The 203,573-nt window shown below is 46.3% G+C and overlaps 1 protein-coding gene across 7 annotated transcripts; it reads right to left on the minus strand.

The window, feature by feature from the left end:
- Window positions 1-18,382: 18,382 nt before the first annotated feature.
- On the minus strand, window positions 18,383-184,445 carry LPIN2 (lipin 2). 7 transcript variants are annotated; one of them, XM_038746840.1, is made up of 20 exons: window positions 184,384-184,445; window positions 124,208-124,408; window positions 120,480-120,575; window positions 101,676-101,980; window positions 76,752-76,853; window positions 76,267-76,390; window positions 68,202-68,547; window positions 62,561-62,660; window positions 56,531-56,718; window positions 51,142-51,235; window positions 50,714-50,783; window positions 48,703-48,792; window positions 46,462-46,544; window positions 40,635-40,782; window positions 36,741-36,889; window positions 30,832-30,918; window positions 29,286-29,438; window positions 23,619-23,733; window positions 22,757-22,860; window positions 18,383-19,575 (listed from the first exon to the last, which is right to left on the minus strand). In XM_038746840.1, exons 2-20 carry the CDS (start codon window positions 124,397-124,399, stop codon window positions 19,431-19,433), a joined length of 2,691 nt encoding a protein of 896 aa, XP_038602768.1. In that variant the 5' UTR covers window positions 124,400-124,408; window positions 184,384-184,445; the 3' UTR covers window positions 18,383-19,430. The 7 variants fall into 7 exon arrangements, with proteins under 7 accessions (XP_038602768.1, XP_038602767.1, XP_038602766.1 ...); XM_038746839.1 differs by lacking the exon at window positions 184,384-184,445 and adding an exon at window positions 175,289-175,310; XM_038746838.1 differs by lacking the exon at window positions 184,384-184,445 and adding an exon at window positions 146,923-147,248.
- Window positions 184,446-203,573: the final 19,128 nt, after the last annotated feature.

Consider the following 203,573-nt stretch of genomic DNA (forward strand, 5'->3'; position numbering starts at 1 on the left):
AATACGTCCAAAGCATTCCCTGTCTCGGCCTCAGCGCCCTGTGGTTTTTTTAACACCAAAGTGCCTTTTTCTCCCAGAGCTTATCTCCCAGGCGCTCCTCCACCCCCTTCCCAATCTTGGGAAGACAACCCAGTTGCTTCTCGGCCTGGCCTCGCTAGCTTCTGGTCCCCCTGCCCCTCTTCCTCCCACCCAGCAAGGGCCTTCTAACAGGCTCAAACGTTCATTCCTTCGATTGTATTTATTGAGCATTTCCCTTGTGCAAAGAAAGTACTAAGCGGTTGGGAGAGCACAGTGTAACAATAAACAGACACATTTCCTACCCATGATGATGAGCTTACAGCTTCTGCCCCGATGGTGGTGGTGGGAGAAAACAGCTGTTTTCTTCTGCTGTGGAAAAAGCCACCGTCGCTTCAGAAACTCTTCTGCTTCCTTCAAAACCTCCTTTCTGAGACCAGTTTTGGGTAGGTCATTGCGGAAGCAAGGCTTAGTGGAAAGAGCACCAGCTTGGGAGTCAGAGGTCGTGGGTTCTAATCCCAGCTCCGCCACTTGAGGATGATGATGGTACTTGTTAAGCGCTTACTATGTGCAAAGCACCGTTCTAAGCGCTGGGGAGGTTACAAGGTGATCGGGTTGTCCCACGGGGGGCTCACAGTTTTAATCCCCATTTTACAGATGAGGTAACTGAGGCCCAGAGAAGTGAAGTGACTTGCCCGAAGTCACACAGCTGACAGTTGCTGGAGCTGGGATATGAACCCATGACCTCCAACTCCAAAGCCCGGGCTCTTTCCACAGAGCCACGCTGCTTCCTGAGCCACGCTGCTTCCACTTGACACTTGTCTGCTGTGTGACTTTGGGCAAGTCACTTCACCTCTCTGTGCCTCAGTTACCTCATCTGTAAAATGGGGATTAAGACAGAGAGCCCCACGTGGGGCAACCTCCTTACCTGGTATCTTCCCCAGCGCTTAGAGCAGTGTTTGGCATATAGTAAGCACTTACCAAATACCGTGGTCGTCATCACCATCCTGCTGCCCTATTCCTTTCCAGCAAGCCACACTGCTGTGAGTAAGTGGTGTGGCCTAGTGGATAGAGCACGGACTCGGGGAAGCAGCGTGGCTCAGTGGAAAGAGCCCGGGCTTTGAAGTCAGAGGTCATGGGTTCAAATCCCAGCTCCGCCAACTGTCAGCTGTGTGACTTTGGGCAAGTCGCTTCACTTCTCTGTGCCTTAGTTACTTCATCTGTAAAATAGAGATTAAAACTGTGAGCCTCCCATGGGACAACCTGATCACCTTGTAACCTCCCCAGTGCTTTGCACATAATACGCGCTTAACAAATACAATCATTATTATTATTATTGGGAGACGCTCATGGGTTCTAATCCCAGCTCCGCCACTTGTATGCTGTGTGATTTTGGGCAAGTCACTTGACTTCTCTGGGCCTTAGTTACCTCTTCTGTAAAATGGGGAATGAGATTGTGAGCCCCACATGGGACAGGGACTGTGTCCAGCCCGATCTGCTTGTATCCAGCCCAGAGCTTAGGACAGTGCTTAACAAATACCACTATTATTAAGTGGTCTTTGGGGTTCTCCCCCCTCAATCTGCACTTCTGCATTCCCAGTTAGCAGTGGTTAGGGGATGGAGGTCCGTCCTCTGGCCGGGGGGCGGGTCTCGGTGGTACTGCCCAAGGGGAAGAGTTGGGACAGCGAACGAGCTCTCTCTTCTACCGAAAAAGGGTTGGGAGGGAAGGACAGAGCCGGACTGTAGAGGAGAATTGGTTTCTTTTCCACTCCGGCTGAACCCACTCATTCAATCGTATTTACTGAGCGCTTACCGTGTGCAGAACTCTGTCCTAAGCATTTGGGAGAGTCCAAAACAGCAATAAACAGACACATTCCCGTCCCACAACGAACCCCCACCACCGGGCCTCCACCGCTTCAGCCAAGGAAGTGGGCTGCAAACCCGAACATGTGCTCGGCTGGGGTTTGGGGCTCCTCCTATGAAGTGGGCGAGAAGCGAGTAAGGATAGCGGATACCCACCAAGTCAAGGGACCAAACCTCCACCAAGAACTCAGGGTGACTTTTGGATGCAGAACTTGGAACGGTACACATCTCGATCTGCAGCATCGTGCGTGATCCGACATGGCCGCAAGCGGAGATGGAAAAAAAAAGGGGCTTGATTTTTACCACTGTAAATGGTCTCTCTTTTTTGGAATGGCAAAGCTGGATCCTTGACTTGGTGTGTGCAAATGCAAACCAGATGCGAGCACGCGTCTCCAATTCCGGGTGGTGCCTGCAGTTGAAGAGAAACTTCAAACAGCAGGGCTCTTGGATAGAGGCCGGGCCAGGGAGACAGAAGGACCTGGGTTCTAATCCCACCGCTTCCACTTGTCTGCTGTATGATCTTGGCCAAGTCCCTTCACTTCTCTGGGCCTCAGCTCCCTCCTCTGTAAAATGGGAATTAAGACACAGAGCCCCGAGTGAGGCAGGGACTGCGTCCAACCTGATTATGTTGGATCTGCCCCAGCGCTCGGTATAGTGCCTGGAACATAGTAAACCCTTAACGAATGCCATGAAAAAATATTTTCAAAAAAATGCAACAGAACAGTCGGGCGATTCCTTCATTGTCCGGCTAGGAAATGGGCCTCCCCTCTCATTGCTTAGAAACGACACCCAACAGGAAACTTATAGCTTGGATCATTGAAGTGCTAAGTACAGTGCTAAATACTTGGTACAATGCTCTACACATTGTCAGTGCTCAATAAATACCATTAATTGACTGATCATTTAGGGAAAACCAGAATAAACTAGATAATAATAATAATAATGGCATTTATTAAGTACTGTTCTAAGTGCGGGAGACGGGGGGGAAATACAAGGTGATCAGGTTGTCCCACGTGGGGCTCACAGTCTTAATCCCCATTTTACAGATGAGCTAACTGAGGCACAGAGAAGTTAAGTGACTTGCCCAAAGTCACACAGCTGACAAGTAGTGGAGCTTGGATTTGAACCAACGACCTCTGACTCCAAAGCCCGTGCTCTTTCCACTGCGGACGCTGCTTCTCTATATCTGGTCTCTCTCTCTCCCTTAAACTGGGAGTCCGATGTGGGACATGGACTGTGTCCAACCTGATTGTCTTGTGTCTATCCCAGCACTTAGTACAGTGCTTGGCTCATAGCAAGTGCTAAATACCACCACTGTTATTGGAAAAACCCCTTGGCTCTACACCCAGGGACACAGACTTCATCTAGGACTAGCCCGCCTGACCCTCCATAAACCGTCTCGGGATTCAGTTGTGGTGGGTCAGGGGATGAAAGAATTGGTTAATGAGGCCTCAGTGAGGATAAGACCGTGACGCCCTCTGGGTGGGAATAAGCCCGAAAACTCATCCCCATCCTGGCTTCTAACTCCTTTAACAGAGCTAATGCTTCTCGCTCTGATGGAGTAGAGGGAGGTCTCAGTGCCTTAAAGGGGAAAAACCATCCGGCTTCCCAATTTGCTTTCATCGGGCAGGAACCCAGAACTTTGGTTTGGCTTCTGGAAAGGCACAGAGAGGGAGGAAACAGCAATAATATTCATTCAATTGTATTAAGGGCTTACTGTGTGCAGAGCACTGTACTAAGTGATTGATTATTATTACTATTATGGTATTTGTAATGGTACTTATAAAGTGCTTTCTATGTGCCAAACACTGAACTAAGCACTGAAGTAGAAACAGGATAATCAAGTCCCACACGGGGCTCACATTTTAAAATAGGAGGGAGAACAGGTTATTGAATCCCCTATTTTGCAGATGAGAGAACTGAGACACAGAGAAGTGAAGTACCACGACCAAGGTCACACAGCAGGTAAGTGAGGGAACCAGGATAAGAACCCATGACATCTGACTCCCAAGCCCATTCTCTTTCCACTAAATCACATGTGGGACGTGGACTATATCCAACCTGATTATCCTGTATCTATCCCAGAGCTTATTACAGCACTCGGCACATAGTAAGTAATTACCAAACACCACAATTTTTATTAAGTTCCTTTCTCCCTAGCTTTTCCTCTACTCCAACCTGAAAGGCTTGGGGAGCAGATCAGTTCATTCATTCATTCATTCAATCGTATTTATTGAGCGCTTACTGTGTGCAGAGCAGTGTACAAAGCGCTTGGGAAATATAAGTTGGTGACATATAGAGACAGTCCCTACCCAACAACAGGCTCATAGTCTAGAAGGGGGAGACAGACAACAAAACAAAACATGTGGACAGGTGTCAAGTCGTCAAAATAAATAGAATTAAAGCTAAATGCACATCGTTAAAATAAATAGAATAGTAAATATGTACAAGTAAAATGAGTAAATAGAGTAATAAATCTGTACATACATATAAACAGGTGCTGTGGGGAGGGGAAGGAGGTAGGGCAAGGAGGTAGGGCGGGGGGGGGGGGGGGTGGGGAGAAGGAGAGGAAAAAGGGGGCTCAGCCTGGGAAAGCCTCTTGGAGGAGGTGAGCTCTCGGGCTTTGAAGGGAGGAAGAGAGCTAGCTTGGCAGATGTGCGGAGGGAGGGCATTCCAGGCCAGGGGAAGGACGTGGGCCGGGGGTCGACGGCGGGACAGGTGAGAATGAGGCACGGTGAGGAGGTGAGCGGCAGAGGAGCGGAGGGTGCGGGCTGGGCTGGAGAAGGAGAGAAGGGAGGTGAGGTAGGAGGGGGCGAGGGGATGGACAGCCTTGAAGCTGAGAGTGAGGAGTTTTTGCTTGATTTGTAGGTTGATAGGCAGCCACTGGAGATTTCTGAGGAGGGGAGTAACGTGCCCAGAGTGTTTCTGCACAAAGATGATCCGAGCAGCAGAGTGAAGTATAGACTGAAGTGGGGAGAGACAGGAGGATGGGAGATCAGAGAGGAGGATGAATCATTCATTCATTCAATTGTATTTATTGAGCACTTACTGTGTGCAGAGCACTGAACTAAGCTCTTGGGAAGTACAAGTTGGCAACATATAGAGACGCTCCCTACCCAACAATGGGCTCGCAGTCTAGAAGGGGGAGACAGACAACAAAACAAAACGTATTAACAAAATAAAATAAATAGAATATGTTCAAGTAAAATAAATAAATAGAGTAATAAATACGTACAAACATATATACAGATATACAGGTGCTGTGGGGAAGGGAAGGAGGTAAGGCGGGGGGCATAGAGAGGGGGAGAGGAAGGAGGGGGCTCAGTCTGGGAAGGCCTCCTAGAGGAGGTGAGCTCTCAGTAGGGCCTTGAAGGGAGGAAGAGAGCTAGTAATTCAGTCGGGATAAGATGAAAGGTTGAACCAGCAAGATAGCAGTTTGTTTGGAGAGGAAAGGGTGGATCTTGGAGATGTTGCGGAGGTGAGACGGGCAGGTTTTGGTGACGGATTGGATGTGAGGGGTGAACGAGAGAGCGGAGTCGAGGATGACACCAAGGTTGCGGGCTTGTGAGACGGGAAGGATGGTAGGGCCTTCCCGTCGATTCAAGAGCGATGAAATCCTATCAGTTGAATTTATTGAGCGCTCACTGTGTGCAGTACACCGTACTAAGCATTTGGGAGAGAATGATGTAACAGAGTAGGTAGGCACATTCCTTGCCCACATGAATTTTCACTCTAGTGGGGGAAACAGACAGTAATGTAAATGAATAAACTACAGAAAAGTACATTAAGTGCGATGGGGCTGAGGAAAGGGGTAAATTCGTAAAAGGTACGAATCCTAGTGCCAGGAGGAAGTGGGAGAAGGGGAAGTGAGGGATTGGTCAGGAAGACCTCCTGGAGGAGGTGTGCTTTTAATAAAGCTTTGAAGGTGGGGAGAGTGATTATCTGTAGGCTATGCAGAGGAAGGGTATTTCCAGCCAGTGGCGTGAAGTGGCCGAGATAGACTGTTAATGTTAATATATTTTGTTTTGCTGTCCATCTCCCCCTTCTAGACTGTGAGCCCGTTGGTGTATATGTTGCCAACTTGTGCTTCCCAAGCGCTTAGTACAGTGCTCTGCACACAGTAAGCGCTCAATAAATACGATTGAATGAATGAATGAATGGACAAGAAGGTGGTAGAGTGAGTAGTGACATCCGATGAGGAGAGATGCCGGAGAAGCAGCCTGGCCTAGTGGGTAGAGGACAGACCTAGGAGTCAGAAAGTCATGGGTTCTAATCCCGGCTCCACCACTTGCCTGCTGGGGGACCTTGGGCAAGTCACTTCACTTCTCCGGGCCTCAGCTGTAAAATGGGGATTAAGACTGTGAGCCCCAGGTGGGACAGGGACTGTGTCCAACCTGATTTGCTTGTATTCCCCATCAGCGCTTAGTACAGTGCCTCGCACATAGCCAGTGCTTAACAAACACCATAATTATTATTATTATATCACTGGCTGCCTTAGGTGTGAGTCAGAGGGAAGCAACAACATGAACGACAGTCAGGAAAACCAAGGCAGTAGGCAAGCTCACTACCACCACCGAGCAGCGTGGCTCAGTGGAAAGACCACAGGCTTGGGAGCCAGGGGTCATGGGTTCAAATCCCAACTCCGCCAACTGTCAGCTGTGTGACTTTGGGCAAGTCACTTCTCTGGGCCTCAGTTCCCTCATCTGTAAAATGGGGATTAAGACTGTGAACCCCACATGGGACAACCTGATCACCTTGAATCCTCCCCAGCGCTTAGAACAGTGCTTTGCACATAGTAAGCGCTTAACAAATGCCATCATTATTATTATTATTACCCAGTGAGGGCAGGGAGATGACTTCTACGTGAACAGCATTCGCTGATGAATGATGATGCATAAAGAAGGCTACAGTCACCTTGTCCTGTAGACACAATCCTCTCATTGCTCCGAGTTCACTACGGTGTCAGGCAGGGGATAGTAATAATAATAATAATGCTGATGGTGTTTGTTAAGTGCTCACTATGTGCCAAGCACTGTTCTAAGCATTGTAGATCCAAGGTGATCAGGTTGTCCCATGTGGGGCTCACGTCTTCATCCCCATTTTCCCCTGGCCCTGTGAGTTAGTACATGGCTCTGCACATTAAACACCACTGATTAATTGATGGCTTTGAACCCCACCAGTATGATAATAATGGCATTTGTTAAGCACTTACTACATGCCAGCCACTGTGCTAAGCGCTGGGGTGGATACAAGCAAATCAAATTTGACACAGCCCCTGTCCCAGGTGGGGCTCCCAGCCTTAATCTCCGTTTTACAGATGAGGGAACTGAAGCACAGAGAAGTGAAGTGACTTACCCAAGGTCACACAGCAGACAAGTGGCGGAGCCGGGATTAGAACCCATGACCTTCTGACTCCCAAGCCCGGACTCTATCCACTAGGCCGTGCTGCCTCCCGTAGCGCGGAACACTACCCTGGGCAAGCAGGGGAGCACAGGGGAAACAAAAAACCCAGTCCACAGTTCTCAGTGCTTAGAACAGTGCTTGGCACATAGCGCTTAACAAATACCATCCTTATTATTATCCCTATCCACCCTCAAGGAATTTCAGCTTTAGTGGGAGAGCTGGGACAATCCTGGATCAAACCGAGTCAAGAGAGGGTTTTCCAGGGCTGCCCTTGCTTTCTGTGCTCCCCCTAAGAGTCTTTCAGGACAAGCTAGTCTCTGCCAAAACTGTCAATCGATCAGTGGTGTTTATTGAGGGCTATGCGCAGAGCACTGTACTAACCGCTTCTCTTGTGTCGTACTCTTCCAATAGCTTATAACGGTGCCCTGCACACAGTCATCCTTCAATAAATACCCCAGGTTAATGCAATGCAACAGAATTAGCAGACCCGTTCCCTGCTCATAACGAGTTTACGGTCTCGAGGAAAAGAAAGATAAATAAAAGGAAAAGCCGCATGCCTAGTGGATAGAGCACAGGACTGGGAGTCAGAAGGATCTGAGTTCTAGTCATGGCTCCACTACCTGTCAGCTGCGTGACTTCAGGCAAGTCATTTCACTTCTCTGGGCCTCATTTACCTCGTCTGTAAAATCGGGATTAAGAGTGTGAGCCCCACAATAATAATAATTATGATGGCATTTATTAAGCGCTCACTATGCGCAAAGCACTGTTCTAAGCGCTGGGGAGGGTACAAGGTGATCAGGTCATCCCATGTGGGGCTCACAGTTTTAATCTCCATTTTACAGATGAGGGAACTGAGGCACAGAGAATCAATCAATCAGTCGTATTTATTGAGCGCTTACTGTGTGCAGAGCACTGTACTAAGCACTTGGGAAGTACAAGTTGGCAACATATAGAGACAGTCCCTACCCAACAGTGGGCTCACAGTCTAAAAGGGGGAGACAGAGAACCAAACCAAACATACTAACAAAATAAAATAAATAGAATAGATATGTACAAGTAAAATAAATAGAGTAATAAATATGTACAAACACATATACATATATACAGGTGCTGTGGGGAAGGGAAGGAGGTAAGATGGGGGGATGGAGAGGGGGACGAGGGGGAGAGGAAGGAAGAGGCTCAGTCTGGGAAGGCCTCCTGGAGGAGGTGAACTCTCAGTAGGGCCTTGAAGGGAGGAAGAGAGCTAGCTTATATGAGAAATAAGCTTTGCACATAGTAAGCGCTTAACAAATGCCATCATCATTATTATAAATATGTACAAATATATACAAGTGCTAGTGAAGTGACTTGCCCAAAGTCACACAGCTGACAGGAGGTGGAGCCTGGATTTGAACCCCTGACCTCTGACTCCAAAGCCAATGCTCTTTCCACTGAGCCACACTGCTTCTCCCCATGTTGGACAGGAACTATGTCCAACTTAGCTGGTTTCTAACCCAGTGATTAGCACAATCCCTGACACTTAGTAAGAGCCTCACAAATGCCATTAAAAAAAAAAAAAGGAATGCAGAGGAGTGGCCAGAGGTGAGGAGACATGCTACAATTCTAATTCCTACTGGAATTTGAATCCCGTCCAGAAAAGCAGATTTCCAGCGGGGGCTTCCTGTAGGCTAAACCACGAAAGGCTGGGACGGGCAAACAACTGTTGCTTCCCAAAGCCCACGGGAATAAAACTAGAAAGCAGCCACTCAAGTTGAAAGGCTTTTAGGCTCCAGGGAAGCAGAAGGAAACACTTGAGCACACAGCAAGAGGGAAGCATGTGGGATTGGTTACCACAGGAAGTTGGATAGGCAGAAAAATCAGCAGTAGGACTCCAGAGAGATCGGATGTATTCAAGAGCTACCCTACGAGAGGATAAGGGAGCAGAGAAGCAGCGTGGCTCAGTGGAAAAGAGCCCGGGCTTTGGAAGTCAGAGGTCATGGGTTCAAATCCCGGCCACTTGTCAGCTGGGTGACTTCTCTGGGCCTCAGTTCCCTCATCTGGAAAATGGGGATTAAGACTGTGAGCCCCATGGGGGACAACCTGATCACCTTGTAACCTCCCCAGCACTTAGAACAGTGCTTTGCACATAGTAAGCGCTTAATAAATGCCATTAGTATTATTATTATAAGGGTGGGAGGTTGGAAGTCTCACGAAGACTTACATAAAAATCATAATGAGCGGCCCACGATGGATAGTTAGGGAAAAGATAGGGATTCATCCCACGTCAAGAAGGTGGCTGACATGAAAAAGGCCTCTGTCTCCTTGTCTTGCAGACACAATTCTGTCACTGCTCAGCGTTCACTATGGTGACAGGCAGGGGATAATAATAATAATAATAATAAAAATAATAATAATGATAATGATGGTATTTGTTGAGTGCTTGATATGTGTCAAGCACCGTTCTAAGCGCCAAGATAGGTACAACGTTATCAGGTTGTCCCACATGGGGCTCACAGTCTTAATCCCCATTTTACAGATGAGGTCACTGAGGCACAGAGAAGTTAAGTGGCTTGCCCAAGATCACACAGCACAGCACACAGCAGAGCCGGGATTAGAACCCACGTCTTCTGACTCCCAAACCCATGCTCTTTCCACTAAGCCACCCTGGGAGATTGCCACAGTCGGCTGTTTGACGAAGCAGCGTGGCTCAGTGGAAAGAGCCCGGGCTTTGGAGTCAGAGGCCGTGGGTTCAAATCCCGGCTCCGCCACTTGTCAGCTGTACGACTTTGGGCAAGTCACTTCACTTCTCTGGGCCTCAGTTCCCTCATCTGTAAAATGGGGATGAAGACTGTGAGCCCCTCGTGGGACAACCTGCTTACCTTATATCTACCCCAGCGCTTAGAACAGTGCTTTGCACATAGTAAGTGCTTAATACCAAAATTATTCAGCGCTTAGAACAGTGCTTTGCACATAGTATGTGCTTAACAAATGCCATTATTATCATTATTCTGTGGGCCTCAGTTTCCTCATCTGGAAAGTGGGGATTAAGACTGTGAGCCCCATGTGGGACAGAGACTGTGTTCAACCCGATTTGCTTGTACTAAGCATCCCTGTGCTTAGTACACTGCCTGGCACATAGTAAGCGCTTAACCAATACCACAGTTATTGTTATTATGATTATTAACAACTCAAAATTGTCCAGCAGAGACTGAACCAAAGGGAGGTATTGTAGGACTTCATCATCATCATCAGCATACCTTGGTTTGCTTTAGAGGGGTAGAAGCAACAGTCTGGGAGGGTGTGGATGCATGTGTGTAGGCTTGCACACGGGAATAATAATAATAAATAATAGTAAATAATAATATTATTATTATTAGTAAACGCTGGAATACTATTATTCCAGACTCCTCAGCATCAGGACATTGACCGTCTCAGCCTTGGTGGCCGCCGAGGCCCACGGCGAACACTGGACTAGAGGCAGCCAGAAGTTGGGAAGCGGGTGACTTCGGGACGTGAGAGAGAGAGGGACAGAGACAGAGAGGTGGAGAGAGGGAGAGAGAGGAAGATAAAGAGGGAAAGATTGAGCTCAAGGGGAAGTTTAGGGAAGCTCTGCCAGATGCAGCCACCCTTAGGAAACAGGAAGGGGAAGACTTTTACCTTAAAAATCCAAGTTACCCACGTGGATTTTCCTCTTTTGCAACAGTTCGTTCTGTTGTGGGTGTCAACCTTCCCTCCCCCACCTCCTGTTTTCAGAACAGGGGGGGTCACATCTGTACACTCCCAGCAGGGTTGTAAAGAAACCAGAAGGCAAGTTGAGCCCTAAACTGGGCTAAGGGAAAGCATTTCTTAAACTCAACCTCTTGGCCCTCAGGCAAAATAAGCAACTCCTAATCTCCCCCTTTTGCTTAGGAGGTCCCACTCCAGCATGGCTCTTTTTCCAGGCGCTCAAGTCCTCCGGGACGGCCGAAATGGCATCTTTCCTGCCCCTGCCGTCTTAAAGGACTCTGGGTGATGGGATGCGGGATGGGGCCTGGTCAACTGGGTGGTCTGTGGCATTTCCCTGGAAGGAGCCGGTCCCGCTAGTTGCCCAGTGCTCCCGTTTTAAGGGGTGGTTGTCCCAGAGGGAGGAAGCTGCAGGGAAAACGCACCTGGCTGTTGTAGCCCGGGGCCACTGGCTGTGACCCGAGGGAGCTGCTCTTTCCACCCGAACCCCTTTGGGGCCTGGAAGCCACAGCTGGTGATTCCTCGAACTCTGGTGCCTGGGTTGGTAAGGAGCAAAGGTTTTTTGGTTCCTGAATAGAACTGGATTAGATCTATCAGACGACTGAAATAGAAGACAACGAAGATTATCTTATAGAGGACCTGAGTTTTGGAGTTGAATTGCATATCTGATGGGATTTCCCCCTATTGGGCACTGAATAATCTAGAGTCTTGAGGCTATAGCAGGAGTCTAGAGAAGGATTTGAATCCTTATGCACTGTTAGGAAGAGAACTTTTCATCTTCCTGCCCAAAACCCGTCCTCCCGCTGAGTTCCCTATCACACAGACACCATCTTCCCCATCTCACAAACTCGTAACCTTGCCATTATCCCCAACTCATCTCTTTAACCCACACATCCAACCTGTTACAAAATCCATCGGTTCTAACTTCGCAACATCTCTAGAAACTGCCTTTTCCTCTCCATCTACACTGCTACCTGTCTACATTTTGACACCTGTCTACATGTTTTGTTTTGTTGTCTGTCTCCCCCTTCTAGACTGTGAGCCCGTTGTTGGGTAGGGACCGTCTCTATATGCCACCGACTTGTACTTCCCAAGCGCTTAGTACAGTGCTCTGCACACACTAAGCACTCAATAAATATGATTGAATGAATGAACGGTGGGCCTGGAGGGTGGGGGATCTGTGGCTGGTAATTCATTCATTCCTTCATTCACTCAATCAAATTTACTGAGCGCTCACTGTGTAGAGCACGGGACTGCGCGCTTCAGCACAAAAAAAGAACAAGATACATTCCCTGCCCACAACAAGCTTACAGTCTAGAAGGGGAGGCGGGCATTGTATAGTCTATAGTTTTATTTATTTATAGATATCTGTAATTGTATTTATATTGATGCCTGTTTACTTGTATTGATGTCTGTCTCCCCACCTCCACCAGACTGTGAGCTCGTGGGCACGGATTGTCTCTCTTTATTGCTGTATTGTACCTTCCCAAGTGCTTAGTGCAGCGCTCTGCACACAGAAAGCGCTCAATAAATACGACAATGAATGAATGAAAAAAGAGCCTTGATGCCCTTTTCTCGGGTAGAGGTACTGTCCCAAAGTGACCTTGGGGTTCAGGCCACCTCAAGGTCAAAAGCTATACCTGAGTCAGCAGGCGGAACTCGGAAGTGAGGGCGGGATACCGTCCCCACGACCAAAACTGCTAGATTGACAGCCCAAGCCGGGGCTACAGAAGGTGTCCCTCGCCCCCGTGCCAATCAAATCAGGTATGGAGGAAGGGGGAGGGCAGAGATTGGATAAACTGAGGCTGGAAACTGGAATGGCCTAGGAGCACAGGTGATAAATACCTGCCACCTCTGCTCTTCTGGCGGCAGAACACCGAGATGCGCAGCAGCTGTGGCTCACATGTCTTTCTCTGCCCAGAAGGCAGAGATCCTTCATTTTCTCTGTCTCCCCCTTTTAGACTGTGAGCCCACTCTTGGGTAGGGACTGTCTCTATACGTTGCCAACTTGTACTTCCCAAGCGCTTAGTACAGTTCTCTTCACACAGTAAGTGCTCAATAAATACGATTGATGATGAGAAGGCCAGATGCCCGTTCTGCAACTAGGACCAACACACTGAGGAAAGGGCCGCAGGACGGGTGGGTGCCTCGCTGAACGTTCAGAGGTGCCCCGCTGCGGACGGGGAACTTAAGTAGATTCCTCCCATGTAGGGAGAGCACATGGTGAGAGGTAGCTGCCCCTCCACGTGCGCGGGTAATGGAATGGATTCTTCCCCTGTGGTACAGCACATGGGGAGAGCTAGCCGTCTCATCCACGTGCGACTAACGTATGAGTGTGCTCTTCCCGTTAGGGAAACTTTAATATTACTAATTAATCACATTCCCCCGAGAGCCAAGTTCAATCCATTGCGTCTAAACCGTTAAATAATTCAATTCGCATTGCAGAATAAATTTTATATAAACCTCAGGCTTTCTGTCACTGGCCTCTCTCTCTCTTTCTCGCCGCGCCGATTACTGAACGAACCCGTCCCTGGACGATGGGTGACAGGTACTGACTCTAGGGCTCCTCTGGCAGGCCTTGTCATCACATCAGCTGCCTGGGACTGATAAATAATAATAATAATAATAATAATGAGAGTAATAACTGTGGCATGTGTTAAGCACTTACTATCTTTGCACGTATTTATTACTCTATTTATTTTACTTGTACATACCTATTCTACTTATTTTATTTTGTTAATATGTTTTGTTTTGTTCTCTGTCTCCCCCTTCTAGACTATGAGCCCGCTGTTGGGTAGGTACCGTCTCTAGATGTTGCCAACTTGTACTTCCCAAGCGCTTAGTACAGTGCTCTGCACACAGTAAGTACTCAATAAATACGATTGAATGTATGAATGAATATGTTTGTACATGTTCATTACTCTATTTATTTTACTTGTACATATTTATTCTGTTTATCTTATCTTGTTAATATGTTTTGTTGTCTGTCTCCCCCTTCTAGACTGTGAGCCCACTGTTGGGTAGGGACCGTCTCTATATGTTGCCAACTTGTACTTTCCAAGCGCTTAGTACAGTGCTCTGCACACAGTAAGCGCTCAATAAATACGATTGAATGAATGAATGAATGAATGTGCCAGGCACTCTACTGAGCACTGGAATGGATACAAGCAAATTGGGCTGGATGTAGTCCCCATCCCACATGGGGCTCAGTCTTAATCCCCATTTTACAGATGATAATAATAATAATATTGATAGTAATAATTGTGGTATTTGTTAAGCACTTACTATATGCCAGGCACTGTACTAAGCATTGGGGTGGAAACAGGCTAATTGGGTTGGAAACAGTCCCTGTCCCATGTGGGGCTCTTAGTCTCACTTCCTATTTTACGGATGAGGTCACTGAGGCCCAGATTAAGTGAAGTGACTTGCCCAAGGTCGCACAACAAAGCGCGGATTAGAACCCTTGACCTTCTGAATCCCAAGCCTGTGCTCTATCCACTGAGGCACAGAGAAGTTAAGGGATCAGCAAGTGGCAAAGCCAGGATTAGAACCCAGGTCCTTCCGATTCCCAGACCACGGCTCTATCTACCAACGCCGCTTCTCTTAGAAAACCTTACCCCTGCCTGAGCCACAACCTCCCCACATCGGCAAGTGTCTGTTGATGCCACGGGCTAATAATAATGGCATTTATTAAGCACTTACTCTGTGCAAAGCACTGTTCTGAGCACTGGGTAAGTTACAAGGTGATCAGGCTGTCCCACGAGGGGCTCACAGTCTTCATCCCCATTTTACAGATGAGGTCACTGAGGCACAGAGAAGTGAAGTGACTTGCCCAAAGTCACACAGCGGACAATTGGCCTAGCCAGGATTTGAAAACATGATTTCCGACTCCAAAGCCCGTGCTCTTTCCACTGAGCCACGCTGCTTCTCTAGCTCTAGGGCTAGAGTTCCCTGTGTCAGTCAGTCAGTAGCTATTTACTGAGCACTTACTGTGTGCAGAGCACTGTACCAAGCAACATAACTGACACAATCCCTGCCCACAACAAGCTCGCTGTCTAGAGGGGGAGACAGACATTAATAGAAATAAATAAATTACGGAGATGTACATAAGTGCTCTGGGGCCGGGAAGGGGGAATGAATAAAGGGAGCAAGTCAGGGCGACACAGAAGAGTGGGAAAAGAGGAAAGGAGGGCTTAGTCAGTGTGAGCCCACTGTTGGGTAGGGACCGACTCTATATGTTGCCAACTTGTACTTCCCAAGTGCTTAGTACGGTGCTCTGCACACAGTAAGCGCTCAATAAATACGATTTAATGAATGAATGAAAAGACCTGTTGGAGGAGATATGCCTTCAAGAAGGCTTTGAACGTGGCGGGGGTCCATGGTCTGTGGGACACGAGGAAGGAGAGCGTTCCAAGCCTGAGGCAGGACACATGCATTTGAGACATTTTCAGTGCGGAGTCCTCTGAGAAAGTACCCTTGCCCTGAATGGGCTTGGCCAATATCCAAAGCTCACTCGGGTTCGCAAATACGTCAAAAGCCTGTGCTGTTCGATACCGAGTGTTCTGAACAATATGTGCAGGGAAGAGCTGTCGGGATGGGAAGAGGCGGTGCGGGCAATTTTTCAAACTTGGGTTGAATTACAACAGGAATCGCATACATACGGATGACTCATCCCTTGGCGGATTCTCCAAAAGTTGAGGGTCAATTCCTGCTGTTGCGTTCAAGCACTTGGAACCGGCTTTTCACCACAACCTGCAGAAACAAAAACTTTCCCTAAAGGGCAACAGGGTAGCAATGACAATTTACGGAAAGAATAAATCAGATTATTTCCCTGGTATGAACGAGGAACCGCGCGGAACGCTTCGACTCCTCGGAAAGAATAAAGAGAAGTATCCGTGAGTTGAGTGTCCATTTGTTTATTGTCATAAGTTTGTTTTGAACATCAAACATTGCACCAGGATATGGGCCACTTAACCCAAGACAATCCAGTCTTCATCAAAAATAAAATTGTATCGAGCGTTCACAGATCATTTCTGACTATGAAAAAAAGGTTAACTTTTCAGTTCAAATAATCCAACGCTTTTATCACCATCTCAATGGATTCAACTGAAAGTGCTGAAAAGCTGCCCTCCTCCTATGCCTCCGAACCCAAAACGGGCTGTTCACCTGGAAAGAATCAACATTTTAAACAAAAAACTCAATCGCCAATCTGAATCTCATTCGACTCAGCAGGCTTTTACGTGGGAAAGCCTAAGCTTCCTGGAGCCAAGCGACACTTCAAAGGCAGCTAAAATGCTTGAGGAATCGAGCTTTAGGTATTATCTTTCAGTTTGAAAATGCGCGCTTGCTCGGTGTCTTTCGAAAAAGGCTCTTGCCTGAGTCTTTGTTAACAAAGAGTCTGGAGGCTGTCCGTCTCGCTACTTGAAACAGAAAAGTATCATGTGGCGGCTTCTGCCTCCTTCCCACTTGCCAACTTACGTACTCTGTGCGGCTTTGGGCCGGCATGGGACGCGCGGATGAACCACCCCTAAAGCCGTCATCCCACCCCTAAAACCGAAAAGCTCTTCCATTTCATAAAATTTCAGTGTTGGAAATTGTTTTTCCAGTTGAAAACCGTGAGGAGAACTTCTAAGACAGATGTCTAGAGCTAACTGAGTCTGCGTGTGGGCCGGGACCACGCCCTGCGCTTCTTAAAAGTCTGATTAAAGGTAGAGAATCCTACATTTTTTCAGAAGGTTCCAGATTAAGCACACTGATGTAAAAGCGAAGGCAGGAGTTTGATTAAATCGGGAGTCTGCGGACCCGGACGGCTTGGGTTAGCTCAAATCTATGGGCGATCATCACGGACATCTCCCACTACTGCGGAAATACGGTTTTTCGCGCGACTCCAAATGAGAGGATAATATATCTTCGTTAATACACCACCTTAGAGGTCTGTAGAGAAATATGCGTAAGCTCGCCTCTCTTTCACAGAAAGAACAAGTCATTCGTGCCAAGTGGCAGGGGACTTCTAGCACAAAACTTAATACTTCTCGAGCCACTAATAGTAATAGCTAATCACCTATTTCGGTAAGACAGAAGCCTTCAAATCTGGGGGTGGGGGAAATAAAGAGACTAAAATTAATCAGCATATGGACCGCCTAATCGGCTGGCATCCGAGACAGTTGGACAGGGCTGAAGTCAATCAACGCTTGACCCAAAGGACCGCTGAGGATGGGGTAGGACAGGGGCACTTTCTGGATTAGGTCCAGACAGACTGACTGCCCTCGGGTCCGACGAAACGATCACTTATTAGAAAAAGAAAACAATAATGATAATTTTTTTAAAAAAACACAAGAAAACCCCCACCCAGCTAAACAGTTTACAGGGATATAGTTTTCTAAAGCGAAAAATCAGGGGCGGAAGAAAGAAGGGTGGGTTTAATCAGCAAGCCTTCGTACCTCATTTCTGCAAAGGAGCCTCAGGGACTAGGCCCTCTAAGCTCACTGCCTATGAGGAAACCATTAAGGGGCCAAGCAATGCAAGGTGACACGGCTGTGGCATTTGTGAAATCAGAGCTATTTTATTGGGCTACAGTTTCCGTTCCCTTGGTTTGACCTAGTTCCCCGATCTAGTGTGGATGGTCATTTTCTTTCTTCCCGGGGCCCATTATTCTCAAACACCTGGGGCCAGAGAGACGGTTGTCGCAGAGAAACCTCAGAACGGAGTTTTCAGACCTGAAGATCACCCGTGGCGATTCAGACGTCCCCCTCCGTCCCAACCCGTGGCTACCCAAGGTCAGAGGCTGCTTGCCCCAGTCAGGCAGGAGACCTGCGGCGAGGCTGACGTTGGAGCCGATGACAAGCGTGAAGCTAGGACGTGGGTTTCCAGGGGCCTCTTGCCCTGCGGAGCTCCGTGTGGACGGGGAACGAGTCCACCAACTCTACTGCGCTGTCGCCTCCCGAGCGCTTAGTACGGTGCTCTGTCCTCAGCAGGCGCTCAACAGATAGCACTGGTTGATCGACAGTGTGACGCTCCCCACAGACACATTCCAAACCTTCTCCTGAACACTAAACACCCCACAGCGAGAACTCTCCCGCTCTCGGTGTTAACGGCAGACTGTGGTTCCGATTCTTCCCGAAAGGCCGGCCAGCGGCCTTGCCCTTGGCTAGGCGCAGCCTCCTGCTCCCCAACGCAAACCCTCCAGATCCTCCCAAGTTGGATACGCCGGCGGGAAGGTCACCCGATCCCGCGCTTGTTGCTGTTTTCCTGAGAACCCGGCCTAGCTGCCGGGATTTGTGGACTCAGCCCAGCTGAGCACCAACTGGAGGGATGAGGCAAAACTCATCCCTGGGGACCTCGCCCCTCACCCTTTTCCCATCCAGTCATCCCCTTCCCCCCCCCCCCCCCACCCCCCAACAGCAGGTGATTTCCAGCTCACCTCTCACAGCTTTAAAAGGGAATCATTTTTCTAGAACTGACCGAACACCCTCCATTAGGGCTTCTTTCCGCCTCCCCCGGTCTACGAGAGCTTACGAGAGGGAATGCCAGCTTCCCGGTATTGCAATTTTCGCGGCAGGTGACCCTCACCCTTTCCGTAGTCTCCCTCGCTGCTGCTGGGGCTGGACGGAATAAAGGTTCGTCTCAGGGAAGAAAAACTTTTGAGTTTTCTTTCCTGTCAACCTCACGCCTCTACAATGTCGGGCAACCCTGCGACGACGGGGGATGCCCGAGCGTCTTCTTTTTATCTTGAAGCCCCCGGCCAGGCCTGTGGAACAGGCATTTTACCTCACCGAACATGTGCCAATGCCCTTTCTCGCTAGTTTCGGGTGGGTGAGGTCTTTTAGGAATAAACGTACACGGACTTTGTTTCTCAGCCAGCCGGTGTCCTGAAAAGTAGCCGTCTTCAGACAGCCCCCACCCTCAACCCGGTCACGGGGGTTTGAACCATTACCGTTTACCTCGACACACTTTCGGATGGTGACTCTTTTTCCGTTTTTTTTTTTTTTTTGGTTTTCCTTTCCCCCTTCGAGACGATCGAAAAGATCCCCACGCGGCGCTCGGCTCGAAAGCCTGGGTTGAAGAGCTGGTCTGTCGGGATAAAAGCGCGGGACCGCAAACTTAAGACTGAAGCTTCCTCCTCCACGCTCTTCTGGACCACTGGGGTTGGCTGGATTAAGGCTCGGGGATCACCGGTCCCTGAGCCCAACTGGGAAGGTGACGAAAAGGGGAGCGGTGGCTTAAAACCGCCGGAGATTTGCCTTCCTCTGCTCTGACTGCTTTGTCACCAAGCGCTGAGCGCAGACGGAGGGGAGAGGGGAAGGGGATGGAAGGGTGACGGGATGGGGAGGGACAGGGGGACGTGCCAGGTTCTAAGGTGAGACCGTCGCCTCTCCGTCCCCTTCCGGAAAGTTCTTGGCTCCAACCGGGAGCCGAGCGGCAAAGCGGAGAGATCCCGCCGGCTCCCCTCAGGCCAGGTCATCCAGGTTCAACTTGGGGATGGGGTCTCGCCAGAAGCAGAATGAGCTGAACTCCGGGTAGGCGAAGGCGGAATTCTGCTCTTTGTGGAGAAGGGGGAAGACGTGCTCCACCAGTTCGCTCAGCCTGTGGTACCTGCGCGGGGGGCGGGGGAGACGACGGAAACACACCCAATTGTACTTTCCAAGCACTTACTACTACTACTACTACTACTACTACTAATAATAATAATGTTGGTATTTGTTGAGTGCTTACTACGTGCTGAGCACTGTTCTAAGCACTGGGGTAGATACAAGGTCATCAGGTTGTCCCACGTGGGGCTCACCGTCTTATTTCCCATTTTACAGATGAGGTCACTGAGGCCCAGAGAAGTGAAGCGACTTGCCCCAAATCACAAAGCTGACAGGTGGAGGAGCTGGGATTAGAACCCACGACCTCTGACTCCCCACTGAGCCACGCTGCTTTCTAGTACAGTGCTCTGTGCACAGGCCCATTGTTAGGTAGGGACCGTCTCTATTTGTTGCTGATTTGTACTTCCCAACCGCTTAGTACAGTGCTCTGCACACAGTAAGCGCTCAATAAATACAATTGAATGAATGAATAAATACAACAATGAATGAATGAAACACACCGCTTGGTGTTTGCGCGGCCTCTAGACTGTCAGCTCGTGTGGGCAGGGAAAGTGTCTGTGTAGTGTTCTACTGTACCCAGCCAAGCGCTTAGTACAGTGCTCTGCCCACAGCAAGTGCTCGATAAATATGATAATGAATGAATGAACCACCTGCAGGGCCACAGGGCGGCCCAAAGCCGCTCCCAGCAAACCCGGACTCTCCCAAGCGCTTAGTACAGTGCTCTGCGGACAATGAGCGTTCAACAAGTACCACTGACTGGAGGGAGAAATATAGCAGTCTACCCGTTGTTGGGTAGGGATTGTCTCTATCTGTGCCGTACTGTATTTTCCGAGCACTTAGTACAGTGCTCTGCACACAGTAAGTGCTCAATAAATACGATTGAAAGAATGAATGAACCTCCCTCAAGTGAAATAATAAAAATAAATGTTGTAGTGTTGGTTAAGAGCTAACAACCTGCTAGATACTGTACTAAGTGCTGTGGTAGATACAAGACATCATTCAATCATACTTACTGAGTGCTTACTGTGTGCAGAGCACTGTACTAAGCACTTGGGAGAGTACAGCAATAGATGGATTCACTGCCCATCGCTTTCCTCTTCATTTCCCTGTTTCGGTTTCTTTGGATAATCTGGGTGGTGGGTCGTAGTTTTTAAAAATTCATTAATTAGCTAATTAACTATAGTATTTGTTAAGCGCTTACTATGTAACAGGTACTGTACTAAGCGCTGCGGCGGATATAGCAAATTGGGTTAGACACAGTCCCTGTCCCATGTGGGGCTCCCAGGGTCAATCCCCAATTTCCAGATGAGGGAATGGAGGCCCAGAGAAATGAAGTGACTTGTCCAAGGTCACCCAGCATGGTGTAGTGGATAGAGCACAGGCCTGGGGTCAGAAGGGCATGGGTTCAATTCCCGGCACTGCCACATGCCTGCTGTGTGACCTTGGGTGAGTCACTTCACTTCTCTGTGCCACAGTTACTTCATCTGTAAAATGGGGATTAAGACTGTGAGCCCCACGTGGGACGACCTGATCACCTTGTATAATAATGATGGCATTTGTTAAGCGCTTACTATGTGCAAAGCACTGTTCTAAGCGCTGGGGGGGGGATACAAGGTGATCAGGTTGTCCCACGTGGGGCTCACAGTCGTAATCCCCATTTTACAGATGAGGTAACTGAGGCTCAGAGAAGTTAAGTGACTTGCCCAAGGTCACACAGCAGACATGTGGTGGAGTTGGGATTCGAACCCATGACCTCTGACTCCAAAGCCCGTGCTCTTTCCACTGAGCCACGCTGCTTGTATCCCCCTCCAGCGCTTAGAACAGTACATTGCACATAGTAAGCGCTTAACAAATGCCATTATTATTATTATTATTATCTGTAAAATGGGGATTGAGACTGTGAGCCCCACGTGGGACGGGGACAGTGTCCAATCCAACTTGATTGTATCTACTCCAGCGCTTAGTACAGTGCCTGGCACATAGTAAGCGCTTAACAAATGCTATTATCATTATTATTATTATCTGTAAAACGGGGATTGAGACTGTGAGCCCCACGTGGGACGGGGCCAGTGTCCAATCCAACTTGATTGTATCTACTCCAGCGCTTAGTACAGTGCCTGGCACATAGTAAGCGCTTAACAAATGCCATTATTATTATTATTATTATTCTTATCTGTAAAATGGGGACTGAGACTGTGAGCCCCACGTGGGACGGGGACAGTGTTCAATCCAACTTGACTGTATCTACTCCAGCGCTTAGTACAGTGCCTGCCACATAGTAAGCACTTAACAAATGCCATTATTATTATTATTATCTGTAAAATGGGGATTGAGACTGTGAGCCCCACATGGGATGGGGACAGTGTCCAATCCAACTTGACTGTATCTACTCCAGTGCTTAGTACAGTGCCTGGCACATAGTAAGCGCTTAATCTTTTAGACTGTGAGCCCACTGTTGGGTAGGGACTGTCTCTATGTGTTGCCAACTTGTACTTCCCAAGCGCTTAGTACAGTGCTCTGCATACAGTAAGCGCTCAATAAATATGATTGATTGATTAACAATCTTGGTACCTACACCTATACCCAGAGAAGCAGCTTGGCTCAGTGGAAAGAGCCCGGGCTTTGGAGTCAGAGGTTATGGGTTCAAATCTCGGCTCCGCCAGCTGTCAGCTGTGTGACTTTGGGCAAGTCACTTCACTTTTCTGGGCCTCAGTTCCCTCATCTGTAAAATGGGGATGAAGACTGTGAGCCCCCGTGGGCCAACCTGATCACCTTGTAACCCCCCAGCGCTTAGAACAGTGCTTTGCACATAGTAAGCGCTTAATAAATGTTATTATCATTATTATTACTTTTAGACTGTGAGCCCACTGCTGGGTAGGGACTGTCTCTATATGTTGCCAATTTGGACTTCCCAAGTGCTTAGTACAGTGCTCTGCACACAGTAAGCGCTCAATAAATATGATTGATGATGATGAAATGATATTATTATTCAGCGGCGAAGTCAGGATTAGAACCCGTGACCTTCTGCCTATCCACTCCGCCACGGTGCTTCTCAATGAGGGGGCAGATGCATCCATACTCAGGTCTCCAGGAAGCACACCTGACCCTCTCAACGTTACAATTCATGCGTTTTCCCCCCTCCTCTCAATGCGGGGGAAGAAATGGGAACTGGAAAGGTTTCTTACGATGATTTGTTCCCTTTGGTCCGCTCCTGAATTAATTCGCCCTTGGGGTTCACCGTGAATATCCTACAGTCCGGGACTCCCACTTGGGTATAGGCAAACACGTCCTGCGGGAAAAATCAACGGGGAAGTCGAGGGAAGGGAGGAAATCATCGGCAGCCTTTGGAAAACACGTGGGGCTTGGAGGATTCCGGTATTCGCCCCGAGCTCTGCGAACAACCGCGCCGAACGACAAGGCATATCATCAATCGTATTTATTGAGCGCTTACTATGTGCAGAGCACTGGACTAAGCGCTTGGGAAGTACAAATTGGCAACATATAGAGACAGTCCCCACCCAACAGTGGGCTCACAGTCTAAAAGACATAAAAGGCATATCTCAGGTGACCCCCCTCAGATGCCCCAGAAACTAAATGGCCGGAAAGGAGAGCAGGCCGCAGGGCCTCAGGGAAGCCGTGGGCGGGATAAGCAATCTTCTTGTTCCAATTCCGGCATATCTGGGAACCTCTATTAACCGCTGCAAATTGGGGCCAGGCTTTGAGGGTGGCGGTGGGGAAAGAGGCGAAAGGGAGGAGGACGGATGGAAGGCCTACTCTTCCTAAAAGCCCGGTCATTCATTTATAACTTGAGAAACTGGAGCTAGAACAACAGGAAAAGCGGTGGGAGCTAGAATAACGTTTTCTCTTTGTCCCACCAGCAATTCCAAGGCAATCTTCATGTCGGCAATTAGGAGACCCACCACCCCCCAGGCCTCCAAGCCCGCCACGTTAGAACGGAAACAAATTGCCTTAGAAAGTCGCGTCAGCTCCCGCTCTACTCCCGACGAGATGGGTTTGAACTGATTGGCTGGAGAGGGGCTGACTTACGTTTGGCCGGTTCCCAAAAGCAGCATAGAAAGGCTGTTTTTGTGAAGGAAACAGGTTCCTGATGTCATTCAGGCATTCGATTTTGAACTTTTCCGGTTTCTTTTCTATCACTTCCCTGGAATGGAACATGAACACGAGACTGAGCCCTTCAATGACAATCGCTGGCCGGCTCGGCGCGGTCTCCGGAGAAGCGGCGTGGCCTAGTGGCTAGAGCCCGGGCCTGGGAGTGGGAAAGACCTGGGTTCTAATCCCGGCTCTGCTGTGTGACCTTGGGCAAGTTACTTAACTTCTCTGGGCCTTAGCTACCTCATCGGTAAAATGGGGATGAACACTGAGAGCCCCATGTCGGGCGGGGACTGTGCCCAACCCAATTTGCTTGTATCCACCTCAGTGCTTAGTACAGTGCCTGGCACAAAGAAGGCATTTAACAAATACCAAAATTATTATTATTATTAGTCCCTCTGCTTATCTGGGAAACTTCTTTTTAGGACTAGAGAAGACAGAAAACCCTGATCAGGCACATCTTTAAAAAAAAAAAAATGACAGCAAAAGCAGGAATTAATGTGAAAGCTTTCTTGGGTGAAGTATTTTCCTGAATTTTACAATGAATCTTTTCTTCAGTCTTTAATAGCCCAAAAGGGCTACCATTCATTATCTTTCTTCCTTCTCCTGCTGTAGAATCAGTTATTAAGGGAAGCTATTATGAGAAGCAGCGTGGCTCAGTGGGAAGAGCACAGGCTTGGGAGTCAGAGGTCGTGGGTTCAAATCCCAGCTCTGTAGCTTGTCAGTTGTGTGACTTTAGGCAAATCACTTCATTCATTCATTCATTCATTCATTCATTCAATCGTATTTATTGAGCGCTTACTGTGTGCAGAGCACTGTACTAAGCGCTTGGGAAGTACAAGTTGGCAACATATAGAGACGGTCCCTACCCAACCGTGGGCTCACAGTCTAGAAGGGGGAGACAGCGGACAAAACAAAACATATTAACAAAATAAAATAAGTAGAATAAATATGTACAAGTAAAATAAATAGAGTAATAAATACGTACAAACATATATACATATATACAGGTGCTGTGGGGAAGGGAAGGAGGTAAGGCTGGGGGGATGGAGAGGGGGAGGAGGCACTTCTCTGTGCCTCAGTTCCCTCAGCTGTAAAATGGGGGTTAAGACTGTGAGCCCCACGTGGGACAACCTGATCACCTTGAATCCTCCCCAGAGCTTAGAACAGTGCTTGGCACATAGTAAGCACTTAACAAATGCCATCATTATTATTAAGTAGGATCCAGTTTCCAGCATATTCTGATGGGCTCTGAAGCTCCCTGATCCTCAAATGGGCTTCCTATTAATTCTTATTAAAAACGCATCTCCTCCAAGAGGCCTTTTCCGACTAAGCCCCCATTTCCTCTTCTCCCTTTCTGTGTCACCCTTGCACTTGGATTTTCACCCTTTACTCACCCCACCCTCATTCCCTCAGCACTTACGTCCACATCGGAAATTTATTCATTTATACAAACGTCGGTCTCCCCCTCTAGACTGTAAGCTCATTGTGGGCAGGGAACGTGTCTTCCTATCTGTTACACTGTCCTCTCCCAAATGCTTAGTCCAGTGCTCTGCACCCAGTAAGCTCTCAATAAACACCACTGATTGACTGATTATTCTGGTAAATAAAATAGGGACTATGTCTGGCCTGATGATCTTGTATCTACCCTGGGGCTTAGTAAGCGCTTCACAAATACCACTATTATCATTATTTTCTTTAAGAAATGGACTGATTCCCACTTTCCTTGAACTCACACTGGTAATGAGCAAATTAGAAACTGGGGAGAGAGGAAGGGAGGGAGGGTTCACATTTTCTGGATTTCTAGATTTCAAGCACTGAATACGGTGCTCTTGCACACAGTGAGCGCTCAATAAATACGATTGATTGATTGATTGATTGAATGAATGACTAGACTGTAGGTTTGTTGTGGGCAGGGAACATATCTACTAATTCTAACAAATATAAATTTATTTATTTATTTATCTTACTTGTACCTATCTATTCTATTTATTTTATTTTGTTAGTATGTTTGGTTTTGTTCTCTGTCTCCCCCTTCTAGACTGTGAGCCCACTGTTGGGTAGGGACTGTCTCTATATGTTGTCAGCTTGTACTTCCCAAGTGCTTAGTACAGTGCTCTGCACACAGTAAGTGCTCAATAAATACGATTGATTGACTGATTGATTGAATGAATGAATGGCTAGACTGTAAGTTTGTTGTGGGCAGGGAACATATCTACTAATTCTGTTGCACTGTACTCTCCCAAGATCTTAGTACAGTGTTTCGCACAGAGTAAGTGCATACCACTGATTGATTTACTCTAGCTTTACTTTAATAATAATAACAACGATGGCATTTATTAACCATTTACTATGTGCAAAGCACTGTTCTAAGCGCTGGGGAGGTTACAAGGTGATCAGGTTGTCCCACGGGGGGCTCACAGTCTTAATCCCCATTTTACAGATGAGGTAACTGAGGCACAGAGAAGTTAAGTGACTTGCCCAGAGTCACACAACAGACAAGTGGCAGAGTCGGAATTGGAACCCATGACCTCTGACTCCCGAGCATGTGCTCTTTCCACTGAGCCACACTGCTTCTCTTACTATTTATCAGTCTATTAAACCCAACTATTTGAGAGTTGATTAGACAAAGAAGAAGCATGGCTTAGTGGATAGAGCATGGGCCTGGGAATCAGAAGGACCTGGGTTCTAATCCTGGCTTTGTCATAAGTCTATGTGTCCTTGGGCAAGTCACTTCACTGCTCTGGGCCTCCAATACCTCGCCTGTAAAATGGGGATTAAGAATGTGAGCTCCATGTGGGACAGGGACTGTGTTCAACCTGATTAACTTGCATTTGCCCCAGTGCTTGACACATAGTAAGCGCTTAATAAGTACCATTATTATTATTATTTTTACTACTACTGCTACTGCAAAGATACTAAAATCTTTTCCTCAACATGCTGAGATCCTGGGAAGGAGGAACAATGCTATGGAATTTTCTTCTCAGACTGACCTAGCATGGAGTCTTGAAGCATTTTGCGTTAACTGTGAAGCAGGTTATTCATTCATTCATTCAATCGTATTTATTGAGCGCTTACGGTGTGCAGAGCACTGTACTAAGCACTTGGGAAGTACAATTTGGCAACATACAGAGACGGTCCCTACCCAACAGTGGGCTCACAGTCTAGAACTGCAATCACATGTAATTATGTATATATATGTATATGTATATATTATGTACACATGTAATTGTGTATATATGTATACACAATTATATATATATCTGTATATATGTTTGTACGTATTTATTACTCTATTTTATTTGTACATATTTATTCTATTTATTTTATTTTGTTAATATGTTTTGTTTTGTTGTCGGTCTCTCCCTTCTAGACTGTGAGCCCACTGTTGGGTAGGGACCGTCTCTAGATGTTGCCGACTTGTACTTCCCAAGTGCTTAGTACAGTGCTCTGCACACAGTAAGTGCTCAATAAATACGATTGAATGAATGAGTGAATGAATGAATGAATTAACCACACTGAAGCTGAGGTTCTACGCCCTCTCTCAGCGGGCACAACTGCCCATCTTCCCCTCAAAACACACACACCCACACACCACCACACGCTCAAGAGCAAACAAGAACGATGAGCAGTGCCATTACTACAGTGGCACCAAAGGTCCCTCAAAAAACTCCTCAGAGGAACAGTGTATTACATGGCCCTTGCTGCTGAGAGCATATCTTCACATATCACTAACCTTTTCTTCTACTTTATCCTCACGCCTAATGACATTTCCCGCCTGGATGGCTTCCCAAATAAATGAATTGCAAATTTTTTCCTCGCTTTTGCATCAGGAGGTTTTCCTTTTGTAAAATCTTGAATCTGCCAGCCTTCCGTTTTAGTTGGGGGTCGGGGGTTGTCTCCTCACCCTGGTGTTGTGGAGTTTGGGGAACAACTCTTCTAAGTTCACCCTGTCCACATCTGTCATGGTTTTTGAGACTTCGCTCTTGTCCCCTCTCGCTCCCTCCCATTAGAGTCTAAATTCCCTGAAGACCACTTATTTTGACGGTGCTGTCCCAAGCACTTAGGTGCTCTGCAAACTGCTGGTGCTCAATAAACACTACTGAGGGATGATAATAATGATGGTATTTGTTAAGCGCTTACTATGTGCAAAGCACTGTTCTAAGCGCTGGGGGGATACAAGGTGACCAGGTTGTCCCACGTGGGGCTCACAGTCTTAATCCCCATTTTCCAGATGAGGGAACTGAGGCACAGAGAAGTGAAGTGACTTGCCCAAAGTCACACAGCTGACAACTGGAGGAGCTGGGATTTGAACCCCTGACCTCTGACTCCAAAGCCCGTGCTATTTCCACTGAGCCACGCTCCTTCTCTAATGATCTTTTCAGTACCTCTTTTGGAAGCTGCCCCACCCGCGATTCATTTTATTTGCCCTTCCTACCTTTTATATGTACATATAAACACACACAAATATATACAAATATATACAATATATATATATATACAACAGCAACAAATATATATATATGTGTATACACACACACACACACACACATATATATATATGCTGTTGTCTTATGCCGTCGAGTCACGTCCGACCCATAGCAACTCCATTGGACACATCTCTTCCAGAACCAATCGTTCTGGTAGTGAAGCGGTTTAACCGTTGTCCTCTTCCGCAGAGTAAACCTGAGTCTCCGCCCTCGACTCTCTCCCATGCAGCTGCTGCCCCAAAAATACACACACACACACATAGACACACAGACACACACACACAGGCACACAATTTATCAACTGCACCGTACTAAGCACTGGGGTCGATACAAGCTAATCAGGCTGGACACAGTCCAAGTCCCACATGGGGCTCACCGTCTTCACCCCCACTTTACAGATGAGGTCACTGAAGCCCAGAGAAGTGAAGTAATAATAATTCTGGCATTTGTTAAGTGCGTATTATATGCCAGGCTGTACTAAGCGCCAGGGTGGATACAAGCTAATCAGGTTGGACACAATCCTTGTCCCACATGGGGCTCATAATCTCAATCCCCATTTTACAGATGAGGAAACTGAGGCATAGGGAAGTGAAGGGACTTGCCCAAGGTCACACAGCAGACAAGTGGCAGGGCCGGGATTAGAACCCAGGTCCTTCTGACTCCCAGGGCTGGGCTCTAGCCACTAGGTCACACTGCTTCCTATCTCCAATTCAGTCATACGATGCAGTGGCCAAAAATCCACGCAGTCTTCCGGGTGTGGCAGTAACAAGCCATTCTAGACAGGCAAAAACATTGCCTTTTATCTTTCTCTCTAATATAAGAATTTCACTCAATCATTGCTATTTACTGAATGCTTATTCCATCAAATTTCATTCAATTGTATTTACTGAGCGTTTACTGTGTGCACAGCACTGAACTACGCGCTTACTGTGAGCAGGGAGAGCAACCTCGGGCCGAGTTGGACGACACGTGCCCTGCCCACGCCGAGACTATGGTCTAGAGGGGACGAAGGAGCTTTTTGAAGGATCGAAAGCCCCGGGGAGATTCGAACTCCCGCCCCCCGGTTTACGAGACCAGCGCTTTAACTGCTGAGCCCCCGAGCCGGTTGCGGTACCTGTGGAAAGCGGAGAACAAGCTGCTGGGAGACAGCATTAGCGGTCCCCGGGGGAGGATGGTTCCTTTGTCGTTGACCCAATGCAGGTACCCCCTCGTCATGTCCGCCATCCCGATGGCCCGAGCTGAGCAGTACAGAAACTTGTAGCCGTTCCTGTTGGAAAACGCACGCCGCTTAACGTCTTCACAGCCCGGAGAGATCCCGGCCTCCCGACGAGGCAGCGGGATGGCCGCTCAGAGGAAAGGAAGGGAGTGGTGGCTTTGATATCGACCTACGGCGGTAGCCAACGTTCGGAGTGGACGGAAACTTAGTCCCTCTGCTCTCCTCCTCGAGGGCCACATAGGAGCCCTCTTCTGAAAATCACCTTGTCTCCCCCCTGCCACTGCTTAGAACGGTGCTTGGCACATAATAAGCGCTTAACAAATACCATCGTTATCATTATTACTATTAAAAAGGGCCTGTTTTCAGAAGACAAATTGGACTTCCCAAGTGCTTAGTACAATCAATCATATTTATTTATCATATTTATCGAGCGCTTACTATGTGCAGAGCACTGTACAGTACACACAGTAAGCGCTCAATAAATACGACTGATGATTGATGATGAAGACACCAGTGGCTCCACCTGAGCGACGGATTGAATTCTGAACAGGCCCAGACCCCAAAGGGACAGCTGAGGATTATCTTTTTTGCAGTTCGGTGCTGTGGGTCGACACTCTAGACTCCTCAACTTTTCCCTTCAACTCAAATGGCCTGGGCGCCCCTACAGCTGCTGCTACCCCCTCCCCGACCCCACTCCCCAAACCCTCAGAATTTGCGGAGCTCCGAAAGGACACAGTGTGGGTCTGTGGGAAAACCAACTTCCTCTCAGCTGAGGTCAAGGAGAGGATAAGGTAAGTATTGAGGCTTTTGCTGCTGCTGAAACAACTTTAGAACGGTACTTAGAACAGTGCTTTGCACACAGTAAGCGCTTAATAAGTGCCATTAAAAAAAAGGTTTCCCACGTAATGGCACCTTCAGAGAAAAGGGCCCGGGGCAGCCAAGGGAAGGGAGGAGAGGGTGTGTGTATGGACAGATCTCAGGGAAGTTTAACTTCGCTGGGCCTCAGTTTCCTCCCCTTTAAAATGGGTCGAGACCCAGCCTCCCACCTGCCTGTGAGCCCCCCGTGGGCCAGGCGCTGCGTCCGACCCGATTATCTCATATCTGTCTGTCTCCCCCTCTAGCTTGTAAACTCAAGGTGGGCAGGGACTGTGTCTGTTTATTGTTCTATTGTCCTCTCCCAAGCGCTTAGTACAGTGCCCTGCACACAGTAAGCGCTCAATAAATATGACTGACTGACTGATTACCCCACACTTAGCAGATGCTTGGCACCAAGCGACCACTAACAAATTCCACAATTCTCCTTCTCAGGATGAGGGGCCTGAAGGATCAGTGTACCTACCCTTCTAAGGCAGCAGAAGACAGGTAACGATTCCCACTAGCCTATTCCCAAGCTCAATTTCTGAACCAAAGAAAGTTTAATTCCCTCCCCAGATGAGATACGTACTCGTTGATGGAATGGTAGAGTTTAGCTATGCCTTGGTGGGTCCAATCTTTTCCCAGCTGTGGAAGGATCTGCCCTAAAGCATCGGACCTAAAAACAACAAAACACCACCAAAAGCTGTGTTATAGGGTTGGGAATTTCCCCACTTGGGCTCAGTGACCTCATTGCTGCTACTAGGAGCCCCCTCCTTCCCCTCCCCACACCACCTGCATATATGTATATATGTTTGTACGTATTTATTACTCTATTTATTTTATTTGTACATATTTATTCTATTTATTTTATTTTGTTAATATGTTTTGTCTTGTTGTCTGTCTCCCCCTTCTAGACCGTGAGCCCGCTGTTGGGTAGGGACCGTCTCTAAATGTTGCCAACTTGTACTTCCCAAGCACTTAGTACAGTGCTCTGCACACAGTAAGCGCTCAATAAATACGATTAAATGAATGAATGAACAGTGGAGAGAGACTGGGCCTGGGAGTAAGAAGGTCACAGGTTCTGATCACTCTGCTGTGTGATCTTAGACAAGTCGCTTCACTTCTCTGGACCTCAGTTCCCTCATCTGTGAACTGGGGAGACTGTGAGCCCTAGGGAGTGAGACTGTGAGCCCCATGTGAAGCAGCATGGCCCAGTGGAAAGAGCTCGGGCTTTGGAGTCAGAGGTCATGGGTTCAAATCCTGGCTCCGCCAATTGTCAGCTGTGGGACTTTGGGAAAGTCACTTTTAACTTCTCTGGGCCTCAGTCACCTCATCTGTAAAATGGGGATCAAGACTGTGAGCCCCCTGTGGGACAACAACCTGATCGCTTTGTAACCTCCCCAGCGCTTAGAACAGTGCTTTGCACATAGTAAGCGCTTAATAAATGCCATCATTATTATTATTATTAGGTGGGACAGGGACTGCGTCCAAACTGATTTGCTTGTATCCACCCCAGCGCTTAGTACAGTACCTGGCACACAGTAAGTGCATAACAAATACCACAATTATTATTCTTCTTGCTATTCGAGAAAGAGAGAGGGGGTGTGAGAGAGAGAGAGAGAGAAAGGGATCTCCTTACCATCACAGCTCACCCCCCTCCTACCTCACCTCACTGACGGATCTCCTCCTGCAGCCCAGCCCGCAAATAATGATGATGGCATTTATTAAGCGCTTACTATGTGCAAAGCACTGTTCTAAGCACTGGAGAGGTTACAAGTGATCCGGTTGTCCCACGGGGGGCTCACAGTCTTAATCCCCATTTTACAGATGAGGTAACTGAGACCTAGAGAAGTTAAGTGACTTGTCCAAAGTCACCCAGCGGACAATTGGCAGAGCCGGGATTTGAACCCATGACCTCTGACTCCAAAGCCCAGGCTCTTTCCACTGAGCCACGCTGCTTCAAACTTTGCTCCTTCTCTAGTGCCAGTTTGCTCACTCTGCCCAATCTCATCTAGCTCAGCACCGACCCTTTATCCACGACCTCTCTCTTGCCTGGAACGCTCTCCCCCGCCATAAACGCAGACCATGACTCTCCCCACTTGTTCTAAGCGCCGGGGTGAATACACGGTTGTCCCACGGGGGGCTCACAGTCTCAATCCCCCTTTTACGGATAAGGTAACTGAGGTCCAGAGAAGTGAAGTGACTTGCCCAGGGTCGCACCGCAGACAAGTGGTGGAGCCGGGATTAGAACTCATGACCTCCTGACTCCCAGGACCGGGCTCTATCCGCTCCGTCATGCTGCCTCTGTACTACGCGCTGGGGTCGATACAACGCAAATCGGGTTGGGTACAGTCCCTGTTTGTGTGGGGCTCACGGTCTCACTCCTCATTTTACAGATGAGGGAACTGAGGCACAGAGAAGTGAAGTGACTTACCCAGGGTCGCCCAGCAGACACGTGAAGGGGCCGGGATTAGAACCCATGACCTTCCGATTCCCAGGCCCAGGCTCTATCCAGTAGGCCACAATGCGGTCATATCTCCTCCAAGAGGCCCTGGATTAACTCTTCTTCTTCCCCAAAGTACCCTCTAAGCAACTCGATAGTCACCCCATCCTTCTCCCCCTTCTAGACTGTAAGCCCACTGTTGGGTAGGGACCGTTTCTATATGTTGCCAACTTGTACTTCCCAAGCGCTTAGTACAGTGCTCTGCACACAGTAAGCGCTCAATACGATTGAATGAACGAATGACTGAATCCTCAGTCCCACACCACTTCCCAGACTGAGCCCCTTCCTTCCTCTCCCCCTCGTGCCCCTCTCCATCCCCCCATCTTACCTCCTTCCCTTCCCCACAGCACCTGTATATATGTATATATGTTTGTACATATTTATTACTCTATTTATTTACTTATTTATTTTACTTGTACATAGCTATTCTATTTATTTTATTTTGTTAGTATGTTTGGTTTTGTTCTCTGTCTCCCCCTTTTAGATAGTGAGCCCACTGTTGGGTAGGGACTGTCTCTATATGTTGCCAATTTGTACTTCCCAAGCGCTTAGTACAGTGCTCTGCACATAGTAAGTGCTCAATAAATACGATTGATTGATTGATTGATTTTGTTCACATACACACTATATTTATATTAATGTCTGTCTCCCCATCTAGACTGTAAGTTCCTTGTGGGCAGGGAACACGTCTATTGCATTGTATTGTACTCTCCCCAGGGCTTACTACAGTGCCCTGCACACAGTAAGTGCTGAATAATAATAATAATAATAATAATAATAATAATAATAATAATAGCATTTATTAAGTGCTTACTATGTGCAAAGCATTGTTCTAAGCGCTGGGGAGGTTACAAGATGATCAGGTTGTCCCCCATGGGGCTCACAGTCTTAATCCCCATTTTACAGATGAGGTCACTGAGGCAAAGAGAAGTTAAGTGATTTGCCCAAAGTCACACAGCTGATAAGTGGTGGAGCCGGGATTTGAACCCATGACCTCTGACTCCAAAGCCCGTGCTCTTTAAATAAATACCATTGATTGATACTCTCCCAAGTGCTTGGTATGGCTCTCTGCACACGGTAAACACTCAATACATAGCACTGATGGACCGAGGAGGAAAGGGAAGTGTGGATGCTCGGTCTTAATAGTAATTGTGCCCATGGCACCATCTATTCATTCAATCATATTTATTGAGCGCTTACTATGTGCAGAGCACTGTACAAAGTGCTTGGGAAGTACAAGTTGGCAACATATAGAGAAGGTCCCTACCCAACAACGGGCTCACCATCTATGCATATGCGGAGGCAGAATGTCCTAGTGGAGAGGGTATGGGGGATGAGAATTCATTCATTCATTCAATTACTTGTATTTACTGAGCGCTTACTGTATGCACAAAACTGTACTAAGCGCCTGGGAGAGGACAAAACAACAATGAACAGATACGTTCCCGGTTCATTCACTCGTATTTATAATCATGGTATTTTTTAAGCGCTTAGTATGTGCCAGGCACTGGACTAAGTGCTGTTACTGTGTGCAGTACACTGTTCTAAGTATTTGGGAGAGTCCACTAGATGAAGAAACAGACATATCCAGAGCTTCACGGCTGTCCATCCCCTCGCCCCCTCCTACCTCACCTCCCTTCTCTCCTTCTCCAGCCCAGCCCGCACCTTCCGCTCCTCTGCCGCTAATCTCCTCCCCGTGCCTCGTTCTCGCCTGTCCCGCCATCGATCCCCGGCCCACGTCATCCCCCTGGCCTGGAATTCCCTCCCTCTGCCCATCCGCCAAGCGAGCTCTCTTCCTCCTTTCAAAGCCCTACTGAGAGCTCACCTCCTCCAGGAGGCCTTCCCAGACTGAGCCCCCTCTTTCCTCTCTCCCTCCCCCCGGCCCTACCTCCTTCCCCTCCCCACAGCACTTGTATATATGTTTGTACAGATTTATTACTCTATTTATTTTCCTTGTAAATATTTACTATTGTCTTTATTTTGTTAATGATGTGCATACAGCTTTATTTCTATTTATTCTGATGACTTGACACCTGTCCACATGTTTTGTTTTGTTGTCTGTCTCCCCCTTCTAGGCTGTGAGCCCATTGTTGGGTAGGGACCGTCTCTATATGTTGCTGACTTGTACTTCCCAAGCGCTTAGTACGGTGCTCTGCACACAGTCAGCGCTCAATAAATACGATTGAATGAATGAATGAATATCCTGGCTGCAACAAGCTGCGTAGTCCAGTGGCAAGGGACTGGGAATGGGCAGGTGAGACGTTTCCATTTTAACCGTTGAGGGAACTGAAACCAAGGACTAATTCATTCACTCATTCATTCATTCATTCATTCAATCGTATTTATTGAGCGCTTACTGTGTGCAGAGCACTGTACTAAGCGCTTGGGAAGTACAAGTTGGCAACATATAGAGACGGTCCCTACCCAACAGCGGGCTCACAGTCTAGAAGGGGGAGACAGACAACAAAACAAAACATATTAACAAAATAAAATAAATAGAATAAATATGTACAAGTAAAATAAATAGAGTAATAAATATGTACAAACATATATACATATGTACAGGTGCTGTGGGGAGGGGAAGGAGGTAAGGCGGGAGGATGGGGAGGTGGAGGAGGGGGAGAGTGAGCCCACTGTTGGGTAGGGACCGTCTCTATATGTTGCCGACTTGTACTTCCCAAGAGCTTAGTCCAGTGCTCTGCACACAGTAAGCGCTCAATAAATATGATTGAATGAATGAATGAATGAGAGGAAGGAGGGGGCTCAGTCTGGGACTCCCACAAGCCTATTTGAACACTCAATTTCTAAACCAAAGAGAACGTAATTCCCTCTCCGGATTAGATCCCTACTCACTGGGCCCTCTTTATTCAAGTCCCGTCCGAGCCCCACAGCAATTTGTTCATTCATTCACTCTTTCAATCATCTTTATTGAGGGCTTACTGTGTGCAGAACACTATACTAAGAGCTTGGGAGAGTACAACACAACAATAAAGGCAAATTCCCTGCCCACAATGAGCTTATTATCAATGTCCACCTCCTCTGCTAGAGAGGAAGCTCTTTGTGGGCAGGGAATGTGTCTGATTATTGTTCTATTGTACTCTCCCGAGTGCTTAGTTGTGGGCAGAGAATGTGTCTGCTTATTATACTTATTATATTATATATAATATTATATAATATATATTATTATATATAATATATAACATACATTACATATGATATATAACATATATACATATATATATAATATACATTATATTATATATATTATTATACATATACTTATGCTTATTATATTTGGAGAAGCAGCATGGCTCATTGGAAAGCGCATGGGCTTTGGAGTCAGAGGTCACATATATACATATTATATATAATATACATTATATTATATATATTATTATACATATACTTATGCGTATTATATTTGGAGAAGCAGCATGGCTCATTGGAAAGAGCACGGGCTTTGGAGTCAGGGGTCAGGGGTTCAAATCCCGGCTCCGCCAATTGCCAGCTGTGGGACTTTGGTCAAGTCACTTAACTTCTCTGTGCCTCAGTTACCTCGTCTGTAAAATGGGGATGAAGACTGTGAACCCCAAGCGGGACAACCTGATCATCTTGTATCCACCCCAGGGCTTAGAACAGTGCTTTGCACATAGTAAGCGCTTAACAAATGCCATCATTATTATTATTATTATCATACCCTGCCGAGCGATCGGTACAGTGCTCTGCACACAGGAAACGCTCAATAAAGACGACTGATTGACTGGTGGAAAATGGTAGACTTTGGCTAGGCCCTGGTGGGTCCGATTCTCTTCCCAGCTATGGAAGATTCCGCCCTTAATAAAAACAACACGGTTGTTTCCCCACCTGTCCCCTTCCCCGAGGCCCGGACAGCCCTGGGGTCAATCCCTGGTAACCCCCCAAAGGTCAGCCCGCCCGGGGCAGGGTCCCGACAACGCGGATGCTCTCGGAGACCCCCGACCCTCGCGGCCCCTTACTTGGTGATCGTCCCGTCGATGTCGGAGATGACGACCTTGTCGTCCCAGTTCCACAGGTAAATGGTCCCCGCGCACCGGCAGGTGCCTTGATACTGGGTGGTGATGCTGAACACCACGTCGTTTGGACCGTCCTCCAGTTTCAGTTTGGCCTTCGAAGGGAGAGCAGAGTTAACCACAGCCCCACGCCCTCTCTTCCTCCCTTCAAGGCCCTATTGAGAGCTCACCTCCTCCAGGAGGCCTTCCCAATCAATCAACCAGTCGATCGTATTTATTGAGCGCTTACTGTGTGCAGAGCACTGGACTAAGCGCTTGGGATGTACAAGCTGGCAACATATAGAGACGGTCCCTACCCAACAGTGGGCTCACAGTCTAGAAGGGGGGAAACAGACAACAAAACATACATTCCCGGTCCACAATGAGTTCACAAGGGAAAGAGAAAATATTTCTAATTGATAACTTACCCATGCTCACATGCAAAATTAAAACTTAAGATAAATTACAAAAGAAACTCAGACTGAGCCCCTTCCTTCCTCTCCCCCTCGTCCCCCTCTCCATCACCCCCATCTTACCTCCTTCCCTTCCCCACAGCACCTGTATATATGTATATATGTCTGTACATATTTATTACTCTATTTATTTATTTATTTTATTTGTGCATATCTATTCTATTTATTTTATTTTGTTAGTATGTTTGGTTTTGTTCTCTGTCTCCCCCTTTTTAGACTGTGAGCCCACTGTTGGGTAGGGGCTGTCTCTATATGTTGCCAACTTGTACTTCCCAAGCGCTTAGTCCAGTGCTCTGCACACAGTAAGCGCTCAATAAATACGATTGATTGATTGATTGTTACCACAACGCGACACGGGTGAGGACAATATAGGCGATCACGAGGTTTTGGATTCTCTTGGTGTTAAAAGCAGAAGCGGCGGAGAAGCGGCGTGGCTTAGTGGCAATAGCCCGGGCTTGGGAGTCAAGAGGTTGTGGGTTCAAATCCCAGCTCCGCCGCTTGTCAGCTGTGTGACTTTGGGCAAGTCACTTCACTTCTCTGGGCCTCAGTTCCCTCATCTGTAAAATGGGGATTAAGACTGGGAGCCCCATGTGGGATAAACTGATCACCCTGTATCCTCCCCAGCGCTTAGAACCGTGCTTTGCACATAGTAAGCGCTTAACAAATGCCATCATTATTATTATTAGTGGCAATATATGTTGCCAACTTGTACTTCCCAAGCGCTTAGTACAGTGCTCTTTGCACACAGTAAGCGCTCAATAAATATGATTGATTGATTAACAAAAACCCTAACAGATAGCAGATCTGGGATGAGAAGCCAGTTCCTCTGACTCCCAGGCACAAGCTCTTTCCAAGATGCCACAGAGCAGTGGGGCTTAGTGGAAAGAGCACAGGTTTAGAAGTCAGAGGTTGTGGGTTCTAATCCTGGCTCTGCCACTTGTCAGCTGTGTGTCTTTACTCCTTAACTTAACTCCTCTGCGCCTCGGTTGCCTCATCTGTAAAATGGAGATGAAGACTGTGAGCCCCACGTGGGACAACCTGATTACCCTGTATCTACCCCAGTGCTTAACACATGATAAGCGCTTAACAAATACCATCATTATTATTATTATTACGATTCTCCCCACTACATCAGCACTACTACTACGACGACGATGAATGAGACACGGCGTGGCTCAGTGGAAAGAGCCCGGGCTTTGGAGTCAGTGGTCATGGGTTCAAATCCCGGCTCCGCCACTTGTCAGCTGTGTGACTTTGGGCAAGTCGCTTCACTTCTCTGGGCCTCAGTTCCCTCATCTGTAAAATGGGGATTAAGACTGTGAGCCCTCTGTGGGACAACCTGATCACCTTGTAACCTCCCCAGCGCTTAGAACAGTGCTTTGCACATAGTAAGTGCTTAATAAATGCCGCTATTATTATTATTATATGTGAAAAATGCCGCAGAGATATTGTTGCTAGAGAATGCCCCTGGGGGTGGGGATTCATTCATTCAATCGTATTTATTAAGCGCTGTGTGCAGGAGATTGTAGTGGGGCAGGGGGAGAGAGAAGGGGCTTGAGATCAAAACGGTGAACGGATCGAATCAACTGTAATAATAATAATAATGGCATTTGTTAAGCGCTTACTATGTGCCAAACACTGTTCTAAGCGCTGGGGGTGATACCAGGTAACCAAGTTGTCCCACAGGGGGGTCACAGTCTTAATCCCCATTTTTCAGATGAGGTAACTGGCAGGGGATTGTAGTGGGGCAGGGGGAGAGAGAAGGGGCTTGAGATAAAAACGGTGAATGGATCGAATCAACTGTAATAATAATAAAAATAAGGGCATTTGTTAAGCGCTTACTATGTGCCAAACACTGTTCTAAGTGCTGGGGGTGATACAAGGTAACCAGGTTGTCCCACAGGGGGCTCATAGTCTTAATCCCCATTTTTCAGATGAGGTAATAATAATAATGATGGCATTTATTAAGCACTTACTATGTGCAAATCAATCAATCAACCAATCATATTTATTGAGCGCTTACTGTGTGCAGAGCACTGTACTAAGCGCTTGGGAAGTACAAGTTGGCAACATATAGAGATAGTCCCTACCCAACAGTGGGCTCACAGTCTAAAAAGCGGAGACAGAGAACAAAACCAAACATACTAACAAAATAAAATAAATAGAATAGATATGTACAAGTAAAATAAATAAATAGAGTAATAAATATGTACAAACATATATACATATCTATAGGTGCTGTGGGGAAGGGAAGGAGGTAAGATGGGGGGGATGGAGAGGGGGGCGAAGCACTGTTCTAAGCGCTAGGGAGGTTACAAGGTAATCAGGTTGTCCCACAAGGGGCTCAAAGTCTTCACCCCCTTTTTACAGATGAAGGAACTGAGGCCCAGAGAAGTGAAGTGACTTGCCCAGAGTCACAAAGCTGACAAGCGGTGGGGCTGGGATTTGAACCCACGACCTCTGACTCCAAAACCCAGGCTCCTTCCACTCAGCCACGCGGTTAGGTTATCTTCAAAGACAGGAGGAGCGTCTCATATGTATGGAATGCCCTCCCTCTGCCCATCCGCCAAGCTAGCTCTCTTCCTCCCTTCAAGGCTCTGCTGAGAGCTCACCTCCTCCAGGAGGCCTTCCCACACTGAGCCCCTTCCTTCCTCTCCCCCTCGTCCCCCTCTCCGTCCCCCCCATCTTACCTCCTTCCCTTCCCCACAGCACCTGTATATATGTATATATGGTTGTACATATTTATTACTCTTTATTTATTTTATTTGTACATATCTATTCTATTTATTTTATTTTGTTAGTATGTTCGGTTTTGTTCTCTGTCTCCCCGTTTTAGACTGTGAGCCCACTGTTGGGTAGGGACTGTCTCTATATGTTGCCAATTTGTACTTCCCAAGCACTTAGTACAGTGCTCTGCACATAGTAAGCACTCAATAAATACGATTGATTGATTGATTGATATGTATGGGACCATCCCAGGCATCTCATATGGTGCTCTGCACAAAGAAACCTTCCCTTCCCTTTCCTCTTCTCCATCGCCTTGACTTGCTCTCTTCATTCATGCCCCCTCACAGCCCCAATCAATCAATCAATCATATTTATTGAGCGCTTACTGTGTGCAGAGCACTGTACTAAGCGCTTGGGAAGTCCAAGTTGGCGACATATAGAGACAGTCCCTACCCAACAGTGGGCTCACAGTCCAAACGGGGGAGACAGACAGACAGGTCACTGAGGCCCAGAGAAATGAAGCGACTTGCCCGAAGTCACACAGCTGACAAGTGGCGGAGCCGGAGTTCGAACCCACGACCTCTTGACTCCCAAGCCTGGGCTCTTTCCACTGGGCCACACTGCTTCTCTGTAGCCGCAGGAAGCGGAACGCGCTACTTACTATTTGGTCCGAGGAGAGTCTAAGAGACTTCTTGTAAGAGGTAGTGCCGCCTGCGTGGGCCGGAAGATCCTCTGCGCCGGGGTCCATTTGGAGCGACTCCATCACCTCCTGCGAGCCCTCATCACTGGACGAATCATCTTCCGCCGGCCTAGGCGACAGCAATCAATCAATCAATCAATCAATCGTATTTATTGAGCGCTTACTCTGTGCAGAGCACTGGACTAAGCGCTTGGGAAGTACAAGTTGGCAACATATAGAGACAGTCCCTACCCAACAGTGGGCTCACAGTCTAAAAGGGGGAGACGGAGAACAAAACCAAACATACTAACAAAATAAAATAAATAGAATAGATATGTACAGGTAAAATAAATAGAGTAATAAATATGTACAAACATATATACATACATTCAGGTGCTGTGGGGAAGGGAAGGAGGTAAGATGGGGAGGATGGAGAGGGGGATGAGGGGGAGAGGAAGGAAGGGGCTCAGTCTGGGAAGGCCTCCTGGAGGAGGTGAGCTCTCAGTAGGGCCTGGAAGGGAGGAAGAGAGCTATCTAGACAGCAACCACGCTCGGTGAGGAAAACCGCTCCGAAATGCTCCACTGCCCGCTACCCACTACCTAGCCGGAATTTAGTCACTCGTTTTTTAAAATGCCGTTTGTTAAGCGCTAGCTATGTGCCGGGCACTGTACTAAGCGCTGGGGTAGATACAAGCTAATCATGTTGAGAAGCAGCGTGGCTCAGTGGAAATGGGTTCAGGTCATGAGAAGCAGCGTGGCTCAGTGGAAAGAGCCCGGGCTTTGGAGTCAGAGGTCGTGGGTTCTAATCCCAGCTCCGCCAATTGTCAGCTGGGTGACTTTGGGCCAGTCACTTCACTTCTCTGTGCCTCGGTTACCTCATCTGTAAAATGGGGATGAAGACTGTGAGCCCCCCGTGGGACAACCTGATCACCTTGTAACCTCCCCAGCGCTTAGAACAGTGCTTTGCACATAGTAAGCGCTTAATAAATGCCATCATGATTATTGGGAAGTGTGTGGCTCAGTGGAAAGAGCCCGGGCTTTGGAGTCAGAGGTCATGGGTTCAAATCCCGGCTCCACCACATGTCTGCTGTGTGACCTTGGGCAAGTCACTTAACTTCTTGGAGCCTCAGTTCCCTCATCTGTAAAATGGGGATGATGACTGAGACCCACGTGGGACAATCTGATCACTTGTATCCCCCCCAGCGCTTAGAACAGTGCTTTGCACATAGTAAGCACTTGACAAATGCCATTATTATTATTATCATTATTATGGGTTCAAATCCTGCCTCTGCCACTTGTCAGCTGTGTGACTTTGGGCAAGTCACTTAACTTCTCTGGGCCTCAGTTACCTCATCTGTAAAATGAGGATTAAAACTGTGAGCCCCATGTGGGACAACCTGATTACCCTTTATCTAACCCCAGCGCTTAGAACAGTGCTTGGTACATAGTAAGCGCTTAACAAATACCAACATTATCATTATTATTATTATTACCTCATCTGTAAAATGGGGATTAAGACTGTGAGCCCCCTGTGGGACAACCTGATCACCTTGTAACCTCCCCAGTGCTTAGAACAGTGCTTTGCACAAAGTAAATGCTTAATAAATGCCATCATCATCATCATCAAGTTGGATGCGGTCCAGGCCCCACATGGGGCTCACAGTCTTAATCCCCATTTTCCCAGATGAGGGAACTGAGGCACAGGGAAGCGAAGTGACTCATCCAAGGTCACACAGCAGATGAGTGACAGACCGGGATTTAGAACCCCAGACTCCCACACCCGGGCTCTATCCACTAGGCCACGCTGCTTCCAGGAGGCCTTCCCAGACTGAGCCCCTTCCTTCCTCTCCCCCTCGTCCCCCTCTCCATCCCGCCCATCTTACCTCCTTCCCTTCCCCATAGCACCTGTATATATGTATATATGTTTGTACATATTTATTACTCTATTTATTTTACTTGTACATATCTATTCTATTTATTTTATTTTGTTAGTATGTTTGGTTTTGTTCTCCATCTCCCCATTTTAGACTGTGAGCCCACTGTTGGGTAGGGACTGTCTCTATATGTTGCCAACTTGGACTTCCCAAGAGCTTAGTACAGTGCTCTGCACACAGTAAGCGCTCAATAAATACGACTGATTGATTGATTGATTCTACTCATCTTAATGTCGGTCTTCCTCACTAGACCGAAAGCTCGCTGTGGACGGGGAACGGGTCTGACCTACTCTGTGGTACTGTACTTTCCGAAGCGCTTAGTCCAGTGCTCTGCACACAATAAGTGCCCCATAAATACTACCGACTGATTGATTACCATCACCCATCCCATTACCTTGTATCTACCCGAGCGCTTAATATAGTGTTTGGCACAAAGTAAGTGCTTGATAAATACCATGATGAACTAACTCCGTACTATCATTTTTCTCCTAGCTCCAGGACCTACCAAAACAATGAAGGGTAATGAAGACTTGACAAATCTCCAAATTTCAGTTAATTCATTCAATCGTATTTATTGAGCACTTACTGTGTGCAGAGCACTGGACTAAGCACTTGGGAAGAACAAATCAAGGGGTAACAACCAGACTTGGCTTTTTCAACTTGGAGCGAAAGAACAGCTCCAAAAACTTGAGAGAATTTATGCTTCTCGCTAAGAAGCGGCAGCACGGCTTATTATTAAAGACCAGCTGGACGTCTTAAATCTTTACAGCCTTTATCTTTCCAAACTCAGTCTCAATACGATTTCAGTCTCGCCTGTGCGCTCTCATTATTTTGAACCACGTTAAGTCTAGGACTCTTTCCGGAGGGGCTTTAACAGGGTGCCGACGGCTTCGGCTGTTTCAGAGGGCAGCATCGAAAATTTTCCCACCGTTTTAAAAGAGTAGGGGGGAAGTGCAAATGAAAAAACCCAAGATTACCAAGAGGGGTAAAGGAAGAGGAAGGGATTAGTTGGAGGAGGGAAAAATGAAATCAAGGGCAGAAACAATATAAGGAACGAAGTGAGAAATCCAAGGTCAGAGTCGCCCTTCCATTTGGATTTTCACCCGTATCTACAAACTCTGTTATATTGTACTCTCCCAAGCACGTAGGACAGTGCTCTGCACAGAGTAAGTGCTCAGTAAATATAACTAATTGACTGATTCACTCCTTCCTCAGCCCTAGAGCACTTTATGTACATATCTGTAATTTATTTATTTATATTACTATCTCTCTCTCTCTTTCCCCTTCTAGACTTTCTCTAAACTGTAAGCCCGTTGTGGGCAGGGATTTCTCTATTGCTGTATTGTACCTTCCAAGGGCTTTGTACAGGGAAGCAGCGTGGCTTAGTGGAAAGAGCCCGTGCTTGGGAGTCAGAGGTCATGGGTTCTAATCCTGGCTCCGCCGCTTGTCAGCTTTGTGACCTTGGACAAGTCACTTAACTTCTCTGGGCCTCAGTTACCTCATCTGTAAAATGGGGATGGAGACTGTGAGCCCCACGTGGGACAACCTGATCACCTTGTATCTACCCCAGGGCTTAGAACAGTGCTTGGCACATAGTAATCACTTAACAAATACCAGCATTATTAATATTACAGTGCTCTGAACACAGTAAGTGCTCAATAAATATAATTGAATGACTGAATAACTGAATGTAAACAAACTGTGAGCAGGGACCATGTCTACCCACTCTCCCAAGCGCTTAATACAGTACACAAAATAAGCACTCAATGAATAGGATTGATCGATTCACCTCTCCCTCAGTCCCTCATAAATTTTGTACACATCTCTCAATTTTTTTTATTTATAGTAATATCTGTCTCCCCCCTCTGGACCATAAGCTCGTCATGGGCAGGAAACGTCTACAACTCTGCTACTTCATCATCATCATCATCATCATCAATCGTATTTATTGAGCGCTTACTGTGTGCAGAGCACTGTACTAAGCACTTACTACAGTTCCCTGCCACAAAGGAAGTGCTCGATAAATATGATCGATTGCTTGTTAGAGGCATTACTATCCTGGGCAGGGAATGTGTCTGTTTGTTGTTGTATTGTACACTCCCCAGCACTTAGTACAGTGCTCTGCACACGGAAAGCGCTCAATAAAAACGAGTGACTGGCTGACGAGTGCTACTTCAGAGAAGCAGCAGGCTGCAGTGGCTATAGCATGGGCCTAGGAGTGGGTTCTAATCCCGGCTCCGCCACTCGTCTGCTGGGTCACCTTGGGCAAGTCACTTCGCTTCTCTGGACCTCAGTTACCTCACCTGTAAAATGGGGATTGAGACTGTGTGCCCCACGAGGGACGGGACTGTGCCCAACTCAATTTGCCTGTATCCACCCCGGTGCTTAGTACAGTGCCTGTCACACAGTGAGTGCTTAACAAATACCATCACAATTATTCGCCTGCACTGACTAGTCCAAAATGGCAGAAAGGATGGAACATTTCCTCAGATTTCCAGGGATTCATCTCCCTGATACTCCTGTACTACACAGTTCCTTCCATCCTTTGGAGAAGGATTACAACAAATTACAACAACCATCGATCACTGGAATTTACTGAGCACTTACTGTGTGCAGAGCTCTGAACTAAGCCCTTGGGAGAGTACAGTCGAACAATATAACACAGTCCCCATCAATCAATCAATTAATCGTATTTACTGAGCGCTTACTGGGTGCAGAGCACTGTACTAAGCGCTTGGGAAGTACAAGTCCGCAACGAGCTTACAGTCTAGAGGGGGAGGAACATATTAATATACTTAAATAAAAGACAGATCTGGACATAAGCACTGTGGGGCTGGCAGAGAGGATGAATCAAAGGAGCAAGTCAGGGCGACGCAGAATGGAGTGGGAGAAGAGGAAAGGGGGGCTTAGTAGGGAAGGCCTCTTGGAGAAGCTGTGTCTTCAATAAGACTTGGAAGCGGGGGAGAGTCCCTGTCTGTGGGATTTGAGGAGGGAGGGCATTCCAGGCCAGAAGCGGGATATGGGCGGGTGGGCGGGCAGCGGTGAAATAGACGAGATGGAGGTTCAATCAGTAGGTTGGCGTTAGAGGAGCAGAGCATGCAGGAGATTAGCGAGGTGAGTTAGATTGGAAAAGTACTTCACAATTAAAAAAAAAAATAACTGTGACATTTTTTAAGCTTTTACTACAGATTGAGTGCTGAGGTAGACTCAGCTTCATCAGATTAGGCACGGTCCCTGTCCGGGATAATAATAATGATGGCATGTATTAAGCGCTTTCTGTGTGCAAATCACTGGGGGAATACAAGGTGATCAGGTTGTCCCACGTGGGGCTCGCAGTCTTAATCCCCATTTTGCAGATGAGGTAACTGAGGCTCAGAGAAGTTAAGTGACTTGCCCAAGGTCACACAGCAGACATGTGGCGGAGCAGGATTCGAACCCATGACCTCTGACTCCAAAGCCCGTGCTCTTTCTACTGAGCCACGCTGCTTGTCTCATATGTTGGCAAACCCAATGGCCAACACTAAGTTCAGGGCCCAGGCAGCCTTGCTGCTTTCACCTGAATTCTTGAACAACTCGGTGTCTCTTTCCACAGAGAAAATGAGCTTTAATAATTGCTGGGGCACCAAACCCGCTAAATACATGGATCAATCAATCAGTCAATCAATTGTATTTATTGAGCGCTTACTGTGTGCAGAGCACTGTACTAAGCGCTTGGGAAGTACAAGTTGGCAACATATAGAGACAGTCCCTACCCAGCAGTGGGCTCACAGTCTAAGATGTCCTGAATCTTCTGTTTTTACTTAGCTTTGTCAGAGAAACATTGTGCCTTTTGACCTCTGGGAAGTCGCCGGGGAAACACTTGAGTGATCACTCACCTGATGTTCGCCTGCTCTTTTGTATTCACGGTCAGGTCACTCGATTGGGGTAGTTCCAGTTTACCTTCCTTGGTCTCCGACGGCTAAAAGAGTTGGACGATCAAGGTCACTGCAAGGTCTTCCATTTTGTAGGGGCAAATAAAATCCTACGGGCTGCTCTTTCTGGGAACGGGACGCGCAACTGGGTCGACACGCCCTATGCAACGCTTAGGAAAACTCTCAGTTCCGAGGCCTCTTATGGCAGCAGGCCCTGGTTGAATTATTACAATTGAGTTGGTTAAGATGGTGATAGTCAAACACCATAACCAGGATTAAGGGCTCCGGATGGTCCCAAAACTACTTGTCCGAGGCACCCAAGACGGAGGTCTGTGGCCTAGTGGGTAGAGCCAGGGCCTAGAACTTCTAATCCCGGCTCTGTCACTTGTCTTATCAGGCAGAAACTCCTCACCCTGGGCTTCAAGGCTCTCCATCCCCTCTCCCCCTCCTACCTCACCTCCCTTCTCTCCTTCTACTGCTCAGCCCGCACCCTCCGCTCCTCCGCCGCTAATCTCCTCACTGTACCTCGTTCTCGCCTGTCCCGCCGTCGACCCCCGGCCCACGTCATCCCCCGGGCCTGGAATGCCCTCCCTCTGCCCCTCCGCCAAGCTCGCTCTCTTCCTCCCTTTAAGGCCCTGCTGAGAGCTCACCTCCTCCAGGAGGCCTTCCCAGACTGAGCCCCTTCCTTCCTCTCTCCCTCGTCTCCCTCTCCATCCCCCCATCTTACCTCCTTCCCTTCCCCACAGCACCTGTATATATGTATATATGGTTGTACATATTTATTATTCTATTTATTTATTTATTTATTTTACTTGTACATTTCTATCCTATTTATTTTATTTTGTTGGTATGTTTGGTTCTGTTCTCTGTCTCCCCCCTTTTAGACTGTGAGCCCACTGTTGGGTAGGGACTGTCTCTATGTGTTGCCAATTTGTACTTCCCAAGCGCTTAGTACAGTGCTCTGCACATAGTAAGCGCTCAATAAATACGATTGATTGATTGATTGATTGTCTGCCTTGTGACCTTGGGCAAGCCACTCCACTTCTCTGGGCCTTAGTTAACTCATCTGTAAAACGGTGATTGAGACTGTGAGCCCCTCGTGGGCTTCCTCCCTTCAAAGCCCTACTGAGAGCTCACCTCCTCCAAGAGGCCTTCCCAGACTGAGCCCCCTTTTCCCTTTCCTCCTCCCCATCCCCCCGCCCTACTTCCTTCCCCTCCCCACAGTACCTGTATATGTTTGTACAGATTTATTACTCCATTTATTTTACTTGTACATATTTACTCTTCTATTTATGTTAAGGATGTGCATCTAGATTTATTTCTACTTATTCTGATGACTTGACACCTGTCCACATGTTTTGTTTTGTTGTCTGTCTCCCCCTTCTAGACTGTGAGCCCGTTGTTGGGTAGGGACCGTCTCTATATGTTAGCAACTTGTACTTCCCAAGTGCTTAGTACAGTGCTCTGCACACAGTACGCACTCAATAAATGCGACTGAACGAATGCATGAATGACAGGGACTGGGTCCAGCCCGATTTGCTTATATCTACCCCACTAATAATAATAATAATAATGATGATGGCATTTGTTAAGTGCTTACTATGTGCCAAGCACTATTCTAAGCGCTGGGGAAGATACAAGGTAGTCAGGTTGTCCCACAGGGGGCTCACAGTCTTAATCCCCATTTTACAGATGAGGTAACTGAGGCACAGAGAGGCTAAGTCGCTAGCCTGAGGTCACACAGCAGACAAGAGGCAGAGCCGGGATTAGAACCCACATCCTCTGCTCTTTCCACTAAGCCACGCTGCTTCTCTTAGTACAGTGCCTGGCACATAGTAAGCGCTTAACAAATACCATCATCGTTATTATTATGAACCACCTCGGCACTTAATACAGTGCTTGGCACATAGCGCTTAACAAATACCACTTTTTATTCATTCTAGACACACTCCTCCATTTCTCTGCAACCTCCCTCCACAGCCACTTTTGAAGCCAATGGCTCAGTGGCCACACACAGTAGGGGAGTTTGCTCCAGGAAATATCACAACATGTTTCCGTCCTGCAAAATATGTTTTGTGAAATAAACAACTGCCTGACTCTGCCTTTTAAAAGTTCAGAGTAAGGATGCCTGTTCAGAAACTTTTTTTTTCCCCCCTTAGGCTACCTAAATCGACTGCTTAGTGTAAATGAAAAAGTTTGCATTACCTGTTTGGCCATGCTCTCTTTCTTCCGCCAGAACCACCACCGCCCAGATTTCTTTGGCATCTTATCCTTGACCCAGGACTCAACGGTAGCCTGAAAACATTTGATTGGGGTTAGCCGGGTCCTCTTAAATTTCACACAATCAGCTCGGTTCTCCCCTTCGCTTCCTGGGGTGGGGGCCCTGAGGTGAGTTTTCCAAAAGGAATCCAGGAATCCTAACATGCCCTTCCATATCTGATCCTCCAGCCAAGCTCGGTCTTGATTTTCGAACGGAACTTGTAGCCTGTTGAGGTTTCTCTTCAGAGCGATGGGTCTGAAGACCCTCGACTCCATTCAGGGCCTTGTCCCCTTCTGGGGACCGTGGGGGCCTGACAACGCACAGGGAACGGAGTTGCCCACTGCCCTAGTACACTGTGGGAGTGAAAGGATGGAGGGGGGAAGCAGTACGGGTTAGCCACGTACCCAAGAGATGCTGTGTGTCCTAGTGGAAAGAGCCCAGGCCCGAAAGTCAGAGGACACGGGTTCCAAGCCCGGCTCCGCTACTTGTCTGCTGTGTGACCTTCACTTCCCTGAGCCTCAGTGACCTCACCTGGAAAATGGGGATTAAGACTGGGAGCCCCATGTGGGGCCGAGCCTGTGTCCAACCTGATTACTTTGACTATCCACCCCAGTGCTTAGTACAGTGCCTGTCACACAGTGCTTAGCAAATACAACAAAAAAAATGGCAGCGTTGCACGCTGTGCACTATTTTTATTTTACGGAGTTTGTTAAATTCTTACTAAGTGGCAGGCACAGTACTACTCTCCTTTGAGGGCAGTTTAACAGAGGAGAATTGAGCCCGTTAAATCAATATTGCAGTTAGATTCAAAAACGTGTTTAGGCCCACAAAACATACACGGGTCTCACCCTCCCACGTCATTTGAGAGAATCCAAGTGTTAAGCTAAAGCCAGAGAAGCTGTGTGGCCTAGTGGAAACAGCAGGGGCCCGGGAGTCAGAGGACCAGGGTTCTAATCCTGGCTCCGCCCATTTGTCTGCTGTGTGACCTTGGGGAAGTCACTTCACTTCTCTGTGCCTCTGTTCTTTCATCTGCAAAATGGGGATTCAATCCCTGTTCTCCCTCCTACTTAGACTGTGAGCCCCATGTGGGACCTGATTGTACTATATCTACTCCAGAGGTTAGTACAGTGCTTGGCATATAGTAAGCACTTAAATTTCACAATTATTATGATCACTTAATAGATAAGTTCACCCATCAGTTACTTAGTTAATGATATCTGACTTCACATGCCTCTATGAAACTACAGTTTCGTAGATTGTGGGCCTTTCGAAACATGCCAGGCAACTCGATCATCATCATCACATTTGAGAAGTAGCATGGGCCAGTGGCAAGAGCAGGGGCCCGAGAGGAGGAAGGACGTGGGTTCTAATCCCGGCTCCGCCACTTGTCTGCTGTGTGACCTTGGACATGTCACTTCACTTCTCTGGGCCTCAGTTCCCTCATCTGTAAAATGGGGGTGAACCCTGTCAGCCCCACGTGGGACAGGGACTGTGTCCAACCTGCTTTGCTTGTATCTACCCCAGTGCTTAGACCAGTGCCAGGCACATAGTAAGCGCTAAACAGACAACACAATAATAATAATAATAATAATAATGGCATTTATTAAGCACTTACTATGTGCAAAGCACCGTTCTAAGTGCTGGGGAGGTTACAAGGTGATCAAGTTGTCCCACGGGAGGCTCACAGTTTTCATCCCCACTCTACAGATGAGTGTAGATTATCAATTATCATCATCATCATCAACAATGGTATTTATTACTGGGTACAGAGCGCTGTTCATGATTCGACTCAATTCCCAAATTTGCAGCATGATCATTTGAGGAATTCCCAAGCGCTTAGTGCAGTGCTCTGCACACGGTAAGCGCTCAATAAATACGATTGAATGAATGAATTTATTTGAGGACAGAGGAATTTTGCTTTCATAGTACAGGACAACACGCTGATGGTCAGTTTACCTTGGGCAGGCTTTTCTGGAACACTTGTAAACTAAGGATCATGGGAGCAGCCAAGGCCCAGTTGTAATACCTATTGTAAATATAAATTGTTGGTGAGAAATCATGGCAAAATCCCATAAAAATGAGTTTGATGAAACGCATCGAACATATGCTAAACAGCCTGTTTTACTAGAAAAGAGATGAGGGGATAATCTTCCCACACGAGCGATTTTTGCTTTAAGCTGAACTACTTCGGTAGGGTGGCGTTCAAAGAACACGCCGTTTCGACTCCTCGTTGTCAAATTAAGGCAGTGCTGACTAATTTGCGTTTCAAAGTCATTCTCCCATTAGATCTCCCAAGTTAGAAGAAGCAATGTAAAACAAGAATAGCAGTATGGTTAAATGTGTTCTTCAAAATGCTGCAAGGGAATTTAACCAGGATATCTTACCTGTTGTAAATCCTTATTACTAGATTAGGATTGTCTATAAGCCCAGGGTTTTCTGCAAATTCATGGTATGTAATGATATGCTCCTTAAATTTTTCTGCAAAAGAAAAATTTTCATCCGTTTGATTAGAAAGATGAGGACTTCTCATCTTTCTCTCTATATTTAAGGTTTCAGGATAATTACAGCCTTTTAATTTTGCATCCAAAGTATATATACTGTCAGAGGCCACCCCCTCTTTGAATACCACATAAAAGAAACTAGATGTATTTCTTTGGCTCAAGAAAGAACAGCTGTTCTCATACCCAACATAAATAAAGGAAGGGAGGAAGGAGAGAGAGAGATGGGCAAAGACAGAAAGAGGTGGAGACAGAGAGGGGGAGAAAAGAGAGAGGCAGAGGGAGGGGAAGCGAGAATATTGTACTCTCTCAAGTGCTTAGTACAGTGCTCTGCACACAGTAAGTGCTCAGTAAATACGACAATGAATGAGAGAGAGAGAGAGAGCATGCACATAACAGGTGATGGTAAGATCCACATGAAAATCAGGCACAGATGAGGCTTCAGATGAGGAATAAAAATGGGCAAATATCGAAGAATAATTACTGTCTGCCAGAATACAGTTTGCAGGATGGGGAGAAGTGAAATCCAAACAGAAAATCATACAGTTGGGGAATCAAAGACGCAAGAGTGTTTCAGGGTTACAACACAAACTAAGACCGGCTTAGTTCTGGAGCACAGAGGGCAAAGTGTGCTAAAGCTGGCCTATCCAGTAATCGCAAACAATGAATACCTTCTCCCTCCTAGGCTTCCCTCCTCCTAGATTGTTCGGCTGGTTTGCTCAGGGCAGTCCACCTTAAAATGAATTTTACCCAGCTTTGACAGAATGGGTCAAATTGGAGCAGAACACTCCATTTTTGACTTCAGCATTCAAAAGGAAAAAAGAAAGCAGGAAACAAGCAAGACAAATGATTTCAATAATGTAACCACTTCCCAAAAACATTTGTTTTCCCTCTAGTTGAAGAATTCTTTTTTTTTAAAATAAATATTGGTCAGTCCTTCCCCCCACCCCCCACAGGATCTGGATCAAGCCCAATGTATTATGTATAAATCAAAGGAAAAGCTAGAAATGCTTAAAATAGAGCTAACTGTAAAATACAGGTCGACCTCGAAGTTCAGTTTACTGCAAATTGTGGTAAGATCAGACAGCTGGGTGCTCCAAGTCAACACGAGACAGCAAAGGATAAATAAGGATAAGTCAATAAATACGACTGAATGAATGAAAGAATGAAAGGATTAAAGGAGAATTTCACCTTTTGACCCACCACCCGTCCCCCTTCTATGGTATCTGTTCAGTGCTGACTATGTGCCAGGCACTGTATTGAGCGATCGGGTTGGACACAGTCTTAACCCTCATTTAACGGATGAGGTCACTGAGGCCCAGAGAAGTGCAGTGACTTGCCCAAGGTCACCCAGCAGATAAGTGGCAGACCTGGGATGAGAACCCAGGTCCTTCTGACTCCCAAGGCCGGGCTCTAGCCACTAGGCCATGCTGCTTCTCTTGGTACAGAACCATTCGCTGACCAGAATACTGGCTAACGTACACTAGTGAGCAGAACTGAAAATGGAGAAATAAACCCATCACGTTCCCAGTTACAAGTTTCCGAAAGATCGAGGAAGAGAGCGACGCTGAAGAAGCATTTCTGAGCCTGAGGCTGCCGCTGCTGGGTTCATTCATGCATTCAGTCGTACTTACTGAGTGCTTACTATGTGCAGAGCACTCTACTAAGCGCTTGGAAAGTACAGTTCAGCAATAAAGAGAGACAATCCCAGCCCACAGGGGCTGGGAATCTGTTGCATCCAAGCCCATAATGCCTGACCCTCTAAATTGGAAGCTCAACATGGGTGGGGAATGTGTGTTTTATTTTTACACTATAAAAATAAGAATAATATTTATGGTATTTGTTTAGAGTTTACTATGTGCCAGGCACCGTACTAAGAGCTGGGGTGGATAAAAGCAGTCAGGCTGGGGCTCACAGTCTCAATCCCCATTTTACAGATGAGGAAACAGGCATGGAGAAGTGAAGCAACTTGCCCAAAGTCACCCAGCAGATGAGTAGCGGATCTGGGATTTGAACTCATGTCCACCTGATTCCCGAGCCTGTGCTCTACTCACTACGCCAAGCAGCTTCTACTGTACTCTCCCAAGTGCTTAGTACAGTGCTCTGCACACAGTAAGTGCTCAATAAATACGACTGACTGACCAAACTCACACTTTGAGGTTCTCCCTTCCTTGATAAGCGGAGGGGCCTAAATCCTTCACGCAAGGAAGGTTCATTAAGAGGTTTGAAGTGAACTGGAAGTGAACTCCCAGATTGAGCCCCCTCCTTCCTCTCCCCCTACTCCCCCTTCCCATCCCCCCGCCTTACCTCCTTCCCCTCCTCACAGCACCTGTAAATATGTATATATGTTTGTACATATTTATCATTATATTTATTTATTTTACTTGTACATATTTATTCTATTTATTTTATTTTGTTAATATGTTTTGTTTTGTTGTCTGTCTCCCCCTTCTAGACTGTGAGCCCGCTGTTGGGTAGGGACCCTCTCTATATGTTGCCATATAGAGGCCACGCTCCTATGCTCCTTCAAATTCCCTTCCCGCCCCGTGGGTCTCACGGGACCATCTCTATATGTTGCCAACTTGTACTTCCCAAGCGCTTAGTACAGTGCTCTGCACACAGTAAGCGCTCAATAAATACGACTGAATGAATGAACTGGAAAAAGAACAGCCCGAGACTCCTTTCCGGTAGCTGAACAATCGCAGGAGGTGCTAGGCGCCTGAAGTACACAGCACTTTGCCGCGAATGCCATTTGGACGGTGACCAAATCAATCGTATTTATTGAGCACTTACTGTGTGCAGAGCACTGTACTAAGCGCTTGGGAAGTACAAGTCGGCAACACATAGAGACAGTCTCTACCCAACAGCGGGCTCACAGTCTAGAAGACACCATCTGACGTCGGCTTATACCTCATCCTGCTGAGGAATCTTCTCGGGTTAACGGGGAACTTTTAGGTCCAAAAGAGTGCCACCCTACTCCATGGGGACTCTCAACCTTCCTGGGCAACTCAAGGGACCAGGCTGAAAGCCACTCTCCGCCCCTTGTTCTGGGAACGTGGCCGAATTTCCTTTAGTTTGGGTCTCCGATCCTCCCGCTGTGACGTCACGGCCTGGACCCTTGTGAGTCGCGAGGCAGACAAGCCTCACAGGTTCAACCGGGAGCAGGAAAGCCAAGCTAAGTAACCGATAATAATAATAATAATGATGGTATTTGCTCGTCCCCCTCTCCATCCCCCTCATATTACCTCCTTCCCTTCCCCACAGCACCTGTATATATGCATATATGTTTGTACATATTTATTACTCTATTTATTTTACTTGTACATATCTATTCAATTTATTTTATTTTGTTAGTATGTTTGGTTTTGTTCTCTGTCTCCCCCTTTTAGACTGTGAGCCCACTGTTGGGTAGGGACTGTCTCTATATGTTGCCAACTTGTACTTCCCAAGCGCTTAGTCCAGTGCTCTGCACACAGTAAGCGCTCAATAAATACGATTGACTGATTGATTAAGCACTTACTATGTGCAAAGCACTGTTCTAAGCGCTTGGGGGATACAAGTAATCAGGCTGTCCCACGTGGGGCTCACAGTCTTAATCCCCATTTTACAGATGAGAGAACTGAGGTCCAGAGAAGTGAAGTGACTTGCCCAAAGTCACACAGCTGACAATTGGTGGAGCCGGGATTTGAACCCATGACCTCTGACTCTAAAGCCCGGGCTCTTTCCACTGAGCCACGCTGCTTCCCAGGTCCCGCAGAAAAGGCCCGGGGAAGGTAGCGTTAGAATCACATCATCGCCCCCATCGTCATCATCGATGGTATTTATTGGGTGCTGCCTTTGTGCCAAGCACTGTACTAAGCGCTTGGGAGAGTATGATTCTCTAGACTGTGAGCCCGTTGTTGGGTAGGGACCATCTCTATATGTTCATTCATTCATTCATATTTATTGAGCGCTTACTGTGTGCAGAGCACTGTACTAAGCGCTTGGGAAGTACAAGTTGGCAACATATAGAGATGGTCCCTACCCAACAGTGGGCTCACAGTCTAGAAGGGGGAGACAGAGAACAAAACATATTAACAAACTAAAATAAATAGAATAAATATGTACAAATAAAATAGAGTAATAAATACGTACAAACATACATACATATATACAGTTGCTGTGGGGAGGGGAAGGAGGTAAGGCAGGGGGGATGGGGAGGGGGAGGAAAATGGGGATTAAGACTGTGAGCCCTATGTGGGACAGGGACTGTACCCAATCCAATTACTCTGTAACTACCCCAGCGCTTAGTACAGTCCCTGGCACATAGTAAGCACTTAACAAAAACCACAATTATTACTATTATTATTATGCATTCATTCAATCAATCGTATTTAATGAGCGCTGTGTGCAGAGCACTGTACTAAGTGCTTGGAAAGTACTATTCAGCAATAAAGAGAGATAATCCCTGACCATGCTGGGTTATAGTCTCTGTACCTCAGTCACCTCTTCTAGAAAATGGGGATTAAGACTGTGAGCCCTATGTGGGGCAGGGACTGTGTCCAGTCCAACTACTTTATAGATACCCCAGCGCTGAGAGAAGCAGCGTGGCTCAGTGGAAAGAGCCCGGGCTTTGGAGTCAGAGGTCACAGGTTCAAATCCCGGCTCCGCCAATTGTCAGCCGTGTGACTTTGGGCAAGTCACTTCATCATCAATCGTATTTATTGAGCGCTTACTATGTGCAGAGCACTGTACTAAGCGCTTGGGAAGTACAAATTGGCAACATATAGAGACAGTCCCTACCCAACAGTGGGCTCACAGTCTAAAAGTCAAGTCACTTCACTTCTCTGGGCCTCGGTTACCTCATCTGTAAAATGGGGATTAAGACTGTGAGCCCCATGGGGGACAACCTGATCACCCTGTAACCTCCCCAACGCTTAGAACAGTGATTTGCACATAGTAAGCGCTTAATAAAATGCCATCATTATCATTACTGTTACTATTATTCACTGTGTCCAACCTGATTGCTAACTTGTACTTCCCAAGTGCTTAGTATAGTGCTCTGCACACAGTAAGCGCTCAGTAAATACGATTGATTGATTGATTGATTACTTTGTATCTCCCCCAGCAATTAGAACAGTGCGTGGCCCACAGTAAGCGCTTAGCAAATCCCATAAAAAAAAAAATGCTCTTTTAAAAACAGATTTGGAGTCGTACGAAATCGGTGGGCGATTAGTTCCCTCAGGAAGTGGGGTGTGTTCTTGGGGCGAACGCCGGCCCGCTGGCCGCCACCCACCTTTGGAGATCTCTCCGTTTTCGCTGAGGCCTCCGCAGAGGGACAGGGTGACGTCGGGCAGGTCCATGGCCGAGTCGTAGAGGCATTCCGTCCCGCTGTCGGCTGCCGCGCTTCCCACCGACTGAGGGGACTGAGATCCAGATAAGGTGTCCGACTCTGTCCACTGCCGGGACCCTGGATCTGAGTCGCTAGACGGGCATTTGAAAACCACGTTCACCACACCGTCCACGTACGGTGCTTTGCTTCCCAGCGGCTTTAACGCACTCGGCTCCCCTTGCCCCCAACCGACCTCACCTTGCTGCTCTCCTACTCCAATCCAGCCCTTGCACTTCGCTCCTCTAAAATGCCAACCTACTCACCGTACCTCCATCAGTGCTTAGAACAGTGTTTGGCACATAGGAAGTGCTTAACAAATACCATTATTATTATTATTATTATCTCATCTATCTCGCTGCCAAACTTTCGCCCACATCCTGCCTCTGGCCTGTAATGCCCTCCCTCCTCATCTCCCACAGACAATGACTCTCCCTCTGTTCAAAGCCTTACTGAGGGCACAGCCCACTGTTGGGTAGGGACTGTCTCTATATGTTGCCAATTTGTACTTCCCAAGCGCTTAGTACAGTGCTCTGCACATAGTAAGCGCTCAATAAATACGATTGATGATGATGATGATCTCCAAGAGGCCTTCCCTGACTAAGCCCTACTTTCCTCTTCTCCCACTCATCCGTTTCACCCTTGCACTTGAATTTGCTCCGTTTATTTCACCTCTCCCTCCCTCAGCCCCACAGCACTTGGGTACATAGCCGTGTGACTTTGGGCAAGTCACTTAACTTCTCTGTGCCTCAGTTCCCTCATCTGTAAAATGGGGATGAAGACTGTGAGCCCCACGTGGGGCAACCTGATCACCTTGTATTCCCCGAGCGCTTAGAACAGTGCTTTGCACTTAGTAAGCACTTAACAAATACCATCATCATCATTATTATTATTATTATTAATGACTGTCTCCCCCCTAGACTGTAAGCTTGCTGTGGGCAGGGCATGTGTCTAGACTGTGAGTCTAGACTTCTAGACTGTGAGCCCACTGTTGGGTAGGGACCGTCTCTATATGTTGCCAACTTGTACTTCCCAAGCGCTTAGTACAGTGCTCTGCACACAGTAAGTGCTCAATAAATACGATTGATTGATTGATTGATTGTCTATTGGCCATGTGCTTAGTGTTATGCTTACTGACTGGCTGGCCTGTCCCGTAAAGGAACAAAAACAGAAAATGCATCATCCTCTACATAAGTTATGTTAGTTTACAAAATATATACTCAAAGGACACACTTTAAAATCATACGATACCTGATTCTATTACATTTACCTGGCATGCAGGCATAATTACACTGCCTATTTAAGGGTGCATATGTATAAATATTACTGAAATGTCTAGATCTGTAGCAGCCATTCATGAGACAAAACTGTCAACCAAATGGGAAATTTTTATGTCCTTAATTAAAGAGGTACAGAAACAGTTAATCATTTATTTAGCTTTCCACGATGAAAATGACAAGGCCTTTTTTTTAAAAAAAAACATTAAAAAGAGTTTTGATGCTAACTTCCTAGAAATGGCAGAATACTACACATCCTTAAAAGAAACTGCTTGGGCTCCGCATAGGATTATTTGAAAACTCGAAGTGAAATGCTATTGCTGTCTTAATCGGGAAAGATCATAGATGGAGAAAATTCCCCATGATAAAAAGATGGGAAGGAAAAGACAACAGTTTAAAAAACTGTTAAGAAGTCTTACACTAATAAAAATATAAAAATAGAAATATTTATGGCAAAATTGTTAGAATTGAGCAGAAATGGGAAAGTTGTTGGTTTTTTTTCAAGGAAAAACATAAGATGCTGGTTTAATTTTTGGAAAATTGGAAAATTACTGCTCAAATTGTAAATATTTCTCCTTTCAGTCCAACTAGACAGCTAGCCTGTAAGCTCATCTCTAGACTGTAAACTCATTGTGGGCAGGGGCTCTGTCTGTTTATAGTTATAGTGTACTCTCCCCAGCGCTTAGTACAGTGTGCTGCACACATTAAACCCTCAATAAATAAGATGGAATGAATGTATTAATGACAACTGACACCCAAAGAGACAACGCCTTACTAATTTACCTTTTGGGACATTTTTAAGTACAGTATGTGCCTCATTTAAGTCATTGCTCTAATACTCTGAAGATTATTTTTACTTCCAATGCCATGTCTATTTAATATTTGTCAATAAATCAATGCTTGAGATAGTTAAGGTGCCATTGACCACATCTAGAAAAGCTTGGCAGAACACAATAAATGATAAAAATAATAACAATGCTATTTTTTGAGCACTATGTGCCAAGCACTGTACTAAGCACTGTGGGGGAATACAAGCAAATCAGGTTGGACACCGTCCTTTTCTTACAACAGGCTCATGGTCTTAATCCCCATTTTACAGGTGAGGTAACCGAGGCACAGACAAGTAGAGTGACTTGCCCAAGTTTACACCACAGACAAGTGGCAGAGGCAGAATTAGAACCCATGACCCGCTCTCTATTGTGAAGAATGAGATGAATTCTTTACTCTGAACAGCAGGCAGCAGTTCAAGCCCATGAAGGATGATTCAGAAAGGCTCCCAAAAGGAAACCAACCTGGAGTTCTAATACACTTCCCATTAAAAATCCCCCCAAAAACAAAAACCTAGCAGTGATTCCTGTCTTCTGTTCCAATGGTCGCTTTAAACAATGGAATTTTACAATCAAATAAGTTTGATCTCCGAATAAAAGCTGAGATTTAGGTTAGGGGCAAGGTTCTTCAAGAGAAATGACCCTCTAACCCTACATGGTACTCCCAAACGCTTGGTGATATTCTCCACAAAGGAGACACTGATTAAAGCCTGTTGGTTGATTGATAATCTAAGGCACGCATGTAAATAAAAATGGCCTAGGACATAAGCCGTTCACGGCAATAATCGGAAAATATAGAGCCTGTTGGTTGATTGATAATCTAAGGCACGCATGTAAATAAAAATGGCCTAGGACATAAGCCGTTCACGGCAATAATCGGAAAATATCTTCAGGATAGCAATACTAGATGTTAATGACAGGGAAAAGGGAGAGAAAAAGACACAGAGAATGTTTGGGAATGACGGAAAGGAATCCGAATACAAGTGTTTTAGAACAGATTTTCTGGATAGACTGAGGGACTGGCTTCTAATCCTGGCTCTCGGCCACTTATCTGTGGGGTGACTTTGGGCAAACTTCAGGCAACTTGTCTGTCCCTCAGTTACCTCATCTGTAAAATGGGGATCAAGATGGTGAGACCCCATGTGGGATTTGTTGCCAACTTGCACAGTGCTCTGCACACAGTAAGCGCTCAATAAATACGATTGATTGATACAGAATGTGTCCAACCTGATTAATTGTATCTATGGGGAGCAGCCGGGCTCAGTGGAAAGAGCCCGGGCTTTGGAGTCAGAGTTCATGGGTTCAAATCCCAGCTCCGCCAACTGTCAGCTGTGTGACTTTGGGCACGTCACTTCACTTCTCTGGGCCTCAGTTACCTCATCTGTAAAATGGGGATTAAGACTGTGAGCCCCCTGTGGGACAACCTGATCACCTTGTAACCTCCCCAGCGCTTAGAACAGTGCTTTGCACATAGTAAGCGCTTAATAAATGCCATCATTATTATTATTATCTACTCCAAAGTTTAACCTGGTGCCTGGCACTTAGTAAGAATTTTAACCAATACCACAATTATTATCCGAGAGCTTAATAATAATATTAATCATCATCATCATTATGGTACTCGTTAGGTGCATACTATATGTCAAGCACTGTTCTGAGCGCTGTGGATGATACTAATTAATCCAGTTGGACATAGTGCCTGTCCCACATGGAGCCCTCAGTCTTAATCACCATTTTACAGATGAGGTAACTGAGGCCCAGAAAAGTGAAGTGACTCGCTCAGGGTCGCACAGCAGACAAGTGGCGGAACCGGGATTAGAACCCGGGTCTTTCCGACTCCCAGGACCGTGCTCTATCTGCTAAGCCACGCTGCTTAATAAGGTGTCTGGCACATAGTAAGCGCTTAACAAATGCCATAAAAAGGGAAGATTTCAAACAATAGTTACCCTATTTAAAGGGAGCTGTGGAAAGTGGGTCTGATTGAGCCCCCTCCTTCCTCTCCCCCTCGTCCCCCTCTCCATCCCCCCATCTTACCTCCTTCCCTTCCCCACAGCACCTGTATATATGTACATATGTTTGTACATATTTATTACTCTATTTATTTATTTATTTATTTATTTTACCTGTACATATCTATTCTATTTATTTTATTTTGTAAGTATGTTTGGTTTTGTTCTCTGTCTCCCCATTTTAGACTGTGAGCCCACTGTTGGGTAGGGACTGTTTCTATGTGTTGCTAACTTGTACTTCCCAAGCGCTTAGTACAGTGCTCTGCACACAGTAAGCGCTCAATAAATACGATTTATTGATTGATTGATTATTTCCCCACCACAGACCCTACCCTCATCCTCTTATCATTTCAAGAGGGATGGAACCAAAAGTTGCCCTCAGAGTTTCTGACAACGAATTTCAAATCCCTAAGAATATCTAAGCCCCAGTGAGTTAGAAAAAAGCAAAATAATCCATGTGTCCTTTGCAGATTAGTATTACAAGCAAAAAATTTCAAGCCCGCAGCACAGTTTTGACAACACAGAGCCTACACCGAAGGCCCTGGCCTTGTGGAATGTGTACAAAAACTTCTCTTTCATAATGAGCTGCATTTTTGTGGAATTTATATTGTTCACCCCTGATGGCGAATCAATTCCCTAATGACAACTGAACGGCAGCCGCCGGAGGAAAAGCCTTATGTTTGAAATTAGCGATCTTTGGGTCTCCATGGAATTGTCAAGGAATAACTGAAGGGGTGAGGGAGGTGAGGGGAAGAAAACCACAGTTTCCCCAAAGTGTCAGAAAACCATGAAAAATAGGAATGGGATTGTGGGGGTGTCGAAAAGGGAGAGAAAAGGGAACCGGAAACAGAACAAAACCAATGAACAGGCTGGGAATGTTGAATTGGGTTCCCTGAGATGAGCAAGAGTCGGAAGGACCTGGGTTCTAATCCTGGCCTTGCCACTTGCCTGCTGTGTGACCTTGGGCAAGTCACTTCACTTCTCTGGGCTTCAGTGACCTCTTCTGCAAAATGGGGATTGAGACGGTGAGCCCCAAGTGGGACAGGGACTGTGTCCAACCCGATTCGCTTGTATCCAGTCCAGCGCTTAGTTCACTGCCTGAGCACATAGTAAGCGCTTAACAAATACCATCGTTATTATTACTCAACGACACAGGCACCGATACAGAATCGTTTTAAGGAATTTTGGTCTCCATCCTCTTTTCGTTTGAACTTTCGAAAGAGCACGCTCTAGCTAAGAAATCACCTACTGTTTGTGAGCCGTTCCCTTTACATGCCAATTTCAGTGGAGCCTAGTGGAAAGAGTGTAGTAGGGTGTTTAGAACAGTGCCTGCCTAATACATAGGAAGCACTTAACAAATACCATTATTATTATTATTATTATTATTATTATTATTAGGGCTGAGAGTCAGAAGGATCTGGGTTCTAATCCCAACTCTGCCACTTGTCTGTCTTGTGCTCTTGGGCAAATCACTTCTCTGGGCCTCGGTTACCTCATTTGTAAAATGGGGATTGAGTGTGAGCCCCGCGTGGGACAGGGACAACGTCCAGCCCAATCTGCTTGCATCCACCCCAGCGCTTAGTTCGGTGCCTGGCACAGAATAAGCGCTTAACAAATACCATTTTTCAAAAAAGGAAGCTCTGCCACAGGCCTGCTGTAAGCCTTAACTTCTGTGCCTCAGTTTCCTCACCTGCAGAATGGGGAGAAGGTACCTGTACTCTCCCCTGAGAGCCTGTGTGTCTCATCTGATTCTCTCGTACCATCCCCCGTGTTTAACACATAATAACACTAATAATAACGGCAAATATCATTCATGCTAAATACCTTTTGGGGAAATAGAGTGCCGCAACTTCGGGTTCCAAGACCTTCAGGTCGTCTAAATAAATATCGTCGGGTCCCTGGTGCTGGCTCCTCTTGTGGACACCTGTCAGCGAAGCACAGTTAAGGCATTATCGCGGTCGGAATCTCTCGGAGGATCAAGACGAGTGGTTTTCCGAGTGCTGGTTGACAAATGGAAAACAGGGCACTGGGCTCCGTTATCTGAGCCAGTGGAGGTCGGGGCACGGGCAACTAAAGAAGGAGTGTGGGCTCGTGGACAGCGCGTGGGCCCGGGAGGACCTGGGTTCTAATCCCTGCTCTGCCAACTGCTTGCTGTGTGACCTTGAGCAAGTCGCTTCACTTCTCTGTGCCTCAGTTCTCCTACTCTCCTTCTGACTTAGACTGGGAGCCCCATGTGGGCCAGGGACTGAGCCCAATCCAATCACCTGGTATCTGTGCCAGCGTTTAGCGCAGTGCCTGGCACCTAGGGAATGCTTAATAAATGCCACAATTATTAATGCTGAGAAGCAGCGTGGCCTAGTGGACGGAGCAGTGGCCTGGGTTCTAATCCTGGCTCTGCCCGATGTCTGCTGGGTGACCTTGGGTAAATCAACTCTGGCTCTGATCCCGCTGAAAAGTGGTTGGTAGGACCAAGGACCATTCCATTGCCTTTGTTCCTCGATCCTCTATCCCAGGAATGCCCTATTTCAGGAGAGTAATAATAATAATAATAATAGCATTTATTAAGCACTTACTATGTGCAAAGCACTGTTCTAAGCGCTGGGGAGGTTACAAGGTGATCAGGTTGTCCCATGGGGGGCTCACAGTCTTAATCCCCATTTTACATTGAGAGTAACTGTGGCCTAGTGGATAGCGTCCAGGCCAGGGGGTCAGAAGGAACTGGGTTCTAATCCCGCCCCTGCCACTTGTCTGCCACGTGACCTTGGGCAAGTCGCTTCACTTCTCTGTGCCTCAGTTCCCTCAGCTGTAAAATGGGGGTGAAGACTGTGAGTCCCACGTGGGACAGGGACTGTGTCCAACCTAATGAACCTGTATCTCCCCCGGCACTTCTAACAATTTTTGACCCGTAGTAAACGCTTAAACAAATACTATAAATCAAAGAGTGGTCGTCCAGCCCAGCACCCTGTTCCCGGGAGTCGTGCGGCCAATATAAGTTCGGGTCCCCAGATGCTCCAACAGCCTTAAAAATCATCATCATCATCAATCGTATTTATTGAGCGCTTATTGTGTGCAGAGCGCTGTACTAAGCGCTTGGGAAGTACAAATTGGCAACATATAGAGACAGTCCCTACCCAACAGTGGGCTCACAGTCTAAAAGGTGGAGACAAAACCAAACATACTAACAAAATAAAATAAATAGAATAGATATGTACAAGTAAAATAAATAGAGTAATAAATATGTACAAACATATATACATATATACAAACCGAAAACCCAGTTGTCCACTCCAGACTCGCCCTTGTGTTTCTTAAGGTATTTGTTCAGTGCGTACAATGTGCCAGGCCCTGTGCTAAGCGCTGGGGTAGGAAGAAGCTAAGCAGGTTGGACACAGTCCAGAGTCCCACTTGGGGCTCATCGCCTTGATCCTCACTTTCCAGATGAGGGAACTGAGGCCAATCAATCAATCAATCAATCGTATTTATTGAGTGCTTACCTGTGCAGAGCACTGTACTAAGCGCTTGGGAAGTACAAGCTGGCAACATATAGAGACAGTCCCTACCCACCAGTGGGCTCACAGTCTAAAAGGCCAGAGAAGTCAAGTGACTTGTCCAAGGTCACCCATCAGACAAATGGCGTCCTTCTCAGGATCCGAGCCAGGACAACCCCCATTTCCCTTTCGGCTTTCCAAAACACCTGGAGTTTGGGGAATAATACCCAGGAAAAATTTCGTGTAGAAGAGAGTACTGGCATTGTGACTAGGGAAGGAGGAAGGAGACAATGTGGAAAGAGCGCGGGCTGGGCTGTAGCCACTAGGCTTTGCTGCTTCTCTACTCTGCCATGCTCACAATAATAATAATAATAATGACATTTGTTAAGCGCTTACTATGTGCAGAGCACTGTTCTAAGCGCTGGGGGGGATACAATAATAATAATAATAATAATGATGGTATTTGTTAAGCGCTTACTATGTGCAAAGCACTGTTCTAAGCGCTGGGGCGGGGGTACAAAGTGAACAGGTTGTCCCACGTGGGGCTCACAGTCTTCATCCCCATTTTACAGATGAGGGAACTGAGGCTCAGAGAAGTTAAGTGACTTGCCCAAGGTCACACAGCAGACATGTGGCAGAGTCGGGATTCAAACTCATGACCTCTGACTCCAAAGCCCGGGCTCTTTCCACTGAGCCACGCTGCTTCTCCGCTGTATCACGCTGTATCACGCTGTATCACCTTGATACAAGGTGATCAAGTTGTTCCACATGGGGCTCACAGTCCTAATCCCCATTTTACAGATGAGGTAACTGAGGCTCAGAGAAGTCAAGTGACTTGCCCAAGGTCACACAGCAGACACGTGGCAGAATCGGGATTCGAACCCATGACCTCTGACTCCAAAGCCCGTGCTCTTTCCACTGAGCCACGCTGCTTCTCGCAGTCTTCATTCCTCCCAGGTACATCTTCTAACGGGTCTTTGCGCTCGACTCTAGACGGGAGGGAAGCTCTCGTTGGGCAGGGGACGTATCTACCGTCTGTGCTGTACTGTTCTCTCCCAAGCGCTCGTCACAGTGCTCTGCACACAGGAAGCGCTCAAAGAATACCACTAACTGATGGACTCTCCTTCCTTCTAACCCTTGCTCGTGCTGCTCTCCCTGTCCAGGACTGACTTCTGCTTCAAGTCCGTCAGCCCCCAAACCTCACCAACCTAAAAGTCCAGTTATGCCAAGGAGCCTCCTCTGACTGGCTCCCAAATGTTCCATTCCTTCATTCAATCGTATTTATTGAGCGCTTACTGTGGGCAGAGCACTGTACTAAGCGCTTGGGAAGTACAAGTTGGCAACATATAGAGCCAGTCCCTACCCAACAGTGGGCTCACAGTCTAGAAGGGGGAGACAGAGAACAAAACAAAACATGCCCACGTCTCCCCGATCCTAAAAAGACCCTCCCTTGATCCCCCGGCCCCCTCCAGTGATCGCCCCGTCTCCCTCCTACCCTTCCTCTCATTCATTCATTCAATCGTATTTATTGAGCGCTTACTGCGTGCAGAGCACTGTACTAAGCGCTTGGGAAGTACAAGTTGGCAACATATAGAGCCAGTCCCTACCCAACAGTGGGCTCAAGTCACGTCATTCCAAAACACCTCCATAGCATTTTGACACTGGGACCCATCCTTGATACTCAGCTATATATGCGTCAACGCTACCTTCAATTATTCAGGAATTTCAACCCGACATCCATCCTAACATCCCGACATTCCTGCTGCTTCCTTCTGCTCCCTCTACTGTAAATAACGCCTGCCCTCCTCTGCTTCCCCATGACGCTGTAAGCTCTGTGAGGGTTTTTTCCTCTTACACAAGCCACTCCTCAAATTGGGGAAATTCCACAGCTAACCTCGGAAGAAGGAGAGATGTTATGGCCAATAATAATAATAATTGTGGCATTTGTTAAGCCCTTACTATGTTCCGGGCACTGTACTAAGCGCTGGGGTGGATCTAAGCAACTTGGGCTGGACAAGGTCCCTGTCCCACGTGGGGCTCACGGTGTCCACCCCTGATTCCTCCCCCTTTAGACTGTAAACTCGTGGGCAGGGACTGCGTCTGTTTGTTGTTCTATTGTACTCTCCTAAGCGCATAGTGCTTTGCACACAGTAAGCACTCTATAAATAAGACTGAATGAATGAAAAGTGAATGCTTGTATTGGCATAAAAAGATCTCCCCCTTTTAGACTGTGAGCCCACTGTTGGGTAGGGACTGTCTCTATATGTTGCCAATTTGTACTTGTACAGTGCTCTGCACATAGTAAGCGCTCAATAAATACGATTGATGATGATGATGATGATGATGATGATAACCAGTGTGTGTTTCTCTGCCTCCAAAGCCTTCAGGGCTACGCCTTGCGGAAAATCGCTACGTCGGTAATCTCATCGCACTTTTCGGCCTCGCTCTTCCATGTGTAGGAGAGCCATTTAATCATCATTTCTGCAAATTAACTTCTGCCCAGAAATTAGGAGTGAAAACCTCCATCAGGCAGTGTGGGCCAAAGGAATTTGCCACGTAGTAGTCATCACCAGCTATTGTTAGCCTTCTATTTGTTCTGACGATTTGGACACCTGTCGACACATTTTGTTTTGTTGTCTGTCTCCCCCTTCTAGACTGTGAGCCCGTTGCTGGGTAGGGACCGTCTCTATATGTTGCCGACTTGTACTTCCCAAGCGCTTAGTACAGTGTTCTGCACACAGTAGGCGCTCAAAACATACGATTGAATGAATGAATGACTTTTCCAAATGAGGTAAACTGAGGCCCAGAGAACTGAAGTGGCTGGCCCAAGGCCATCTACCCCAGTGCTTAGAACAGTGCTTGGCACATAGTAATCAATCAATCAATCAATCGTATTTGCTGAGCGCTTACTGTGTGCAGAGCACTGCACGTAGTACGCGCTTAACAAATAGCATAATTAATTAAGCGGCGGAGCCAGGATTAGAACCCATGACCTTCTGACTCCCAGGCTGAAGCTCTAACCACTAGGCCTTGCTGCTTCCCACAGTGGTGGAGAGGCAACGATGGAGAAGCAGTGTGGCCTGGTGGTTAGAAGGATCTGGGTTCTAATTCTGGCTCCGCCACATGTCTGCCGTGTGATCTTGGGCACGTCCCCTAGCTTCTCCGTTCCTCAGTTACTTAGGCTATAAAATGGAGATTCAGAGTGCGAGTCCCACGTGGGACGGGGACTGCGTCCAACCTGATTATCTTCTATAATAATAATAATAATAATAATAATGATGGCATTTATTAAGCACTTACTATGGGCAAAGCACTGTTCTAAGCGCTGGGGGGATACAAGGTGATGAGGTTGTCACAGTCTTCATCCCCATTTTCCAGATGAGGGAACTGAGGCACAGAGAAGTTAAGGGGATACAAGGTTGATGAGGTTGTCCCACGTGGGGCTCACAGTCTTCATCCCCGTTTTACAGTGAGGGAACTGAGGCCCAGAGAAGCGAAGTGACTTGCCCAAAGTCACACAGCTGACAAGCGGCAGGGCCGGGATTTGAACCCATGACCTCTGACTCCAAAGCCCGGGCTCTTTCCCACTGAGCCCCGCTGCTTCCCTTAAGCTTCTATCTTCCCCACAGCTTCCCTTCCCTTCCCCACAGCACCTGTATATATGTATGTATGGTTGTACATATTTATTACTCCATTTATTTATTTATTTATTGTACGTGTACATTTCTATCCTATTTATTTTATTTTGTCGGTATGTTTGGTTCTGTTCTCTGTCTCCCCCTTTTAGACCGTGAGCCCACTGTTGGGTAGGGACTGTCTCTACGTGTTACTTCCCAAGCGCTTAGTATGGTGCTCTGCACATAGTAAGCGCTCAATAAATACGATCGATTGATTGATTGATTCTATCTACCCCAGTGCGTAGTATAGTGCCTGGCGCATCAACGAAGGCCACAAAAACCAACCAACAAGCGGCCTACCTTTTTTCTTGGACGGAGAGTCCATCTTGGCAACCGGTTTCGTGTCCGAGGAGGCGTCCGCCGAGGAGTTGGGCAGGGGATCGGCGTCGAACACGGGGGGGTCTTGAGGGCCGTCGAAGGCCGGCTCGAGAACGGCGGCGGCGGCGGCCGCAGCGGCAGGGGACGCCGCGTCGCCCACGGGCACGCACAGGGCTCTCGGCTTCGGCTTGACGATGGCGCGGACGGGCGCGTCCTTCTCCCCGCGGCCCGCGAGGCTGTCCTCGCTGGGGATGACGCGGAAATGGGTCTTCTCGGACGGGGTGATGGTCGCCGTGCGAGGGTGGTCGCATCTGTCCTTTTTGCTGATCTGGAGAGGGACGGCGGCGATCGGTTACTCACCGTACCTCGCTCTCGCCTGTCCCGCCATCGACCCCCGGCCCACGTCATCCCCCAGGCCTGGAATGCCCTCCCTCTGCCCATCCGCCAAGCTAGCTCTCTTCCTCCCTTCAAGGCCCTACTGAGAGCTCACCTCCTCCAGGAGGCCTTCCCAGACTGAGCCCCTTCCTTCCTCTCCCCCTTGTCCCCCCTCCATCCCCCCCCATCTTACCTCCTTCCCTTCCCCACAGCACCTGTATATATGTATATATGTTTGTACAGATTTATTACTCTATTTATTTATTTATTTATTTATTTGTACATATCTATTCTATTTATTTTATTTTGTTAGTATGTTTGGTTCTGTTCTCTGTCTCCCCCTTTTAGACTGTGAGCCCACTGTTGGGTAGGGACTGTCTCTATGTGTTGCCAATTTGTACTTCCCAAGCGCTTAGTACAGTGCTCTGCACATAGTAAGCGCTCAATAAATACGATTGATGATGATGATGATTAGGGAGCCAACTTGTACTTCCCAAGCGCTCGGTACGGTGCTTTGCACACAGTGAGCGCTCAATAAATACAACTGAATGAGTGAATGAATGGAGTTATTTTATCTGTGTATATTTATTCTATTTATTTTGTTAATATGCTCTGTTTTGTTCTCTGTCTCCCCCTTCTAGACTGTGAGCCCACTGTTGCGTAGGGGCCGTCTCTATATGTTGCCAACTTGGACTTCCCAAGCGCTTGGTCCAGTGCTCTGCACACAGTAAGCGCTCAATAAATACAATTGAATGAATGAATGAATTTATTTATTTTATATGTGCATATTTATTCTATTTATTTTATTTTGTTAATATGTTTTGTTTTGTCGTCTGTCTCCCCCTTCTAGACTGTGAGTCCACTGTTGGGTAGGGGCCGTCTCTATATGTTGCCAACTTGGACTTCCCAAGCGCTTGGTCCAGTGCTCTGCACACAGTAAGCGCTCAATAAATACAATTGAATGAATGAATGAATTTATTTATTTTATACGTGCATATTTATTCTATTTATTTTATTTTCTTAATATGTTCTGTTTTGTTCTCTGTCTCCCCCTTCTAGACTGTGAGCCCACTGTTGGGTAGGGGCCGTCTCTATACGTTGCCAACTTGGACTTCCCAAGCGCTTAGTCCAGTGCTCTGCACACAGTAAGCGCTCAATAAATACGACTGAATGAATGAATGAATTTATTTATTTTATATGCGCATATTTATTCTATTTATTTTATTTTGTTAATATGTTTTGTTTTGTCGTCTGTCTCCCCCTTCTAGACTGTGAGCCCACTGTTGGGTAGGGGCCGTCTCTATATGTTGCCAACTTGGACTTCCCAAGCGCTTAGTCCAGTGCTCTGCACACAGTAAGCGCTCAATAAATACGATTGAATGAATGAATGAGGGAGCGGGTGGGCCGGGAGTCACCTCGGCGGCGTTCAAGAGGGAACGATCCGCGAAGGAACCCGGGCGCCCAGATGAAGTTAGAAATGGAGACCGAAAGACGCTCTTCAGGAGAGGGTTTGAGCATACAAGCGGCGTGGCTCGGTGGAAAGAGCCCGGGCTTTGGAGTCAGAGGTCATGGGTTCAAATCCCGGCTCCGCCACTGCTCTGTGACTTTGGGCAAGTCACTTCATCATCATCAATCGTATTTATTGAGCGCTTACTATTGAGCACTTTTCTGCGTCTCAGTTACCTCACCTGTAAAATGGGGATTATTCATTCATTCCTTCAATCATATTTATTGAGCGCTTACTGCGTGCAGAGCACTGGACTAAGCCCTTGGGAAGTCCAAGTTGGCAACATATAGAGACGGTCCCTATCCAACAGTGGGCTCACAGTCTAGAAGGGGGAGATGGACAACCAAACAAAATATGTTAACAAAATAAATAGAATATGTACAAGTAAAATAAATGAATAGAATAATAAGACTGTGAGCCCCCCGTGGGAGAACCTGATCACCTTGTAACCTCCCCAGTGCTTAGAACAGTGTTTTGCACATAGTAAGCGCTTAATAAATGCCATTATTATTATTAAGAAGCAGTCTTTATTGAGCGTAGTGAATGGAGATAATTTTTGAAAATTCAAAAACAATTTAAGCCCACCAAATCAATCAATCAATCAATCAATCCATCGTATTTATTGAGCGCTTACTGTGTGCAGAGCACTGTACTAAGCGCTTGGGAAGTACAAGCTGGCAACATATAGAGACAGTCCCTACCCAACAGTGGGCTCACGGTCTAGAAGGGGGAGACAGAGACAAAACCAAACATACTAACAAAATAAAATAAATAGAATAGATAGGTACAAGTAAAATAAATAGAGTAATAAATATGTACAAACATATATACATATATACAGGTGCTGTGGGGAAGGGAAGGAGGTAAGATGCAGGGGATGGAGATGGGGACGAGAGGGAGAGGAAGGAAGGGGCTCAGTCTGGGAAGGCCTCCTGGAGGAGGTGAGCTCTCAGTAGGGCCTTGAAGGGAGGAAGAGACCAAAGCACATTGGTCTGTCTCTCCCTTTCGCCTATAATACCTCTACTCTATAAAGTCCCATCCCCTCTCAGGGTCGCACCTGTAGAGTTTCCAGTCTCAACTACGGGGAGGAGAGTCAAGCAGAGGCCTCTCCATTCTGTCCCTAGCTCGGGCAGTGGCTAGCGAGTGGCGGGCCATCTGCTACTTAAGCGTTTAGTACAGTGCTCTGCAATCAATCAATCAATCAATCGTATTTATTGAGCGCTTACTATGTGCAGAGCACTGTACTAAGCGCTTGGGAAGTACAAATTGGCAACACATAGAGACAGTCCCTACCCAACAGTGGGCTCACAGTCTAAAAGGGGGAGACAGAGAACAGAACCAAACATACCAACAAAATAAAATAAATAGGATAGAAATGTACAAGTAAAATAAATACATAAATAAATAAATAGAGTAATAAATATGTACAACCATATATACATATATACAGGTGCTGTGGGGAAGGGAAGGAGGTAAGATGGGGGGATAGAGAGGGGGACGAGGGGGAGAGGAGGGAAGGGGCTCAGTCTGGGAAGGCCTCCTGGAGGAGGTGAGCTCTCAGCAGGGCCTTGAAGGGAGGAAGAGAGCTAGCTTGGCGGAGGGGCAGAGGGAGGGCATTCCAGGCCCGGGGGATGACGTGCACATAGTAAGCGTTCAATAAATACGATTGATGATGCTCCAAGTCAAAACTCCCCCGTGCTGGGCAGCAGCGGAAGGGTCTCCCATGCCCAGTCGAGAGTGGAGACTAAAGTCGACTGCGCGGAAGGCGGCAGCGGTCATCCGCTTCTGGATTTTTACCGAGAAAAAACTCTGGACCCCCTACCAGAAATGCAGACGGAGAATGGGGCGTTCTGGGAGAGATGTGTCCACTATGGGGAGGAGGCAACTCGACAGCATAAATCAAAATAAGCTCCTTTAAGCAGGGATTATATCCCCAAACTCTATTTGCATTGCAAAAAATGCGTAGCACTCAGTAAGCACGCGATACATATCACTGATGGATTGATTCTTGCCACCGTTCCCCAAACCCTCTGTTCTAAGGGTTTTTTTTTAATATATTCATTCATTCAATCGTATTTATTGAGCGCTTACTGTGTGCAGAGCACTGGACTAAGCGCTTGGGAAGTCCGAGTTGTGGTATTTGTTAAGGGCTTACTGTGTGCCAGGCACTGTACTGAGAGCTGGGTGGATACAAGCAAATCAGGTTGGACACGGTCCCTGTCCCACATTGAGGCTCACGGTCTCAATCCCCATTTTACAGATGATGCAATTGAGGCCGTGCCTGGAGGGCGGCTACAGCAGAGCTGGAACTTGTCTGGGTTAATAATAATAATAATAAAAATACTAACAATTAACAGTTAATAATAATTAACTATTATTACTAATAATTACCAATTAACATTATTTATTATTATTATATTAATTAATATTATCAACATCTATATTATTATTAACCATTATTATTAATAATGGTATTAATAATAATACTAACAAATATAGTATTTGTTAAGTGGTTAAGTGGTTGAGAAGCAGCGTGGCTCAGTGGTAAGAGCACGGGCTTTGGAGTCAGGGGTCAGGGGTTCGAATCCCAGCTCTGCTGCCAATTGCCAGCTGTGTGACTTTGGGCAAGTCACTTAACTTCTCTGTGCCTCAGTTCCCTCATCTGTCAAATGGGGATTAAGACTGTGAGCCCCCCATGGGACAACCTGATTTCCTTGTAACCTCCCCAGCGCTTAGAACAGTTCTTTGCATGTAGTAAGCGCTTAATAAATGCCATTATCATTATTATTATTATTACTATGTGTCAGGCACTGCACTAAGCACTGGGGTACACACAAGTTCATCAGGCTGGACATAGTCCCCGTCCCACAGAGGGCTCACAGTCTTAATCCCCATTTTTGCCGATGACGAAACTGAGGCCCAGAGAAGCGAAGTGACTTGCCCAAGGTCACACAGCAGACAATCGCCAGAGCTGGAATTAGAACCCAGATCCTTCTGACTCCCAGGCTGGTGCTTTATCGGAACATTTAACTATTAATCAATCAATCAATCAATCGTATTTATTGAGCGCTTACTGTGTGCACAGCACTGTACTAAGCGCAATCAATCCGATTTATTGAGAGCTTACTGTGTGCAGAGCACTGTACTAAGCGCTTAGGAAAGGACAATACCACAGAGTTAACAGACACATTCCCTGCCCACAACGAGCTTATGATGGAGTCTGCTAGAGTACCAGCACAGTTAGACTTAACAGTGAAGGAAAGGAGCATAAGTCAGAAAAGCAGAAATAAGCCTTAATGTAATATTTAGTGTAATATTTTAGACTGTGAGCCCACTGTTGGGTAGGGACTGTCTCTATATGTTGCCAATTTGTACTTCCCAAGCGCTTAGTACAGTGCTCTGCACATAGTAAGCGCTCAATAAATACGATTGATGATTTAACCTTTGAAGAACTTGTTTTTATCTACTGTTCACTTTTTCTCATTGCACACGGGGAAGAAGACTTCCAGCTTCCTCCTTCAAGAACGTTAGCCTTAAAAATTTAAGTCCTTCTCCTACAAGTATCTTTCCCCCAAATGCAGCCGCGCTAAAAGCCAAGTGGAGGATGGTAATGAGTAAAAGATAGTCCTCAGGGTCTGCCTCAGTTTCCTCGGACTGAAACACATGGAAGCAAAGTCTTAGACGACATTTGTTGTCTACTTAAAACAGCCACAGGTGGGCTGTGCAAGCATTTTTGATGCTATTTCATTCGTTCAATCGTATTTATTGAGCGCTTACTGGGTGCAGAGCACTGTACTAAGCGCTTGGGAAGTACAAGTTGGCAACATATAGAGACGGTCCCTACCCAACAACGGGCTCACAGTCTAGAAGGGGGTGACACACAACAAAACAAAACATTTGTTGACTGGTTACTATGTGAAAGACAGTCAATTGCATTAGGGCTTATTGGGTGCAGAGCACTGTACTAAGCACTTGGGAAAGTACAATATAGCAATGAACAGACACATTGCCTGCCCACAAATAGCTTACAGTCTAGAGGGAGAGAAGCACTTTAATAAGCACTGCGGTAATAATAATAATAGCATTTGTTAAGCAGTGCAACCATTTTTTATGCTATTTCATTCATTCAATCGTATTTATTGAGCGCTTACTGGGTGCAGAGCACCGTACTAAGCGCTTGGGAAGTACAAGTCGGCAACATATAGAGACGGTCCCTACCCAACAGCGGGCTCACAGTCTAGAAGGGGGAGGCAGACAACAAAACAAAACATTTGTTGACTGGTTACTATGTGAAAGACAGTCAATCGTATTAGAGCTTACTGTGTGCAGAGCACTGTACTAAGCGCTTGGGAAAGTACAATATAGCAATGAACAGACACATTGCCTGCCCACAACTAGCTTACAGTCTAGAGGGAGAGAAGCACTTTAATAAGAGCTACGGTAATAATAATGATAATAATAATAATGATGGCATTTGTTAAACAGTGCAAGCATTCTTTATGCTATTTCATTCATTCAATCGTATTTATTGAGCGCTTACTGGGTGCAGAACACTGTACTAAGCACTTGGGAAGTACAAGTAGGCAACATATAGAGACGGTCCCTACCCAACAGTGGGCTCACAGTCTAAAAGGGGGAGACGGAGAACAAAACAAAACATTTGTTGACTGGTTACTATGTGAAAGACAGTCAATCGCATTAGGGCTTATTGTGTGCAGAGCACTGTACTAAGTGCTTGGGAAAGTACAACATAGCAATGAATAGACACATTGCCTGCCCACAACTAGCTTACAGTCTAGAGGGAGAGAAGCACTTTAATAAGAGCTGCAATAACAATAATAATGATGGCATTTGTTCAGCTATGTGCAAAGCACTGTTCTAAGCACTGGAGAGGATACAAGGTGATCAGGTTGTCCCAAGTGGGGCTCACAGTCTTCATCCCCATTTTACAGATGAGGGGACTGAGGGCCAGAGAAGTTGACTGACTTGCCCAAAGTCATATAGCTGACAATTGGCGGAGCCGGAATTTGAACCCATGACCTCTGACTCCAAAGCCCGGGCTCTTTCCACTGAGCCACGCTGCTTCCAGGTTGGATACAGTCCCTGTTCCACATAGGGCTCACACGGCTTAGTGGAAAGAGCACGGGCTCGGGAGTCAGAGGACATGGGTTCTAATCCCAGCTCTGCCACTTGTCTGCTGTGTGACCCTGGGCAGGCCGCTTAACTTCCCTGTGCCTCAGTTACATCATCTGTAAAATGGGGATTAAAACTGTGAGCCCCCTGTGGGACAACCTGATTACTTTGTATCTATCTCAATGCTTAGAACAGTGCTTGGCACATAGTAAGAGCTTAACAAATACCTAATTATTATTATTATCATTAAACTTCACTGGACAAATGAGGGAACTGAGGCCCAGAGAAGTGAAGTGACGTGTCCAAGGTCACACTTGGCCTAGTGGATAGAGCCCAGGCCTGGGGGTCAGAAGGACCTGGGTTCTAATCCCAGCTCTGCACCTGTCTGCTGCGTGACCTTGGGGCAAGTCACTTCTCTTCTCTGGGCCTCAGTTCCCTCATCTAGAAAATGGGGATTTAGAATGGGAGCCCCATATGGGACAGGAACGGTATCCAACCAGATTTGAGAAGCAGCGTGGCTCAGTGGAAAGAGCACGGGCTTTGGAGTCAGAGGTCATGGGTTCGAATCCCGACTCCACCACATGTCTGCTGTGTGACCTTGGGCAAGTCACTTAACTTCTCTGTGCCTCAGTTACCTCATCTGTAAAATGGGGATGAAGACTGTGAGCCCCACGTGGGACAACTTGATCACCTTGCATCCTCCCAGCGCTTAGAACAGTGCTCTGCACTGTAAGCGCTTAATAAATGCCATCATTATTATTATTATTATTATTTGTCCACCCCAGCACTCAGTACAGTGCCTGGCATATAGTAAACACTTAAATACTGCAGTCATTCCCCTCATTAGACATGTGGCAGAGCCGGGACTGAGCCCAAGTCCTTCTTTGTTTCAATGCGACCAAGTGTGAAACAGCATCCTTATCCTAAAATGAATGCTCAGGCTCAACAGGTGCTTTGTAATTTCATGGCAAAATAAAATCATTGATTTTCCTCAGTTCCCGGGTCAGTTTCTGGAGTCGGTCCTTTCTTTACCTTGGTGGACTCCGGAAAACCTCCCCAAGTCCACTCCATATGAGACTCGGATCTCAGCAGGCTCTCGGCGGGTTTCACTTCCAGCTCCGAGTCGCTCTTGGGACAGGCCGTCTGGGAGAAAGCACTGACGATACAAACGAACAGAGAGCACAGGGAAAGCAGGTGTGCGGGATTGGAGGAATAACTCCAAACCATCTCTCAACCATTCTGACCGCCCCGCCATCGCAACTCAGGCTTTGGTTCGTTCTCTCCAGGAGCAATATATCACCCTTGGGTTCCTCCTTGGGCGGGGTGGGGATGGCGGGGGGGACTTAAGAGGGAAAAAGATGGCACGGGGAAGGAGAGGGAGTTGATTCAAGTTGCTTTCCCCATGACCCCCTCCCTAAAGATGTGACTTGAGGCTCCTGAACCCCTAGAGACGCCGGGATGATTCGACGTGGTTACCCCTCTAAACTAAAAACAGAACAGGTTCCGAAGTGATTTACTTGTCCAAGGGGGACCAGTCTCCGTCGGACAATGGGTAGTGATCGCTGGCGTGGAAGATGAGAGGCTCCTTAAAGTCTTCATCCTTTGCTGACGCCGGTGCCCTGCAGGAGGCCAAAGAAAAAAATGAAAACTAAAATAAAAAAGTGAGAACAATGACAGCCTCATCATGACAGCTCTCCCCAGGCCATCTTGAGCAAACCACAGATCCAAAGGATGATGCCAGGGAAGAGAGCTGGTTGAAGCCAGCCTTTCTTAAGGAACACCCGAATGGAGAAGCTTTAACGTCTAAGGACATCATCGCACATTCCTCAGGCCGCCAAGTACTTGAAGAAAAAGCAAACTGATCCAAAAGTTAACTTCTTCCTTTAGGAATTTTCAGGGAATAATGCAAATATCAGCACATGCCAAGAAGAGCAACTCAAAAGGCACGGATTACAATCAACTGAGAAGCAGCACGGCGTAGTGGACAGAGCACGGGCCTGGGAATCCGAAGGTCACGGGTTCTAATTCTGACTCTGCCACTTGTCTGCTGTAAGACCTGGGGAAAGTCACTTCATTCCTCCAGGCCTCAGTTTCCTCATCTGTAAAATGAGGATTGAGGCTGTGAGCCCCACATGGGGCAGGTACCCTGTCCAACCAAATTTGCTTGTATAGTAATAATATCAATCAATCAATCAATCAATCCTATTTATTGAGCGCTTACTATGTGCAGAGCACTGTACTAAGCGCTTGGAAAGTACAAATTGGCAACACATAGAGACAGTCCCTACCCAACAGTGGGCTCACAGTCTAAAAGGGGGAGACAGAGAACAGAACCAAACATACCAACAAAATAAAATAAATAGGATAGAAATGTACAAGTAAAATAAATAAATAAATAAATAAATAGAGTAATAAATATGTACAACCATATATACATATATACAGGTGCTGTGGGGAAGGGAAGGAGGTAAGATGGGGGGGATGGAGAGGGGGACGAGGGGGAGAGGAAGGAAGGGGCTCAGTCTGGGAAGGACTCCTGGAGGAGGTGAGCTCTCAGCAGGGCCTTGAAGGGAGGAAGAGAGCTAGCTTGGCGGAGGGGCAGAGGGAGGGCATTCCAGGCCCGGGGGATGACGTGGGCCGGGGGCCGACGGCGGGACAGGCGAGAATGAGGTACAGTGAGGAGATTAGTGGTGGAGGAGCGGAGGTTGTGGGCTGGGCAGTAGAAGGAGAGAAGGGAGGGGAGGTAGGAGGGGGCGAGGGGATGGATGGACAGCCTTGAAGCCCAGGGTGAGGAGTTTCTGCCTGATGCGCAGATTGATTGGTAGCCACTGGAGATTTTTGAGGAGGGGAGTAATATGCCCAGAGCGTTTCTGGACAAAGATAATCCGGGCAGCAGCATGAAGTATGGACTGAAGTGGAGAGAGACACGAGGATGGGAGATCAGAGAGAAGGCTAGTGCAGTAGTCCAGATGGGATAGGATGAGAGCTTGAATTAGCAGGGTAGCGGTTTGGATGGAGAGGAAAGGGCGGATCTTGGCAATGTTGCGGAGCTGAGACCGGCAGGTTTTGGTGACGGCTAGGATGTGAGGGGTGAATGAGAGAGCGGAGTCGAGGATGACACCAAGGTTGCGGGCTTGTGAGACGGGAAGGATGGTAGTGCCGTCAACAGAGATGGGAAAGTCAGGGAGAGGGCAGGGTTTGGGAGGGAAGACAAGGAGCTCAGTCTTCGACATGTTGAGCTTTAGGTGGCGGGCGGACATCCAGATGGAGATGTCCTGAAGGCAGGAGGAGATGCGAGCCTGGAGGGAGGGGGAGAGAGCAGGGGCAGAGATGGAGATCTGGGTGTCATCAGCATAGCGATGATAGTTGAAGCCGTGGGAGCGAATGAGGTCACCAAGGGAGTGAGTGTAGATCGAGAACAGAAGGGGACCAAGCACTGAACCTTGGGGAACCCCCACAGTAAGAGGATGGGAGGGGGAGGAGGAGCCTGCAAAAGAGACTGAGAAAGAACGGCCGGAGAGATAAGAGGAGAACCAGGAGAGGACGGAGTCTGTGAAGCCAAGGTCAGATAGCGTGTTGAGGAGAAGGGGGTGGTCCACAGTGTCAAAGGCAGCTGAGAGGTCGAGGAGGATTAGGACAGAATATGAGCCGTTGGATTTGGCAAGCAGGAGGTCATCGGTGACCTTTGAGAGGGCAGTTTCTGTGGAATGAAGGGGACGGAAGCCAGACTGGAGGGGGTCGAGGACAGAGTTGTTGTTGAGGAATTCTAGGCAGCGCGTGTAGACAACTCGTTCAATAATTAATAATATTAATACTATTATAATAATAATATAATACAATATAATATATAATACAACATATTATAAAATTATTATAAAATATTATATAAATATAATAAATATAATATAATATAATAATAATATTATTATTATTAATAATAATAATGACGGTATTTGTTAAGCGCTTACTATATGCCACGCATTGTTCTAAGCACTGGGGTAGATATGAGGTGACCAGGTTGGACACAGTCCCTGTCCCACATGGGGATCACAGACTTCACCCCCATTTTACAGATGAGGTAACTGAGGCCCAGAGAAGTGAAGAGACTTGCCCAAGTTCCAACAGCAGACAAGTGGCAGAGCCAGGATTAGAGGCTGGATTCACTTAGTACAGTGCCTGGCACATAGTAAGCACTTTACAAACACCATAATAATAATTCTTATTACTATTATTAACTGTTTGGAAGTTAATTTTCCAGTGGTAATTTACGATAACCTTTTGTTCTCTCTTCCTCCCTTTTGCTGCTTGGATAATCAATCCATCATATTTTTTGAGTGCTTCCTGGATGCAGAACACTGTACTAAGCGCGTGGGAGAATACAACACAACAGAGTCGGCATATACACACACCTTGCCCATGAGGAGCTTGCAGTTTAGAGAAATGGGTCATTTCACATTTTGGGGGTTTCAAAATTTAAACTCACAGACCTAAAAAGGAAGAGACTTGAGCTTTGGAATAAAGTCCTGTGCTGTGAATGTTTGGGAGGAAGAAATTGATGCTCTTTGGCTAATATCTTCAAATTAAGACTTTTAGATTTTCTTTAGGTTTCATTTACCTACGTGCTTTTCCCCTTTTTGCTCAGAGTTCTGAACACACTCATGTACACGGTCACTAAGCTGACCTGGATCCCTGTCACAAAAGAACCCAACTGTGTTCTTGGGTGACTTCCAATCAGTGAAAATTTGAATTCAGAGATTCTTCTTTATTTTAGAATACACATTAAAGGATGTCACTCTTCCTGAGAAGGAAGATCCTATGGATTGGGTTAGGTAAGTCTCAAAGAGCACAGAATTTTGGGGTTCTGGCTTGCACATCACCATAAGACATTTAATAATAATAATGATGGCATTTGTTAAGTGCTTACCTCCTTCCCTTCCCCACAGCACCTGTATATATGTATATATGTTTGTACGTATTTATTACTCTATTTATTTTATTTGTACATATCTATTCTATTTATTTTATTTTGTTAATATGTTTGGTTTTGTTCTCTGTCTCCCCCTTCTAGACTGTGAGCCCACTGTTCGGTAGGGACCGTCTCTATATGTTGCCAACTTGTACTTCCCAAGCGCTTAGTACAGTGGTCTGCACACAGTAAGCGCTCAATAAATACGACTGATTGATTGATTGATATGTGCGAAGCACTGTTCTAAGCGCTGGGGGGGATACAAGGTGATTAGGTTGTCCCACGTGGGGCTCACAGTCTCAATCCCCATTTTACAGATGAGGTAACTGTGGCACAGAAAAGTTAAGTGGCTTGCCCAAGGTCACACACCTGACAAGTGGCAGAGGTGGGATTCGAACCCATGACCTCGGACTCCCAAGCCCGCGTTCTTTCCACTGAGCCACGCTGCTTCTCTAAGACATTTGTGTGAAGGATTCAGCACAAAGTCTTTTATGAAATGAAGATGCCACAGAATTGAAAAACAGGTTTCACGGAGGCCTCGGGAAAGAAGAGAAACCCCTTCCTTTCTCCGGGCTTGGAAATGTGGCTCAGGTCTCTCATCTGTAAAATGGGGATGAAGACTGGGGGGCATTCTATTCAGTCCCTATAGAGACGGTCCCTACCCAACAATGGGCTCACAGTCTAGAAGACAGGGGTGGCGTCCAACCTGATTAGCTTGTATCTACCCCAGCGCTTAATCAATCAATTGCATTTATTGAGCGCTTACTGTGTGCAGAGCACTGTACTAAGCCCTTAATATAGTGCCAAAGTAAGTGCTTAACAAATACCATTTACAGAAAGGGGTGGGTGGAAAGGGATGTGAGCCCGTTGTCGGGTGGGGACCGTCTCTATATGTCGCCAACTTGTACTTCCCAAGCGCTTAGTACAGTGCTCTGCACACAGTAGGCGCTCAATAAATACGATTGAATGAATGAATGATGCTGTTACAAGCCCAACTTTCCCCTGAACTACAGAACAGTCTCTGGGAGCCTGTGTAGCATCCAAGGCCTGGATCCCAAACTGGGTTAGTTTTTCAGCGCTTCTGTATCTGGGACCACTTTTGGATCAAACAATCACTCAGGGTATTTACTGAGCACTTCCTTTGTGCAGGGGACTGTACTAAGCGCGTAGGAAGGTACGACAGACTCTGTAGTCACAGTTCTGCTCTCAGGAAGCTTACAGTCTACGATCCAGCATTTCTCGGACAGAGTTTCATGGATTTGTTTGTTGTCTGTCTCCCCCTATTAGACTGTGAGCCCACTGTTGGGTAGGGACCGCCTCTATATGTTGCCAACTTGTACTTTCCAAGCGCTTAGTCCAGTGCTCTGCACACAGTAAGCGCTCAATAAATACGATTGAATGAATTGAATGAAATGAATGAATGTTTTGTTTTGTTCCCTGTCTCCCCCTTCTAGACTGTGAACCCACTGTTGGGTAGGGACCGTCTCTGTGTGTTGCCAACTTGTACTTCCCAAGCGCTTAGTCCAGTGCTCTGCACACAGTAAGCGCTCAATAAATACGATTGAGTGAATGAATGAGTGGGTTGAGAAGCAGCGTGGCTTAGTGGAAAGAGCCCGGGCTTGGGAGTCAGAGGACGTGGGTTCTAATCCCGGCTCCGCCACTTGTCTGCTCTGTGACCTCGGTCAAGTCACTTAACTCCTGTGTGCCTCAGTTACCTCATCTGTAAAATGATGATTAAAACTGTGAGCCCCATGTGGGCCAACCTGATTACCTTGTATCCACCCCTGCACTTAGAACAGAGCTTGGTGCATACTAGGCGCTTAACACATACCACCATCTACAGCATCGTCAAAAATCCAGAGGAGCTGGGTTAGCTATCTGCCCTAGTATTCCCAACACAGTCCCCCCAAACAAAAGAAAACAGTTCTGCCTTCAAGTGACCCCATTCCGTCATAAAGATGTGAGTCTGGTCACAGTCGGATTGCTTGGAGAGTTCACAAATCCCTCAATATCCTTTTGGGGGTTCAAAAATCCTCTAAAACGAACAGTTACCTCCTTTGTGTAATGGGGATTAAATCCCCTTCCCTCTGATTTAGACAGGGACTGTGTTCAACCTCATTATCCTGTACCTACCCTAGGGCTTAAGGCAATGACTGGCACTGCACAGAGTAAGCGCTCAATAAATACGTTTGAATGAATAAATGTAAGTACCATAAAAAGAAAATGGGAACCACTTAGACTAGACATCAGGATAACCTTCCGGACGGCAAAAATTTGGAGAGTCCATGGTAGGGGGCATCAGATACCCACGTCTCCTCTGACAGAGCGGCTCTGTTCTTAGTCAAATTCACACGGACACACCCACGTAGTAGTTTTCCCGATATCAAACGCCCCACCGAGCTTTCTGGCTGCACTTTGTCATGCGACAGCCAATTGTGTTGTCAATGGGGCTCGAGCCAAAACACATACTGGAAATAGCATTACGGGAGCATGGCATTACGGGAGTACAGAATGGGCAACTACTGGCTTCAGAGCTCTCCATCTCCTTGCTCCCTCTCACATCACCTCCCTTCTCTCCTTCTCCAGCCGAGCCCGCACCCTCCGCTCCTCTGCCGCCGCTCACCTCCTCACCGGGCCTCGTTCTCGCCTGTCCCGCCGCTGACCCGTGGTCCACATCCTACCTCTGGCCTCCCTCCTCACATCTGCCAAACTAGGTCTCTTCCCCCCTTCAAAAGCCCTACTGAGAGCTCACCTCCTCCAGGAGGCCTTCCCAGACTGAACCCCCCTTGTCCTCTGCTCCTCCTCCCATTCCCACTGCCCCGACTCCCTCCCTCCGCTCTACCCCCTTCCCCGCCCCAAAGCACTTGTGTATATTTGTACATACTTATTTTTGTTTTGGCGTCTGTCTCCCCCTTCTAGGTTGCGAGCCTGTTGTTGGGTAGGGTTTGTCTCTGTTGCCAAACTGCACTTTCCAAGCACTTAGTACAGTGCTCTGCACACAGTAAGCGCTCAATAAATACGAATGAATGACTGAATGAATAAATACCACATTGTCAGTCTGCAGACCTTTAGAAGTGGGGCATGCTCCCTTTCAAGGAGGACAATTTAAGACACGAGCTATCAGCTGAAATTCTCTACGACCCTTCGGAGTCTATAATTATCAGCGTTTTCTCCAAATCCTGCTTTTCGGGGTGTTTCAGTCTTCAGCAGAGAAGTGACAAAATATTAGCGAGAAAATGTCCCCGTAATATAGAGTGATCTTTTTTAACGTCATTCAGTAGTGATGTCAGGTTTCTTTTTTATGTTTAAATTATTCTTGGATAAGAAATTATTGGGCAAAATAGGCAGCAAGGCCTGATTTTCCTGAGGTAGCATTTTGGGAAAATTGGGAAACTCGCCTATTTGGTCTGTGGCCCCTACCAGTGGGCTTCCAGGCTGAACTAATAAAATACCCATCTGTTCCAACCATCTAAGTGGTGAGTTTATCCAAAGGCAGCCCGCCACGCAGGGACACATTCTAATTTAGCGAATGCTAAATCAAGGAATGACTTTTGGAATCGAGATGTTTTCATTTAGGGATTTGTTTCCGAAAAACCCCCCACCAGACCCAGTGAACGGACTCTCATCTCCGCCCTCTGCCTCCTCTTCCTGTCTTCCCATTCTCTCCTTGACCCCCTCCAATCCGGCTTCCGTCCCCTTCACGCCAAGGAGACCGCCCTCTCTAAGGTCGACAGTGACCTCCTTCTTGCCAAATCCAACGGCCTCTACTCCATCCTAATCCTCCTCAACCTCTCAGGCCTCCGACGCTGTGGATTACCCCCTTCTCCCGGAAACATCACCTAACCTCGGTTTCTCGGATTCGGTCCTCTCCGCGTTCTCCTCCTATCGCTCTGGCCGCTTTTCCTCAGGCTCCTCTTCAGTCTCCCTGCCTCTACCCAAGGTTCACTTGTGGGTCCCCTTCTATTCTCCACCTAAACCTACTACTTTGGAGAACACATTCGCCCCCATGGCTTTTCATCTACGCAGATGAATCCCGAATCTCCATCTTCAGTCACGGCCTCTCTCCTTCTCTGCAATATTGTATTTCCTCCTGCCTTCAGAAAGTGTGATGTTAAGGAAACACTAAGAGATCGGAGGCCGTCTGACTCCTTGGGTTGAATGAGAGAGATGAGGTACGGATCACGCCGAGGTTACGGGCCTGTGAGAGGAGGAGGAGGATGAAGGTGTCTGAGGTGACGGGAGAGCAGGAGGTGAGGATTTGGGGGGGACGTCTCCATTTGGACTCCACACCCAAGCCTCCTTCCCTCGACAACCAAATTGACTCCCGTCGAGACCATAAGCTCCCTGTGGGCACGAAACACGCCTACCAACTCTGCCATACTCACCCGAGCGCTTAGTTCAGTGCTCTGCACGCAGTAAGCGTGCAATAAATACCACTGATTGATGGATTGATTCGTCGACTGTAGCCAGGCGAACAGTTAAACCACACTGATTGATCTAACGGGATTAGAAATAGGAAAGAGAAAGCAGGAGGGGAATGGGCTTTTTGCAAAACCTGCAGCGACATCACTCCTCCTTAGAAGCAGTGTGGCCTAGTGGATAGAGCACAATTCCGGAAGTCAGAAGGACCTGGGTTCTAATCCCGGCTCCACCACTTGGCTGCCGTGTGGCCTTGGGCGAGTCACTGATTGACAGGACGATAAAGTACGACTGCTTTTGGTGCTATTCCCGTTGCTGTTGAGGATTTTGGATCTTTTTTATGAACGGTTTCCTTCTCGGTGCCTGTCCCTGCCGCTCTTTAAGCAAAGAACATCACGTAAGGGTGTTTCAAATACAATTTCCTAAAGCCGGCCTTCGGGACCCCCACACGACCCAACTGAGATTTTATCGGTCTGTGAGAGCGGGGCTGATAAGACCGACGTGTGACTAACAGTCCCTTGCAGTGTTCTGCCGTTTGCTCCTTGCCTTCCCCGGTCACAATCCCCATCTTGAAACCTTAGTTCGGCCAATCGCTCCTTTCGACTTGCTAATTGATGGAGACATTCGCTGTATAGCATCGTTCCCTGGGAGGGAGCAGGAGGCAGACGGAGTCTTTCCATGCATTTTTTTCAAGCCAAAAGCATTCATTAGGTGGGGAAACCAAACATCGATAGAGAACTGCTGTGCTGCATGCTGGGGAACGGTCCACAGCCATCTTTAGGAAGGAGGAAAAGACTTACTCCAGACCTGTTGGGCTGCACCAACATGACCACCATCTAAAAAGATTACGGTAATCTTCAGTGCCGTTTCCAGGAAGTCACCCGCTCTTTAATAATAATAATAATAATAATAATAATAATAATAATAATAATGACATTTGTTAAGCGCTTACTATGTGCAAAGCACTGTTCTAAGTGCTCGGGGGGGATACAAGGTGATCATGTTGTCCCACGGGGGGCTCACAGTCAATCCCCATTTTACAGATGAGGTAACTGAGGCTCAGAGAAGTTAAGTGGCTTGCCCAAGGTCACACAGCAGACTTGTGGGGGAGCCGGGATTAGAACCCATGGCCTCTGACTCCCAAGCTCTTTCCACTGAGCCACGCTGCTTCTCAAGAGGCTAAGAGTTTTGCGATGGCGTTTATTAAGCGCTTACTATGTGCAAAGCACTGTTCTAAGCGCTGGGGAGGTTACAAGGTGATCAGGTTGTCCCACAGAGGGCTCACAGTTTCAATCCTCATTTTACAGATAACTGAGGGATACAAGGTGATCATGTTGTCCCACGTGGGGCTCACAGTCAATCCCCATTTTACAGATGAGGTAACTGAGGCACAGAGAAGTTAAGTGACTTGCCCAAAGCCACACAGCTGACAATTGGCAGAGTCGGGAGCTCCACAAAGACCTTTACCACAGTTCCCTAGCAACATTCTCCTGGGAAGCAGCTTTGCCTAGTGGCTAGAGCCCAGGTCTGGGATAACTGACGTAGGTTATGGGTTCATTCATTCATTCATTCATTCATTCATTCATTCATTCAATCGTACTTATTGAGCACTTACTGTGTGCAGAGCACTGTACTAATGGTTCTAATCCCGGCTCTACCACTTGTCTGCTGTGTGGCCTTGGGCAAGTTACTTCACTTCCCTGTGCCCCACTTACCTTATCTGTAAAATGGGGATTAAGACTGTGAGCCCCATGCGGACAGGGACTGGGTCCAATCGATTTCATCACTTAGTACAGTGCCTGGCACATAGTAAGTGCTCAACAAATACCATAATTATTATCGCTATTATTATTATTCTATTTGCAATGACTTGGTTTCTCCGTCCTTACCTGCAGCACTTCTTGGGGGACAGAGAAAGTTTTCCAAACGGAAAACATGTGGCTTAATAGAGTGCAATTATAAGATAATAATCCCTGCTCTGCCACTTAATAACAATAATAATGGCATTTATTAAGCGCTTACTATGTGCCAAGCACTGTTCTAAGCACTGGGGGGATACATGGTAATCAGGTTGTCCCACGTGGGGCTCACAGTCTTAATCCCCATTTTCCAGATGAGGGAACTGAGGCACAGAGAAGGTAAGTCCCCCTTTCCATCCCCCCATCTTACCTCCTTCCCTTCCCCACAGCACCTGTATATATGTATATATGTTTGTACATATTTATTACTCTATTTATTTATTTATTTATTCTACTTGTGCATATCTATTCTATTTATTTTATTTTGTTAGTATGTTTGGTTTTGTTCTCTGTCTCCCCCTTTTAGACTGTGAGCCCACTGTTGGGTAGGGACTGTCTCTATATGTTGCCAATTTGTACTTCCCAAGCGCTTAGCACAGTGCTCTGCACATAGTAAGCGCTCAATAAATACGATTGGTGATGATGATGATGGTAAGTGACTTGCTCAAAGTCACACAGCTGACAATTGGCGGAGCCGGGACTCCAAAGCCCGGGCTCTTTCCACTGAGCCACGCTGCTGCACTTGTCTGCTGGGTGACCTCGGGCGAGTCACTTACCTTCTCTGTGCTCCAGTTATCTCATCTGTAAAATGAGGATTAAACGATCTTCCCTCCAACTTAAACAGTGAGCCCCATCCAGGACAGGGATGGGGATCAGTCTAAGGAAAGAGCCCAGGCCTGGGAGTTGGAGGACCTGGGTTCTTATTGCAGCTCCGCCACTTCCACTTCACTTCTCTGGGCCTCAGTTTCCTCAGAAGGGGCATTCATTCATTTCATTCATTCATTCAATCGTACTTATTGAGCGCCTACTGTGTGCAGAGCACTGTACTAAGCGCTTGGGAAGCACAAGCCGGCAACATATAGAGACGGTCCCTTACCCAACAACGGGCTCACAGTCTAGAAGGGGGAGACAGACAATAAAACAAAACATGCGGACAGGTGTCACGTCATCAGAATAAATAGAAATAAAGCTTGATGCACATCATTAACAAAATAAATAGAAAAGTAAATCTGCACAAGTAAAATAGAGTAATAAATCTGTACAAACATATATACAGGTGCTGTGGGGAGGGGAAGGAGGTAGGGCCGGGCGGATGGGGATGGGGAGAGGAAGGAGGGGGTTCAGTGTGGGAAGGCCTCCTGGAGGAGGTGAGCTGGAACCTATCTTGATTCTACCCCAGCACTTAGAACAGGGCACATAGTATGCGTTTAACAAGTACATTTTAAAAAGAGTGTGATTTCTGGAGTTTTCTACAGACACCACCCATCAACTCTTGATTACCTAGGGGAGCAGAAGTCAAGGAATGCAAAAAATCCTCAAATTCCCAAATCTCACTTTAGCCAAACATCCAAGCCCCAAAACTTTCACCACAGCTGCTAGCGAGGAGGTAAATGGATCCGTTTGAGTTTTATCAGTTTTAGGGAGGGGGATGGTAGGAAAAGGAGATCTTTCGAAAGCAAGTTTTCTTTTCTCTCTTCCCACCCATTTTTAAAAGCAAAATTTCCACTGCGGCGGGAGATCAGGGATTAGGGGATTTGAAGAATGGAACTCAGCGTTAAAAGACAAGGCACAGCCACAACAGGGTTTTTAATAGGGCAGAGATGGAAACCTTTCAAGCTCTCTTCCCCTCTGGCCCCCTTTTCTTTTTGTTGTTTTTTTTTTTTTCTGCCTCGGAGCGAGACCTCATTTACTCATTTCCAACCCTGTCTGAGAATTCATTTTGGGCTTTCCTGCTACTCTGAACTTTCTACTCTTTGATTTCAGTTTATCAAACAAATAACTTACTGAAACCAAAACCAAACACCATCACCTTAGAAGAAATTGAAAACTGATCCAGGCAAATGGCCTGAGCCGGGCTTCTGTCTCAAACCCTTTTTTAAAAAAATGGTATTTGTTAAGCATTTACTATGTGCCAGGCACTGTACTAAGCGCTGGGGTAGATACAAGCTAATCAGGCTGAACACAGTCCCTAGCCCACATGGGGCTCCCAGTCTTACTCCCCATCAATCCATCAACCAATCGTATTTACTGAGCGCTGTGTGCAGAACACTGTACTAAGCGATTGGGAGAGAACAACGGCACTTAGTACAGTGCTCTGCACACAGTAAGCGCTCAATAAATACGATTGAATGAAAGAACAATATAAGAGAAACATTCCCTGCCCACAACGAGCTTACGGATGAGGTAACTGAGGCCCAGAGAAGTGAAGTGACTTACCCAAGGTCACACAGCAGACATGTGGCGGAGCCAGGATTGGAACCCAGGTCCTTCTGACTCCCGGAGCTCTAGCTACTAGGCCACATTGCTGGGCAACTGGACTGATGATACTATGGTCCAGAAGGATTTTTTTGGTTCAGGTCACATCTGACTCAATAATGCTGGAATCCCCGCGGCCCAAATTGGACCATGCCAAACCAACCCAAGTCTGGAGCAATCATTCAGTGGTATTAAATGAGTGCTTACTATAATAATAATCATAATAATAAAATTAATACATATGGCATTTTTTCAGCGCTTACTATATGCCAGGCATTGTACTAAGTGCAGGGATGGATACAAGAAAACCAGGTTGGATCCAGTCCCTGTCCCACCTGGGGCTCATGGTCTCAATCCCCATTTTCCAGATGAGGGAACTGAGGCCCAGAGAAGTGAAATGACTTGCCTGAGGTCCCACAGGAGGCAAGTGGCAGAGCCAGGATTAGAACCCACGTCCTTCTGACTCCTGGGCTTGGGTCCTGCCCACTGTGCCATGGTGCTTCTCATGTGCAGAACACTGTATGAAGCGCTTGGGAGGGTAGAATCGTACCGAATTAGCAGTCACGTTCCCTGGCCTTATAATAATAATAATAATAATAATGATAATAATGGCATTTATTAAGCGCTTACTATGTGCAAAGCACTGTTCTAAGCGCTGGGGTGTCCCATGGGGGGCTCACAGTCTTCATCCCCATTTTACAGATGAGGTAACTGAGGCACAGAGAAGCTAAGTGACTTGCCCAAAGTCACACAGCTGACAATTGGCAGAGCTGGGATTCGAACCCATGACCTCTGACTCCAAAGCCCGGTCTCTTTCCATTGAGCCACGCTTCTTCCCCTTGAACAGGCCTGAGTGGATCCCCTGAGTTTAATATGATAATAGTTAACAACTGTGAGATTTGTTCAGCGCTTACTACGTGCCAAGCACTGGGCTGAACGCTGGCACAGAGACATGATAATCAGGTTGGGCAAGACCCCTGGTGCCACACGGGGCTCCCAGCCTAAATAAGAGGGATTTCGGGTATCAATCTCCATTTTCCAGATGAGGAAACAGGCACAGACAAGTGAAATGACTTACCCAAGGTCACACACGGCTGGCAAGCGGCAGAGCCGGCATTGGAAACCGTGTCTGGGATTAGGTGGCGGATTCTAATCCCACTTCAGCCACTGGTTTTATGTGTGACCTTGGGTAAGTCATTTCACTTCTCTGGGCCTCAGTTACCTCATCTGGAAAATGGGGATTAGGACTATGAGCCGCACGTGGGGCAGGGACTGTGTCCAACCCGATTTGCTTTTACCCACCCCAGCGCTTAGTACAGTGGTTGGCACATAGTAAGTGCTTAAGGATTAATCAATCAATCAATCAATCGTATTTATTCAGCACTTACTGTGTGCAGAGCACTGTACTAAGCGCTTGGGAAGTACAAGTCGGCAACACATAGAGACAGTCCCTACCCAACAGTGGGCTCACAGTCTAGAAGGGGGAGACAGAGAACAAAACAAAACATACTAACAAAATAAAATAAATAGAATAGATATGTACAAGATAAATAAATAAATAGAGTAATAAATATTTACAAACATATCCACATATATACAGGTGCTGTGGGGAAGGGAAGGAGGTAAGATGGGGGGGATGGAGAGGGGGACGAGGGGGAGAGGAAGGATTCTAATCCCGCCTCTGCCACTGGTTTTATGTGTGACCTTGGGTAAGTCATTTCACTTCTCTGGGCCTCAGTTACCTCATCTGGAAAATGGGGATTAGGACTATGAGCCCCACGTGGGGCAGGGACTGTGTCCAGCCCTATTTGCTTTTACCCACCCCAGCGCTTAGTACAGTGGCTGGCACATAGTAGGCGCTTAAAATACCACTGTTATTATTATTATTATGGGGCTCACCATCTTCATCCCCATTTTGCAGATGCGATCACTGAGGCCCAGAGAAGTGAAGTGTCTTGCCCAAGGTCTCACGGCGGTATGGTACTCCACAGACTGAACCTCTTTTTTTCTCGGTTTCTACATCTGTGAAATGGAGACAGTGCCACGGCCATCTTCTAGACTGTGAGCCCACTGTTGGGTAGGGACTGTCTCTCTATGTTGCCAACTTGGACTTCCCAAGCGCTTAGTACAGTGCTCTGCACACAGTAAGCGCTCAATAAATACGATTGATTGATTGATTGATTGATTGACTCTCCGAAGGGGTCACCCAAAGAACCCAGAGGTGATCATTCATTCATTCACACATCTCCTGCCACCAAACGGGAATACCCTGAGCCGAAACTGCAGACCGGATAAGAGAGAGCAAAGGGCTGGGAAATCCGGGAGGTTTCCGTTTCCCATTAACTCGGGATTCTCCCGGGCTTAGGTTGGAGAAGTACAGAGTTGGACAAGTTGATCATTAAATTCTTCAGTATCAATGTTTTGAAAAGTACAAAGTTGGAAACACTTATCATTAAGCTTCTTCCGAGTTAGTGTTTGAACAACTCCTGGTAGAGATTGATTTCTTCTTGGTATGTTACTTGCCAGTTTTTTTTTTTATGGGATTTGCTAATTCATTCGATCGTATTTATTGAGCGCTTACTGTGTGCAGAGCACTGTACTAAGCTCTTGGAAAGTACAATTCAGCAACAAAGAGAGACAATCCCTGCCCACAACGGGCTCCCGGTCTAGAAGGGGGGAGACGGACATCAAAACAAGTAAACAGGCATCAATAGCATCAATATAAATAAATAGAATTATAGAGACGTATCATCATCATCAATTGCATTTATTGAGCGCTTACTGTGTGCAGAGCACCGTACTAGCGCTTGGGAAGCACAAGTTGGCAACATCATTAATATCAATGAATGGAATTATAAATACGTTAAGTGCTTTCTATGCATCTAGCATTGTGCTACACTCTGAGATAGATAGAAAATGAACGGGTGGAGTTCGCAATCAAAATAGGAGGGAATCCCCACTTTACAGTTGAGGAAACTGAGGCCCACGGAAGGGAAGTGACTGCCCCAAAGTCACACAGCAGACAAGTGGCAGAGCGGGATTAGAACCCAAGCCTCTGACTCCCGGGCTCATTCTCTTTCCACTGGGCCACGCTGCTTCCTAAACCGACATGAGGTCAAACTGAATTTCAAGGGGATTCGGAAGCAGAATTCTAGGCCAGCCTTCCCCACTCCATCAATACTTTCCTTTTCATCGGCAGCACCTGTATATATGTATATATGTTTGTACATATTTATTACTCTATTTATTTATTTATTTTACTTGTACATAGCTATTCTATTAATTTTATTTTGTTAGTATGTTTGGTTTTGTTCTCTGTCTCCCCCTTTTAGACTGTGAGCCCACTGTTGGGTAGGGACTGTCTCTATATATTGCCAATTTGTACTTCCCAAGCGCTTAGTACAGTGCTCTGCACATAGTAAGCGCTCAATAAATACGATTGATGATGATGATGATGATGATCGGATTTGCTCCCGGCCATCTACTTAGCTACCCAAGAGAAAGGAAAGAATCTGTATTTTTAAATTGCCCTTATTTCACAGATTACAGGCAGGGTGCTTTGGGGAAGATTTGGGATTACGATAGCGTCTGGCACATTGTAAGCGCTTAGCAAATATCACATATTCATTTTAAAAGGCAAGGAGATTCCGAGCCCAATTCAAATGAAAGATGGGGAAGAGACCGGAGCAGTATGTTACCTTCTGATGATCACACAGCCCGTATCTCATCGTGCTTTTTTGGTATTTTGGGAGGCGGTGGGAATGAAATAACTAGCAGGAGGGGAAACCTGGCTGGGCTATGGCTTCAGTGTCACAGGCTACTGACCACAGAACTATCCATGGCATGTGTTGCCAACTTGTACTTCCCAAGCGCTTAGTACAGTGCTCTGCACACAGTAAGCGCTCAATAAATACGATTGACTGATTGATTGATTTCCCATGGTGGGCAGGCTCAGCAGGAAGCCTGAAAAGAGCTGGCAAACATGGCCAGTTAACACCGCATTGGCACAGCATCAGAACTAAAACAATAATAATGATTGTGGCATTTCATTCATTTATTCAATCGTATTTATTCATTCATTCATTCAATCGTATTTCTTGAGCGCTTACTGTGTGCAGAGCACTGTACTAAGCGCTTGGGAAGTACAAGCTGGCAACAGATAGAGACGGTCCCTACCAAACAGCGGGCTCACAGTCTAGAAGGGGGAGACAGACAACAAAACAAAACAAGTAGACAGGTGTCAATACCATCAGAATAGATAGAACTGTGGCTATATACACATGATTAATTTAATAAATAGAATAGTAAATATATACAGGTAAAATAAATAGGGCAATAAATCTGTACAAACATATATACAGGTGCTGTGGGGAGGGGAAGGAGGTAGGGCGGGGGGGATGAGGAGGAGGAGAGGAAAAAGGGGGCTCAGTCTGGGAAGGCCTCTTGGAGGAGGTGAGCTCTCAGTTTCTAGACTGTGAGCCCACTGTTGGGTAGGGACCGTCTCTATACGTTGCCAACTTGTACTTTCCAAGTGCTTAGTACAGTGCTCTGCACACAGTAAGCGCTCAATAAATACGATTGAATGAAAGAATGAAGGGAGGAAGAGAGCTAGCTTGGCGGATGTGCGGAGGGAGGGCATTCCAGGCCCGGGGGATGACGTGGGCCGGGGGTCGACGGGGGGACAGGCGAGAACGAGGTACAGTGAGGAGGTTAGCGGCAGAAGAGCGGAGGGTGCGGGGTTTGGGGGCATTTGTAAAGCTCTTACTATGTGCCAGGCACTGTTCTAAGCGCTGGGGTTGATACAAGCAAAATGGGTTGGACACGGTCCCCGTCCCTCATGGGGCTCGGTCTTTAACCCCCACTTTACAGATGAGGAAACTAAGATGCAGACTGAGCCCCTTCCTTCCTCTCCCCCTCGTGCCCCTCTCCATCCCCATCTTACCTCCTTCCCTTCCCCACAGGAATATATATGTATATATGTTTGTACATATTTGTTACTCTATTTATTTATTTATTTTACATGTACATATCTATTCTATTTATTTATTCTATTTATTTTATTCTGTTAGTATGTTTGGTTTTGTTGTCCGTCTCCCCCTTCTAGACTGTGAGCCCACTGTTGGGTAGGGACTGTCTCTATATGTTGCCAACTTGTACTTCCCAAGCGCTTAGTACAGTGCTCTGCACACAGTAAGCGCTCAATAAATAACGGATGATGATGATGCAGAGAAGTGACTTCCCCAAGGTCACACAGAGCAGGCAAGTGGCGGAGCCAGGATTAGAACCCAGGTCCTTCTGACGCCCAGGCCCGGGCTCTAGCCACTCAATCAATCGTATTTATTGAGCGCTTACTGTGTGCAGAACACTGTACTAAGCGCTTGGGAAGTACAAGTTGGCAACAACTCGGCCACACTGCTTCAGGCTGCTGGCCCTTGGGCAATAAAGGGGCTTTGAAATATTCTTTCATCCGCCTCATGATGTGCTGAATGCCCCCTACCTACTGCTCCCTCTTTATCAGTGGTATTTATTGAGCACCTTCTGGGCACAGAGCACTGTCGTAAGCGCTTGGGAGTGTATCACAGAATGCACACATGCATGCTATGAGCCAGAATGAGCATGACTGATGGGGACGAGGGCATGGGAGGTCCCCCCAAAATCACTAGCACTACAATCGACGCCTTGGTGCAGACTCTCCGTCCCAGAATCTTTGTGACCCGACTGGGGTCCGACCAGGATTTCTGGTGGGGAAATTCATTCATTCATTCATTCAATTGTATTTCTTGAGCGCTTACTGTGTGCAGAGCACTGTACTAAGCGCTTGGGAAGTACAGGTTGGCAACATATAGAGATGGTCCCTACCCAACAACGGGCTCACAGTCTAGAAGGGGGAGACAGACAACAAGGGAGACAGACAACAAAACAAAACAGATGCCATCGGCATTTAAGGTGATTAGATCCCAGGACTCCAGGCTGTCTGGGGTTCTAAAATCCAGTTGCAAATCTCATTTCAAGTCTTCCCAGACCAGTTTGGTAATCAATGGCAACAATAATAGTGGTATTTGTTAATCAATCAGTCAATCAATCGGATTTATTGAGCACTTACTGTGTGCAGAGCACTGTACTAAGCGCTTGGGAAGTACAAGTCGGCAGCATATACAGACAGTCCCTACCCAACAGTGGGCTCACAGTCTAGAAGGGGGAGAAGGAGAACAAAACCAAACATACTAACAAAATAAAATAGATAGAATAGATATGTACAAGTAAAATAAATTAATAGAGTAATAACTATGTACAAACATATATACATATATACAGGTGCTGTGGGGAAGGGAAGGAGGTAAGATGGGGGGATGGAGAGGGGGACGAGGGGGAGAGGAAGGGTTAAGCCTTTACTGTGTGCTAGACACTGCACTATGTGCTGGCATAGATTCCCGAGAAGCAACGTGGCTCAGTGGAAAGAGCACAGGCTTTGGAGTCAGTGGTCTGACTCCAAATACGACTGAATGAATGAAAGTGGTCATGGGTTCAAATCTCGGCTCCGCCAATTGTCAGCTATGTGACTTTGGGCAAGTCTTCTAGACTGTGAGCCCAACGTTGGGTAGGGATCGTCTCCATCTGGTGCCAACTTGTACTTCCCAAGCGCTCTGCACACAGTAAGCGCTCAATCAATCAATCGATCAATCGTATTTATTGAGCGCTTACTGTGTGCAGAGCACTGTACGAAGCGCTTGGGAAGTACAAGTTGGCAACATATAGAGACAGTCCCTACCCAACAGTGGGCTCACAGTCTAAAAGGGGGAGACAGAGAACAAAACCAAACATACTAACAAAATAAAATAAATAGATTTGACTGAATATGACTGACTGAATGAATGAAAGTCACTTAACTTCTCTGTGCCTCAGTTACCTCATCTGTAAGATGGGGATTGACTGTGAGCCCCCTGTGGGACCACCTGATCACATTGTAACCCTCCCAGCGCTTAGAAGAGTGCTTTGCACATAGTAAGCACTTAAGAAATGCCATTATTATTATCATTATTATTGTAATCAGGCTGGATACAGTCCCTGTCTCACACAGGACTCACAGATTAAGGAGGCAAGAGAATGTGTGATGAATCCCCATTTTGCAGATGAGGAAACTGAGGCACAGAGAAGTGAACTGACTTGTCCAAAGGCAAACATCAGGCAACGGGCAGAGCTGAGATTAGAACCCAGGTCCTCTAACTCCCAAGCCCGTACTCCTGAGAAGCAGCGTAGCTCAGTGGAAAGAGCCTGGGCTTTGGAGTCAGAGGTCATGGGTTCAAATCCTGGCTCTGCCAACTGTCAGCTGGGTGACTTTGGGCAAGTCACTTCACTTCTCTGGGACTCAGTTACCTCATCTGTAAAACGGGGATTGACTGTGAGCCCCCCGTGGGACAACCTGATCACCTTGTAACCTCCCCAGCGCTTAGAACAGTGCTTTGCACAAAGTAAGCGTTTAATAAATGCCATTATTATTATTATTATTATTATTATTATTATTATTATTATTATTACCTACTAGGCCACGCTGCTTCCCCACAGAGTGACAACTGTGGCGCGTATTAGACATGGTGATTCCTTTCCTTGCGGACAGGGCATTAGATTGTCGGTTGAAAATTCTGGCGGATTTGGGCAACAGTAAATTGTTTAAAAATTAATTAATAATTTTGAATAACGTCTGTCTGCCCTCCTAGGTCGTATGCTCCTTGCGGGACTGTGACTACCAACTCTGTTATATCGTACTCACCCAACCGCTTAAGAGAAGCAGCGTGACTTAGTGGATAGAGCATGGGCCTGTGCGTCAGAGGGACCTGGGTTCTAATCCCACCACTATGACATTCCTGGGACCTTGGGCAAGTCACTTCACTTTGTCTCAGTTGCCTCATCTCTAAAATGGGGATAAGAGTGTGAGCCCCACGTGGGACAGGGACTGTGTCCCACCTGACTATCTTTCAGGGATTGGCACATAGTAAGCGCTTAACAAGTAACACAATAATAATAATAATTATTATTACAGCATTCTGCACTTAGTAAGCGCTTAATAAATACCACTGATTACGGTAATATCTGGAAATCATATTGGCTTTAATACCTAGATGAATATTTTCTTCTATTTCACATGATGATACAGCAATGGCCTTAATTTCATTTTTAAAAAGCCACCCCCTGCAAGTGCTTTGGAGTCAGAGGTCATGGGTTCAAATCCTGGCTCCGCCAACTGTCAACTGTGTGACTTTGGGCAAGTCACTTAACTTCTCTGGGCCTCAGTGACCTCATCTGTAAAATAGGGATTAAGACTGTGAGCCCGTACTATAGAGAAGCAGCGTGGCTCAGTGGAAAGAGCCTGGGCTTTGGAGTCAGAGGTCATGGGTTCAAATCCTGGCTCCGCCAACTGTCAGCTGTGTGACTTTGGGCAAGTCACTTCACTTCTCTGTGCCTCAGTTACCTCACCTGCAAAACGGGGATTGACTGCGAGCCCCCTGTGGGACAACCTGATCACCCTGTAACCTCCCCAGTGCTTAGAACAGTGCTTTGCACACAATAAGCGCTTAATAAATGCCATTGTTATTATTATTAAGTGGATTTGTCAGCAGTAGGGTAGAAATATATAACGGGGTTCCAATCCACGGTGCACAGCTCCATCCCGCCTAGTGGCTTAGTGGTTAGAGCCCCGACCCAGGAGTCAGAAGGACCTGGGTTCTAATCCCAGCTCTGCCACTTGTCTGCTCTGTGCCCTTGGGCAAGTCGCTTCTCTTCTCTGTGCCTCAGTTCCCTCAGCTGTAAAATGGGGATTGAGACTGTGAGCCCCATGTGGATAGGGAGTGTGTCCAACCTGATTAACTTGTACAGAGAAGCAGTGTAGCTCAGTGGAAAGAGCCCGGGCTTTGGAGTCAGAGGTCATGGGTTCAAATCCCGGCTCCTCCACTTGTCAGCTGTGTGACTTTGGGCAAGTCACTTCACTTCTCCGGGCCTCAGTTACCTCATCTGTAAAATGGGGATTAAGATTGTGAGCCCCCCATGGGACGACCTGATCATCTTGTAACCTCCCCAGCGATTAGAACAGTGCTTTGCACTCAATCAATCAATCGTATTTATTGAGCGCTTACTGTGTGCAGAGCACTGTACTAAGTGCTTGGGAAGTCCAAGTTGGCAACATATAGAGACAGTCCCTACCCAACAGTGGGCTCACAGTCTAGAAGGGGGAGACAGAGAACAAAACCAAACATATTAACAAAATAAAATAAATAGAATAGATATGTACAAGTAAATAGAGTAATAAATATGTACAAACATATATATACAGGTGCTGTGGGGAAGGGAAGGAGGTAAGACGGGGGGATGGAGATGGGGACGAGGGGTAGAGGAAGGAAGGGGCTCAGTCTGGGAAGGCCTCCTGGAGGAGGTGAGCTCTCAGCAGGGCCTTGAAGGGAGGAAGAGAGCTAGCTTGGCGGATGGGCAGAGGGAGGGCATTGCAGGCCCGGGGGATGACGTGGGCCAGGGGTTGATGGCGGGACAGGAGAGAACGAGGCACGGTGAGGAGATTAGCGGCGGAGGAGCGGAGGGTGCGGGCTGGGCTGCAGAAGGAGAGAAGGGAGGTGAGGTAGGAGGGGGCGAGGGGATGGACAGCCTTGAAGCCCAGGGTGAGGAGTTTCTGCCTGATGCGCAGATTAATAAATGCCATTATTATTATTATTATTATTATTATTATTATTATTATTATCTATCCCAGTGCTCAGCACAGTGCTGGGCACATAGTAAACATTTTAACTAGTAGCATTAGGCTGAGAATTCCCACTGAACAAAGTCTGTGCAGGCCCAAGGCCACATCCATGGTGGTGGGCACCAGTGCTCCCTTCCCTTTCCAGCTGGTTCCCACAGCTTTCTGGCCAGGAATTCCGCCTTCATTATTCCCACTCTAGATCGGAAGCTTCTTGTGGGCAGGGAATGTGTCTACCATCTCTGGTTGTATCGCCCACTCCCAAGTGCTTAGCACACAGTGTATGGCACACAGGAAGTGCTCAATAGACGTCACTGATTGATGGATTATTCCAGGTAACAATAATAATAATTTCGGTATTTGTTAAGCTCTTACTGTGTGCAAAGCACTGTTCTAAGCGCTGGGGAGGATACAAGGTGATCAGGTTGTCCCAAGTGGGGCTCGCAATCTTAATCCCCATTTTCCAGATGAGGTAACTGAGGCACAGAGAAGTGAAGTGACTTGCCCAAAGTCACACAGCTGACAAGCGGCGGAGCCGGGATTTGAACCCATGACCTCTGACTCCCAAGCCTGTGCTCTTTCCATGCTGCTTCTCAAGCTGGCAAGGTCACTGACAAGGCCTGGGAAAGACCCTCCCTCCCTAGTCTGGCAGCTCGTTATGGTCAGAGCACGTTTAGTACAGTGCTCTGCACACAGTGAGCGTTCAATAAATACCACTGATCGATTAATTATTCCAGGTCTCTGATGAGGCCTGGGAAAGACCCCCCCTCCTCTAGACTGGAAGCTCGTGGTGGGCAGGGCACGCTTAGTACAGAGCTCTGCACACAGTGAGCGCTCAATTAATACCATTCAGACCACTGATCGATTAACTATTCCAGGTCTATGACGAGGTCTGAGAAAGACCTTATCTGCTCTAGACTTGGCACTTGTTATCATCAATCGTATTTATTGAGCGCTTACTGTGTGCAGAGCACTGTACTAAGCGCTTGTTATGGGCAGAGCATGCTTAGTACAGTGCTCAGCATACAGTGAGCGCTCAATAAATATGACTGAGTGATCAGGTCTGATTGTCTTTTCATTCTTCACCACCTCTCTGCTTCTCTTGGAGCCCCATCCTGTCTGTCCGGTCTCGCCTAAAGTCCAAGTCCCTTCATTCATTCATTCAGTCGTATTTATTGAGCGCTTACTGTGTGCAGAGCACTGTACTAAGCGCTTGGAAAGCACAATTCGGCAACAAATAGAGACAATCCCTACCCAACAACGGGCTCACAGTCCCTTCTTTCTCCTCATTCACAATGAAAAGCGAGCACCTCAAATTCCTTTATCTGTTGTTTTTCTACTTAGTACCTCATTATGGGCCACAGAAACCACTATTACATTGCTGCCCCCCATCAATGCTAGGACACGATGTAATAACCGTGTCATTGCATTTCAATATTTTGGAAATGTATGGCAGTTTTTAATATTTTCACATTGCCTTCGTCACTGGGCAGAGCAGAGATAGCTATGTTTGGAACACTGCAATCTGCACGGCCAATGAAACTCTGTAATTGCTTTTCCTCCTGTGTACAATGACAATCTTGGCGTGACTCTGGGTGTTCAAAACACCACGTAGTTTCTCATTCTGCTGCCCTACAAAGGTTGGAGCAGAGCGACCTGGCTATAAGCTCGTTGTGGGCGGGGAATGTGACCGTTTATTATTATATTATCCTCTCCCAAGTGCTTAGTACAGAGCTTTGCAAACAGCAGGCACTCAATAAAGCCTTTCTGACCTCCCAGTTTCCTGTCTCTCCCCACTTCGGTCTATACTTCACTCTGGTGCCGGATTATCTTTCTAATGTCACTCCCCTCCTCAAATATCTCCAGTGGTTGCCTGTCAATCTTCGTATGAAGCAAAAACTCACTACTGGCTTCAAAGCTGTCCATCCCCTCGCCCCCTTCTACCTCACCTTCCTTCTCTCCTTCTCCAGCCGAGCCCGCACCCTCCGCTCCTCTGCCGCCGCTAACCTCCTCACTGGGCCTCGTTCTCGCCTGTCCCGTCTTCGACTCCCGGCCCCCGTCCTCCCCCTGAATGCTCCTCCCTCCTCACATCCGCCAAACTAGCTCTCTTCCCCCCTTCAAAGCCCTCCTGAGAGCTCACCTCCTCCAGGAGGCCTTCCCAGATTGATCCCCCCTTTTCCTCTGCTCCCCTTCCCCTCCCCATCACCCCGACTCCCTCCCTCTGCTCTACCCCACTCCCCACCCCACAGCACTTGTGTATATTTGTACATATTTTTTCATTCTATTTACTTTATTAATGTATATATATCTATAATTCTGTTTATCTATTTTGATGCTATTGATGCCTGTCTCCTTGTTTTGCTGTAGTCCCCCTTTCAGGCTGTGAGCCTGTTGTTGGGTAGGGATTGTCTCTGTTGCCGAATTGTTCTTTTCAAGCACTGCACACAGTAAGCGCCCAAGAAATATGACTGATTGAATGAATCCAAGCAAATCAGGTTGGACACAGTCCCTGTCCCGCATGGGGCTCACAGTCTTAATCCCCATCCAGCGCTTAGAACAGTGCTTCACACATAGTAAGCGCTTAACAAATGCCATTATTATTATTATTATGTTACAGATGAGGTTACTGAGGACCAGAGAAGAATAAATAATAATAGTGATGGTATTTGTTAAGCGCTTACAGTCTTAATCCCCATCCAGCGCTTAGAACAGTGCTTCACACATAGTAAGGGCTTAACAAATGCCATTATTATTATTATTATTATTATGTTACAGATGAGGTTACCGAGGACCAGAGAAGAATAAATAATAATAGTGATGGTATTTGTTAAGCGCTTACTATGTTCCAGGCACTGTACCAAAGGCTGGGGTGGATACGAGCAAATTTCCATCGACCTAAGGAAATTTCAACAGTGAGAGGAAGAAGATGGGCCACTTTACTGCAGTCAGGTGCCACGGAGTCTTTAACTCAACTGCTCCACGGTACCACCCAGAAGAAGCTCTTCACACCCTCTTTAAAAAAAAATAAACCAAACCAACTCACCTCAGTGGCTGAGATCTTTTATCGTCGTCAGAGCTCATTTCCATTGCAAATATTTCCTCCAAGCCGGGAGCCGGGGGTTGATCTTCTTTCTTGACATCCGATTTGTTCTTCTTTCGTCTTCGTTTTTTCTTCTTCACCGAGCCCGGGGCGAACCCCATCTCCGGCTCTAAGATGTGGGAGGTATCTGAACTCTGGCAGGACCTCTCGCTGCCCGCTGATTTCATCAGGTGCGTTTCGATGTTTAATTTAAAGACTTGATCATCCGTGGGTATTGGGGAGGTGGCCAGATAGGCTGGAACTCTTTCCTGAGGTGGACCGAGAGAGAGAAAGAGGAAAAATAATAGTTCAATTGAGCAGCCGGTAGAATCATACAGTGCTTTGCACACAGTGCTTAATAAATGCTATTAAGAAAAAAATAACCGCCATCTAGGAGGAGAAAGAAAAGTTACTGCAACGGTTCGACCACGTGCAGGTGGGACTATTTTCCCCCCAAATATTTCCCTATAAATCCAAATTAATTTCCTATCCACTACCGTTAATTTGGGCTGGTACATCCACAAATCCTTGCCTTGGCCAAATTATTATTATCTTTATTAATAATAACAGTAATAATGATGATCGTGATGACAACTTGGGTAGTAGTAATAATAACAATAATAATTCAATCTACTAAGTGTTTGCTATCCATTCATTCATTCAATCATATTTATTGAGCGCTTACTATGTGCAGAGCACTGTACGAAGCGCTTGGGAAGTACAAGTCGGCAACGTATAGAGACGGTCCCTACCCAACAACGGGCTCACAGTCTAGAAGGGGGAGGCAGACAACAAAACAAAACATGTAGAGAAGTGTCAAAATCATCAGAACAGAATTATACCTATATGCACATCATTAACAAAAATAAATAGAATAAGTAAATATGTACAAGTAAAATAAATACAGTAATAAATCTGTACAAATATATACAAGTGCTGTGTGCCAGACGCCATTCTAACTGCTGATTTCGATTCCCACATAGGATCCACAGTCTTACAGGAGGGAGATCAGATGTTTTATCCCCATTTTCTGGATGAGGAAACTCCGGCCCAGAGAAGTGAAGCGACTTGCCTGAGGTCATCCAGCAGAGAAATGGCAGGACCAGGATTAGAATCGGATTAGCCTCCTGATCCCAGGCCTGAGCTCATTCCTCCAAGCCACAACAAAACAGTAAGGAACGACTGCTCTAGGACTGACTCCTGTGCATCACCACATGAATCGAATTCATTCATTCAATCGCATTTACTGAGCGCTTACTGTGTGCAGAGCACTGTACTAATCAATCAATTGTATTTATTGAGCGCTTACTGTGTGCAGAGCACTGTACTAAGTGCTTGGAAAGTGCGATTTGGCAACAAAGAGAGACCTTCCCTACCCAACAACAGGCTCACAGTCTAGAAGGGCGGGAGACAGATAACAAAACAAAGCAAGTAGACAGGCATCAATAGCATCAATATAAATAAATAGAATTATAGCTATATACACATCATTAATACAATAAATAGAGAATAACTATGTACATATATACCCAAGAGCTGTGGGGCGGGGAAGGGGGTAGAGCAGAGGGAGGGAGTGGGGGTGATGGGGAGGGGAGGAGGAGCAGAGGAAAAGGGGGGCTCAGTCTGGGAAGGCCTCCTGGAGGAGGTGAGCTTTCAGTAGGGCTTTGAAGGTGGGAAATGTGCTAGTTTGGTGCATGTGAGGAGGGAGGGCATTCCAGGCCAGAGGTAGGACGTGGGCCGGGAGTCGACGGCGGGACAGGCGAGAACGAGGCACGGTGAGAAGGAGAGAAGCGAGGTGAGGTAGGAGGGGGCAAGGTGAGGGTCAGCTTTGAAGCCGAGAGTGAGGATCTTTTGCTTGAATCTGAAGGGATTCATAATTTGAGTCCATATGGGGGGGAAGAGGAGGAAAAATCAAAAAGGTGTGCATGAAAAATGCCAACTCCATGGCCTGGCTGGAATCTCAGGTGCAAACCTGTCCTGCTATTGAAGGCAGAAAATGGATGGCTGTGAGAAGAGCCAAGGTGCTTCTCTCATAACAATGCGCGTATTCTGCTTTTTTGGATCCACTACTGGAACGGTTGGAGATGGAGGCGGGGCGTTCTGGGAGAGACGGGTCTTTGGCGTCGCTGTGGGTCGGAGACGACTCGATGGTATAAGACAAGACAAGGACATATGACGCAGAAAGAGAGAATGAGTTCCATCCAAGAGACTAGCTAAGACAGGGAGGCAGTGTAGCCAAGTGGGTACAGCAGGGTCCTGGGAGTCGGGACCTGGGTTCTAATTCTGATTCCGCCACGTGGCTGTGTGCTCATCTCCTCCAGGAGGCCTTCCCAGACTGAGCCCCTTCCTTCCTCTCCCCCTTGTCCCCCTCTCTATCCCCCCCATCTTACCTCCTTCCCTTCCCCACAGCACCTGTATATATGTATATATGTTTGTATATATTTATTACTCTATTTATTTATTTATTTTACTTGTACATATCTATTCTATTTTATTTTGTTAGTATGTTTGCTTTTGTTCTCTGTCTCCCCCTTCTAGACTGTGAGCCCACTGTTGGGTAGGGACTGTCTCTATATGTTGCCAGCTTGTACTTCCCAAGTGCTTAGTACAGTGCTCTGCACACAGTAAGCGCTCAATAAATACAATTGATGATTGATTGATTGTGTGACTTTGGGCAAGTTACTTCACTTTTTTTTAAAATGGCATTTATTAAGTGCTTACTATGTGCAAAGCACTGTTCTAAGCACTGGGGAGGTTACACGGTGATCAGGTTATCCCTCGGGGGGCTCACAGTCTTAATCCCCATTTTACAGATGAGGTAACTGAGGCTCAGAGAAGTTAAGTGGCTTCCCCAAGGTCACACAGCAGACACGTGGTGGAGCTGGGATACGAACCCACGACCTCTGACTCCAAAGCCCAGGCTCTTTCCACTGAGCCACGCTGCTTCTCTGTGCCTCAGTCATCTCATCTAGAAAACGGGGATTAAGACTGTGAGCCCCATGTGACGGGGACTATGTCTGAGTCGATTTTCTATCCTAGTGCTCAGAACAGAGCCTGGCACATAGTAAGCGCTTAACAAATACCATAAAAAAAAAAAAAAGACACAAGGTCAAGGGTTGGAGACCTCAGGATATCCGCTGTCTGGGTTTAAGATATCCAGAAGGAAACGAACGCCAAGGGGAAGCTGAATTGGGATAATTTGGGGAGTAAACAGTGACAACTCATTGTGTTTATGTTGTGACAGTTGAGGTTTTATATGGGTGGGAGAGGGAAAATGATTAATTACATGAAGTCCCCTCCACTCTGCCTCCCCTATGAAGTTGGATCTGTTCCCTTTAAGCAACTGCTACTCACCCCACCCTCAGTTCCAAAGCACGTAAGTCAATATCCGTAATTTATTTATTTCTACTAATGTCTGTCTCCCTCTCTACATAGCAACGTCACTGTGGGCATGGAATGTGTCTACCAACCGTGTTATATTGTATTCTGCCAAACGCCTGCACAGGATAAGCACTTAAGCAATACCATTGTTTTTCCACTGAAGAAGGCTGCTACCTCAGAGCACTTCTGCTTTTAAGCCAAACTAGTTGTGGGATGTGAATCCACAATATTTTTTGAGGTTCCGGTGCGTGCAGAGCATGAGGGGCACGCAAATTAATTCATTCACTGTTTGGGGAGCAGCGTGGCTTAGTGGAAAGAATACGGGCTTGGAGTCAGGGGACATGGGTTCTAATCCCAGCTCTGCCACTTTTTTTTTTTTAATGGCATTTATTAAGCGCTTACTATGTGCAAAGCACTGTTCTAAGCGCTGGGGAGGTTACAAGGTGATCAGGTTGTCCCACGGGGGGCTCACAGTCTTAATCCCCATTTTCCAGATGAGGTAACTGAGGCCCACAGAAGTGAAGTGACTTGCCCCAAGTCACACAGCTGACAATTGGCAGAGCCGGGATTTGAACCCGTGACCTCTGACTCCAAAGCCCGGGCTCTTTCCACTGCTAAAGTGTTGAAATTCTACTATAAAAATGGTATTTAAAACTATCTCTGTATATATTCTTATAGGCAAGGAACGGAGATAATTACGAATAACAAAACACCCCCAAATTACCTTTTGGTATGGGTTTGGGCAGAAAAAGCACTCTCCCAAGCACTCAGTACAACGCTCTCCACACTTAAGCGCTCGATAAATACCATCGGCTGACTAAAAATGTTCCGGCCTGGATAGTACCGAAAATTCAATATTACGGTAATTCATGAATTTTCTACACTACATGCTTCATTATTTCTTTCATTCTCTTGAGATGATTCTCCAAAATCAGAAGGGAAATTTACAGAGGTGCTCAATGCATCTGGGGACAGTTCAGATTGATACGGTTATTGCCGAAATTAGAACCCAGGGCCTTCTGATTCCCAGGCCCGGGCTCTAAGTCATGTGTTGGTCAAAGTTGTTGGTCTGGGTTTGTCTGTGACTCTAAAACTTTAGTTTTACAGCAATTTAGCCCGTCCATAGGACTCCACCAATTTTTCCCTTCCAAGGCCCACTTCCTCCTCCTCATCATCAATCGTATTTATTGAGCGCTTACTGTGTGCAGAGCACTGAACTAAGCACTTGGGAAGTACAAGTTGGCAACATATAGAGACAGTCCCTACCCAACAGTGGGCTCACAGTCTAAAAGAAAAAAAATTTAAGCGCTTACTATGTGCAAAGCACTGTTCTAAGCGCTGGGGAGGTTACAAGGTGATCAGGTTGTCCCACGGGGGGCTCACAGTCTTAATCCCCATTTTACAGATGAGGGAACTGAGGCCCAGAGAAGTGAAGTGACTTGCCCAAAGTCACACGGCTGACAGTTGGCGGAGCAGGGATTTGAACCCATGACCTCTGGCTCCAAAGCCTGTTACCCTTTCCACTGAGCCACGCTGCTTCTCGTGGCTTCACTTCTCACACAAATGTGGGCAAGTCAATACTCCAGGAACAAAGCCAAAGGGGTGTGCCATAATAATAATAATAATAATGGCATTTATTAAGTGCTCACTCATTCATTCAATCATATTTATTGCCCACTGTTGGGTAAGGACCGTCTCTATATTTTGCCAACTCGTGCTTCCCAAGCGCTTAGTCCAGTGCTCTGCACACAGTAAGCGTTCAATAAATACGACTGAATGAATGAATGAATGGACTTACCCAAAGTCACACAGCAGACAATTGGCAGAGCCGGGATTTGAACCCATGACCTCTGACTCCAAAGCCCGGGCTCTTTCCATTGAGCCACGCTGCTTCTCCATATGTGAGCCCGCTGTTGGGTAGGGACCGTCTCTCTGTGTTGCCAATTTGTACTTCCCAAGCGCTTAGTACAGTGCTCTGCACACAGTAACCACTCAATAAATATGATTGAATGAATGAATGAATTCTATTCATTTTATTTTGTTACTATGTTTTGTTTTGTTGTCTGTCTCCACCTTCTACACTGTGAGCCCGCTGTTGGGTAAGGACCGTGTCTATATGTTGCCAATTTATACTTCCCAAGCGCTTAGTACAGTGCTCTGCACACAGTAAGTGCTCAATAAATACGATTGAACGAATGAATGAATGTGCAAAGCACTGTTCTAAGCGCCGGGGAGGTTACAAGGTGATCAGGTTGTCCCACGGGGGGCTCACAGTCTGAATCCCCATTTTACAGATGAGGTAACTGAGGCCCAGAGAAGTTAAGTGACTTGCCCAAAGTCACACAGCTGACAATTGGCGGAGCAGGGATTTGAACCCATGAACTCTGACTCCAAAGGCCATGCTCTTTCCACTGAGCCATGCTGCTTCTCACAAGTACAGTGCTCGGCACATAGTAAGTGCCTAACAAATGCCTTATTATTATTATTATTATCATTATTATTATTATTATTATGCAAACCACCAGTCCCGGTGCACACAGAAGTGGCCAGAACCCTCCATGGTTGTTAAGAAGGGAGCGGTTACCAAGGTCGTTTCCTAGCTGCCGCTGAAGAGTCCTTACAGCAGTGAAGATAGAGGTTACTTTTTTTAAAAAAAGGAATTACTGTAATTGACAAAAGTTTCTCTTTCGAGCAGTGCACATCCATCTTCTCCTCAGCCTTGCCCAACAATGTCCCCTCCCTCTTCCGAAGGACTGGTAAAATCAATTCCATAAAGCTGTTCTTGATTAATCCTTCCACCTTTCTACTTTGTATTTTCCCAGTCACACAGTCATCAACTAATGATGATAATAATAATGGTCATGTTGTGTTTATGAAGTGCTTACTGTTATGAGAACCAGCGTGGCTCAGTGGAAAGAGCACGGGCTTGGGAATCAGAGGTCATGGGTTCTAACCCCGGCTCTGCCACATGTCTGCTGTGTGACCTTGGGCAAGTCACTTAACTTCTCTGGGCCTCAGTTACCTCAGCTGTAAAATGGGGATTAAGATTGTGAGCCCCACGTGGGACAACCTGATCACCTTCTAACCTCCACAGCGCTTAGAACAGTGCTTTGCACATAGTAAGCACTTAACAAATACCATTATTATTATTACTACACTCCAAGCATTGTACTAAGCGCTGGGGTAGAGTCACCTTTGGGTGTCAGTTCATTCTTTTATTCACTTATCTGTATATTCACTTTTCCTGTATGTATGTATATATGTTTGTACATATTTATTTTACTTGTACATATCTATTCTATTTATTTTATTTTGTTAGTATGTTTGGTTTTGTTCTCTGTCTCCCCCTTTTAGACTGTGAGCCCACTTTTGGGTAGGGACTGTCTCTATATGTTGCCAACTTGTATTCCCAAGCGCTTAGTACAGTGCTCTGCACACAGTAAGCGCTCAATAAATACGATTGATGATGATGATGAAGTGACTTGTCCAAAGTCACACAGCTGACAATTGGCGGAGCCGGGATTTGAACCCATGACCTCTGACTCCAACCGGGCTCTTTCCACTGAGCCACGCTGCCATGTACTTCAACCTTGAACTATCAGGCCGTGGTGACTCCCCGCAATAAAAAGGATCAAAAGTCTCAGCGGAAATTCCCTACGGGATTCAAGGAAAGCAATCTGAGGAGGATAAAACCTGGATAACAAATGAAGATTACAGTGCATCTATCGTCATCGATGGTATTTATGGAGAAATTCCTGGGTGCGGGGCACTGTACTAAGCGCTTCGGGGGGGGCGGGGTACGATAAAACAGAGTTGGTAGACGTGATCCCTGCCCATGGTGAGCTTCCGTGTAATCAACGAGGGTTCTGGAAAAGGAGGATCAAAAATATCACCGGGATGAGTTTTTAAAACGGTGCGGTTGCCAACGGAAAGGAAGCGGGTGGAAAATGTGAGAATTTAGTTGGGTTCGAAATCAGAGTTCTGACCCAAAAGGAACTGATTAAGACTGGAAAAATAACTATATACGTAGTCAGCTGTTTTCCCTGCCACACTGTACCTGGGGCAGGTCCGGAGGTGGGCTTCCGCTACTCTTAGCTCAAAGCCTTGCTCCGAACAGAATCAAGATTACGGTCGCGGCAGTGGGCTGAAAACTCTGGCCGCTGCCCAGGATCTAGCAGATCGAATCAGTCAATCGTATTTATTGAGCGCTTACTGTGCGCAGCACACTGTGCTAAGCGCCGGGGAGAGCACAACCCAAAACAGACACATTCCCTGCTCACAACGAACTTCCAGACCGAGGCATAGTGGATGGAGCAGGTGTCTGGGAATCAGAAGGTCATGGATTCTAATCCTCCACTTGTATGCTGTGTGACCTTGGACAAGTCACTTCACTTCTCAGAGCCTCAGTTCCCTCATCTGGAAAATGGGGATTAAGACCGTGAGCCCTGTGGCGGACAGGGACTTTGTCCAACAGCACTTGTATATATATTTGTACAGATTTATTACCCTGTTTTACTTGTACATATTTACTATTCTATTTATTTTGTTAATGATGTGCATCGAGCTTTAATTCTATTTGTTCTGATGACTTTGACACCTGCCTACGTGTTTCGTTTCGTTGTCTGTCTCCCCCTTCTAGACTGTGAGCCCGTTGTTGGGTAGGGGCCGTCTCTATATGTTGCCGACTTGTACTCCCCAAGCGCTTAGTACAGTGCTCTGCACACAGTATGCACTAAATAAATACGATTGAATGAATGAATGACCTTGTATCTACCCCAGCGCTGAGAACAGTGCCTGGCACGTAGTAAGCGCTTAACAAATACCATGATTACTATTATTATTATTATTATTAGAGAGGGAGATAGACATTAATATGGAAAAAGGGTCTCCTGAGAGTTCAGATAGCACCCACCTGCCCACCCACCTGCTGTCCCCACACGGATCATTGTCTCTATATGTTGCCAACTTGTACTTCCCAAGTGCTTAGTACAGTGCTCTGCACACAGTAAGCGCTCAATAAATACGATTGATTGATTGATTGTCCAGCCGGGAACGGGTCCGGAGCGAGAAGAGGAGCTGGCATGTAGGAGCAGGAAGCTGGAAGCTCATTGTGGGCAGGGAACGTGTCTACCAACTCTACTGTCTTGTTCACTCCCAAGGGCTTAGGGTAGTGCTCTGCAAAAATAATAAAAATAATAAAAATAAGTGCTCCCTAGATAACATCGGTCTGGGAAAGGAGGCAGATTTAGCTCTCAGAGGGCATTGGGTCTTCACAGAGCTCGGACTTTTGAGCGGTTATCTGGTCCACAGGCCGGACGGTTTAAGCTCTCAGAGCCGCACACTTCTTGGGAAAACCAGAGGGGAGTCAGAGTGGGCAAACTCTAGATGCCTCGGGCAGCACATCCAGGATACAGAGGGGTACACTACTTATATATAAAATAATAATAATAGTGATGGCATTTGTTAAGTGCTTACTATGCGCAAAGCATCATCATCATCATCATCAATCGTATTTATTGAGCGCCTACTACGTGCAGAGCACTGTACTAAGCACTTGGGAAGTACAAATTGGCAACATATAGAGACAGTCCCTACCCAACAGTGGGCTCACAGTCTAAAAGGGAGAGACAGAGAACAAAACCAAACATACTAACAAAATAAAATAAATAGAATAGATATGCACAAATAAAATAAATAAATAAATAAATAGAGTAATAAATATGTACAAACATATATATATACAGGTGCTGTGGGGAAGGGAAGTAGGTAAGATGGGGGGGATGGAGAGGGGGACGAGGGGGAGAGGAAGGAAAGGGCTCAGTCTAAGTGCCGGGGAGGTTACAAGGTGATCAGGTTGTCCCACGGGGGCCTCACAGTCTTAATCCCCATTTCACAGATGAGGTAACTGAGGCCCAGAGAAGTGAAGTGACTTCCCCAAAGCCACACAGCTGACAACTGGCGGAGGTGGGATTTGAACCCGTGACCTCTGACTCCAAAGCCCGGGCTCTTTCCACTGAGCCACGCTGCTTCTCTAATACCAAATATCGAAAATGATACTTGCATATAGCATTAGACAAGGTTCCCTGCCCCTCAGGGAACTCACAATCTAAAAACAAGAGGGGGCAGAGGGGGGAAGCAACAGAAACACAAGATCCGGTCTCATGTGCTTCACCTAGGTCGGTGATTGCATTTGTTGAGCACTTGTTGCCGAACAGTGTACTAAGCACACGGAAGAGTACTAGACGGCAATCATCATCATCATCATCAATCGTATTTATTGAGCGCATACTGTGTGCAGAGCACTGTACTAAGCGCTTGGGAAGTACAAGTTGGCAACATATAGAGACAGTCCCTACCCAACAGTGGGCTCACAGTCACTGTGAGCCCACTGTGAGTCCATTGTGAGCCCGCAATGACAACAGCAACAACCTGGAGCCCTTCTGACCCCTCTGCAGTCCTCTTCCTGTGTCTCCTTACACACCCTGAGGTCCAAACAGCGTGGCCCAGTGGAAAGAACCCGGGCCTGGGCATCCGAGGACCTGGCCTCTAATCCCGGCTTCGCCTGCTGTATGCCCTGAGGCATATCACTTGAGTCCTCTGAGCCTCAGTTTCCTCATGTGTAGGCAGAAAACATCCATCCTCACTCCTACTTAGGCTGTGAGCCCCGGGTGGGATGGGGACTGCATCCGACTGGATGATCTTGTACTTACCCCAGTGCTAAAGTAAAGGGCTTGGCACCGAGTAAGCGTTTAACAAATACCATTGCTATGAAAAGCTGTCCAATTACCGTTTTATGGGGGCGGTGTGTGTCAGAGATCTGCTCTCAGGGACACACGCACATGGATGGCAATCTCGCCATTAGGAACAGCATCTTCAATCACAAAGACTCCCCTCCTCAAAAATCTCCAGTGGCTACCAATCAATCTGCGCATCAGGCAGAAACTCCTCACCCTGGGCTTCAAGGCTGTCCATCCATCCCCTCGCCCCCTCCTACCTCACCTGCCTCCTCTCCTTCTCCAGCCCAGCCCGCACCCTCCGCTCCTCCGCCGCTAATCTCCTCACCGTACCTCGTTCTCGCCTGTCCCACCATCGACCCCCGGCCCACGTCATCCCCCGGGCCTGGAATGCCCCCAATCCCTCTGCCCATCCGCCAAGCTAGCTCTCTTCCTCCCTTCAAGGCCCTGCTGAGAGCTCACCTCCTCCAGGAGGCCTTCCCAGACTGAGCCCCTTCCTTCCTCTCCCCCTCGTCCCCCTCTCCATCCCCCCATCTTACCTCCTTCCCTTCCCCACAGCACCTGTATATATGTATATATGTTTGTACATATTTATTACTCTATTTATTTATTTATTTATTTTACTTGTACATATCTATTCTACTTATTTTATTTTGTTAGTATGTTTGGTTTTGTTCTCTGTCTCCCCCTTTTAGACTGTGAGCCCACTGTTGGGTAGGGACTGTCTCTATATGTTGCCAATTTGTACTTCCCAAGTGCTTAGTACAGTGCTCTGCACATAGTAAGCGCTCAATAAATACGATTGATGATGATGACAAAGGGCATAAGTATAAAGGTCCTAGGGAACTTTGTAGAAAGGAGAAAATTCTCTGTCTCCTCTAGAAGAAACTTTATTCTAGATAAGCAATCTCGCCATTAGTAACAGCATCTTCAATCACAAAGGGCATAAGTATAAAGGTCCTAGGGAACTTTGTAGAAGGGAGAAAATTATCTGCCTCCTCTAGAAGAGACTTTATTCTAGATAAGCTCCACCTGTACTTGGGGCTGGGCTTTTTTGTTGTTGTTGTTAATGGTGTTTTTGAAGCACGTACTATGTACCAGGCACTGTACTGAGCTATGATACAAGTTAATCAGGTTGCATACAGTCCCTGTCCCACGTGGGGTTCACAATCTTAACCCCCATTTTCCAGATGAGGTACCAGGCACAGAGAAGCTCAGTGACTTGCCCACGGTCACGCAGCAGATCGCTTCTGTTTTCAGCAATATGCCCTGTTTCTACCTTGGGTTCTGCTGCTTCTGAATCTTCTTTGGGCATTTGGTATTCACCTCTCCCTCAGCCCCACGGTATTTACGTTCAAATCTATAAATTATTTATTTGTATTAATGTCTGTCTCCCCCTCTAGACTCTCAAGTTCCTTGTGGGCAGAGAGCGTGTCTACCAACTCCATTACACTGCACTCTCCCAAGTGCTTAGTACCATGCTCTTCTGCCCATAGTAAGCGCTCAATAAATACCACCGATCGATTCTCCCCATAGTCCGTGCCAGGGTGAAAACTCTGCAGCATTTAACCCTACTCCACAGGATGGGTTAATTTAAATAAATGTTCCAGAAATCTACAGCTGTTTGCAGCCTTTCTTAGGGTAACGGCGACCAGTGCCTTGGATCACAATCAATCGATGGACTTTATTGAGCGGGTGCAGAGCACTGTGTAAGACGCTTGGGAGAGTACAGGAAGCAGCGTGGCTCAGTGGAAAGAGCCCGGGCTTTGGAGTCAGAGGTCATGGGTTCAAATCCCAGCTCCACCAACTGTCACTTGGGCAAGTCACTTCACTTCTCTGGCCCTCAGTTACCTCATCTGTAAAATGCAGATTAAGACTGTGAGCCCCACGTGGGACAACCTGATCACCTTGTAACCTCCCCAGCGCTTAGAACAGTGCTTTGCACCTAGTAAGCGCTTAATAAATGCCATTATTATTATTATTATTATTACAGTGCGGTAGAATGGGCAGACACAAACCACATCCACAGGGAGCTTATGGTCTAGAGGCCTCTATTCACTTATTTATGCTTGAAGATTCGCATTGAAGATGAAACTTGAGTAGTTTTGGTGACTGCGGAGCAGTTTGCTTACAGTGCACTTGTGGGAAAAAAAAAAACATTATCAACAGGACTCTGAGCTTTGAACAAACTGCCATCTTCCATTTGATTTTACGTTTCAGATAAGGGAAACAAGTGTCAAGGGCTCACTCTGAAAGATATGTAGCAAACCACTGGAGTTTCCCACAAAGCCATGGTTTTTTTTTTACAGTTTGAAGTGAATGTGAGTTATTTGGCTCTTACTGATTAAATGTCTCTTAGATTAGAGCACATTCTGGTTTGGGAGGGGGAAACGTATTTCTAAAAAGTAGCAGAAAGCACTTCGTAAATGTAGGCTCTAGAAAAATATCTTCATTCTTTTGAGCTTTTAGGAATTGAGTTAGTTATACCCTGTCATAGTGTATGAGGGATGACAATTTTATCTACTCAAGAGGAACTCTTTTTAGCCAGTATGTGAGGCCTGGAAAAAAGGATTCAGATTGGTAACAAAACCCATTTGTGTGGGGGACAAGTTACAGAGAAGTAAAGTGGCCCAGTGGGCATCCCACAGCCCTGGGAGTCAAAAAAGACCCGGGTTCTAATCCCAGCTCCAGCATCATGTCTGCTGTGTGACCTTGGGCCAGTCACTTCCCTTCTCTGGGCCTCAGTTCCCCCATCTGTCAAATGGGGATTAAGACTGTGAGCCCCATGTTGGATGGGGACTGTGTCCCACCTGATTAGCTTTTATCTACCCCAGTGTTCAGTAGAGTGCCTGGAACAGGCTCAGCCATTTGTCTGCTAGGTGACCTTGGGCAAGTCATTTCACCTCTCAGGGCCTCAGTTACCTTATCTGTAAAATGGGGATTGAGACTGTGGGCCCCACGTGAGACAGGAACTGTGTCCAACCTGATTTGCTTGTATCCACCCTAGCGCTTAGTATACAGTGCCCAGCACAAAGCACTTAACCAATACCGTAATAATTATTATCATTATAAATACGTAAAAAACCCCCACCTTAAAGACCTCATTACACTGAGTGAAACAAAAAATTCAAGTGCAAAGTGGAGACGGTGGGGCATAATTTTAGAACTGCTACGGTGTAACAGGGAAAATGAAACAAAACCAACACGCGCATACCAGCATCACTTGCGAGTTTGGTTTGTGATGGAGTCAGTCAATCGTATTTATTGAGCACTTACTGTGTGCACAGCATTCATTCACTCATTCATTCAATCGTATTTACTGAGCACTTACTGTGTGCAGAGGACTGTACGAAGCGCTTGGGAAGTACAATTTGGCAACATATAGAGTCCCTATCCAACAACGGGCTCACAGTCTATTAATAGAAACATATAAAATGAGAGATATAGACATAAGTGCTGTGGGGCTGGGCGGGGGGATTCATTCAATTCGATCGTATTTACTGAGCGCGTACTGCGTGCAGAGCACTGTTCCAAACGCATGGGAGAGTACAATAGAACAATAAACAGACACATTTCCTGCCCACAATAAATAAAGGGAGTGAATCAGGGCGACACAGAAGGTAGTGAGAGGAGAGGAAATGAGTGCTCGGGAGAGTGCAATAGAACAATATAACAGACACAGAGTCACGTTCTTTTGACTCTCCCGAAAAACCACGTCTTTTGGATGCCTACTCGTCTCCGTAAAAGTTGGTTCCGTTTCCTCCTCAGAGGAGCCTGCGCTGTTCAACGGCAGAGTGAAATTATGGGGGGCAGGGAGGGCAACACAACAAGCCAGGAGTTTTGTTCTATTCCAACGTATCCAATGAAATCCTGTGATTCCTGAGATGAGACCCACGGTCTTAAGTTCAGCCAGGCTACCGCTGAATTTATTTCTGGGGTGAAGGAACGGTTTTCAAAAAAAAGACAGTCCCCAGAATGATTTGTCACTGTGACGGCTGAATTTTTGCCCGTGCTTATCTGCCTGTCCTCTCTAGCAGTGGCAGGGGGGAGCGTTATTTAATTCAAGTAAAACACCAAATGGGGTTCCGAAGTGCGACCGACCGGATAAGATGCTCAGAATCTCCCTGGCCTGCATGGCTCTTTCATCATCATCATCATCATCATCAATCGTATTTATTGAGCGCTTACTATGTGCAGAGCACTGTACTAAGTGCTTGGGAAGTACAAATTGGCAACACACAGAGACAGTCCCTACCCAACAGTGGGCTCACAGTCTAAAAGGGGGAGAGAAATCGTCTTTCAGAAATCGTCCTGGTTTTTGAAGCTGTTTTTGCTATCATTGCCAACTGGGCTGGCTCTCCTCCACCAGGAAGGCAGAAATGCAGCCTCATTCCCTCCCCCCCTCATCTTGCTGTTTCTTTTCCACCGAGATAAGGCCTCTTTCTCCGCACCAATTCGGCCAAACTGCCACTTGCCCGTGGCTCGGTGGGTAGGGCTGAAAGTATTTAGCTCCGGGACAAGCAAAACCACAATCCCACGGCTAAAATGTGGGGAACTCGATTGCGGAATCCCGCCCTCTTTGCCGCCTAAGGTCTCGGGTCTCCTCGAGGGATGAGAAAACCATCTTCGAGCGGGAGGAGGGGGACGGAGTCCTGTCAAGAAATACCAGTGAGGGTTGGGAGGCAGAGAGGTCACGCTCAACACGGAGGCCTCGCAAGGTGACGTCATCTGCTGACGGCCCAGGGTGGTCCGCGGAGCAGCTATGTCACCCTGTTGACATCGCCGGCCGGGTTTGGGTTCGAGAGCAGTTAGCCTTTGAGATGGGTCAAAGTTAAGGAGCTGATGTTCCTAACCAGAACGGTAAACATGTTTTCCGAGTCCAGAGGTCGACACGGCTCACGTCATCCCCCGGGCCTGGAATGCCCTCCCTCTGCCCATCCGCCAAGCTAGCTCTCTTCCTCCCTTCAAGGCCCTACTGAGAGCTCACCTCCTCCAGGAGGCCTTCCCAGACTGAGCCCCTTCCTGTCCCCCCTCCATCCCCCCATCTTACCTCCTTCCCTTCCCCACAGCACCTGTATATATATTTGTACATATTTATTACTCTATTTATTTATTTATTTTACTTGTACATATCTATTCCATTTATTTTATTTTGTTAGTATGTTTGGTTTTGTCTCCCCCTTTTAGACTGTGAGCCCACTGTTGGGTAGGGACTGTCTCTATACATTGCCAATTTGTACTTCCCAAGCGCTTAGTACAGTGCTCTGCACACAGTAAGCGCTCAATAAATACGATTGATGATGATGATGATGACACCCTGCTAGGCAGCTGGAGGGGAAGGGGGTGGGATCCAGTCACCTGCACATGGGATTCCCCCTAAACAAGGCCACCCCCTCTAGACTGCAACCTTGTTGTGGGCGGGGACTATGTCTCCTACAACCAATCCGTCAATCAATCGTATTTATTGAGTGCTTACTGTGTGCAGAGCACTGTACTAAGCACTTGGGAAGTCCAAGTTGGCAACATAGAGAGACGGTCCCTACCCAACAGTGGGCTCACAGTCTAGAAGGGGGAGACAGAGAACAAAACCAAACATATTAACCAAATAAAATAAATAGAATAGATATGTACAAGTAAAATAGAGTAATAAATATGTACAAACATATATACATATATGTACTTGTATGTACATATATGTGCTTGTACTTCCCAAGCGCTTTGTACTTCCCCTCTCCATCCCTGCATCTTACCTCCTTCCCTTCCCCACAGCACCTGTATATATGTATATATGTTTGTACATATTTATTACTCTATTTATTTATTTATTTATTTAACTTGTACATATCTATTCTATTTATTTTATTTTGTTAGTATGTTTGGTTTTGTTCTCTGCCTCCCCCTTTTAGACTGTGAGCCCACTGTTGGGTAGGGACTGTCTCTAGATGTTGCCAACTTGGACTTCCCAAGCGCTTAGTACAGTGCTCTGCACATAGTAAGCGCTCAATAAATACGATTGATGATGATGCTCTGCACACAGTAAGCACTCAATAAATACGATCGATTGATTGATTGATATATACATACATACACTGTTATATTGGACTTTCCCGACACTTAGTACAATGCCCTGAGCACGCTAAGTGCTCAATAAACACCACTGACTGAGTGAAATTCAAAAAAAGAGGGGCCAAAAGCCTCTCCTGACAGGAAAGGGGATGACTGGTACTTCATTCATTCATTCAATTGTATTTATTGAGCACTTACTGTGTGCACAGCACTGTACTAAGCGCTTGGGAGAGTACAATACAACACCAAACACTTTCCCTGCCCACAGTGAGCTTCCAAGTGGTTTCTTCCACTCCGAATCACTAGGATTTGGGGTCACCGAGACTCCCTCTTGGCAGCGGAGGTGGGCACAATGGCCTGCACACTTTTTTTTATATTAATGTCTGTCTCCCCTTCTAGATTAAAACGGCATAGTGGATAGAGCATGGGCCTGGAGTCAGACAGAAGGTCGTGGGTTCTACCCCCGGCTCCGCCACTTAATAATAATAATAATGATGGCATTTATTAAGCGCTTACTATTTGCAAAGCACTGCTCTAAGCGCTGGGGAGGTTACAAGGTGATCAGGTTGTCCCACGGGGGCTCACAGTTTTAATCCCCATTTTACAGATGAGGTAACTGAGGCACGGAGAAGTTAAATGGCTTGCCCGAAGTCACACAGCCGACAACTGGCGGAGCCGGGATTCATTCATTCATTCAATTCAATCGTATTTATTGAGCGCTTACTGTGTGCACAGCACTGTACTAAGCGCTTGGGAAGTCCAAGTTGGCAACATCTAGAGACGGTCCCTACCCAACAGCGGGCTAACAGTCTAGGAGGTGGAGACAGATGACAAAACAAAACACGTTAACAAAATAAAATAAATAGAATAAATATGTACAAATAAAATAAATAAAATAACCTCTGACTCCAAAGCCCGTGCTCTTTCCACTGAGCCACGCTGCTGTGTGGCCTTGGGCAAGTCACTTCACTTCTCTGTGCCTCAGTTACCTCATCTGGAAAATGGGGGTTGGGACTATGAGCCCCACGTGGGACAGGGGCTGTGTCCAACCTGATCTGCTTGTATCCACCCCATTCATTCATTCAATTGTATTTAATGAGCACTTACTGTGTGGAAGGCACTGTACTAAGCGCTTGGAAAGTACAATTCGGCAACAAATAGAGACAGTCCCAGCCCAACAACCGGCTCCCGGTCTAGAAGGGCTCTTAGTACAGTGCCTGGCACATAGAAAGCACTTCGCAAATACCACACTTATTATTATGGTATTTATTAAGCGCTCACTATGTGCCAAGCATTTGTGGGAGAGGACCTGTATATATGTATATATGTTTGTACATATTTATTACTCTATTTATTTATTTATCTTACTTGTACATATCTATTCTATTTATTTTATTTTGTTAGTATGTTTGGTTTTGTACTGTGAGCCCACTGTTGGGTAGGGACTGTCTCTATATGTCGCCAACTTGTACTTCCCAAGCGCTTAGTACAGTGCTCTGCACACAGTAAGCGCTCAATAAATACGATTGATTGATTGATTGATTGATTGACTGATTCTCTGTCTCCCCCTTCTAGACTGTGAGCCCGCTGTTGGGTAGGGACTGTCTCTATGTGTTGCCGACTTGTACCTCCCAAGCGCTTAGTACAGTGCTCTGCACACAGTAAGTGCTCAATAAATACGATTGATTGATTGATTGACTATACCTGTTACATTGTACTTGCCCAAGCTCTTAGGACAGTGCTCTGCACATAATAAGCGCTCAATAAACCGACTGACTGATCCACCCCAATGACAAGAACGGCAACAAGCAGTCTCCTAACCAGACGTGAAAACTGTTGAGGACTTGTCATTTCATTTCGGTGAATAATAATAATAATAATAATAATGGCATTTGTTGAGCGCTTACTATGTGCAAAGCACTGTTCTAAGTGCTGGGCTCAAGGCCCTGCTGAGAGCTCACCTCCTCCAGGAGGCCTTCCCAGACTGAGCCCCTTCCCTCCTCTCCCCCTCGTCCCCCTCTCCATCCCCCCATCTTACCTCCTTCCCTTCCCCACAGCACCTGTATATATGTATATATGGTTGTACATATTTATTACTCTATTTATTTATTTATTTATTTTACTTGTACATTTCTATCCTATTTATTTTATTTTGTTGGTATGTTTGGTTCTGTTCTCTGTCTCCCCCTTTTAGACTGTGAGCCCACTGTTGGGTAGGGACTGTCTCTATGTGTTGCCAATTTGTACTTCCCAAGCGCTTAGTACAGTGCTCTGCACATAGTAAGCGCTCAATAAATACGATTGATTGATTGATTGATTGGGGGGGATACAAGGTGATCAGGTTGTCCCATGTGGGGCTCACAGTCTTAATCCCCATTTTACAGATGAGGGCACTGAGGCTCCGAGAAGTTAAGTGACTTGCCCAAGGTCACACAGCAGACATGTGGTGGAGCCGGGATTCGAACCCATGACCTCTGGCTCCAAAGCCCATGCTCTTTTCCACCGAGCCACGCTGCTTCTCTGAGCAGGGCAGACTCGAGCACAAGGCAGTGAGCTGAACGAAATGAGGGCTACTGTGAGGACTTACATCTTCCTCTTCCGTCTCCTGCACAAAGAAAGCTTCTCCATTGTCGCCCAGCTTCATGTGAAGATCCACCGCATCGCCGTTGATTTCGATGTCGATCTGAAGGAGGAAGAAGAGCCGTAACTTGAAGGGGGGGGCGTGTACCCGCCGGATTTGGTGTTCAAAGCGCGGTCTGCTGAGTGACCCTGGGTAAGTCGCTTGACTTCTCTGTGCCTCCGTTCCCTCATCTGAATAATGGACATTAAGACTGTGAGCCCCATATGGGACGGGGACTATGTCCAACCTGATTAACCCACCTCCCCCATTTATCATCAACATCAATCGTATTTATTGAGCGCTTACTGTGTGCAGAGCACTGTACTAAGCGCTTGGGAAGTACAAGTTGGCAACATATAGAGACAGTCCCTACCCAATAGTGGGCTCACAGTCTAAATTTATCTTGCTTTGTGGCCTTGGGCAAGCCACGTCACTTCTCCGTACCTTGATTACCTCATCGGGAAAATGGGGATGAATACAGCGAGCCCTGTGTGGGACAGGGACTGTGTCCAACCTGATTTGCTGGTATCCATCCCAGCGCTTAGTACAGTGCCTGGCACGTAGTAAGCGCTTAACAAATACCATCATCATTATTAATAAAACTTTACTGAAGGCCCAGCTCCTCCAGGAAGCCTTCCCCAACTAAGCTCTCCTCTCATTCATTCATTCATTCATTCAATCGTATTTATTGAGCACTTACTGTGTGCACAGCACTGTACTGAGCGCTTGGGAAGTCCAAGTTGGCAACATATAGAGACGGTCCCTACCCAACAACGGGCTCACAGTCTAGAAGGGGGAGATGGACAACAAAACAAAACATATTAACAGAATTGTGCCGCTCTGACTTGCTCCTCCATTCATCCTCCCTCCCACCCCCACAGCACATATATATATATATCTGTAATTTCATTTAATTATCTATTTATTCATTTGTATTACTGTCTGCCTCCCCATCTTGCCTGTGAGCTCACTGTGGCCAGGAACGTGTCTCTCTGTTGCTCTATCATCCTCTCCCAAGCGCTCAGTACAGCACTTGGTACACGGCAAGCGCTCAATAAATACTGTGGTCAGGAACGTGCCTCTCTGTTGCTCTATTATCCTCTCCCAAGCGCTCAGTACAGCACTTGGTACACGGCAAGTGCTCAATAAATACTGTGGTCAGGAACGTGCCTCTCTGTTGCTCTATTATCCTCTCCCAAGCGCTCAGTACAGCACTTGGTACACGGTAAGCGCTCAATAAATACTGTGGTCAGGAACGTGCCTCTCTTTTGCTCTATCATCCTCTCCCAAGCGCTCAGTACAGCACTTGGTACATGGCAAGCGCTCAATAAATACTGTGGTCAGGAAGGTGCCTCTCTGTTGCTCTGTCGTCCTCTCCCAAGCGCTCAGTACAGCACTTGGTACACGGCAAGCACTCAATAAATACTGTGAGCAGGAACGTGCCTCTGTTGCTCTATTGTCCTCTCCCAAACATTCAGTACAGCACTTGGTACACGGCAAGCGCTCAATAAATACTGTGGTCAGGAACGTGCCTCTCTGTTGCTCTATCGTCCTCTCCCAAGCGCTCAGTACAGCACTTGGTACACGGCAAGCGCTCAATAAATACTGTGGTCAGGAAGGTGCCTCTTTGTTGTTCTGTCGTCCTCTCCCAAGCGCTCAGTACAGCACTTGGTACACGGCAAGCGCTCAATAAATACTGTGGTCAGGAAGGTGCCTCTCTGTTGCTCTGTCGTCCTCTCCCAAGCGCTCAGTACAGCACTTGGTACACGACAAGTGCTCAATAAATACTGTGAGCAGGAACATGCCTCTCTGTTGCTCTATTGTCCTCTCCCAAACATTCAGTACAGCACTTGGTACACGGCAAGCGCTCAATAAATACTGTGGTCAGGAATGTGCCTCTCTGTTGCTCTATCGCCCTCTCCCAAGCGCTCAGTACAGCACTTGGTACACGGCCAGCGCTCAATAAATATTGTGGTCAGGAACGTGCCTCTCTGTTGCTCTATCATCCTCTCCCAAGTGCTCAGTACAGTGCTTGGTACACATCAAGCGCTCAATAAATACTGTGGGCAGGAACGTGCCTCTCTGTTGCTCTATCACTTGGTACACGGCAAGCGCTCAATAAATACTGTAGGTAGGAACGTGCCTCTCTGTTGCTCCATCGTCCTCTCCCAAGCATTCAGTACAGCGCTTGGTATACGGCAAGTGCTCAATAGATTCTTTTTCTTTCAATCAAGCAATCAATCGTATTTATTGAGCGCTTACTGTGTGCAGAGCACTGTACTAAGCGCTTGGGAAGTCCAAGCTGGCAACATCTAGAGACGGTCCCTACCCAACAGTGGGCTCACAGTCTAGAAGGGGGAGACAGACAACAAAACCAAACATATTAACAAAATAAAATAAATAGAATAGATATGTACAAGTAAAATAAATAGAGTAATAAATATGAACAAACATATATCCATATATACAGGTGCTGTGGGGAAGGGAAGGAGGTAAGGTGGAGGGGGAGGAGGGGGAGAGGAAGGAGGGGGCTCAGTTTGGGAAGGCCTCCTGGAGGAGGTGAGCTCTCAGTAGGGCCTTGAAGGCCCTACTGTTTGTTGAGCACTTACTGTGTGCAGAGCACTGTACTAAGCGCTTGGAAAGTACAATTCAGCAACAAAGAGAGACAATCCCTGCCCACAGCGGGCTTACAGTAGATAAGGGGGGAGACAGACATCAAAACATGTAGCCAGGCATCAATATAAACACATAAAATTATAGATATATACACCTGAAAACAAGTAAACAGGCATCAATAGATACAACTGAATAAATGGATGTCCGTCTCCCCCGCTAGCCTGGAAGCTCACTGCGTGCCCGTTTGGCGTTGGGTGGTGTCCTCCCTCCTGCAAGCGCTCGATCGTCCGGCGCTCCGGCCCCGCTGGCAATCAATCAATTAATCGTATTTATTGAGCGCTTACTGTGTGCATATCTATTCTGTTTATTTTATTTTGTTAGTATGTTCGGTTTTGTTCTCTGTCTCCCCCTTTTAGACTGTGAGCCCACTGTTGGGTAGGGACTGTCTCTATATGTTGCCAACTTGTACTTCCCAAGCGCTTAGTCCAGTGCTCTGCACATAGTAAGCGCTCAATAAATACGATTGATGAGGATGCAGAGCACTGTACTAAGCGCTTGGGAAGTACATGTGGGCAACATATAGAGACAGTCCCTACCCAATAGTGGGCTCACAGTCAATCAATCAATCAATCAATCAATCGTACTTATTGAGCGCTTACTATGTGCAGAGCACTGTACTAAGCGCTTGGGAAGTACAAATTGGCATCACATAGAGACAGTCCCTACCCAACAGTGGGCTCACAGTCTAAAAGGGGGAGACAGAGAACAGAACCAAACATACCAACAAAATAAAATAAGTAGGATAGAAATGTACAGGTAAAATAAATAAATAGAGTAATAAATATGTACAACCATATATCCATATATACAGGTGCTGTGGGGAAGGGAAGGAGGTAAGACGGGGGGATGGAGAGGGGGACGAGGGGGAGAGGAAAGAAGGGGCTCAGTCTGGGAAGGCCTCCTGGAGGAGGTGAGCTCTCAGCAGGGCCTTGAAGGGAGGAAGAGAGCGAGCTTGGCGGATGGGCAGAGGGATTGGGGGCATTCCAGGCCCGGGGGAGGACGGCGGGACAGGCACTCACCACTTTCTCCTTGGAGCGGAGGACCCCCAGCTTGCCGAAGCGGACGTGGAAGGGGGAGCACTGGTAGGTGCCGTCCGGCTGGCGGACCACGATGACGTCGATGCAGCCGGACAGCGTGGCCTGGTTGATGCCCTTGTACAGCTCCTTGACGGTGACGATGACCTGGCCGGCCAGCTGCCCCACGTAATTCATGGTTTGGGACTGCAAAGGACAACACAGACCACACAACGGACGGCGTTAGGCGATGGCTCCTTCGGCCCCTCCCGCTTAACGCAACGCGGAGCGGCAGCGAGGCTCGGGGGGTAGAGCCCGGCCCTGGGAGCCAGGAGGACCTGGATTCGGTCATTCGTTCAGTCAGTCGTATTTATTGAGCGCTTACTGTGTGCGGGGGGCTGTACTAAGCGCTTGGCAAAGTACGATACAACAGCCCTTCTAGACTGTGAGCCCGCTGTTGGGTAGGGACCGTCTCTATATGTTGCCGACTATATGTCTGTACATATTTATTACTCTATTTATTTATTTATTTTACTTGTACATATCTATTCTATTTATTTTATTTTGTTAGTATGTTTGGTTTTGTTCTCTGTCTCCCCCTTTTAGACTGTGAGCCCACTGTTGGGTAGGGACTGTCTCTAGATGTTGCCAACTTGTACTTCCCAAGCACTTAGTACAGTGCTCTGCCCACAGTAAGTGCTCAATAAATACGATTGATTGATTGATTGATTGTACTTCCCAAGCACTTAGTACAGGGCTCTGCACACAGTAAGTGCTCAATACGATTGACTGATTGATTGTACTTCCCAAGCGCTTAGTACAGTGCTCTGCACACAGTAAGCGCTCCATAAATACGACTGAATGAATGAATGAATGAACAATAAACAGTGACAATCCCCGCCCACAACGAGCTCACAGTCCAGAGCTCACAATCCCGGCTCTGCCGCTTATCATCTGCTGTGTGACCTTGGGCCGGTCACTTCACCTCTCTGGGCCTCTGGGCCTGGAAAATTGGGGTCGAGACCATGAGCCCCACGTGGGGCAGGGACTGTGTCCATCCTGACTTGCTTGCTTCCTCCCCAGCACTTAGATCAGGGTTTGGCACATAATAAGCACTTTACGAGGACCATAATTATCATTAGCTTCTCCGTGATCCCGTTAATGATCATTCATTCATTCAATCGTACCTATCGAGCACTTTATTTAGAATAATAATAATAATAATTGTGGTATTTGCTAAGCACTTACTATGTGCCAGGCTCTGTACTAAGCGCTAGGGTGGATACAAGCAAACTGGGTTGGACACAGTCCCCGTCCCGCCGGGGGCTCTCAGCCTGAATCCCCATTGTGCCGACGAGGTAACTGAGGCCCAGAGAAGTGAAGTGACTTGCCCAAGGCCACACAGCAAAGTGGCAGAGCCAGGATTAGAATCCATGACCTTCTGTGCTCTATCCACTATGCCATGCAAGTGCTTGGGAGACCACAATACAGCAATGAATGGAGCCATTCCCTGCCCACAACGAGCTTCCAGTCTAGAGGCTAACGCAACTTTTCTCTGCCACACAGGATCTCAAGGGGGTCATGCTAAGTGACTACATTTTCCCCATCAGATTTAGATTCCTCCCTTCAAGGCCCTGCTGAGAGCTCACCTCCTCCAGGAGGCCTTCCCAGACTGAGCCCCTTCATTCATCTCCTCCTCGTCCCCCTCTCCATCCCCCCCATCTTACCTCCTTCCCTTCCCCACAGCACCTGTATATACGTATATATGTTTGTACATATTTTTTACTCTATTTATTTATTTATTTTACTTGTACATATCTATCCTATTTATTTTATTTTGTTAGTACGTTTGGTTTTGTTCTCTGTCTCCCCCTTTTAGACTGTGAGCCCACTGTTGGGTAGGGACTGTCTCTATATGTTGCCAATTTGTACTTCCCAAGCGCTTAGTACAGTGCTCTGCACTTAGTAAGCGCTCAATAAATACAATTGATGATGATGATGATGATGATTCATTTTCCCTCAATCAACTCAAGAGGCAAATTCACACACGGCTCCAGGGCAGGGGCCTGCCTTCCTGGAGAACATCGTGTTCAGGCAAACTCACGTTTCAGTGTTCATCGGGCCCGAAAACCACACGCGCACGCACACGGTGATTTCTTCCGACAATCGTGGCGTGCTGTCGTGTCGGGAGAACATTCCGTAACGCTGCCGTCAAACTCCGGCCAAAACGCCGAGTGAAAACACATGCTGTTGGCAGAAACCAGCCTGTGCGTTTCCACTATAATGGTTTGGCCCAGAAATCTCAAAATGCTTAAATGGATTGCCTCCGGGCAGAGATTAAGCCAAGAGGTTAAAGTTGGATGGGGAGACTTGATCAATCAATCAATAAATGATATTTATTGAGCACTTATTACGCGCAGAGGACTGTTCTATGTGCTCGGGTGAGGATAAGCGCTTAGTACAGTGCTCTGCACACAGTAAACGTCAATAAATATATACCTGTATATATGTTTGTACATATTTTTTACTCTATTTATTTATTTATTTTATTTGTACATATCGATTCTATTTATTTTATTTTGTTAGTATGTTTGGTTTTGTTCTCTGTCTCCCCCTTTTAGACTGTGAGCCCCCTGTTGGGTAGGGACTGTCTCTATATGTTGCCAATTTGTACTTCCCAAGCGCTTAGTACAGTGTTCTGCACATAGTAAGCGCTCAATAAATACGATTGATGATGATGATAAATACGATTGATTCATTGATTGATGATGCGACAGGATTAGTGGCCATGTTCCCTGCCCAAAATAAACTTATAATAATAACAATGGCATTTGTTAAGGGCTTACTACGTGACAAGGACTGTTCTCGGCGCTGGGGCGCATACAAGGTAATCAGGTGGTCCCACATGGGCTCACAATCTTAATCCCCATTTTACAGATGAGGTAACGGAAGCCCAGAGAAGTGGCTTGCCTAAGGTCACACAGCAGACAAGTGGCGGTGCCGGGATTAGAACCCACGTCCTCTGACTCCCAAGCCCGGGTTCTTTCCACTGAGCCACAGTGCTTCTTCACTTCATTCATTCATTTATTCAATCGTATTTATTGAGCGCTGTGTGCAGAGCACTGTACTAAGCGCTTGGGAAGTCCAAGTTGGCAACATATAGAGACGGTCCCTACCCAACAGCAGGCTCACAGTCTAGAAGGGGGGGGACAGAGAACAAAACAAAACATATGAACAAAATAAAATAAGTAGAATAAACATGTACAAGTAAAATAGAGTAATAAATACGAACAACAACTGAGGCACAGAGAAGGGAAGTGACTTGCCCGAGGTCACAGGACGGCACCCACCTTAGTTTTCACCGTTTCCTCAATTTGAATTTATGGTTGAGGGTAAATTTGCACTGCCGTTCTATTTTGATTTGGGGAAATAACAGCATCAGCAGGCGAGCTGACAAGCCACTCAAGGTGCATTTTGCATCACAGTGTTGCAGTGAGAGAAAATTAACTGTTATTAAATTTTTTTTTTTTTTGGAAAGGGGGGTGCGGGGGCTCACAGCTGCTTTCTGCCTGATTTTGTATGAATTAATTACTCTATTTTATTTGTGCATACTTATTCTATTTATTTTATTTTGTTCATATGTTTGGTTTTGTTCTCTGTCTCCCCCTTCTAGACTGTGAGCCCACTGTTGGGTACGGACCATCTCTATATGTTGCCAACTTGCATTTCCCAAGCGCTTAGTACCGTGCTCTGCACACAGTAAGCGCTCAATAAATATGACTGAATGAACAAATGAATGAATGGGAGAGGAACTGATGTATAATTCTTCGCCATCAAAGGCCCTGAAGAAGGAGGATACCAAATAAGACAGCAGTCTTGGCTGTCAATTCATTCACGAATTCATTCGATAATCAATCAATCAATCAATCGTATTTATTGAGCACTTACTGTGTGCAGAGCACTGTACTAAGCGCTTGGGAAGTACAAGCTGGCAACATATAGAGACGGTCCCTACCCAACAGTGGGCTCACAGTCTAGAACAGTGCTTGGTGCATAGTAATAATAATGGTAATAATAATAATGGCATTTATGTATTCATTCACTCGTATTTGTTGAGCGCTTACTGTGTGCAGAGCACTGTACTAAGCGCTTGGGAAGTACAAGTTTATTAAGCACTTACTATCAATCAATCAATCGTATTTATTGAGCGCTTACTGTGTGCAGAGTACTGTACTAAGCGCTTGGGAAGTCCAAGTTGGCAACATCTAGAGACAGTCCCTACCCAACAGTGGGCTCACAGTCTAGAAGGGGGAGACAGAGAACAAAACAAAACATATTAACAAAATAAAATAAATAGAATAGATATGTACAAGTAAAATAAATAGAGAAATATGTACAAACATATATACATATATACAGGTGCTGTGGGGAAGGGAAGGAGGTAAGATGGGGGGGATGGAGAGGGGGACGAAGGGGAGAGGAAGGAGGGGGCTCAGTTTGGGAAGGCCTCCTGGAGGAGGTGAGCTCTCATTAGGGCCTTGAAGAGAGGAACAGCATATTTATTGAGCGCTTACTGTGTGCAGAGCACTGTACTAAGCGCTTGAGAAGTCCAAGTCGGCAACATATAGAGACGGTCCCTACCCAACAGCGGGCTCAAAGTCTATAAGGGGGAGATGGACAACAAAACAAAACATGTGGACAGGTGTCAAGTGGTCAGAATAAATAGAATTAAAGCTAAATGCACAATCAATCATCACCCTCTCTGCTCCGGGCTGAATTTGGGGGTGATCCAAGGGTCGGTCTCCCAGGATTTGTTACAATGCTCCCAACCAAGCAGAACTTTGTCGGGGCCAAAGGGACACCCCCCTTTCCTCAGCCCAGCCAGGACCCGTTGGTTTTAAGGGCCCCCTCCTCGCGGCGGAGGGCAATATCTGCCATCTTTTGGAAGTCGGGGTCATCATCATCATCATCAATCGTATTTATTGAGCGCTTACTGTGTGCAGAGCACTGTACTAAGCGCTTGGGAAGCACAAGTTGGCAACATATAGAGACAGTCCCTACCCAACAGTGGGCTCACAGTCTAGAAGGGGGAGACAGAGAACAAAACCAAACATATTAACAAAATAAAATAAATAGCATAGATATGTACAAGTAAAATAAATAAATAAATAAATAGAGTAATAAATATGTACAAACATATATACATATATATGTTTACATTAATACCTGTTCATTATAAGGGCAACTTGACACTAAAGTCAATCAATCAATCAATCGTATTTATTGAGCGCTTACTGTGTGCACAGCACTGTACTAAGCATTTGGGAAGTACAAGTTGGCAACATATAGAGATGGTCCCTACCCAACAGTGGGCTCACAGTCTAGAAGGGGGAGACAGAGAACAAAACCAAACATATTAACAAAATAAAATAAATAGAATAGATATGTACAAGCAAAATAAATAAATAGAGTAATAAATATGTACAAACATATATACATATATATGTTTACATTAATACCTGTTCATTATAAGGGCAACTTGACACTAAAGTCAATCAATCAATCAATCGTATTTATTGAGCGCTTACTGTGTGCACAGCACTGTACTAAGCACTTGGGAAGTACAAGTTGGCAACATATAGAGATGGTCCCTACCCAACAGTGGGCTCACAGTCTAGAAGGGGGAGACAGAGAACAAAACCAAACATATTAACAAAATAAAATAAATAGAATAGATATGTACAAGCAAAATAAATAGAGTAATAAATATGTACAAACATATATACATATATATGTTTACATTAATACCTGTTCATTATAAGGGCAACTTGACACTCAAATCCCAGTAGAACTTGTTTTACATTAGACAGATGATCTCCCAAATAGGGCACGTGATTCAAGGAAGCCTTCACACCTTTTCACTACACCCACAGCTTAAAAACAAAATCTGCCAGGTTGGGGATGGAAAATGAAATGGAAAAACAAGAGTATTTACCAGCTTAAATCGACTGCACTAGTAAATCAGTAATTCAATCGTATTTATTGAGCGCTTACTGTGTGCAGAGCACTGTACTAGGCGCTTGGGGAGTACAAGTTGGCAACATATAGAGACGGTCCCGACCCAACAGTGGGCTCAAGTCACGTCATTCCAAAACACCTCCATGGCACTTCGACACTGGGACCCATCCTTGATTCTCAGCTATATATGCGTCAACGCTACCTTCAATTATTCAGGAATTTCAACCCGACATCCATCCTAACATCCCGACATTCCTGCTGCTTCCTTCTGCTCCCTCTACTGTAACTAACGCCTGCCCTCCTCTGCTTCCCCATGACGCCGTAAGCTCTGTGAGGGCTTTTTCCTCTTACACAAGCCACTCCTCAAATTGGGGAAAATCCACAGCTAACCTCGGAAGGAGGAGAGATGTTACGACCAATAATAATAATAATTGTGGCGTTTGTTAAGCCCTTACTATGTTCCGGGCACTGTACTAAGCGCTGGGGTGGATCTAAGCAACTTGGGTTGGACAAGGTCCCTGTCCCACGTGGGGCTCATGGTGTCCACCCCCCATTCCTCCCCCTCTAGACTGTAAACTCGTGGGCAGGGACTGCGTCTGTTTGTGCTCTGCACATGGTAAGCGCTCAATAAATATGATTGATTGATTTAGTCTCCCAAGCGCATAGTGCTTTGCACACAGTAGGCACTCTGTAAATACGACTGAATGAATGAAAAGTGAATGCCTGTACTGGCATAAAAAGATAACCAGTGTGTGTTTCTCTGCCTCCAAAGCCTTCAGGGCTTATATTACACCTACTCCACTCTAACGCTCACCATTATCCAACAGGGACTGTCTCTATATGTTGCCAATTTGTACTTCCCAAGCGCTTAGTACAGTGCTCTGCTCAATAAATACGATTGATGATGATGATTATCCCAGTTACCGTGGGAAGGAGCTAAAAGGCTTGACAAGAAAATCTACCGTGCAAATGCAGTTGCCTAAACATAAAAGGATAGAGAGTCAGCTCTGGAGCCTTCCACAATCAGATCACTCACTCAATGAACCGGTGGTATTTACTGAGCGCCTATAGTGCGCAGAGTACTGTACTAAGCAGACCCCTTTTTCCTGTAAACGACAGAGTGGGAATAAGGACATTCTGGACGCCCAAATTTTTCTGATCCTTAGGGAAGAATATATGAAGCTTCTGAAGTCCAAGCAACTTTACAACCCTCCCCTCTTAGTCAATTTTCAAAATTTAATCAATCAATCAATCAATCGTACTTATTGAGCGCCTACTGTGTGCAGAGCACTGTACTAAGCGCTTGGGAAGTCCAAGTTGGCAGCATATAGAGACGGTCCCTACCCAACAGTGGGCTCACAGTCTAAATTTAAGTGTTGGGATACCAAGAACTAGGCTTGTGTTTGAACTGTGAAAGAAACGGGGAGGTTGGATGGGTGAGGAGCAGTCTTGGGCTTAAAGAAGCAGCGTGGCTCAGCTTGGGAGTCCGAGGTTGTGGGTTCTAATCCTGGCTCCGCCACTTGTCAGCTGTGTGACTTTGGGTAAGTCACCTCACTTCTCTGGGCCTCAGTTACCTCATCTGTAAAATGGGGATTAAGACTGTGAGCCCCACGTGGGACAACCTATCTTGCATCTACCCCAGTGCTTAGAACAGTGCTTGGCACACAGTAAGTGCTTAACAAATACCAATCAATCAATCCATCGCATTTATTGAGCACTTACTGTGTGCAGAGCACTGTACTAAGCGCTTGGGAAGTACAAATTGGAAACATATAGAGACAGCCCCTACCCAACAGTGGGCTCACAGTCAAAAAGGGGGAGACCGAGAACAAAACCAAACATACTAACAAAATAAAATAAATAGAATAGATATGTATAATAGATAATAGATATAGATAGATAGAATATATAATACCATTATTATCATTATTATTTTTATTATTTTCCAAGCTCATTGTGGGCAGAGAATGTGTCTACTAACTCTGTTGTACTGGACTCTCCCAAGGGCTTAGTCGGGTGCTCTGCATATAGTATGTACTCAATAAATACTGATTGATTGATACGCTACATAAGAGTTTAATGCACACTTTATTGGGGGCGTGTTTTGAAGTGAAAGTTTAATCCCCTGGGAATGGACGAATTTAATCCCCTTGAGACTTACCCCTTGGGTAAGACTGGAAATGTTCAAAACCTTCCTCTTACGGAGGGAGTTACATGAAAATCACGTGCTTTTTATTTGCAACATCTCAAACAAAAACAAGTCACTACGTCTTTCAAGGCCGTGCCTGCCTATATCATGGGCAATCTGCTCCTAACCCAAGTTTTCCTCAAATATGGAAGTTCAGTACGCTTACTATCTGCCTGCAGGCAACTATTCCTTTTTCCCCGCAAACTGCACCACGGTCTATCCGGAGAGATCGACACTGTTGAAAGAATATTCCCTAATATCCTAATACGGCATTTATTGAGTGCTTACTGAGTGTAGGGCACTGTACTAAGCAACTGGGAAGACAAACAGTGACTCTCCCCAAAGCCCCATCACAATTACATCTCCTCCATTCATTCATTCATTCAATCGTATTTATTGAGCACTTACTGTGTGCAGAGCACTGTACTAAGTGCTTGGGAAGTACCAAAGTCCTTCCTGGCAATCTTCATTTCTCTTACTTGTTCTCCCTTCTGTCACCTATGCACACGGATCTGTACCCTTCCAGCACTTGATATTATTATTATTACTATTAGTAATAGTAATAAAAATGGTGACATTTGTTAAGTGCTTAAAATGTGCCAGGCACTGTACTAAGCGCAGGGGTGGATACAAGCAGATTGAATTGGACATAGTCCCTGTCCTGCATGGGGCTCACAGTCTCAACCCCCATTTTACAGATGAGGGAACTGAGGCCCAGAGAAGTGAAGTGCCCAAGGTCACACAGCAGACAAGGGGCAGAGCCGGGATTAGAACCCATGACCGCTGACTCCAAAGCCCGGGCTCTTTCCACTGAGCCACGCTGTACAGATGTTTGTACAGATTTACTACTCTATTTATTTTACTTGTACATATTTACTATTCTATTTATTTTGTTAATCAATCAATCAATCGTATTTATTGAGCGCTTACTGTGTGCAGAGCACTGTACTAAGCACTTGGGAAGTACAAGTTGGCAACACATAGAGACAGTCCCCCACTGAGCCACGCTGTATAGATGTTTGTACAGATTTACTACTCTATTTATTTTACTTGTACATATTTACTATTCTATTTATTTTGTTAATCAATCAATCAATCAATCGTATTTATTGAGCGCTTACTGTGTGCAGAGCACTGTACTAAGCGCTTGGGAAGTACAAGTTGGCAACACATAGAGACAGTCCCCCACTGAGCCACGCTGTATAGATGTTTGTACAGATTTACTACTCTATTTATTTTACTTGTACATATTTACTATTCTATTTATTTTGTAAATCAATCAATCAATCAATCGTATTTATTGAGCGCTTACTGTGTGCAGAGCACTGTACTAAGCGCTTGGGAAGTACAAGTTGGCAACACATAGAGACAGTCCCTACCCAACAGTGGGCTCACAGTCTAGAAGGGGGAGACAGAGAACAAAACCAAACATACTAACAAAATAAAATAGAATAGATATGTACGAGTAAAATAGAGTAATAAATACGTGCATGATGTGCATCCAGCTTTATTTCTTTAAATATTTCTTTATTTAAATTTTAAATAAAATTTAAATTTAAATATTTCTTTATTTATTTCTATTTTGATGACTTGACACCCGTCCACATGTTTTGTTTTGTTGTCTGTCTCCCCATTCTAGACTGTGAGTCTGTTGCTGGGTAGGGACCGTCTCTATATGTTGCCAACTTGTACTTCCCAAGCGCTCAGTACAGTGCTCTGCACACAGTAGGCGCTCAATAAATATGATTGAATGAATGAATGAATTTATGTCAGTAGCTGTAGTTTCTTTTAAAGCTTGTCTCCCCCTCCTAGGCAGTAAGCTCCCTTGTGTCTGCCAGTGCATTTTGTATTGTGCTCTCCCAAGTGCTGGATACAGTGCTCTGCCCACTGGAAGCGTTCAATAAATACCACTGATTGTTTATAATACAATAGAATTGGTAGGCCTGATCCCTGGTCCCCCTCACAGTCTTCAAATGAATTAAAAACAGGGGAAATGTCCAAGCTTAAGTTTACGTTCATAAATACCATGGATTTGAGGGTGGGAGGAATGGAAGAGAAGCAGCATGGACTAGTAATAATAATAATAATACCGATGGTATCTGTTAAGCGCTTACTATGTGCCAAGCACTGTTCTAAGCGCTGGGGTAGATACAAGGTAATCTGGTTGTCCCACGGGAGGCTCACAGTCTTAATCCCCATTTTACAGATGAAGTAACTGAGGCGCAGGAAAGTTAAGTGACTTGCCCAAAGTCACACAGCTGACAAGTGGCGAAGCCAGGATCAATCAATCAATCAATTGTATTTATTGAGCGCTTACTGTGTGCAGAGCACCGTACTAAGCGCTTGGGAAGTACAAGTTGGCAACATATAGAGACAGTCCCTACCCAACAGTGGGCTCACAGTCTAAAAGGATTAGAGGGATTAGAACCCATGACCTCTGACTCCCAAGCCCGGGCTCCTTCCACTAAGCCACGCTGCTTCTAGTAGGCAGAAAACAGGCCTGGAAGTCAGAAGGACATGAGTTCTAATCCTACTTCTACCACTTGTCTGCTGGATGACCTTGGGTAAGTCACTTCACTTTTCTGGGCCTCAGTTACCTCATCTGCAAAATAGGGATTAAGCCTGAGTGCCCCGGTGGGGGACACGGACTGTGTCCAGCCTGATTACCTTGTGTCTGCCCCAGGGCCGGGAACAGTGCCTGGCACATAGTGGACGCTTAACAGCAATTTTTTTTAAAAAAAAAGGGATATCGACTGCATAAGGGGAATAGATCCAAGTCCCTACGAGGGGAGGGTGGGTAAGGCAAGTGAGGATTTGGTCACGGGAGGCCTCTTGGAGTTGTGATTTCAGGGGAGTGTGGTGGACCATCAGCTATTCACTCATTCAGTCGTATTTACTGAGCACTTACTGTGTACAGACCACTGTACTAAGCGCTTGGAAAGTGAGAGGCAGCGTGGCTCAGTGGAAAAGAGCCCGGGCTTTGGAGTCAGAGGTCATGGGTTCAAATCCCAGCTCCGCCAATTGTCAGCTGGGTGACTTTGGGCAAGTCGAGAACTGTTCTGCGATCTGGGGTAGATACAACGTAATGAGGTTGTCCCACATGGGGCTCACAATCCCCATTTTCCTGATGAGGTAACTGAGGCAGAGAAGTGAAGTAACTTGCCCAAGGTCACACAGCACAAAAGTGGTGGAGGTGGGATTATCGTCATCAATCGCATTTATTGAGCGCTTACTATGTGCAGAGCACTGGACTAAGCACTTGGGAAGTACAAATTGGCAACATATAGAGACAGTCCCTACCCAACAGCGGGCTCACAGTCTAAAAGGGGGAGACAGAGAACAAAACCAAACATACTAACAAAATAAAATAAATAGAATAGATATGTACAAGTAAAATAAATAAATAGAGTAATAAATATGTACAAACATATATACATATATACAGGTGCTGTGGGGAAGGGAAGGAGGTAAGATGGGGGGGATGGAGAGGGGGAAGAGGGGGAGAGGAAGGAAGGGGCTCAGTGTGGGAAGGCCTCCTGGAGGAGGTGGGCTCTCAGCAGGGCCTTGAAGGGAGGAAGAGAGCTAGCTTGGCGGATGGGCAGAGGGAGGGCATTCCAGGCCCGGGGGATGACGTGGGCCGGGGGTCCATGGCGGGACAGGCGAGAACGAGGTACAGTGGGATTAGAACCCACGCCTTCTGACTCCCAGGCCTGTGCTCCACTAACCCAGAGTAGCGTGGCTCAGTCGAAAGAGTGAGGGCTTGGGAGCCAGAGGTCATGGGTTCGAATCCCGGCTCCGCCGCTTGTCAGCTGTGTGACCTTGGGCAAGCCACTTAACTTCTCTGTGCCTCTGTTACCTCATCTGTAAAATGGGGATTAAGACTGTGAGCCCCAAGTGGGACAACTTGATCACCTTGTAGCCCCCCAGCGCTTAGAACAGTGCTTTGCACACAGTAAGTGCTTAACAAATACCACCATAAATAAATAAATAAATAAATAATTCAATAAAAAATAAATAATTAATAATAATAATAAATAATTTAAAATAATTTAAATTTTAAAAAATTATTTAAATAATTTAAATAAATTTAAATTATTTAAATAAACAATTTTTTTTAAATGAATAATAAAAAATTTTATTTATTTATTTATTTTACTTGTACATATCTATTCTATTTATTTTATTTTGTTAGTATGTTTGGTTTTGTTCTCTGTCTCCCCCTGTTAGACTGTGAGCCCACTGTTGGGTAGGGACTGTCTCTATATGTTGCCAATTTGTACTTCCCAAGCGCTTAGTACAGTGCTCTGCACATAGTAAGAGCTCAATAAATATGATTGATGATGATGATGATGATGATGATGATGATAAAAAAGCCTGAATGAAATGAGAATCTGAATGGAAATAGAGAATCACAATGAAGGCGGCAAAACTCTACGCTTAAGCCGGAAGCTTGATTTGGTACCTCAGTTGCGGGAGGAGGGTAAGAGAATATGTGCATATAGCTATAATTCTATTTATTCGGACGGTTTTGACACCTGTCTACATGTTTTGTTTTGTTGTCTGTCTCCCCCTTCTAGACTGGGAGCCCGCCATTGGGTAGGGACCGTCTCTATATATTGCAGACTTGTACTTCCCAAGCGCTTAGTACAGCGCTCTGTACACAGTAAGCGCTCAATAAATACGATTGAATGAATGAGTGAATGAAATCTTCCACCTGGATTTGCTCCCTTCTTTTCCCCAGCCCCTCAGCCCCACGGCACTTTGGCCTAGTGGACAGAGTACGGGCCTTACTATTCATTCATTCAATCGTATTTATTGAGCGCTTACTGTGTGCACAGCACTGGACTAAGCGCTTGGGAAGTACAAGTTGGATGTGCCAAACACCGTTCCAAGCGCTGGGACAGATACAAGTTAATCAGGAAGGCCACTGGTCCCTGTCCCATATGGGGTTTACACTCCTAATCCCCATTTTGCAGACAAGTCAGCTGAGGCCTGGAGAAGCGAAGTGACTTGTCCAAGGTCACACAGCAGTCAAGTGGCAGAGCCAGGTCCTTCTGACTCTCAGGCCTGGGCTCTATCCACTAGGCCACGTTGCTTCTCCTCTATCTCCCACATCGCAGTCATTATTAGGAAGAATAGTAATAGACTTTCCAAACTAAGCCCCCCTTTTCCTCAGCAACCCCTCTCTAACACCCCAACTCACTCCCTTTGCTCTAACCCCTCAACCCTACCCCGCAGCACTTGTGTATATATGTATATCTCTATAATTCTATTTCTTTATAGTAATGATGCATATATATATATATACATCATTACTATAAAGAAATAGAATTATAGAGATATACATATATACACAATATATTTCTATCTATTTATGAGGATGCTATTGATGCCTGTTTACTCGTCCTGATGTCTGTCTCCCCCACCTTCTAGACTGTGAGCCCGTTGTGGGCAGGGATTGTCTAGTCTCTGTTGCTGAACTGTACTTTCCAAGTGCTTAGTACAGTGCTCTGCACACAGTAAGTGCTCAATAAACACGACTGAATGAGTGGCAGTTCCCTCTTTAGTCAATAATAAAGAAAATGGATTTTGCTTTTATAATTCTCCTCAGCTCTTGGTGTGGTGTTCTGAACAGAGGGGAAACTCAACAAATACTGTGGAATAAAATGAAGGGTTATAATTCTGTCCAAAGAAGATTAAGTATGTGTTGTCAATACACATTTCAATAACAAAAAAGTCTAATTTTTGAAGTCTGCAAATTACACTAAGCATATATTTCTGCAGCTAAATGTCATTATCGCAAGCAACACTTTGCTTACAAATGGCAGAGAAAGTCTTTCCCCAGTGTCATATGTTCTCCTGTGGCCCGTATTATTCAGCTACCGACAGATTCCTCATATCACAATTTGTACGGAGGACAAGAAGAGTTAGGCCAGTCGATGCGAATTGCTTTGAAGGTGAAAAGTGTGCAAATGACTGCTCATACACTGAACAAGAAAATGCAAACATAGGACCAAACAGGCAAAATAACTAAAAAAAATATATAAAAAAGCAACACATTTTACCAGTTCCTAGCACACACGGAATACTACCTAATCATGGGCACTGGAAACTGTGAACGACTGAAACACATAGAAAGAAAAAGATTATAAAGGAGCACCCTCTCATAAAAGGGTGGTTTGTAATACCAACAGGGTGACCTTTCATTCATTCATTCATTCATTCAATCGTATTTATTGAGCGCTTACTGTGTGCAGAGCACTGTACTAAGTGCTTCGGAAGTACAAGTTGGCAACATCTAGAGACGGTCCCATCCCAACAGCGGGGCTCACAGTCTAGAAGGGGGAGACAGGCAACAAAACAAAACATATTAACAAATAAGAATTAGGAGTTGTATTTGTTCAGTGCATATTATAAGCACTGTACTAAGCACTGGGACATACATAAGATAGTCAGTTTGGAAAGGGCCCCACACAGGGCTCACATTTAAAGGAAAAGGGAGAACAGGTACTGAATCCTCATTTTCCAGCTGAGGAAACGGAGGCACAGAGAGCTTATGCAACTTGCCTAAGGTGAACCAGCAGCCAATTGAAGTTGGGATTAGAACACAGGTCCCCTGATTCCCAGGCTCGGGCTCTTTCCACTAAACCCCCTAGACTGGAAGCTCATTGTGGGCAGGGAATGTGTCTGTCATTTTGCTGTATCATACTCTCCCGAGCAGCTAGTAATAATAATAATAATAATAACGGTATTTGTTAAGTGCTTACTATGTGCCATGCACTGACTGCTGCTCTGCACACAGTGAGAGCTCAAAAAATACGATTAAATGACTAAGCCCTGCTTGAAGGCCCCGCTGGACTAGAGGATCGTGGACTGTTCTTCCTTTTTCTCTTCTTACCTAAAAAACTGGTTATCAGCTGCTTTTTCCCATACCCGGCACACTCACCGTGCCCCAAATTCGCCTATCTCACCACCGATCCCTTTCCCAATCCTCCCCTTAGCTTGGAATTCCCTCCCCGCTCCGTATCCGCCGGACTACCACTCTCGCCACCTTCAAAGCGTTATTAAGGGCACATCTCCTCCAAGAGGTCTTTTCCGATCAAGCCCTCTTTTCCCGACTCGCTCCCCATCGTGCATCGTCTGTGCCCTCTCCCCCGCTACTGAAGGCCCATCTCCTCCAAGAGGCCTTCCCAGATTAAGCCCAACTTCAATCTGCGCATGAGGCAGAAACTCCTCACCCTGGGCTTCAAGGCTGTCCATCCATCACCTCGCTCCCTCCTACCTCCCCTCCATTCTCTCCTTCTCCAGCCCAGCCCGCACCCTCCGCTCCTCCGCCGCTAATCTCCTCACCGTGCCTCGTTCTCGCCTGCCCCGCCGTCGACCCCCGGCCCACGTCCTCCCCCGGGCCTGGAATGCCCCCAATCCCTCTGCCCATCCGCCAAGCTAGCTCTCTTCCTCCCATCAAGGCCCTACTGAAAGCTCACCTCCTCCAGGAGGCCTTCCCACACTGAGCCCCTTCCTTCCTCTCCCCCTCATCCCCCTCTCCATCCCCCCAATCTTACCTCCTTCCCTTCCCCACAGCACCTGTATATATGTTTGTACATATTTATTACTTTATTTATTTATTTATTTATTTTACTTGTACATATCTATTCTATTTATTTTATTTTGTTAATATGTTTGGTTTTGTTCTCTGTCTCCCCCTTTTAGACTGTGAGCCCACTGTTGGGTAGGGACCGTCTCTATATGTTGCCAACTTGCACTTCCCAAGCACTTAGTACAGTGCTCTGCACACAGTAAGCGCTCAATAAATATGATTGATTGATTGCCCCTTTCTGGAAGATAGGCTAACTCTATCTGGGGGTCAGAGTTCAGTGAAAGATCCCACGACTTGATAACAACCTGGGCCCAGTGCGGCTGAATCACTGGACAGAGCATCTAGCACGTTCATTCGCCGGGCTGGGGGACTCTGGTCTGCAAACTCATGGTGGGCAGGGAACCAGTCATTCATTCATTCACCCATTCAATCGTCTTTATTAAAAATAATAACAATAATTTTGGTATTTGTTAAGGACTGTCATAAGCGCTGGGGAGAATACAAGGTGATCAGGTTGTCCCATGTGGGGCTCACAGTCTTAATCCCCATTTTACCGGTGAGGTAGCTGAGGCCCAGAGAAGTTAAGTGACTTGCCCAAAGTCACACAGCTGACAAGCGGCGGAGCCGGGATTTGAACCTATGACCTGTGACTCCCAAGCCTGTGCTCTTTTCACTGAGCCATGCTGCTTCTCTATAATGATGGCATTTATTAAGCGCTTACTATGTGCCAAGCACTGTTCTAAGCACTGGGGAGGTTACAAGGTGATCAGGTTTCCCACGGGGGGCTCACAGTCTTAATCCCCATTTTACAGATGAGGTCACTGAGGCACAGAGAATCAATCAATCAATCAATCATATTTATTGAGTGCTTACTGTGTGCAGAGCACTGTACTAAGCGCTTGGGAAGTACAAGTCGGCAACACATAGAGACAGTCCCTACCCAACAGCGGGCTCACAGTCTAGAAGGGGGAGACAGAACCAAACCAAACATACTAACAAAATAAAATAGAATAGATATGTACAAGTAAGATAAATAAATAGAGTAATAAATATGTACAAACATATATACATATATACAGGTGCTGTGGGGAAGGGAAGGAGGTAGGATGGGGGGATGAAGAGGGGGACAGGAAGGAAGGGGCTCAGTCTTAACAGAGAAGTTAAGTGACTTGCCCAAAGTCACACAGCTGACAGTTGGCGGGGCCGGGATTTGAACCCATGACCTCTGACTCCAAAGCCCGGGCTCTTTCCACTGAGCCACGCTGCTTCTCTATTGAGCGCTTACTGTGTGCAGAGCACTGTACTAAGCTCTTGGAAAGTACAATTCGGCAACAAAGAGAGACAATGCCTGCCCTCCACGGGCTCACAGTCTAGAAGGGGGGAAGTCGACCAAGTGCGGGGCAGCGGGGCCTGGCAGATAGAGCCCGGGCCTGGGAAGCAGAAGGACCTGGGTTCTAATCTCGGCTCCGGGCCTCGGCTGCCTTATCTGTAAAGTGGAATGAGAGACCGTGAGCCCCGTGAGGGACAGGGACCTTGTCGGACAGTCAGTCAACTGTATTTATTGAGCGCTTACTGTGTGCAGAGCACTGCACTAAGCGCTTGCGAGAGTATCATAAAAACACAACAGACACGTTGCCGACTCATAACGAGCTCGCAGTCTAAGCAGCGTGGCTCAGTGGAAAGAGCACGGGCTTTGGAGTCAGAGGTCATGGGTTCGAATCCCGGCTCTGCCACTTGTCAGCTGTGGGGCCTTGGGCAAGCCACTTAACTTCTCTGTGCCTCGGTTACCTCATCTGTAAAATGGGATTAAGACCGTGAGCCCCACGTGGGACAACCTGATCACCTTGTATCCCCCAGCGCTTAGAACAGTGCTTTGCACATAGTAAGCGCTTAATAAATGCCATTATTATTACTATTATTATTATTAATTACCTTATATCTATGCCAGCGTCAAGTACAGTGCCTGGCATTCGCTCATTCATTCAACTGTATTTATTGAGCGCTTACCGTGTGCAGAGCACTGTACTAAGCGCTTGGGAAGTACAAGCTGGCAACACACAGAGACGGTCCCTACCCAACAACGGGTTCATAGTCAGCACTTGACAACCACCACACACAAATCGGCTGTTACCCCATATTCTCCCAACAGCTCAGTACGAGAAGCAGCATGGCTCAGTGGAAAAAGCACAGGGCTTTGGAGTCAGAGGTCATGGGTTCAAATCCCGGCTCCGCCACTTGTCAGCTGTGTGAATTTGGGCAAGTCACTTCACTTCTCTGTGCCTCAGTTACCTCGTCTGTAAAATGGAGATGAAGACTGTGAGCCCCATGTGGGACAACCTGATCACCTTGTAACCTCCCCAGCACTTAGAACAGTGCTTCGCACATAGTAAGCACTTAATAAATGCCATCATTATTATTATTATTATCTGCACACAGTAAGCACTCAATAAATATCACTGATTGAATGATTGGTTGTTTGGAACGCTTTTCCTTTAGACGTACACTAAAACATTGGTTGGGCACATCCCAAGTCTCCAAACTTGACCTCTACACAGAAAAAACCATTTCAACGTCACAAGTGCTTCATACAGACTTAAAGAGACAGCGGAGGCCCTGATTATTTTCAACTTTTCACCCAAGTTGGTGTTCTAGACAGAGGATGTAATTGGAGATTTCAGGACTTTGTTGCCTTCCCAGTATTCTTTTCAGAGAAGCAGCTAAGTGCTTAACAAATACCATTATTACCATTATTATTATTATTATTATTATTATTACTATCCTCTCCCCCTCGTCCCCCCTCCATCCCCCTCATCTTACCTCCTTCCCTTCCCCACAGCACCTGTATATATGTATATATGTCTGTACATATTTATTACTCTATTTATTTTACTTGTACATATCTATTCTATTTATTTTATTTTGTTAGTATGTTTGGTTTTGTTCTCTGTCTCCCCCTTTTAGACTGTGAGCCCACTGTTGGGTAGGGACTGTCTCTATATGTTGCCAACTTGTACTTCCCAAGTGCTTAGTACAGTGCTCTGCACACAGTAAGCGCTCAATAAATATGATTGATTGATTGATTGATTGATTGATAGCGGCTAGAGCTCGGGCTTGGGGGTCGGAAGGACCTGAGTTCTAATCGCAGCTCAGTCACTTGTCTGCTGTGTGGCCTGGGGAAAAGTCACTTCACTTCTCTGGGCCTCAGTTACCTCATCTGAAACATGGGGATTGAGAATGGGAGCCCCATGTGGGGCAGGGACTGTATCCACCCCAGTGCTTAGTATGGCGCCTGGAACATAGTAAATGCTTAATAAATGCTGCAACTATTATTATTATTCAAATGAAGAAGAAAATGCATGCGTCCATTAAGGACAGCCTATTACACTAGCTCTCTTCCTCCCTTCAAGGCCCTACTGAGAGCTCACCTCCTCCAGGAGGCCTTCCCAGACTGAGCCCCCTCCTTCCTCTCCCCCGCCCCATCCCCCCGCCTTACCTCCTTCCCCTCCCCACAGCACCTGTACATATTTATTACCCTATTTATTTTACTTGTACATATTTACTATTCTATTTATTTTATTAATATGTTTGGTTTTGTTGTCTGTCTCCCCCTTCTAGACTGTGAGCCCGCTGTTGGGGGACCGTCTATGTTGCCAACTTGTACTTCCCAAGCGCTTAGTACAGTGCTCTGCACACAGTAAGCGCTCAATAAATACAACAATGAATGAATGAAGGAAAGTGAGCTGGCTACAAGACAGAAAATGAAAGTACCGTTTCACATTTTGAGAAAGAGGAAGGTACTTTCTTATCTCAGATATTTGTGTGTTTCTGATTTTTCGTCCAGTAGATCGTACATTTCTCTGCAGGCAGGGAACATGTCCACCAAATCTACATTATTGTAATCTCCCAAGCACTTAGTACAGTGCTCTGCAATCACTGGTATTTACAGAGTGTTTACTACGTGCAGGGCAGTGTGCTAAGCGCTTGGAAGTGTATGGAACGACAGAGTCAGAGAACACATTCCTGCCCTTGATGAGCTTACAGTCCAGAGACAAGCTTACAGTCTGCACACAGTAAGCGCTCAATAAATAGGACTGGTTGATAGAAACACGGGATGTAGGTAAAATGAAAAATTCATTCAGTCATTCATTCAATCGTATTTACTGAGCTCTTACTGGGTGCACAGCACTGTACTAAGCACTGGGAAAGCACAATTTGGCAACAGATAGAGACAATCCCTACCCAACAACGGGCTCACAGTCTAGTAGGGGGCTTACTGTGGAACTTTTTATGAAGTGGGGAAAAAGAGACTTACGATTCCAGAATGGTCTGAAGTAGGGGCCATAAAATTACTAGTATTTCCAAGGAAATTTTGCCAAGATTTTGTATGTTTAAAAAAAAGGAAAAGAATCAAGTTAGCCTCTCAAAAAAAAAAAAACCAAAAGCAACAGAACAAAAATGAAGTTAATGTTCTCATGAGAAATACAATTACCTCCTCCTCTGATTCCATATCTTAAAACCATTCCCTCAAAAGTTCTTCTAGCAAGCAGGCTAAACTTGTCCTGACAGTGACAAATAACACCAAATGTGCAGAGGAATAATTGCTTTCATTCATATCTGGAGATGCCGCTGGTAAGAGTGGAATTTTTTGATGGGAGCAAATGTGGTTGGAAAGTTCCACAGATCCTTCTTCAGGAGAAAAACATTAGCAAACTCTCAAGGTCCAACAGGGTCCTGAACACAAAGCAATTTAGGACTTCCCGTAAATACATATTACAAAATTACTCGGTCAGAGGCCAATTCATTCATTCATTCAATCGTATTTATTGAGTGCTTACTATGTGCAGGGCCCCGTAATCAGCTTGAGTTCCGTTTCAAAGGTGAGAGAGCCAGGACTGATTTGTTTTAACCTGCAGATTTTCAAAAGATGAATCGCTATCCCCCATTTTCTTTTCATTTGAGCAACTAGAAACCTCTTTTAATAAGAAATCTTTAGAATGTCTTCCCAGTTTAGGCTCTCCTGCCACTACGGCATGCAAAAAATAAGTCGGCTGGTTAACTGAAACCATGATTTACTTTATCGGCCAACCTCCTCAGACCCGAACTCCAAGAGGCGGCCGAAATGCGGCCCCCTTGTCAGTCTCCAGAGGGTGGGATGTAACCAAGTGTCCTGTGATAAGGAGATTTCAGCCCCTAATACTAGCAGCCTTGAATGAGAGACGATGGGTGAAAGTTAAGATGGTACAAGGAGCCCCTTCCAACTTTTCCATCCTTAGACAACTAGAAGGGTTCCACCCAGAACAGATCATCAAGCAAAAACAACATCTGTATTGCAAATAGCAAGCGCTCGGAAGGCAAAAATACCATTTTCTGTCTCAGGGAAAGTTTGGTTCGGCGGAGCGAAACCCACAGGAAAAGGAAGACCAGATTGTTGTATATGAAGGAAGAGAATCAATCTGGATATTTATGGTGAATTAAGTCTTACCAACTACTTCGAATTTCATTCTCCCAACACACTGTATTTGTTTTCGCTGTCAATGAGAAATTTTGGAATCCAAACCCTTCTCTTCGATGCCACTACCCTTAATGCTCCAACAGTGGCATCAGAAAATGCTACATTTAATTTAAAAAAAAAACCATATATAATTCCACCCTTGGTAGTCAAAGGGGCCTTAGACGGTATCAGATCACAGCTGCCCCTGTGGTGATACTTTCATAATGGTAATGAAATATTTAACAGGTAATCATCAGAAGGACCTGGGTTCTAATTCTGCCTCTGCCACTTGTCTGTGGGACCTTGGGCAAGTCACTTCACTTCTCTGGGCCTCAGTTATCTGTAAAATGGGGATTGAGACTGTGAGCCCCATGAGGGTCCTTCCTCTCTCCCTCATCCCCATCACCCCGTCTTACCTCCTTCCCTTCCCCACAGCACCTGTATATGTGTATATATGTTTGTACAGATTTATTACTCAATTTATTTATTTTACTTGTACATATCTATTCTATTCATTTTATTTTGTTAATATGTTTGGTTTTGTTCTCTGTTTCCCCCTTCTAGACTGTGAGCCCACTGTTGGGTAGGGACTGTCTCTATATGTTGCCAACTTGTACTTCCCAAGCGCTTAGTACAGTGCTCTGCACACAGTAAGCGCTCAATAAATGACTGATTGATTGACTGATTGACAGGGATTGTCTCCCACACAATTTACTTGTATCCACCCCAGCACTTAGTACAGTGCCTGGCACAGAGGGAGCACTTAACAAATACTATAATTTCTATTATCACTAAGTGCTTAGTACAGTGCTCTGCACACAGTAAGCGCTCAATAAATACGGTTGATGATGATGATTATTAAACTAGCATTAAAAACAAGTTGCCTATAAAACAACGGTCTGAAGGATGGTTGTCCTTTGTGAAGTTTAAGAAAAAAAAAACCCTAAAGAAAATGATTCAGACACTGATTTTGTACTCCTACCCTCTTAATTTAAGCTTCAGTATTTTTCTACTGTCAATCATGAAAGGATAAAAAAAAATACCCAGATTCTAGCAATTGGGCAAAGAGCTACAGTAACAAGACTGGAAAGATGAAGTAAAGTGGCAAGTTAGCCACGGGGTTTCTCTTTTGATAACCTACTTAAATTTAGGTAATAAAAGACCCAACCCGTAGGTGAACAGTACCATGGTAATTGCTGCACTTCAGGCAAAACAGTCCCTCAAACCACATTCCTTAAGGTTCGATCTAAAATAAGCCCTTGATATCCAAATGAAATAGGTTCACAAGACTCGACCCAGAAAACAAAAGGAAACCTCTACTTCAGGACTCTATATCTTCAAAATCCCGAGAGAGAGAGCCATACCTGCCTTTTCACGCTGCCTAGTTGAGATCATCTTTGTCAAAAGGAGTAAGGAAAGAAACTCACCAGGATCCCAGAAGGGCCCTTCTCTTGAAAAACCCCTACGGTCTGGCTCAACGGACCTCCATCAATTTTCTGCTCGTCCTCCTCCTCCCCCAAGGAAAGCATTTTATAATGGATGAAAACCCGTGTGTTCAAACATGTCCTCTGTGATAGAAGGCCCACTTCTCCCCAACAGTCAAACAGAAACTTGCGGCTTAGTTCCGAATGAAAAGCAGTCAGTCGCCTTGAAGGCACGGTGATGTTAGTTAAACAGAAAGGAAACGGCTCTTTAAAATAAAAAAAAAACTAGTCGAGTACACGACACTTCTTCACCAATAAGATTTGCTTGAACTGTCTCAACCCCCTTCTCCCTGTGCGGGAGATAAACTGTGACAGGGATAGACTTTGCCATATGTTTGTACTGATAGGTCCTTGCTTCTGCCGGACACAATCACATGACATTCACTGGTCCTGCCATGAAAATAACAGGGATTGAGTTAATGATTCTTTGAATTTGATCGCCTAACCCTTAAAAGAAAAAAGAAATGCCTTGAAATTCAACAAATTCATTCATTCATTCATATTTACTGAGCGCTTACTGTGTGCACAGCACTGCACTTAAAAGGAAAAAGGAATGCATCGAAATTCAACAAATTCATTCATTCATTCCTTCAATCATATGTACTGAGCGCTTACTGTGTGCGCAGCACTGCGCTAAGCGCTTGGAAAGTACAATTCAGCAACAGAGACAATCCCCGCTCACAACAGGCTCACAGTCTAGAAGGGGGGGAGACTGACATCAAAACAACTAAACGGGCATCAATAGCACCAACATAAATAAATTGAATTATAGATATATACACATCAAAACAAGCCAACAGACAAGTAAACAGTAAACAACTAAATCGCCTAGCATTTTTCTGTACCCCTTAAAAACTTGATAATCTTCACCCTGCCCAACCCCATGGCACTTATATACCTGTCCTCACTCTGCCATTTCCCCTATCTGTAATTTCTTTTAATATCCATCTCCCCCTGAGGGCAGGGATCATGTCTACTGTATTTTTCTTTACCAAATGTGGTAGGACAGTGTCTTTTTCACACAGTAAGGGTTCAGTGAATACCACTGGTTGATTGGGTGGGCTATCAAAGTAGTTAGGGTCCCCACTGGAGCGTAGCATGGAGAAACAAGGGTTGTACTGTGAGGATTCATGTTTCCTAAAGATAGAAAGTTCTATGAACATGCACTTAATCGGCAATCTGTTTTATTAAAATGTCGGTGGCTGACGAATAGAAAATCTGCTTTGTTCATCGGCATCTTGATTTTCGCCCTGAAGGACTCAAGTTATTTCTGCTGTCGCAGGCTGGTCCTTCGGGGTAATTTGGAGTAACAGATGAAAAAGACGCCCGGCGGTGGCTCTTTTCCGAGAGGATCTGGGATTACCAAAGATTTTTAGCCGTCATAATTACCTGAAGGAATTATAATATTTGGGTGGATGAGTCTATCGCATGGCAGGCAGCGAAGGCATGGGCGACAAGGAAAAGAGGAAGCAGCCCGGGCCTGAGAGTTAGAAATTCATGGGTTCTAATCCCGGCTCTGCCACTTCAATCAATCAGTCAATCGTATTTATTGAGCGCTTACTGTGTGCGGAGCACTGAACTAAGTGCTTGGGAAGTACAAGTTGGCAACATATAGAGACAGTCCCTACCCAACAGTGGGCTCACAGTCTAAAAGGGGGAGACAGAGAACAAAACCAAACATACTAACAAAATAAAATAAATAGAATAGATATGCACAAGTAAAATAGAGTAATAAATATGTACAAACATATATACATATATACAGGTGCTGTGGGGAAGGGAAGGAGGTAAGATGGGGGGATGGAGAGGGTGACCTTGGGCAAGTCACTTTACCTCTGTGTGCCTCAGTTCCCTCATCTGTAAACTGAGGATTGAGACTGTGAGCCCCTCGTGGGACAGGGACTGTGTCCAACCCGACTAGCTTGGATCTACCCCAGCGCTTAGTAGAGTGCCTAGCACATAGTAAGCGCTTAACAAATATCATAATTATTATTAAGAGGAGGAAAAGGGTGATAAATGGACCCTGAGGGCCAGAGTTTGGAAGGGACTGGAGGCCGCTGAGGGCTTGGAAGTGATGGCCCAGGGGAATGTAAATGAGACTGGAAGTTCCCTGAGGACCTGTCTACCACCTCTGTTGTACTGGACTCTTCCGAGTGCTCACTACAGTGCTCGGCACACAGTAAGCGCTCAATAAATACCACTGATGTTGAGAAACTCTAGGGCCGGCTTGTGACATCCACAGAGGTCTTCTTGGAAGCTGCTCACAGGCCCTGTCCCTGGCTTGGTTGGGCTGGGGGGCTTCCCCCTTAGAGACTGTGAGCCCACTGTTGGGTAGGGACCGTCTCTATATGTTGCCAACTTGTACTTCCCGAGCGCTTAGTACAGTGCTCTGCACACAGTAAGCGCTCAATAAATACGATTGATTGATTGTTTGATTAAAATTCCCAAGCCAGGGCCCGATTCTTTGCTGACAATATTATGGCAGAATGGATGTGGGGAATCCCTCATTCAGTCCTTTGCTGGATGATCCAAAGTACACTTTAAAATGTTAATCAGAACACATTTGCTGCACGCATGCACGTACACACACACACACACACACACACACACACACACACACACACACACACGGCACCACCCCACCCAAGCTACTTGTTTTGTTGTCAAGCAAAACAAAACAAAACAAGAAGCAGCGTGGCTCAGTGGAAAAAGCCCGGGCTTTGGAGTCAGAGGTCATGGATTCAAATTCCGGCTCTGCCAACTGTCAGCTGTGTGACTTTGTCACTTCACTTCTCTGGGCCTCAGTTCCCTCATCTGGAAAATGGGGATTAAGACTGTGAGCCTCCTGTGGGACAACTTGATCAATCAGTCAATCGTATTTATTGAGCGCTTACTGTGTGCAGAGCACTGGACTAAGCGCTTGGAAAGTACAAGTTATTTCCCAAGGGATGACCTTGTATCCCCCTCAGCGCTTAGAACAGTGCTTTGCACATAGTAAGCGCCTAACAAATACCATCATTATTATTATTATTACTTCTCTCCCAGCAGACTTCCCGTCTACACCTAAAGCTCCTCCTCCCCAACCACTGGCCCCATAATAATAATGTTAATGATAATAACAATAATAATAATAATAATAATAATAATATCAGTATTTGTTAAGCTCTTACTATCTGCCAGGCACTGCACTAAGCACTGGTCTTGTTGGGAAGATGAAGAGTTCTGTTCTGAATATGTTAAGTTTGAGGTGTCAGTGGGACATCCAAGTAGGTGTCCAGAAAACGGGGAGATGTGTATGATAATAGATCTTTAATATGTTAGTATTAGCATTAAGATATCTTTTGCTGACTAGTCTGAACTTGAATATGTACAAACAAAATGAAACAAATATTTCAAGGTATTTTTGGCACAAATTCCCATTATTATTTGGTTATGTCAGTATTCAGTGGAAAGAGCCCAGGCTTTGGAATCAGAGGTCATGGGTTCAAACCCTGGCTCCGCCAATTGTCAGCTGTGTGACTTTGGGCAAGTCACTCAACTTCTCTGGGCCTCAGTTACCTCATCTGTAAAATGGGGGGTGAAGATTGTGAGCCCCCATGGGACAACCTGATCACCTTGTAACCTCCCCAGCGCTTAGAACAGTGCTTTGCTTAACAGCGCTTAATAAATAATAATAATAATAATAATGATGGCATTTAGTAAGCGCTTACTATGTGCAAAGCACTGTTCTAAGCGCTGGGGAGGTTACAAGGTTGTCCCACGTGGGGCTCACAGTCCTAATCCCCATTTTACAGATGAGGTAACTGAGGAACAGAGAAGTTAAGTGACTTGCCCAAAGTCACACAGCTGACAGTTGGTGGAGCTGGGATTTGAACCCATGACCTCTGACTCCAAAGGCCATGCTCTTTCTACTGAGCCACACACTGCTTCTGGTAACCTCCCCAAATAAATGCCATTATTATTATTATTATTATACAAACAAATCAGGTTGGACACAGTCCCTGTCTCACGAGGGGCTCACAGTCTCGATCCCCATTTTACAGATGAGGTCCCTGAGGCCCAGAAGAGTGAAATGACTTGCCCAAGGTCACATGGCAGACATGTGGCAGAGCCGGAATTAGAACCCAGGACCTTCCGACGACTCCCAGGACCCTGCTCTACCCACTAGGCCGTGCCGCTTTCCCCATCATTCGACAGGGGCTCTGAGAAGCAGCGTGGCTCAGTGGAAAGAGCACGGGCTTTGGAGTCAGAGGTCATGGGTTCGAATCCCGGCTCCGCCACGTCTGCTGTGTGACCTTGGGCAAGTCACTTAACTTCTCTGAGCCTCAGTTATCTCATCAGTAAAATGGGGATTAAGACTGTGAGCCCCACGTGGGACAACCTGATCACTTTGTATCCCCCCAAGCGCTTAGAACAGTGCTTTGCACACAGTAAGCGCTTAACAAATGCCAACATTATTATTATTATTATTATTATTAGCCGAAGTACGGCTCCGAATCTAGATAAGAAGGAAAAGAATCTGAAACCACCAACTATGTTCTTTCAATCTATCAATCAATCAATCGTATTTATTGAGCGCTTACTGTGTGCAGAGCACTGTACTAAGCGCTTGGGAAGTACAAGCTGGCAACATATAGAGACAGTCCCTACCCAACAGTGGGCTCACAGTCTGAAAGGGGATTCCTAAAAACATAAAACAAATTGGAATAGTGATCCTTATGTCCCCAGGGGCCATTTCACAGCAATGAGCCGTCCCATGAATTAATCAACGGCATTTATTGAGCGCTTACTGTGTGCAGAGCACAACGCTAAGAGCTTGGAAAACTACAACAAAATTGGAAGGCAGGATGCAGAAAAGGATACGGGGATTTGGTTCATTCATTCATTCAATGGTATTTACTGAGCGCTTACTGTGTGTAGAGCACTGTACTAAGCGCTTGGGAAGTACAAGAAGTTTACAGTCTAGAGGCAGAAAATACTCAAGTAAGAACAATTGCCGGGCCACCCAGAAGGGAAAGAGGCCTCCACCCTTTCTAGAAGAATACCGCGTTTAGAGAACATCACATATCCTTCTTTTCGAGATGATGTCTCTTCCAGTTTTTTAACAGTGGCATTTATTAAGCGCCTACTGTGTGCTGAACACTGAAGCAGACGACAAGGTAATCAGGACAGTCTCCAATCTTCCAGTTTTTTAACGGTGGCATTTATTAAGCGCCTACTGTGTGCTGACCACTGAGGCAGACGACAAGGTAATCAGGACAGTCTCCGATCTTCCAGTTTTTTAACGGTGGCGTTTATTAAGCGCCTACTGTGTGATGACCACTGAGGCAGATGACGAGGTAATCAGGACAGTCTCCGATCCACACAGTCTAAGTGGGATGAGGCCTAGGTAACTTGTCCCTATTTTCCAGGTGAGGAAACAAATAATAATAATGATGTGCTTAGTACAGTGCTCTGCACATAGTAAGCGCTCAATACGATTGATGATGATGATGATGATGATGACGATGGTATTTTTTAAGCATTTATTATGTGTCACGCACTGTTCTGTGAGGTGACTTGCCCAAAGCCATCGTGGCTTAGTGGCAATCAATCAATCGTATTTATTGAGCGCTTACTGTGTGCAGAGCACTGTACTAAGCGCTTGGGAAGTACAAGTTGGCAACATATAGAGACAGTCCCTACCCTACAGTGGGCTCACAGTCTAAAAGGGGGAAAGAGCCCGGGCTTAGGAGTCAGAGGTCATGAGTTCTAATCCAGCTTCTGCCACTTGTAGGCTGGGTGACTTTGGGCAAGTCACTTTACTTCTCTGGGTCTCAGTTCTCTCATCTGTAAAATGGGGATTAAGTCCGTGAGCCCTACTTGGGACACCCTGATCAGCTTGTATCTACCCCAGCGCTTAGAACAGTGCTTTGCACATAGTAAGCACTTAACAAATGCCATCATTATTATTATTATACAGCAGGCCAGTGGCAGAGCTAGGATTAGAACAGCGTGGCTCAGTGGATAGAGCACGGGCTTGGGAGTCAGAGGTCATGGGTTCGAATCCCGCCTCCCCCACAAGCAGCATGGCACAATAGAAAGAGCACGGACTTTGGAGTCAGAGTTCATGGGTTCAAATCCCGGCTCCGCCACTTGTCAGCTGTGTGACTTTGGGCAAGTCACTTCACTTCTCTGGGCCTCAGTTCCCTCATCTGTAAAATGGGGATTAAGACTGTGAGCCCCCTTGGGACAACCTGATCACCTTGTAACCTCCCCAGCGCTTAGAACAGTGCCTTGCACATAGTAAGTGCTTAATAAATGCCATTAAAAAGGAAAAAGTCTCCTGTGTGACCTTGGGCAAGTCACTTCACTTCTCTGTGCCTCAGTTCCCTCATCTGTAAAATGGGGATTAAGACTGTGAGCCCCACATGGGACAACCTCATCTCCCTGTGTTCCCCCCAGCGCTTAGAACAGTGCTTTGCACATAGTAAGCGCTTAACAAATACCAACATTATTATTATTATTATTATTAGAACTTGGTTCTCCTCCACTCCGATCTGTGGTCTTCCCACCAGGCCACCCTGTGAATATGCTGTTCCTTTTCTTCCAAAAATGAGTTTCGTGGCTCCACCCCCAAACAGCCTCGGAGGGAAAACTTGGTAGTCTCTCAAACCCAAATCAACTCTGGATTAGTACTTCCCTCGAGAGCACAGAGTGCTCAGAAAATTCCACCTTTATAGCTATAATCCTATTTATTCTGAGGGTTTTGACACCTCTCTACATGTTTTCTTTTGTTGTCTGTCTCCCCCTTCTAGACTGTGAGCCCGTTGTTGGGTAGGGACCGTCCCTCTATGTTGCCAACTTGTACTTCCCATGCGCTTAGTACAGTGCTCTGCACCGAGTAGGTGCTCAATAAATACAACTGAATGAATGAATGGAAAGGAAAAAGAGGGCCCCCTGATTTTAGCTGTGCCTGCATTAGAAGTACATCGTTCAGACGGCAGAAAGGAATGCGGCTTCCAAGAGCTGATGGACAAAGTTCACTGCTCTGTGTGCGGCAGGGACAAGTTTCCCCCGCTGTTCTTCTCACGCAGCAGGACTTCCTTGTTTCCTTTCTGACGATGATGATGGTATTTGTTAAGCACTTACTAGGTGCCAAGCACTGTTCTAAGTACTGGGGTAGATACCGGGTCATCAGGGTGGCCCATGTGGGGCTCACCAGGCTTAATCCCCATTTTACAGATGAGGGAGCCGAGGCACACAGAAGTGAAGTGACTTGCCCAAGGTCACACAGCTGTCCAGTGGCGGAGCCAGAATTAGAACCCAGACTGAGCCCCTTCCTTCCTCTCCCCTTCGTCCCCCTCTCCATCCCCCACATCTTACCTCCTCCCCTTCCCCACAGCACCTGTATATAGGTATATATGTTTGTACAGATTTATTACTCTATTTATTTATTTATTTATTTTACTTGTACATATCTGTTCTATTTATTTTATTTTGTTAATATGTTTTGTTCTCTGTCCCCCCCCCCCCCCACCCCTTCTAGACTGTGAGCCCACTGTTGGGTAGGGACTGTCTCTATATGTTGCCAATTTGTACTTCCCAAGCGCTTAGTACAGTGCTCTGCACACAGTAAGCGCTCAATAAATACGATTGATGATGATGATGATGACCTCGGATTCCCAAGGCCAGGCTTTTTCCATTAAGCCACGCTGCTTTTGGGTCTCCCTTCTGAGTCATCTGGACACCCTTTCATCCCTTGATATCCACCCCACGGCACTTACACACGTAACCAGAATTTATTTTAATGCAGGTATATTAATATCTGTCTCCCGCTGCAGACTGTAAGCTCACGGTGGGCAGGGAACCTGCCTTCCAACTCTTTTGCATTATTCTCTCCCATACGCTTAGTACGGTGCACTGTAAGCGCTCGATAAACGCCAGCGATTGAATGATTTTTCAGAGTTACTTATTTCCCTGCCTCTTTGTAAATCATCTTTCGGAAACCTTGGTTTCCATGGTGTAATTTGGGATGGGAAGGGCGCTTAGGTAAGTCTGTTCGATAATACGCACGGCCTAGTAGGAAGGGGACGGCCTGGGAGTCGGGAGATCTGAGTGCTAATCGCAGCTCTGCCGCTTGCCAACTGTGTGACCTTGGGTAAGTCACTAAACTTCTCTGTGCCTCAGTTGCTGCACCTGTATAATAGGGATGATAAACTTGTTCTTTCTCCCCCAGGCTGTGACCCCACCGCGATGTGGGATATGTACTGTGCCAGATGTGATCATCTTGAAGTGGCTCAGTGGAAAGAGCCCGGGCTTTGGAGTCAGAGGTCATGGATTCAAATCCCAGCTCTGCCAATTGTCAGCTGTGTGATTTTGGGCAAGTCACTCAATAATAATAATAATTGGCATTTGTTAAGCACTTACTATGTGCAAAGCACTGTTCTAAGCGCTGGGGAGGATACAGGGTGATTAGATTGTCCCACGCGGGGCTCACAGTCTTAATCCCCATTTTACAGATGAGGGAACTGAGGCCCAGAGAAGTTAAGTGACTTGCCCAAGATCACACAGCAGACATGTGGCGGAGGCGGGATAGTTCTCTGTGCCCCAGTTCCCTCATCTGTACAATGGGGATTAGGACTGCGAGCCACCTGTGGGACAACCTGATCGCCTTGTAACCTCCCCGGTGCTTAGAACAGTGCTTTGCACATAGTAAGCGCTTAATAAATACCATTGTTATTATATAACCATCAGACGAGAAACTTTGACTAACCTATTTTTCCCAGCGCTTAGAACAGTGCCTTGCGCATAGTAAGCGCTTGATAAATGCCATTATTATTATTATTATTGAAGAAAAGCAGCATGGCTCAGTGGAAAGAGCCCGGGCTTTGGAGTCAAAGGGCATGGGTTCAAATCCCAGCTCCGCCAACTGTCAGCTGTGCGACTTTGGGCAAGTCACTTCACTTCTATGCGCCTCAGTTACCTCATCAGTAAAATAGAGATTAAGACTGGGAGCCCCGCCATGGGCCAACCTGATCACCTTGTAACCTCCCCAACGCTTAGAACAATGCTTTGCACATAGTAAGTGCTTAATAAATGCCATTATTATTATTTATTATCTACCTCAGGCCCTCAACATCATCATCATCGATATTATTATTATTATTATTATTATCATCTAATAAGATTTTTAAATAGATGACAATCCATTTTCCCCATCAGCATTTATAACATTTATAAAACTGCCGCGAAATCTTCCTTTGGGACTGTATTTTCAAAGCCTTGTACACAAGTGCATATTGGGAGAGTACAACACAACAGAGTTAGTAGACACGTTCCTTGCCCACAACGAGCTTGCAGCCTAAACACAGCTGAGTTCAATTACCCAAAAAAAGGATCAGAGTTTATAACGAGTAAAAGTCAGAGGATTTAAATGCTTTCTCCTTGTCTGTCAGTAGATACAAAACCCCTAGATTTTGTTTCCGCAGGACTTATGTGATTCCTTTTTAGAAAAATTATTGCCTCTGACACTAACTTCTAAGTCATTTTTTTCCAAAGTAAAACATTAAAAAGGAAGCAAAGAGGTTATGCAATAAATGTGGTCATAGCTATATGTGGTGATTTCGATACTCAAAGGTTGCACTGACTGTCAGAAGAGAAGCCCCTTCAAATTCCCTCTTTAAAGAAAACGTCTCTTGTTAATTGAGGGGGAAAATAGTCAAGTTGTTTTCGTTTCCTTTTCAAACAAAAGGGGAAATAGCGAGGTTTTTTTGTTTGTTTCTTTTTCAGAGATCAAACTGTTCTTGGGTCTAATTTTGAGCTAGTCAGAATTTTCAGCCTCAGAGAAGAAATAACCCTTTGAAATACTTGGAGAAATGTTTCGATTGCCTAAGAGACACAACATTAGCGAATGAAAAGACAAGGCCTCTCAATAAGCCCCTCAGGCTCCACGCTTTCTAAACCCCAGTTTCTTGGGCAAATGAAGACTTTAGCTTGGAAAAATGTGGTCCTCTCTCTCTGTAGCTGATGTTTAAATTTACATTTGGTAAGCAGAATAAAAACGATGTTAGATGTTGGCAAATACTCAACCTGCGATCCTATAACGGGGCTAAAACAGATTCAAGTCTGTCTGGCAGAAGCTGGACGACGGGATTAATAATGGAAACTTGCAGTGATGTTAGTGAAACCTAAAACCTGAAGAAATGTACAAGCTAAAAATACAACTTTGTATTTTAACAGCTCATCTACGGTGGCATTTCTGAGCCCTAGATCTAAGTTAAGAGGGAACCAATGAACTTTTCCTTCCAGCCTGGTTTTCTTCTAGACTGTGAGCCCGCGGTTGGGTAGGGACTGTCTCTATATGTTGCTAACTTGTACTTCCCAAGCGCTTAGTACAGTGCTCTGCACACAGTAAGTGCTCAATAAATATGATTGAATGAATGAATGAATGACTGAGCCCCCTTTTTCCTCTCCTCCTCCCCATCCTCCCGCCCTACCTCCTTCCCCTCCCCACAGTACCTGTATATGTTTGTACAGATTTATTACTCTATTTTACTTGTACATATTTACTATTCTATTTATTTTGTTAATGATGTGCATCTAGCACATTTTTAGACTGTGAGCCCACTGTTGGGTAGGGACTGTCTCTGTATGTTGCCTATTTGTACTTCCCAAGTGCTTAGTACAGAGCTCTGCACATAGTAAGCGCTCAATAAATACGATTGATGATGATGATGATGATGATCTAGCTTTACTTCCATTTATTCTGATGACTTGACACCTGTCCACATGTTTTATTTTGTTGCCTGTCTCCCCTTTCTAGACTGTGAGCCCGTTGTTGGGTAGGGACCGTCTCTATATGTTGCCAACTTGTACTTCCCAAGCGCTTAGTCCAGTGCTCTGCACACAGTAAGCGCTCAATAAATACGATTGATTGATTGATTGATAGGGACCATCTCTATATGTTGCCAACTTGTACTTCCCAAGCGCTTAGTCCAGTGCTCTGCACACAGTAAGCGCTCAATAAATACGATTTAATGAATGAATCTTCACCTGGCATTTTTTTTAATGGCACCTGTCAGGCGCTCACCATGTGGCAGGCACTGTACTAAGCGCTGGGGTAGGAACAAACTCATCAGGCTGGACACAGTCCCTGTCCCACATGGGGTCTAGTTCCAAGTCAGGCCCAGAATGGCTCTGGAACAATGGACATCCCACCACAAGCACTGCCCTAGACGGTGAGTTCCTTGTGGGCAGGGAATGTGTTTGATGTAGTAGTGTCCTCTCCCAGGCGCTTGGTACAGTGCTTTGCACACAGTAATCGCTCAATAAATACGACTGAATGAATGGTAAAGCTAAACTTGTTGGGTGATAGCAGAACACCTCCTCCTGCCCTGCAACACACACAGACTTCTAGACTGTGAGCTCATAATAATAATAATAACGATGATGCTAGCATTTATTAAGCACTTACTGAGTGCAAAGCACTGATCTAAGCGCTGGGGAGGTTACAAGGTGATCAGGTTGTCCCACGGGGGGCTCACAGTCCCCATTTTACAGAGGTATGTTGCCAACTTGTGCTTCCCAAGCGCTTAGTACAGTGCTCTGCACACAGTAAGCTCTCAATAAATACGATTGATGATGATGATGATGATGAGGTAACTGAGGCCCAGAGAAGTGAAGTGACTTGTCCCAAGTCACATTCATTCATTCATTCATTCAATCATATTTATTGAGCGCTTACTGTGTGCAGAGCACTGTACTAAGCGCTTGGGAAGTACAAGTTGGCATCATATAGAGACGGTCCCTACCCAACAGCGGGCTCACAGTCTAGAAGGGGGAGTCCTCGGTAGGTGAGAGCCAGCCTCAGGTTGCGTCACACAGCTGGCAATTGGCGGAGCCGGGATTGGAACTCATGACCTCTGACTCCAAACCCAGGCTCTTTCCACTGAGCCACGCTGCTTCTCCCTACCCATTGTTGGGGAGGGGCCGCCTCTATATGTTGCCGACTTGTACTGCCCAAGCGCTCAGTCCAGTGCTCAGCACACAGTAAGCGCTCAATAAATACGATTGATTGAATAAAGAACTCTCTCTCTCTTTGTCTCTCTCCTTTCTTTTACACAAACATACCCACACCACATCCCCCCCACCCACAAGGCCCTGACGTTGGGCAGGAAGCAGACCAGACCAACTCGGGGGGCGGTTGTTGCGATACGATTTTCCCCGCTGTCATGACTGCCAACCCAGTCTTTTTTTCGGTTCTCGGTGTTCACGCCCACGGCCACCGAGCACTTTTGTACGTGTCCCTCATTCATTCATTTAGACTGTGAGCCCACTGTTGGGTAGGGACTGTCTCTATATGTTGCCAATTTGTACTTCCCAAGCGCTTAGTACGGTGCTCTGCACATAGTAAGCGCTCAATAAATACGATTGATGATGATGATTCATTCCAATGTCGGCCTCCCCCTCTAGGCTGTAAGCTCCTTGCGGGCCGGGAACGTGTCTCCCGGGCCTGTTCCGTTTTGGTTTGGTTTTCTGTGGTTTTGGTTAAGTGCTTACTAAGTAAGCGTGCAAGTGTTGGGGCGGATATAAGCTAATCAGAGATGGGACCCAGTCCCTGTCCCGCATGAGGCTCGGTCTTAATCCCTGCTTTACAGATGAGGTAACTGAGGCACAGAGGAAGTGAATAATAAATAATAATGACATTTATTTATTTTACTTGTACGTATCTATTCTATTTATTTTATTTTGTTAGTATGTTTGGTTTTGTTCTCTGTCTCCCCCTTTTAGACTGTGAGCCCACTGTTGGGTAGGGACTGTCTCTATATGTTGCCAATTTGTACTTCCCAAGGGCTTAGTACGGTGCTCTGCACATAGTCAGCGCTCAATAAATACGATTGATGATGATGATAATCATGGCATTTATTAAGCGCTTACTATGTGCAAACCACTGTTCTAAGCGCTGGGGAGGTTGCAAGGTGATCAGGTTGTCCCACGTGGGGCTCACAGTCTTCATCCCCATTTTACAGATGAGGTCACTGAGGCCCAGAGAAGTTAAGTGACTTGCCCAAAGTCACCCAGCTGACAATTGGCAGAGCCGGGATTTGAACCCATGACCTCTGACTCCCAAGCCCAGGCTCTTTCCACTGAGCCACGCTGCTTCTCTTAATGATAATGGCATTTATTAAGCGCTTACTATATGCAAAGCACTGTTCTAAGCGCTGGGGGAGATACAAGGCCATCAGGTTGTCCCACGGGGGGCTCACAGTCAATCCCCATTTTACAGATGAGGGAACTGAGGCACAGCGAAGTTAAGTGACTTGCCCAAAGTCACCCAGCTGACAAGTGGTGGAGCGGGGATTTGAACCCATGACCTCTGACTCCAAAGCCCAGGCTCTTTCCACTGAGCCACGCTGCTTCTCTTAATGATAATGGCATTTATTAAGCGCTTACTATGTGCAAAGCACTGTTCTAAGCGCTGGGGGAGATACAAGGCGATCAGGTTGTCCCACGGGGGGCTCACAGTCCTAATCCCCATTTTACAGATGAGGGAACTGAGGCACAGCGAAGTTAAGTGACTTGCCCCAAGTCACACAGCTGACAAGTGGTGGAGCGGGGATTTGAACCCATGACCTCTGACTCCAAAGCCTGGGCTTTTTCCACTGAGCCACGCTGCTTCTCATTTTAGTGAAGTGACTTGCCTAAGGTCACAGAGCAGATAAGCGCCAGAGCCAGAATTGGAACCCAGGTCCTCTGATTCCTAGACCATGCTCTTTCCCTGTTTTATATGTACGTATATATAAACGTATATATGCACATGTATACACGCACAAACAAGCACACAAATGCTTGTATTTTACAGTATTTGTTAAGTGCTTACTATTCATTCATTCAATTATATTTATTGAGCACTTACTGTGTGCAAAGCACTGTACTAAGCACTTGGGAGAGGACAGTACAACAATGTGCCAAACACCGTACTAAGCTCTGGGGTACATACAAGCTAATCAAGTTGGGCAAAGTCCCTGTCGCACAAGGGACTCACGGTCTTAATCCCCATTTTACAGATGAAGTAACAGGCACAGAGAAGTAAACTGACTTGTCCAAGGTCACACAGAAGACAAGTGGACTAGAACCCAGATCCTTGGGACACCCATGCCCGTGCTCTAGCCACAAGACCATGCTGCTTCTCACCAAAGCTCTTAAAACAGTACTCTGTACACAGCAGAGTCACCAATGGTATTTACTGAGCATTTATTATGTGCACAGCACGGTAAGTCGCCATAAATAAAATCAGTGAATTCACGGACACCGAAAATCTTAGAGAAGAAACACACGCAACTGTCCCCTGAAATCGTCTCCAAATTGATGGTGTCTAGAGTTCCTGAAATTCCCACTTCTTATTTGCTAAAATATACAAGCCCTATTTGCTTCCCTGACAAATCCCCTCATGAAAAATTTGTCCTAGTTACAAAAAGTGACGTTGCATTTAAAGCACCTAAATATAATAATGATGGCATTTGTTCATTCATTCATTCAGTCATATTTATTGAGCACTTACTGTGTGCAGAGCACTGTACTAAGCGCTTGGGAAGTAAAAGTTGGCAACATATAGAGACAGTCCCTACCCAACAGTGGGCTCATAGTCTAGAAGGGGGAGAAGCGCTTACTTTGTTCAATCAATCAATCAATCGTATTTACTGAGCGCTTACTATGTGCCAAGCACTGCTCTAAGCACTGGGGTAGATACAAGGTAATCAGGTTGTCCCACGTGGGGCCCACAGGCTTCATCCCCATTTTACAGATGAGGTTACTGAGGCACAGAGAAGTTGTCACTTGCCCAAAGTCACACAGCTGACAAGTGGCGGAGTACTAAACATTACATAATGCAAGCCATGTAGGACAAATCGATCCACCATCAAAAAAAAATCAATAAAAAACTGGACCAGGCCCCTTTATAATTCCAAATTTATTCTAACACCAAATAAGCGCTTAGTATAGTGCTCTGCACACAGTAAGCACTCAATAAATACGATTGATTGACTGGTTGATAAACCAAGGAAATTAATACCAAACAAGTGTTCTATGCATTATACCTTCTCTCAAACGGAGAGTATAAATAGTTCGAGTTGTCCACACTAACTCCTTCTGAAATACAAATTAAGCACTAGATCGTTTCTCTGTACCCATTTGTTTGCATTATTAGCGTGAAGGAATTGAAGATCATTCATTTCGGGGGTCAAAGGAGCTTCTATTAAGGATACAAATATTGCACTTGTCATCTTATTAATAGCTTCAAGACGGCCCATGAGTTGCCTCTGGGAAGCAGAGTGGGTAATTTTTTTCCCCAAGCCCTAGGATATTGGGATGTTTATTAATTAGCCTCAAGGGTAGCAAATATCATCCCCTCTTGCTACACTAATCTCATCAGCTGCACTAAATTTCTAATTCCTCCTGGGAGGTTTTTTTCTGTAGAGCAGCTGGTTGAAAGTTTTCTTCCGTGCAATTGGAAGCGAGAAGAATGACCTCTATCAGCACATTAAATTAAGTAATGAACTAAAGGGGGAAGAACAGAGGAGTGAACGACTGTATCAAATATAGGACAGCACTAAAACACCCAAGTGTGTGTCCCATAATGCACACCTTTATGGAACGGAAAAACGGCAAAGACCTGATTAAACTTTCTGCCGCATAAGAAACATTACACACGTGTCGGAGAACATACCCAAACACGTGTGGGAGACCCAGTCCCTGCTTTAATCATCCCGTGAAGGTGAGAGGGAAACACGGTCTGGAGAGAACCAACTCTGTTATACCCCGTCCCAAGCGCTTACTACTGTGTCTGCACACAGCAAGCGCTCAATAAGTACGACTAATGGTTGATTGGATGCAGGGAGGTCAAAGAGAAGGCTAATAATAATAGTAATGGCATTTATTAAGCACTTACTATGTGTAAAGCACTGTTCTAAGCGCTGGGGAGGTTACAAGGTGATCAGGTTGTCCCACAGGGGCTGACAGTCTTAATCCCCATTTTACAGATGAGGGAACGGAGGCACAGAGAAGTGAAGTGGCTTGCCCAAAGTCACCCAGCTGACAATTGGCGGAGCCGGGATTTGAACCCATGACCTCTGACTCCGAAGCCCGGGCTCTTTCCACTGAGCCACGCTGCTTCTCTTGATGATGATGGTATTTGTTAAGCACTTACGATGATCATACTTGTTAAGCACTTACTATGTGCCAAGCACTGTTCTAAGCACTGGGGGGGCGGGGGGGGATATAAGGTAGTGAGGTTGTCCCACAGGGGGCTCACAGTCTTAATTCCCATTTTACAGATGAGGGAACTGAGGCACAGAGAAGAAGTGACTTGCCCAAAGTCACCCAGCTGACAAGTGGCAGAGCCGGGATTAGAACCCATGACCTCTAACTCCCAAGCCCGGGCTCTTTCCACTGAGCCACCCTGCAATGTAGTAGTTAAGGTGGGCTATGGTAAGTGCTTGGATGAGGAGTTGTACTCTCCCAAGCGCTTAGAACAATGCTCTGCACACAGTAAAGGCTCAGTATGATTGACTGACTGTTATACCGTACTCTCCCAAGTGTCTAGTACAGTGCTCCGCACCCAGTAAGAGCCCAATAAATACGATCGGTCGATTGTTTTTCCTTCAATCTCCACGCTGATCCAGAGACTGTATCAGCATTTCCAGAGAGAAAGCTGGGATTCTGAAAAATTGTGAACTTCCCTCTCCTCGCACGGCAAGCTGAAGCACTTTGGGAGGCTCGCCCGGAGAGAAGGAATTCCTAGTGAATTCCACGTGAAGTCGGGAAAATGGGACAGAGGCCAAGACGGAAAAGTTGAAAAAGCCCTTTGGGGCCAACAGATGGCTGAGAAGCAGCATGGCCTAGTGGATAGAGCCTGGGCATCGGAAGGACCTGGGTTCTAATCCCAGCACCTCAGCTTGTCTGCTATGTGATCTTGGGCAAGTCACTTAACTTCTTTGTGCCTCAGTTCCCTCATCTGTAAAATGGGGGTTAATACTAATAATAATAGCGCTTAAGCACTTAGTACAGTGCTCTGCACACAGTAAGCGCTCAATAAATACGACTGAATGAATGAATAATAATAATGGCATTTGTTACGCGCTTACTATGTGCAAAGCACTGTTCAGGATACAAGGTGATCAGGTTGTCCCAGGTGGGGCTCACAGTCTTAATCCCCATTTTACGGATGAGGTAACTGAGGCCCAGGGAAATTAAATGACTTGCCCAAAGTCACACAGCTGACAAGTGGCGGAGCCGGGATTAGAACCCATGACCTCTGGCTCCCAAGCCCGGGCTCTTTCCACTGAGCCACGCCAAGACTGTGAGCCCCACGTGGGACACCCTGATTACTTTTTATCCACCCCAGCACTTAGAATAGTGCTTAGCACATAGTAAGTGCTTAACAAATACCACAATTATTATTATCCTAGCCTACAAATGATTACGCCCTGAAACACTGAGCTGTAAAGCCGAGGTGGTGATGTCTACACACTACACTATCTGAAAATTTAATAACAGCTCACACAGGAGCCCACTTAAGTGGCGTTCTGCTATGCGAGCGATCAATTTTTTTTTCCACTTTAGGCATATGGTCTAAGAGCACGGTGGTAAATCTAATTTTAAAGCAGACTTAATAGATTCTGAGTTCATGCACCAGTGCTGTCTCCTCAAGTTAACAGAAAACCTCTTGCCGCGAGGAAAAATCAAGCGTCTGGTAACAAGTGGAAAATTTTTATCTTGCCTGGAGCGAGAAATGTCACACTAGTTTGCAGAGATACGGATCGCTCTCACCGCTCCTATTCCTGATTTTGTTTATTCGCTGGCATTTGCGAAGGAGCTGCTCTCCGGTTTTTACCTCGTGCTTTAGACACAATTAAGCTGATGCTGTCGCAGGTGTGCAACACAAAGGAGGAGATGAACAGACGAGGGAACACAAGGTAAAGAAAGGAGAGATGGGGTCACCCCCCCAACATTTCCATGGATAAATAGACCAGTCTCTGTGGGCACGGGAAACAGCATGGCCTGGGAATCAGAGGGCGGGGGTTCTAATCCCGGCTCCGCCACCTGTACGCGTGAAAGAGCATGGAAAATCCGAAAAAGGGGACCATTAGGAGAGCGGTTCCAAATGGAGGGCACGGAGACAGAGAGACGGAAGCACGCATGAAAGAGCAAGGAAAATCCGAAAAAGGGGACCATTAGGAGAGAGGTTCCAAATGGAGGGCACGGAGACAGAGAGACGGAAGCACGCATGAAAGAGCAAGGAAAATCCGAAAAAGGGGACCATTAGGAGAGCGGTTCCAAATGGAGGGCACGGAGACAAAGAGAGACGGAAGACGGAGATCCAGGACGCACACTGAAGGCCCGGAGCAGTTTGACACACTTAGCTTCCTCAGCTGTCTGTACCCAAGTGAACACCCTGCTAGAAAAAACACAAAAAGGTGTTTTTCATAATGCTACGAGTCCCGAGGGATACAGTTTCCGGGCACTAAAGACTTGTAGGTGCCCCTTTATGCCCTACTCAAGGCCCTACTAAGAGCTCACCTCCTCCAGGAGGCCTTCCCAGGCTGAGCCCCTTCCTTCCTCTCTCCCTCGTCCCCCTCTCCATCCCCCCCATCTTCCCTCCTTCCCTTCCCCACAGCACCTGTATATATGTTTGTACATATTTATTACTCTATTTATTTTACATTATGTTTGTACATATTTATTACTCTTTATTTATTTTACTGGTACATATCTATTCTATTTTATTTTGTAGTATGTTTGGTTTGGTCTCCCCCTTTTAGACTGTGAGCCCACTGTTGGGTAGGGACTGTCTCTATACGTTGCCAATTTGTACTTCCCAAGCACTTAGTACAGTGCTCTGCACACAGTAAGCGCTCAATAAATACGATTGATGATGATGATGCCAAAGCAGCCCTACATCACGGCACCTTAGAAGATCGCTCCTTATAGCTTTAATAATTTATGTGCAGTGCCAAAGCTTTCAGACTGTACTGTATCTAAAAATAAAGCCAAGAAAAAAGCACTGATGATGTAACTGCCTTCCCAGGCAGCTGCTCGAGTTCATTCCGTTCGGGAGCTTCTGGACTTTCTTCTTCCCCCTCGTCCTCTCCCCTTTCTGTGGCCGTTTGAAAATAAACGCGCTTGGACGCCCCCCGCGTGCCCATAAAGCGTTTGGGCGGAATCCCGGTTCTGGGAAGTGAATCCAATTAAAGGAATCAATCAATCAATCGTATTTATTGAGCGCTTACCGTGTGCAGAGCACTGTACTAAGCGCTTGGGAAGTACAAGTTGGCAACATATAGAGACGGTCCCTACCCAACAAAGGAAGAAAACGGCCACCCCCTTCCACCCATCTCGTCTCAACTGGATCTTGCGTGAGAGGGTGAGGGGTTGTCGGGGGGCTAGAGAAGCAGCGTGGCCCAGTGGAAAGAGCACGGGCTTTGGAGTCAGAGGTCATGGGTTCAAATCCCAGCTCCGCCAACTGTCAGCTGTGTGACTTGTTAACTTCTCTGTGCCTCAGTTCCCTCATCTGTAAAATAGGAATTAAGACTGTGACCCCCCCCACCGTGGGACAACCTGATCACCTTGTAACCTCCCCAGCGCTTAGAACAGTGCTTTGCACGTAGTAAGCGCTGAATAAATGCCATCATTAGTATTATTATTATTAAAGCGGGGGTGGGAACTTCGGTGGCCAGGGTGCCGGCAGGAGAGGATTTATTCAATCATATTTATTGAGCGCTCACGGTGTGCAGAGCATGCGTGGGCAGGTGGTGAAGTGACGACCAGAGAGAACTAGGCTGAGGGAGCTTGGGCGGGGAACGAAATAGGAGGATCTTCCCTCAGCTCCTCAGCCCCCCGACCACCACTCTTATTATTATTATTATTAATAATAATAATAATAATAATAATAATAATAATAATAATAATAATAATAATAATAATAATACCTATTAAGTGCTATGTGCCAGGCATTGTATTAAGCGCTGGGGTAGATACAAGTTAAGCAGGTTGGACATAGTCCCTGTCCCACGTGGGGCTCACGGTCTTAATCCCCATTGTACAGATGAGGGAACTGAGGCCCAGAGAAGTAAAGTGCCTTGCCTGAGGTCACACAGCAGCCAAGGGAAGGAACCAGGATTAGAACCCAGGTCCTTTGACTCCCAGCTGTCTGCTCTATTCACTAGTCACTTTGTTCACTCTTCTAAGAAGACCTACTGGGTCAGAATCCCCTTCTCCACCAAGACTCTCTCTTTTTTTTTAATGGTACTGTACTTAGGCACTGTACTGAGCGCTGGAGTAGACCAGAAAATCAGGTTGGAAACAGTCCCCGTCCCACACGGGGCTCACAGTCATAATCCCCATTTTACATATGAGTTAACAGGCACCGGGAAGTGAAGTGACCGGCTCACGATCACACGGCAGACGAGTGGCGGAGCCAGGATTAGAACTCAGGTCCAATAAATAACCACCGATTGACTGACTGATGGATTGAGTCAATTCCACTGACAGCCGGTAAATAACAGCTCGGCTGACTCTGCAGCAAGAATAATTTAGGTGAGCTATAAAGAAGGGTTTCTTGTTTTGCTAAAGAGTAGGAGGATTTTAGTGACGGTGATTCTGGAATTTGCTTCCCTAGAATTTTAACAGGCTTCAGCGATTTAGATCGACACCCTGGAAGGCGAGGGATGTACCGCTCTGTGACTTCTGAGAAGGAATTTATTAAATCTGGAGTATTAATTGAAGCAGCTCTATTACAGGAAACACATGACAAGAGGTAGCCGAATGATGACATGAGCCTGGCTGATAGGCAACAAATGATAAAAAGTAAACGTTTAGTAATAAGCCAAATAGAACGCTCATGGTAGTCTTGCTATGATTGTTAAATATATATATTTTTTAATAAAACCCAAAATTTCCACGGCTTTCGGGTAGCCCCATCTGCAAAGGCCGACTAAAATCTCATTTCCTCCAGGAAGCCTTCCCTAACTAACCTGTCATTTCACCATCCTATTCTCCTTCCTCTCTGCGTCGCCTATGCATTGGACTCCATTCACTCCAAGCATTCTGACACTCACCCCACCCCTAGGGCAAGTATTTAATGATGGCATTTATTAAGCGCTTACTACGTGCAAAGCACTGTTCTAAGCACTGGAGATGTTACAAGGTGATCAGGTTGTCCCCCGGGGGGCTCACAGTCTTCATCCCCATTTTACAGATGAGGGAACTGAGGCCCAGAGAAGTGAAGTGACTTGCCCAAAGCCACACAGCTGACAAGTGGCTGAGCCAGGATTTGAATCCATGACCTCTGACTCCAGTGCCCATGCTCTTTCCACTGAGCCACACTGCACATGGTGTAGTGGCTAGAGCCTGGGCCTGAGAATCAGAAGGTCCTGGGTTCTAATCCCGGCTCTGCCACTTGTCTGCTGGGTGACCCTGAGGAAGTCACTTCACTTCTCTGGGCCTCTGTTACCTCATCTGTAAAATGGGGGACTGAGACCATGTCCAATCTGATTACTTTGTACGTACACCACACGCTGCTTAGAGAAGCAGCGTGGTTCAGTGGACAGAGCACGGGCTTTGGAGTCAGAGGTCGTGGGTTCGAATCCCGGCTCCGCCACATTTCAGCTGTGTGACTTTGGGCAAGTTACTTCACTTCTCTGTGCCTCAGTGACCTCATCTGTAAAAATGGGGATGATGACTGTGAGCCCCACGTGGGACAACCTGATCACCTTGTATCCCCCCAGCGCTTAGAACAGTGCTTTGCACATAGTAAGCGCTTAACAAATGCCATTATTATTTATTATTATTATTATTACACCAGCGCTTAGAACAGTGCTTGGCAAATAGTAATCACTTAACACCATAATAATAATAATAATAATAATATCTCCATACTCTGCTGCTTCCATTCATTCAATCATTCCATTCTTTCCTATTGAGCACTTATTATGTGCAGAGTACTGTACTAAGTGCTTGAGAGAGTACAATATAACAATGAACAGACACATCCCCTGCCCACAATGTGCTGATTTAATGTCTTCTGTTTCATCCAGACGCTTAGTACAGTGCTCTGCACACAGTAAGCGCTCAATAAATACGATTGATGATGATGATGATGATCCCACTAGACTGGAAATTCCTTGTGGGCAAGAATAACGCCTCCCAACTCCAGCATGGCCCCATAAGCAGAGCACAAGTTTGGGAGTCAGAGGATGTGGGTTCTAATCCTGACTCTGCCTACATGTCTGCTGTGTGACCTTGGGCAAGTCACTTCATTCATTCACTCACTCAATCGTATTTATTGTTGTCCACTTGTACTTCCTAAGTGCTTAGTACAGTGCTCTGCACACAGTAAGCGCTCAATAAATACGATTGAATGAATGAATTGAGTGCTTACTATGTTCAAAGCACTGTACTAGGTGCTTAGGACTTCACTTCTCCATGCCTCAGTTACCTCATCTGTCAAACGGGGATCAAGACAGTGAGCCCCAAGTGGGTCAGGGACTGTGTCCCACCTGATTAGCTTGTATCTATCCAAGCACCCTGGCCTGGAAATATGTTTGTACATATTTATTACTCTATTTATTTTATTTCTACATATTTATTCTATTTATTTTATTCTGTTCATATGCTTTGCTTTGTTGTCTGTCTCCCCCTTCTAGACTGTGAGCCCGCTGTTGGGCAGGGACCGTCTCTATATGCTGCCAACTTGTACTTCCCAGGCGCTTAGTACAGTGCTCTGCACACAGTAAGCGCTCAATAAATACGACTGAATGAATGAATGGCACATAATAAGTGCTTAATACCACAGTTATTATTATTCCCAGGCTGTACAGAGCTCGACAGAGTAGGCGCTCAAAAACTAGCAATGATGGATTGATTGTTCAGAATAGAACTTTAATAATTATTATTATAATAATTATGGTATTTGTTAAGTGCTTACTATGTGCCAGGCGTTATACTAAGCGCTGGGACAGAAACAAGCAAATCGGGTTGGACACATGCGGGGCTCACAGTCTCCATCTCCATTTTACAGATGAGATAACTGAGGCACAGAGAAGGGAGGTGACTTGCCCAAGGTCATATAGAGAAGGAGCGTGGCTCAGTGGAAAGAGCCCGGGCTTTGGAGTCAGAGGTCATGGGTTCAAATCCCGGCTCTGCCACTTGTCAGCTGTGTGACTTTGGGCAAGTCACTTCACTTCTCTGGGCCTCAGTTACCTCATCTGGAAAATGGGGATAAAGTCTGTGAGCCCCACGTGGGACAACTTGATTACCTTGTATCTACCCCAGTGCTTAGAACAGTGCTTTGCACGTCGTAAGTGCTTAATAAATGCCATCATTATTATTATTATCATTAAGGTCATACAGCAGACAAGTGACTGAGCCGGAATTAGAACCCACGACCTTCTTACTCCCAGGCCCGGGCTCTATCCACTAGGCCACGCTGCTGGTATCCAAGACCCTCCAAAGGGAAGGGTGAGCCTTTCGACGTTAGCTGGCACCAGTGGGATGATATCAAGTAAGCGCTCAATAAATACGATTGATTGATTGATTGATTGATCAATGCCCAACTGGGAGAAGCCAAATGGGTCAGGGAGCCCCTGTGGGGCTTTTCTCCAGCTGGTGGGCAACTCGCACATGCAGGCAGTCAATCAATCATATTTATCGAGCGCTTACGTATTTATCCTATCCCGTCTGGACTACTGCATCAGCCTTCTCTCCGATCTCCCATCCTCGTGTCTCTCCCCACTTCAATCCATACTTCATGCTGCTGCCCGGATTATCTTTGTCCAGAAACGCTCTGGGCATATCACTCCCCTCCTCAAAAACCTCCAATGGGTACCAATCAATCTGCGCATCAGGCAGAAACTCCTCACCCTGGGCTTCACGGCTGTCCATCCCCTCGCCCCCTCCTACCTCACCTCCCTTCTCTCCTTCTCCAGCCCAGCCCGCACCCTCCACTCCTCCACCGCTGATCTCCTCACCGTACCTCGTTCTCGCCTGTCCCACCATCGACCCCCAGCCCACGTCATCCCCCGGGCCTGGAATGCCCTCCCTCTGCCCATCCGCCAAGCTAGCTCTCTTCCTCCCTTCAAGGCCCTGCTGAGAGCTCACCTCCTCCAGGAGGCCTTCCCAGACTGAGCCCCTTCCTTCCTCTCCCCCTCGTCCCCCTCTCCATGCCCCCATCTTACCTCCTTCCCTTCCCCACAGCACCTGTATATATGTATATATGTTTGTACATATTTTTTACTTTATTTATTTATTTATTTTATTTGTACATATCTATTCTATTTATTTTATTTTGTTAGTATGTTTGGTTTTGTTCTCTGTCTCCCCCTTTTAGACTGTGAGCCCACTGTTGGGTAGGGACTGTCTCTATATGTTGCCTATTTGTACTTCCCAAGTGCTTAGTACAGTGCTCTGCACATAGTAAGCGCTCAATAAATACGATTGATGATGATGATGATGATGATCCCCCCCATCTTACCTCCTTCCCTTCCCCACAGCACCTGTATATATGTATATATGTTTGTACATATTTATTACTCTATGTATTTATTTATTTTATTTCTACATATCTATTCTATTTATTTTATTTTGTTAGTATGTTTGGTTTTGTTCTCTGTCTCCCCCTTTTAGACTGTGAGCCCACTGGTGGGTAGGGACTGTCTCTATATGTTGCCAATTTGTACTTCCCAAGCGCTTAGTACAGTGCTCTGCACATAGTAAGCGCTCAATAAATACGATTGATGATGATGATGATGATAATGATGATGCTTACGGTGTGAAGAGCACTGTACTGAGCGCTTGGGAGAGAATGCGGTGACAATAATAACAAGGGATTCCCCGCCCAGAGCGAGCTTTGTTTTCCTGCCCGCATGGCAACCACGAGCCCAGGCTGGGAAGGGGGCACGATTCCCGGCCCGACCCGAGTTGTTTCCCGCTGGCCACCAGCCCTGGCGACAATCCCTTTTCCGAAGAACGCCTGCTCTCCGTCTCCCTCCCGGAATGCCCACTGGCAGTTTTCATTTCCACACCTCCCATATCCGGTGTGTTTTCGGCTCTTTGGGAGGCGAAGGCCTATGGCAGATATTTGAGGGACGGTCCGAAAAAGAAGTTCGGATTCCAGCCCTCAAACGCCTTATCCTTTAAAGGGAGGATGGGTGATGGAAAATTGACACACATACCCCAGTTAGAAAGGAAAAGATAGCTACAGTGAGATCATCATCATCATCATCATCATCAATCGCATTTATTGAGCGCTTACTGTGTGCAGAGCACTGTACTAAGCGCTTGGGAAGTACAAGTTGGCAACATATCATCATCATCAATCGTATTTATTGAGCGCTTACTGTGTGCAGAGTATTATACTAAGCACTTGGGAAGTACAAGTTGGCAACATATAGAGACAGTCCCTACCCAACAGTGGGCTCACAGTCTAAAAGGGGGAGACAGGGAACAAAACCAAACACACTAACAAAATAAAATAAATAGAATAGATATGTACAAGTAAAATAGAGTAATAAATATGTACAAACATATATACATATATACAGGATAAGTGAATATACAGATAAGTGAATAAAAGAATGAACTGACACCCAAAGGTGAATCAACCCCAGCGCGTAGTACAATGCTTGGAGCGTAGTAGTAATAATAATAATAATAATGGTATTTGCTAAGTGCTCACTATGTGCAAAGCACTGCTCTAAGCGCTGAGGGATACAAGGTGATCAGGTTGTCCCACGTGGGGCTCACAATCTTAGTCCCCATTTTACAGCTGAGGTAACTGAGGCCCAGAGAAGTTAAGTGACTTGCCCAAGGTCACACAGCAGACATATGGCAGAGCCGGAGTTAGAACCCATGACCTCTGATTCCCAAGCCCGTGCTCTTTCCACTGAGCCACGCTGATTCTCATAACAGTAAGCACTTCATAAACACAACATTATCATTATTATTATCATCATTAGTTGGTGACTGTGTCACTGGGAAAATACAAAGTAGAAAGGTGGAAGGATTAATCAAGAACTGCTTTATGGAATTGATTTTACCAGTCCTTCGGAAGAGGGAGGGGACATTGTCAGGCAAGGCTGAAGAGGAGAAGGGTGCGCACTGCTCGAAAGAGAAACTTTGTCAATTACAGTAATTCCTTTTTTTTAAAAAAAGTAACCTCTATCTTCACTGCTGTAAGGACTCTTCAGCGGCAGCTAGGAAACGACCTTGGTAACCGCTCCCTTCTTAACAACCATGGAGGGTTCTGGCCACTTCTGTGTGCACCAGGGCTGGTGGTATTATGATTATTATTAATAATAATCATAATTATTATAATAATATATAATAATATATAATATATAATTATATAATATAATAATAATTAATAATAATAATAATAATAATAATAAGGCATTTGTTAGGTGCTTACTATGTGCCGAGCACTGTACTTGTGAGAAGCAGCGTGGCTCAATGGAAAGAGCACGGCCTTTGGAGTCAGAGGTCATGGGTTCAAATCCCGGTTCCTCCACTTGTCAGCTGTGTGACTTTGGTCAAGTCATTTAACTTCTCTGGGCCTCAGTTACCTCATCTGTAAAATGGGGATTAAGACTGTGAGCCCCCTTGGGACAACCTGATCACTTTGTAACCTCCCCATCGCTTAGAACAGTGCTTTGCACATAGTAAGTGCTTAATAAATGCCATTATTATTATTATTAAGCACTTACTATGTACCAAGCACTGTTTTAAGCGCTGTGTATCCACAGAATTTTCTTGGTGTAGACACGGAAGTCATTTACCATTACCTTAATGCTACTTAAGGAGAACTTTATTCAGTTGCCTACCGTGAGACCCTGGGCATGTCACTTAAGAGAAGCAGCGTGGCTCAGTGGAAAGAGCCCGGGCTTTGGAGTCAGGGGCCATGCGTTCAAATCCCGGCTCCACCAGTTGTCAGCTGAGTGACTTTGGGCAAGTCACTTAACTTCTCTGTGCCTCAGTTACCTCATCTGTAAAATGGGGATTAAGACTGTGAGCCCCCCCGTGGGACAACCTGATCACCTCGTAACCTCCCCAGAGCTTAGAACAGTGCTTTGCCCATAGTAAGCGCTTAATAAATGCCATTATTATTATTATTATTATTATTACCAAGCTCTGGGGTAGATAACAAGGAAATCAGGTCAGACACAGTCCCTGTCCCTTATGGGGCTCACGATCTCAATCCCCATTTTACAGAGGCCCAGAGAAGTAAAATGACTTGCTCAAGGCCACACAGCAGACAAGTGGCAGAGCCAGGATTAGAACCCACGTCCTCTGACCCCCAGGCCTATGCTCTTTCCACTAAGGCCGCTTCGAAAGTACTATGATATTCACCCCACCAAACACCTCCTTATCCTTATACTCTGCCTTTTTCCCTATCTATAATTTACTTTAATGGGTGTCTCCGATTAAACGGTAAGCTCCTTGAGGGCAGGGACCACCAACACTACTGTAGTGAACTCTCCCAAGTGCTTAGTACAGTGCTCTACCCACACTAAGCCCTCAATATATACTATTGATTGACTGATTGAGTCTTTTGGCATTTTAAACCAGCGGCTGCAAAAAATTTCAGACTTCTAAGCCTCTTAGGGCCCCAATTTCCTTTCCTGACACTTTCAGTTGCAGATCCTCAATCACTCACAACTTGCTGAAGTAAATATTTCTGACCGACACTTCCTCGTTTGATTGCTGCCTAACTGGAAGGGTGGTTTAGAAACGGGCGGGAAGACGGCTATCGCTGGTTTTTTGAGATCATCCTTTACGGCCAAGGAAATGTCTGTCTTCCCACAGCAAACGGTATGCCTGTGAATAATTATATATGTACAAATAAATAAACGGCAGAGCGAGAGCACGCGCACATACCCCCTGGCATTATTTGACTTTACATTTCCAGGTGTGGCTGAAAAGGCTGATGGCAGATTGGCTTTCTCAGTCACAAGTCACATGTGGCCACAGGCTGCAGTTTCACACCGCATAGTCTTAAACGACTTCAAACATCCACGAACCTTTGCCATTACTAAAAAACATTAAACCACGGTTCCCTAATAGAAGTTCCTGTTCTACCTCCTACTCCCTTCCTCTTCCCACAGCCTAAATAACTAATTCCTTTAACCGCTTAAATGACTGCTTAAATAACCGGTTAAGTCTAGAAGTTGGGTTGGCCTATCTTCCTGAAAGAAGTTTGCAAAACCGCAAGTGAGGAGAATATTCCCGCAATCCCGCAATTTGGCCCATCGGTTTGATTAATCGGTAGAATACCTACATAAAGACTTAAATCCATGTGATTAGAAGAGCCCGGACTCAAGGCGTGTTGCACAGCGTTAGTCTCGGCTGAATGGCAACTTCGGTTGACCAGAGGGCCTGTGCCATTGTGAGAGCACAAAGCCTTCTCCCTCACCCCGTCGGGCAAGGGTTGGATTCCGGAATGTCGGCCCCGGCAGGATCCGGGACATCGAAACAACAGCATCCTTGCGGCGCCGTATATTTACCGGTTTAATCGTCTTAGCTGGCGAATACCTTGTTTCCTCTCCCTCTCGTCCCCCTCTCCATCCACCCCATCTTACCTCCTTCTCTTCCCCACAGCACCTGTGTATATGTATATATGTTTGTACATATTTATTACTCTACTTATTTATTTATTTTACTTGTACATATCTATTCTATTTATTTTATTTTGTTAGTATGTTTCGTTTTGTTCTCTGTCCTCCCCTTTTAGAATGTGAGCCCACTGTTGGGTAGGGACTGTCTCTATATGTTGCCAACTTGTACTTCCCAAGCGCTTAGTACAGCGCTCTGCACACAGTAAGCGCTCAATAAATACGATTGATTGATTGATTGGACCCGAGTATTTTTTAAACAGAATTTTTTTTTTAATGGCATTTATTAAGCGCTTACTATGTGCAAAGCACTGTTCTAAGCGCTGGGGAGGTTACAAGGTGATCAGGTTGTCCCACAGGGGGCTCACAGTATTAATCCCCATTTTACAGTTGAGGTAACTGAGGCCCAGAGAAGTTAAGTGACTTGCCCAAAGTCACACAGCTGACAATTGGCAGGCGCGGGATTTGAACCCATGACCTCTGACTCCAAAGTCCAGGCTCTTTCCACTGAGCCACGCTGCTTTGAAAATACACGTTCTTAGGGATTTTCCTCCCACTGCCTTCAAACGTGCTGAGGCTTCCTCTATCCTGAAAAATCCCTCCCTTGAGCCCAGTGCTCCCTCCAGCTATCACTCCACCTGCCTCCTACCTTTCATTCATTCAATCGTATTTATTGAGCGCTTTCCTATCCAAAATCTTTGGGCGAGTGGCCTACACTCACTGCCTCCACTTTCCCCCCTTCATTCCTCTCCTCAACCCCCTCCAATCTGGCTTCTGCCCCCTTGAACTTTACCCAGACCAACCTTTTCAAAGGTCACCAACTGATTCATTCATTCATTCAATCGTATTTCTTCAGCGCTTACTGTGCGCAGAGCGCTGTACTAAGCGCTTGGGAAGTCCAAGTTGGCGACATATAGAGACGGTCCCTACCCGACAGCGGGCTCACAGTCTAGGAGGGGGAGACAGAGGACAAAACATATTAACAAAATAAATAGAATAAATATGTACAAGTAAAATAGAGTAATAAATATGTACAAACATATATACATATATATATATATACAGGTGCAACTGATCTCCTGCTCACCAAATGCAACGGCCCCTATTCCACCCTAGTCCTCCTTTACCCTCTCAGGTGTTTTGGAAACTGTGGACCACCCTCTCTCCTGGGAATATTATCCAACCTCGGCTTCACCGCCTCTCTGGGTTCCCCTCCTATCTCCGTAACCGTTCATTCTCGCCTCTTTTGCGGGGAACCTCCTCTGCCTCCCAACCCCTAACTGTGGGGGGCTCTCAAAATTAATTTCTGGGCCCCCTTCTATTCTCCATCTGCACCCACTCTCTTGGAAAACTCATTCGCTCCCACGGATTCAACTAACACAGCTTCAACTAATACCTCTATGTGGACCGACGATTCCCATGACCGTCCTCCCTCTTCATATCTGAAAGACAACTGCTCTCCCTGCCTTTGAAGCCTTGTTAATAATAATAATAATGATGGCATTTATTAAGCGCTTACTACGTGCAAAGCGCTGGGGAGGTTACAAGGTGATCAGGTTGTCCCATGGGCGGGGGCTCACAGTCTTAATCCCCATTTTACAGATGAGGCCCAGAGAAGTGAAGTGACTTGCCCAAAGTCACACAGCTGACAATTGGTGGAGCCGGGATTTGAACCCATGACCTCTGACTCCAAAGCCTGAGCTCTTTCCACTGCGCCACGCTGCTTCTCTTAGTAGTAATTATGATATTTATTAAGCGCTTACTATGTTCCAAGCACTGCTCTAAACGCTACGGTAGATACAGGATAATCAGGTTGGACACAGTCCCTGTCCCACATCAATCAATCAATCGTATTTATTGAGCGCTTACTGTGTTCAGAGCACTGTACTAAGCGCTTGGGAAGTACAAGTTGGGCTTGTACATGTGTGTACATGTAAGCCCACATGGGGCTCACAGTCTTAATCCCCATTTTACAGAGGAGGTAACTCAGGCCCAGAGAAGTTCAGTGACCTGCCTGAGGTCACACAGCAGACAAGTGGAGGAACCGGGATTAGAACTCACCTCCTCCAGATTCCCAGGCCCGTGCTCTTGCTACTAGGCCATGCTGCTTATTTAAAGGACATCTCCACCAAGAGGCCTTCCCTGACTAAGCCCTCCTTTCCTCTTCTCTCATTCTCCTCTGTGTCGCCCTTGCCTTGGATTTGGACTCTTTATTCACCCCTCAGCCACACAGAATGTATGTACACACACGTAATTTACTTATATTAATAAATAATATATAAATAATATAATATTATAAATAATATATTATAAATAATATATAAATAATAATATTTAATATATTGAATTATTTATATTAATATCGCCACCCCCCCTCAAAACTGTACACTTGATGTGGGTGGCGAACATGTTTACCAACTCTCCCAAACGCTTAGTACTGTACTCTGCACCCAGTAAGCGCTCAATAAATACTATTGATTGATTATGGAAGCTTTCATTCATTCAATCGTATTTATTGAGCACTTACTGTGTACAGAGCACTGTACTAAGCGCTTGGGAAGTACAAATCGGCAACATATAGAGACGGGCCCTACCCAACAATGGACTCACAGTCTACAAGTTGTCCTACTTATCCCACCATATAGCTCCTTGGCATAAAGTGGAAAGCAAAATAGTGAGTGGGGGGGGGATTTGTAAAAGATTAAAGCTTTCAAATCAAAATACAAATGAGGGAATAAACGATTTTCAAATCTAACATCATTAACTATAAGGTGACATGGGCAAAGACTTGTACCTTCTCTTTTGTGCTTTTAACTTTGGGGGTCTGTTTTGGTAAGCTTTGGGAGAAATCCAGGTCATCACAAAATCATGGGCAGGCAATCTAAAATTAAAATATTATAATTTTCCACATAATTACAGTTATTTTAAAACAAATATTTCCAGTGATAAAGGAATGGTCAAATAGGTTGCTATTCCTATTTTAGCTGTAAAGGGCGCACCGTGGAGAGGCAGTGTGTCCTAGTAGATAGAGCACAGGCCTGAGTCTCAGAAGGACCTGAGTTCTAATCACAGCTCCACCGTGATTAAATGACGTCTGCAGGATGACCTTGAGCAAGTCACTTCATTTCTCTGGGCCTCAGTAACCTCATCTGGAAAATGGGGATTAAGACTGTGTGCCCCACGTGGAACCGGGGCTGTGTCCAACCTGATTAGCTTGGATCTACTCCAGGGTTTAGTACAGTGCCTGGCACATAGTAAGCATTTAACAAATACCATTTAAAAACAAAAAAAACTAAACTAAAAAAAAAAAACCTCCCTCTTCCCATCGGTAGTGTGCTTTGGGGAGAACTACTCCTGGAAGGTTTCTACTATTATGGCGCTGAAAACAAATTATGCAGTGGCCCTAAAAGAAGCAGCATGGCACAGTGGATTGAGCACAGGATTGGGAGTCAGAAAGACCTGGGTTCTAATCCCAGTTCCTCCACTTGTCTGCTGTGTGGCCTTGGGCATGTCACTTCACTTCTCTGTGCCTCAGTTACCCCATCTGTAAAATGGGGATTAAGACTGAGCTCCCTCCTTCCTCTCCCCTTCGTCATCCCCCCCCACCTTACCTCCTTCCCTTCCCCACAGCACCTGTATATATATATATATATATATATATATGTATATATATATATATATATGTTTGTACATATTTATTACTCTATTTATTTATTCTACTTGTACATATTTATTCTATTTATTTTATTTTGTTAATATGTTTTGTTTTGTTGTCTGTCTCCCCCTTCTAGACTGTGAGCCCGCTGTTGGGTAGGGACCATCTCTATATGTTGCCAACTTGTACTTCCCAAGCGCTTAGTACAGTGCTCTGCACACAGTAAGCGCTCAATAAATACGACTGAATGAATGAATGAATGAATGAATGACAGAGACTGTGCCCAACTCAATTAGCTTGTATCCACTCCAGTGGTGAGTGCCTTGCACGTAATAAGCGCTTAACAAATACCGAAATTATTCATCATTATTATTGGCCTATTCATTCAGTCGTATTTATTGAGCACTTACTGTGTTCACTGTACTAAGCGCTTATCCTCCAGAAGTGGCTAGCGTTCAGATTTCCGACAACAAAGTTGATCGTTTTGGTCTTGGGTTTCATCGCTGCTTCAACCACTATCTTGGTTACATTTCACTAAAATAACAACAACAACAACGATGGTATTTGTTAAGCGCTTACTATGTGCCAGGCACCGTTCTAAGTGCTGGGGGTAGGTACAAGGTAATCGGGTTGGACACAGTCCCTGTCCCACAGAGGGCTCGCAGTCTTCATCCCCATTTTCCAGATGAGGGAACTGAGGCCCAGAGGAGCGGAGTGACTTGCCCCAGGTCACCCGGCAGACACGCGGCAGAGCCGGGATTAGAAACCTCGACCGTATGGCTCCCGGGCCCGAGCTCATCCATTCATTCATTCAATCATATTTATTGAGCGCTTACTGTGTGCAGAGCACTGTACTAAGCGCTGGGGAAGTCCAAGTTGGCAACATCTAGAGAGCTCTAGCCGCTAGGCCACACTGCTTCAAGCTAGTGTGGACCAGCTCTGAAGTCAGGGTCCTACCGCAGAGGGGAAGCGGGAATATTTATTTATTTATTTATTTTACTTGTACATATCTATTCTATTTATTTTATTTTGTTAGTATGTTTGGTTTTGTTCTCTGTCTCCCCCTTTTAGACTGTGAGCCCACTGGTGGGTAGGGACTGTCTCTATATGTTGCCAACTTGTACTTCCCAAGCGCTTTAGTACAGTGCTCTGCACACAGTAAGCACTCAATAAATACGACTGAATGAATGAATGACTGAGCCTGCCGGGAGAACTACTGACCCTAAGGCAACGACTTTTCAGAAAACCGTTTCAACTCCTAAGTATCAACCTCCTTCCCCTCCCCACAGCACTTGTATATATATTTGTACAGATTTATTACTCTATTTTATTTGTACATATTTACTATTCTATTTATTTTGTTAATGATGTGCATCTAGCTTTACTTTTATTTATTCTGATGACTAGACACCTGTCCATATTTTGTTTCGTCATCTGCCTCCCCCTTCTAGACTGTGAGCTCGTTATTGGGTAGGGACCGTCTCTATATATTGCTGACTTGTACTTCCCAAGCGCTTCGTACAGTGCTTTGCACACAGTAAGCGCTCAATAAATATAATTGAATGAATGAATGACTGAGCCTGCCTGGAGAACTACTGACCCTAAGGCAACAACTTTTCAGACAACCGTTTCGACTCTTATGTATCAACCTCCTTCCCCTCCCCACAGCACTTGTATATATATATATATTTGTACGGATTTATTACTCTATTTTATTTGTACATATTTACTATTCTATTTATTTTGTTAATGATGTGCATCTAGCTTTACTTCTATTTATTCTGATGACTTGACACCTGTCCACATGTTTTGTTTTGTCGTCCGTCTCCCCCTTCTAGACTGTGAGCCCATTGTTGGGTAGGGACCGTCTCTATATGTTGCCAACTTGTCCTTCCCAAGGACTTCGTACAGTGCTCTGCACACAGTAAGCGCTCAATAAATACGACTGAATGAATGAATTACTGAGCCCGCCGGGAGAACTACTGACCCTAAGGCTTTTCGGACGACCGTTTCGACTCCTATGCATCATCGTTTTGACTCCTATGTATCATCGCACGCTTCTTCCCTCCCTTCCCCTTCTGCCAAGCAAGAGGAATGGAGAAGGACCGGCCCAAGAAGCAGAGGAAGTGGACAGGGAGGAGGAGAAAAAGTGGACAGCATTTAATGGAGATTAAGATTGTGGGCCCCATGTGGGACAGCCTGATCAGCTTGTATCCCCCAGCGCTTAGGACAGTGCTTTGCACATAGTAAGCGCTTAACAAATACCATCATCATCATCATCAGGACAGGGTGAGGAGGAGGAGAGGGCAGGTTTGGGGTGGGGGGGGTCCCCCGTCCCCCAACGTGGGTGAATAAAGAGGGGGTTGGCAGCTGAGGGCGGAAGGTCAGTTTTCCAGGGTGGGAAGGACGCGTGCACGCATCAACCAGATCCCCCAGCAGGTTCCGGGGTCGCCCCGCACGTGCTCCCCACCGTGCCCCTTGGCAGCCTGGGAGAGGATTGTAGGGGGGCTGGGGGGATTGTGGGGGGCTGAGGGGGAAGGGCTGCGAGGATTTTGGGGGGCCTGCGAGAGGGCAGGGCTGGGAGGATTGTGGGGGCTGGGAGAGGGCAGGGCTGGGAGGATTTGGGGGGCTGTGAGAGGGCAGGGCTACGAGAGGATTCGGGGGGGCTGGGAGAGGATTGAGGGGGGCTGAGAGGATTTGGGGGGGCTGGGAGAGGGCAGGGCTGGGAGAGGATTGGGGGCAGCTGAGAGGATTGTGAGGGGCTGGGAGAAGGCAGGGCTGGGAAAGGATTGTGGGGCTGGGAGAGGGCAGGGCTGGGATAGGATTGGGGGGCCATGAACATTGTGGAGGGCTGGGAGAGGGCAGGGCTGGGAGGATTTGGGGGGGCTGTGAGAGGGCAGGGCTGCGAGAGGATTGGGGGGGCTGGGAGAGGATTTGGGGGGCTGGGAGAGGGCAGAGCTGGGAGAGGATTGTGGGGGGGGGCTGAGAGGATTGTGAGGGGCTGGGAGAGGGCAGGGCTGCGAGAGGATTGGGGGGCTATGAAGATTGTGGGGGGCTGGGAGAGGGCAGGGCTATGAGAGGATTGGGGGCTATGAAAATTGTGGGGGGCTGGGAGAGGGCAGGGCTGTGAGAGGATTGGGGGCTATGAAAATTGTGGGGGGCTGAGAGAGGGCAGGGCTGTGAGAGGATTGGGGGCTATGAAAATTGTGGGGGGCTGAGAGAGGGCAGGGCTGTGAGAGGATTGGGGGCTATGAAAATTGTGGGGGGCTGGGAGAGGGCAGGGCTGGGAGGATTTGGGGGGGCTGGGAGAGGGCAGGGCTGCGAGAGGATTCGGGGGGGCTGGGAGAGGATTGTAAGGGGGGCTGAGAGGATTTGGGGGGTGGGAGAGGGCAGGGCTGGGAGAGGATTGAGGGGGCTGAGAGGGTTGCGAGGGGCTGGGAGAAGGCAGGGCTGGGAGAGGATTGTCAGGGGGGTGTGAGAGGATTGTGGGCGGGCTGGGAGGATTGTGGGGGGCTGGGAGAGGGCAGGATGGTGAGGATTTGGGGGGACTGTGAGAGGGCAGGGCTGCGAGAGGATTCGGGGGGCTATGAGGATTGGCGGGGGCTGGGAGAGGGCAGGGCTGGGAGGATTTGGGGGAGCTAGGAGAGAGCAGGGCTAGGAGAGGATTGGGGGGCGTGGGAATTGGGGGTCTGGGGAGGCAGGGCTGGGAGAGGATTGTAGGGGGGCGGGGGGGGACTGGGAGGGGACTGTGGGAGGCTCTGGGGGTTGTGAAGCAGAGAAGCAGCGTGGCTTAATGAAAGCAGCTCGGGCTCGGGAGTCACAAGACGTGGGTTCTAATCCCGACCCCACCACTTGTCAGCTGGGTGACCTTGGGCAAACCACTTTGCTTCTCTGGGCCTCAGTTCCCTCATCTGGAAAATGGGGCTGAAGACCGTGAGCCCCATGTGGGACAACCTGATGGCCCCGGATCTGCCCTAGGGCTTAGAACAGTGCTATGTTTGGTTCTGTTCTCTGTCTCCCCCTTTTAGACTGTGAGCCCACTGTTGGGTAGGGACTGTCTCTATGTGATGCCAATTTGTACTTCCCAAGCGCTTAGTACAGTGCTCTTCACATAGTACTAGCGCTGCACATAGTAAGCGCTCAATAAATACGATTGATTGATTGATTGATTGATTGCTTGGCACATAGTAAGCACTTAATAAATACCATTATTATTATTATTGTGAGGGGAGCGCTTAGTGCAGTGCTCTGCACACAGTAAGCGCTCAATAAATGCGACTGAATGAATGACTGTGAGGGCTGAGTGGCATGGCGGGAGCTGGGGGGCTGGGAGAGGATTGTGGGGGGGGGACTGGGAGAGGATTGAGGGGGACTGGGAGAGGACTGTGGGGGACTGGGAGAGGATTGTGGGGGGCTGGGAGATAATCTGGGGGGATAGGAGAGGATTTGGGGGGATAGGGGAGGATTTGGAAGGCTGGGAGAGGATTGTGGGGGGATAGGAGAGGATCGTGGGGGGATAGGAGAGGATTTGGGGGGATAGGAGAGGATTGTGGGGGGACAGGAGAGGATTTAGGGGGCTGGGAGAGGATTGTGGGGGATAGGAGAGGATTTGGGGGGCTGGGAGAGGGTTGGGGGGCTGGTAGAGGATTGTGGGGGGATAGGAGAGGATTGTGGGGGGGCAGGAGAGGATTTAGGGGGCTGGGAGAGGATTGGGGGGGGATGGGGGAGAGGATTTGGGAGGCTGGGAGAGGACTGTAGGGGGATGGGAGAGGATTTGGGGGGGGGGGATAGGAGGGGATTGGGGGGGGGGGCTGGGAGGGGACTGTGGGGAGGCCGGGAGAGGATTTGGAGGGATCGGAGGGGGCTGGAAGAGGGCGGGGGGGGGGGAGATTTTCGGGGGGCGCCAGAGTCGGGCTGCGGGGGGCTGCGGCCGAAAAGTCTCCTGAGGACAACACCACCACCCCCAACCCCCCACAAAGCCAGGGGCGGCCACAGCGTGCGTGTGTCTGTGTGTCTCTGTGTGTGTGTGTGTGTGTGTGTGTGTGTGTGTGTATGGGGGGGGGCTTTCTTTCTGTCTCCTCCCCCCCCCCCGCAGAGCCCGCTTACCGAGCCCGGGGACCCCGACACCCGGGGACCCCGACACCCACCGCTCCGGCTCCGGCTCCGGCTCGGGCTCCGGCTCCGGCTCCGATGGGAGCTCCGGCTCCGGCTCGGGCTCCCGCTCGGGCTTCGGCTCCGGCTCGGGCTCCCGCTCGGGCTTCGGCTCCGGCTCGGGCTCCGATGGGAGCTTCGGCTCGGGCTTCGGCTCGGACTCGGGCTCCGATCGGAGCTTCGGCTTGGGCTTCGGCTAAGGCTCGGGCTCCGATGGCAGCTTCGGCTCGGGCTTCGGCTCCGGCTCGGGCTCCGATGGCAGCTTCGGCTCGGGCTTCGGCTCCGGCTCGGGCTCCGATGGCAGCTTCGGCTCGGGCTTCGGCTCGGACTCGGGCTCCGATGGCAGCTTCGGCTCGGGCTTCGGCTCGGACTCGGGCTCCGATCGGAGCTTCGGCTCGGGCTTCGGCTCGGACTCGGGCTCCGATCGGAGCTTCGGCTCGGGCTTCGGCTCGGGCTCGGGCTCCGATCGGAGCTTCGGCTCGGTCCCCGACTCGGGCTTCGGCTCGGACTCGCCGCCGTCACGTGACCATCCCCCCTCCTCTTGCCGCCCCTGCCTCCTCCTCTTCCATTCATTCACTCATCCATCCATTCATCCATCCATTCATTCATTCATCCATTCATCCATAATAATAATAATAATAATAATAATGTTGACATTTGTTAAGCGCTTACTATGTGCAAAGCACTGTCATAAGCGCTGGGGGGGGGATACAAAGTGATCAGGTTGTCCCACGTGGGGCTCACAGTCTTCATCCCCATTTTACAGATGAAGTAACTGAGGCTCAGAGAAGTTAAGTGACTTGCCCAAGGTCACACGGCAGACATGTGGTGGAGCCATCCATCCATCCAACCCAATTGTCAGCTGTGTGACTTTGGGCAACTCACTTAACTTCTCTGGGCCTCAGTCCTCTCTATCTTACCTCCTTCCCTTCCCCACAGCACCTGTATATATGTATATATGTTTGTATGTATTGATTACCCTATTTATATTTAATATAATCAATCAATCAATCGTATTTATTGAGCGCTTACTGTGTGCAGAGCACTGTACTAAGCGCTTGGGAAGCACAAGTGGGCAACATATAGAGACATTAACAAAATAAAATAAATAGAATAAATATGTACAAGTAAAATAAATGAATAGAGTAATAAATACATACAAACATATGCCTGGGAGGCCTTCCCGGACTGAGCTGCCTCCTTCCTCTCCCCCTCCTCCCCCTCCTCCCCCTCTGCCTTACCTCTTTCCCCTTCCCACAGCACCTGTGTATATGTATATATGTTTGTACATGTTTTTTACTTGTACACGTCTATTCTATTTATTTTATTTTGTTAATATGTTTGGTTTTGTTGTCTGTCTCCCCCTTCTAGACTGTGATTCCACTGTTGGGTAGGGGCCGTCTCTAGATGTTGCCAACTTGGACTTCCCAAGCGCTTAGTACAGTGCTCTGCACACAGCAAGTGCTCAATAAATATGATTGATTGATTGATTCTCTCATCTGTAAAATGGGGATTAAGACTGTGAGCCCCCCCATGGGACAACCTGATCACCTTGTAACCTCCCCAGCGCTTAGAACGGTGCTTTGCACATAGCAAGTGCTTAATAACTGCCATTATTATTATTATTATTATTATTATCCATTAATTCATTCAATCATATTTATTGAGCACTTACTGTGTGCAGAGCACTGTACTAAGCACTTGGGAAGTACAAGTTGGCAACATGTAGAGACAGTCCCTACCCAACAGCGGGCTCACAGACTAGAAGGGGGAGACAGATGACAAAACCAAACATATTAACAAAATAAAACAAATAGAATAGATATGTACAAGTAAAATAAATGAATAAATGGAGTAATAAATACGTACAAGCATATACCTGGGAGGCCGTCCCAGACTGAGCTCCCTCCTTTCTCTCCCAGTCCCCCACCGCCTTACCTCCTTCCCCTCCCCACAGCACCTGTATATATGTATATATGTTTGTACGTGCTTATTACGTACAAAAGAGGGGGCTCAGTCTGGGAAGGCCTCCTGGAGGAGGTGAGCTCTCAGTAGGGCCTTGAAGGGAGGAAGAGAGCTAGATTGGCGGATGCGCAGAGGGAGGGCATTCCGGGCCAGGGGCATGACGTGGGCCGGGGGTCGACGGCGGGACAGGAGAGAATGAGGCCTAACGGTGAGGAGATTAGCGGCAGAGGAGCGGAGGGTGCGGGCTGGGCTGGAGAAGGAGAGAAGGGAGGTGAGGTAGGAGGGGGCGAGGGGATGGACAGCCTTGAAGCCCAGGGTGAGGAGTTTTTGCCTGATGCGTAGGTTGATTGGTAGCCACCGGAGATTTTTGAGGAGGGAAATAACATGCCCAGAGCATTTCTGCACAAAGACGATCCAGGCAGCTGCGTGAAGTATGGACTGAAGTGAGGAGAGACAGGAGGATGGGAGATCGGAGAGTAGGCCGATGCAGTAATCCAGTCGGGATAGGATGAGAGATTGAACGAGCGGGGTAGCGGTTTGGATGGAGAGGAAAGGGCGGAGCTTGGGATGTTGCAGAGCTGAGACCGGCAGGTTTTGGTGACGGCTCGGATGTGAGGGGTGAACGAGAGAGCGGAGTCGAGGATGACACCAAGGTTGCGGGCCTGTGAGACGGTAAGGATGGTAGTGCCGTCAACGGTGATGGGAAAGTCAGGGAGAGGGCAGGGTTTGGGAGGGAAGATAAGGAGTTCAGTCTTGGACATGTTGAGTTTTAGGTGGCGGGCAGGCATCCAGATGGAGATGTCCTGAAGGCAGGAGGAGATACGAGCCTGGAGGGAGGGAGAGAGAACGGGGCAGAAATGTAGATTTGGGTGTCATCAGCATAGAGATGATAGTTGAAGCCGTGGAAGCGAATGAGTTCACCAAGGGAGTGAGCGTAGATCAAGAACAGAAAGGGACCAAGAACTGACCCTTGAGGAACCCCTACAGTAAGGGGATGGGAGGGGGAGGAGGAGCCTGCAAAAGAGACTGAGAATGAACGGCTGGAGAGATATAAGAGGAGAACCAGGAGAGGACGGAGTCTGTGAAGCCAAGGGTGGATAGTGTGTTGAGAAGGGGGTGGTTCCCATTTTACAGATGAGGTCACTGAGGCCCAGGGAAGGTAAATGACTTGCCCAGGGTCACACAGCAGACAAGTGGCAGAGCTGGGATTAGAACCCATGACCTTTTCAAGTGCCTAGTACGGTGCTCTGCACACGGTAAGTGCTCATTAAACACGACTGAATGAATGAAGGAAAGCGGGAGAGAAGGGAGTGAATGAATGAAGAGGGAGAGTGGGAGGAATGGAGAGGAGATCCGAACTAATTCCCAGCCACGGGAATGGGGGGGGCAAAGGGGGATATGGGGGGCGGGCATGGGGGAGACGAGCTTGCCTGGGTTTCCGTTCCCCCTTCCCCCAGACCGGGCTGGTGTCCCTTGAGCTGTCCCCCAGCCTCACCCCTGCGTTTTCTTTAAAAAACAAATAATAATTATTATTGTGGAACACCTGTATATATGTTTGTACAGATTTATTACTCTATTTATTTAACTTGTACATATTTACTATTCTATTTACTTTAATTGTTTTGTTTTGTTGTCTGTCTCCCCCCTCTAGACTGTGAGCCCGTTGTTGACCGCCTCTATATGTTGCCAACTTGTACTTCCCAAGCGCTTAGTACAGTGCTCTGCACACAGTAAGTGCTCAATAAATACGATTGAATGAATGAATGAATCCAGGCTGACAGTCCCTTAGCCAGGGGCCCTACCGGCAAAGGAAATCTTTTTCATTCATTCATTCATTCATTCATTCATTCATTCATTCATTCATTCATTCAATCGTATTTATTGAGCGCTTACTGTGTGCAGAGCACTGGACTAAGAGCTTGGAAAATACAATTCGGTAACACAGTCCCCACCCAACAGCGGGCTCACAAAACACAGGTAGACTGGTATTAGTCGCATCAAAATAGATAAATAGAATTATAGCTACAGCTATATACACATCTTTAATAAAAGACTTCCCCTTCCTTCCTCTCCCCCTCGTCCCCCTCTCCATCCCCGCATCTTACCTCCTTCCCTTCCCCACAGCACCTGTATATATGTATATATGTTTGTACAGATTTATTACTCTATTTATTTATCTTACTTGTACATATCTATTCTATTTATTTTATTTTGTTAGTATGTTTGGTTTCGTTCTTTGTCTCCCCCTCCTAGACTGTGAGCCCACTGTTGGGTAGGGACTGTCTCTATGTGTTGCCTACTTGTACTTCCCAAGCGCTTAGTACAGTGCTCTGCACACAGTAAGTGCTCAATAAATACGATTGATTGATTGACTTCTCAGATAGACGAGATCGAGTTATGGTGAGAAGGTTGGCACCAGAGAAGCAAAGTGTGCGGGCTGAGTTGGAGTAGGAGAGTAATAATAATAATAATAATAATAGCACTTATTAAGCGTAAAGCACTGTTCTAAGCGCTGTGGAGGTTACAAGGTGATCAGGTTGTCCCACGGGGGGCTCACAGTCTTAATTCCCATTTTACAGATGAGGTAACTGAGGCCCAGAGAAGTGAAGTGACTTGCCCAAAGTCACACAGCTGACAAGTGGCGGAGCCGGGATTTGAACCCATGACCTCTGACTCCAATGCCCATGCTCTTTCCACTGAGCCACGCTGCACATGGTGTAGTGGCTAGAGCCTGGGCCTGAGAATCAGAAGGTCCTGGGTTCTAATCCCGGCTCTGCCACTTGTCTGCTGGGTGACCTTGAGCAAGTGACTTCACCTCTCTGGGCCTCCGTGACCTCATCCGTAAAATGGGGATTGAGACCGTGTCCAACCTGATTACTTTGTACTCCAAAGCCCTGGCTCTTTCCACTGAGCCACGCTGCTTCAGCCAGGTGAAGTAGGAGGGAGCGAGGCGGTGGCCTGTCTTTCACTGGCATGTGTGCCAGGGTTGCTTGCCTCTCCCTGTAATTTATTAATTATGTATTCTTGATGGTATTTGTTAAGCGCTTACTAGGTGCCAGGCGCTCTTCTAAGCTCTGGGGTGGCTACCAGCTAATCCGTTGGGTTGCCATCCAAGTTCCACATGGGGCTCAAAGTCTAAATTCCACATTTTCCCGATGAGGGAACTGAGGCCCAGAGGAGTGAAGTGACTTGCCCAAGGTCTTACAGCAGACAAATGGCAGAGGCGGGATTCGAACCCAGGTCCCTCTGGCCCCCAGGCCCGTGTTCTTTCCCTTAGGCCATGCTGCTTCTCAATTTGATTTTCTCATTCTTACTTTGGTGTCTCTGTCCCCTACTAGTTGGTAAACTCCTTGAGGACCCATAACATTGTAATCCTGGCCCCACCGCTTGTCTGCTGTGTGACCTTGGGCAAGTCACTTTTAAAAAAAAATCATCATCATCATCATCAATCGTATTTATTGAGCGCTTACTATGTGTAGAGCACTGTACTAAGCGCTTGGGAAGTACAAATGGGCAACATATAGAGACAGTCCCTACCCAACAGTGGGCTCACAGTCTAAAAGGGGGAGACAGAGAACAAAACCAAACATACTAACAAAATAAAATAAATAGAATAGATATGTACAAGCAAAATAAATAAAGAGTAATAAATATGTACAAACATATATACATATATACAGGTGCTGTGGGGAAGGGAAGGAGGTAAGATGGGGGGATGGAGAGGGGGACGAGGGGGAAAAAAATAAATAAAATAGATAAATATAAAATAAATATAATATTTTATAAAATAAATCATATTTATAATTTATAAATAATATAATAATATTTATAAATAATAATATAATATTTTATAAAATAAATATAAAATTTTATTTAAAAATAAATAAAATGGCATTTATTAAGCGCTTACTATGTGCAAAGCACTGTTCTAAGCGCTGGGGAGGTTACAAGGTGATCAGGCTGTCCCACGGGTGGCTCACAGTCTTAATCCCCATTTTACAGATGAGGGAACTGAGGCCCAGAGAAGTGAAGTGACTTGCCCAAAGTCACACAGCTGACAATTGGCAGATGCGGGATTTGAACCCATGACCTGTGACTCCAAAGCCCGTGCTCTTTCCACTGAGCCACGCTGCTTCTCACTTCTCACTTCTCACTTCTCACTTCACTAAACAGCGTGGCTTAGTGGCGAGAGCCCGGGCTTGGGAGTCAGAGGACGTGGGTTCTAATCCCGGCTCCGCTACTTGTCTGCCGTGTGACCTTGGGCAAGTCACTTAACTTCTCTGGGCCTCAGTTACCACATTTGCAAAATGGGGATTAAAAGTTTGAGCCCAATATGGGACAACCGAATTATCTTGTATCTACCCCAGCACTTAGAACAGTGCACATAGTAAGCGCTTAACAAATACAATTATTATTATTCTCTATACAATTATTATTCTTATTCTCTGGGCCTCAGTTACCTCACCTGTAAAAAATGGAGATTAAGACTGTGAGCCCATTCGGGACAGGGACTGTGTCCAATTTGATTAACTTGTCTCTACTTCCTGCTTAATACAGACAGTAAGTGCTCAATAATAATAATAATAATAATGTTGGCATTTGTTAAGCGCTTACTATGTGCAAAGCACTGTTCTAAGCACTGGGGGGGATACAAAGTGATCAGGTTGTCCCATGTGGGGTTCACAGTCTTAATCCCCATTTTACAGATGAGGTAATTGAGGCTCAGAGAAGTTAAGTGACTTGCCCAAGGTCACACAGCAGACATGTGGCGGAGCCGGGATTCGAACCCATGACCTCTGACTCCAAAGCCCGTGCTGTTTCCACTGAGCCACGCTGCTTCAATAAATACGATTGATTGATTGCTTGGCACATCATAAGCGCTTAACAAGTACCATAATAATAATAATTAGTATAATTATTGTTGCTCTGCACGTAGCCCAGTACTCTGCACACAGCAGATGGTAATCTACTCAAGGACAGGGGTCACTTCCTGTATATATGTATATCCTGTATATATGTATATATGTTTGTACACATTTATTACTCTATTTATTTATTTATTTTACTTGTACATATCTATTCTATTTATTTTATTTTGTTAATATGTTTGGTTTTGTTCTCTGTCTCCCCCTTCTAGACTGTGAGCCCACGGTTGGGTAGGGACCGTCTCTAGATGTTGCCAACTTGGACTTCCCAAGCGCTTAGTACAGTGCTCTGCACACAGTAAGCGCTCAATAAATATGATTGATTGATTGATTGATTGATTGATTGATACCTAAGACCAAGTGCTTTTTACAGTGCCCAAACCCAGTAGACTGTCAACTCCTTGAGAACAGGGATGGTGCCCACTTGCTCTATTGTACTCTTCCAAGTGCTCTGCACCCAATAGATTGTTAGCTCTCTGAAGGCAGGGATTGTGTCTACCAGCATGATTTATTCATTCATTCATTCAATCAATCGTATTTATTGAGCACTTACTGTGCGCAGAGCACTGTACTAAGCGCTTGGGAAGTACAAGTTGGTAGCATATAGACATGGTCCCTACCCAACAGCGGGCTCACAGTCTAGAAGGGGAAGACAGTTAGTGGCCAGAGTACAGGTCTGGGAGTTTTAAGGACCCGGGTTGTATTCCCGGCTCCGCCACTTGTCTGCTGTGTGACCTTAGGCAAGTCACCTCACTTCTCTGTGCCTCAGTTACCTCCCCTGTAAAATGGGGATTAAGACTGTGAACCCCATGTGGGACAGGGAATGTGTCTAACCGGATTAGCTTGTACCTACCTCACTGCTTAGAAGAGTGCTTGACACATAGCAAGCGCTTAACAGATACCATCATTATTATTACTACCAACTCTGTTGTATTCTCCCAAATAATAATAATAATAATAATGATAATGGCATTTATTATTAATAATAATAATAATAATGGCATTTATTAAGCGCTTAATATGTGCAAAGCACTGTTCTAAGCACTGGGGAGGTTACAAGGTGATCAGGTTGCCCCACAGAGGGCTTACAGTCAATCCCCATTTTACAGATGAGGGAACTGAAGCCCAGAGAAGTGAAGTAACTTGCCCAAAGTCACACAGCTGACAATTGGTGGAGCCGGGATTTGAACCCATGACCTCTGACTCCAAAGCCCGTGCTCTTTCCACCGAGCCACGCTGCTTCTCTATTATTAATAAATAAACTAATAAATAAAATAAATAAATAAAATAAATAAATAAATAAACTAATAAACTCTATTTATTAAGCGCTTACTATGTGCAAAGCACTGGGGAGGTTACAAGGTGATCAGGCCATCCCACGGGGGGCTCACAATCTTAATTTCCATTTTACAGATGAGGTAACTGAGGCCCAGACAAGTGAAGTGACTTGCCCAAAGTCACACAGCTAAGTGGTGGAGCCGGGATTTGAACCCATGACCTCTGACTCCAAAGCCCGGGCTCTTTTCACTGAGCCATGCTGCTTCTCAAGTGCTTAGTATTCTACTCTGTACGTGGTAAATGCTTAATAAATATCATTGACTGAATAATTCATTGTCCATTGTATTGTACTCTTCCAAGAGCTTAGTACAGGAGTCTGCATAGAGTAAGTGCTCAATAAATACTATTGATTGATTGATTGCTGTATTATTGTTGGGATTAGCGTAGGCACAGCACTGGCAGGAGCAAACTAATCCTTAGATCCCTCTTTTTTCTTTCTTTTATGGTATTTAGTAATACTAATAATTATAATGACGGCATTTATTAAGCACTTACTACATGCAAAGCACTGTTCTAAGCACTGGGGGGATACAAGGTGATCAGGTCATCCCATGTAGGGCTCCCAGTCTTAATCCCCATTTTACAGATGAGGGAACTGAGGCTCAGAGAAGTTAAGTGAAAAGCAGCGTGGCTCAGTGGAAAGAGCTGGGGCTTTGGAGTCAGAGGTCATGGGTTCAAATCCCGGCTCCGTCACTTGTCAGCTGGGTGACTTTGGGCAAGTCACGTCACTTCTCTGGGCCTCAGTTCCCTCATCTGTCCAATGGAGATGAAGACTAGCCCTCTGTGGGACAACCTGATGGACAACCTGATCACCTTGTATCTACCCCAGCGCTTAGAACAGTGCGTTGCACATAGTAAGCGCTTAACAAATCCCATCATTATTATTATTAAGTGACTTGCCCAAGGTCACACAGCTGACAAATGGCGGAGCCGGGATTAGAACCCATGACCTCTGGCTCCCAAGCCTGGGCTCTCTCCACTGAGCCACACTGCTTCCCCATGGCAGGCACTGGTCTAAGCACTGGGATAGATAGAAGGTAATCTGGTTGGACACAGTCCATGTCCCTCGTGGAGCTCACGGTCTTAATCTCCCCTTACAAATGAGGAAACTGAGGCACAGAGACGTTAAGCGACGTACCCAAGTTCACGCAACGGACAAGTGGCGGAGCTGGGATGAGAACCCAGGAGCTTCTGACCCCCAGGCCCGGGCTCTAGCCACTAGGCAATCCTGCTTCTTCGGGAGAAGCATGGCTAGGCATCTAGCGCTTAGCTAGAACAGTGCTTTGCACATAGTAAGCACTTAACAAATGCCATTATTATTATTATTATTATTATTATTATCTGAGTAGTGAACGCTCGCCTAATGAAACAACTTTATTTCGGCGTCAGAAGCGTCTCTGGTGGAGGGAATCACCCTCATGAAAAAATTCTTCAGGGTTTTGTGGGCAGGGAATGCGCCTACCAACTCTGTTCTTGCTTAGCACGGTGCTCTGCATATGTCCTCCAAGAGGGCTTCCCTGTCTAGGCCCTCGTGGGGGGCAGGGGATGTGTTTAATTTAATTAATTTAATTTTAATGATGGCATTTGTTAAGCGCTTACTATGTCCAAAGCACTGTTCTAAGTGCTGGGGGGGATACAAGGTGATCAGATTGTCCCACGTGGGGCTTACAGTCATCATCCCCATTTTACAGATGAGGTAACTGAGGCTCCGAGAAGTTGAGACTTGCCCAAGGTCACACAGCAGACATGTGGCGGAGCCGGGACTCGAACCCATGACCTCTGACTTCAAAGCCCATGCTCTTTCCACTGAGCCACGCTGCTTCTCTGTTTATCGTTATATTGTACTCTCCCAAGCGCTTAGGAGAAGCAGCGTGGCTCAGTGGAAAGAGCCCGGGCTTTGGAGTCAGAGGTCAGGGGTTCAAATCCCAGCTCCACCAATTGTCAGCTGTGTGACTTTGGGCAAGTCACTTCACTTCTCCGTGCCTCAGTGACCTCATCTGTAAAATGGGGATGAAGACTGTGAGCCCCCCCAGGGGACAGCCTGATCACCTTGTAACCTCCCCAGTGCTTAGAACAGTGCTTTGCACATAGTAAGCACTTAATAAATGCCATCATTATTATTATTATTATTACAGTGCCCTACATACAGTAAGTGCTCAATAAATATGATTGAATGACTGAATGAAAGCCCTCCTTTCCTCTTCTCCCACTCCCTTCTGCGTCACCCTGACTTGCTCCCTTTATTTATCCCCCCTCCAGCCCCGCAGCACTTAGTACAGTGCTCTGCATACAAGTAAGCACTCAGTAAATATGATTGAATAAATGAATGAATGACTGTATAGATCTTAGGGAAGCAGCGTGGTGTAGTGGTATATGTTGCCAACTTGTACTTCCCAAGCGCTTAGTACAGTGCTCTGCACACAGTAATCGCTCAATAAATACGATTGATTGATTGATTGATAGTGGAAAGAGCCCCGGCCTGGGAATCATAAGGTCATGGGTCCTAATCCCAGCTCCGCCATTTGTCTGCTGTGTGGCTTTGGGCAAGTCACTTCACTTCCCTGTGCCTCAGTGACCTCATCTGTAAAATGGGGATTAAGACTAAGAGCCCCATGTGGGACATGGACTGTGTTCAACCCGACGCCTAGTATATAGTAAGCGCTTAAGAAATACCATAATGATTATTATTATTATCTGTAATTCATTTCTTTATATTCATTTCTGTCTCCCCCTCTAGACTGTAAGCTCATTGTGGGCAGAGAATGTGTCTGTTATATTGTTATGTTGTGCTCTCCCAAGCACTTAGCAATAATAATAATGATGGCATTTGTTAAGCGCTCACTATGTGCCAAGCTCTGTTCTAAGCGCTGGGGTAGAAACAAGGTCATCAGGTTGTCCTGCGTGGGGCTCACAGTCTTAATCCTTATTTTACAGATGAGGTAACTGAGGCACGGAGAAGTTAAATGATTTACCCAAAGTCACACAGCTGGTAAGTGGCGGAGCTGGAATTAGAACCCACGACCGCTGACTCACAAGCCAGGGCCCTTTCCACTAAGCCACGCTGCTTCTCTAGTACAGTGCTCTGCATACAGTGAGCGCTCAATAAATACGATTGGTAGACTGAGTGCACACAGTAAGCACTCAATAAATACCATTTGACAATAATAATAATAATAATAATGGCATTTATTAGGCACTTACTATGTGCAAAGCACTGTTCTAAGTGCTGGGGAGGTTAGAAGGTGATCAGGTTGTCCCACGTGGGGCTCACAGTCTTCATCCCCATTTTCCAGATGAGGTAACTGAGGCACAGAGAAGTGAAGTGACTTGCCCAAAGTCACACAGTTGACAATTGGAAGAGCCAGGATTTGAACCCCTGACCTCTGACTCCAAAGTCCGGGCTCTTTCCACTGAGCCACGCTCCTTGTTTTGGCCCTGTAGGCTTTCCCTGAGTTATTTGCTTATTTCCCCACTCTATTGTAAGCTCATTGCGGACAGTCTCCCAAGCGCTTAATACAGTGCTCTACACACATAGGCATTCAATAAATACGATTGACTGACTGACTTTTTCAAAGAGAATACATTCTTCACATATCGCAATTGGCTTGTAGAATTTTGGAACAGGCCATTTACCGATGCTTATGTCAAACAAAAATCCCTTAACAAAGCTCAAGTTATTATGAAATAAACTATGGGCAAGGAGATGTGATTTATAAAACCAGCAACAACAACAACAACAACAAAAAAACTTCACAAATAGAAACTAATTGTCACTGCTTGACACATTTGAAAACCTAACATTTGCTTCATTTGGGGCCTCTTCATCTTAAACCCTCTGACAGTTTGTTTTTTTTTTTTTTTTTTTAATTTAACAGAAGCTCAGAAACTGGACTGGAAAGGTTTCCAAATGCGGATGTAAACATCCCCTTACTTCCAGAATTGCTGGTTTCAACAGCTGCAATTTGAGACCAGTCACTAATTTAAATGAAATGTCTGGGTGACAAGCCGCAATTCTGGAAGGCTGAGCTTCCTGGATTTGTCTAGGACAGCGCATCATTAAGCATTTATAGGGTTTGATGCACGCTTAGAAGTCACCCTTTCTTCCTCCCCTAGGTTCCAAGAGAGCATTTTCCTCATTTTAGCTCTCATATTGCTTCAAAAGTACACTTTTGGAAGACCAAAAAGAACAGCCAAGTCTTATTTAGGGAAGAGATTCTTCCCTAAATCCCTCCCTCCCTTCCCTCCTCTCCCTCCCCATCCCCCCCACCTTACCTCCTTCCCCTCCCCACAGCACCTGTATATATGTTTGTACATATTTATTACTCTATTTTATTTGAACATGTTTATTCTATTCATTTTATTTTGTTAATGTGTTTTGTTTTGTTCTCTGTCTCCCCCTTCTAGACTGTGAGCCCACTGTTGGGTAGGGACCATCTCTATACGTTGCCAACTTGTACTTCCCAAGCGCTTAGTACAATGCTCTGCACACAGTAAGCGCTCAATAAATACAATTGAATGAATGAATAAATGAATTTAGTAAAGAGTTGTTTTCCCCTCACATTTTCCCTGGAAAAAGAAACATGTAATAAAATGAATGGATTTATTTTTTTTGGCTTGATAAAATGTTTTCCTTTTTTTCTCCCTGTAAAATTCCATTTCTGGCAGTTTGGCGTCTTTGAGAAGCGTATCCTGCCTTCGTGATTTTACTGATGGAATCTGTCGTCGGCAGCGGTTGATTTTTTGAGGAATGAGCAATCTTGATATTTTCAGAGTTCCCTGTGGTATTTAATTAGCTAATCCAGCCCCATGAGGTAGCTAATTCAGTATTATACCCCATCCCAGTCCTTGTAGAAATCACGGTGAAAGGAAAAGAATTCTTTCTTCAATCGATCATGCAGAGAAACGGTGCGGCCTAATGGGTAGAGCCCGGGCCTTGGTGTCAGAAGGAGCTGGATTCTAATCCCTGCTCACCACTTCAATCAATCGATCAATCAATCGTATTTATCGAGCGCTTACTGTGTGCAGAGCACTGTACTAAACTCTTGGGAAGTACAAGTTGGCAACATATAGAGACAGTCCCTACCCAACAGTGGGCTCACAGTCTAACACAGGCTCACTTGTCTGCCTTGTGACCTTGGATGGATCACTTCACTTCTTTGTGCCTCAGTTCCCTCATCTGTAAATCGGGGTTCATTCACTCATTCATTCAATCGTATTTATTGAGCACTTACTGTGTGCAGAGCACTGTACTAAGCGCTTGGGAAGTACAAGTTGGCAACATATAGAGACGGTCCCTACCCAACAGCGGGCTCACAGTCTAACACAGGCTCACTTGTCTGCCTTGTGACCTTGGACAGATCACTTCACTTCTTTGTGCCTCAGTTCCCTCATCTGTAAATAGGGGTTCATTCACTCATTCATTCAATCGTATTTATTGAGCACTTACTGTGTGCAGAGCACTGTACTAAGCGCTTGGGAAGTACAAGTTGGCAACATATGGAGACGGTCCCTACCCAACAGTGGGCTCACAGTCTAGAAGGGTTTTAGACTGTGACTCATGGTGGGACAGGGACTGTATTCAACCTGATGACTTTGTATCTACCCCAACTCTTGGTACTGGTCTGGTCAATCAATCAATCAATCAATCAGTTGTATTTATTGAGCGCTTACTGTGTGCAGAGCACTGTACTAAGCATGTGGGAAAGTACCAACTTTGTTATATTGTAGATACTTTCCTGCCTACGATGAGTTTACAGTCTAGAGGGGGAAGCAAACATTAATATACATAAATCATGGGTACATACATAAGTGCTGTGGGACTGAGGGAGGCGGGAACAAAGGGTTTAAATCCAAGTTCAAGGGCAATGCAGAAGTGGGTAGTGTGGTCTGGTGGTTAAAGCACTGGCCTGGGAACCAGAGGACTGGGTTCTAATCCCAATTCTCCCACTTGCCTGATGTGTGATCTTAGGCAAATCACTAAAGTTCTCTGAGCCTCACTTTCCTCCTTCCCCTCCCCACAGCATCTGTATATATGTTTGTACAGATTTATTCCTGTATTTTACTTGTACATATTTACAGTTCTATTTATTTTATTTTGTTAATATATTTTGTTTTGTTCTCTGTCTCCCCCTTCTAGACTGTGAGCCCGCTGTTGGGTAGGGACCATCTCTATATGCTGCCAACTTGTACTTCCCAAGCACTTAGTACAGTGCTCTGCACACAGTAAGCGCTCAATAAATACGATTGAATGGATGAATGAAGGAATGAATGCAGGTCTTTCTCTCTCACCACTAGACTTCCTGGGATAACCTTGCTGAGAAATCTCCTAAGGGGAATTGTTGGTAATGGAAGAGAGACAAAGAGCATTTATCAACTGAGTTTGGGCGAGTCCAATGTCCTTTGCAGTTATCTCAGCTCGCAGACGGTTCTATGTCCTGTTCCAGGAGCGTCTGTGGCCATTTGTGATTATTATTAGGGTACTTGTCTGCTGAGTGACCTTGGGCAAGTCACTCAACTTCTCTGTACCTCAGTTATTATTATTGTGTTAAAATAAATGTTAAAATAATGTTAAAATAAATTACAGGGAGGAGAAGAGGTGATTGTAAAGGGTGGGTAGACACCTGCTTCACTTGTTGGTTTTTTAACTGGTATTTGTGAAGCACGTACTATGTGTCAGGCACTGTACTAAGCTCTGGGATAGATACAAGATCATCACATTGGACATAATCATGTCCCGCATGGGGCTCCCAGTCTGTGCAGGAGGGAGAACGGATATTTAAATCCTATTTAACAGATAAGGTCACTGAGCCACAAAGAAGTTAAATTATTTGCCCAAAGCCACACAGCCACCATGGAGTTGTAGACATGTTCCCTGCCCACAGCAGGTTATAATAATAATAGTAATAATGGTGGTTTTTGTTAAGCAGTTACTATGTGCAAAGCACTGTTCTAAGTGCTGGGGTAGGGGCTACAAGGTGATCAGGTTGTCCAACTTGGGGCTCACAGTCTTAATCCCCATTTTACAGATGAGGTAACTGAGGCACAGAGAAGTTAAGTGGCTTGCCCAGGACCTCTGACTCCCAAGCCCTCGCTCTTTCCACTGAGCCACGCTGCTTCCCCTGCAGCCCGTTAGTCTAGAGGGAGCATCTCAGCTGATATTCTAATAGAAAGGCTTGCAGGTTAATAAAATAATAATCATAATAATAATGATGGTACGTGTTAGGAGTTTATTAAGTGCCAAGTACTATACTAAGTGCTGGGGTGGATACAAGCTCATTGGGTTGTCCTGCAGAAGGCTCACAGACTAAGCAGGAGGGAAAACAGGTATTGAAACCCAAATTTACAGATGAGGAAATAGAGGCACAGAGAAGTCAAGTGATTTACCCAAGATTATGCAACAGGCAAGTGGTAGAGTCAGGATTAGAACCCAGATCCTCTGACTCCATGAGACCACATTACTTCTACAGGTTCTATAAATTGAACCATAAGCATAACAGCTACCACAGATGGATGCTCTGTGCTCAGTACGTGCTCAATAAATATGCAAGAATGAATGAATGAATGAAATGAAGAAAATCAGGAAGAAACAGAGCTTGCCTGTATTAGAGGAAATCTTTAAGTCAGGGAAAACCAAAAACTCCACAGATCTAATCTGGTAAAATTAAATTTATCATGCTATCTCTTAATCATTCTACATCACTTTCTAACTTTTTGTTTTCTTTTCTCATTCATTTTCCATTCATTCATTTGTTCAGTAGTATTTATTGAGCTCTTACTGTATGCAGAGCACAGTACTAAGTGCTTGGAAAGTACAGTACAGCGATAAAGAGAGACAATCCCTGCCCATATGGTTTACAATCTAGAAGGCGGGAAGACAGACATCAATACAAGTGAACGGACAACAATATAAATAAATAGAGTTTTATAGCTATGTACAAATATACACAACTGCTGTGGGGCAGGTGTGCGGGTAGGAGAGCAAATGGAGCCAGTCATGGTGACGTGGAAGGGAGACAGAGGTGAGGAAAAGGGGGCTTAGTCTGGGAAGGCCATGTGGAGGAGGTGTGTCTTCAGTAAGGTTTTGAAGTGGGGAAGAGTGATTGTTGGAGGATTTGAGAAGGGAGGGTGTTTCAGGCCACAGGTAGTACGTGGGCCAGGGGTTGGCGGCGAGACAGGCGAAATGGAGGACCATTAAGAAGGTTAGCACCAGAAGAGTGGAGTGTGTAGACTGGGATGTAGAAGGAGAGAAGGGAGGTGGGGTAGGAGGGGGCAAGGTGATGGAAAGCTTTGATGTCCATAGTCAGGAGTTTTTGTTTGATATGGAGGTAGAGAGGCAACCACTGGAGATTTTTGAGGAGGGGGTGACATGCTCTGAATGTTTCTATAGAAAGATAATTAGGGCAGTAGAGCAAAATACGGACTGAGGTGGAGAGAGGCAGGAGGTTGGGAGGTCAGAAAGGAGGCTGATCCGGTTGGGATAAGATGAGTGTTTGTACTAACTTGGTAGCCGTTTGGATAGAGAGGAAAAGGTGGATCTTGGCAATGTTGTGAAGGTGAGACCAGCAGGTTTTGGTGACGGATTGATGACATGGGTTGAATGAGAGAGCAGAGGCAAGGATGACCTCAAGGTTATGGGCTTGTGAGATGGGAAGGGTGGTTGTGCCGTCTACAGTGACGAGAAAGTTCGGGAGAGGACAGGGTTTGGGAGGGAAGATCAGGAGCTCTGTCTTGGACATGTTGAGTTTGAGGCGGCGGGAGGACATCCAGGTAGGGATGTCCTGAAGGCAGGAGGAGATGTGAGCCTGGAGGGAGGGAGGGAGAACAGGGGAGGAGATGTAGATTTGGGTTAGACACAGTCCATGTCCCATGCCGGACTCCCAGTCTTGATCCCTATTTTACAGATGAGGTAACTGAGGCATGAGAAGTGAAATTCATTCATTCATTCAATTATATTTAACTGCTCTAATCGCCAGGTTCCTCATATGTAGAATGGGGAATCAATAACTGCTCTCCCACTCAGATTGGAAGCAACAAGTAGGACAGAGACTTTGTCCAACCTGGTTATCTTGTATGTGCCTTAGTACTTAGATCTAGAGTTTGGCACATAGTAAGCACTCAACTAACACGTAATTTTACCTATTACTTTCTAGATGTAGCCTCTGCTCTCTATTTTCCATTTCCTCATCATCAACTATGTTCAATGGGGATTTATTTTACAAGTTAACTCATAATATTGATCATTTTGATCCTTAAAACTATTGGCTTAACCACAATAATGACATTAATAATGACTGCGGTATTTGTTAAATGCTTAATAATAATAATAACTTTGGTATTTGTTAAGCACTTACTACGTGCAAAGCACTATTCTAAGCACTTAAGATGTGCCAAGCACTTTTCTAAGTACTGGGTTAGATACAAGATAATAAAATGAGACAGAATGCATGCCCCCCATTCATTCAATCGTATTTATTGAGCGCTTACTGTGTGCAGAGCACCATACTAAGCACTTGGGAAGTACAAGTTGGCAACATATAAAGACGGTCCCTACCCAACAACGGGATCACAGTCTAGAAGGGGGAGACAGACAACAAAACAAAATGTGTAGACAGGTGAAATGATTTGCCCAAGTTCGGACAACAGACAAGTGGTGGAGCTGGGATTAGAAGCCAGATTCTTCTGACTCCCAGACTCGGGCTCTAGCCATTAGGCCAGGCTGCTTCTGTTCTAAACAATGCAGTAGATTCAAGGTTATCAGGTTGGACACATTCCCTATCCTGCATAGGACCCACAGTTTAGGTAGGAGACAGCGGGATTTAACCTGATTCCCAGTCCTGTGAAATCCGGTCAGAGGTTGGTTAACAGACAGGCTTTAAAAGCTCATTCCTAGCCACCAAGGACATTGATCTATGTATTCTGCTCTGACCTACATTCGACTCTGTCACGGCACAGATGAAGATAAAGTAAAATCTCCCAGGAAAACATCATGTGCAAAGTTATGTGCTATAACTCCAGTTAGAGCAATGGCAGATAATTAATGGGAGGCATAAAAGTAAATAAAGTCGTAATAAGAGCAACAAACACGCGTGGCAAAGTCTTTACAAGAGTTTTTATGAGTGATTCCTCCCTCCTAGCAGGAACCTGTGATGTGTCCATCCTGGAAGACAACTATTTTTCTTTCTGGTAATTCATCCTCCACGGTTGCTCAGACAGTGAAGCGTGTCCAGATAAAACATGTCTGTTTCGTGAGGCTCTAGGAAGGCAGAATTATCATCGACAAAAGAGGCAAAGGAAACCTACCTTTTCAAGAAACCAAGCTCATTATTAAGATTTAAACTTTCTAGGGAGGAGACTGTGAATAAAGTCATTCAATGAAGAGGATGAGAAAGCATAAGAGTAACATGAATTCCTTGGGAAAAGTCTGAGAAAGGTCAATCAACAATCAGTAGTCTGTATTAAGCATCTACATTGTGCAGAGTACAAATACTAAATGCTAAATACTCCAGAAAGTGCTCTAGAGTTAATAGACACAGTCTCTGCCTTCGAGGAGCTTCAAGTCTAATGAGGGAGATGGATGTTAAAATAAATTACAGGCAGGAGAAGAGGTGATTGTAAAGGGTAGGTAGACACCTGCTTCACTTGTTGTTTTTTTAACTGGTATTTGTGAAGCACGTATTATGTGTCAGGCACTGTACTAAGCTCTGGGATAGATACCAGATCATCACGTTGGACATAATCATGTCCAGCATGTGGCTCCCAGTCTGTGGAGGAGGGAGAACGGATATTTAAATCCTATTTAACAGATAAGGTCACTGAGCCACAGAGAAGTTAAATGACTTTCCCAAAGCCACACAGCAGACAAGTGACAGAGGCAGGATAAGAACCCGGGTCCTCTGACTGCCGGGCCTGTGCTCTTTT

This window comes from Tachyglossus aculeatus, chromosome 5 (assembly GCF_015852505.1).
Source record: "Tachyglossus aculeatus isolate mTacAcu1 chromosome 5, mTacAcu1.pri, whole genome shotgun sequence".
In the NCBI taxonomy this organism is placed as follows: domain Eukaryota; kingdom Metazoa; phylum Chordata; class Mammalia; order Monotremata; family Tachyglossidae; genus Tachyglossus; species Tachyglossus aculeatus.

Coding starts and splice junctions, on each gene's coding strand:
- LPIN2 (XM_038746838.1), bottom strand. CDS start 147,024: ATGCTTTCCTTGGGGGAGGAGGAGGACGAGCAGAAAATTGATGGAGGT. Junction 120,576..124,207: donor TCCGCTCCAAGGAGAAAGTG/GTGAGTGCCTGT, acceptor TTCCTCCTTCAG/ATCGACATCGAAATCAACGG. Junction 50,784..51,141: donor GTAATAAGGATTTACAACAG/GTAAGATATCCT, acceptor TATTTACAATAG/GTATTACAACTGGGCCTTGG.